At 41.4% G+C, this 275,208-nt stretch overlaps 11 protein-coding genes, 2 long non-coding RNA genes, 10 other non-coding genes and 3 pseudogenes across 43 annotated transcripts in view; 17 read left to right on the top strand and 9 right to left on the bottom strand.

Moving 5' to 3' along the window:
• Positions 1 to 17,215: 17,215 nt before the first annotated feature.
• On the bottom strand, positions 17,216 to 24,742 carry LOC117534451. Of its 2 annotated transcripts, XR_004567202.1 has the most exons (4): positions 24,359 to 24,742; positions 24,166 to 24,239; positions 22,846 to 22,937; positions 17,216 to 17,740 (listed from the first exon to the last, which is right to left on the bottom strand). It is a non-coding gene; the product is annotated as an uncharacterized LOC117534451 (long non-coding RNA). The 2 variants fall into 2 exon arrangements; XR_004567201.1 differs by having other exon boundaries at positions 24,166 to 24,742.
• An 8,892-nt stretch (positions 24,743 to 33,634) lies between these two features.
• On the bottom strand, positions 33,635 to 49,642 carry LOC117534450 (ras-related protein Rab-34-like). Its single transcript, XM_034198646.1, has 11 exons — positions 49,504 to 49,642; positions 49,135 to 49,186; positions 48,647 to 48,738; positions 40,837 to 40,902; positions 39,933 to 40,034; positions 39,320 to 39,384; positions 39,161 to 39,212; positions 38,990 to 39,071; positions 38,550 to 38,640; positions 38,332 to 38,439; positions 33,635 to 34,302 (listed from the first exon to the last, which is right to left on the bottom strand). The coding sequence occupies exons 2-11, from the start codon at positions 49,180 to 49,182 to the stop codon at positions 34,241 to 34,243; spliced, it is 768 nt and encodes a 255-aa protein (XP_034054537.1). The 5' UTR covers positions 49,183 to 49,186; positions 49,504 to 49,642; the 3' UTR covers positions 33,635 to 34,240.
• An 11,237-nt stretch (positions 49,643 to 60,879) lies between these two features.
• LOC117534452 lies at positions 60,880 to 66,368 on the top strand. Of its 18 annotated transcripts, XR_004567203.1 has the most exons (14): positions 60,880 to 61,139; positions 61,694 to 61,748; positions 61,920 to 62,009; positions 62,197 to 62,291; positions 62,562 to 62,659; positions 62,862 to 62,959; positions 63,158 to 63,241; positions 63,444 to 63,541; positions 63,731 to 63,829; positions 64,035 to 64,130; positions 64,329 to 64,426; positions 64,620 to 64,698; positions 64,890 to 64,988; positions 66,250 to 66,368. It is a non-coding gene; the product is annotated as an uncharacterized LOC117534452 (long non-coding RNA). The 18 variants fall into 18 exon arrangements; XR_004567207.1 differs by lacking the exon at positions 62,562 to 62,659; XR_004567206.1 differs by lacking the exon at positions 63,444 to 63,541.
• LOC117534460 lies at positions 61,790 to 61,846 on the top strand (annotated as a pseudogene).
• LOC117534456 lies at positions 62,050 to 62,122 on the top strand. The gene has a single exon (XR_004567223.1). It is a non-coding gene; the product is annotated as a small nucleolar RNA SNORD65 (small nucleolar RNA).
• Positions 62,415 to 62,487, top strand: LOC117534455. The gene has a single exon (XR_004567222.1). It is a non-coding gene; the product is annotated as a small nucleolar RNA SNORD65 (small nucleolar RNA).
• LOC117534461 lies at positions 62,705 to 62,777 on the top strand. Its single transcript, XR_004567227.1, has one exon. It is a non-coding gene; the product is annotated as a small nucleolar RNA SNORD65 (small nucleolar RNA).
• On the top strand, positions 63,006 to 63,078 carry LOC117534459. The gene has a single exon (XR_004567226.1). It is a non-coding gene; the product is annotated as a small nucleolar RNA SNORD65 (small nucleolar RNA).
• On the top strand, positions 63,287 to 63,359 carry LOC117534464. Its single transcript, XR_004567230.1, has one exon. It is a non-coding gene; the product is annotated as a small nucleolar RNA SNORD65 (small nucleolar RNA).
• LOC117534462 lies at positions 63,584 to 63,656 on the top strand. The gene has a single exon (XR_004567228.1). It is a non-coding gene; the product is annotated as a small nucleolar RNA SNORD65 (small nucleolar RNA).
• On the top strand, positions 63,875 to 63,947 carry LOC117534454. The gene has a single exon (XR_004567221.1). It is a non-coding gene; the product is annotated as a small nucleolar RNA SNORD65 (small nucleolar RNA).
• LOC117534458 lies at positions 64,172 to 64,244 on the top strand. The gene has a single exon (XR_004567225.1). It is a non-coding gene; the product is annotated as a small nucleolar RNA SNORD65 (small nucleolar RNA).
• Positions 64,468 to 64,540, top strand: LOC117534457. The gene has a single exon (XR_004567224.1). It is a non-coding gene; the product is annotated as a small nucleolar RNA SNORD65 (small nucleolar RNA).
• LOC117534463 lies at positions 64,743 to 64,815 on the top strand. Its single transcript, XR_004567229.1, has one exon. It is a non-coding gene; the product is annotated as a small nucleolar RNA SNORD65 (small nucleolar RNA).
• A 5,165-nt stretch (positions 66,369 to 71,533) lies between the features above and the next one.
• On the top strand, positions 71,534 to 77,871 carry LOC117534434 (calpain-1 catalytic subunit-like). Its single transcript, XM_034198629.1, has 22 exons — positions 71,534 to 71,673; positions 71,773 to 72,024; positions 72,141 to 72,228; positions 72,472 to 72,587; positions 72,682 to 72,815; positions 73,339 to 73,531; positions 73,623 to 73,697; positions 73,793 to 73,878; positions 73,968 to 74,039; positions 74,356 to 74,513; positions 74,611 to 74,768; positions 74,882 to 74,893; positions 75,003 to 75,205; positions 75,572 to 75,653; positions 75,755 to 75,838; positions 75,922 to 75,979; positions 76,094 to 76,149; positions 76,288 to 76,356; positions 76,554 to 76,632; positions 76,753 to 76,872; positions 77,371 to 77,423; positions 77,710 to 77,871. The coding sequence occupies exons 2-22, from the start codon at positions 71,785 to 71,787 to the stop codon at positions 77,734 to 77,736; spliced, it is 2,163 nt and encodes a 720-aa protein (XP_034054520.1). The 5' UTR covers positions 71,534 to 71,673; positions 71,773 to 71,784; the 3' UTR covers positions 77,737 to 77,871.
• Positions 77,872 to 77,951: 80 nt separating this feature from the next.
• Positions 77,952 to 82,752, bottom strand: nsrp1 (nuclear speckle splicing regulatory protein 1). Its single transcript, XM_034198631.1, has 7 exons — positions 82,533 to 82,752; positions 81,714 to 81,798; positions 81,543 to 81,599; positions 81,315 to 81,443; positions 80,557 to 80,764; positions 80,177 to 80,279; positions 77,952 to 80,067 (listed from the first exon to the last, which is right to left on the bottom strand). The coding sequence occupies exons 1-7, from the start codon at positions 82,550 to 82,552 to the stop codon at positions 79,116 to 79,118; spliced, it is 1,554 nt and encodes a 517-aa protein (XP_034054522.1). The 5' UTR covers positions 82,553 to 82,752; the 3' UTR covers positions 77,952 to 79,115.
• Positions 82,753 to 84,855: 2,103 nt separating this feature from the next.
• On the top strand, positions 84,856 to 114,592 carry ssh2b (slingshot protein phosphatase 2b). The gene is made up of 15 exons (XM_034198621.1): positions 84,856 to 85,100; positions 88,760 to 88,803; positions 99,878 to 99,990; positions 100,127 to 100,191; positions 100,283 to 100,404; positions 100,488 to 100,553; positions 100,669 to 100,734; positions 100,911 to 101,105; positions 101,272 to 101,365; positions 101,596 to 101,724; positions 102,064 to 102,110; positions 103,650 to 103,796; positions 103,908 to 104,108; positions 110,263 to 111,319; positions 111,735 to 114,592. Exons 1-15 carry the CDS (start codon positions 85,038 to 85,040, stop codon positions 113,010 to 113,012), a joined length of 3,687 nt encoding a protein of 1,228 aa, XP_034054512.1. The 5' UTR covers positions 84,856 to 85,037; the 3' UTR covers positions 113,013 to 114,592.
• Positions 114,593 to 116,115: 1,523 nt separating this feature from the next.
• On the top strand, positions 116,116 to 129,961 carry coro6 (coronin 6). Of its 2 annotated transcripts, none has more exons than XM_034198620.1 (11): positions 116,116 to 116,322; positions 119,347 to 119,546; positions 123,574 to 123,696; positions 125,752 to 125,881; positions 125,970 to 126,148; positions 126,745 to 126,864; positions 126,979 to 127,083; positions 127,184 to 127,329; positions 127,604 to 127,661; positions 128,150 to 128,377; positions 129,101 to 129,961. In XM_034198620.1, exons 2-11 carry the CDS (start codon positions 119,349 to 119,351, stop codon positions 129,221 to 129,223), a joined length of 1,410 nt encoding a protein of 469 aa, XP_034054511.1. In that variant the 5' UTR covers positions 116,116 to 116,322; positions 119,347 to 119,348; the 3' UTR covers positions 129,224 to 129,961. The 2 variants fall into 2 exon arrangements, with proteins under 2 accessions (XP_034054511.1, XP_034054510.1); XM_034198619.1 differs by having other exon boundaries at positions 128,946 to 129,961.
• Positions 129,962 to 130,667: 706 nt separating this feature from the next.
• LOC117534426 (von Willebrand factor A domain-containing protein 7-like) lies at positions 130,668 to 147,431 on the bottom strand. Of its 2 annotated transcripts, XM_034198618.1 has the most exons (16): positions 147,379 to 147,431; positions 145,285 to 145,486; positions 144,923 to 145,195; positions 144,739 to 144,832; positions 144,473 to 144,607; positions 143,975 to 144,161; positions 143,715 to 143,890; positions 143,512 to 143,624; positions 143,294 to 143,410; positions 142,580 to 142,777; positions 141,944 to 142,076; positions 141,397 to 141,546; positions 140,778 to 140,870; positions 140,427 to 140,680; positions 132,065 to 132,358; positions 130,671 to 131,532 (listed from the first exon to the last, which is right to left on the bottom strand). In XM_034198618.1, the coding sequence occupies exons 2-16, from the start codon at positions 145,462 to 145,464 to the stop codon at positions 131,158 to 131,160; spliced, it is 2,772 nt and encodes a 923-aa protein (XP_034054509.1). In that variant the 5' UTR covers positions 145,465 to 145,486; positions 147,379 to 147,431; the 3' UTR covers positions 130,671 to 131,157. The 2 variants fall into 2 exon arrangements, with proteins under 2 accessions (XP_034054508.1, XP_034054509.1); XM_034198617.1 differs by lacking the exon at positions 147,379 to 147,431 and having other exon boundaries at positions 130,668 to 131,532; positions 145,285 to 145,464.
• A 3,697-nt stretch (positions 147,432 to 151,128) lies between these two features.
• On the bottom strand, positions 151,129 to 159,382 carry LOC117534423 (annotated as a pseudogene).
• Positions 158,999 to 161,965, top strand: LOC117534424 (protein ABHD15). The gene is made up of 3 exons (XM_034198615.1): positions 158,999 to 159,929; positions 160,431 to 160,660; positions 161,256 to 161,965. Exons 1-3 carry the CDS (start codon positions 159,201 to 159,203, stop codon positions 161,935 to 161,937), a joined length of 1,641 nt encoding a protein of 546 aa, XP_034054506.1. The 5' UTR covers positions 158,999 to 159,200; the 3' UTR covers positions 161,938 to 161,965.
• A 267-nt stretch (positions 161,966 to 162,232) lies between these two features.
• On the bottom strand, positions 162,233 to 184,206 carry LOC117534425 (serine/threonine-protein kinase TAO1-like). The gene is given in 23 exon segments (XM_034198616.1): positions 162,233 to 166,047; positions 166,580 to 166,762; positions 167,455 to 167,667; positions 167,781 to 168,020; positions 168,118 to 168,237; positions 169,453 to 169,536; positions 169,890 to 170,018; positions 170,111 to 170,347; positions 170,604 to 170,738; positions 171,271 to 171,477; positions 171,962 to 172,003; positions 172,005 to 172,094; positions 172,096 to 172,131; positions 173,099 to 173,180; positions 173,485 to 173,578; positions 173,937 to 174,028; positions 174,295 to 174,408; positions 174,496 to 174,592; positions 174,695 to 174,740; positions 175,068 to 175,169; positions 175,717 to 175,788; positions 176,190 to 176,448; positions 183,573 to 184,206. Coding segments are annotated over 22 exon segments (3,039 nt in total). The 5' UTR covers positions 176,325 to 176,448; positions 183,573 to 184,206; the 3' UTR covers positions 162,233 to 165,558.
• Positions 184,207 to 186,186: 1,980 nt separating this feature from the next.
• smg6 (SMG6 nonsense mediated mRNA decay factor) lies at positions 186,187 to 198,983 on the bottom strand. The gene is given in 20 exon segments (XM_034198625.1): positions 186,187 to 188,069; positions 188,185 to 188,266; positions 188,374 to 188,636; positions 188,814 to 188,958; positions 189,088 to 189,255; positions 189,445 to 189,624; positions 189,791 to 190,010; positions 190,161 to 190,335; positions 191,280 to 191,393; positions 191,658 to 191,803; positions 191,932 to 191,993; positions 193,533 to 193,748; positions 193,857 to 193,967; positions 194,193 to 194,271; positions 194,561 to 194,667; positions 194,811 to 194,921; positions 195,229 to 195,421; positions 195,569 to 196,278; positions 196,280 to 197,958; positions 198,870 to 198,983. Coding segments are annotated over 20 exon segments (4,983 nt in total). The 5' UTR covers positions 198,961 to 198,983; the 3' UTR covers positions 186,187 to 187,938.
• An 18,452-nt stretch (positions 198,984 to 217,435) lies between these two features.
• ovca2 (OVCA2 serine hydrolase domain containing) lies at positions 217,436 to 219,166 on the bottom strand. Its single transcript, XM_034198638.1, has 2 exons — positions 218,787 to 219,166; positions 217,436 to 218,172 (listed from the first exon to the last, which is right to left on the bottom strand). Exons 1-2 carry the CDS (start codon positions 218,938 to 218,940, stop codon positions 217,652 to 217,654), a joined length of 675 nt encoding a protein of 224 aa, XP_034054529.1. The 5' UTR covers positions 218,941 to 219,166; the 3' UTR covers positions 217,436 to 217,651.
• A 25,288-nt stretch (positions 219,167 to 244,454) lies between these two features.
• LOC117534418 (reticulon-4 receptor-like 1) overlaps positions 244,455 to 275,208 on the top strand; it is an 80,194-nt gene continuing 49,440 nt past the window's right edge. Inside the window, 1 exon segment of the mRNA XM_034198612.1 lies at positions 244,455 to 244,974. Coding sequence (XP_034054503.1) covers positions 244,962 to 244,974 — 13 coding nt within the window. The 5' untranslated portion in view covers positions 244,455 to 244,961.
• LOC117534419 lies at positions 265,315 to 265,955 on the bottom strand (annotated as a pseudogene).

Here is a 275,208-nt window from a genome sequence, read left to right as displayed (position 1 = left end):
TTAACACGGTTAGTTGTGAAATTGCATTGCAGTTGTGTGTGTGTGTGTGTGAGGTGTGTGTGTGTGTGTGTGTGTGTGTGTGTGTGTGTGTGGTGTGTGTGTGTGTGTGTGTGTGTGTGTGTGGTGTGTGTGTGTGTGTTGTTACATGTGGAAGGTGAGAAATGACCCGGTCCTTCTTCACAGGTGGTAACATGCTGCTGCAGTTAATCAATGAACACACACACACACACACACACACACACACACACACACACACACACACACACACACACACACACACACACACACACACACACACACACACACACACACACACACAAACACACACACACACGCCTTCAGGTTATCAAGCTCACTGACAGCAAGCCCAACAAACAGGATGGAGCATCAGCAGAGAAGGAAAAATAGGCATTCATAAAAAATAAAAAGCAGAAAAATCTGAAGTTTTACTAAGTTTACCAACTTTACCTGAAACTGGAAGCTTAAACTGCTGGAGGTAATGTGTTCTGGGCCTGGAGATGCGATGTTGTATCCAAGTGTTGCTTAGAAAATAAATCCAGAACAAAGCAAAATGAGTCTCACAGCACCGAACTGAATCTGCTGACTGACAGCAGACAGACAAACATTCAATTAATGAGATTCTCCCTGTATGAGTGAATACCTGAGAAACAGCTCTACCCTGCGGCGACAGGGTGTTCCTACACAATTCACTGATGATTAACAACATCAGTGTATCTCCAAAAATCAAGTGTCTTCTCATTTGAATGTGTAATTATGGCCAGCGGAGCTCCTTCTCCAACAGACTTCTGCAGCTCCGCTGTCACAAGGACAGATACAGGAAAACATTCCTGCCCACTGCAATAACTCTCTATAACAAATCCCCTCTGGCTGGCAGAGAACTCTCTGCTCCATAGCTTCTCTTAATAACTGGACTTCAACTCCCACTGTACATTTTACATTCACATTATATTTCATATTGAATAATCCATTCTTGCTAAATAATATCCTGCATTATATTTGTTACTGGACATTTCCACATGTATATTTTCCACATGTATGTATATATATATTTTTTTTTTTAACTTGTAACTTTTTTATGCTATTTTATTTCTATTTCTGAAATATTTTGGACTATTTCTGTGTCTTAATTTTTCTTATGTACATTGCCTTGTGTTTTTTATGCTGCTGCAACGCAAACATTTCCCAAATTGGGATCAATAAAGTACCTATCTATCTATCTATCTTTCAGAGTTAAATCATGTACTCCATTACATTTATTTAGTACCTTTAGTACATTTTCAGAATTGGATTAATGATGTGAAATAGTCAACAAAAAAAAATGAAACCTGGAGTAAAATCACAAGCTTCAGCCTCAAAGTAATTAAAACTAGCTACACCAACTCTTTCCAGGACATGTCGGGGCCCTGCCTGCCAGTAGCTTTGCCATATCTGTGTTGATAGGTAATAGATTAAGAGCGGTGAATCATAGAAACAGGAAGCGCTCAAACGTTTGTGTGAGTGTATCTAATTTAGCAGTGATTCCATGTCAGCCACAGCTTGTTACAAAAAACATGACTGATAGTGTGTTTAACAAACTTAAACTAGCTTTATTAAATGTCAGGTCTTTGGCAGGAAAAACATTTTTAATCAATGATTTTATCACTGAGCACAATCTCGATTTTATGTTTTTAACAGAAACTTGGATTGAACAAAATAACAGTGCAGCTGTTCTTATCGAATCAACCCCTCCCAACTTTAGTTTTATGAGTCAGGAAAGAATGCATAAGAAAGGGGGTGGAGTTGCTATTCTGTTCAATGATTCCCTTCAATGCAGGAAGACATCGTATGGAAACTTTGATTCTTTTGAATATGTGGCCCTCCGGCTGAAATGCTCCTCTCGAGCTCTGTTCCTAAATATCTATAGACCACCCAAATACTGTGCAAGCTTTTTGATGACTTTACTGAACTGCTGTCTATAGTGTGTATTGACTTTGACCGTCTAGTCATTGTTGGTGATTTTAACATCCATGTTGACAACCCCCAGGACAGAGGGGCTAAAGAACTGTTTTGTGTTCTTGATAGCTATGGACTGACTCAGCATGTGACGGAGCCCACGCACAATAAGGGGCACACTCTGGACTTAATTATCTCAAAGGTCTGAATATCTCTAAGGTTGTGGTGACTGATGTTGCACTCTCTGACCATTCCTGTGTTTTCTTTGAGAGCTCTATTTCTGTTCACAAAAATATTCAAAAAGAGGTAACCACAAAGCGATATTTAACTGAAAATACTAGGGAAATGTTTACTCAGAATTTCTCTTCCCACTTGCCCCTGCCAACATCTTCAGTAAATGAGCTAGTAGATAATTTAATTCAAAAATTAAAAATGTTATAGATGCCATTGCTCCAACTAAGGTAAGGAAGTGTCTGGCAAGAAAATATCTCCATGGAGAAAGGCCATGACCGTGAAAACAGAAAAAAGTACTAGGACCGACTGGAGAACTGGGTGGGACTTTCGGAAACAGTTCTGAATTGGTTTGAATCCTACTTAAAGGACAGAAACAACTTTGTTTCTATAGGTAAATACACATCTGAGTTGACAAATATGACATGTGGGGTTCCTCACGGCTCCATCTTGGGGCCTCTTCTCTTTAACATCTACATGCTACCACTGGCTCAGATAATGAAGAACAACAAAATAAGTTACCATAGCTATGCAGATGACCACAAATTTACGTAACAAATTTCAACCAGGAGACTATGCTCCAATTCAAACACTGAGTAAGTGCATTGAACAAATCAATGACTGGATGTGTCAGAACTTTCTCCAATTAAAACAAGATAAAACTGAGGTACATGGTTTTTGGAGCCAAGGCAGAACGTATAAAAGTTAGCGCTGAGCTTCAGTCCGCCAATGTTCAAACAACAGATAAAGCCAGAAATCTAGGTGTAGTCATGGACTCTGACCTGAGTTTCAACAGTCACATTAAAACTGTTACTAAATCAGGCCTACTATCACCTAAAGAATATATCTAGGATTAAAAGACTAATGTCACAGCAGGATTTGGAAAAACTTGTCCCATGCTTTTATCTTCAGTAGACTCGACTACTGCACATGGTGTCTTCACAGGTCCTCACTAAAAAATCTATTAGGAAAGCTGCAGCTAATTCAGAACGCTGCTGCTCGAGTCCTCACTAACACTAAGAAAGTGGATCACATCACTCCAGTTCTGAAGTCTTTACACTGGCTTCCTGTGTGTCAAAGAATAGATTTCAAAATACTGCTGCTGGTTATAAAGCACTGAATGGTTTAGGGCCCAAAATACATTTCTGACCTCCTGCTAATTATGAACCATCCAGATCTCTCAGGTCTTCAGGGACTGGTCAGCTTTCTGTCCCCAGAGTCAGAACTAAACATGGTAAAGCAGCGTTCAGTTATTATGCTCCAAATATCTGGAACAAAATCCCAGAAACCTGCAGGTCCGCTGCAACTCTCACTACTTTTAAATCCAGGCTGAAGACTTTTCTTTTTGTCGCTGCTTTTAATTGAACTATTCATATCTTAGACTGCACTGTAACTTTCATCCATGTACTTTTTTTTTCTTTTAATGTTTAATTGACAGCACTGTAACTTTTATCCATGTATTTTTTCTTTTAATGTTTATTTTATTAGCTTTTCTTTTTAATGACTTTAAATGCCATTTTCTTAATCTCTTTCATTTTTGGTAAAGCACTTTGAATTGCCTTGTGTTGAAAAGTGCTATATAAATAAACTTGCCTTGCCTTGCCTTGCCTTACACATTACAAGCTTTGATAAACATTACAATCAAAACATATACTATATCATTCTGAAATCTGCATAATGATACTTTTACTTTTGATATTTTATGTATATTTTGATGCTAATACATTTATTTTTGTGATTGAGTAACATTAAGCAGGCTTTTACTTGTAACAGAGTATTCCTACACTTCGGTACTTCTACCTGAGTACATCATACTCTAGTTCTGGCAGAATAATCATGGATCCCGACGCCTCTTTCCTTCTCTTGTTCTCTTTTTCTTTTCTTTACGGGAGAGTTTAGCCTTCAAGAATCCAACGTTTGGTGCTCTCCACAAATATAAAATGAATATTAAAAAAGTATTCCACCTGTGTTTTCTGACAAGGCAATCTAATGTTTGTTGTCCACAGCTGACGTTAACCGGCCGGACTTCTTTCTGCGGATTGATAGGACTGCACGTAGTCCCTTTATCATTCTTAGCACACCTCTGCTAAGGGTCACTAGATCCTTAGCAGAGTTGTGTTAGCGAGTATTAACCTCTGAAATGTCCACATTTACCAATCAGAATTGAGTATTCAAGACAAAATCATGTATTATTTATTTATTCAAGATGTCATTCAAAGTCATATTTCCTTCTTGTTTCCTAAGCACAGATGTGGAGGTGGTGAAAGCTTCCTGTGTGTGTGAGGAGCTTCCCGATCCCACCAGCACAGAAGAAGAAGAAGAAGATGTAACAACGTCCTCTGTGCTGGTCGGGCTGGGGAGCTCCTCGTCCTCTCGGCTGGTGGGTGGAGCGGGGGTTGTCGGGGGCTGGGGTGAAGGGCATGGAGGTCCTTACTGTACTCACAGGGTCTGGGACTAAGCTGAGAGCGGGTCTGCTGTGGTGCTGGGTCTTCTGGGATCATCGGTTGGTGATCTACTCTCAGCTGCCAAAAACACCAAGAGGAGTCCTGCCCTGTGAGACAGAAACACAAAAAAATAAATACTCAAATATACAAACCTCTGAACTGTTGCAAGCTGTTAAACGTAACCTTCAATGATGGACAAATATGATAAAAACTCCAATAATAAATACAATCCTTGTGAGGGGATCACTTACTAAGCCCCAAAAGACAACCCGCTCTTAATCAGTTGTCATCCTTTCTTTTGGTGTGGTCTGCAGTATCTCATCTTCTTCGTCTGAACATCCTGGAACATCCTTGAGTTTCAGTCTTCCACGGAGTTGCTTTTTGTAGGAAGGTTGATGCAGCGTGGGTAATGCTGGAGACCTGTTAGAAAACCTGAAAGAGACTTGGAGACTTTTCGTGATGTTAATAGTCACTGCTTTAGCACTATATGTTGCACCTAGAAAAAAACTGAGCAGTACTTGAGTAAATGTGCTTGAATTAGTTTAACCACCGTCTTAAACGATTTACTTACCTGTCTTGCAAAGCCATACTTTAAAAAGAAAGAATACACAACCATACCATGTTAACTTACCTCTGGTATCAGCATCGACCATCATCAAAATTTTTATCCAAAAGTAAAAACGATATAAAAAATTAAGTAATATATTAATAAAAGCCCTGGTGCAACATTTGACCTATCGACCCAGCAGGACGTGTTTGAAGATGCCTGGGGCTTCATCAGTCCTGATAGAGGCAAAGGATTTCAAATCCTGTAGCAAATACTTGCAGGTGGGAGCTGCTGGACGAGAGGGGAGTGATACACCATCGTCTACAACGTCCTATTCATCCTCTTCCTCTTACCTCTGCTATCAGCATTGACCATTATCAAATAATATTAAAAAGACAGTAATATATAAATAAAAAGCCCCAATGCAATTTTGACCCATCACAAAACCTGGTATGAGCATCGACCATCATCAATTATTATCCAAAAGAAAAAAATATCGAAATGAAAAATGACATATTAATAAAATAAAGCCCTGGATGCAAGATCTGACCTATCGCCAACCCAGAAAGATGTGTTTGAAGCTGCCTGGGGCTTCATCAGTCCTGCCAGACGCAAAGGTTTTCAGATCCTGCAGCAGACGTCCGTCTCAGTCCGAGTCGCTGTCTTCAGGGAGCCTGTGGTCCTCTGGACGGTATCTCTTGTCCAGGGGGGGGCAGGGGCCTGAGCTGGAGGGTGTCAAGTCCCTAAAGTCCTCTTCCCTGGTCCTTTTGGTGGAGAGGCCGAGGCCTGAGGTTGGGGTTGGAGAGTCCCTAAAGTCCTCTTCCCTGCACGCCTCCTCCCAGGTCCTCTTGGTGGAGAAGCCGAGGCCTGATGTCGATGGAGGGGCTGAGGATGGAGTTTCTTCAGGACGTTCCACTTGCGGCGCAGAATCCTCCGGAGGGGCAACGCCAAAAGGGCAAAATGTCTGCCAAAAGGTCACGGGTGGGCACTGCTGGACAGAACGAGGCACCATGGGGCAGCAGAGGCCTAAGGTGGAGGGTGCCAAGTCCCTGGAGTCATCTTCCCTGAACCTCTTGGTAGAGAAGCCGGGGCCCGATGTGGAGGGTGCTGAGTCGATGGAGTCCTCTTCCCTGATCCTCTTCGTGGAGAAGACGAAGCCTGGTGTTGTTGGAGCGAACACTCCTGACCTCGGAGGGGCTGAGGGTGGACCTTCTTCAGGACGTTCCAGTCGCGGTGCAGAAACCTCCAGGGGGGCAACACCCAAAGGGAGGGAGCAGGGATTTGCAGGGAGGAAGCTTGGAGTGAAGGTCCCACGCAATACCTCCCAAACATTTACCGGCGGGAATTGCTGGGTGAGAGGGGGGAGACGTCCGATATCGGCATCACCGTCATCACCATCATCACCATCATCACCGTCATCACAATAATCTTCAGTGTCCTCTTCCTCCTCTTCTTCTTCCTCCTCCTCCTCCTCTTCCTTGGAGCAGGACAAGGACCCGTATCCAGAATCTTCGGATGTCCAGTCTTCCCCCTTATCCTCCTCTTCCAAATCCTCTTCCTCCTCCTCCTCTTCCCTCAGTCCATGACATCCACCTAAAAAACCGACAGCAAACTCACCTTCATCCCCGACAGCGTTCCTGACCTCACCTACCTCTTCCTCATCAGGAGCATTGTAGACAGGGAGATTACCTTCATCGCCTGCAGGAGGATCCATGATGAAGTTCTCAGAGCCTGAGGGGGGGGAATTCAGAGTGTAAGTGTAGTCCTCTTCCCTGCATGCCTCTTCCCAGGTCCTCTTTGTGGAGAAGCCGAGGCCTGATGTCGATGGAGGGGCTGAGGATGGAGCTTCTTCAGGACGTTCCACTTGCGGCGCAGAATCTTCCGGAGGGGCAACACCCAAAGGGCGAAATGCCTGCCAATATCTCACAGGTGGGCGCTGCGCGACAAGAAGGGGCACCATGGGGCAGCAGAGACCTAAGGTGGAGGGTGCCGAGTTCCTGGAGTCCTCTTCCCTGATCCTCTTCGTGGAGAAGACGAAGCCTGGTGTTCTTGGAGCGAATAATCCTGACCTTGGAGGGGCTGAGGGTGGACCTTCTTCAGGACGTTCCAGTCGCGGTGCAGAAACCTCCAGGGGGGCAACATCCAAAGGGAGGTAGCAGGGATTTGCAGGGAGGAAGCTTGGAGTGAAGGTCCCACGCAATACCTCCCAAACATTTATCGGCGGGAATTGCTGGGTGAAAGGGGGGAGACGTCCGATATCGGCATCACCGTCATCACAATAATCTTCAGTGTCCTCTTCCTCCTCCTCCTCCTCTCCTCTTCCTCTTCTTCTTCTTCTTCTTCCTCCTCCTCCTCCTCCTCCTCCTCCTCCTCCTCCTCCTCCTCCTCCTCCTCCTCCTCCTCCTCCTCCTCCTCTTCCTCCTCTTCTTCCTCGGAGGACAAGGACCCGTATCCAGAATCTTCAGATGTCCAGTCTTCCCCTCATCCTCCTCTTCATCCTCCTCCTCTTCCAAATCCTCTTCCTCCTCCTCTTCCCTCAGTCCATGACCTCCACCTAAAAAACCGACAGCAAACTCACCTTCATCCTCGACAGCGTTCCTGACCTCACCTACCTCTTCCTCATCAGGAGCATTGTAGACAGGGAGATTACCTTCATCGCCTGCAGGAGGATCCATGATGAAGTTCTCAGAGCCTGAGGGGGGGGAATTCAGAGTGTAAGTGTAGTCCTCTTCCCTGCATGCCTCTTCCCAGGTCCTCTTTGTGGAGAAGCCGAGGCCTGATGTCGATGGAGGGGCTGAGGATGGAGCTTCTTCAGGACGTTCCACTTGCGGCGCAGAATCTTCCGGAGGGGCAACACCCAAAGGGCGAAATGCCTGCCAATATCTCACAGGTGGGCGCTGCGCGACAAGAAGGGGCACCATGGGGCAGCAGAGACCTAAGGTGGAGGGTGCCGAGTTCCTGGAGTCCTCTTCCCTGATCCTCTTCGTGGAGAAGACGAAGCCTGGTGTTCTTGGAGCGAATAAACCTGACCTTGGAGGGGCTGAGGGTGGACCTTCTTCAGGACGTTCCAGTCGCGGTGCAGAAACCTCCAGGGGGGCAACATCCAAAGGGAGGTAGCAGGGATTTGCAGGGAGGAAGCTTGGAGTGAAGGTCCCACGCAATACCTCCCAAACATTTATCGGCGGGAATTGCTGGGTGAAAGGGGGGAGACGTCCGATATCGGCATCACCGTCATCACAATAATCTTCAGTGTCCTCTTCCCTCCTCCTCCTCCTCTTCCTCTTCTTCTTCTTCTTCTTCTTCCTCCTCCTCCTCCTCCTCCTCCTCCTCCTCCTCCCCTCCTCCTCCTCCTCCTCCTCCTCCTCCTCCTCCTCTTCTTCCTCGGAGGACAAGGACCCGTATCCAGAATCTTCAGATGTCCAGTCTTCCCCCTCATCCTCCTCTTCATCCTCCTCCTCTTCCAAATCCTCTTCCTCCTCCTCTTCCCTCAGTCCATGACCTCCACCTAAAAACCGACAGCAAACTCACCTTCATCCTCGACAGCGTTCCTGACCTCACCTACCTCTTCCTCATCAGGAGCATTGTAGACAGGGAGATTACCTTCATCGCCTGCAGGAGGATCCATGATGAAGTTCTCAGAGCCTGAGGGGGGGGAATTCAGAGAGTAAGTGTAGTCCTCTTCCCTGCATGCCTCTTCCCAGGTCCTCTTTGTGGAGAAGCCGAGGCCTGATGTCGATGGAGGGGCTGAGGATGGAGCTTCTTCAGGACGTTCCACTTGCGGCGCAGAATCTTCCGGAGGGGCAACACCCAAAGGGCGAAATGCCTGCCAATATCTCACAGGTGGGCGCTGCGCGACAAGAAGGGGCACCATGGGGCAGCAGAGACCTAAGGTGGAGGGTGCCGAGTTCCTGGAGTCCTCTTCCCTGATCCTCTTCGTGGAGAAGACGAAGCCTGGTGTTCTTGGAGCGAATAATCCTGACCTTGGAGGGGCTGAGGGTGGACCTTCTTCAGGACGTTCCAGTCGCGGTGCAGAAACCTCCAGGGGGGCAACATCCAAAGGGAGGTAGCAGGGATTTGCAGGGAGGAAGCTTGGAGTGAAGGTCCCACGCAATACCTCCCAAACATTATCGGCGGGAATTGCTGGGTGAAAGGGGGGAGACGTCCGATATCGGCATCACCGTCATCACAATAAATCTTCAGTGTCCTCTTCCTCCTACCTCCTCTCTTCCTCTTCTTCGTCTTCTTCTTCTTCTTCCATTCCTCCTCCTCCTCTCCTCCTCCTCCTCCTCTCCTCCTCTCTCCTCCTCCCCCTCCTCCTCTCCTCTTCCTCCTCTCTTTCCTCGGAGGACAAGGACCCGTATCCAGAATCTTCAGATGTCCAGTCTTCCCCCTCATCCTCCTCTTCATCCTCCTCCTCTTCCCAAATCCTCTTCCTCCTCCTCTCCCTCAGTCCATGACCTCCACCTAAAAAACCGACAGCAAACTCACCTTCATCCTCGACAGCGTTCCTGACCTCACCTACCTCTTCCTCATCAGGAGCATTGTAGACAGGGAGATTACCTACATCGCCTGCAGGAGGATCCATGATGAAGTTCTCAGAGCCTGTGGGGGGGGGGGGGGGAATTCAGAGTGTAAGGATTTCACAGGTAATATGTGGGATTATTTAGCAATAATCAATGATTGGAGAAAAAAAAAGCACAACTATGACTTTAATTTACAAGACATGACAGGAGAACCTGTTAAAAGCCTGTTAAAACATAATTGTGGTTAGAATAACACTGGGGATAATACATTATATTATTTTTCTGATAAACAGTGACGACAAGAAATATACTAATTGGGATTTTTGTTATTGGCAATATTATTTTCGTTATTTGAATATCTCCAAACCCTTTTTTTTTATAAAACAGAAGTGCACATAAACGGCATGTGTTGGACAAGTAAAGGAGAAGCTTGCTCTGCGCATTTTACACACCCCTTCTTCCGCAGCAGCAGAGCCTTCTTTAAACCAAAATGCAACATTACAAAATGTGCAAACAAATAAATGCTGACTGTGGGGAATGCAAGACCCAGATCCCGAGAAAAAACGGTGTAGGCTATGTGTGGCCAAACTTTGGTTCCCAAAAAGAGGGTGCATTTATATATGCATTCATATCCATTGCGAAGAACTGACTACAGTAATATAATCTAAAATGACCACAGTAGTTTGCAGACTTTCCTTAGGTTTATAAGAAGGCCTAATTATGTTCCGAGTTTAAGTAGGAGTTCGTCATCTTGGACGCAGACCGCGCACAAATCTCCCCCCCCCCTCTAAAACTAAACAAGAAAATCCGTTTCAATATTTAATGTTAAAAGGAAAGCTTAATTAATATGATACATTAGAAGGAGTAGCCATTTCTCCAATCAATAAAGCTTCAACAATCAGAACGAACGACACTCAGGGAGGCAGCTGCACAGAAGAACGTGCCCTGCAGGGAATTGTGCGTCGTTGCCATGGTGCATAACTTTGACATATTTTTTAGCATTCTATGAAATTAGGCCCAATCGCCATTTTGTTTTTGTAATTTTTTGGTCGTTTTTCGACGATATCTCGCAATTAAATCAAACATAACTGTGTTTTCAAATCACTGCACTCTTTATAAATACATTACACACATCTAGTGCTAAAAAAAAGTAGGTCTTATCCACAAATATTAATTTTACACGGAAAAAACGCGAGTGAGATTCTGCTTTCTCCAAATTGGATTTTGAGCAAAATAAATGCCAACATTCTATGAACTTTTCACCTCTAAACTAAAGATATTGCACTAATTTCCACACAGAAACAGCTTTGTAAGATATTAAGGGGATATATGAACAATTATAAGGCAACAAATGTGTATTTTTTAACGTTTTTTTTTTCTTTTTACTTTGAGTGTAGTTTCCCAACACGGCCTATGGCCAGCGGCAGGTGCTGCTCCTCCTCTGGTGGTCTTGTTCCGCCTCTCCGGGTTTCCACAGCAGATCAGGGATACAGTACTTTTGTTTTATAGTAGTTTTGTTTCTCAGAAGTTTTGTTTTCCAGCAGGTTGAATCTCAAAGAGTTTTCTCTCCACAGGTGAGTTTTGCAAAAGGTGTGCTCTGGTCAGAGTCCAAGTGCAAAGTGAGCTTAGAGCGGACAGCAGCTGCAACCCCAACGTTCGGTTTCCATGACAATGACGCACGTACGTGACCAAGAGAGGCCTTTTACCAAATATCATAGGCCTACTTGTTAAATATATGTTTTGTTTAATTAAAGGCTAGGATTTATTTTTCCTTTTATGCATGTGCAGTAGGTTAGTTTCTTTTCCTATAGTAGGCAGCTTCATCCCGTGTTTTGTTTTTCTCTCGTTAGGATAAATTGCTCCTTTTTCTGTGTTTCTGGCGCTTTCGTTAATTTTGGAAACGAATAAAATCTCTAATAATCTCAGTTTGTGTGCGATTGCCTTTTTTTTATTCTGAATAATAACCAACCCGTTTCTGCAGTAGCCTACAACGCATCTGAAGTTGAAATTGAACAGATGATGTAAATAAAACTATTTTTCGTCTTTGTTATGATGTGCAGTGATCCTTCATTGTAGTATGATCAGATATTTTATAAATGATAATGTATTTTCTTTTACATGCATCCTCCATGGTGATAAAATGATGGAGGATTTCCTGAGCGTCAGTCAGTAAATGGTACAGGCTCACAGTAATGCCTGTTTCCCTTCAACACATTATTTTCTGCTCTCTGAAACAGACGTGCAATTTAAACACAGTGAGAGCTGAAAAGTGGTCCCTCAATAGTGTTTAATCTGTCCGATAGTTTACAGATTTTTATCTTTACGGTCAATTTGTCATTACATTTCATTTAGCTGACGCTTTCCAAAGCGACTGACAATTACCAATTACAGGGACATTCTCCCTTTAGTAACTAAGGACTAAGTGCCTTACTCAAGGGCACACTGTGGTGGTGTTCCTGGCGGGATTTTGAACTCACAACCTTCCGATCTTCAGCCCACCTCACTATCCATTAGACCACCACTATCATCTTGTACATTAGACCACCACTATCATCTTGTACATTAGACCACCACTATCATCTTGTATATTTTCTAGTTCTGTTTTTATTTTGAAGTGTTTCTATTTTATAATTGTTTATTTTCTACTCTTTAGTTTCTAATTATGTGCAATGCCTTGTTTTTGTATGCTGCTGAAACGAAACCATTTCCCAATTTGAGATCAATAAATATAACTTATCAATCAATCAATCAATGTGTATTTATATAGCCCAATATCACAAATGTTACATTTGTCTCAGTGGACTTTACAGTTTGTACAAAATATCAGTATGACAATACGACACCCTCTGTCCTTAGACCCTCACATCGTACAAGGAAAAACTTCCGGAGAAAACCCACAGTTTAAAGGGAAAAATGGGAGAAACCTCAGGGAGAGCAACAGAGGAGGGATCCCTCTCCCAGGACGGACAGACGTGCAATAGATGCCGTGTGTAAATTGAAAAGATAATACATTTGCAACATAGGTAGTCCAAATGTTTGGAAATGCATGTGTGTATAATAGGAAGATGAATCCACGAGGATATCCATCCAGGGCCTATGATCCAGGACCACAGCCACGACTCAAGATCCAGGGCTCGCGATCCAGGACAGAGGAGCGCAGGATCATCCATGACTCCGGATCCCGGCGTATATAGACACCAAAAAGAAAGACATTTGGGGAAGCTGGGTTAATCGGAACATGAGAGTACACAGGTATAGACAGAGAGAAGGAAGAAGTAAGATGTCCCCCGACAAACTAAGCCTATATCAGCAAAACTAGGGGCTGGATCTAATCAGCCCTAACTATAAGCTTTATCAAAAAGGAAGATCTTAAGCGCACTCTTAAAAACGGATAGGGTGTCTGCCGCCCGAACACAAACTGGAAGCTGATTCCACAAATGTGGAGCTTGATAAGAAAAGGCTCTGGCTCCCATTGTACTTTTAGAGACTCTAGGAACAACCAACAACCCTGCATTCTTGGAACGCAATGCCCTAGTAGGACAGTAGGGTATAATGAGTTCTTTAAGGTAAGATGGCGCCTGCCCATTAAGGGCTTTGTAGGCGAGAAGAAGAATTTTAAATTCTATCCTGTGTTCTATAGGGAGCCAGTGTAAGGCAGCCAGAACAGGAGTAATGTGGTCCCTTTTCCTAACTCTGGTTAGTACACGAGCCGCAGCATTTTGAATCAGCTGAAGCGACTTGACTGACTTCTTGGTACACCCTGATAATAAAGAGTTACAATAATCCAGCCTTGAAGTAACAAATGCATGGACTAGTTTCTCTGCATCGTTTTGAGGCAAGATATGCCTGATTTTTGCAATGTTACGTAGATGGAAGTAGGCGGTCCTTGAAATTGATTTTATGTGGGCGTTAAAGGATAAATCCTGATCAAATATAACACCAAGATTCCTTACAGTCTCACTGGAGGCCAAATTAATGCCATCCATAGTTAGTATATCCTTAGATAATTTGTTTCGTAGATTCTTCGGGCCAAGTACAATAACTTCAGTTTTGGTCGTGTTTAACATCAAAAAGTTTAAGGTCATCCACGTTTTTAAGTCCTTAAGGCAGTCTTGAATTTTATTTAGATGATTAATTTCATCAGGCTTGATTGATAAATATAGTTGAGTATCATCCGCATAACAATGAAAGTTTACAGAATGATTCCTTATAATATTGCCTAACGGAAGCATATATAATGTGAACAAAATAGGTCCGAGCACTGAGCCCTGTGGCACTCCATGGCTAACTTTGGTTTGCGTGGAAGATTCATCATTGACACGTACAAACTGAGAGCGTTCAGATAGATAGGACCTAAACCAGTCTAAAGCAGTTCCCTGTATGCCAACTAAGTGCTCTAGTCTTTGCAATAAGATATCATGGTCGATAGTATCAAATGCAGCACTGAGATCGAGCAAAACAAGAATAGAGACACGTCCCTTGTCAGAGGCTATTAGAATGTCATTTGTGACTTTAACCAGAGCTGTCTCTGTGCTATGATGTGTTCTAAAGCCAGACTGAAAAGCTTCAAATAAATCATTGTTTTTTAAGTAATCACACAACTGTTTTGCGACCGCTTTCTCAAGAATTTTTGAGAGGAACGGAAGATTAGAAATAGGTCTATAGTTGGCTAAAACCTCTGGATCGAGGTTGTGCTTTTTAAGAAGCGGTTTTATCACTGCTACTTTGAATGATTGTGGAACATAGCCTGATAATAAAGACATATTCATAATATTTAATAAACAAGTGCTAATTAATGGAAAAATCGTAGACTTACTGCGTCCATAGACTATTTACAAACACGCGGTTGTTACATGGGTAACGTGTAGGCAAAGTGTTTCACAGAGAAGAAGAATTTAGGATTAAGATCAACCTTTTTGTAACTCACGAGGGGATATTCCGTTTTTCACTCAGTTGTTATTTTACAATAAATAAATACACACGCCATAGGTCTACTCAATTGTAATACTTATTGCAGACTAAAAGTCCTGCAATTAAATATTACTTAAGTAAAAGTACACGTAGGCCTATGATGTATCTCAAAATGCTACTTAGGCTAAATATCAGACAGCAGTTACACATAGGATATGGACCTACACAGACAATGTCACACAAGCTGCCCTACCTTCTTTACTTCAGCGATTGCTTTTAGTTTAATCTATGAATGGTTTTGACAGAGGCGCACAGTCTCATCTTCAAAAACCCACTTTTCCTCTATTAGTGGTTAGTGGATTTTTGCGAGCAGTTGCCAAAAGAGCGCTTTGCCAAGCCAATCAGGACATTTAATTTGTATGGAATGCGTCACAATGAATAAAAACAGTTTTTTTCTGTTTGAATCTCAAGCCTCCGCTCTTCACATCTGTTAAAACAAACACACCTGTGACCACAAACACACATACACTGTGAATTTGAGTGTTGAGGCTGATTTAAAAATCTAAATCAAGGAGAAACTCTCATGTCAGCTGAGTTTATCTGTATTCTGATCAACTGCCTATGTGTTCGGCTCCTAGATAGCCTCTATTGTATTGTTGACTCCTATTGACACTAACAACATGCACCTTTGGAGGTAACTGTGGTTGTTGAGAGGACTTATGTGAGAAAGTGAAGAAACAGTCATTTATTAAACAATTGATTTTTAGTAACAAGTGGAAGTCAGTATCATGTCTGTGTCAGAACGTCATTCTTTAAGTTGGCTCCAATTTGAATCCCTTGGGTTTTTAATGTTTAGTGAGTATTTCACGTTTGACATGGGGTTTGAAGTGTGCCACCACGCCGGATGTGATACATTTCTGCTGTAATTCACTCAGCAGTAAAAATGAAGATGCTTCAGTGGATGAAATGTCTCTCAGCGTATTGGCTACCATCGCACTGACTTGCCACTGCGTGTATATCTCTTTCTGTGTATAATAATCAGAAGTGCACGCAGCTATTTCAGTAAAAGAAATATATTGTCGTTAAAAGAACAAACATTGAATCTCTCGTGGTCGTCGTGCGAAAGTTTTTCTCTGCATCCTCTTGACTTATGCATTTTAACGTCTTCTTGCTGTGCCTCTGCCACAGTACAGGCAGCGCTGGTATTCAATTTCGTTACGTCTCCCGCCAGATTAAGATACTGCAACTTTCTCAGCAAGGCTGTGATTGGTTCCTGGTAGTTCGTTAGAGAGGAGGAATGATGTCTTTGGCACTGCTGATGACCTTTTCTACCTGTGATCCCTTTAATAAAAGTGTTCATATTAAACCCTGAGTCTTGCCTATGCTACTTTCGGGAAAACACTTAGTCTGGTCATGTGATGTACATCTTTGTGTGTGTGGAAATGTGATTAGCTGGGAACGGAATGTGACACATTTTACAAAACATTACCGTTCGTTCGGCTATTTAGCTTTTCTACTTCAACAAAAACACAAAACGGTGATAGAACCAATTTATTTACAAGTCATAATCCATGAGCTGTAATTAAAGACTGTTTCCAGATAAGAACAAATGATAAACTGAGCGAGCAAATCAATTAACTTCAGATGCAACTTCCTGTTTGCTTGCATTTATGAAAACAATCCCTCCATTTTCAAGATCATGAGAACCCTTATGTCAGAGGAGAGAGATGCGTTGTGGGTATGACTGCGGTCATGTGTGCTGGCGCAGGCTTCACATTAGCAGCACAGACACATGACGGCGAGGAAACAAAAGAAATGCACTCGAGTCTGGCACTGACATTCTCTCCAAAAAACATGTAGCCTGGTAGGAGACACATGTTTATAAAAGCAAGTGCAGTTAAACAAAAGAAGAGAATAATCTTCAACAAGCATATGTGACCTGCTCTATCGAAATCAGTCGCATTGACCCGAAGACACATTTTGAGTTGTAGGCCTATACACTGTTAGAAAGAGGATATTCCTAGCTTTCTGATGATATATCAGGATTGTTTTTGTACTCCAAATATCAAGCGAAATATGTCACATTATATAATGACTGTCACCGAGTCATCACTTTGAGAAAAAGGCCTTCAAAGTTTCCTCTTCTCTGGAATCCATCGATCTGATTGATTATTAGCGGAGCAAATGATCAAAATACTACGGAGGGAAGATATTTTCGTTTGGATTACTGGTCTGGGGGAACCTCGCGAGTGTGTGTTTGTGTAATTTTGCGTTTGTGTGTATTGCGTGTTTCCCGGGGAAAACCCTCACGAGAAACACCGGCTGTTGTTATGCCTGCTGTGACGTTAAATTACTCCGTTCTCCGCTTGTAATTATGCCGTTACAAGCTTCAAAGTTATATTTATCATCTGAATTTGCCGAAACAAGTTTAATATTCTGAAAGCCAAGACTTTGTTTAATTAAAATCAGATGAAAACAAACTGTAACGGATCCTGCCGTGTTATTTATGATTACTCTACGCTTACATTCATAATATCAGCCGGAGGGAGGGGGGGCAGAGCTGCGGAAGAGCAGATTGCCTGTCATCTTCCCTTTACAAGCTTAAAGAATGTATTTATCGTGTGAGTTTGGAAATAAAAGTTTCATATTCTGAAAGCCAAGACTTTGTTTGTTTACAATCAAGCAAAACACTCGAACCCCGAAAAAATAGTTTTGTACGCAAATCCACGTTTATTTTTTAAATGAGCCGTTGCGACTTCCGACTGATTTCGATAGAGCGGGTCACATATTACAAAGCTTTAAAATGTGTAACTCCATCCAGCAGTACAAACATTTCTGAGAGGACTTCTTGTTGTCTTAACTTAGAAATCAATATATACAACCTCCTCTCAGGCCACCTGAGAGCAACACAAATACATGTTTTAGTTATGTCATCACTTTATATACAGTCTGTTCATTATATCCACAGTGTGCATGGTGAGTCCATATTTCAGTCTGATTTCCCCCTCCTCTGTGCCGTCATGTGTTGCTGTGTGCTCAGTACAGTGTATCCAGGCGGCCATTTTCTGATCAGCAGCAGTTGGATTTCCTCTTGGTTGGTGTCCGATCGGCCTCTGTGCTGTCTGTGAGCCCTGGGAGGAACACACATTCAAATTAAACAATTGATTTGGCTTTAAAGGGAACAATGTGAGATACAGCATAAAGGGTTTGAATGATAGAGCTGTATAATACTGTACCAACAATGCATTCTAGAAACATAAGAGCCACACTGGTGCATTAGGAGTATTGGGATACTTATTTTTACTATATTTCTGATGAAGTAGGTCGCAAGATGATAAAAGGGATTAGAATGAAAGAATAGAAGTGTCTTTCTCTTGACTTTGTTCCCTTTGATATGAAGGCACATTTCATTGCGTTTCAGTAATAGCATGTGTAAAATCCATCAAAGCAAGCGATCTAAGAAACAACATCCTTTTGTGGCTCAACTGCTAATAAGAGGGCACATGTAGTCATTTCATTACAAGCAGCACTCTCAGAAAGAACACAGTCTTCACAAGTAAGGCTGTTTAGTCCGTCTAGTGCAGCGGTGGGGAACCTTTTTCCTCTCAAGGGCCATTTAAATGTTTTCAACATCCTCCGAGGGCCGTACAAATTATTGACCTCTGCTTAAAAATACTAAAATCACAGCCCATTCATTTCGCCTTTCTTTCATGCTGTGCAAAGAAAAAGCAACCTCTTAATCCAGATATTTTACCATGACTCGCGCATGCATGCACGTGCACGGTTGTGGCATGACCACCAAAACAGAAATATATGGACACAAGATGTGTGCAATTTAGTTTCCTATCCATGTGAATATGATTTAAGTGTGGGGGGACCTATCCTCCTCTAGGGGGGTCCGAGAGGCAATGCTCCCCCGGGAAGATTTTTTTTTTAAATGTTGAAGTTAAAAGCATCAATCTGGTGCACTTTAAGAGTTAAGAGATTTATGGATACATCTCTCAACACCCATATGAAACAGAACAGTAAGCAGATTTTCTTTATGGATATTTTACAAATCACTCCCCTTTCAAACTGTATTGTTGTTTATTAATAACAACTTTTTTTACTGTCATATAGTAGCCTATTTTACACCTGTTTACTTTATTCTCTTATTTTTTTATAACTATAATGATCATATAAAGATGTGCCTTTACCTCACTGGTTTTAGAAAAAGCGTCTTATATTACGATACGATACGATATACTTTATTGTCCCCGTAAGGAAATTCGTTCTGGGCTCCGTCCAGCAGTTCCGCATACATGTACATAATATACAAACATAGTGGACATTTAAGAGACATACACATATCATCAATCATACACCGTTTGAACAAACACAATACACGCAGACGCACATACTGACAATGGCGACCTATTGCACAACCCTCATGGCCAACATTTTTAAAAAAAAGTACATTTCATTACATTTGACTTCGACTACATTTGACTTCCTGTCAATGTTAAGAAGTTTAACGGACATTGGTAGGAATGAGTGCTTATAGCGGTTCAGCCTGCTCTTGGGAACCCTGAATCTTCTACCAGAAGGTAGGAGCTGGAATTCTGGGTGGAGTATGTGGGTGGGATCAGACACTATTTTGTTTGCCTGTCTGATAATGGACTGCTCATATGTCATATATGTTTTGGAGAGATGGGTGTTTTTTAACCCCCATAATTTTCATAGCCGTCTGTACCAGGCGAGCGATCTGTGACTTTGACTGCACTGTCAAGTTACCGTACCAGGCAGTGATACCATACCTAATGATGCTCTCCAACACTGCATGATAAAACAGTAACATGAACTTCTGGTCGACTCCGAAAGCCCGGAGTCGACGCAGAAAGTACAATCGCTGTTGAAGTCTAGAGCACAGACCTTGAACATGCGCCTTCCAGCTGAGTGTATTATCTAGATGGACACCAAGGTACTTATATTCGTTAGCATAGCTAGCTAACCAGATGCTAATAACAACAAAGTTATTGACTGTATGATCAGTATGACAGATGAACAGATCGCCACTGGGTTTACAACTAAAGACACAGCCACGCAAAAACTGCGGCATGTGTACGGCTCCTTATGGGTACTGACATTTGTGAAGTCCCGGCCAGAGCGACGTCCTGGGCTGCTTCTCAGGTCGACTATTTTCATTTCCTCGCTCCTCGGTCTCACCGGAAGTTGATTTGCCCGCGCCATCTTGAGTACCGTCCCATGGCTCTTATTTCTGCCGGAGGACCGAGGAGCGAGGAGCGATCATGGAGGAGCGATAACCGAGGAACCACCAGACCATCCTCCGATGAAATCCTCAGATACTCACCCCGCCCCCTTACTGTGTATCGCTCACTGATTGGACGAGGCAGTGCATGCACTGATCTGATGCTTCTTGACATGAGAGCAGAGTGAAGAAAATACATGAACCTCACGGGAGTCACTCCTCAGTTTATACCGTGTTTTGTTTCAATTCATGTATCATTTAGTTACAAATATGTGATATATCTGAACAACAAAGTGGTCAAAAATCATTTAATTCATTTTTTGGAAACATTTTCATGATCGCTTTTTTCGTTTTACATTTTCATTTATTGTCATTTCCATTCAGTCAGTCATTAAGTGCTATTAAAATGTTAATGTGCTACATATCCAAACAAACAAACAAAGTGTGCAATCCAATGAATGTTAATCTAACTGAGTTTTGATAGATAACATATCTCTTTTTCTTCTCTCAATTATTTCATTTCTATTGTGCACTCTAATCAATATTAATCAAACTATTGTTCGTTTATAAATTTTAAGAATGGCGTTTATCTTTTTTGACAATGAGTTCTTATTTTATTTTATTTATTTGGGTCTACAACAGATGATACAAATGTTTGTGTCAGTAAATGTGTACTAACCATAGACTGGATATACTAACAGAGGCGGGGGTGTGTGGAAATAACGGGGACAGAGCTGCTGTCAGACGATCAGCTGTGCAGCGTCATCACAAACGGACGTCGCTTCACGTGACGCTCCGGAGGAAAGGACGTCCCATTGCTCTTAAAACTCATTTCCCTGCTTCTCGTGGTTTCCTTGCGTCCCTCCATGCTTCCCTGGTGGGAGGGACTAAACGCAGGGAAACGACGCAAGTGAGGGAAGCAAGGATTTCATTTAATCGACCTGAGAAGCAGCCCTGGTGCTCTCCGGCAGCTCTAAACCCCTGTCGGGCGAGACATATACCACGTGATGACACGTTAGGCTCGTGTTGTGTTCAAGGACCCTGACCTTGGCCTGGAAAAACAGGCACTCGCTTGTTTAATTCTTTTGCGGTCTAGATTTCTAAAAAAAAAATCTTTTTTTGCGTGAGTTACCTCGAGGGCCGTATCCAATTGTCTCGCGGGCCGCATACGGCCCGGGGGCCGGAGGTTCCCCACCCCTGGTCTAGTGCAAACGATACACATTCCTGTCGCTGTTCACGCTGTTCCACTGACTGACAGTGTGAGGAACAGGAGGGGAAAAGAAAACTGCTAGCAAGTGAACATGGATGTTAACGACGTAAAGTTTGAAATATTCCAGCTTTGCAGTTTCTTCCTGAGGAAGGCCTTTGACATTGTTTTAACCTCAAAGAAACACCCAATGTGAGTTGGTAGGAAACACCTTCAAAAAAAAGGTTCCGCCCAGACCAAAACAGCAAAACAGCTTTATGAGTCAAATGTGTGATAAGTTTGTTAAGGTTTATGAGTGTAACAGCTGTAAAGTATTGAGAGATGCAGTTATCAAATGTTTTATGTGATGTATTAAAGGTAGGGTAGGTAAGAATGGAGAAACCAGCTCGAGTGCGCTTGAATTTGAAAGTACGCAGCCGGAAAAAATCTGTCACTTCCTTACAAAGCCCCTCCTCCAACACACACGAATGCGTACATGACCAATGAGGGCACGAGATAAGTTTGTGCACAGAGGCAGGTAGGCCATCCAGTTATTTTAGCCGGGCCAGCTCAGATGATTGGTCGTGCTTTTTTACAGCGCCACGGCTTCCACAGATGAATTTTAATGTATTTATTGTCAAAGCATTTAATATATTCATTGCTATCGGGATGTTAAGAGCATTCCATGGAATATAACAAAAGTGTTTCTGAAGAGAATTACCTGATTGATTGATTGATTGAAAAGTTTATTAACAGCTTGTATATTGGGTACAGTACAGTACAGCTCAAAACATACAATTGTTAAGGGGATGCAGACCAGAGAAAGACTTTCGTCTTGTTTACATCAGGGTCCCCCATTTCCAATTCATCATATCATTTAAGACATATAAGACAAATTTGACATACAGATGGCTTATTTAAAATTTACATACAGGTGGTTTTTTTACATACAGATTGCTTATTTACAATTTTCATTTTAGATTTCGTTCTAATACATCCTAACCGGACATTTAAGACATACCAAATCTACAGATATACAGTTAGTAACAGAGTCTAAAATGCGAGTATATACATAGATGGGGGGGGGGGGGGGGGAAGGAAGCTGTCCATTGTACGACAGGTTGAGATTTGTACCATTACCGGGGCCAGTTTTACAATGCTCTCCCCCGAAGGTGCTCTTCAAGAGAGGTTTTGAAGGTAAGTATAGTTTTACTTTCCTTTACAGTTGTGGGAAGAGCGTTCCACCTTGATGTGGCATAATTGCGAAACGTGTATTCCCCCCTTTTTTGTGCCAAATCTGGGTTTCACATGATTTGTGGAGCTCCCTCTGGTGTTATGATCATGGTATTCCTTGATCTTTGGGAAGAATTTTGACATGTACATGAGTACCATAGAGGTGTGGATCTTGTAGACCAGGCCCATTGCAAGTAGCTGTACTCTGTCGTCTACTCTAAGCCATCCTAGTTTGTCAAAGTGGGCAGAGGTGAGGTGGGTTCTAGATGAAAGGTCAAGCAGTAGTCTGACCAGTTTATTTTGCGATGTTTGAAATTTTATTTTTAGCGCCTTGGAGGTGCTATGGTACCATGACGTGCAAGCATAGTCAACCTACCCCACCTTTAAGAAATATCACCGGCCTTATCTATTACAGAGACACTCCAGATCAACATAGTTTAGAAGTGAGGGTCGAGGTCAGCAGACATAGCGTGACTTAAAGTGCCCTGCCCTTACTAACTCATTTACTTTAAACAGTGTTGCAGGATGGGGGAACTTGTGTTTTCTTATCCCCCCCCCTCTGATCTCACCTCACTGAGTCCGTCCTCTGAACCTGGCAGGCAGCCTTCACCTGAGGGTGGAAGCCATCTTTGGTGTGCAGCGCTGCATTTGTACTGAAACACTGTGAAGAAAAGCGACTTATGGACGTGAGCACATTGGACAGTGAAAGAAAAAGTGGATTTTTAAAATGAAGCAGCCAGAATATCACAAAGTTAAATCGTCTCTGCCTTTCTCTTATTGCCATCCATGAAAACCTTAATTACATTACATTTAGCTGACGCTTTTGTCCAAAGCGACTTACAATAAGTACATTCGACCAGGAAGACACAACCTTGAAGAAAACAGAATCATATAAGTACATCAGGTTTCATAGAGCCAAACATTTCAAGTGCTACTCAACTGGCTTTAGGTAAGCCAGTCCTTTATTAGTATAAAAGTGCTTCGTTAATAGTTCTAACGCTCGAAGTGGAGTCGAAAGAGATGAGTTTTCAGTTTGCGCCGGAAGATATGCAAGCTATCTGCTGTCCTGATGTCAATGGGGAGCTCATTCCACCATCTTGGAGCCAGGACAGCAAACCCACGTGTTTTTGCCTGATGGGAACTTGGGTCCCCCTCAAGCGAGGGCCGCAACGAGTCGTTTGGCTGATGCAGAGCGTAGTGCACGCGCTGGGGTGTACGGTTTAACCATGTCCTGGATGTAGGAAGGGCCAGATCCATTCGCAGCATGGTAATTACCACGAATAAGCATTAAAAGAGCCATGAAAACAGTCCTTGTTTATTTCTTAAATATAACTTAAATATAACCAAATGTAATAAGATTTTCTGAGGACAGCAGCATTTTCCAAATGTGCAGCCTAATCTCAGAGAAACAAAGAGATGCATTCAGGCCAAAATAACCTCATCACTAATATTAACACGGTTAGTTGAAATTGCATTGCATTACTGTGTGTGTGTGTGTTGGTGTCTGTCTGTGTGTGTGGTGTGTGTGTGTGTGTGTGTGTGGTGTGTGTGTGTGTGTGTGTGTGGTGTGTGTGTGTGTGTGTGTTACATGTGGAAGGTGAGAAATGACCCGGTCCTTCTTCACAGGTGGTAACATGCTGCTGCAGTTAATCAATGAACACACACACACACACACACACACACACACACACACACACACACACACACACACACACACACACACACACACACACACACAAACAACACACACACACACGCCTTCAGGTTATCAAGCTCACTGACAGCAAGCCCAACAAACAGGATGGAGCATCAGCAGAGAAGGAAAAATAGGCATTCATAAAAATAAAAAGCAGAAAAATCTGAAGTTTTACTAAGTTTACCAACTTTACCTGAAACTAGAAGCTTAAACTGCTGGAGGTAATGTGTTCTGGGCCTGGAGATGCGATGTTGTATCCAAGTGTTGCTTAGAAAATAAATCCAGAACAAAGCAAAATGAGTCTCACAGCACCGAACTGAATCTGCTGACTGACAGCAGACAGACAAACATTCAATTAATGAGATTCTCCCTGTATGAGTGAATACCTGAGAAACAGCTCTACCCTGCGGCCACAGGGTGTTCCTACACAATTCACTGATGATTAACAACATCAGTGTATCTCCAAAAATCAAGTGTCTTCTCATTTGAATGTGTAATTATGGCCAGCGGAGCTCCTTCTCCAACAGACTTCTGCAGCTCCGCTGTCACAAGGACAGATACAGGAAAACATTCCTGCCCACTGCAATAACTCTCTATAACAAATCCCCTCTGGCTGGCAGAGAACTCTCTGCTCCATAGCTTCTCTTAATAACTGGACTTCAACTCCCACTGTACATTTTACATTCACATTATATTTCATATTGAATAATCCATTCTTGCTAAATAATATCCTGCATTATATTTGTTACTGGACATTTCCACATGTATATTTTCCACATGTATGTATATATATATATTTTTTTTTAACTTGTAACTTTTTTATGCTATTTTATTTCTATTTCTGAAATATTTTGGACTATTTCTGTGTCTTAATTTTTCTTATGTACATTGCCTTGTGTTTTTTATGCTGCTGCAACGCAAACATTTCCCAAATTGGGATCAATAAAGTACCTATCTATCTATCTATCTTTCAGAGTTAAATCATGTACTCCATTACATTTATTTAGTACCTTTAGTACATTTTCAGAATTGGATTAATGATGTGAAATAGTCAACAAAAACAAAAAATGAAACCTGGAGTAAAATCACAAGCTTCAGCCTCAAAGTAATTAAAACTAGCTACACATTACAAGCTTTGATAAACATTACAATCAAAACATATACTATATCATTCTGAAATCTGCATAATGATACTTTTACTTTTGATATTTTATGTATATTTTGATGCTAATACATTTATTTTTGTGATTGAGTAACATTAAGCAGGGCTTTTACTTGTAACAGAGTATTCCTACACTTCGGTACTTCTACCTGAGTACATCATACTCTAGTTCTGGCAGAATAATCATGGATCCCGACGCCTCTTTCCTTCTCTTGTTCTCTTTTTCTTTTCTTTACGGGAGAGTTTAGCCTTCAAGAATCCAACGTTTGGTGCTCTCCACAAATATAAAAATGAATATTAAAAAAGTATTCCACTGTGTTTTCTGACAAGGCAATCTAATGTTTGTTGTCCACAGCTGACGTTATACCGGCCGGACTTCTTTCTGCGGATTGATAGGACTGCACGTAGTCCCTTTATCATTCTTAGCACACCTCTGCTAAGGGTCACTAGATCCTTAGCAGAGTTGTGTTAGCGAGTATTAACCTCTGAAATGTCCACATTTACCAATCAGAATTGAGTATTCAAACAAAATCATGTATTATTTATTTATTCAAGATGTCATTCAAAGTCATATTTCCTTCTTGTTTCCTAAGCACAGATGTGGAGGTGGTGAAAGCTTCCTGTGTGTGTGAGGAGCTTCCCGATCCCACCAGCACAGAAGAAGAAGAAGAAGATGTAACAACGTCCTCTGTGCTGGTCGGGCTGGGGAGCTCCTCGTCCTCTCGGCTGGTGGGTGGAGCGGGGGTTGTCGGGGGCTGGGGTGAAGGGCATGGAGGTCCTTACTGTACTCACAGGGTCTGGGACTAAGCTGAGAGCGGTCTGCTGTGGTGCTGGGTCTTTCTGGGATCATCGGTTGGTGATCTACTCTCAGCTGCCAAAAACACCAAGAGGAGTCCTGCCCTGTGAGACAGAAACACAAAAAATAAATACTCAAATATACAACCTCTGAACTGTTGCAAGCTGTTAAACGTAACCTTCAATGATGGACAAATATGATAAAACTCCAATAATAAATACAATCCTTGTGAGGGGATCACTTACTAAGCCCCAAAAGACAACCCGCTCTTAATCAGTTGTCATCCTTTCTTTTGGTGTGGTCTGCAGTATCTCATCTTCTTCGTCTGAACATCCTGGAACATCCTTGAGTTTCAGTCTTCCACGGAGTTGCTTTTTGTAGGAAGGTTGATGCAGCGTGGGTAATGCTGGAGACCTGTTAGAAAACCTGAAAGAGACTTGGAGACTTTTCGTGATGTTAATAGTCACTGCTTTAGCACTATATGTTGCACCTAGAAAAAACTGAGCAGTACTTGAGTAAATGTGCTTGAATTAGTTTAACCACCGTCTTAAACGATTTACTTACCTGTCTTGCAAAGCCATACTTTAAAAAGAAAGAATACACAACCATACCATGTTAACTTACCTCTGGTATCAGCATCGACCATCATCAACATTTTTTATCCAAAAGTAAAAACGATATAAAAAATTAAGTAATATATTAATAAAAGCCCTGGTGCAACATTTGACCTATCGACCCAGCAGGACGTGTTTGAAGATGCCTGGGGCTTCATCAGTCCTGATAGAGGCAAAGGATTTCAAATCCTGTAGCAAATACTTGCAGGTGGGAGCTGCTGGACGAGAGGGGAGTGATACACCATCGTCTACAACGTCCTATTCATCCTCTTCCTCTTACCTCTGCTATCAGCATTGACCATTATCAAATAATATTAAAAAGACAGTAATATATAAATAAAAAGCCCCAATGCAATTTTGACCCATCACAAAACCTGGTATGAGCATCGACCATCATCAATTATTATCCAAAAGAAAAAAATATCGAAATGAAAAATGACATATTAATAAAATAAAGCCCTGGTGCAAGATCTGACCTATCGCCAACCCAGAAAGATGTGTTTGAAGCTGCCTGGGGCTTCATCAGTCCTGCCAGACGCAAAGGTTTTCAGATCCTGCAGCAGACGTCCGTCTCAGTCCGAGTCGCTGTCTTCAGGGAGCCTGTGGTCCTCTGGACGGTATCTCTTGTCCAGGGGGGGGCAGGGGCCTGAGCTGGAGGGTGTCAAGTCCCTAAAGTCCTCTTCCCTGGTCCTTTTGGTGGAGAGGCCGAGGCCTGAGGTTGGGGTTGGAGAGTCCCTAAAGTCCTCTTCCCTGCACGCCTCCTCCCAGGTCCTCTTGGTGGAGAAGCCGAGGCCTGATGTCGATGGAGGGGCTGAGGATGGAGTTTCTTCAGGACGTTCCACTTGCGGCGCAGAATCCTCCGGAGGGGCAACGCCAAAAGGGCAAAATGTCTGCCAAAAGGTCACGGGTGGGCACTGCTGGACAGAACGAGGCACCATGGGGCAGCAGAGGCCTAAGGTGGAGGGTGCCAAGTCCCTGGAGTCATCTCCCTGAACCTCTTGGTAGAGAAGCCGGGGCCCGATGTGGAGGGTGCTGAGTCGATGGAGTCCTCTTCCCTGATCCTCTTCGTGGAGAAGACGAAGCCTGGTGTTGTTGGAGCGAACACTCCTGACCTCGGAGGGGCTGAGGGTGGACCTTCTTCAGGACGTTCCAGTCGCGGTGCAGAAACCTCCAGGGGGGCAACACCCAAAGGGAGGGAGCAGGGATTTGCAGGGAGGAAGCTTGGAGTGAAGGTCCCACGCAATACCTCCCAAACATTTACCGGCGGGAATTGCTGGGTGAGAGGGGGGAGACGTCCGATATCGGCATCACCGTCATCACCATCATCACCATCATCACCGTCATCACAATAATCTTCAGTGTCCTCTTCCTCCTCTTCTTCTTCCTCCTCCTCCTCCTCTTCCTTGGAGCAGGACAAGGACCCGTATCCAGAATCTTCGGATGTCCAGTCTTCCCCCTTATCCTCCTCTTCCAAATCCCTCTTCCAATCCTCCTCCTCTCTTCCCTCAGTCCATGACCTCCACCTAAAAAACCGACAGCAAACTCACCTTCATCCTCGACAGCGTTCCTGACCTCACCTACCTCTTCCTCATCAGGAGCATTGTAGACAGGGAGATTACCTTCATCGCCTGCAGGAGGATCCATGATGAAGTTCTCAGAGCCTGAGGGGGGGGAATTCAGAGTGTAAGTGTAGTCCTCTTCCCTGCATGCCTCTTCCCAGGTCCTCTTTGTGGAGAAGCCGAGGCCTGATGTCGATGGAGGGGCTGAGGATGGAGCTTCTTCAGGACGTTCCACTTGCGGCGCAGAATCTTCCGGAGGGGCAACACCCAAAGGGCGAAATGCCTGCCAATATCTCACAGGTGGGCGCTGCGCGACAAGAAGGGGCACCATGGGGCAGCAGAGACCTAAGGTGGAGGGTGCCGAGTTCCTGGAGTCCTCTTCCCTGATCCTCTTCGTGGAGAAGACGAAGCCTGGTGTTCTTGGAGCGAATAATCCTGACCTTGGAGGGGCTGAGGGTGGACCTTCTTCAGGACGTTCCAGTCGCGGTGCAGAAACCTCCAGGGGGGCAACATCCAAAGGGAGGTAGCAGGGATTTGCAGGGAGGAAGCTTGGAGTGAAGGTCCCACGCAATACCTCCCAAACATTTATCGGCGGGGAATTGCTGGGGTGAAAGGGGGGAGACGTCCGATATCGGCATCACCGTCATCACAATAATCTTCAGTGTCCTCTTCCTCCTCCTCCTCCTCTTCCTCTTCTTCTTCTTCTTCTTCTTCTCCTCCTCCTCCTCCTCCTCCCTCCTCCTCCTCCTCCTCCTCCTCCTCCTCCTCCTCCTCCTCTCCTCCTCTTCTTCCTCGGAGGACAAGGACCCGTATCCAGAATCTTCAGATGTCCAGTCTTCCCCCTCATCCTCCTCTTCATCCTCCTCCTCTTCCAAATCCTCTTCCTCCTCCTCTTCCCTCAGTCCATGACCTCCACCTAAAAAACCGACAGCAAACTCACCTTCATCCTCGACAGCGTTCCTGACCTCACCTACCTCTTCCTCATCAGGAGCATTGTAGACAGGGAGATTACCTACATCGCCTGCAGGAGGATCCATGATGAAGTTCTCAGAGCCTGTGGGGGGGGGGGAATTCAGAGTGTAAGGATTTCACAGGTAATATGTGGGATTATTTAGCAATAATCAATGATTGGAGAAAAAAAAAGCACAACTATGACTTTAATTTACAAGACATGACAGGAGAACCTGTTAAAAGCCTGCTAAAACATAATTGTGGTTAGAATAACACTGGGGATAATACATTATATTATTTTTCTGATAAACAGTGACGACAAGAAATATACTAATTGGGATTTTTGTTATTGGCAATATTATTTTCGTTATTTGAATATCTCCAAACCCTTTTTTTTTATAAAACAGAAGTGCACATAAACGGCATGTGTTGGACAAGTAAAGGAGAAGCTTGCTCTGCGCATTTTACACACCCCTTCTTCCGCAGCAGCAGAGCCTTCTTTAAACCAAAATGCAACATTACAAAATGTGCAAACAAATAAATGCTGACTGTGGGGAATGCAAGACCCAGATCCCGAGAAAAAACGGTGTAGGCTATGTGTGGCCAAACTTTGGTTCCCAAAAAGAGGGTGCATTTATATATGCATTCATATCCATTGCGAAGAACTGACTACAGTAATATAATCTAAAATGACCACAGTAGTTTGCAGACTTTCCTTAGGTTTATAAGTAGGCCTAATTATGTTCCGAGTTTAAGTAGGAGTTCGTCATCTTGGACGCAGACCGCGCACAAATCTCCCCCCCCCTCTAAAACTAAACAAGAAAATCCGTTTCAATATTTAATGTTAAAAGGAAAGCTTAATTAATATGATACATTAGAAGGAGTAGCCATTTCTCCAATCAATAAAGCTTCAACAATCAGAACGAACGACACTCAGGGAGGCAGCTGCACAGAAGAACGTGCCCTGCAGGGAATTGTGCGTCGTTGCCATGGTGCATAACTTGGACATATTTTTTAGCATTCTATGAAATTAGGCCCAATCGCCATTTTGTTTTTGTAATTTTTTGGTCGTTTTTCGACGATATCTCGCAATTAAATCAAACATAACTGTGTTTTCAAATCACTGCACTCTTTATAAATACATTACACACATCTAGTGCTAAAAAAAAGTAGGTCTTATCCACAAATATTAATTTTACACGGAAAAAACGCGAGTGAGATTCTGCTTTCTCCAAATTGGATTTTGAGCAAAATAAATGCCAACATTCTATGAACTTTTCACCTCTAAACTAAAGATATTGCACTCATTTCCACACAGAAACAGCTTTGTAAGATATTAAGGGGATATATGAACAATTATAAGGCAACAAATGTGTATTTTTTAACGTTTTTTTTTCCTTTTTACTTTGAGTGTAGTTTCCCAACACGGCCTATGGCCAGCGGCAGGTACTGCTCCTCCTCTGGGGGTCTTGTTCCGCCTCTCCGGGTTTCCACAGCAGATCAGGGATACAGTACTTTTGTTTTATAGTAGTTTTGTTTCTCAGAAGTTTTGTTTTCCAGCAGGTTGAATCTCAAAGAGTTTTCTCTCCACAGGTGAGTTTTGCAAAAGGTGTGCTCTGGTCAGAGTCCAAGTGCAAAGTGAGCTTAGAGCGGACAGCAGCTGCAACCCCAACGTTCGGTTTCCATGACAATGACGCACGTACGTGACCAAGAGAGACCTTTTACCAAATATCATAGGCCTACTTGTTAAATATATGTTTTGTTTAATTAAAGGCTAGGATTTATTTTTCCTTTTATGCATGTGCAGTAGGTTAGTTTATTTTCCTATAGTAGGCAGCTTCATCCCGTGTTTTGTTTTTCTCTCGTTAGGATAAATTGCTCCTTTTTCTGTGTTTCTGGCGCTTTCGTTAATTTTGGAAACGAATAAAATCTCTAATAATCTCAGTTTGTGTGCGATTGCCTTTTTTTAAAAATTCTGAATAATAACCAACCCGTTTCTGCAGTAGCCTACAACGCATCTGAAGTTGAAATTGAACAGATGATGTAAATAAAACTATTTTTCGTCTTTGTTATGATGTGCAGTGATCCTTCATTGTAGTATGATCAGATATTTTATAAATGATAATGTATTTTCTTTTACATGCATCCTCCATGGTGATAAAATGATGGAGGATTTCCTGAGCGTCAGTCAGTAAATGGTACAGGCTCACAGTAATGCCTGTTTCCCTTCAACACATTATTTTCTGCTCTCTGAAACAGACATGCAATTTAAACACAGTGAGAGCTGAAAAGTGGTCCCTCAATAGTGTTTAATCTGTCAGATAGTTTACAGATTTGTATCTTTACGGTCAATTTGTCATTACATTTCATTTAGCTGACGCTTTTATCCAAAGCGACTGACAATTACCAATTACAGGGACATTCTCCCTTTAGTAACTAAGGACTAAGTGCCTTACTCAAGGGCACACTGTGGTGGTGTTCCTGGCGGGATTTTGAACTCACAACCTTCCGATCTTCAGCCCACCTCACTATCCATTAGACCACCACTATCATCTTGTACATTAGACCACCACTATCATCTTGTACATTAGACCACCACTATCATCTTGTATATTTTCTAGTTCTGTTTTTATTTTGAAGTGTTTCTATTTTATAATTGTTTATTTTCTACTCTTTAGTTTCTAATTATGTGCAATGCCTTGTTTTTGTATGCTGCTGAAACGAAACCATTTCCCAATTTGAGATCAATAAATATAACTTATCGTAGACTTACTGCGTCCATAGGCTATTTACAAACACGCGGTTGTTACATGGGTAACGTGTAGGCAAAGTGTTTCACAGAGAAGAAGAATTTAGGATTAAGATCAACCTTTTTGTAACTCACGAGGGGATATTCCGTTTTTCACTCAGTTGTTATTTTACAATAAAGAAATACACACACCATAGGTCTACTCAATTGTAATACTTATTGCAGACTAAAAGTCCTGCAATTAAATATTACTTAAGTAAAAGTACACGTAGGCCTATGATGTATCTCAAAATGGTACTTAGGCTAAATATCAGACAGCAGTTACACATAGGATATGGACCTACACAGACAATGTCACACAAGCTGCCCTACCTTCTTTACTTCAGCGATTGCTTTTAGTTTAATCTATGAATGGTTTTGACAGAGGCGCACAGTCTCATCTTCAAAAACCCACTTGTCCTCTATAAGTGGTTAGTGGATTTTTGCGAGCAGTTGCCAAAAGAGCGCTTTGCCAAGCCAATCAGGACATTTAATTTGTATGGAATGCGTCACAATGAATAAAAACAGTTTTTTTCTGTTTGAATCTCAAGCCTCCGCTCTTCACATCTGTTAAAACAAACACACCTGTGACCACAAACACACATACACTGTGAATTTGAGTGTTGAGGCTGATTTAAAAATCTAAATCAAGGAGAAACTCTCATGTCAGCTGAGTTTATCTGTATTCTGATCAACTGCCTATGTGTTCGGCTCCTAGATAGCCTCTATTGTATTGTTGACTCCTATTGACACTAACAACATGCACCTTTGGAGGTAACTGTGGTTGTTGAGAGGACTTCTATGTGAGAAAGTGAAGAAACAGTCATTTATTAAACAATTGATTTTTAGTAACAAGTGGAAGTCAGTATCATGTCTGTCTGTGTCAGAGCGTCATTCTTTAAGTTGGCTCCAATTTGAATCCCTTGGGTTTTTAATGTTTAGTCAGTATTTCACATTTGACACTGGGGTTTGAAGTGTGCCACCACGCCGGATGTGATACATTTCTGATGTAATTCACTCAGCAGTAAAAATGAAGATGCGTCAATGGATGAAATGTCTCTCAGCGTATTGGCTACCATCGCACTGACTTGCCACTGCGTGTATATCTCTTTCTGTGTATAATAATCAGAAGTGCACGCAGCTATTTCAGTAAAATAAATATATTGTCGTTAAAAAAAAAACATTGAATCTCTCGTGGTCGTCGTGCGCAAGTTTTTCTCTGCATCCTCTTGACTTATGCATTTTAATGTCTTCTTGCTGTGCCTCTGCCACAGTACAGGCAGCGCTGGTATTCAATGGTGTGCTTCATATTGCTGTGTGCCGAGTATAAAGGTCCCAGAATATGCATTTTGTTTTAAGTAATTATGGTTTTCGAGTACTTGTTTTTTTACGTCTCCCGCCAGATTAAGATACTGCAACTTTCTCAGCAAGGCTGTGATTGGTTCCTGGTAGTTCGTTAGAGAGGAGGAATGATGTCTTTGGCACTGCTGATGACCTTTTCTACCTGTGATCCCTTTAATAAAAGTGTTCATATTAAACCCTGAGTCTTGCCTATGCTACTTTCGGGAAAACACTTAGTCTGGTCATGTGATGTACATCTTTGTGTGTGTGGAAATGTGATTAGCTGGGAACAGAATGTGACACATTTTACAAAACATTACCGTTCGTTCGGTTATTTAGCTTTTTTACTTCAACAAAAACACAAAACGGTGATAGAACCAATTTATTTACAAGTCATAATCCATGAGCTGTAATTAAAGACTGTTTCCAGATAAGAACAAATGCATTCTGATAAAACTGAGCGAGCAAATCAATTAACTTCAGATGCAACTTCCTGTTTGCTTGCATTTATGAAAACAATCCCTCCATTTTCAAGATCATGAGAACCCTTATGTCAGAGGAGAGAGATGCGTTGTGGGTATGACTGCGGTCATGTGTGCTGGCGCAGGCTTCACATTAGCAGCACAGACACATGACGGCGAGGAAACAAAAGAAATGCACTCGAGTCTGGCACTGACATTCTCTCCAAAAAACATGTGGCCTGGTAAGGAGACACATGTTTATAAAAGCAAGTGCAGTTAAACAAAAGAAGAGAATAATCTTCAACAAGCATAATATTACAAAGCTTTAAAATGTGTAACTCCATCCAGCAGTACAAACATTCCTGAGAGGACTTCTTGTTGTCTTAACTTAGAAATCAATATATACAACCTCCTCTCAGGCCATCTGAGAGCAACACAAATACATGTTTTAGTTATGTCATCACTTTATATACAGTCTGTTCATTATATCCACAGTGTGCATGGTGAGTCCATATTTCAGTCTGATTTCCCCCTCCTCTGTGCCGTCATGTGTTGCTGTCTGCTCAGTACAGTGTATCCAGGCGGCCATTTTCTGATCAGCAGCAGTTGGATTTCCTCTTGGTTGGTGTCCGATCGGCCTCTGTGCTGTCTGTGAGCCCTGGGAGGAACACACATTCAAATTAAACAATTGATTTGGCTTTAAAGGGAACAATGTGAGATACAGCATAAAGGGTTTGAATGATAGAGCTGTATAATACTGTACCAACAATGCATTCTAGAAACATAAGAGCCACACTGGTGCATTAGGAGTATTGGGATACTTATTTTTACTATATTTCTGATGAAGTAGGTCGCAAGATGATAAAAGGGATTAGAATGAAAGAATAGAAGTGTCTTTCTCTTGACTTTGTTCCCTTTGATATGAAGGCACATTTCATTGCGTTTCAGTAATAGCATGTGTAAAATCCATCAAAGCAAGCGATCTAAGAAGAAACATCCTTTTGTGGCTCAACTGCTGATAAGAGGGCACATGTAGTCATTTCATTACAAGCAGCACTCTCAGAAAGAACACAGTCTTCACAAGTAAGCCTCTGTTTAATCCGTCTCGTGCAAACGATACACATTCCTGTCGCTGTTCACGCTGTTCCACTGACTGACAGTGTGAGGAACAGGAGGGAAAAAGAAAACTGCTAGCAAGTGAACATGGATGTTAACGACGTAAAGTTTGAAATATTCCAGCTTTGCAGTTTCCTCCTGAGGAAGGCCTTTGACATTGTTTTAACCTCAAAGAAACACCCAATGTGAGTTGGTAGGAATCACTGAATGAAAACAGAACTTGTTTTTTTTCCAAAAGAAACGCAGCTCACCTTTAACTTTACGAGCTTACAAACAAAACGAATTTGGCGGACACTTATTACTACATTTATATTAATCTGCAGCTGGAAATAGCCCCAATAAATCCATGAACTACTGCTTTTTGAGTAGCCTCAAATGTAATACTCAATTTGTAGAAAAAGATTTGTTTTAATCAATTAACATCTACAAAACAAATAAAGCACCACAGAGTATTTGTAGATGGGGTAAGACATGGTTGGTTTTGTTTTTACATTACATTACATTACATTGCATTTAGCTGACGCTTTTATCCAAAGCGACTTACAATAAGTACATTCGACCAGGAAGACACAACCTTGAAGAAAACAGAATCATCAATCAGGTTTCATAGAGCCAAACATTTCAAGTGCTACTCAACTGGCTATAGATAAGCCAGTCCTTTATTAGTATATAAGTGCTCTGTTAGCAGTTCTTTGTTAGTAATTCTATCGCTCGAGGTGGAGTCGAAAGAGATGAGTTTTCAGTCTGCGCCGGAAGATGTGCAGGCTTTCTGCAGTCCTGATGTCAATGGGGAGCTCATTCCACCATTTTGGAGCCAGGTTAGCAAACCCACGTGTTTTTGCTGATGGGAACTTGGGTCCCCCTCGCAGCGAGGGTGCAGCGAGTCGTTTGGCTGATGCAGAGTGTAGTGCACGCGCTGGAGTGTACGGTTTAACCATGTCCTGGATGTAGGAAGGGCCAGATCCATTCGCAGCATGGTATGCAAGTACCAGTGTCTTGAAGTGGATTCTAGCAGTTACCGGAAGCCAGTGAAGGGAGCGGAGGAGCGGAGTGGTGTGGGAAAATTTAGGAAGGTTGAAAACCAGACGAGCCGCTGCATTCTGGATGAGCTGCAGAGGTCGGATGGCACATGCAGGTAGACCAGCCAGGAGGGAGTTGCAGTAATCTAGGCGTGAGATGACGAGAGCCTGGACCAGAACCTGCGTCGCTTTCTGTGTCAGCTGGGGACGTATCTTCTTGATGTTGTAAAGCGTGTATCTGCAGCAACAGGTTGTAGCAGCGATGTTTGCAGTGTAGGACAGGTTGTTATCTAGGATCACACCCAGATTCCTTGCAGTCTGAGTCGGGGAAACAACAGAGGTGCCGATGTTGATTGTCAGGTCAAGAGTGGGACAATCTTTTCCCGGAAGGAAAAGCAGTTCAGTCTTGTCAAGGTTGAGCTTGAGGTGATGAGCAGACATCCACTGAGAGATGTCAGCTAGACAAGCAGAGATGCGTGCGACGACCTGGGTCTCTGAGCGGGGAAAGGACAGAATTAATTGGGTGTCGTCAGCGTAGCAGTGGTATGAAAAACCATGCGGGCTAATGACTGATCCGAGCGAGTTTGTGTACAGGGAGAAGAGGAGGGGACCGAGAACAGAGCCCTGAGGGACCCCTGTAGTTAATTGACAAGGGTCGGACTCGGACCCTCTCCAAGTTACCCTGTAGGTGCGGTCTTTGAGGTATGAGGTGAGGAGGGAAAGTGCTGAGCCTGACACTCCAAGTTCTTGGAGAGTGTGAAGGAGGATCTGATGGTTCACCGTGTCGAATGCAGCAGACAGGTCCAACAGGATGATGACAGAGGAGAGGGATGCTGCTTTGGCAGTGTGCAGTTCCTCAGTGACAGCAATGAGAGCAGTTTCTGTGGAGTGACCTGCCTTGAAACCAGACTGGTGCGGATCCAGAAGGTTGTTCTGATGGAGATAATAGGAGAGTTGTTTAAAGACAGCGCGTTCAAGTGATTTAGACAGGAACGGGAGGAGAGAGACAGGCCTGTAGTTTATAACATCAGACGGGTTGAGAGTGGGTTTTTTTAGGAGAGGGTTTACTCTTGCCTCCTTGAGACTGTTTGGAAAGTGACCAGAAGTTAGAGAAGTGTTGATGAAATGGGAGAGAAACGGTAGAATATCAGGAGCGATAGTCTGAAGGAGGTTTGAAGGGATAGGGTCCAGAGGACAGGTGGTAGGGCGGGCAGAGGTAATGAGGGTAAGAACCTCACTTGGAGAGAGAGGGAAAAAGGAGGTCAGTGTGTTGGTGGAAGGAGGGTCTGGTGACCCAGCGGTGAGTAAAGGTGAGTCAGAAAAAGAAGAGCGAATATCATCAACCTTTTTTTCAAAGTGGTTAACAAAGTCGCTTGACAGAAGTGAGGAGGGGGGAGGGGCTTTGGGAGGGTCCAAGAGGGTGGAGAAGATGGAAAATAGTTTTTTGGGATTGGAATAGGAAGATTGGATCTTATCTTGAAAGAAAGTGCTTTTTGCCTGAGAGATCGAAGCAGAGAAAGAGGAGAGGAGAGCCTGATAGGTTAGGAGGTCGTCACGGTGTTTGGATTTCCACCGTTTCCGCTCTGCTGCCCTAAGGACGGTTCTATTAGCACGCAGTGCGTCATTTAGCCAGGGAGCAGGAGGGGACTGACGAGCCTGCCGAGATGTGAGAGGACAGAGAGAGTCCAGAGAGGATGAGAGAGTAGAGAGGAGAGTTTCTGCAGCAGAGTTTGGAGGCAGGAGTTGGAACTAGTCAGAGGAAGGGAGGGCTGAGAGCACCGATGAGGCAAAGGTAGAGGGGGAGAGGGAACGAAGGTTACGGCGGACAGGTGCAGGATGAGAAGAGATTAGTTTGTTATGTTTGGAAAGGGGTAGAGAGAATAAAATGAAGAAGTGATCGGATGTGTGGAGCGGGTTTACAGAGAGGTTAGAAGTAGTGCAGTTCCTTGAGAATATGAGATCAAGGACATTGCCAGCTTTATGAGTTGGTGGGGACGGAGACAGTGAGAAAGCAAAGGCGGTTAACAGAAAGCAAAGGCGGTTAACAGAGATGTTAGTTCGTCTATCTTCCCTGTCTGGAGGTTGAAGTCTCTTTTTATCATAGATTTGTCGGCAGTGGCTCCGTCAGTAGGGGCTTCGACTGAGAGCCATAGGGTCGCTGGTTCAAGTCCCCGAACAGACTTAAAATATGGAGTGTGGACTGCTACTTAGAGAGGTCCCAGTTCACCTCCTGGGCCCTGCCGTGGTGCCCTTGACAACCCCCCCCACTCCCATTGCTCCCCGGGTGCTGTACAGTAGCTGCCCACTGCTCCTACTAGACTCCTGGTACTAGGATGGGTTAAAAGCAGAGAACACATTTCACTGTGTGTGCGCTGTGTGCTCTGCATGTGTGACCATTAAAGAGGGTTTCATCCCTTAAATTCTATTCTATAATGCTTAGGTTTAGGTGTGATTTTTTATTGGGGAACTAGTTGGTAATTGAATAAAAGAAAAAGTTGTTAGTATGATGCTGGCTTATTAATAATGAGACTTGATTGAGTAAACTGACTTACTGATAATGTCACTGTCGTTTCTCGCACCACTTTTCTCGAGCTCCGACAACACGTTAGCCTCGAAAGTCAGAGAGGCCACACGGAAGAAGAAATTCATGACACCATCTCCTGAGACGATGAAGAGACGGGGAAAGAGTTTAGTGAGAGAGAAAAACAGAAAATGAAAGCATGAAGGGATGAAGGGGTGACAGATGATGGGATGTGTGACTGAATCCCACCTGACTTGGCAGACACAGCCCAGTACTCGGCTTTGATTTCCTCAGAGAATCTGATGGCTTCCTGCTCAATCTGAGACAACTGTTCAGGAGACTGAGGAGAGAGAGACCAAGAGGAGGCAATGTAACAGGGAACAATAGACTGAAGGCACTATAGAATCAGGTTGATACTCTGCTCAAAGTTACATATTCAGAGCTAAACTGATGAGTTGATTCGATGGTTAGTCAATCTACAGAAACGTATTTGGCTGATTTTGATAGGAGTTGACAAAATGCCAAATCTTTACTTTAAATGATAGGAAAAATCACACCAGCCATTAAAATAACATTAAAACATACCATTAACAAATCTACAAATTTGTTTTTCATTGTTGCCGTTTTTTGTTGTTGTTGACAATCCACTTATTAATTAACAGTCTAATTTTTTTAATACTTGCACCCACACTGAGGTCCTTCTTGGTGCCGACAAGGAACAGTAAAACACTGGAGGGGTCATTTTCCTTCATGGCGTCCTCCAGCCACTGCCTGCACACACAAACACACACACATACACACTTGTGATCCAGCCTCAACTTGTATTTTAATGGTACTATAATTGTATTATTATTTCTTACCTGGCATGTGCTAAAGAGCTGACACTGCTCAGGTCAAACACCACTATAATGGCTGGAGAGACAAACAGTACAAACAATGAAAAGGTGTTTGTGTGTGAGAGAATATACACAGTACTCTATCATGAGATCTGTAACAGTGTGCTGTCGAGCTTCATTCACCTTGTGCTCCTCTGTAATATGTTGAAGCGATGCATTTGAAGCGCTCCTGACCCGCTGTGTCCCACCTGAAATGGATCAGATGCAGCTTTGATTGTGGTGTTGGAATATTAAGCAACAAGTGTGTCAAATCAAATCAAATCAAGTTTTATTTATATAGCACATTTATAAACGATTTTTGGTCGAGCCAAAGTGCTGTACATATAATAAAAATAGCCTACAGTAGAGACACTTTACAGCAAATACAACAGCACAGATTGTTCAGAATAACAGTATGAGAAATACGACACCCTCTGTCCTTAGACCCTCACATCGTACAAGGAAAAACTTCCGGAGAAAACCCACAGTTTGAGGGGAAAAATGGGAGAAACCTCAGGGAGAGCAACAGAGGAGGGATCCCTCTCCCAGGACGGACAGACGTGCAATAGATGCCGTGTGTAAGTCGAAGAGATAATACATTTTACAGCATATAGACCGAATGTTAGGAAATGCATGTGTCTGTAATAAGAAGATGAATCCACGAGTCCTTCACGTTAAGAGTCATGAACAGGTTATAATGTCAAGATCAAACTTGTGAGGTAGTTGGTTTTTGTCTGTTTTGTAGTGACATACTTACAGCTGTAGACTGAAGGGAACACCGAGCACCTCGAAGCGCTCCATCTCAAAATCCACCCCTATGGTTGCTTTGTAGTTCTTATCAAACGCACCCTTACGAAACCTTAAAAGGAGCGCAGAGTGAAAGAGAACCAACAATCATCAATGTCTTTTATTATCAATTTATTTCTCCACTATTAACTGTTATTGATTAATCATTTGGTCTATAAATGTGATTTCCTAAAGCAATACAAGGAACTGATGCCTCGATAAAATCTACATTAGCAAACAAGAACATCAGCTATACAATTGGCTACTTCTATAACGTTTTCTTTTCTAAAAGCTTGTCACTGGTTCAAATTCCTTCAAAAGGAAACAATTAACCGCACACACAGACTGAAAGGGCCTTGGTTTATGTTTATATTTTGATTGGCACATTTTTGTGGCAAGTAGTACATAAGTAAAATGTAATCAAAAAATGTAAGTTTCTAAGTGTCTTTGTTTTAGCTGGCAGATTTCCAGCACTTCTATGATTAAGCAAAAAGGTAAAATAAGGAAAATGAGATCACTCATCTAAAACTTAGAAATGTAATTGGTCTATGAAATGATTTTTGTTTTTATCAAGAAGAGAACATCAACGTATAACTCAATTAGGGACAAGAGTTAAACGTAAGTAATAAACATTATGTGCCTCACATAAGTTTCATGCTCTGTTTTGGAACAATGTTAATTTGCATCATCTCTATCAAATCAGTTTTCATTTGTTTTTGTTGAAGACATTGTAATGATGCCCTTCAGCACTACTGATGAGAGGCTTGAACAAGTAATGCTTTCATAATAAAAATCAGATCACATTTCAACAAAAAATGTAATGCCACATAATCCTTTAAAGTTTAATGGATCTATTATTCATGACTTCTTCTCACCTGCTGATCAGACATGTTTTCCCAACTGCAACGTCTCCCACTATGATTACCTTAGCAAGATTAAAGCTGGCAACAGAAAGACAAAACAGTCATTCATGACCCCACAACAGCATGAAACACACAGTAACAGCAACATGATTATTAACATGCGGACATCATTTTACCCCTTCAAAAAGGTTCCGCCCAGACCCCTTGATGCAAATCCAAAACAGCTTTATGAGTCAAATGTGTGATAAGTTTGTTAAGGTTTATGAGTGTAACAGCTGTAAAGTATTGAGAGATGCACTTATCAAATGTTTTATGTGATGTATTAAAGGTAGGGTAGGTAAGAATGGAGAAACCAGCTCGAGTGCGCTAGAATTTGAAAGTACGCAGCCGGAAAAAATCTATAGGTTACTTACGTAACCCCAGTTCTCAGAGTAACATGAAGTGAGATGTCTGACTATGGGATGCGCCTCAACGCGTATGCAAACAGAAGCATCAATCTCATTACGCCAATCCTGATTGGCTGGTGATCTTGACGTCTACGTCAGGGAATCCACCCACCCTTTAAGTAGCTTGCGCTACGTCGCAGCGTCATTCAAAATAAGCACCTCTTCTCGCTTCGCCTTAGCAAGAAGGGCCGTCTGGTGAGACATCTCACTTCATGTTACTCTGAGAACTGGGGTTACGTAAGTAACCTATAGTTCTCATTCATAACACTCCGTTCGATGTCTCACTATGGGATATTGAAACTCCCGTATTGCTAGACATGCTTATCTCGAAAATCACCAAAACAACCAGAACTTAACAGGTAGAACCCTGTCTCAACACGGGTCCCAGCACTGCGCGGGCCACACTTGGAGCAGAGACTTCTAGCCTGTAAAAGCGGACAAAAGTGAGCGGTGAGGACCAGCTCGCTGCTGCACAAATGTCTTGGATGGAAACACCCTTGAACAAAGCCCAGGATGTAGCCTGCCCACGAGTAGAATGAGCACGCAGGCCCGTTGGTGCCTGCAAACCCTGACTCGTATAAGCCAGAGCAATCACTTCCACAATCCAGTGGGAGAGCCGTTGCCTGGTAACGGGCTTGCCCTTATGAGGGTTAGCCCAGGATACAAAGAGTTGGTCATTGAATCGAAACTCTTTTGACCTGTCCATATAGGTGCGTAAAGCACGGACTGGGCACAGCAAATTCGGCCGCTGTTCCTCAGAGGAACAAAGCGGCGGAGGAAATGCCTCAATGTCAATGGGGGTACATGAGCCAACCACCTTAGGTACAAAGGCAGGGTTGGGCTTCAGCAACACTCTCGTTTGCCCCGGGGCAAACTGAGTGCATGAAGGATGTACAGAGAGAGCATGAATGTCACTGACTCGCTTGGCAGATGCCAGAGCCAGTAACAACACTGTCTTCAGTGACAAGTGTTTCATGTCAGCTTCTTCCAGGGGTTCAAATGGAGGTCGAGTGAGCCCATCTAAAACCACTGCCAAGTCCCATAAGGGCACCAGTGACCTGGAAACAGGGAGGAGCCAGCGAGCCCCTTTCATAAAACGGCAGACCAAGGGATGTTGGCTAGCCGTCTTTCCCTCAAAGCCCACATGGCACGCAGCAATAGCAGCCAGGTACACTTTGATCGTAGAGAAAGCTCTGTGTTTATCAATCAGATCCTGTAGAAATGATAGAATCACCCCGACAGGACATTGAAAATAAATGTGTCCCTTTTGAAGGCACCACTCCTCAAACACCCTCCACTTACAGTCATAGAGGGACCTGGTGGAGGAAGCTCTTGCACTCTGAATAGTGTTTATCACCTTCTGAGGGAGTCCCTCTGTATTCAGGTTATACCACTCACGGGCCAGGCCCATAGTGCCAAGCGCTCTGGGTGTGGGTGAAAAATCGTCCCCCCCGCCTGAGACAGTATGTCCCTGCGTAACGGGAGCTGCCACGGCTGCCCGCACAGCAGCTGATATATCTCCGCCAGCCAGTACATTGCAGGCCAGTGTGGAGTTATTAGGATCAGTGTGTGGCGTTGTTCTCTCACTCTGGCCAGAGTTGGGGCTATCAGAGCCAGGGGTGGGAACGCGTACAGAAGGACCGGAGGCCAAACGTGCGCGAGGGACGCATTTCATAGTGACCATCACTCTCCGCGCGCCATGACGCACGGGGTCCAGTCTGAGGGCAGCTACCCAGCGCTGAAACTCCCTCATGTGTAAGCGTCCCAGTCGTACCACCAGGATGGCTGACGCCATGAACCCCAGTAACCGCAGACATGATCTGAAGAGAACATATTTGCGTGGCTGGAAATGAGCGAGGCAAGCCCTGAAGGCTTTCACTCTCTCTGCTGACAGGCGGGCTGTAAAGGGCACCAAATTCAGGCGTAGGCCCAGGAAGAGTACAGTCTGGGCTGGGGACAACATGCTCTTTTCTGTGTTTATTACGAAACCCAGGTCGAGCAGGTGTTTTACGAGGACATTCGTCTGCGTAATAGCCTCTTGCTCCGACTGTGCGAGAAGGAGCCAATCGTCCAGATAAGTTGCCAGGCGAATACCCTGTTGTCTTAACGGGGCTATCGCGGCTTCCGTACACCGTACAAACACTCGTGGGCTGAGAGACAGACCGAAGGGAAGTACTCTGTACTCGTAACAGACACCCTGAAAGGCGAACCTCAGATATTTCCAGTGTGGATAATATACTGGGATGTGGAAATACGCGTCTTTCAGGTCGACTGATGTGAACCAATCGTTTTGGCGCACGAGACGCAACAGAGATGTGTGAGTGAGCATTTTGAATTTGTATCTTTTGAGATATTTGTTCAGAGCCTTCAAATCTAGTATAGGCCGAATCCCATTCCCTCCCCGTTTGGGAACGAGGAAATACTTGGAATAAAAGCCGCTCTGACTCTGTTTGGAGGGTATTATAGATATAGCCTTCTTGTCTAGTAGCGAGAAAATCTCTTGCTCCAGAATATGGGCCGACTCTCCCCAGGCTTGCGAATGCAGAATGCCCGAAAAGTGAGGGGGGGTGACAGCGAATTGGAGTCTGTAACCCCGTGCTATTGTCTTGAAAACCCAAGCAGAATCTGTGAGCATCCTCCACTTTTCGCTTCTCAAAGTGAGTGGAGATGTCACATCCCTGTCGTCTGCCCTCTGTGTCTTTATTTGTTGTGTTATGGGGCCCTCTAGTGTCTGAACACGGTGGTACCCCAGGTTGACAACCCCGGTCGACACTGCGCATGCGCGCGGCGGTGATGCCTTCACAGCCCCCGTCCATCGTCCGCCTTCTGAGAGAGGTAGCAGCCACTCTTAGAAGGGGGGTAGACGTCAGACTGTTTATTTATTGGTTTTCTTTTCATTTTTATTGACTGCGCCCTTGGCTTTAAGCCTGGATACGACAGTGGAAAATGATTTATTGAGAAACAATAGTGATGACATGTGTTTGTGTGACTTAAACGAGCAGCGGAGCTTGCTGTCTTTGATGTTAAGTCCATTTCCCTCATGGCGCGAACTTGAGGATGACGTTCTGACATCACTCGAGGCGGCGGGAAGATGGGGGCATGGTTGCACCCCGGAAACACATGAGCATCTAACACTGGAACGTGTTCTCGAGCTGGAGAACAGGGAACTTCCAGCTCTTTTATCGAGGAGAGGAGGCTGTCAGGCCGCCCTTTTCTTCTTCCTCGTCTGGCGGCTGAAAGTCTGGACCGGCTGTGCCTGAGCGGCTGCTGCCGGAACCGGAGACTTTCTTGTCCAGCTCGTCTTCGCCTCGTGTCTGGGCTGGAGACCCGGGGCGTGCTGTGGCCTCTGCTGTTTCGGGATCTTGAAACGGGCAGGACGTGAGGCAGCCTGAGCGAAGGACTGCCGCGGGGCCGTTGAAGGCGGCGGCTGGACCCTTCGGGGAAGACAAAGCTGGAGAGCCTCATCCTCCTTCTTTTTGGATTCACACCGCTGCTGCATCGAAGCTAGAGCGGAGCCAAATATGCCCTCGGGAACAATAGGCATGTCCAAGACGTCCTCTTTTTCCCGGTCTGGAAGGTTCGTCAGGGTAAGCCACCTGGCTCTCTCCTGTACCACCATTATCCCCAGTGCTTTGCCCGTGGCTTGGACTGCACAGCGCTGTACACGGAGGCAAATGTCCGTGATCGCTGCGATTTCGTCCCACACGGCAGGCTCAGGTTTGATCGGCATGTCCTCGCAGAGCTCCGCCTGGTAGGCGGTCAGCAGCGAGGAGACGTTGAGCGCCCTGGCGGACAAAGCTGCGGCTCTATAGGCTCGTTCGGTCATTGCTGACTGGAAACGGTCTGCCTTTGCCGGTAGTGTGGGGTTCCTGCTCGGTGCCGAAGCCAGTCACGGTTGGAGGTGGGCTGCCACCAGCGGCTCCATGGGCGGCATGCGGAGCAGGCCGAGCTTCTCCATGCCGTCACAGTCCAAAGAGGAGGCACCCTGGATTGGGGCCTTGTTGCTGAAAGGGCGGTCTCTCCACGAGACCGACACCTCGTCCAGCATCTCTGGAAAGACTGGGGGAAGCTGCTTCTTCATCCTCGCTGCTTGGGCCAAGTTCTTCCCCTCATAGCGAGATCTGGAGGTCTCCTTGGCCACTTCAGGCCAGGGGATGTCCAGCCTGGACGCAGCGCGTTGGCACACGGCCTGCAAGTCCATACTGAGGCAGGGCGAAGCTGGTGTGCTTTCACCCGGGGGAGCGGACATCGCCTCCGGCTTGGCAGCCTGGGCAGATGAAACGAAGATGTCCTCTTCGTGCTCATCCGAGTGGGATAAGATTAAATCAGAGGCATCCTCTTCATCCTCCTCCATATAATCCAGCTGTAGGACATCCTCCGTGGGTGGAACCACGGTGAGGTCCAGTTGGGAGCCCCAGCTTGACACAGCGCGGGGCTCCGCTCTCGCGGCTTTTGCCGCCACCGGGCCCCAGCCTGACACGGCGCGGGGCTCCGATTCCGCGGCTAACGCCGTTGTTGAGCCCCAGCCTGACACAGCGCGGGGCTCAATCTCCGCGGCGGTCGCCACCATGTCCCGATTGCCGGCCGGCGAATCAACGGACATGAAGGGGTCCCGTCCCGACAGGCTAGCTTGGCGCGCTAGCCGTTGGCGGAGGCTCTTGATGGTGAAGCGGGCACAATGCCCGCACGAACCGGGGGTATCGATAGCTTCCTGGGCGTGTTCCAGCCCAAGGCAGGACGAGCAGACCTGGTGTGAGTCCGTGCCCGAGATCTTAAACCCGCAGCCGCAGAGCCGAGCCTCCGACTCTCTCTGGTGTGAGGGAGAGAAGGGTCCATCCTTGTTTGCCGGGGTGTCGGCGCGGAGGGACAAGCTAGTAACAGGTATGTTACCGAAAAAAAATCCAACCTTATCGTTATTCCGAAAGGAAAAAACGACGGGGTAGATTTTTCTTTAAAAAATATTAACTGGTGTGTTAATATCTTTCTTATCTCCGTCTCCTCTGGTGTGAGGGAGAGAAGAGTCCATCCCCGCTAGCCGTGGTGTCGGCGCGGAGGGATAAACTAGCAACAGGTATGTTACTGTTTGAACAAAAAAATAAAACCTTACCGTTATTTCGAAAGAAAAAACGGCGGGGCAGATTACAATATTAACTGGTGTGTTAATATTTGTTCAATTCTTCTGCAAAGCAAAAAAGTAACCGGCAAGCGCCCGTCGACCGAATGTTAGCTTGGGTTCAGTCTGTGGACCGTTAAGCTAGCCCAGCTACTGATATTCGAGATGTGCTCTGAAGCGAGAAGAGGTGTTTGAATGACGCTGCGACGTAGCGCAAGCTACTTTAAGGTCTGGGTGGATTCCCTGACGTAGACGTCAAGATCACCAGCCAATCAGGATTGGCGTAATGAGATTGATGCTTCTGTTTGCATACGCGTTGAGGCGCATCCATAGACTGGGCGCATCCCATAGTGAGAGATCGAACGGAGTGTTATGAATGAGAACTGCCACTTCCTTCAGACTTCCTTACAAAGCCCCTCCTCCAACACACACGAACATGACCAATGAGGGCACGAGATAAGTTTGTGCACAGAGGCACATTGTGCTGACAGGCAGGTAGGCCATCCAGTTATTTTAGCCGGGCCAGCTCAGATGATTGGTCGTGCTTTTTACAGCGCCACGGCTTCCACAGATGAATTGTAATGTATTTATTGTCAAAGCATTTAATATATTCATTGCTATCGGGATGTTAAGAGCATTCCATCGAATATAACAAAAGTGTTTCTGAAGAGAATTACCTACCCCACCTTTAAGAAATATCACCGGCCTTATCTATTACAGAGACACTCCAGATCAACATAGTTTAGAAGTGAGGGTCGAGGTCAGCAGACATAGCGTGACTTAAAGTGCCCTGCCCTTACTAACTCATTTACTTAACACAGACAGTGGCAGAACTTCAGTGTTAGTATTATTAGATCTCAGTGCTGCGTTTGACACTGTTGACCACAGCATATTACTAGACCGACTGGAAAACTGGGTGGGACTTTCGGAAACAGTTCTAAATTGGTTTGAATCCTACTTAAAGGACAGAAACAACTTTGTTTCTATAGGTAAATACACATCTGAGTTGACAAATATGACATGTGGGGTTCCTCAAGGCTCCATCTTGGGGCCTCTTCTCTTTAACATCTACATGCTACCACTGGCTCAGATAATGAAGAACAACAAAATAAGTTACCATAGCTATGCAGATGACACACACATTTACGTAACAATTTCACCAGGAGACTATGCTCCAATTCAAACACTGAGTAAGTGCATTGAACAAATCAATGACTGGATGTGTCAGAACTTTCTCCAATTAAACAAAGATAAAACTGAGGTAATGGTTTTTGGAGCCAAGTCAGAACGTATAAAAGTTAGCACTGAGCTTCAGTGTGCAATGTTCAAAACAACAGATACAGCCAGAAATCTAGGTGTAGTCATGGACTCTGACCTGAGATTCAACAGTCACATTAAAACTGTTACTAAATCAGCCTACTATCACCTAAAGAATATATCTAGGATTAAAAGACTAATGTCACAGCAGGATTTGGAAAAACTTGTCCATGCTTTTATCTTCAGTAGACTCGACTACTGCAATGGTGTCTTCACAGGTCTCACTAAAAAATCTATTAGAAAGCTGCAGCTAATTCAGAACGCTGCTGCTCGAGTCCTCACTAACACTAAGAAAGTGGATCACATCACTCCAGTTCTGAAGTCTTTACACTGGCTTCCTGTGTGTCAAAGAATAGATTTCAAAATACTGCTGCTGGTTTATAAAGCACTGAATGGTTTAGGCCCAAAATACATTTCTGACCTCCTGCTAAATTATGAACCATCCAGATCTCTCAGGTCTTCAGGGACTGGTCAGCTTTCTGTCCCCAGAGTCAGAACTAAACATGGTAAAGCAGCGTTCAGTTATTATGCTCCAAATATCTGGAACAAACTCCCAGAAACCTGCAGGTCCGCTGCAACTCTGACTACTTTTAAATCCAGGCTGAACACTTTTCTTTTTGTCGCTGCTTTTAATTGAACTATTCATATCTTAGACTGCACTGTAACTTTTATCCATGTACTTTTTTCTTTTAATGTTTAATTGACTGCACTGTAACTTTTATCCATGTATTTTTTCTTTTAATGTTTATTTTATTAGCTTTTCTTTTTAATGACTGATTTTAAATGCCATTTTCTTAATCTCTTTCATTTTTTGTAAAGCACTTTGAATTGCCTTGTGTTGAAAAGTGCTATATAAATAAACTTGCCTTGCCTTGCCTTGCCTTACTTTAAACAGTGTTGCAGGATGGGGGAACTTGTGTTTTCTTATCCCCCCCTCTGATCTCACCTCACTGAGTCCGTCCTCTGAACCTGGCAGGCAGCCTTCACCTGAGGGTGGAAGCCATCTTTGGTGTGCAGCGCTGCATTTGTACTGAAACACTGTGAAGAAAAGCCACTTATGGACGTGAGCACATTGGACAGTGAAAGAAAAAGTGGATTTTTAAAAAGAAGCAGCCAGAATATCACAGAGTTAAATCGTCTCTGCCTTTCTCTTATTGCCATCCATGAAAACCTTAATTACCACGAATAAGCCTTAAAAGAGACATGAAAACAGTCCTTGTTTATTTCTTAAATATAACTTAAATATAACCAAATGTAATAAGATTTTCTGAGGACAGCAGCATTTTCCAAATGTGCAGCCTAATCTCAGAGAAACAAAGAGATGCATTCAGGCCAAAATAACCTCATCACTAATATTAACACGGTTAGTTGAAATTGCATTGCATTACTGTGTGTGTGTGTCTGTGTGTGTGTGTGTGTGTGTGTGTTACTAACATGTGGAAGGTGAGAAATGACCCGGTCCTTCTTCACAGGTGGTAACATGCTGCTGCAGTTGCTCAATGAACACACACACACACACACACACACACACACACACACACACACACACACACACACACACACACACACACACACACACACACACACACACACACACACACACACACACACACACACACACACACACACACACACACACACACACACACACACACACACACACACACACGCCTTCAGGTTATCAAGCTCACTGACAGCAAGCCCAACAAACAGGATGGAGCATCAGCAGAGAAGGAAAAATAGGCATTCATAAAAAATAAAAAGCAGAAAAATCTGAAGTTTTACTAAGTTTACCAACTTTACCTGAAACTGGAAGCTTAAACTGCTGGAGGTAATGTGTTCTGGGCCTGGAGATGGGATGTTGTATCCAAGTGTTGCTTAGAAAATAAATCCAGAACAAAGCAAAATGAGTCTCACAGCACCGAACTGAATCTGCTGACTGACAGCAGACAGACAAACATTCAATTAATGAGATTCTCCCTGTATGAGTGAATAACTGAGAAACAGCTCTACCCTGCGGCCACAGGGTGTTCCTACACAATTCACTGATGATTAACAACATCAGTGTATCTCCAAAAATCAAGTGTCTTCTCATTTGAATGTGTAATTATGGCCAGCGGAGCTCCTTCTCCAACAGACTTCTGCAGCTCCGCTGTCACAAGGACAGATACAGGAAAACATTCCTGCCCACTGCAATAACTCTCTATAACAAATCCCCTCTGGCTGGCAGAGAACTCTCTGCTCCATAGCTTCTCTTAATAACTGGACTTCAACTCCCACTGTACATTTTACATTCACATTATATTTCATATTGAATAATCCATTCTTGCAAAAATAATATCCTGCATTATATTTGTTACTGGACATTTCCACATGTATATTTTCCACATGTATGTATATATATTTTTTTTTTTAAACTTGTAACTTTTTTATGCTATTTTATTTCTATTTCTGAAATATTTTGGACTATTTCTGTGTCTTCATTTTTCTTATGTACATTGCCTTGTGTTTTTTATGCTGCTGCAACGCAAACATTTCCCAAATTGGGATCAATAAAGTACCTATCTATCTATCTATCTTTCAGAGTTAAATCATGTACTCCATTACATTTATTTAGTACCTTTAGTACATTTTCAGAATTGGATTAATGATGTGAAATAGTCAACAAAAACAAAAAATGAAACCTGGAGTAAAATCACAAGCTTCAGCCTCAAAGTAATTAAAACTAGCTACACATTACAAGCTTTGATAAACATTACAATCAAAACATATACTATATCATTCTGAAATCTGCATAATGATACTTTTACTTTTGATATTTTATGTATATTTTGATGCTAATACGTTTATTTTTGTGATTGAGTAACATTAAGCAGGGCTTTTACTTGTAACAGAGTATTCCTACACTTCGGTACTTCTACCTGAGTACATCATACTCTAGTTCTGGCAGAATAATCATGGATCCCGACGCCTCTTTCCTTCTCTTGTTCTCTTTTTCTTTTCTTTACGGGAGAGTTTAGGCTTCAAGAATCCAACGTTTGGTGCTCTCCACAAATATAAAAATGAATATTAAAAAGTATTCTACTGTGTTTTCTGACAAGGCAATCTAATGTTTGTTGTCCACAGCTGACGTTATACTGGCCGGACTTCTTTCTGCGGATTGATAGGACTGCACGTAGTCCCTTTATCATTCTTAGCACACCTCTGCTAAGGGTCACTAGATCCTTAGCAGAGTTGTGTTAGCGAGTATTAACCTCTGAAATGTCCACATTTACCAATCAGAATTGAGTATTCAAACAAAATCATGTATTATTTATTTATTCAAGATGTCATTCAAAGTCATATTTCCTTCTTGTTTCCTAAGCACAGATGTGGAGGTGGTGAAAGCTTCCTGTGTGTGTGAGGAGCTTCCCGATCCCACTAGCACAGAAGAAGAAGAAGAAGATGTAACAACGTCCTCTGTGCTGGTCGGGCTGGGGAGCTCCTCGTCCTCTCGGCTGGTGGGTGGAGCGGGGGTTGTCGGGGGCTGGGGTGAAGGGCATGGAGGTCCTTACTGTACTCACAGGGTCTGGGACTAAGCTGAGAGCGGTCTGCTGTGGTGCTGGGTCTTTCTGGGATCATCGGTTGGTGATCTACTCTCAGCTGCCAAAAACACCAAGAGGAGTCCTGCCCTGTGAGACAGAAACACAAACAATAAATACTCAAATATACAACCTCTGAACTGTTGCAAGCTGTTAAACGTAACCTTCAATGATGGACAAATATGATAAAACTCCAATAATAAATACAATCCTTGTGAGGGGATCACTTACTAAGCCCCAAAAGACAACCCGCTCTTAATCAGTTGTCATCCTTTCTTTTGGTGTGGTCTGCAGTAACTCATCTTCTTCGTCTGAACATCCTGGAACATCCTTGAGTTTCAGTCTTCCACGGAGTTGCTTTTTGTAGGAAGGTTGATGCAGCGTGGGTAATGCTGGAGACCTGTTAGAAAACCTGAAAGAGACTTGGAGACTTTTCGTGATGTTAATAGTCACTGCTTTAGCACTATATGTTGCACCTAGAAAAAACTGAGCAGTACTTGAGTAAATGTGCTTGAATTAGTTTAACCACCGTCTTAAACGATTTACTTACCTGTCTTGCAAAGCCATACTTTAAAAAGAAAGAATACACAACCATACCATGTTAACTTACCTCTGGTATCAGCATCGACCATCATCACATTTTTTATCCAAAAGTAAAAACGATATAAAAAATTAAGTAATATATTAATAAAAGCCCTGGTGCAACATTTGACCTATCGACCCAGCAGGACGTGTTTGAAGATGCCTGGGGCTTCATCAGTCCTGATAGAGGCAAAGGATTTCAAATCCTGTAGCAAATACTTGCAGGTGGGAGCTGCTGGACGAGAGGGGAGTGATACACCATCGTCTACAACGTCCTATTCATCCTCTTCCTCTTACCTCTGCTATCAGCATTGACCATTATCAAATAATATTAAAAAGACAGTAATATATAAATAAAAAGCCCCAATGTAATTTTGACCCATCACAAAACCTGGTATGAGCATCGACCATCATCAATTATTATCCAAAAGAAAAAAATATCGAAATGAAAAATGACATATTAATAAAATAAAGCCCTGGTGCAAGATCTGACCTATCGCCAACCCAGAAAGATGTGTTTGAAGCTGCCTGGGGCTTCATCAGTCCTGCCAGACGCAAAGGTTTTCAGATCCTGCAGCAGACGTCCGTCTCAGTCCGAGTCGCTGTCTTCAGGGAGCCTGTGGTCCTCTGGACGGTATCTCTTGTCCAGGGGGGGGCAGGGGCCTGAGCTGGAGGGTGTCAAGTCCCTAAAGTCCTCATCCCTGGTCCTTTTGGTGGAGAGGCCGAGGCCTGAGGTTGGAGAGTCCCTAAAGTCCTCTTCCCTGCACGCCTCCTCCCAGGTCCTCTTGGTGGAGAAGCCGAGGCCTGATGTCGATGGAGGGGCTGAGGATGGAGTTTCTTCAAGACGTTCCACTTGCGGCGCAGAATCCTCCGGAGGGGCAATGCCAAAAGGGCAAAATGTCTGCCAAAAGGTCACGGGTGGGCACTGCTGGACAGAACGAGGCACCATGGGGCAGCAGAGGCCTAAGGTGGAGGGTGCCAAGTCCCTGGAGTCATCTTCCCTGAACCTCTTGGTAGAGAAGCCGGGGCCCGATGTGGAGGGTGCTGAGTCGATGGAGTCCTCTTCCCTGATCCTCTTCGTGGAGAAGACGAAGCCTGGTGTTGTTGGAGCGAACACTCCTGACCTCGGAGGGGCTGAGGGTGGACCTTCTTCAGGACGTTCCAGTCGCGGTGCAGAATCCTCCGGAGGGGCAACAACCAAAGGGCGAAATGCCTGCCAAAAACTCACGGGTGGGTGCTGCGCGACAAGAAGGGGCACCATGGGACAGCAGAGGCCTAAGGTGGAGGGTGCCGAGTTCCTGGAGTCCTCTTCCCTGATCCTCTTCGTGAAGAAGACGTAGCCTGGTGTTCTTGGAGCCAACACTCCTGACCTCGGAGGGGCTGAGGGCGGACCTTCTTCAGGACGTTCCAGTCGCGGTGCAGAAACCTCCAGGGGGGCAACACCCAAAGGGAGGGAGCAGGGATTTGCAGGGAGGAAGCTTGGAGTGAAGGTCCCACGCAATACCTCCCAAACATTTACCAGCGGGAATTGCTGGGTGAGAGGGGGGAGACATCCGATATCGTCATCACCGTCATCACCGTCATCACAATAATCTTCAGTGTCCTCGTCCTCGTCCTCGTCCTCGTCCTCGTCCTCCTCCTCCTCCTCCTCCTCCTCCTCCTCCTCCTCCTCCTCCTCCTCCTCCTCCTCCTCCTCCTCCTCCTCCTCCTCCTCCCTCAGTCCATGACATCCACCTAAAAAACCGACAGCAAACTCACCTTCATCCCCGACAGCGTTCCTGACCTCAACTACCTCTTCCTCATCAGGAGCATTGTAGACAGGGAGATTACCTTCATCGCCTGCAGGAGGATCCATGATGAAGTTCTCAGAGCCTGAGGGGGGGGGAATTCAGAGTGTAAGTGTAGTCCTCTTCCCTGCACGCCTTTTCCCAGGTCCTCTTTGTGGAGAAGCCGAGGCCTAATGTCGATGGAGGGGCTGAGGATGGAGCTTCTTCAGGACGTTCCACTTGCGGTGCAGAATCATCCGGAGGGGCAACGCCCAAAGGGCGAAATGCCTGCCAAAAACTCACGGGTGGGCGCTGCGCGACAAGAAGGGGCACCATGGGGCAGCAGAGGCCTAAGGTGGAGGGTGCCGAGTTCCTGGAGTCTTCTTCCCTGATCCTCTTCGTGGAGAAGACGAAGCCTGGTGTTCTTGGAGCGAACACTCCTGACCTTGGAGGGGCTGAGGGTGGACCTTCTTCAGGACGTTCCAGTCGCGGTGCAGAAACCTCCAGGGGGGCAACACCCAAAGGGAGGGAGCAGGGATTTGCAGGGAGAAAGCTTGGAGTGAAGGTCCCACGCAATACCTCCCAAACATTTACCAGCGGGAATTGCTGGGTGAGAGTGGGGAGACGTCCGATATCGTCATCACCGTCATCACCGTCATCACCGTCATCACAATAATCTTCAGTGTCCTCCTCCTCCTCTCTCCTCCTCCTCCTCCCTCCTCCTCCTCCTCCTCCTCCTCCTCCTCCTCCTCCTCCTCCTCCTCCTCCTCCTCCTCCTCCTCCTCCTCCTCCTCCTCCTCCCTCAGTCCATGACATCCACCTAAAAAACCGACAGCAAACTCACCTTCATCCCCGACAGCGTTCCTGACCTCAACTACCTCTTCCTCATCAGGAGCATTGTAGACAGGGAGATTACCTTCATCGCCTGCAGGAGGATCCATGATGAAGTTCTCAGAGCCTGAGGGGGGGGAATTCCGAGTGTAAGTGTAGTCCTCTTCCCTGCATGCCTCTTCCCAGGTCCTCTTGGTGGAGAAGCCGAGGCATGATGTCGATGGAGGGGCTGAGGATGGAGCTTCTTCAGGACGTTCCACTTGCAGCGCAGAATCCTCCGGAGGGGCAACACCCAAAGGGCGAAATGCCTGCCAAAAACTCACGGGTGGGCGCTGCGCGACAAGAAGGGGCACCATGGGGCAGCAGAGGCCTAAGGTGGAGGGTGCCGAGTTCCTGGAGTCCTCTTCCCTGATCCTCTTCGTGGAGAAGACGAAGCCTGGTGTTCTTGGAGCGAATACTCCTGAACTTGGAGGGGCCGAGGGTGGACCTTCTTCAGGACGTTCCAGTCGCGGTGCAGAAACCTCCAGGGGGGTAACACCCAAAGGGAGGTAAAAAAAAAAAAGTAGGTCTTATCCACAAATATTAATTTTACACGGAAAAAACGTGAGTGAGTTTCTGCTTTCTCCAAATTGGATTTTGAGCAAAATAAATGCCAACATTCTATGAACTTTTCACCTCTAAACTAAAAATATTGCACTCATTTCCACACAGAAACAGCTTTGTAAGATATTAAGGGGATATATGAACAATTATAAGGCAAAAAATGTGTATTTTTAACGTTTTTTTTTTTTTTTTACTTTGAGTGTAGTTTCCCAACACGGCCTATGGCCAGCGGCAGGTGCTGCTCCTCCTCTGGGGGTCTTGTTCCGCCTCTCCGGGTTTCCACAGCAGATCAGGGATACAGTACTTTTGTTTTATAGTAGTTTTGTTTCTCAGAAGTTTGGTTTTCCAGCAGGTTGAATCTCAAAGAGTTTTCTCTCCACAGGTGAGTTTTGCAAAAGGTGTGCTCTGGTCAGAGTCCAAGTGCAAAGTGAGCTTAGAGCGGACAGCAGCTGCAGCCCCAACGTTCGGTTTCCATGACAATGACGCACGTACGTGACCAAGAGAGGCCTTTTACCAAATCTCATAGGCCTACTTGTTAAATATATGTTTTGTTTAATTAAAGGCTAGGATTTATTTTTCCTTTTATGCATGTGCAGTAGGTTAGTTTATTTTCCTATAGTAGGCCGCAGCAGCTTCATCCCGTGTTTTGTTTTTCTCTCGTTAGGATATAGTTGCTCCTTTTTGTGTGTTTCTGGCGCATTCGTTAATTTTGGAAACGAATAAAATCTCTAATAATCTCAGTTTGTGTGCGATTGCCTTTTTTTTATTCTGAATTTTTCACCTTAACCAACCCGTTTCTGCAGTAGCCTACAACGCATCTGAAGTTGAAATTGAACAGATGATGTAAATAAAACTATTTTTCGTCTTTGTTATGATGTGCAGTGATCCTTCATTGTAGTATGATCAGATATTTTATAAATGATAATGTATTTTCTTTTACATGCATCCTCCATGGTGATAAAATGATGGAGGATTTCCTGAGCGTCAGTCAGTAAATGGTACAGGCTCACAGTAATGCCTGTTTCCCTTCAACACATTATTTTCTGCTCTCTGAAACAGACATGCAATTTAAACACAGTGAGAGCTGAAAAGTGGTCCCTCAATAGTGTTTAATCTGTCAGATAGTTTACAGATTTTTATCTTTACGGTCAATTTGTCATTACATTTCATTTAGCTGACGCTTTTATCCAAAGCGACTGACAATTACCAATTACAGGGACATTCTCCCTGTAGTAACTAAGGACTAAGTGCCTTAGGGCAGTGGTTCCCAAACGGTGTGCCGTGGGATTTTGTGACAACCATACATTATTATTGCAATATACAACTACAAAAAAAATAATTACTTTTTAATTTACGATATCAGTACTTTGTAGGTTTATATGTACGTAACCTGTGCGACTTGTGCGTCCACATCTCCACGTGCAGTGCTGCATAAACATGGCTGAGTCAGCGATAACTTTCGAGGGGTGGAGGTCAGTAGCGTGGCGTGGGGAAAAATGTAGGGGAAGCCCAATAACGTAACCAGATGAGTGATTACAGCGCCCGGTATCATTTTACACACATGTGTATCACACAGATGCAGGACTTGCACACGCCTGTTATCTAACCGAAAGCTCCGCACGCACTCTCCAGCTGAAATTAATTTAAGCATATTACTTATTAATGTATGCAGACAATAACACAATCTATGTGATTTTTGGATTTACCGTGCCTTTCAATTGCCCGTGACAGGTTGGCAAGGTCGATGAATCCTGAAGTTGCCCAAGGATTGTTCAGGGAGCACGAATCCTTGTCAAAGAGAAGACATGGCCAGCAAAATAGACGCTGAAGTTTAGCGCTTCCAGTTAGCCACTCCGTGCGGACATAATTATCCTCATTGAACGTCCGATTCTCTCCCTTTTTCCTCTGTGTACACACAGCTCGAGTGTGGGCATTGGCCTGTCATCTGATTTAATTTTTAGTTGCTGCTGTAGCGGAAGTTTAGTAAAGTTATGTTTGATTAAGTACGCCAAATCTCCACCCTCCATAATGCTTCATTTGCTTGATAATTTCTAACGGCGGTGATGACAGTATTAAAACTGATGTTGATGTGATTTGATTGGATGGCAGTGTCCAATCAAATCGCCAGCCGCCAGCCGCCTCTGAAGGGAAGCAAGAGGCGGCTGGCTTCCCTTGGCATGGCCCTGACCAATCACAGGTTGGCAGGGGCATCACGTGGGCCTCATCGGATTGGTCAATCCCTCAATTTTTTTTCACCAAGGGAAGACAGATTCGGCTGGCCTCCTCTCGCAACAGTGAGTGCAATCTACTGTTTCACCATAACATCTAGAGGGGCGCTGTTTGTTTCACTCTTTGTAAAATAATCAATGAGAATGGGGGAGAGACGGGCCGGCAGCAACACACAGCAAAGGAGAATTAGCGAAACAAAACGAAGTGTTTTTATTTATTTATTTAAATTATAACTACAATCCGAAAAAACAAGGGAAGCCTGGCTTCCCTTGGCCTCCGGGAGAAAACGCCACTGGTGGAGGTATGCCCATTATTTTGAGTTCGTCCGAAGAATAGACAGGAATGTGACGGTGAGGTGCAAACTGTGTCCAGGCCAGAAGCTGTTATCCACTGCTGGAAACACCACGTCAAACCTCAACAAACACCTGCAAAGAACACATGCTAAGGTGAAGCTAACGCACACGCCATTTGTTGTTTGTTTATATCACGTTGTCTGTTCTTCTTCTCTGTCTTCCGGTTGTGGTCTGTTTTGAATGACAAATACACACTACCGCCGCCTGCTGGTAAGGAACGTTATTGCCACTCACGCATGCGTGTACGTGCTCGGCGAGTAAAGTAACGAGTTACTTTATGTAGATAGTAACGAAGTAGTGTAATATATTGCTTTTTTTAAAGTAATATGTAATATATTACATTTTTTTAGTAACGACCCCATCTCTGGAGTTGGTGTTCTCTACTCTGATTTACATGAAGAACCTGATTTACATGAAGAACAACAGGAGGTCACGGCTCTGTTGAACAGGACTTGCCATGTGCCCCGACGGGCACATGTATCTCACTAATTTGTAAATCGGCAAAATATTTACAATAGCACATGTTTCAATGCTGATTGCTGAAATGTTACATTTATAATTTGTAGTTCAGGACCATGGACAATGCAGCTTCCTTGCATTGACAGTTCTCTGTGCTGAATTTCTGCTGAGTTTCCTTTGCCTCATTTTTTATTTTGTGACCTGTCTGGTTTAAATGAGTGTGTTGCTGCTTTGATGAAGCCTAATTTGATAAAGTTTCAAATTAATTTCTGAAATATTTCATGAGTAATATAGTTGTCTTTGTCACATTTTATTTTGCATTAGTAAATAATTATGCACATTTACAGATATTTTACATGATATGAGTGATAACACGTGTTATAAGGGCTATTTTGCACAATAGGTGTGCCTTGAGATTTTTACTTGACCTTTGGTGTGCCTTGGGCACAAAAAGTTTGGGAACCACTGCCTTAGGGCACACTGTGGTGGTGTTCCTGGCGGGATTTTGAACTCACAACCTTCCGATCTTCAGCACCTATCCATTAGACCACCACTATCATCTTGTACATTAGACCACCACTATCATCTTGTATATTTTCTACTCTTTAGTTCAGTTTTAATTTTGAAGTGTTTCTATTTTATAATTGTTTATTTTCTACTCTTTAGTTTCTAATTATGTGCAATGCCTTGTTTATGCTGCTGTAACGAAAACATTTCCCCATTTGAGATAAATAAATATACCTTATCGTAGACTTAATGCGTCCATAGGCTATTTACAAACACGCGGTTGTTACATGGGTAACGTGTAGGCAAAGTGTTTCATAGAGAAGAATAATTTAGGATTAAGATCAACCTTTTTGTAACTCACGAGGGGATATTCCGTTTTTCACTCAGTTGTTATTTTACAATAAAGAAATACAGACGCCATAGGTCTACTCAATTGTAATAGCCTACTTATTGCAGACTAAAAGTCCTGCAATTAAATATTACACGTAAAATAAAAGTAAAAGTACACGTATGATGTATCTCAAAATGGTACTTAGGCTAAGTACAGTAGGCTATACTTGAGAATGCAGTTTAGTTGCTTTACACCACTGGATTTCTAACGGGTTTTTTTAGACAGACAGCTGTGAAGTCGGCAACGGTGCTCTGTCAGAAGGCACCAGTAACTCATGGATGGAAGCAGGGTCGGCGTCATGGGGGGTCATTCGCGGGCCATGCCCCCCCAAATGAGTCACTGTGCCCCCCCAACGCAGGGTGGGCAAGCCTTGCCACTTTGCCGTTTAAAAAAAAAAATCATATAAGTAAAAACGTTTCCACTAAATGTTTTTTGTGTGAAATACGTCAGAAATAAAGAATACAAATATAAAACACAGCCTGAGCTGTGCTCACTGCTGCTCTCTGATTGGTGTGTTGCTTGACCAATGATCCCCGACTCTTTTTTTTTGTTATCATTACGTGGCTGTGTGTTTAGATGAAAGCCCGGTGGCGATCTGTTCATCTGTTACACTGATTATACAGTAAAGCCATCAAAAATAATATGATATACAGTACAGTACAAGTAGCCTACTTCTGGGTCTCTGTGTTTCATTCAAGCTCGGCTCTGTGTGTGTGTGGCACGAGCGTATTTTGTGAGTGCGCGAGCGGTAACGTGGAATGTTGTTGTTAGCATCTGGTTAGCTAGCTATGCTAACGGATATAAAGAGCTGTTTCTACACCAAGGTGGAGGAGAGTTCTCTCCTGTCAGACTGAGAGGATCGTATAACGTCAGCTCAGTGAGGTAAGGACTCTCTCAGTGTTTAGATAGTTCACTTTAGTGTAAGTTATCTCAGTGGGTCTCAAACGGTTTGGTCACCATTTATGTAAACAAGTATTTGCGAGGAACACCTTTATATGATCATTATAGTTATTAAAAAATAAGAGAATAAATGAAAAACGGGTATGAAATACTATAGGACAGTAACACAAGAATACAGTTTAAAAGGGGAGTGATTAGTAAAATATCCATAAAGAAAAAGTAAATCTGTGTACAGCTCTGTTTCATTTGGATGCTGAGAGATGTAGGCTATCCATAGATCTCTTCATTTTGCTCTCAAAGTGCACCAGATTGATGCATTTAACTTCAATATTTTAAAAATAATGTTCCCGGAGGAGCATGCCCCCGGACCCTCCTAGAGGAGGTTAGGTCCACCCCCACCTAAAACATGTTCACATGGATAGGATACTAAATACATTTGCACACTTTTTATATCGTGGCCTATGTCCATATGTTTCTGTGTTGGTGGTTGTGCCACAACAGTGCATGCATGCACAAGTCATGGTGCGCTATAAAATAGCACATACACCCCTGCAATGTGTGTGAAAGACAATAGACTTTACAGCATGTTTTTGAAGTTGCGTTGGTGTTTGTTTGTTGGTTGTTGACGGCAGTGTGTGCCCCCCCTTGGTAAATGATTGCCCCTCCATTCGATTTGTTCTAGAGCCGACCCTGGATGGAAGCACTCAATAGCATCCTTGCAAAACATACAAAATGGTACATGGATACTGAGATAGGATTTAAGTGAGGGATAACGACCGATAACGACTAGTACTTCTTCCACCTCTGGATATTTGGGTTACTCAGACACTCAGACACTCAGTCACTCAGACATTTATTGTTCACATTCCGATACAGCAGGTGGCAGGAGAGCTCGGGGGATTGTAGCGCGCGAAAACTAAAGAACAAGTGACGTATAATTCCTGCGACTCTCAAGGTATAAATACTGCGCCATCGCGACTTGACTGTCTCTTTTGAAATCGGCAGAAGGTCGAAGAAGTGTCCAGGTCCCTGGTTGGTTTGCTTAAATGTGTTGAGAGCGAGTAAATATAAACATTACTAAGTGTTTCGGCAACATGTAAGTGTAGCTTTAGTTTGTGATTCTAGTTAAGTCGTAGTGTTTAAAGCTGAATAGTCACGTTAGCATTTCCGCGATGGGCCCCAAGCAGCCACGTGGAGAACACTGCGATGGACTGTATGAAAGACAAAGTGAAACATGGTAATTTATCTCACACTAGTTAAGAATTCTCATTTAACTGCAAACATGTAAATGTTCCTTCCTTTGATCGATGTATTTCCACAAGTCGTGAAGACAACTAAAAAGTGATGCTCACGGATGTGGTTGCCAAAAATGAAATGGAATTTATAGTTAAATATGCACCCTTTTTTTTATATCAATGATAAACTTGCCATTTGTTCCTTTTATCGTTATCGTTTAGAAAGTAGAATTGCCAGAGTTGCGATACTCCAACCTTTAAACTTTGACTCAGTCTACACCAAAGTTACTAGCTGGTTCTCTATCAGCCTGTATTTGCTTAATTGAAGCTATATTTGGATATGATTTTAGTATACCCATCTTTAATGGTTAATAGTGATGGAAACTTAAGACATATCTCCCCTTTTCATCCAAAATGGGTGATTTAAGTTTATTCATTTTTGTAAACTTTCCTAACTAATATCTTAACTTGCACAAGATCACATTTACATTTTGCCTGTACACCTGAATAGTCACGATTACTAATTTTAACTATCAATGTCTTGTTATTTCTCCAGGTGGCCCTCACTCTGGTGGCTCTTTGAACTCAATGATGGACAAGTGGAGACTGAGGTTGGTTTAATGTTCAGTTTAATTGCCTTGCCCGTAAAATGTAGTGATGGCTGGAATTACCAGCAGATTGTTTAGTGGTGACCATCAGTTTTCTGAACATTTGATCATAAATAATGTACCTATTTGGTCTTAATGTCACTTGACTAATTACTACCTTGTTCCATTATGTAGATGACAACCTTATGAGCTGCCTGTGATGCCATGGATTGTCCCTCCTCTTCCCAACTAAACCAGCTGACTGGACAGACTCATTCCTTGCAGGTGAATATACATTCATCATAAAACAAACTGTCTGCTTCTGTCGTGATGAATCTAAAACTGAAATAGCTGGAATTACCGTCAGATTGTTAGTGGTGATGATCGGTTTTCTGAACATTGAGGATGCAGTTATGAAACATGATTTAAGAAAGCCTTGACTAATGACATTCAACCTAATTTCCCTCTGTAGCAAAACGCCTGAGCCGCCCTAAGATGTGCTGTAGTCATGCATTGATTCAAAAACATCCAACCCAACAGCTGACGAAGAACACTCACTTTGTGCAGGTAAAAGTCCATTGTCTGTCATAAAAAGAAACTGTCTGCTTCTGTTGTGATGAATCTAAAACTGAAACACTTTGTGCAGGTAAAAGTCCATTGTCTGTCATAAAAAGAAACTGTCTGCTTCTGTTGTGATGAATCTAAAACTGAAATAGCTGGAATTACCGTCAGATTGTTAGTGGTGATGATCGGTTTTCTGAACATTGAGGATGCAGATATAAAACATGATTTGAAAAAGGCTTGACTAATGACATTCAACCTAATTTCCCTCTGTAGCAAAACGCCTGTGAGCTGCCATAAGATGTGCTGTAGTCATGATGGGCTGGTTAAGCATCCAACTCAACCAGCTGACGAAGAACACTCACTTTGTGCAGGTAAAAGTCCATTGTCTGTCATTAAAAAGAAACTGTCTGCTTCTGTTGTGATGAATCCAAAACTGAAATAGCTGGAATTACCGTCAGATTGTTAGTGGTGATGATCGGTTTTCTGAACATTAATGATGCAGTTATGAAACTTCATGGGGGGAAAAAGACTGGATTAATAACATTAAACCCATTTCCACATTGTTTCCTTTAGAAAAAAACCTGTGAGCTGCCCTAAGATGTGCTGTAGTCATGCAGTGCTGCACATACTTCCAACCCAACCAGCTGACGAAGAACACTCACTTTGTGCAGGTAAAAGTCCATTGTCTGTCATTAAAAACCAACCTGTCTGCTTCTGTTGTGATGAATCTAAAACTGAAATAGCTGGAATTACCATCAGATTGTTAGTGGTGATGATCGGTTTTCTGAACATTGAGGATGCAGTTATGTAACTTGATGGAAACTGGATTAATGGCATTTAACTAATTTGAACCTCGTTTCCCTCTGTAGGAAAACCTGTGAGCTGCCATAAGATGTGCTGCACATACTTCCAACCAACCAACCAGCTGACAGAAGAACACTCACTTTGTGCAGGTAAAAGTCCATTGTCTGTCATTAAAAAGAAACTGTCTGCTTCTGTTGTGATGAATCTAAAACTGAAATAGCTGGAATTACCGTCAGATTGTTAGTGGTGATGATCGGTTTTCTGAACATTAATGATGCAGTTATGAAACTTCATGGGGGGAAAAAGACTGGATTAATAACATTAAACCCATTTCCACATTGTTTCCTTTAGAAAAAGGCCGTGAGCTGCCATAAGATGTGCTGTAGTCACGCAGTGCTGCACATACTTCCAACTGAACCAGCTGACTCAAGAACATGAATTTTGTGCAGGTAAAAATTGCGTTGTTTATAAACATAAACTGTCTGCTTCTGTTGTGATGAATCTAAAACTGAAATAGCTGGAATTACCGTCAGATTGTTAGTGGTGATAATCGGTTTTCTGAACATTGAGGATGCAGATATAAAACATGATTTGAAAAAGGCTTGACTAATGACATTCAACCTAATTTCCCTCTGTAGCAAAACGCCTGTGAGCTGCCATAAGATGTGCTGTAGTCATGCATTGCTGGTTAAGCATCCAACCCAACCAGCTGACAGAAGAACACTCACTTTGTGCAGGTAAAAGTCCATTGTCTGTCATTAAAAACAAACTGTCTGCTTCTGTTGTGATGAATCCAAAACTGAAATAGCTGGAATTACCGTCAGATTGTTAGTGGTGATGATCGGTTTTCTGAACATTAATGATGCAGTTATAAAACTTCATGGGGAGAAAAAAAAGACTGGCTTTATAACATATAACCCATTTCCACATTGTTTCCTTTAGAAAAAGGCCGTGAGCTGCCATAAGATGTGCTGTAGTCATGCAGTGCTGCACATACTTCCAGCCAACTAGCTGACGAGGAACATCAATTTTGTTCAGGTAAAATTGCGTTGTTTATAAACATAAACTGTCTGCTTCTGTTGTGATGAATCTAAAACTGAAATAGCTGGAATTACCATCAGATTGTTAGTGGTGATGATCGGTTTTCTGAACATTAATGATGCAGTTATGAAACTTCATGGGGGGAAAAAGACTGGATTAATAACATAGAACCCATTTACACATTGTTTCCTTTAGAAAAAGGCCGTGAGCTGCCATAAGATGTGCTGTAGTCACGCAGTGCTGCACATACTTCCAACTGAACCAGCTGACAGAAGAACATCAATTTTGTTCAGGTAAAATTGCGTTGTTTATAAACATAAATTGTCTGCTTCTGTTGTGATGAATCTAAAACTGAAATAGCTGGAATTACCATCAGATTGTTAGTGGTGATGATCGGTTTTCTGAACATTGAGGATGCAGTTATGTAACTTGATGGAAACTGGATTAATGGCATTTAACTCATTTGAACCTCGTTTCCCTCTGTAGGAAAACCTGTGAGCTGCCATAAGATGTGCTGCACATACTTCCAACCAACCAGCTGACGAAGAACACTCACTTTGTGCAGGTAAAAGTCCATTGTCTGTCATAAAAACAAACTGTCTGCTTCTGTTGTGATGAATCTAAAACTGAAATAGCTGGAATTACCGTCAGATTGTTAGTGGTGATGATCGGTTTTCTGAACATTAATGATGCAGTTATAAAACATGATTTGAAAAAGGCTTGACTAATGACATTCAACCTAATTTCCCTCTGTAGCGAAAGGCCTGTGAGCTGCCATAAGATGTGCTGTAGTCATGATGTGCTGGTTAAGCATCCAACCCAACCAGCTGACTGAAGAACACTCACTTTGTGCAGGTAAAAGTGCATTGTCTGTCAAAACAAACCACTGTCTGCTTCTAGGGATGCACGATAATTATAGGCCCGATATTAGGAATTATGACGTCATCCCGATAAACCCGATACCAGTATTAATAGCCCCGATAATATACAATATATTTTTTGGGTAAAAAAATACTGCGGTGTGGGTGGATTGGGATGAGGGGCGCTTGTTTTTCACTCGGCTCCTACCGTTTTGCCAGTACTGTGGTATTAGTGGTTTAGGAAGAGGGGAGTTTTTCACAAATCCAGCGCTCCCTAACTCGTGCCTGGCTGTGACGTAAATGGTGTGCGGCCGTGAAGCCAGGACAGTGAACAAACATGTCGTCGGTGGTATGGGCGTTGGAGCTATGTGCAACTCAAGGCATATGCTCGAACCGGAGCTGCCTGGACGCTGCAATCATGTTGCGCACTATCCGTGCTGAGTGTGCTGACTTTTCGTACAATGTCCCACTGTCTGGCTTCCTGCATAAAGTCAAGTGCCCTCTGTTTTCATTTAAACAGCTCCTTATATCCGTTAGCGCAGCTAGCTAGCACCAGATGCTAACAACAACAATGCACGTAAGGTCTCTTTCTCGCTCGGGCCACACATACACACACCCTCCCGGTCCTCCCAATAGCCAGTCGGTGCCTGCCGGTGAGCGTGGAAGTGTGGTCTGCCACAAGCGGGCGGCAGGAGCTGGGCTGTCAGCATCATCTTGTAGATGGTATTTTAAACTCGATGCGCTCTGAAACTACGGGGCGGCCAAGGAAAAAAAATACACATGCGTTAAAATAATTAGTGGCGTAAACATTTTTTTATTATCGGTCTTGAGAAGCAGGAAGTTATCGGTTTCAAAACCAATATCGTGCATCCCTATCTGCTTCTGTTCCGATGAATCTAAAACTGGAATTACTGGCAGATTGTTGAGTGGATCTGCTCATGACACAATCTGTTCTGCAAGTTTGTCAAGTGTCCTTTAGAGAAGCTTTGTGTGAAATATGATGTAGAAATGTGTCATACCTTGCTGGGGTTTGTTCAGCATCCAAGATTGATTCCCCTGACTTAATTTATACTCCTTACATATACCATAAGGGCTTGACTAGACTTGCTGGGATGTACAAAGACAAATGGTTAATGCACACAGATAATAAACGGAGTTTAGCTGATTGCTGACAAAGTAGTAACTATAGCTGTGCTAAACTGTTACAACCACAGCATTTGCTTTTCTTTGCACTTATCAAATGTCTTCTCTTTCAGATGATCGTGGGACTCATGGACACTGATCTGAAGGAGAACTTGTTTGTTTGAGAAACAGTTCACATTGTAAAAAGACACTGATCCATTGAAATAAAGTCCCAACTGCCTGATAACTGGAACTAGTGGTGTCTTTTGTTGGGTCTGTATCACATCAAAGCAATATCTAAACACGACTATTTTATATAATGTACTAAACTAAAACCACTTGCCGATCTCTTGCAACCTTGAGAAATGCACTAGACCAGGGGTTCCCAAACTTTGCCATGCCAAGGTCCCCCATATAGCATTAGCCTCTGGCGGGGACCCCCCTGTTGCAATTGTTTTTTTAAATGATGTGTACAAGTGCCTCCCGATGGAACATGCAGTACGTTGCCACTACATTTGGGGCCTTCTGCCTGATCGAAGCTGTCACTCCGCTTTCTTTGCCTGTCACACAACGAGAAGTCCATTTGAGATGATGTACTCATCTAAAACTTGGAAAGTGTCTCTTCGTGTGGTCCTACCTTCCAGTGCTTTGCAAAATAATATTTCCTCAACAAAGTTGTCTTCTGAAATAAATCTGATGTATGCAAGCAATTCTGCGACATTTGCTACATCCGTGCTCTCATCCAGCTGCAGAGCGAAACATTCACTTGCTCCAAAAGCTGAGCAGATTTTCACTCGCAGTAGCGGCAGCTCGATTCTGATTGGTTTGAAGGGCGGTCGTGTGATTCAAAAACTAAAAATATGGAAAGATTGGCATCAAAGGACACAGATTGATAGATATGCAGTTATTAATAACTAGGGCCGGGACTTTAACGCGTTAATTAAGATTAATTAATTACACAAAAATTAACGCATTTTAATCGCACTTATTTTTGCACCGCGGAACGTTTCTCACTGGATGAGTTTCAGGCGTACCGATTATACTGGAGCACCAACTAACGTTCATGACTTCAGACAACAACAAACCACGGAACAACAGTGGGAAATGTTGTTTTAAAAAACGGACGGATGGAAGCGTCGATAAGAGCACGGTTGTGTACAAATTATGCAAAAAGGAATTCGCATATCACCGCAGCACATCAAGCCTCAAGTATCACCTCAATGCAAAACATATAGCAGCTAGCGTGGACGTTAGCCTCTTTTATCGCGTTCACACCAAAAAGAGCCGGTACTAAAATTAGTTCATGAGAACCTTTTTACCCCCACGAAAGTCCCTGCTAGAGAGCAGAGAGCTGCTAGAGAGCAGGGACTTTCGTACGGCTCTCTTGTGAGAAAAGAGCTATATTTCTGATTGGCTGGGCGGATTGCAAACCACGCCCCGTAAAACTCCCAAAAAGTTTTGTGAAGCCGCCATTTTATTATCCTCGCATTAGCATTATTAGCATTAGCATTATCCCAGCGCAGAAACGCAGAGAGACTAACTTATGAAAACACAAAATAAAACATGGGAGCGGTGGAGATGAGGAGGTGTCGACGTTCTGGCGATTTACTCAGAAGGCTTCAGTAGAAGCTGCTGGGACTCCCAGCAGCTTCTACTGAAGCCAGTCCCCAACTCCGGGGACTTCCGGCCGGGGACTTTGGGCGGCAGTATACGCCGTGAAGTGGTTTGCGGCCTGCCAGTAAATCCAAAGCAGAAGAAGTGACGTCAGCGGCTTCATTTGCCTAATCCTCCCCCAGGTTCAAAGAGTTCTCATGAACCTTTGTGGGAAAAGTACTGCGGTGTGAATGCGCCTAATGGTATACTAAAATCCATGTGAAAAAAATTGCTTCTCACTGTTCTCAGGTCAAATATTTATGTGATTAAAAATGCGATTAATTAATTACAAAGCCTCTAATTAATTAGATTAATTTTTTTAATCGAGTCCCGGCCCTATTAATAACATAAAAATAAAAATCCTGTTTCCCTCAAACTTTGAGCGGCCCCCACTTTGAAAAACACTGCTATAGACTATAATATTTATGCGTCTTTGAGCATTAGGAAAAGCGCTATCAAACTAATTTATATGTACAGCAAGTTGTGCCAAACAAGACTGCACCCGGCTTCCTCTAAACGTTCAAATGTTGACCTTTGTTACTGGGCTGTCCTCAATTGTCTTGGTCTGATTTTACACACTAGCTTGAGGGATTCAAATAAATGTAAAACTGAATTCAAACTAATGATGATCAGATATTTGCTTCAAACATGGCAGTCCTTTCATAGATGAGCCTCATGTTGGGCCAGATTTTACATGTTAGACACTTAGTTGTATGTAAATCTAATCCTGCGAACAGGTCACGTAATGGCATTAAGGTACCAACAAATCTATACTTGGTCTGTTAACATGTAGGTGAGTGAATCTAGACTGTCTTTTGATCCCACTGTCATATTTTTGCACTAATGTGCTCTGACCATGAGTGGATTATGAGATTAGGCCCCACCACCTCTCCTACCTATGAGCAGTGCTATAGTTGGGTAGCTATTGAATGTTCCTCTAGTATAGTGCTCAAAGGCTGAAGTTGCATATCAGCCACATACCTTTACAGAGGCAGGCAACAACAAATAATGTGAGGTAAGCCTTGAGGGGTTGCTGAATGAGAGGCTTTTGTGTGCATCACTATATGCAAATTATCAACCACTTTCAAGATGTCAAGTGCAAGCTGTCTGGACAGGAATTGTCTACTGTAAACCTTGAGGTGTAAGAACATATTTGACAGTAAATCAGTGAGACAGTGCTTCAGCACAATATGCAAATTCTGAACCACTTTTATTGAAGCTGTCATGTGCAGTATCTATCGGTGACAGACAGGTTTATTAACTATGCTCTTTTATTGATGTGTTTTTGTGTTTGTTTTGACTCTTATTGTGAGTATGAATGTTTCTGGATGTGTTTTCTGCAATGGAAGTATTGTTAAAAGTGATGTTTATTTCTGCAATTATGATTTTAAATCAATTCTGGTTTTGATGGTGGTTTTATTTAGCCTATGCTTTAACAACATTCCAGTTGGTCTGTACTTCACACATTGTCTTGTTCTCTCAGACAAATGATTGATGATCTCTGAAGCAAGTCAACTAGTAATTAAGTCAAACTGACAATTGCATGGGAAGCAGATTTCAGGACCATGTGATTTATTGTTTTGTTTGTTATATATGCTAGTTGTTCTTTCCTTTTAAAAAGACAAATACAGCTTAATTTAAATAAGTTCCTTTATTGTAAGGCGCAAAATGTTCAGCATTCTCAACACATACAATACACAACAGCAACACAACATGTTCTTCAGTTATATGATGTCTCTAGATTATAAATTGTTTTAGACTGAACAAAGCTGTTTGTGTCACACTGGGATCAAAGATGATTGACATGACTTTATTAAATCAAGTTTTAAAACATGACTATTTTATTTCAACAGGACCCAAAAACACAAGGGGTATAAAATGGTAAATACATACTGTGATTGAACACAAAAACACCATCTATTATTGACCTTTATAGCAAATTCAAAATATTATAAATGATACAAAACACCACCTTTTAGTATTAGACAGAAAATAGGTGACGAGACATTCTATTTTTTTAGATTAGGCCACTGTGGTGAGAGTAATACATATAGCTTGTATTCCATTTGTTTTTAAAATGTATATTTATACTTTATAAACAAACTGGTTACACTTTTTTTAAATTAGCATACAGAACATTATGAAAACAAACTTGACTAATGATCGGCTCATAACCTCAGAACACAGAAGAGGAAAAACTGCATATATTCTCGTTTCATTTTTAAGGAGCTGCAGACCTAAAGTGTGTAGAAGACTTAAATGATTACAAAGGTCACAATCACATTAATAAAACTGTATTTAGGTTTTAGTTTCACTTTTACAACACAGAGTTCCACATGTACTTTCTAGCATGTATGGCCATCTCCTCACTAGCCCTATGCTGCTGCTCCCCTGCATAAAGGCTTGATGTTCATATAGAAACAGGGACTTGGCAAAAAGTCAAGTTAGCAGCACACCTAGGAAGTGAAGCCTACTACTACTACTACTACTACTACTTATTATCATAAATTACAATGTCATTACACAGAAAGCTTCACATTAATGCCTAGAATCAAAAGCATGCTTTAAAATGTGTTTAATTGATGCAAATGCTTTTACTTGCACTAATAATATTTACTTTGCTTTAAAGTATTCCATTTTATATTTCAGCATATCCCTTGAATGATAGCGTGCTAGAATGTTTTAGAAGAATTTGTCCAGATGGCAGACTTACTCCAAGCCCATACATGTCAGCAAAGAATGTACAGAATCAACGACTGACATGTCAAAACTTTTTTTTTTAACTTACATAATTGAGAACCAGTATTTCGTTTTTCTGTATCATGACTCTGAACATGGCAAACATGCTTAAGTTTAAAGACCTTTCACAAAAAAGCTTGTTTTTTTACAGCAAGGTATCCACCCACTAGATTTATACTGCAAGCATATGGCATTACAAATGCAACATCTTTGGTCAATTTATATTTTACTACTAGAGTGTGTATAAGACAGATTCAAGCAATAAAAGGTATGCATTAATACATAATTTCTATTTTCTATAGTTTGCACTGAAAGTAATGACCAATTCTGCCTTTTACAAAAGTAATTTTGGATTATTTAATCTCGTATCTGTTTTTCATAATGATGTTTTGTTGCTTTAAAAAATAAAATATCACTTTGTAAGAAATATTTTCATGTTTGGTTTGTAAATGTCTTTTTTTGTCCTCTTAAATTGTTCTTTGGGTGAGAGAGGAACACTCTTTGCCTGGGGGAAGTCTCTCTTATCCTATTTTCAAAATGGGTGGAGAAAGCATAACCAGAGCATTGTTCTTGTAAAATCCACTTTTAGAAAAATAAACTTAAATCTATTATACATACATTAAGAATGTATTGACATAACATGAATATGCTTCTTACTATTCTTAGATTTGACCAAAAAGCACTGCTTAAAATACATTTGAGTTTTATCCCAGCAGACAATGACCTTTTTTCTGCACTTTGTTGGTTTAAAAAAACAACGCATTCATAGCAAAAGATATTAGTAGGCTAGTAGTCTTAGTAGTATTTTACATTTAAGTTTCTCCACAGTTCACAACTATGTAAACAAGTTCCTGCACATCTACAGTAAACACATTGAGAACAAATAAGAGAAAGAACACATGTAACAGGAAGAGAATGTGTTAGGTGATATTTAATTGGAGGTGTTAACAAGATAACCAGTTTTTTTTCTGCCACAAGCCTCCCAGCCCCCTGTCATTTGGGCTTTTCTCTACATGCTATAAATTCTGGGAGGCAGGTCTGGTTGTAGCCTTGGGCAATACAGAGAGAATATAAGAGAAGTTAATTCTGCTGCAGAAACCAGACCTGGAACCTCCAAGTCTCATCTTGAAAGAAGCAGCAGTCGGTTACTTACAGCCATCTCACAGGTAACTATCTCCAACCATCTTTTAAACACAACACAGCTGTGCCATTTCAAACAAGACTAGCAATTCTCTTATTTTGTCTTTTTGTGTGTCTTTCTGAAGCCTCTTGTCAACATGCCTGGATCTGGATCATGCACCTCTATCATCAACCTGCGCTTCCAAGAAGGCAGCGAGGGAAGTCCTTCCAACCCTGCCAAGTTCAAGAACCAAGACTTTGCGCAGCTGAAAGATAACCACCTCCGCAGAGGCCGGCAGTTTGTGGACCGCACCTTCCCACCTGACAGCAGCTCTCTGGGAGACCTGCCGGACCTCAGCAGTCGGCAGGAAGCCCAAGTGAAATGGCTTCGACCAGCAGTAAAATACTTTAAAATATATTATATCATAGTACATATATTTAAGGTTTTTCTTATGTAAATGTTTTTCTTACATGCTAGCTCTTATCTGATTCACTTCCTCTTTGTTGTGTCCAGGAAATCCTGAAACAACAAAACAACTCCAATGAAGCTATTTTCTGTACCAAAGGAGCCACACGCTTTGACTTTGGTCAAGGCGCTGTAGGTGAGCAAGAAGACAACACAAAAAGAATACATATTTACTATGTATATAGACTTTTTGCACTATACTTTGTATTTTTTGTATTTTATTATATATATTGGATTGTTGAAGGAGCTCAGGTCATAAGATTTGTATCTCTGTAAGTATTTCTACACTGTAGCTTTGTGCATATGACAATAACATCTTTGAATCTTTGAAAAAAATCTTGTTAAGGAAAATATTTCACTTAATTTGTTCATTCACCAGGTAACTGCTGGTTTCTGGCTGCGATTAACTCACTGACCTTCCGCAAAGCCCTGATGGTGCAAGTCGTGCCTATGGATCAGAACTTCAACAACCATGCAGGGATATTTCACTTCAGGGTAAGGAATACTTTTCTGTAAGCGTCTTTAAACAATGTTTTCACAACTAGTCATCAGCTAACTTGTCCTCTTTTACTCGTCCTTTCTGTGTCAGTTCTGGAGGTTTGGCAAGTGGGTGGATGTTGTCATTGATGACTACCTGCCAGTAATGAACAATCAGCTGCTGTCTGTGCGCTCCACAAAAGGAAATGAGTTCTGGGCTCCTCTGATGGAGAAAGCTTATGCCAAGTATGAAACCCCCTCACAACACATGAAATACTACCTTAGCAAAATGGAGGCAACACACTACAGGCAAACACGTGTCTTAATTAAAGAAACTCCGAAAGTCTAATGGTGATATCTATTAGTTCAGTACATATTTTTTTGTATGGTGTACATTCACGTTGCATTCCTTTCTGTATCCTAAAGCTTTTACATTTATCACTTATAGTCAGATTTACATAACATTTAATTTTTAAGATGGTGAAAATGTAAAAACAGATGTAATAGCTGTTGACACTATTTTTATAGTATAGTATAGTAGATACACAATACACTATATACCCTAAATTCCCTCTCTAAAAAATGACTATTATGTCAATGAAACAAACATTTTTAATCTGGCTTTATCAGTGTTATAAGTGTGTTATAAAAGAATGAAAAAGTAATCAAGTGGTGAAGTTACCTTTCATACCTTATCCCTTTCATAGACCTTTTGTGTCCCCTAATCTCACCATGGATTATAGACGTCTTTTTTTGTTGTCTCCCTCAGGGTGTGCGGATCGTACACAGACATGAATGCTGGTTTGCCATCAGAGGCCTGCAAGGATTTCTGTGGAGGCGTGAACGTGGATTACAAACTCCAGGAAGTCCACTCTGCAGGCCATGATGACAAGCTGTGGAGATCACTGTCCAACGCCAGCAGCTGCAACTCCATGATCTGCTGCGGAACAGCCCAGAAAGGGGTAAGAACTCATCACTTTAGGGCAGAGAAGGGGTGGGGGGGCAATAAACATTCAGGTCACTGGTGTGATTTAACTTGTTTGTCTCTTTCAGGGTGTGTTGGTGAACACTGTATCCAACTCTGGTATTGTTGATGCACATGCCTATTCTGTCACAGCAGTCATTGAGGTAAGCTGAACATAGAGAATATTTTAAAATAAAAGTTTTTGGGGTTGCCTGCAATGTTTTGTTCTGATTGTGTCAATTTCTCATTTCCCATTAAGACGAACTCTCGCGGCTCCAAAGTGAGGCTGGTGCGACTCTTCAACCCGTGGGGCAGAAAAGAGTGGACCGGAAACTGGAGTGACAAGTACGTTCATTAATCATACATATGTACATCTTAAAGCAACAAATATAGCCTATACACTGAACTACAACTAATGACTTTGTATTTCTCAGGTCCGACATGTGGCAAAGTGTTAGCCCAGATGATCGGGAAAAGTGTGAGGACCGCAACGATGGAGAGTTCTGGTAAATTTGCCATATCAATGGAGTTTTCACACTTTTTTTATTTGTTACCACAGTAATAATGCAGAACCATGTGCTTTCCTGGTCATAAAAAAACTGCTCAGGGTCAAACACTTCAGAAGGTCTCTATATAGTGAAGCCTGACAATGAATCATCAAGAACAACATGTACTTTATTGATGAAGATAAACACACAGTAGAAATAAAGGCAATTTAGTCGTTTCAGTCCTTTAGTTGGATATCGACTGCCATTTTTGTTTTGTTTATGACTCCCAATGGTTGACATCTGGCCTTACTTTTGCATATCTTTCTCTTTCCAGGATGGATTTAGAGGACTTCTGTCGTCATTTCTCCATGTTGTTCATCTGCTGTGAGAACCCCAACTTTATCGATGGCGACGTCAACTGCCAGTGGCAAAGCCAGACTTACGATGGCAAATGGACAGCTGGGAGATCTGCAGGCGGCAGCTTGTCTAACCGTGAGATCAGATTTGTTTCCTTTGTGCAAGTGCAAAAAACCACCACACTGTCTCTGGAGTGTCATGTGACATTTTTCATGATTTTCATCGCCCGTAGGTTCCTTTGAAACAAACCCTCAGTATCGCATGAAGGTGAATATCATTGACAAGTCAGAGAAGGAAGACAAAAACATCGTCCTTACTCTGATGCAGAAACCTAGGCAGGAGAATCGCAAAAGGCAATCAACTTACCCAATTGGGATCAGCGTCTTTAAGGTTTGCATCCTGTTTTCTTTGGTTTATTAAATATTAAATAATGATTAAGTAGTACTCTGCATTTATGACTAATTTTAAAACTTGCATCTTTCCTCCCTTTTCACATCCAACAGATTCCACCAGGGGTAAGAACAAATATCACACTTTGCCTGTGCACTAAAAGCTCATTTCCACATTTAAATAACCTTTAGTTAGGAGATTTATACAACTAAATAAGGTTTATATTCTTCCCAGACAACATCGGGCCGCCTGAGTATCAACCAACTTTACCAATTGCAAAGACAGAAGGATACACAGATGTACACCTATGCGAGGGAGCTGGTTGAGATGCACAGCATGGAGCCTGGAGAGTATTTGATCGTCCCCTCCACCATGGATCCTTACCAGAGTGCAGATTTCATTCTAACCATCTTCTCCAAGACCGATGCTCAGATCACGTAAGGACTTGCTCATATTTCAGGAGACCTTTATACCAAAGCAAGAACTGCTCATTTCAATATCTGACCCATTCTTTGCTAAAATGATTGAAAGTAATACACCGTGCATATGACATGGTGATGCTCAAGTCACATCCATGGGGTATATTTTGGGGTAATTTGAGAATATAGTAAACTGAGGATAAGTTTACTTTCTACTTATTTAGAGGCTGTTATTTTACTAACCCACACCGAAATGTGTGTAGAAGTATCTGATACTAAATTAGCACTTAAAACAACTTTAAAGTATGCTAGTCAAAAGTCAAACATTTATTTTCAAAACATATTATTATAGATTTGTATTAACATATTCTCCTATGCATCCAGTCCCCATGATGAAGATGATGAGGATGAGAATGACCACGAGGACAAGAAGAAGGAGGAGGGGGGGGACCTAGTTCTTCCTGAGGTAAGAAACTAAAATAAATAGTGAATACTTTAGCTGCGAGTTAGAGAGGGCAAGTTTAGTTTGCCGATTTGTTGTCTGATTAATTAACTTGTCGTCTTTAGGTACCAACCGACAACAAAAAGCCTGAGGAGGAAACCTCCGACAACAAGGCTCTCCGTGATCTCTTCAACCGATACGCTGATCAGGTGGGTCATTTTTCTCACACATCCACCCGCTTGCCCATTTAAACCTTCTCTGATCTCAAACAATCATACTTTTTTCATCTTAGTTTGGTGAGCTGAAAGACAGGCAGCTCAGGATGCTCCTGAATGACAACTTCCCGCATGGTGAGTTGCTATCACATGTGCATTGAAAAACATTCAACATCCTAATTTATTTCTTGTGCATCACAGATTTTTCAGACCTGTTACTTTGAGTGTGTCTGTGTCTGTCATTCACAGGCACCTGGAATGGCTTTGGTTACGATACCTGCAGTAGCATGATCGCTATGTTTGATGTATCCTTTAAAGAAACAAATGTTTATCTTGTAAATAACAACACTAGAAAGTCAAGATTTAAATACCGATATGTAAGCACCAATTTTTTAAATGTCATCTGTCATCCGTTTATGATGAGACATCCTTAACGTGCAAAGGTCGACAAAAAAATGACAATGACCCTCGTTGAGTTCACATCTCTCTGGAAGAAAATAAATGAATACAAGGTAATGCAGCAAAAATGGGCACTAAACAGACTAATTTAACTTCATATTTATCAATCAGAATCAATATACTTGGAATGTATAATATTATATTCATTATTTCCCCAAGATTCTTCTCTCAAAATAGTAGACTCAACTTATTTCAATAAACCTAACATGCATGTTTAAGGTTCTAATGAAATTAAACATTGTTTTTGCAGCAACACTTTCATCGTGCAGATGTGAATAAGAATGGATCCCTGACTGACATAGAGCTCAAAGTGGCAATAAAGACTGCAGGTAACACTAGTTTCCTATTTAAATACTGTTAAAACATGTTAATAAGCTTCTACCCGACACAAAACAGACTTCATATTCGGGACATTAACAGCAGTACTTGTCCTTCTTTCCTTGTCTCAGAACCAGAGATTGACCTTAACAGCAGTGTGGTGAGGCTGATGACCTTCCGTTACTCAGGCTTTGAAGCCACCACCATGGAGGGCTTCATCTCATTCATGTTACGCCTGGGCAAAACAACAAGTGAGTGAAATGGCAACAACCAATCTAATCATTGTTAACAGTTTTGATACATTTTAATTCTATTTGTTCAGAATCAAGCGGGCACTAAGTCTAAATGCTGCAAACTGAACAGCACACCGCTTTATGACAAATGTGTGCACAGTATCATATCTTATAGGATATTTCTCTATATTATTTTATATAATATTATATATTAGGGTTGGCTTTGGCACAGTGGGTTAGAGCGTTGATCATCAGATCAAGGGGCGTTGGGGAACATATTTTCGAAACCCGCCTCGGCTGCCACTGTGTCAGGCCGTTGTGTCCTTGGGCAAGACACTTCACCCTAATTTGCTCCTGTGGGTATTGTCCACAGTAATAACTGTTACATGTCTAATATGTGTAATATATCGTGGAAAGCGCTTTGAGATCCTGGAAAAGCCCTCGAATAAAAATGTAATGAATTATTATTATATTAAAATGTGTTTCAATCTTATGTATGTCTGATCATCTTTACAGGTACCTTCAAGGACAAATCAACAGATGGAGTTATCAACTTGTCTTGGGAGGAGGCAAGTCTGTTTCCACTTAATGCCATTTATTATATTTCTTTCTCAAGGCATCAAAACACAAAAAGAAAAGCATAAATAATGACATAAAGATGTTAAGGAGTAACAAGTAAATATTTTACTTTGAAATAGTGTTTTAGTATATTAAGGGAAAAAGCTCAGTACAGTTCCTGAGTAAATAGTTCCACCACTGTAGTGTGTGGCTAACTATGTGCAGATACAAGTAATGTATTAAGGATAACGATGAAAGATTCTAACATTTCTAGAAACTGCCTTTCTTCTGTTTCAGTGGACCGAGTTCTCCATGTACAACTAGACTCAAGAGTACACAGAAGACACGAGAAGATTCCTACAAGCAAACGCTGCTTTAAGAGAATAAATGTCTTCCTGTGCAAAACCTGTAACATGTTTCTCTGATCAAATTGTGAAATAAACATTGTTGCCTTCTGAATCATGAGCTGAAATCTGAATTTGTGATCACATTTTAACGCCAAACTGTAACCGTGCAATACAAATAAAGGCGACAGAAGAAGGTGGACCAGAAATCATTTTATTAACTCATCACCGACTACATTGGAAAGATACAAAAACTCAACAAGTGTTCAAACCAGTGGCTCACATGTTGTTCTACATTTCCTCCACGTTATGTTTCTTATGTACATTCTCCTCATTCCTGTGTGTGATGTTACGAGGGGCTCTCCGTCAACACTCATACTTACAAGTCAGTGTCCTTATTTCACAATTATAAATCAGAACTCCATAAATGTAAGTCCCAAAGAAAGAAAGATATTACTTTCCAGTTCTCTCTTGTCACTAGAGGCCATCAGCACTCAGATGTTTGAATCAACCCTCTGCAGCGTAGTGGAGAGGCAATATATATATATATATATATATATTAAAAAATCGTCAACAAATCCAATGAAAGATTCAAATCAATCCTAACAATTCTGCATAGCCAAAGCCTGGCATAACTTAATATTGTCACAGCTACTTCTATTCTTATCCAAAGCTTCTTTTACATCAATAAGCAAAAATGTTCTACTCATTTTAATTGCTGTTAATACCCAATAGTATACCAAATGTACTGCAAATAGTTCTCATCAAATGCCCTTTTTACTCATGTTTGAGGAACATTTGCCAACAATGTAGGGCTGCAACTAATAATAATTGTCTTTATATATATCGATCATTTTCTAAATTAATCCTTTGGTCTATAAAATGTCAGGAAACTGTCAACTAAAGTCCTTCAGATTCTCTTAAAGTCAAAGGGAATGTCTTTAAATGTCTTACTGTATGTCGGTCCAACACCCAAAAACAAGTTATTTAATATTATTTAAAATAAGAGAAATACAAGAAATCTCCATATCTTATATCCTGACATTTTTATATGAAAAACTCCTTTATGATTAATTGATTCTCAAAATAGTAGTCAATGACCTTTCTGTTGATGGACTTATGGATAAGTTGACTTATCTTTGCAGCTCTACTACACTAACCAATAACATTAGGACATCATTGAGCCTTGAAAAGAAAATCTGTTTTTGGTAAACAGGGCAAAAGTATTGACAAAAGAGGACACTCACTTATGTAGGTTTTGATCTTTTCATTTGATTTGTTGAGAAATAAATGACATTTCATTAGCCTCATCCTAGTTATTGAGATAGAGTTGATTTGAAACTCTTTGCTGCACAGCTCTCAATCCTCCTCCTTCTCGATATACGTCTTACAGGCCGAGCGTTCCATCTGTCTGGCCAGGTATCTCTCTCTGGCCGTACTCACAGCCTGATCCGTGCTGCGCTTTGCAAACTTGTTTCCCTTCTCCTCCGTTGTTTCCTCTTTCCCCTCACCTTCCTGATTCTGTTCGTCGTCTTTTTCCCCTGTGTCCTCTCTGACTGCTTCCTTCTCTTCAGGATCTTTTTCTCCCCCCTTCACTTCTTTCTCCTTTTCTGCTTCCTTCTCTTCAGGATCTTTTTCTTCCCTCTTCACTTCTTTCTCCTTTTCTGCTTCCTTCTCTTCAGGATCTTTTTCTTCCCTCTTCACTTCTTTCTCTGCATCTTTTTCTTCCCTCTTCACTTCTTTCTCCTTTTCTGGTTCCTTCTTTCCCTCCTTCTCTTCTTCCTGAACTTTGTCCTTTCGCTTGTCTTCATCTGGATTCCTCCTCATCTCTCTTTCCCCATTCCTATCCCTCTCTCTCTCCCTAGGGCTCCTATCCCTCTTCCTGTGCCTGTCTTCCCTCTCTGTATCCTTTCCTCTGCTTCTGTCATCATCTCGGCCTCTGTCTCTGTCTCTCCTTCCGTCCCTGTCGTCTCTTCTTCCTCCATGCCTGTCATCCCTTTCTCTTCCCCTGTCTCTGTTTCTATCTCTATCTCTGTCCCGTGCTCGGTCTCTGTCTTGATCTCTGTGGCTCTTCTTATGTCTATCTCTTTCCTTCTCTCTCTCCTTCTCCTCTGTGCTCCCCGATGAAGGTGACCTCTGTCTGTATTGACGTTTTGAGTGTGCGAGGCCTGCCCCAGGCTTGCTAAACCCAGCTTGCTGCTCATTTCCCTCCTCACTGTCGCTGCAGGAACTTGGGATATTGTCATGGGATGTAGATGAGGGAACAGGTGACATCCTCTCCGTGTCTTTTGAAACCTTGGAGTTTTCAGTTCTGGGGAAGTACAGAGAGATACAAATAAAGGTTCAGACACTTTCTTTTTAAATAATGTGTGTGCTTGTCGTGTTTATGGAGGATCAAGTAATGTGGATTAATGACTGACTTGATTTCCGAGCGATCAGGTATCGCCTCTTCTCCTACTGTCTGATTCAACAGGTGCCGGTAGAAGCCGCTCAGGTCTTTTTGTTTCTTCACGTCCAAAGCCGCTAAACAAACAAAAATAATTCAACAGATTATTTAAATTGTTCCTAAAAGTGGCCTCTTTTCAACAATGTTTTAATCCTGTTTTAGTTGTGCTCTAAAGTAGGAGATCGGTTTTTTGGCAGCACAAATCTTTTTACAATATCCAGATAACAAAAGGTTGCTATGGGCAAATCCAATTTAACATACATGCTGATGTTGTTTTGAAAGTTTTACCATATCATTAACAACAAAATCTTCTCTGCCTGCATCTACAAAACAGTAATGAAGGATCAGTCTAACCTTCCATCGCCGCCACTCTTTTCTCTTTCTCCAGCTCCTCCTTCTGCTCCAGCAGTTTTTGCTTGTAGGCGGATGTAACGTAAGCGTCTTTATCAGCAAACTCTTCTCCCTCTGCTTCTCTTTCCTTCTGGATCTTCCGCTCATCCCTTCGTTCTTGTTCTTTCTTTCGGTCCTCGACTGCTCTCAATAACTGGTGGATGTATTTTGGCTGTAATAAAAGACACACAGGCAAAGTTGTTGATGTTCAGGAAGAAGGTTAAAGGTAGGGTGGGTAAGAATGGAGAAGCCAGCTCGAGTGCGCTAGAATTTGAAAGTACGCAGCCGAAAAAAATCTGCCCCTTCCTTCAGACTTCCTTACAGAGTCCCTCCTCCAACACACACCAACGCGCACATGACCAATGAGGGCACGAGATAAGTTTGTGCACAGATGGAAGGCTGACAGGCAGGTACTGTAGGCCATCCAGTTACTTTAGCCAGGCCGGCTAAAATGATTGGTCGTGCTTTTTACAGTACCACGGCTTCCACAGATGACATTTTTTAATGTATTTAAGAGCATTCCATGGAATATAACAAAAAGTGTTTCTGAAGTGAATTACCCACCCTACCTTTAAGTTCACATTTTAGCTTTTTTTATTCACCAGTAGGTGTCACAATTGTTTTAGCAAAGTGCATGCTGGGCTGTCTTTCTGACCATTACATCAGAAATCTCAGACATGACAAATGCAGCTATAAAAAGTGTTGAAGATAAATGAAATTACCTTTTTGTCAACACCTCCCAACATTTTTTTTTTGTTGTCAATTCTCTGTTTTTGAATGTCATCGTACACAGCATCGTAGTCATATACAGTGCTGTCCTCTTGCAGGGCTTTATGCATCTCCAAACGTGTCTTTGGACAGAGAGGGAGAGAAAAAGAAAAGGGAAATGTAAATCACACAACAAGGGAATAACGGTTTGTTGAAAAATCACGTCAAATGCCTCCTTTTACCTGCTTCATCATTTTCTTTTTGACAGCTTCTTTCTGAAGACTCTCCCCAACAGTGGTCTAGGAAACAAAACACATTTAGTATATTTGGACATACGTCAGCTGGAAAGCCAATGTTTTTATTTTTTATACATTTCTATTGTCCTGCTTATAAAAATGCAAAGGTGTATCTACCTCATCATCGGAGTCATCCTCGAACACTGAGTGTTTCTGCACAGTCTTTGACAATCCTTTCCTCTGTGACAAGACGAGTCCATACCTGTATCAGGAAACAAAGCTTTTTAAACCCTTTCATACCAAAGTCATCTGTACATTTATTCCACATGCAAGTTGTATTTCCATTACTGCTACACTGCATACCTAGCATTATAATTGTTCTAAATATTGTTATTTTTACTGCACCTCAGAGTTAGTTACTTTGCAGATTCCGTTTGTATTAGGGATTAAACTATCCAGCAGTGTAGAACGTTTTGAAAAGGAGCTCCACCTTTACTAGTTAAAAGATTAAAGTGATGAACACACAATACAATAATATTATAGATGTATTTATTATTCTCAAATGTGTCATCCATTATAAATATAATGAGGACTAGCCTACTTGTCCTGTTTAAGAGACAGGTGACTTTATGCAAACATACGGTTACACGACTATAACATATGCGGAGTCTCATAGTTTTAATTATGTTAGCTATGAAACTCTTCTTGACAGTTTTTGAATTGGTTCGGCATAAACCATATTTTATCAGCTCTTTATACTGGCGTGGCTGCATTATTAGCGAGGTTAGCATAACGTTAGCATATCGGTAACTAGCTTCAGGAGCAGCAGGGGACAAACCACTGTTTTCATCAATAATCCTCCACTGTATACCTAGAGCTGCTACATAAATTAAAGCTCTTTATCAAAACTATATCTACAACCCTGACAAAGTGAACCACTCGTCTCTTAATGTTAATCACACAGTAGCTAATCAAGTTAGCTTGGTCTTTACTCACTGTTTTGTAGGGAACGCCATCTTGCTCTGCTGACTGTGAACGGGTACGACAGATTCGACACAATATTTTAGATCAGTCAATCATGTTAACTTTTGCTTTGTTTGATTTCAGTAGCTTTTCAAATGTAGCTACCGTATACATTACCGATATTTTTTTGCATACATTTATATACATTAATTGCTTCGATTATGTTTTCGTCAGGTCTTGGGAATGTGCAAACATCTATAGATTGAAGCAAGATTGATGAACAAAATATGAATGATCTTTTATCTGTGATTTGTACAATATGAGAATACATTTAATATACCGTGATATTAAAACCATAACACATATCACTGTGCCACCTGAAAAAACATTACAATGATAAATGTATTGTTATTTTAATGCCAACAGATGTCGTTATTGCTTCAAATTATAGCTACAAATCATTGATCAGTCTCTTTCAAATAACATAATATTTCTTTGGGGTAGAGCTCAGGTCTACACACAGAGAAAACTGTCGTGATCACATTCAGAGAAGATAAAGTGAACTTAGTTTAATTGTTTTTTATATTCTGTGTGTGAAAACATTGCTGTCTTTTTGGGGTGCTTTTGTCCATTGAGAACATTTGCACAACTCAAATAAATATCCATTTCAAAACAAATATTCTAGGATAATATTTAGTTGATTTTGCCTATATTCTTTGCTTTACAGCAACATTGAATTCGATCTGGTTTCCAAACCTGTAAGTGAGTATTTTATTCTCATTGGAACATAATAACTGCAAACATTTCGAATAATTGTTCATGTCATTTGTACTTTTGTTAATGCTGTCAGCTGCTTTGTGCTTAACCTGTGGTAAGTCATTCTCTTAAATCAGCCCAGAGAGCATGTAGCTCACCTGTGATTAAAGCTGCAGTTTTGAATTCCCACTGCTTCCCATGAGTGACTCTAAATCCAAACACAATTATCTCTGTCGTAATCTCCATCTCATCTCATCTCTGGCCTTACTGCTAATCCCTTTGGTTCAAACCGGATGGCCAAAGCTGCCTGATGGGTGAATAGATGAAGTGGTAATAACATGTAATTGTTGTGTTATGGATAAAAAACATAAATGGCAAAGTTAAGGGGAAATTGTAAAGGGCCTGAATAACCACCTTTTTAATTCTACACAACTAATAGGCTCATTCTTCCCATTTTTGTTTAATGATAAATATAAAACACTGCTGAGGACAACACATCTAAACAGTACATGTTTTGAGTTATATGGTAATGTTTAAGCATGGCTCAAGAGTTCTGAATCACTGCCCACATCTGTCTTTTTTGGCAATTCAGGCTGATACTGTTGTTTACGTGAAGTAGAAAAGGGGAGATAAATCATCTTTTACCACCAGCTGTAACACATGAGGAATTCTAGTGCATCTGCGCATAGCCTACCTGCAAACATTGAGATCTGGGTTGTGTAACGTGATGATAGCAAACACACTTCACATTTTGAGTGTGTGGTTTTGTGGCAGGCTATGATTGTTGCTATCCCTGATCTGTTCCTCGAGGCAGTAAAGAATGAACACTTCAGGTTTAGACAGACAGGCTTCACCTCAGTGCTCATAAAATATCATCTGATGTTTCCCGCTTGGACTAATTCTTTAAATCACAAAAGAGTCAGATTATTTAAATATTTTACAAAAAGTCCATCAGAACTTCTTTAGTCTAACCCAGTAAAATGCTACTTGATGCAACAATATTATCTCGAAATGTGACATGAATAATATAAATGCTATTTTCTGCACAATGATTACTTTTACTTGTTAAACTTTAAGAACATTTTGATGATAATACTTTTACGGGCAGGATTTATTGTTTGACCGGTGGTGTGGTTTACTCAAGTACATTTGTACACATTTCCTCTTGTACTTAAGTACACATTTGAGGGACTATTACTTTACTTGAGTATTTCCATTTTTGTTTACTTTTTACTTCTACTCCTGTACAATTCAGAGGTAAATTGTGTACTTTTACTTCACTACATTTATTTAATATCTTTAGTTACTTTGCAAGTTTTGATTAATGATGTAAAATATAATACTATAATCTAATTTTACTAACATTGTGAATGCAGGACTTTTACTTGTAACATAGTATTCCTACACTCTGGTACTTCTACTTTTAGTCAAGTACAAGATCTCAGTTCTTCTCTCACGTCTGCTCATTTTTAACATATTTCGCCACTAAATGATGCTGGCAGGATTTATTGTTTGACTGACACACCACTCCTCTTTGTTTACGTCCGGGAAACAAACGGTTAATTGGGATTGACAAACTAAGGGTAGTTGCGCATGCGCAGTAGGCGCTGACAGAGGAAACAGCCGGGGAGTAGTCAAACAGTCCGCGGTTAGAGAGAAAGAGCGGAGAAAAACCAGAGAAGACCGACAACCCGTGTTCAGCTGGGGTTTCTGCTTCTCAAATCAACTATGCTCGTCTCTCCGCCGTCGCTTCATCTCAGGTGTCCGCTTCCCGGTCGCTGAATGGCGCTGGTTACCGTGCAGCGATCACCGACCCCCAGCACCAGCTCCAGCCCTTGTGTTTCGGTAAGAGTCGCGTTTATTGAACCCTCCTAACCTCCCGTTGCCTCTCTAACACTAAACCGCAATTCTATTTCGCTATCAAAGGCTATTTCATCCCACATTTCCGCTGCTGACTGTCATAAAGTGCCTTGCCTTTGTACTCCTGCGCATGCGTGAATTATAGATTCTCATCATTTCAGTTAAATTATCCGCGTCGTTACTTGCAACTAAATTAACCTGTCCTGAAATGTTTTGTTTTGCTGCTATTTGATTGCACCGTGCAGTTAGCAACGTTAGCTTGAAGACCACTTCCTGTTCAGTTTTTTTGTATTGTACTCTATTGTTGACATGGTTCCTGTAACGTTATGCACATATCCGCCAGTTCAAAGGTTCAACTGGCTACTATACTGTCCACAATAAGAGAACCTAAACTCACTATTATCGATAGTATTTGTTGAAAATGGTTAGGTTTAGCTGTTCACAAAATTGTACCGCTTTCTAACTAATGGTTTCAGTTCCAGAGTTGTAGTTTAGCTATCTACAAAGAAAACTGTCGTGCACTTCCGCTCGTAATAAGCGCCTTGTGACACGCATGAATACGGGTATTTACTCTTCCATAATTGTTGTGTGCTTTCAAGATATGTAAACACGGTTGTGGACGTGTGTCTTTCTCTTTTGTCTCAGTTTGTCTGTCTCCACCTCAGACTATCTCTTGATCCTTGTCTGCACGTTTCTCCACCCGCCTCTCTCTACCCGTCTCTTTGTGTGTGTGTGTGTGTGTGTCCATGTGTCCATGTCCATGCAAAGCAGAGGAGCAGGTGGTTTTCCTGTTGCTATTCTCCCTGCTCGTCTTTATTTCTACTGAAGAAAGAAACCCATTCAGAAAGTCGGGGAGTAATAGACAGGCATACACTCTGTTTCCTATTTCACAATTTCGTTCTTTCTCTGTTTTACACAACTCCATACACTTCCTGTGTCAGTTCTGCTGAGTGTATTGTTGACAGACAGCATGTCTTGTGACATCAATAGATATTGTGATATAGTGTTCATGGATAGAGCTGCAGGGGATGGTTTATTAAGGTTCAACAGCAGTACCAATAACCGTGAAATCGATACCAACAGAGTCATTTTGATACTATCCATATTATATGCACTCAGCTTTAACATACACGTATTTTTGTGTCATCTTGGCATTTTATTTGAAACATTGTAATGTCCACAGTAACATTAAACACCAAATAGCTATCATGGCATTGATGATTTATTCAGTATACTAAAATCTTCGACAACTTCATTTCGTTTTACAGTTTATTTTGGCTAAATGCCGAACTCCAGAGTGAAATTACACTTCTTTTAGTTTTCTCAGTATTATATAAAAACGTGTGGGTAAAATCTTGTTGTTTCTACACCCCAACTACATATTGGGGTTGCAGTCAAGTTATTGTTCACCAAGAATGTCAGTCACAAACAATCTGTGAGCACTGTGGCCTTGAAAGAGACCCTCTCTTCACACCTTTTCTATCCTCGGAGCAAAACTGGTTCTGTGATTGAGAAGGCATAATCATAACTGTCACGCTTTGTACACACACACATGTAGTAATTTGTTCTGTCATCCAGAGTGACTCAAAATATATACAAGATTAGATGAAACAACCAGCCGTCAGTGTCAAGGAACACAAAGTCAATATTCCTGAAGATCGTGTGTGTTGAGCCGGACAGTCTTCCATCACCACAGAGCTGTAAAAGTAGAGTAGGACGATATGCATATCTGTAATTTAGCAAGGTGAGGCAGACGGGAAGTGTTGAAGGATGTAAAGCATTTTCTTGTGGAAATATGCTTTCAAGTTGCAACCCGTACACACACAGAGTGATAACACATCGCACAGACATGTCTGGTTCACTGTGTCCTGCTGTCATGTGATGTATGTGTGCGTGAAGTCTTGTGTAAAGTCTCTCGTGAGATGCCTGCCTGCTGTTTTTTTTCTCAACCCTCTTTACTTGAACCTTATGTTGAGTCTGTCCAGCCTCATAATAAGGGTATGGAAAACACACAGGGAGTACCCATTTTGCCTTTAGGTTATAAGCATTTACTAGGTTTAACCTGGTGACTCTATGCTGTGACTTGTGACTCCCAGTGCAGTACAGACATGTCTCCTGTCTTGCAGATCCCTGCCCAGCCTGCACAGTCAGGCAAAACATTTCCATAAGTTTTGGAAAAATCCTCTCACATTTTCATACATGCAAAAGGTGTTTTCCCATCTAAACAAAGTTTGGTTGTTCTGTCACAATCTAGGACACAACCGCTGAAACTCTGTTCCATCAAGTGATCTAAAATATAAACTCAAATTCTGTTTGGTTTTCCCTACAAACTAATTACTACAGTGTTGCAAAGATATTCCATTACTCATTATCAAACCTTTTTGGATACATTGGTTAGAGCGACTTAAATGTTTTACACAAAGTTTTGTTTGAAATATCTCTTGAAATCATTCTGAGAGCCCACAATGGAAACCTGCTTTACATAATGTTGAGATGTTCTGCAACAGTGTCACAAGATCCGGCCTAAAGACTGGTATCCAGACCCTTCCCTGCTGTGTTGTTGCTCTCACAACCTAAACATTGCATACAATTGGCATTTCCTATACCAAACATTGCTGTGCATTCGCATAAAATAACAAGTATGATTTGTTTCTTCATCCAGCTTTGCTCAGAACATACACATTTAATCAGCCTTGCACAAGTTGATATTTTTCATTGTAATCCATTACTTTCTCTTATGAAGCTGTTCATGTTGTTGTGATTTAGTTAATGCTAGTAAAGCCGAAAGTCTAAACAAGATTCCAGGTCCTCAAGGTAATGTGATAATCTGCCACAAATAGTTAAACCTCATTTGGCAAAGCTTTATATTCTATTAGTCATTTGAATTTGTTTTTTATTCTCTCCTCCTCATCTTGCTGCTCGTTTTGTGTGTGAATGTGTTTTTTGAACGGCCACACCTTAAAAACAGACTGAGGTCATTTTTCCTGGAGGGTGCGTAAATTGAGTTGAAGCTGAAATCTGCTTTTCCTCCCGTCCCACTGCACCGCTGCTCTCTCATCAGGCCGTCCTGAATGCTGTGTTTTGTGATACTTGTACTTTCATTCAGTTTGTGAAGTACACATGTTTCTCTTTTTGTACATAGAACAGTGTGATTTTATCCATTTACAATTTTGTCCAACTACTTTTTTGGTTCAAGAGGAAGCTTATTTAATGTTGCCAAAACATTTGTTATTATGATTTTTTTCTGATGTGAGGGTGCACCTTTCTAATAGTGACAGCTTTGTTAAACAGTTATTTTACAGAGTTTAAAATTATGTTTTCTCAGAATTTTCCATTTATACATTACTGAGTTATAAAACAAATAAGTTATAGAGAAATGTTTTTACAATGCCCACATTTTGTTTAATTTAAAATGGTAACATCATTATATTATGAGATGACATGAAGAGATTGCTACAAAATTAGATGATTAAAGTTAATTATTCAAAATGAATTTAATTCAATAAAATGTTTAAACGGTATCTGTATATAGATGCTACTTTTCTAATATGTTGTGTCTCTATTTCCAACCTTAGTGTTTAAAAGTGCAAGAATCTACTTTATTTCACATGATTAAATGTCATTTTCTCACTTTATCTCTTTAGGAGTCCGGTAGTGGGGAGGATGACCGACGCTCTCAGCCGAGGAGGTAAGATATGTTTAGATATTCTGCACCCTCACCTACTTTGTCACAAACAATGCTTGATCATATTACCCCTCTGGGACGTCAGCACAATACAAACTTCTTCCTGTTTCTCTATAAAGATGAAGTGCAGTGTGATTTTCATAAACAACGAGTTTGGATCACAGTGAGATTTGACTGAAATGTCGTGCCGGGCCGAGTAGTGTAAGACACCACGAGCATCTACTGAAGTGTCTGAACAGAGGGCCTGTTATGTTGCTACCCCTGACCTTAAAGGGGACATATCATGCAAAATGCACTTTTTGATGTCTTTTATACATAAATATGTGTCCCCGGTCTGTCAGGGAACTCACAAAGTGTCAGGAAACTAAACCCTCTCTCTTTTCCTCCGTACCCAAATCTCTAAAAACGGAGGTACAACGGAGCTGATCCAGATTTGCGTTTGAAATGTGGACCCACGGCACTATCAGAAACTTTGCTATCAGAAACAATGCCCGACGTGTTTTGGACGTAATATGGTCTTTGTTTACATTAGCAAGCATCGCTAACACTCAGAGCTAACCTGTACTGGAGAGAGTATGTATAAAAAAGCAGGAAATAAAAAAAGGAACTCACCTTGTGGTAAACCCGCCAGAGAAAAAGCATTTGAGCTCCATACTGTTTCAGAAATAATCCTTGATGTGGTTTGGAACATGATATGGTATTTAATAGTGCTGGGGGGAAACGATTATTTTGAAAACGATTAATCGGGCGATTATTTGATCGATTAGTCGACTAATCTAACGATTATTTTTCTGTTGTTCAATTCATAAAAAACGTAATGTAAAACATTTTTTTTTCACGATACTGTGTCTCAGGGGATCTTAATATTTAAGAACCTATTAATGTGTTATACCAGATTAACGGAAATAATCTCAGCTAACTGACGATACAAACCATGTTTACCAAAACAAAACACAAGTCTCATAAGAAGCATCTAAATGACCCCTGAGCGAAAAATGCTAACGGACATTGGCACAGAACTCAAGATAAAAGTACCCTTATTACTTATCGTAGCTGCACATACAATATATCCGATTAAAGCTGAGACTCCACAGATTATGTAGGTACATAGTATCATCACTGAGTGATCCGGACTCGCGACAGGGGAAGCAAATACAGTCATCACAACACGTACCTTCACAGAGCTTCTAGGGAGATCGTCTCACCACCGTAGCTGTCAATCTGATCAAAAGACGTGTTCAATGGCATTAAAATGAGAAAAAACGCGGCTGAATCGGTTAATCCATAGGTTTTTAACGTCTATGTATAAAAAAAATGATTGAATTTATAATCCATAATTCCATTTTATGTAAAAAATCGGAGAGCAAATGCTAGCTGCTAATGGTAGCCACCACAGCTAGCTGCTGCTTCTGCTAGGCTATGCAGCAGTCTCAGTGAGATATAAATATATAAATATCTTTGCGTTTTGGACTAACTTTAAAATATACCCATGCTTTTGAAGACCTAGGGCGAGATGTTTTCGTTTGGGGGCTTCGTGCGCAATCCTGTGAGGAGGAGGTGGTAGCCGTTTCAGTCTCCATTGTGTTTGAAGTGCGATTGCGAACTGCTTGTTGCTTTGGGTGACCCACGTGTGTGTAGCGACGCGTCGACGCGGAAATATGTCGTCGACGATATTTTGAAGTCGACGCGTCGCTACAGCACTAGTATTTAATCACGGCAGCATTTAGTTGTATCTCGTAGAATTCTGATCAGGCATTAGCTCCCCCTCCTCTTCTATTTTTTTCAAGCTAAGGACCCAAAATCAGCGTTTCTCTAACAGGCCTGAAACAGAGGGATATGAGGGATGTCTAAAATGCACGATCTGTTTGTATTTTGAGCAAAACACATCATAGACATGTTTTTAATATATTTGTATATATCTGAGACCCTTAATATATGCCTACAAATAGCATAATAGGAGACCTTTAAAATGGCTCGACCTACACTTTTGGGGGAGAGAAAAAGACATTACCTGAAGAAGCACTTGACAATTAATCATTAAATGAGTCCGGCCCTGCAAGACTTCCTTCCTTTACTGGTACAAAGAGCTTCTGTGCTATTGTGGTGCTTTTGTGGTCTCACAATCGTGTTGCCTCTGGCATTGAACTGGAGCTGGAATCTGGTTTATCCTGTTTCACTCAACCACACTTGCAACTAGTTTGAGTCCACCACCAGCAATCAGCAATTTCCTCCTACTGCCACTATGTTTATTTGTTCAAGATACACATGATACCAGTGAACCTTAGCTTAAGTAACTTTCATTATCCATCTTTGTTTTATTTGGCCCTTGCAATAATGGATAAGATCCCCAAATCCTCTCATGTATAAGATAATTAACAGTGGTTTGCTTGTTTTCCATTAGAGGGCAGTAGGTTCTCTGTGAGTCAGGTCTGTGTATGTGGGTCAGGGGAGCAGCACTGCTGATCCAGGAGCAGATTGGGAGCCCCTCCCAAAGTCAGAGCGCCTCTGAGTCTGTCTGGTCATTGGAGCTCTGTGCCATCAAACTGAGAAGGTTTTCTGTATTTGTGCAGCTGGGAGTGAAATCTATATTCACATAGTGAGGTGTGTGTGTGTGTGTTTGCACAGAATAGGTATTGGATCTGATTTATTTTTGATTTACTGTATTTTTTACAACATCTTGTTTTTAATTCCTGCATTATTTGACTATTGACCCTAGTGCCCCGATTTCATACAGTAATTCCTGTTGAAGGAACATATGAATACAAGGAGCTGGGCCCTGTCTTGAGATCATAATAGCCTCTTTGAATCGCTTTATACCAACAAGGAGCAGTGTATTCTATACCAGATGATTTTATTATTCCAGGCTACACAGGCCAGTAGATATTGTAATTTGTTTGCCATCTAAACCGTTGAGATTTGTTAGACATTTTGATTCGTTAATTTACCATCATTTGAACTTGCTGTTTATAAGCTGATAGTCAGTGTTAAGGCTCTAAGTAGTGGCTCACTCCTTCTATAGTTATTTCAACACATTACATTGGGGGGATAACTGACTTTTTCCTTCACCTATCTAGATAGCTGTTAACACACAGTTATTAGGTTTTTATTACTCAAGACAATAAGGATCATTTAATCCATTCAGAAGTTTCTCTAGGGTCAAAGGAACAACATAGGAAATGAGCGCTTGTCTCTTTTAAAAATTCTTGTCAGGCAATTGTGAACAACAAACACCGGATTCCACTTAAAGAGGCAATAACAATTCAGGAAAAGTAAACCCCCATGGACTGAAATACTGAATTAATGTTCCCAACTGTTGACGTCTGTGCCTATCTCTCCGTAGCAGCCAGCAGCTGCAGCAGAGCTCATCTCTGACACAGGTAGTGACATTTATTCAGACTAATGAGTGGGTCTGTCTGCATGTGCTGGGCCCACTGCAGTGCTGCTGATTAAAGGCTGTGACATCAGCAGAGTAGTGACGTCAGCTAAAGCAGCAACGTCACTGGAGGAACTACGGAGGAAAGAGAGGAATGCATTATCACGCTGTTTCTGGGCTATTATTACCAGTGTTTCCCCTAGGATGGAGTCATAGCACCGGTGCTAAGGCACGTGGGCCCAGCATAATGTGAGCGCGGAGAGCGTGGATTTTTTGTGTGTGTGCGCGTGCAAAGTGCGCCCCGCCAATTTGTTTCTATGTGTCTGCCAGCACAAGAAAGGCTCTTGAGGCCTAGTACCAGGGCCGGTTCTAGCCAATTTGCTGCCCTAGGCGAGATTTTATATATAAAGAATAAATGAAAAATCTCTACAAAAGACAAATACACTACAAAAACAGAAACGTATTGACATAATATACGTCAAAATGGCTTCAAATGTATTCAGTTTTGTATGAACATGTTTTAATTGGGGGGTGGACGTCATATCCTCTGGGGGGGTTCCGTGGATATCCCCCCGGGAAGATTTTTTTTTAACATTTTAAAGTAAAATGCTTCAATCTGGTGCACTTTGAGCACACAATAACTAGATACCTGAGCTAGGGGGTACAACTCTAAACACCCATATGAAAAAGATCGGTGTACATTATAATAATCAAATAAGTATGTGAACATAACCAATAACCTACCATAGCCAATAACAAATAAATGTATCTTATTTTATTTTTGTTGTTCATTTACATCAGGGGTGGGGAACCTTTTTCCTCTCAAGGGCCATTTCAATTTTTTCAACATCCCCTGAGGGCCGTACAAATTATTGACGTCTGCTTAAAAATACTAAAATCACAGCCCATTCATTTGGCCTTTCTTTCATGCTGTGCAAAGAAAAAGCAACCTCTTAATCCAGATATCTTACCATGACTCGCGTATGCACGTGCACGGTTGTGGCATGACCACCAAAACAGAAAGATATGGACACAAGATGTGTGCAATTTAGTTTCCTATCCATGTGAACATGATTTAAGTGGGGGGGGGGGGGACCTAACCTCCTCTAGGGGGGTCCGGGTGCATGTTCCCCCGGGAAGATTTTTTTTTTAAATATTGAAGTTAAAAGCATAAATCTGGTGCACTTTGAGAGCAACATTAGTAGATCTATGGATACATCTCTCAACACCCATATGAAACAGAACTGGAAGCAGATTTTCTTTTTCTTTATGGATATTTTACAAATCACTCCCCTTTCAAACTGTATTCTTGTTTATTAATAACAACTTTTTTTTACTGTCATATAGTATTTTATACCCGTTTACTTTATTCTCTTATTTTTTTATAACTATAATGATCATATAAAGATGTGCCTTTACCTCACTGGTTGGAGAAAAAGCTTAGCATAGCTAGCTAACCAGATGCTAATAACAACAAAGTTATTGACTGTATGATCAGTATGACAGATGAACAGATCGCCACTGGGCTTTCAACTAAAGACACAGCCACGCAAAAACTGCGGCATGTGTACGGCTCCTTATGGCTACTGACATTTGTGAAGTCCCGGCCCGCAGCGGCGTCCTGGTGCTCTCCGGCAACTCTAAACCCCTGTCGGACGAGACATATACCACGTGATGACACGTTAGGCTCGTGTTGTGTTCAAGGACCCTGACCTTGGCCAGGAAAAACAGGCACTCGCTTGTTTAATTATTTTGCGGTCTAGATTTCTTAATTATTTTTCTTTTTTGCGTGTGTTACCTCGAGGGCCGTATCAAATTGTCTCGCGGGCCGTATACGGCCCGGGGGCCGGAGGTTCCCCACCCCTGATTTACATCTTATTTTTTACCAGTTAACATTTATTTATTTATGCATATTTTTGTACCTCTCCAACTTTAAACGATATTTTTGGTTTACTGTCCTATAGTATACATTGGAATGATTTCAAACCTGTTTTTATTTATCCTAATAATTATAAAGGAGTGCCTTGGAAATATGTGTTTACATAATTTGTAAACACATATTTGTTTGAGACCTCCTGAGATAACTTAGACTAAAATTAACTATCTAAACACTCAGAGAGTCCTTTACCTCACTGAGCCTCTCAGTCTGACAGGAGAGCTCTCCTCCACCCTGGTTGTAGAAACATCTACTTCTTATATCCGTTAGCGCAGCTAGCACCAGATTATAATAACAACAGCGCCGGTACCGATGCGCCCTCTCTCTCTCTCCCTCGCTCGCCCTCTCGCTCCCACGCTCGCACTTTGGCTGTGAGCTGCGGGCGCTTGATAAGCCAACATCCCCCACTTTCATCACTTACAGCGCCCATCGTAGGGCAAATGAAAAGTGTAACCGGGGTGAAAAGGGTGTTACATTTACTTAATTATGAATGTTGTTACATCAAAGCCAAACATTTGGATGAGCGCCAACGGTCAAAAATGTTTTTTCCCCTCCCAGAGCTACCAGCGCAGCGCCCCCCAGATCTGGCGCCCTAAGCGACCGCCTATGTCAAAAATCGGCCCTGCCAGTACATACAGTGGCAATGTCTCAAGATTTAGCAAAAATACACCTTTTATTGAACATACAGTAACACAAATACTACAAATCCACATAACAAACAATCAAAAATGAAAAAGGGTCGCCATTTATTATTATTATTATAATAAAAAAAAAAATAGTGCCGCCGCTATTTGTATATAGGGGAAACACTGATTACATACACGATATTTTTTGTCGGATGCAAAAAAAAAGTGTTATCATGATATACTTGTGCGAATAGTAAGGATTTAATATTGTTTAGGTTTTTACTCATTTATATTATGCTTGAAATTATGAATGTGTTCCCCCAAGACTCTCCAATGAATCATTTTCGTTTGTTGTCCAGCAGATTGATTATGCTGTAAACATTGAGCGTAATTCATGCTAGAATTCCTTGCTCATAGGACAGATGTATAGATAAAGCAAAGTGCTGAATAGCTTTGTGTCTAGTCTACTGTACTACACAGGTAATGTTGTAATCACTAAGGTTACTGTCTGTGTGTTTGTATACGTGGAGACGTAAGAGCAACAGAGGAGTGTCCGGTGTCTGTCTGCCTTTAACAACCACATCCTGCCCTTCACTGCTTGTCATTGGATGGTGTGAATTTCAGGAGATACAATTAGAGAACAGTAAGATGGAACTTTAGAGACGGGTCGAACATCACAAACATGAAAATGTCGTTTGATGACTGTTCGTCCGACACCTATAGTGCGTTACAACCAATGTAACAGATCTTTTTTACATTAATGGGACTAACGCTGTACCGAAAAATTTTTTAAGTTAATATTTTCTATTAACGTTTCACGAATTAACAAATTAACCTGCTGCCTTTTAAAGGCTATGTCGAGGCATATTTTTGTAGATGTTCTGTTGTTTAATGCATTTTGACATTTTGACTTAACAAACCTCTGGTGTTAAAATAAATGTTTTTGATCACGCGAGTCAAGAAACAATCCTGCGCAACCACAACTGTAATCTAATCCATCAAATAGTGTTATATACTTATTATTGGTGTAGTTATAATATTCTACTGTGCGGAAATATCGGGTTTAAATCTAATGACTTGACTTGCCATTCATTAAATTATGACATAATTAATGAAGCTACTAACCATTCAATACACACAAGACTAATTAAAGATGGAGATTAGGGGGATGGAAGTGATTTTGCGAGACGGAAGTCAGTCAGAAAAGGAAATTAAATAAAATCATGACAAGAAAAATGGAGCCTGTAGTGGAACTTTGAGAGTTAAACAGGATTGGTTGATTTGGTACCTTTCAGATTAGGCAGCTGTTATCAGTGAGTAATGAAGGCCTCCTGATGCGTCCGTCTAACATGCACTTTGACACTGAATGTCCACTTAATGCTTGACATTATTGCTTCTTCATCTTGCTACTGAATCACATCCCCTGGCTGATTAATCATGGAGGGTCAAGGCTCATGCACACTTATGCAATATTACACCAGCCATAGAAGGATCTAACAGAAAAACAGCAGTGCAGTTGTTGTTTATCCTGTGATATAATTGGGCGGTCAGGTGGTTGCCACGCTTCTACCTCCAGTACTTTGTAATCAATCCCATTTTAAATTGAAACCACGAGGCATCAACAAGCAGCGTAACCAGGTCAAGTTTCTCCTCAGTTCAGGGGTCCTCTGATGTCTCCTTTTTGATTTCTCAATCTTTTTTCCGTTGTTGTTGTTTTGCTGTTGCGGGAAGCATCAGCACATTAAGGTGTCAGGTGTTCCTGAATTTCCGTAAAGGCTACAGACCTAGAGTTGTTTACACAACTTGGCCAGCTACTACACATGTGTGATCAGTGTGACCAACACTCTCCAGAAGATGCCTTTCTAGGTATGGAGAGTAAGTAATGCTTAATCAGGGGTTTGGTTCAAGTGTTGTCATAGATGCTAAGTGTGTTGCTGTGTAAGCTAGTGTTGTTGCCATGAGAAAAGGGAAAACTTGACTCCATGTTATACAAAAATGGCACTAGCCTACAACCAGTGAATATGTACTTTATAACTGCTGAGATAATGAAAACCATGCCATGTTATGCTCCTGGTTCAATCCTGTCCAGGGACTTTTGTTCCCCTCTCTCCCTACCACCTGTTTCTCTACTGTGACCCTTCAAATAAAGCCACAAAACACTTTACAAATGGACAGTCAAGTAAATAATGTTAACATTATATCAGAAGGTCTATATAGTGCCATAATACATGCTGAACCATACCTAAATTCAGTGTAGTGCCAGAATGATGTTCCATAGAAAGGTATTCTGATTTTTCTGGTGTTAAACATCTGCGCTGTACACTAAGCTTAATGCAAGGGGCATTTTTGAGCTGCCACTTCCGGTATGCGGTAGTATTTTTTCCTATGTGAGGAACTTTTGGGACTTAATGTTCACGGAACCAGGAACATCTGTTATTATTTGAGCATGTCCAGGTTCCCTCGCCTTGAGGTCGACAGTTTCCAAAGAGATTCTGGTTTGATGCCTGTTTGATACAAGCTTAGGAAATGTTCAGGAGTTATTCATTATACATGAAGTGAAGTCTTGTGACTGATGTAGTTTGTTTATAGCATTTTGTTAGCTATTTACTTTTGTCGATTGGATTTTCCTGCTGAAAAATACCTGTTAGTATCATAAACCTGTGTTTGCCACACATATATTATTTTCAGCAATATTACAGCACAGCCAAATAAGCCAGTGGGAAAACCCTTTAGTTTGTTGGTCCAGTGAGCCCTTGCTATCATCACTGCACCACTTCATAGTTGGTAACATTATCTAATGAAATAGACCGTAATTGAAGAGTTGTCTGTCTCGATTAAAGGCTTGTTTTTATCATGACTATAATGTTTTCCCCGCTTTTCACTGTGGCACTAATACTCTGTCATACGGCCTTCGAAGGACGGCTGTTTTCCAGCGAATGGACCATGTGTGTCTCCTCCCCTTTTACCGCAGCCTGCTGCAGACCATGCTGCAGACCACAGTCAGTAGGCCTATCACGAGCAGATGTTAGGAGACACCTGCTCTGCAACAGCATGTGCTAAACATGTAAACATTGTCGCCGTTTTTGAATATTATATCACCGCGCTTTAAAAAAAAACCCTCCTGTTTCACGGATAATTGACTCAGTCCGGGGTGTCCTTTACATTCTAGACCTCAAGTTATCCAGAGTTTTTGCGTTTTAGGAAATATCCTGGCAGTGCGGAGTGACCGCCTGCCTCCACAGCCACACCATAACGGCAGCTATCGATAGAAACAGCCCGCTTCTGTGCGCCCTTCCTCCGCCACCAGAGCAGCGATGCCTCCGGGTGTTGTGTCCGCTCCACGGAGCTCTACTGCCGGCTGCTTCTGCGCCTGCTGCGGCGGGGAGATGAGACCTTATTTCACCGAGAACTCCGTGATCTATCAGGGGGAAATTTATCAGCTGTAAGTTTACACTGTGCTCAGAGCCCCAGGTGTTCTGTGGAAAATAATATGAATTGCAGTAACATATTATTGTATTCTTATTAGTGAGATGCTGTATGAGAGTCTGATTTAGTAATTATAATATCAATATGTGGTGGAACATGATTTTTGCTGACTTGAAACCCTAGTTGAACAGGGGGGGGGCGGCATATTCTCATTCTCCCTGCTTTCCAATATTTTGTCACGGAGATCTGGTATGACAAAGGTTTGTGGTTTTCCCATGATGAGTTAAAGGGAAGGATATGACAGCAGTCAGGGGCTGAAGAAAGAGGTTTCCTTCCTCTGAAATGTCAGCCAGATGCCAAACTCATCTGCTCACACGCACTCTCCTTCACCCAGCTTTTATTTTAATTTTTAGATGTGAATAAGACTGGTCCTTTTTAAGTAATAGAATTTCCTTAGTTGATGACCACATACATGATATATAGACTCTTTAAAATGTGAGTGGGAAGTGGTTTAAGACTGTTCTTTGAAATGTTTGTGACAACAAATATGTGGATGTTGCAAATGTCTCTTTTACAACGGTGAAATGTAATGGGATACTTTTTGAAGCTGATGTTCTAAAGGCATAGATTGCCTCATTGTGACTTTTGTAATTACTGCTGATCCTCTTCTCCTTCATCCTCTGCATTCATGACAGAATGCGACTTCCTGTTTTTTTAGTCCTCTCTTAGCTTTCTGACTCAATGTATCATTGCCTTCCGTTTGGAGTGACGCATATACACTCAATCGTTTCATAACAAATTGAGGCTACCACTTTGTTCTAAATTCAAGGACCAAAAGCTCTTGTTAATCCTTGCTTGTCATTGTTGCTTGATTACATCTGTGATTGAAGAACAAATGGAGCAATTTTAAAATCAAAGGGATACATTGGGCATCTTAAGTCTGTTACATTACTAGATTGTTTAGAGAGCAGTAGCACCAAGTAGCTTTGCTGGAAAGGCCAATTGCATGCCAGGTCGTTGTTCAATTATGAGCTTTAAAGTGCTAAAGTCTCAGCCACAGCCAGTTAAATTGTAATTGCTTAAATATTACAATGATAACAACTGTGTGTGAAGAACAGTTTTTTGTTATGTTTACTCTACGACATATGGGCCTCCTGATGTTTTTAACATCTCCGGGCCAGTTAAGCCAGCATGTTATTGGAATTAGTTGTAAACTGCACAGTGAAGGATCTTGAACTCAATAAGGTGCATAAATCTCTCCCATAATTGTTTTATATACGTTGTTTGTACAGGATCTTATGTGCATTTTCTAAGGAAGCACAAGATTCAATTACCATTATTAAAACACAATCAATTTTCAACAATAAAAATCCTACTGAATATTCAGCTGGCTTTTTTTCTCCCTGACTATTAGTCCTAAATATTGAGTTTATGATAATATAAGATGGAAAAAATATATAAAGTCATCACTATTGAAAAGCTGAGAATGGGGAAATGTGTGATTTAACTTGATTAAAAAGGTTTAAATTGTAAATTTCTTATAAAAATATGTGCTGTTGCCATTAGCTTTTTCATTGATGACTAAATGCATTATTTCCACTAAGCGTTTCATCTCCCTAAACCAACTCCCTCTTAAAAAAGGAAAAAAATCACTTATTTTTAACAACTATTTTGGGTGGTTCTCATCACTTTATTTGTTTTTCTCTATCTGTCTAGCATTAGTGAAAGTTTCCTGACAGTTAAAGGGGCTGCTCTCTTCTTACCTCGAGGAAATGGCTCCTCTCCTTCGTCTGCCTCTCGCTTCTCACAGCTGCGCAGCAAACATGCAGGTGAGGTTAAATGTTCTGTCAAGACAATTGACTGTTTGACTCTCAATAGAGCTGTTGGTTAAAATGCTGCCATTTATGGATAACTGCACTTCTTGATACTGATCAAAGATTTGTTTTATTACCCACATCTTACCAGGAGACATCCAACAGCATCTGCAAACCATGTTCACTCTCCTCAGACCAGAGGACAACATCAAACTGGTGGGTACACTCAGTAGTTAAAACAAAAAGTAATGTCCTGAGATGTCAATCACCTGTAAAGACTTCACAAATTGTTCCTTTCCTGCTCTAGGCGGTGCGTTTGGAGAGCGCACACACTCAGATCACCCGCTACATGGTGGTGGTCTCAACCAATGGTCGTCAAGACACAGAGGAGAGTGTGGTGCTGGGAATGGATTTCAGTCCTGTAGATAGGTGAGACAGAAACACAAACACATTCATATTTACCTCCATGTTTGTGCATTAAGTTATAACCTGACATATTTATTTTCCTCCAGTTCCTGTTCTGTAGGGATGGTTTTGCCCTTGTGGAGCGACACATTAATACATCTGGATGGAGATGGGTAAGGAAACATCCAACCTGTTTAATCACATAGATAACACACAATTACAACCAGGCTGCTAAGATGGCTGACCACTTTTTTTGACGTTTGATCCTTCTTCTCTTCTTTCTCCCAGGGGTTTCAGTGTGTCAACTGATAACACAGTGCACGTTTTCAAGCCGGTTTCTGTGCAGGCCATGTGGTGAGTCACACAGCTTAGTAGACATCGATATCCATATCTGCTCTTTTATTTTTGCAAGTATTCATCTTGGTATTTTAAGCCTGTCCCTTCTATTTATTTGAAAGTGTAATTTGTCTCTCTCCCCTTCATCTCCTGTCTCTAAATATGCATTTTCCCTCTCAATTACTTAATCGCAGGTCGGCCCTCCAGTCCCTCCACAAGGCCTGCGAGGTGGCTCGTTGTCACAACTACTTCCCAGGCAGCTTGTTCCTCACCTGGGTCTGCTACTATCAAAGCAGGGTGTACTCGGACCAGGCCCGCATCAACGAGTGGAACGCCATGCAGGATGTGCAGTCGCACCGTGCAGATTCACCCGTGCTCTTCTCCGACGCGTAAGTATCCAGATCATATGGAATATATTTTTTCGGCACATTACTATAAAGTGGTTCAGCAAGACAAACCTTCATATACCAGGCTGTATGTGTGCAGCAACACTTCATAAAGGAAAAAGACTTGCTCCATTTATTCATGTATTTTAATGTCATGGTGTTTCTGCAGACCCACGGAAAGAGAGCTGACTGAGCGTCAGATCAAAAACAGTTTGAGGGAGATCATGATGCAGAAAGATCTTGAGAATGTCACCAGCAAAGAGGTGAGTCAGCGTCTTAGATGCTGGATTTGAAGATGCTCCAAACAGATAGAATATCACTGATATTTGGTGAAATGTCACCGAGTTATGAAGTCCCTCTTTTTAAGGAATTGCATAAAGAAAAAATAAATGTTGGAGTTCCTTTTTAGTCACTCTTTTAGTAAATGCCTGTATTTGAGGCTTGGGTTTGCTGTTTTAAAATAAACGTGTGTTTGTCTGGTTGTGTTCCATAGATCCGAACAGAGCTGGAGATGCACATGACATGCAACCTGCGAGAGTTCAAGGAGTACATCGACAATGAGATGATCGTCATTCTGGGCCAGATGGACAGTCCTACGGAGATCTTTGATCACGTCTTCTTGGTAGGTTCCTCATTACACCTCCAGGCAACCATTGCTGCATTTATGATTTATTTTGATCTGATTACGTACATATAAGAACACTTAAAAATAAAGTATCAGTTGATTTTAAGTAAGATATATGAGTATTAGTTGTAAATCATGCTCTAAGCAATGTCAGGGACCCCGGTTAAATCTGAGATCTTCTTGTGTTAGTCAAAGTTTCTCCCAATTTTAGGGTTATTTGTTTGGTTTGGAGTGCACAGTGGATGTCGGGCATGCCTCGCAACAGGATTTAAGCATTATGAAAAGCTCAGTTGAAGGCTCTGAGCTAGTCTTGAGGATTGCTTTTGTTTCCTACAGGGATCTGAGTGGAATGCATCCAATTTGGAGGAGCTGCAGAAGAGCGGGTAAGCAAGGGGACACAAACAACAACACAGGACAAATAACAAGCTGTACCTAACAATACTTCCTTATAGGGATGCTCCGATCGCCAATTTCGGGGCCGATCGCCGGAATCAGTATCGGCCGATACCGATCGCCGATCCGATCGAGTGGGCGGGGCCTAAATGGAAGATTTAAACATCACTTTAAATCTTAAATTTAAAGTGATGTTTAAACTCAGTTAATGGGGCTCATTCACTGGAGCTTCCACAAACAACAATCAACTTAATTATTACATTCAAATGATGTACATTATTCAAGTTTACATTCGCTTTGGATAATAACACGGGAGAAATGAGCGGAAGCGCTCTCTTTTCCTCTCTCCCTCTCTCTCTCTCCCTCTCTCTCCTGACAGCCTGTCAGTATCTCATGCAGCTCACTGATCCAGTAATGAGTGACCCGATAGTGAAGAATAAATATATTTATAATAACTAGTTTAGCTTGTTCCAGAGGTAGATAAAATAGCTAAGTGTGTTAGGTCTAACTCTTGTGTGTTTCGTTCCGCTTACCGGTCCGGCGGGCGGAGCTGCAGGATTTCTGCTTCACACACACCGCTATTTTACTGTCTTTTTCGGACACCTTAAAATAATGCCAGACCGGTGAAGCCATTTTGGCGAGCTTGTTTTGCCGCACACAGAGAAAAGTGTCATGTATTTTACGTCATGCGATCGGCTCTCGCGATCGGCATGTTTAGAGAGCACCGATCGATCGGTAGAGAGTGAGTATCGGCCGATCTCGATCGCCGATCCGATCGAGTGGGCGGGGCCTAAATGGAAGATTTAAACATCACTTTAAATCTTAAATTTAAAGTGATGTTTAAACTCAGTTAATGGGGCTCATTCACTGGAGCTTCCACAAACAACAATCAACTTAATTATTACATTCAAATGATGTACATTATTCAAGTTTACATTCGCTTTGGATAATAACACGGGAGAAATGAGCAGAAGCGCTCTCTTTTCCTCTCTCCTTCTCTCTCTCCCCCCTCTCTCTCTCTCCCTCTCTCTCCTGACAGCCTGTCAGTATCTCATGCAGCTCACTGATCCAGTAATGAGTGACCCGATAGTGAAGAATAAATATATTTATAATAACTAGTTTAGCTTGTTCCAGAGGTAGATAAAATAGCTAAGTGTGTTAGGTCTAACTCTTGTGTGTTTCGTTCCGCTTACCGGTCCGGCGGGCGGAGCTGCAGGATTTCTGCTTCACACACACCGCTATTTTACTGTCTTTTTCGGACACCTTAAAATAATGCCAGACCGGTGAAGCCATTTTGGCGAGCTTGTTTTGCCGCACACAGCTCTCGCGATCGGCATGTTTAGAGAGCACCGATCGATCGGTAGAGAGTGAGTATCGGCCGATCTCGATCGGTGACCGATCGATCGGAGCATCCCTACTTCCTTATAAACTGAATGTTTTTTAACTAAAGTATTCTATATCTGTTATTCAAACGGACTGCACATTCAATCATCTCTCTTTTTCTGATCTATCCTCTTATTCTCATGCAGGGTTCAGTACATCTTGAATGTAACCAGGGAGATTGATAACTTCTTCCCCGGTGTGTTTGAGTACCACAACATCCGTGTGTATGATGAGGAGGCCACTGACCTTCTTGCCTATTGGAATGAAACCTTCAAGTTTATAACTAGAGCCAAGTGAGTTTCTGACAACTGCATGATTTGTTTATATCTTCTCATCTTGGGACTTTACAGAAATGTTGACAATGATATGCTGAAACCTTCTTAATGTATTCTTATTAACTCCAGGAAAGCCGGTTCCAAGTGTTTGGTGCACTGTAAGATGGGCGTCAGTCGCTCTGCAGCCACAGTGATCGCGTACGCCATGAAGGAGCACGGATGGGACCTGAAGAAAGCTTTTGATTTCGTCAAGGAGCGTCGAACTGTGACCAAGCCTAACCCTTCCTTTATGAGACAGCTGGAGGAGTATCAGGGCATACTGCTGGCCAGGTACTCATAAAAACACTCACAAGTACATTTAATGTGATCTGTATATGTCGCATGATGCCAATTCTGCATGGACTGCCTGATTTGCTAAGGCTAATAAATACCATGTGGAGGAAGCAGAAAGGTCAAACGCAGCTATACTTTCAACTGTTTAATGATGTGCACAGGCTATTCATGTATCAATGCACACTCTGTAGATGAATACTCTGAACCAGAAAGCAAAGGTTTCTTTGAGTTTGCGAACCGTTTAGTAGTTACTATGGCAGAGTTTATAATTTTGCCTTCAGCATATCAGCAATGTGATATGTAAGGCAAAGCAAGTTTATTTATATAGCACTTTTCAACACAAGAACAATTCAAAGTGCTTTACAAAAAATGAAAGACATTAAGAAAATGGCATTTAAAATCAGTCATTAAAAAGAAAAGCTAATAAAATAAACATTAAAAGAAAAAATACATGGATAAAAGTTACAGTGCCGTCTAAGATATGAATAGTTCAATTAAAAGCAGCGACAAAAAGAAAAGTCTTCAGCCTGGATTTAAAAGTAGTAAGAGTTGCAGCGGACCTGCAGGTTTCTGGGAGTTTGTTCCAGATATTTGGAGCATAATAACTGAACGCTGCTTTACCATGTTTAGTTCTGACTCTGGGGACAGAAAGCTGACCAGTCCCTGAAGACCTGAGAGATCTGGATGGTTCATAATTTAGCAGGAGGTTAGAAATGTATTTTGGGCCTAAACCATTCAGTGCTTTTATAAACCAGCAGCAGTATTTTGAAATCTATTATTTGACACACAGGAAGCCAGTGTAAAGACTTCAGAACAGGAGTGATGTGATCCACTTTCTTAGTGTTAGTGAGGACTCGAGCAGCGGCGTTCTGAATCAGCTGCAGCTTTCTAATAGATTTTTTAGTGAGACCTGTGAAGACACCATTGCAGTAGTCGAGTCTACTGAAGATAAAAGCATGGACAAGTTTTTCCAAATCCTGCTGTGACATTAGTCTTTTAATCCTAGATATGTTCTTTAGGTGATAGTAGGCTGATTTAGTAACTGTTTTAATGTGACTGTTGAAACTCAGGTCAGAGTCCATGACTACACCTAGATTTCTGGCTTTATCTGTTGTCTTGAACATTGCAGACTGAAGCTCAGCGCTAACTTTTAAACATTCTGCCTTGGCTCCAAAGACCATTACCTCAGTTTTATCTTTGTTTAATTGGAGAAAGTTCTGACACATCCAGTCATTGATTTGTTCAATGCACTTACTCAGTGTTTGAATTGGAGCATAGTCTCCTGGTGAAATTGTTACGTAAATTTGTGTGTCATCTGCATAGCTATGGTAACTTATTTTGTTGTTCTTCATTATCTGAGCCAGTGGTAGCATGTAGATGTTAAAGAGAAGAGGCCCCAAGATGGAGCCTTGAGGTACCCCACGTGTCATATTTGTCAACTCAGATGTGTATTTACCTATAGAAACAAAGTTTTTTCTGTCCTTTAAGTAGGATTCAAACCAATTTAGAACTGTTTCCGAAAGTCCCACCCAGTTTTCTAGTCGGTCTAGTAATATGTTGTGGTCAACAGTGTCAAACGCAGCACTGAGATCTAATAATACTAACACTGAAGTTCTGCCACTGTCTGTGTTTAAGTGGATGTCATTGAAGACCTTTACAAGAGCAGTCTCAGTGCTGTGGTTTGGACGAAAGCCTGACTGGAACACATCAAAACAGTTATTTAAATGCAAGAAATTACTCAACTGTTGAAAAACTACTTTTTCAATGATTTTACCTAGAAATGGGAGGTTTGATATGGGCCTGTAATTGTTCATTACTGAAGCATCTAGATTATTATTTTTTAAGAGCGGTTTAATGACTGCAGTTTTCAGGGCCTGTGGAAAAACCTGAGTGAAGAGATTTGTTTACTATATGAAAAACAAAACATCTTTGAAAAATCCTGTTGGAATAATATCAAGGCAGCAGGAGGAGGATTTCAGAAGTTCAATAATGTCCTCTAGGTTTTTATCATTAATCTGATGGAATTGTGTCATGATGTCTGAATTGATGTTAAGTGGACATAGGGACAACACATTTGCTGTTCCTGATGCAGAGGCACTGACTGCTTGTCTGATTTTCTGAATTTTGTCAGTGAAGAAGGAGGCAAATGCATTGCACGCCCTGGTGGATAGAAATTCAGAGGCTACTGACACTGGGGGGTTAGTTAGTCTGTCGACGGTAGCGTTGTTTTTGGCAATGATGTCAGAGAAGAACGATTGTCGTGCGTTTTTCAATTCCAAATTATAAAGGCCAAGTCTCTCTTTATAGATTTCAAAGTGAACCTGGAGATTTGTTTTTCGCCACCTGCGTTCAGCTTTTCGACATTCTCTTTTTTCTGTTTTCACGGTCATGGCCTTTCTCCATGGAGATATTTTCTTGCCAGACACTTCCTTTACCTTAGTTGGAGCAATGGCATCTATAACATTTTTAATTTTTGAATTAAAATGATCTACTAGCTCATTTACTGAGATGTTAGCAGGGGCAAGTGTGGAAATTCTGAGTAAACATTTCCCTAGTATTTTCAGTTAAATATCGCTTTGTGGTTACCTCTTTTTGAACATTTTTGTGAACAGAAATAGAGCTCTCAAAGAAAACACAGGAATGGTCAGAGAGTGCAACATCAGTCACCACAACCTTAGAGATATTCAGACCCTTTGAGATAATTAAGTCCAGAGTATGCCCCTTATTGTGCGTGGGCTCCGTCACATGCTGAGTCAGTCCATAGCTATCAAGAACACAAAACAGTTATTTTGCCCCTCTGTCCTGGGGGTTGTCAACATGGATGTTAAAATCACCAACAATGACTAGACGGTCAAAGTCAATACATACCAGAGGTGGGACCAAGTCATTGTTTTGCAAGTCCGAGTCAAGTCTCAAGTCTTTGCGCTCAAGTCCGAGTCAAGTCTCAAGTCATTGTTTTGCAAGTCCAAGTCAAGTCTCAAGTCAGGATGGGCAAGTTCAAGTCAAGTCAAGTCCTAAACTTTGACAAAACGAGTCATAAACAAGTCATTATGTGTTTTTCACCAAATGTAATGACATCGATCAACAGAATAATACTTAATAATCAAATTGCTCTTTATTAGTCACATTAATAATTTAATAATCCATTTTCTCTCTGCTGGTAAAGTAACGTGTGTTTTTCTAATTTAAGAGGGATCAGTAAGGTAAGGCTACCGTGACGGTTTGATTCAGAAGGAGTTTAATGGATAAGATCCCTGATGTTGAGGTAACCAGAATGTTTATTTCCACTGTGTACAACATGTTATAAGGGACCCACAATCTATCTTTATGCAAGGGATAATGTGCAGCGAGGCGGTCTCTATGGGAAAGAGAACACCTGCATCTAGATCCCTCTGCAGGTGGTACTTTAAGTATATTTTGATGCTCATACTTTTGTACTTTTACTTGTAACATTTTGAATGCAGGACTTTTTATTGTACAGGGTTCCTGCAGGTTTCGCCAACTCAAATTTAAGACTTTTTAACACCTTTTTAAGACCACTTTGAATAGAATTTAAGACCTATTTCACGGCAATAAAGTATGAAGGAACATGTATATAAAGAAGAAATACGTCCCATAATCACTTACAAAGTAAATGTATTCATGTTCAACATAAGAACAATGACTGAACACAACAGCGTAACAGTACAGAACTGTGTTAGCGTGTTAGACAAAAAGTGTGTATGTGTGTGCGTCTGTGTGTTAGGGCTGTGCAATTAATCATATTTTAATCGCAATTACGATTTTGGCCTGCCACAATTACGAAAACAACATAATCGGAAAAAACGATTATTTTGCTTTGCTAGGTTGTGACAGTGCACCACAACATATTTGATCTAATTAATTTTTTAGTAATGTATCATTTATTTAATTAATTTTTGTATTAGTTTTTCAGTTGAATTATACGTTCAGGGTAATCAACAGTTAAACATATACTGTTCAAATTATTATTTGTTTTAAAGTTCAATAAATGGATGTTTTCAAAGTCAATGAATAATCATATTTAATAATCGTGATATTAATTATTGACCAACATAATCTTGATTATTGCCATAATCGAGCAGCCCTAGTGTGTGTGTGTGTGTGTGTGTGTGTGTGTGTGTGTGTGTGTGTGTGTGTGTGTGTGTGTGTGTGTGTGTGTGTGTGTGTGTGTGTGTGTGTGTGTGTGTGTGTGTGTGTGTGTGTGTGTGTGTGTGTGTGTGTGTGTGTCTCTGAGAGAGAGTGAGCGAGCTATATTCAGAGCTCTGCTGCCTTGGCTACACTATTTCATCGTTGCTGTTGTATGATTGGTGTTTAGCTACGTTATTTAGCGTCTACAGCACCTCCGCTTTTAGGGTTGACGTAGACCCAAACTTCGCCCGGAGGTCCCCCGGTGTTGTTGCGGGAGCTGCTGCACTAGCTAACGCTACATTAGCAAAACAAACGCTAATTTATTTTTGCAAAAGGTGCAGCGGGCTTCAAACACGTTCCCTCCACTGGTTTCAACCAAGCACTAAATTAGATGTTTTCCAACCAAATACGGTTGAACTTACACTTCCCCATATTTGTTTGCAAGTAGATTCGAAGATAGGCTACATGAGCTGAAGCTTGGTTGCTAGGTTACTAGCTGGGTGTTCTCCAATAAGGGGCCGGGGGAAACAAAGTTAGTGATTACTGGTTCCATGTTGATTTAATTCAATACAAATTGTTGGGGGGAACTGAAAGGCTATTACCGTACTGGTTACTTTGCAGCCCGGACATTTCCCCCAAAACACATTTAGACGCTATCGCAACATAGAAGTATCTTTCAAATCCGATAATTTTTAAGACCTTCTGAATCATATTTAAGACCTTTTTAAGGCCTTAAAAACCCTGCTCTGAAGGTTATTTTCATTTTACAAATCCTGCACTCACCTTTGCTTTCTCCAATATCATTGAAAAGCAGCCAGATGCTGCTTCTTTTTTCGGTTTTCGCTCATTTCTTGACTTTTTCCGACGCGCTTGCATTTAAATCCGTCTCCCCGTCGCTCTGTGCAGCTGGCCTGTACCACTACACATGCTGTGCCCCCCACCCTTCTTTCACATAATGGTATGATCCTAGTGTGTCCTCGCATATGATTGGCCGCATGGTGGGCCAGCTAAATAAAGACCCGCCCCTGCCTGCAAGGATTCTCAGCAAGAGTAGGAGCGGCTGAAGATTCTGCTTTCCCCGACGGGAGTCTGCTCTTCTAGCGGCAGCTCGCGATCGGCGTGTTGGAGACCTCTGAATTAAAGTAGCAAGTCACCTCAAGTCAGAAGGCTCAAGTCCAAGTCAAGTCCCGAGTCATTGGTGTTCAAGTCCAAGTCGAGTCGCAAGTCTTTTGTGATGTTGTCAAGTCGAGTCTCAAGTCATAAAATGTGTGACTCGAGTCTGACTCGAGTCCAAGTCATGTGACTCGAGTCCACACCTCTGATACATACTATAGACAGAAGTTCAGTAAAGTCATCAAAAAAGCTTGCACAGTATTTGGGGGGTCTATAGATATTTAGGAACAGAGCTCGAGAGGAGCATTTCAGCTGAAGGGCCACATATTCAAAAGAAGCAAAGTTCCCATAAGATGTCTTCCTGCATTGAATGGAATCATTGAACAAAATAGCAACTCCACCCCCTTTCTTATGCATTCTTTCCTGACTCATAAAACTACAGTTGGGAGGGGTTGATTCGATAAGAACAGCTGCACTGTTATTTTGTTCAATCCAAGTTTTTGTTAAAAACATAAAATCGAGATTGTGCTCAGTGATAAAATCACTAATCAAAACTGCATTCTGTGATGTATTACATTTTTCTGCAGAACAAGCTGTACATGCAACTGTCATTACCTCACATGGCTGACATATTAGCAAACAGCATCAAGCAGACATGGCGCAATATTATCTGAAAGAAATGTTATGATAATTTTTTATATTTAAATTAATTAATTAGATTATTGATCTGTGCATTAGTGTGCTTTCATATTAGTTTAGTATCTGTGACCCAATACATTTAGATAAAATAACCTAAAATGTACATGTTTATACTATGTGTTAGCATAAAGATTATAGGAGTGACATGAGAAGACTCTACTAATCGTATCCTTTTGGTTTCCCCCTACAGTAAACAGAGGCACAACAAACTGTGGCGTTCTCACTCTGACAGCGACCTGTCTGATAACCATGAGCCGCTCTCTAAATCTCACGCACAACCGCTCAGCCTGGGCCGCTTAGACCCCCACAACCAGGCCGGCAGCGAGCCTGGCCCCTCTGTGAGAGAACTGCTGGATTCAATGGGAACCTCGGCAAAGACTCGCAAAGCAACACACTCCACCAGCCAGCCTGACACTGGCATCCACTCCAAGCTCAGCTCCTCATCCTTTGGGGGGATGGCAGCTATAAAAGGCAATGTTGAAGCTCAAAGGCTGGAGGCTCCTTCTCATTCTGCTGTTATCCAAATCAGCCAATCAGACCCGTCCTGTCCCGAACCCACAGCTGGCTCTGTGTCTCCGTTATCTCCTCCGCTCTCCAACGGTGTGTCTGACTCTGAGGAGCAGCCCTCATCGCCTCCTCTCTCTGAGCCAAGGGCTGCCACGGTGGTGCCGGAGCCTCTCAAGACTGACATGGTGACAGAGACTGTTTTAGCTGGCCAGCCTCACCCACCTCCCTCCTTCCAAGACCTCCCCCTCTCCCCTGCTCCATCTCCAACTCCAGTCTGCACAGGTGAGGTTATCAAACCGCAGCTGTTGTCCTGCTCTCTGCCTGTGGTAAAACCCATGCTAGTGTCCGTGCCTGAGCCCATGACAACACAAACACCGAGCACACAACAGGCTGGACCCCAGAGTCTGCCTGCACCAGTGCCTGTCCCAAAAACAGACTGTGACCAACAGATGTGTAGCTTGTCTTTGGACAGTTTACCAGCACATCCTCCCTCCACTAGTCATTTAGTCAGCTACCACGGTGCCATTCCACAAGACGGCGAGTTGCTGTTCGGCCACAGCGCAGATCACATTAACTTTTTCAGTGCCAGAGAGAAGTTCAAAGGAATGAGTCAAGATGATAAAACTCAGTGTGCCGCAGTGCAGCAGTTGCCCCAGCAGAAGAGTTGTGGAAAGGAAGAACAACAACAACAACAACAACAACAACTGCCTGGTGAGGGGAAGGATGAGGAGAAAAGAAAGGTAAGGGGGAGTGTTTGTAGAAAATAAATCAAAATCAATGCACTTATTTCCATTGTAAACATAGCAGTATGTCTAAGCTTAGGGTCACTGACTTTCATCAGAGCTACTCTCAAGCTCTGACAAAGGTCTCAGTTTGGTTGCTTTTGGAGATAAGTGTGCAGATGTAGTGATCTTTTTCAAGTCTATGCTTGTGTGAAATGCCCGATTTGGAAGTGTCATAGTGGTGAAATGTTTGTTTAGCTTTTGTATTCTTGAGTCCATGGCGCCACCTGGTGCCTATGTATGGTATGTTCCATGCAGTATATCTGTCACATTACTCTCCATTTTACTTGAATGTTATTTGAACACCTTTATAGATATATTAAAACTATTGTTTGGCATTTAAACTGAGTTATGATTTATGTTTTCTCTGTAGGAAATGTCCGTCCCTGTGCAGGTCACAGATCTGAAGCCTGCAGAGCACTCAGAGTCTGAGGACCAGGATGTGAAAAAGTCGGTGCCGGAAATAAAGGATGAAGATGTTTTATCACAAAAGGAAGCTGAGCATGTTAAAGAGGAAGTAAAAAACAAAGAAGAAGAGGAGGAGGCGGCCCCTGCTCGTCTGTACAGTGATTGGACGAGGGGCTCCGTGCGGCGCGTCACACGACAGCTGGAGCAAAGAATGAAACAGGATCATGAGACTTCGTCGCCCTCCTCATCTCCTCCGTCCCTCTCCGGCAGCTCCTCCTGCTCTCAGCAGCGTCCACACAGTGTCCATAATGTGACAATGTCCAATACCCAGGATGCATCAGCTGGCTCACAGCTGTCAAGCCGGGTGCAAGGAGATGAGGATGCATTTAGACCAGTTAAAAGGGACAGTGGTAATTTAGTTGAAAAGAGGGCACTAGGAAATAATGACGTAAGCACAAAAGGACACAAACTCCATCCTTCTGAAAGATTGCTCTCTACCTCTTCTTCTTTCCACCGCTCTGCCCACTCTCCCTTTGCCTCTGTCAACTTCCTGTGTTTGGAGGGTGTGACAGAGTTGGAGTCAGCCACAGACTGGGACTGTTTTACAGAAGGACCTCATTGTGACATTATCATGAGGGAGACTTGGGAGACTCTGTGTGAGCTGGGTGCCTTCCTGCAACAGGTGAGCAAGGAGGGAGGCTGCAAGGCCCGCTGCGTGGACCAGGTGTTCGGCCTCAGCGCCGGAACCACCCAGAAACGAGGTGTAGGCAACCAGAAGAGGGTCAAAGAGGTGGAGGCAAGGATTCGCCAGGCGGGACTGACCCCTCCATCCCTGATGAAGCGCTCAGCCTCTCTGGCCAAACTGGGTTGCCTGGAGCTGCTGGCCAACGACCTGAGTGAGTGGGAGATCAGCCGCTCGCCCGTAGCCCCGTCCTCCGCAGAGCCCGAGACCCACACAACCAGCGATGAGTCCAAGAAGCAGCGCGTCCACAACTCGTCTTCCTCAGCCGAACAGCAGACGGAAGACATTGAGACTGGAGAGGAGAGGCTTGCTGAAGCTGGAGAAACCTCACCAGGAGTCTCTCCACAATCCAGTCCGCAGAAAGGAGAACTGCCTAACGCTGACCAAGTCTCTCCCGACTCACATGGGCTGTCACTCATGGCAACAAGGCAGCAGTATGGAAGGACTCACCCCCTGAATCAGCTCAAGAAAAGAACTAGTACTGTTTACCATACCATTTAACCCTCACTGTGTCGTCTCTATGTGTAGGTGTGTTTGTATGTGTGTGTGTTTGTGTGTGCGAGAGCGAGAGGGATTATGCACACCTGTGAGAAATAGAAATCAAGTGCATAAATGTTGGATTTATTCAGTAAAACAAACCAATGCCTCTTGCCTTAAAGGATATGATCACATTTGTCTGTACATTTTTCTCTGCAGATCTGCTGAGGGCCTCTGTGCTATCTGACATATGAGACTTTTCTCAGTGCAAGAACAGTGACAAGGCTATGAAGGGTCCGGTCAATTGGTAATAAAACTTGAGTCAAATTGGGAGAAGCGCTGTGATGTGTAAACACTTTCTAAAACAGTCATCAAAATAAATATCTTGTTTCAATTGTTATATACCTGAGCCTGCACATATTCACTCCCTTCACCATTGCTGGTTCCTGATCACTGTTGGTTTTTTGGATTGTCCGACCTGGTGTTAGGTGGAATGTAGTTTTATTTTCTTTCCTCTTTCCTTATGCTTCTCTGCATCAGTTTTTGCTATTTGTGCTGGGTAACTGCCAAACAAATGATACAGCCAGTACAATCTGACGGTAAATAATGTACTCTACATCAATCTAAGGCTATAACACACTTCTCAAGTTTGGCAGAAAAACAGTGACAATACCAAGCAAGGTCAATTCTGCTCTCTAGGGACTGATTATTAACATGGGTTGTGCTAACAGCTGCACATCTAAGCACAAAGAGCTCAAGTCGACCCAAAGACACAGGGACATCAACAGAAAATGACTGCATAGTTGTTTTTATGAAACAAAATGCAAAGAAAAAGAGGCATGCTTTTTTTAATATATATATATATATATATATATATATATATATATATTTGTTTTGACTATAGAATACCTCAGTAAGTCTGAACCATATCTCACCTTAATGAACGTCAGACTCTGGATTCCTGGAATGTTTCCGACTCAGAAACAATTTCCACTTCACTGCTCGAGGTGAAGTATTCTCGTCTCTCATACGTCCTTTCTCAGTTCTGATGCCACTCAAACTAGTTATGTATGTGTTACTGTGTGGGAGAAGGGTAGTTTAGGGGCAGGGGGCTGAAAGCAGAGTGTGCATTTGTGAGGTTTCTGCGATGTTCTCTTTGGGATGTAAAGGTCTATATTGTGAGTGTTGAACATTTTTGGAACTGTAAATGTTTTTATATCTGGTTTGTGACTGTGTGTGAGTGCGACTGTGCAGCACAATTTAACTATGTGGGTGTGTACTTTTTAAGTTTTTAATTAATCTCTTTGTACACATTTTAGGAGTGTGTCTGTGACTGGCAAATGAGGCTTCTCTGCAGTCTATCAAAATGTCTGTACAGGGAGGTCTGTCATACATGCACTTTACTCCCTTTTTCTTTTTAATGTGGCTCTTTTTTTAAATGTATGGTTGCTACTTTTGTGGAGCATGCTTAGGTAGTAGCAGCTGTTGGGTATGGGTGTCTATTGTCAAAAACTGAGTTTTTCATTTGTTTTATTTTAAACTATCAGTGTAAATATTCTTTTATATCATGTGCTCCAACTGTGACCATTAAACAATGGAACGTATTGAGTCTATGTTGCTGTGTGAGTGTTTTTACAGTAATGTAAGTCAAGACAAGATGTGTTTTTTTAATTAAGCAAAGACTAGATTTGAATTGTTAAGTCTATGAAATGTCCAAAAACGGCGAAGAAATTATACACATTCCAAACCTTGGGATACATCTTTAACTTGCTTATTTGTTTTGACTGACAGTTCAAAGCTGAAGATATTCAATGTACTATTATAACGTGGATTATAGCAGAACATCTCTACATTTATGTAGTTAGGACCAGTTCTGCTCTGCTTTATGGACCAATGTCAGAGCACATTCACTGTGAATGTGTTAACACTAATTTATTTCGCCTATGGTTAACTTCTCAATGTTTTGCACAGCATCGGGAGTGTTTTTCATTATAAGAGGTGAGTATGATCTATTTTACTTACGTTTAGTATTTGTTTTAAAATAGGAAGTAGTTTCAATGGAAACTGTTATCCTTAAAACTTTATTGGGGAAAACTGCAGGTTAAGCCAGCAGGAAAATCGTTTGCATGTATTTAAATCCAAACCCAAATGTAGTTTTAGTGAAACAAATATCCAGTCAGGGGTTAATTTAAATACTATACAAATGTACTCAAAACAAGTAGCTGCAGCAGTATGAGCTACAAAAGGGAAAATGGAAACCTCAAGATTATTGTTTTATAAATGGAGTGTTTGGAAACATCTTATCACTGAAAACTCATATAAAGTACAGTTGATCATGTGACAAACAGTGGTGTAAAGTAACTAAGTAGATTTACTCAAGTACTGTACTTAAGTACAATTGTGAGGGACTTGTACTTTACATGAGTATTTCAACGTTTTACTTTGTCCCTTTACTCCTCTGCAATTCAGAGTTCAATAGTGTGCTTTTACTATATATTTAATACCTTTAGTTACTTTGCATATTTGGATTGATGATATGAAATACAATCAATACTAAAATAAAGCTTTTTTTCTAAACCTGCAGTAAATTCACAAGCTAACCTGGTATACAAAGAAATCAAAATGTACTGCGCCTTAGATAAAAACTTCAATGCATCAAACATTATGATTAAAATATATAATATATATATATAATTCAGAAATGGGCCATTCTGCATAATGAGTACTTTGCTGCTAATACTTTTGTACTTTTACTTAAGTATCATTTTGAATGCAGGACTTTTACTTATAACAGAGTATTCCTACACTCTGGTAGCCTACTTCTACTTTTACAACAACAACAACAACAACAACACCTGAGTACTTCTTCCACCTCTGGTGACAAACATGAACATCTGAACTCATGACATCTTGCAAACAAACTGTATTCGATTAATTTGGTTAGTGACAATATCAGGGTTAATGTCCCACTGTCCTTTAAGTCACTATTAGAGACCTCCACAGTTGTGACACTGACCCCCGGGCCTGGGCCCCTGTAACCGGCGCGAGTCACGTTTCCCGCACTGACAGAGCCTGTTCCAAAATAGACAGCGGCAACCACCCACCCCACACCCACCCCTCTCTCCCTCACACACCCTCCTCTCCCCCTGCTCTTCCCCGGTACCGTTTCTTTCCTGTCGAGGAGCGTCACGTAGTTGTCCAGTGCGTCTCCTCAGAAACTCCACCGGTTCGCAGGGACTATCATTCAAAGGAATACCAGCAGTGGAGCAGCAGGAGTGAGACCACACAACCGAAACCGGGAACCAGGGACAAGGGGTCTCCCCAAAAACCTGAGGTGAGATGTGTGGGCTTTCTTTCCTAATATGAGTGTCGGTGCTGCAGTGGGGGGGAGGAGAGGTGCGTCAGCTTCTCCACTGCACTGCTGAGGAGGACTGAGTGCCACCCCACCAAAAAAAACATAAAAATACAGAGTCGGGCATGGTGATAATGCACTTTCCCTGTGAAGGAGCAGATCTTGAGTCGTGCATGGCAGCTGCACTTTAAGAAGCACGTTGCACATTAACCTCCCCCCTCACACCTCCCACGCACCTGCCAGCCTATGTTCCTGTGTTTATGTGTGTTTGTGTAGTTTATATTTACGATCCGGTTTATTAACGATAAAGTGACACACAGAGAGTCTTCATTCTGGGACTATTTAGGAGAGGCTGTGGGGGGGGGGGGGGGGGGGAGGAGCGGCCCGGGTGGGACAGTGCAGTTTGTCATGTCTATATTAGGAAAGTGGCAGTGTCATTCTTTCGCTCTGTGTCGACTCTCCAGAGCCATGGAGGGCTATCTCATTAACCTGAGGCAGAATTAAAGGTGCAGGTCTGAGGTTTTCAAGATTTCATTGACTTTAACTTCCATCACGTATCTTTGTTTATATATTTTTATTTAAGTGCGACTATCTCCACTCGGGGGTGAATTTATAAGTCTATTTTAGCTTCTATATCTCTTGCACAATGTTCAAACTTTTACTTTGAATTCGTTCTGGCTTTCAACTGCCAATGTCTGTGTATATACAAATACAGAAATAATTATTATGTTACAGATTTCCCAAAGTATAAGCCTACATATCTTAGATTGTTAACCGATTAACAATTTACCCTTATCCAATACCAGTGGAAGCTTCAGGGATATATTTTATCAAATGTTTTATGTAAGATCTTGACTTTTAAAGGATGTTTTCTAACTAGACCACAACAAAGCCATTTAAATGTTTGAATCAGATGTCAAGGCAAATAGGCAATCCTTTGTTATGTTCAAAATACATTTGGTTCGTAAGAGAAGTATAGTTTTGATTAAGAGCATTAAGAGCATCTCATGTATGTGGGGGAGAAAGCACAGGATTAACATACTGTTGATACAAGTATCGGACATATATGAATGATATTGTGCTCTCCCTGATAATCCCCGCACAGCAGGGGACTGAAGTGGTCTCTGGAATGTAAATATCTCGATAACAGAGAGCTTCCAGGAAAGAAACGAGAGCTTCTGACCTCTCATCAGACTGGTTGAGTCATGTATCCCACAGTCTTTGGGTTTAGATTGAGGCTACATATTGTATATTCCATTGTGAAAGTCTGATATCATCATATTTGGATCCCTTTATGTTTACTTTGTCACATTTGAAAGTTGACAAATGTGCTCAGTGGTTATTCCTTGTGATTGTTAAAAGAGGGATAAAGATTAAAGATTTTGATCATCCCCTGACCAACATGAAGTTAGATTTTCTTTATTTTTGACCTTATGTTAGGCAGAGCGGGAGTGTAAGTCAAATCTTTTAATATTCTCCCTGGGAATGTATCAAATGTGTGTTATTGAATGTAACTGCTGCCTTGCCATATATTAAGTTCTCTCCCTCTTCACCTGCTCTGTGTCTCACTGCTCTCTCTTGTTTGGCCATCACATAGTGTTCAGTGGGACAATCATCTATAAATATCTGCTGTGGTGGCAGGCACTGTTATAGAATATCCCCCCTGTTTTTTCTGTGAGGATTACTGTTTCTCTGGCCGGTCCCTGGACAGCCGCAGGACAGCAAGTAGTCAGTCAACAAACACATTGCTAAGTTCATTATTCAGAGAAATGCAGGGGGTTATTTAAATCACCTGAAACATTGGCTTCAATTCAAAGTATCCTTACAGCATCAAATAGTCAAGGCTAAATAAGCAACATCAAGGGTAAACAACATCTTTAAGTATTATTTATTGTGAGTTTAGCATTTCAAATCTCAGTTTACCAGGGCTATGTGTGTGTGACTTTTATCTGACTGACAATTACATTAACAACCCATTGATGGACATTGATTCTGATTGAATGTTGATCAATCCTTATTGGTGCATTGATGTAAGTGAAATCACATTTACAGACTGATTCCTGTGTCAAGTTAATGACAATAAGTATCTCTAATTAATGATTGCAACTTTGACAGATATGAGTGTGTTCATATCGACCCCTTCCTTCATCGTAACACACTTAATGATCTAAAAGAGCCTTTAAAGTGTATTGATGGTTATACAGTATGAATTGTATCCTGTGTTAGTCCGTTGGTTTAACAATGTTTCTGAAGTGAATGTAATTACGAGTGAAGTAGAAAACAAGAACTATACAAGAAATGCAGTCCTTACTAGCATCATCTTGTATCTATTTTATATTAATTTCAATATGTATGAAATAAATACCAAAGAAGTGTGAACTGCCCTTGCAAATTAAAAGCCTTCAAAGCACCACAGAGTCAACCTTCACCCCTAAAAAACGAATGAAAACCAAACCAAACTGCTCATAACAACGCATCAGGTGAGAGTTGCTGCTCAGAGAGAACACACTTATAAACATTTTACCCCAGCCTGCCTCAATAACAAAGAACGTGGCATCCTACATACTGTATAAGTGAACGTAAAACATGAAAAGTACAGGTTGTGTGTACATGTGTCCCAACAAGCTCTTCTGCTTTAACCATTCATTTGGTCTTCGGCAGAATTTGTTTGGTAAATCTGATGAAATGCTTTTTCTGAAGTTTTTTTCCCCCTATTGAGATATTCTTTTCAACGAAACACAGATCGATTCTTTTAAAATCAAACATTCATAGCCATATTTGCCCAACATGAATACATAGTATGTCATTCTCTACTGGTGATTTGCAGTCTTAGTTATATTTGGTTTAACAGTTTGGTTGCTGACATTTTTTATGAATGTTAAACATTATACCGTCTCCTATGCCATTGTTTTTTATTTGTCTTACTTTCAAGTCCTACCCGCTCATCCTCTCCCTTCTCTTGTTTCTTCCTCTTCACTTCCTCCTCCTCTCCTCCACTCGCCACAGCCATGAGTCGCAGCATCGTGCGGCAGAGTAAGTTTCGCCACGTCTTTGGCCAGACGGTCAAAGCTGAGCAGGGTTACGATGACATCCGTGTTTCAAAGGTGACGTGGGACAGCTCCTTCTGCGCCGTCAACCCAAAGTTCCTGGCGGTCATTGTGGAGTCGAGCGGTGGAGGAGCGTTCCTGGTGCTGCCCCTCGTTAAGGTCAGTGAGGTCAAAGAAGGAATCATTTCAGTGTCTATGATTCAGTCAGTGTCACTTTGAAATCTGAACGTGTACATGCTTTGATAAATGTTGCAAATGCTCACTTACAGTCATTTGAAAATCAATCCTATGCCTTTGCTTATACTTGTTGTTTGGATTACTTCATGTGCTCAATAGGCAAGGATGTTTTACTGACTGGAATACTTTACCTGCTGCTATTAGATCTCTTGCATCATTGGGTATATTTAAACATGCATTGTTATCTCACTTTCAACTGGTCTGTACTTGTTATAACTGATATTGATGAAACTGATTTGCTTGACCGTCTCAAATTGTAATGATTGTGTGCATTGCTTGAATTTCACTTAACAGACTGTATGTGGTTTGTCTTGTGTGTCATGTTTTGCATTTTGTCTTTTTGTTTATGTATGTCTGTAAGTTGTTGCTATTGTCGGGACCCCCTTGAAAACGAGATGGTGCATCTCAAGGGGTTTATCCCAATAAATAAAATGTCTATATATGTTGGTGCTACAATAAGGTATACCAAAAATGAAATGTGGCTCATCATCATAGATTAAGAAAAACATTTCAAACTTGTGATGCTGCAGAGTGAATAGGGAAAAGATTATAGACAAAACTGCTAGTATTGAGATATTGTTTTGAGGAATATAATATATTTCTGTCCTACTGTCTCTATAGATGGCATGTGGGTCTGTTAGACTGTCAGTGGATCACTCAAACATCTTACTTAATAATGGATGTATTGACATAAACATTTCATATAGCTATTCATGGTCTCCATAGGATACATCCTATAAACCTAATCCTCTAACTTTCCCTCTAGAACTAACATCCCGTCACTTCAAAGTGGTTGTTTTCAGTGTTGTGGTTGATGAAGCAAATACCTGCTAAACTAATGACAATCCATCAGTTATATATGCACTTGTTAGCTTGGTGCTCATTAGATAAGATGTTAAACATGGTTAACATCAAACCTGCTAAACATTGGCATGTTAGCATTACCATTGTGAGAATGTTAGCATGCTGATGTTAGTATTTAGCTCAGAACATCACTGTGGCTAAATACTCAGTCACTAATACATCTGTTGACTCCACTGCAGGCACATGAACAAAAGGAGATCAACAATAAGAAATTAAGATCATAATTGTGCATTCTTTCCTCATATATTGGTTTGAAAAAAGTGTGTTTTCTATGTATTTGACTGTATGTTGAAATAAAATGTAGTCCATCTTTAGTGCTCATCTTTGCCAATCTCAGCTGTTATGCAAGAGGCAGGGTTAACAAGGACATAACATAAGAGAGGGAGAACTATACAGGGAAAGATAAAGAAAAGTAAACATAGTTTGCTTTTCTCTTGTATAACACAGTATATAACTTGCTAGCTTTATTGCTTAGTTTCCAAAGCTCAAGCAAGGTAAAGCAAAGAGGACAACTGGAATCTGTGCAGCCACTTCAGATCGTTGTACTTTTGTGTGATAGATATTAAAATAAATGATACATGCTTGACATTTTACAGTACAGTGTATCTTCTAAACTGCAAACACCTCACAGTCATTTCACTATGCTGCCAGATCTTGCATCAGATTCCTAGACTAAGCTCCAGTGGTGTTTGAAGGCTCGTCTCAGTAACCAAACGTTCTCTGATGTTTCGCTATAAGTAGATACGAGAGGATCGATGTTGCATGACATAATCAGCTGTAATGAGGAGGGTGAAGAGAAGGACTCCCAATGCTTTGGCAGACAGCTCTGCACTGAGGTCACATTTTTTCATGCAGACCCAGGTACAAAGAAAAGGCTGTGTCATCCTTATACAACGTCTTGGAAGAGAGAAAAAAGGTGCTTTGGTTAATTCAATGTAATCCTTTTTTTTAACTTGATTTTGTTTTCCTTTTTTGGCAGAGACTAAAATATTAGTTTCTAGCTGTAATGTTGACTCGAAAAGGACATTCTTTTTAAAAGGAAAAGCAACAGATCCGATATTTAAAGATGTGATGCTTCATTGTGGCTCGGAGACTCGTCATGATATAAATCGCCTTAAAACAAACCATGGAGATCCTAAAGAAAACAATTCATTTGTCTCAATATTTTATGGTTAAGGGAGATAATATTTCAATCTATTACCAGGTTAGATATGCAGCTCCAGTGACCCTATCTAAGTAAAATAGATTTCCAGTGTTGTAGGTCACGTTTGATGCATTTAGGCAAAGCTAAAATTGCTAAAAATCAATACTTAACTGCTGAAGTTGATTTAATCCCTCATCCTCTCAGCCTTACACTTTTGTTCTGAAATTGATGATTTACCTATTTAGTTTTCTGATTGTGAGACGAAAGCTCCACCTCCTTCTTCTGATTTATAGTTCTATGGGTTAAGTTGATGTGATAAGATTTCAGTAAGATTTGTTAAGTGTTTATAAACCCTGCTTCTTTTTGGGTAGCAGCTTCACACTCCGTCCAGTTAGCTGCAGATCACAGCTCATGGTGTAGCTCTCCAAATAACCTCTGACGCTGTCACGCTGCTATAATCAGACAAGTTTGTAGCAATTGAGTTGCCCAGTGAGTAGCCTGCACACAGCAGGCCTCAGGCTGCCACAGTAACACCACCAGCCAATCACAGTCCAGCATTATGAGAAGTAAAAAGTTAATTGACTCTAGTCGGAAGAATACTGCTGTTTACGTAATAACATATAATATGGGAAGAATGTTCATATTTTAAAGTCCACAAGAGTTATGGTAGAGTTATATTTAGACTAGAGGTAGGAATGACCAGAATCTTGTTCCCTTTTTGAGATTAATCATTAGAATGTTCATGGCTATAACAAGGACATCACTGCTGAGTGTCATCAGCATGTCAGCAGTGATAATTAGTCACAATGAGCTTTTTGGAGATGGTTTGGATGTGATTATAAACTGGAGTCATGGTGAACAGACATGCTATTAATACACACCAATGTGCTCTCGCCCTCCATCTACCCCCCCCCCTTCAAGTCCCCAACAGGCCAGAAGAAAAACTCCCCTTTCAGTGCCCCGTCGCTCAGCTATAAATAAACTCTCCTGGGGTGTGTTGTATGTGTGCGGAGGGAATTATATCTCAAAAGTTGAAACACATGTTCACACTATAGGAACAGGGAAACATGGAATAACTTGGACCTGACATGTTTTTTTTGTTTAGTTTTTTAGTATTCACCATATTGAAAGAAAAAAAATGTATTCCCTTGAAGTCCACCATAATGCGTCAAGTGTTTTGTGGTTTCAGGAGAGAGTGGCCATTGACAGATCTTAAGATTTGTGGGTCAATCAGCTGCCGGTCAACAGCAACAGTCTCTGTGCCTGAATGTTGTTTTCATCCCTTAAAGTTATACCGTCCTGACACGATGCATATTTCCTATGAACAAACCTTCCATGTATAGACAGTGAGGGCAAGAAAGTGTGGGTCAAAAGAGCCCAACAGAAAATATTTGCCCCATGACCCACTAAGAGGATAAATCCTTTGTAGACTTAACAGAATGTATAGCATGCACGAAAAACTCATTACAAGGACCAGTTTTCTTATATCATATGATTTCAATCAGCAGATGTAGTTATTAAGGTGTTTGCTGCTCAAATGGTCATTTTTCCTGAGCATTTTAAGGACTTTTTTTTCATGTTGGCTTAAAAAATTTGAAATTGAAAAAATAAATATTTGATCATAGGTATAGTACTAAACCACTGTAAGGTCCATTTGGATAAACACGTAAAAATCGAACATAAAACAAGGATATTCAAACATCCATGATGCAATAACATCCAGGAAATAGTTACCGAAATACTCTTACATATAACTTTACATGTAAAAAAAACCTTCTCTTTTAGCTTTTAACCTACATGTTTTGATGTTTCTTGACCTGCAACTCACCAAATCAACGGCTTTTCACTGTTTCCCCTTTAGCTTTGACAAAAGGATGCTGGTAAGTAATATTTACATCTAGTCCTAACTCAGTCCTGTGTCTCTGCTGCTGTGTGTTGCAGTCGGGTCGAGTGGATAAGAACTACCCGCTGGTGAACGGCCACTCTGGACCCGTCCTCGATATCGACTGGTGCCCTCATGACGACAATATCCTGGCTAGCTGCTCAGAGGACACTACTGCTATGGTAATATCAGTGTGTCTGTGTGTGTGTGCTTGTGTGTGTGAAGAAAAAAGTTCTAAGTGGGAGCGAGAATCTGCAAATGCATGTGGAGGAGTTTGTTGTTCGGTGACTCAGATAGCTGCCATGGAGGTCATCTCAGTCTGCTTGTTAAATTATTGAAGTGAGTCATCAGTGTGTCTACCTATCTGTCTACCTGTCTGTCTGTCTGTCTGTCTGTCTGTCTGTCTGTCTGTCTGTCTGTCTGTCTGTCTGTCTGTCTGTCTGTCTGTCTGTCTGTCTGTCTGTCTGTCTGTCTGTCTGTCTGTCTGTCTGTCTGTCTGTCTGTCTGTCTGTCTGTCTGTCTGTCTGTCTGTCTGTCTGTCTGTCTGTCTGTCTGTCTGTCTGTCTGTCTGTCTGTCTGTCTGTCTGTCTGTCTGTCCACCCACCTGTTCCGTCTCACCTCTTCATAAGTCTGCTTGTCATATATTTTTATTTCATGACAAGTTGGTCTGCAACAAACTTTTCTCGGTACAGCACTGCTGCTTCACCTGCTGCCCAAACCTGTCCATGTTTTTTTGTATTTCTGTGTAGGTGTTTGACATGGCAGGACTTTTTTTACATTATAAATCCTCCTGAAACTCTCTGTTCAATGATATTTTCCTGTGCATAGGTTAAGTGATTTGATGATGGTCATGTAAACACACACACACACACACACACACACACACACACACACACACACACACACACACACACACACACACACACACACACACACAGACACACACACACACACACACACACACACACACACACACACACACACACACACACACACACACACACACACACACACACACACACACACACACACTTGAATCCTAAACATAGAAAATGTAAAGTTTTGGACTAAAGGCAGCAGCCAACTGAAGCTCTAGCAGTTTTTTTAAACCTGGTTGAAATAAACTGCAGAACTCTGTAGCTCTGAATCTCATCACATAGATCTGTCAGCAGGGGTCACTGTGAGGCCTGGATTACAGGAGGTGATAGAGAAAGATGAAATATTTTAAGATGAAATATTTTAACTCTGCATTTTTATTCATGCAAATAACTTGTAGAGAGACACTTTAGCTGATTGTAAAATCCTGCAAAATCAGTTTTTTTCAGTACGCTATGATGTTAAACACAAAATCCTTGCATTGGCGACCGAGAACAAGCTGACATTATGCATTTTCGCTTTAGAAATTCCTTGTCAAAAAGAGTTTTCAGCGTGTGTCAATTATAAAAAATGCATAATGACATGTCTGTTGACTCAGCACAGTTGTCACTGTGGACAGATTTGCCCACATTTGTTCAACGACATCGCAGGAATCTTTGTGCAATGCATGATTGAATCGCTTCTCCTCCTAAGGCAACAGCTGCTTGGATGCTGTTAGGGTTCTGTGTGTGCTTGCTTTGTTTATGTCCAGCACACAGACAGACAGTTGCAGCTGTCCAGTTTTGGTAGCGTTGCCACTGTGGAGCAGAAAGGTCATAACGGTGATGTCATTCTCCTCAGTTCACTGATACGGATCATTGTGTCATCTGCAAAGGCTCATAAGAGTTCAGTGCGTGTGCAATTGTGTATGTGTTAGCATATAGGGATCAATCAATGATCTACTGTATGGCTAATTAAAGAGGCAACATTTCAACAAACTGTACTGACATTAATGAGGAAAGAGTTTCCTAGGTCAGTTGTGTTGTTTGTGTTATACAATTACATATACATTACACAGTATCATTTTAACCTGAAGTTTACATTTCAATTTCAACAAAAGTCGAAAATAACATAGTATATATGTTGGAAAAAAGGCCAAAGGACAAGTATAGTACGTTTGAGTATACTATGTTGGAAAAAAGAAAAGTGTCATAGTTTAGTCTGCCGAAAAGAGTATAGTTTGTTGAAAAAAGTCATAGCATATACGTTTTAAAATTGGATGAATAATAAAAGTAAGCTACCAGTTTACCATAATTTTACAATGGACAGAAAGTGCATGTTATGGACACAGAATCAGATTTTTCTTCGTCCCTCCTCTCCAGGTGTGGCAGATCCCAGATCACTCGCTGACCCGCCCCCTCTCCGACCCCGTGGTGGTGCTGGAGGGTCACTCCAAACGAGTGGGCATCATCACCTGGCACCCCACTGCACGCAACATACTTCTCACTGCGGGTAGGACACACACACATTGTTGTCTTCCAAGTCTTTTGTCTTATGTAAAAGTGTGTGAATACATTCAGATCTTTTCGTGTAACCCCAGGCAGTGATAACCTGGTTATAATCTGGAACGTGGGGACGGGGGAGCCCCTCATCACCATGGACGACCACCCAGACCTCATCTACAGCATCAGCTGGAACCGAAACGGCAGCTTGTTTTGCACCACCTGTAAGGACCGGCGTCTGCGTGTCTGCGACCCCCGCAAGAGGGACGTGGTTGCGGTGCGTGAGCAGAAAATATTGATATATACACGCTTCACAATATAGTTAATTCTAACACCACTATCAGAGTTCTTAAGAAATATGAGTATATTGTATTTAATATGTATATTTACTGACAAAGTAAAGGAACAATTAAGATAACAGATAATGACATTTGGGGAAATACACTAACATTGGCTTTCTGTAGAGAATTGATGAGGCAAATAAAGGCCTTGAGAACAAATATTTACTGTAATCAATGGCAAGAGACTACTTTTTTATCTTGTTTAAATTGAGGCATAAATAACACATAAATATAATAATTGTGCAAGTCAAGAGGCTTGCAGTAAGTTTTTCGTAGTAACATTAAGTTTTTGTAAAATACACTACATCTCTTGTCTCGATTCTTTAATTTAAAGTTTAATTGAATATATCGTCAGGACCTCCAGACACAGTGAGACACAAAACCATTCAACAACATTGAAACTTACTTTACCCTTGATTCTAAACACCTACATCAATGCTGTCGGCTGAGTTTAAATGAATCCCTAAAAATCCGAAAAAAAGTTGCTCATAGTTTCACTTGTAGTGACGTCTGACCCTGTGCCGACCAACAGGAACGTCTGGCTCCACATGAGGGGATCCGGCCAATGAGAGCCATCTTCACCAAAGACGGAAACATCTTCACCACAGGGTTCACCAGGATGAGCCAGAGAGAGCTGGGACTCTGGGACCCGGTAACAAACAAATACATCTAACATAAGCTCATCTATATCATAAGGAGAAGACATTTACAATCACTTACATGCATGTACACAGCACTTTTTCTTCATTGTTTTTGCTCTCCACAGACACATTTTGAGGAGCCAATCGCACTGTTGGAGTTGGACACAAGTAATGGAGTGTTGTTACCGTATTATGATGCAGATGCGAGCATGGTCTACCTCTGTGGAAAGGTACAGACACATTTGATTTACTTGTCCATAAATGCTTCATAAATGCAGATTGATTGTACTTGCAGTTTTGACTAGGTGTGTTTTCTGTGTTTGTGTGTAGGGGGACAGCAGTATCCGTTACTTTGAGATCACAGATGAGCCGCCATTTGTTCACTACCTCAGCACCTTCAGCAGTAAGGAGCCCCAGAGAGGGATGGGCTTCATGCCCAAGAGAGGGGTGGACGTCACCAAATGTGAGATCGCTAGGTAAGACACTGATGGTTCACTACAATACAGATGTTGCATGAGAGAGGTGAAGCTTAAAGTGCTCACTATCTTTCCTCTTAACAGTAAATGTTTACATTATTGCAGTGTGTATGATGAGTTAGAGCGTTTGACTATCAAGTGCCTTACACTCTCATCATCACTGAACCGAGACCATGTTCTCACAGTGCATGACACCATCTTAAACGTTTCACATTTAAAATTAAAATCATGTGTGACAATGGCTGCTCTTTTCTCTCTTCACTTGTCCTCTTAGGTTATTCAAGCTCCTGGACAAGAAGTGTGAGCCCATCACAATGACAGTGCCCAGAAAAGTAAGCCTGATCATTCTCTACACGTTTCTGACTTTTATCAGTGCTGCAGGAACCTAGTAGGCCTACATACAATTAAGTACAACTTTTTAAGGTACTTTTACTTTATTGCCATTCCACTTCATTTTCAGAAAGGAATATTGTTCTTTCACTCTTTTACGATTTGTCATCCTTTCTATACTTTTACAAAATAATATAGGCTTTTCACTTGTGGTAGAGCATCTTTAATAGTGTGGTATTTCTACACTGTCCTTTTAAATAATTCAAAACCTGATCATGAAGTTTTATTTATTTTTTGTTTTAATCGGTAGTCTTTCCCTCTCTGCTCTGCTTTCATGTCCTTTCAACTCATCCTTTAAGTACACAAATAGATAAATCCTTTTTATTAACCCTGCAAAAGCAACTACTGTATATACTGTACATTTAAAAAAACAAAAACAGCCACATAGCCATCTGTCTTTTATTTATTCACCTCTGCACCTCTCTTCCAGTCGGACCTCTTCCAGGACGACCTGTACCCGGACACAGCGGGGCCCGAGCCCGCCATGGAGCCTGAGGAGTGGCTGAATGGCCACGACGAAGACCCCATCCTGGTGTCCCTGAGGGGCGGGTATGTGGCGCACAAGAGCCGGGAGTTCAAAGTGTCAAAGAAGAACGTGCTGGACTCCAGACCAACCACCCGACGCAGCGTGTCCACTTTGGACACCAACAATCTTCCGGTAAGTTGTGGCATTCGAGAAGTACCACATAGAGAATAACCTGTGTATGTATATAGAATATTCAATTAATGTATTGTTGCATAGAAGGGCCAATTTGGGATTTTAATGCGACGTTTTTCATGTTATTGTTGACATGCTGTATGACTTATTTTCTGAAATACTATTATGATTTTTGTTTCATATTTTTCGACATACTATACTATGACTTATTTTTCAGATATACTGTGCTTTGACTTTTTTTTATATTTTTCAACATACTATAAAAATACTTTTCCCATTATATTTTTTGACAAATTTGGAGTGACACCAAGGCGATCAAATATATATACACTGCATATATATAAATGTGTACATTACTTGTGTATTCTAATCTGTGTTCATTTAAGTTGCCACCTAAGCTTTACTGCTTTTGATCTGTAGCTTTATGTTGCACAGTTTTGCGATTCACTCTAGCTTTGCAACCGTTACCTGAATGCACCATTCCTCCTGAACATCTGCCTCCCTGTTTAACATGTTTTCTGTTTATCTCTCCTCTATTCATACCTGCCCACAACTTTTTCCCCTAAAGCTCCCTTCTTTGTTTTGGTTTATTTCTCCTAGTTGCTCACTGTCCTTGACCTATTTTTTCTCTCTTTTTCTTTGTCCCAAATTCTCCACTCCCCGTCACTGTCTTTATTCCTTCCTTCTTCCCTTTTTTCTTCTCTTCTTTCTCCGGCCGTCCAGCCTGAGTTACTTGGGAGGTTGTTGGAGGAGCTGCAGAATCTGAAGGCCACAGTTTTGTCTCAGGAGAAGAGAATCTCTGACTTGGAGAATAAGCTTTCCCAGTTCACTAATGGCACTGACTGACGCGAAACATGCGTCTGAAGAACTGGTCTACATCTCAAAATATGTATCTATACAACTATTATAGAAATACATTTCCCTTGTTTTTTTTTCAAGGAACCAGTCTCCTAAATACTCCAACAGTGTAGCTCCTTTAAAAAAGGTACCATTTTGTAAAAATATGAATGTGGACAATGTCCATGCAAATAGACAGTCAAACTAATTTGAACAAATAACATCCATAATGTGTAATTGTTTGGCAGTTTTTCTACATAATCCTCATTCCAGCTCAAACACAATATACCTTTACTGCTATGGCAAAAGTATTTTTAATATATAAGTCAAGAATGAGAAGAGTACAAAAGTGGAGTGAGGGAGCAGCAGGTTAGAGGGACGTGTGCACGTTGGGTTGAAGGTCTGAATGAAGTCAGCATTGTGAACACTTTTAAACGATACTGTCACACCGTAAAAATCAAATGCACCAAAAAGACTTCCTGCTTGGAATGGTTTGGCTTTTGGTAAGTTGCATTGACAAACTAACATCACGCTAAACAAATCGAAATACTTCAGTAAGAGACAATCACCGACTAGTTTATTTAGACTCTTTGAAAACTCTTCAAAAATGTAAATAGTGATAAAAGGAAACAGGAGAAAAAATGTTGAACTTGTAGCAAATTGTGAAAAGCCAAATGTTGTGTGTTCTGTAAAGCATTATACAATAGACACATTATGACAACAATAAAAATCAGTGTTTTTTAAATATTTCTGCCTCTTCAGTTTGTTGTTACAACATTTTCAATCAAACAATCTTGATAAGAAATGACCTGCCTTTCAGAGGTGGGGACACTTTCCAGTCCATCTTTATATGACAGTCTGCATTTTTTCCAGTGAGCCTCTCTCTTCAGTTGTAGTGTTATGATTGGGTCATAAACAGAAAGACATTTATTCACTGTACAGAAGGCAGAAAACAGGCACCAGGATTTACAACAGCAGTCATAAGCCTCAGCAACCATATATACAGTTTGGCCGAAAAGCAAACTGCATGCAGTTTGCTTTTCTAACTGACAAGACAAGAGCGACAAGAAAACAGCGGAGAAGTAACGGGCAGAAACCCTCCTTTTTACGCAGCGGTCCAGACATAGACATCAGACGGCGACACATATTCAGTTGCCAGTTACTTTGGCATTAGGGCAGGGATATCTCCTACTTCCCAAGGTTTGACATAATGAATTGTGCTACTTTTAAAGCAAGCAACGATGTTTTCAAATCTGTAATAAAAAAGCTCCTCAAAAACGCTATCGAAGCAGTTCCTGGCTGCCGTTGCTACGTTAGTTCAAACAGTAACAACGGACTATTTTTCTTAGCGGATGCATGTCAATTTAAATCAATACATACAACTATTTTTTAAATCAATAAAATCATTTTCTAAATCCACAAAAGCATTTCAATTAATATTGGGAGTCATATCGTTACTTTGTTGAGAATGTGGCCATGTAATAAGCGGGATAATGTGCAGCGACGTGGTCATTATCCCTTCATGCCGATCTAGATCCCTCCGCTTCGCGTCGGGCTCCTGATCAGCCTGTCGGTGTTCTTTTCCCCATAATGACCGCGTCGCTGCACATTATCCCTTACCTAGCCTTTAACACATCAATCTGAAACAAGGTCATCAAACCACCTGAAACATGTTTGTCTTTTGTCTCTTTTTTGGTCTTCACAAACTCCTAAATATAAGTGTATTTGCTACATATTTCACTTTATCACTTACTTTGTGTTGCTACACTAAGCTAACAGTTAGCTTCTGGTATCCGGTTTGGGTAAGTTTGCAACTTTAGGGAACACTGGGTTTAACTGTGATAACCAAAACCAGTTTATTGCTGCAAACTCTGATGATGAAAATAAACGACACCGCAGGATAATACAGAGTCAATTGATTGAGTGTTTGTAGAAGTAGAAACCTAGATTATTGCAGCTTTCATTATTTGCCCTAACACCACTACGATTAGACAAAGAGACTCCAGAATCACTTTGGTGGACAGAGAATTAGCGTAAAAACAGATGTCGACATTTCCCACTCTGTCCACAACCACCAGCTCCACATTAGGCGAACAACAATAAGCATTGTAGGAAACCAGTGTTATTTTTTCATTTCCAGCAGCCAGGCTAGTGTTCAAAGTCCCGTTGCCCTGTCTGAAAGTAACACTGTCAACACCTGAGCCTCCTTCCCCATCAGTCACCTGGACAGAGAGCTCCCACATCGACGAGCTGCAGGAATCAGAGCAGGTGGACTGCAGGCTCAGCAGCTTACACACCGGCGGAGCGAAATCAGTCACCTATTGGAAGAAAATGATTGATTAAGTGAGTTTTACATTAGCGAGTTCATCAAGAGGAGGAAGAAGGTAACGATGTAATTCATTCAGTTTTCTAGCAATGGAATATAAGTAAGTACATTTTCTCAAGCCTATAGTATACATTTGTATCTGTAGCCTACCTAACGCAAGTATTTAGCAGGTCAGCTGATTATTATTCAACAAATGGTTGAAGTGATCAATGATTTTTGTGCCATAGGCTTCCATACAATGACTATGGATGACATTTGTATGGCATAGACAGTATAACATGACATTTGACATGAAATCCTATCCTACCTTAGTAAATGAAGATCAGGTCAGCTGAACATACAAACATTTAAATATGCCTACAGGCATTCAGCAAAGGAAAAAGCTCAAATAATAAATTAATATTGACACAGGTTTAAAATATTTCAAGAAATTCATGTTTTTCCAGTAATAAGTAACACATAGCCTATGGAAGTTCTCTCCCGATAATCACAGACCAAAAGTGACTCTTCAGTGGGAGTTTTACCGTGTTAAAGACAGAGAAACGCATCACGACATAGTTTGTGTCTTGGCCCCCCGGAGCCTCGGCCTCGATGGTCAGGGTGACGTCGGTCCCAGAGGGGGTGTTCAGAGGAGCGGAGAGGGTCACCGTGTCGTTGGCTCTGTTTCCAGCTTCCAGGAACAAACTGGTTGGAGACGCTAAGTCAAAACCTTGGTTGTTAGTGGCTCGGATGGAAATGTTTCCCTCTATTTCGTGGCTCATCACTGAGAAGGGCACAGAGAAAGGGGTTCCTGGTTCCAGGATGCTACTTGAATCAGCCTGAAGACAGAGGGAGTCAGACAACAGTCAGGTTTTGTAGCAATGATTCAAGTGGACATTTACATGCAGGCTTGGGGAGTAACGAATGACATGTAACGAGATTAAGTAATCAGGATACAAAGAGTAGGAACTGTATTCAATTACAAAAAAAATCAAGTAAACAGATGACTGTTACATTTTCTTTTATTGAGATTACTAGCAGAATTACAGTGTGACATTAAGAAATAAAGATACATATATCATAGGTAGACAATCCGTGTATCTACCGTCCGATTTTATAAATCACCAACATTGCGTAGAAATGTTTGCGATTTATAAAATACTAACTTGACGGGAAAATGTGCGGTCCTCCACGCAAACTCTAGCCCATGCGTACGCACTAAGCACACAAAACGGGAGAGACGAGAAACTGCGACACCGCGTTGGCAGAAGGAAGAATGGAGAGAAATATGTGGAAATAATACCATAAATAAAATGTTAACTCTCATTTATCATACATGAAGAATTCATTTTCAAACATTGATTAAAGCCAATCTTAAAATGATTAAACAAACGCCTGTTTGCGACTCCTCAGTGCACACTGCTATCTGCAAGCTGACGACATTGTGCATTTAAGCAACAAAAATGGACTACATATTTTTCATCTGAACACTAACAGCCTGAGACACAAACTGGCTGAACTCAGGCAGCTATTCATGAACGGTAAGGCAAGCATATTATGCTTTTCTGAGACCAAATTGGACAATTCCATTACAGATTCAGAGATTGAAATTGAAGATTATCTTGTAGTGAGAAGGGACAGGAACGTGAATGGAGGTGGTGTCTGCATGTACATACATAAAGACACCAATTTAAAAAACCGTACTGACCTGCATCATGAAAATATTGAATCTGTGTGGGTTGAAATTCTTTTTGACAATGCTAAATCTGTAATAGTCGGGACAATCTATAGACCACCGGAACAGAGTGACTTTTATGATACATTAGATGGGTGTTTGGCTGATGTGGGGGATGTAGAGACAATTATTATTGGAGACTGGAACACGGATATGCAACGTAAAGACACGTCCGTCTTCAAGTCCTTCAGTAGGATTTGTGATCTGCACGGCTTCAGCCAGCTAATCATCCAACCCACCCGGGTATGTGAAACAACACAAACTACCATTGATCTCATTCTGACCTCTGACAAGTCCAGGATCTCCAGTAAAGGGGTTATAGCATGCGGTTTAAGTGATCATTATATGATATTCTGTACCCGCAAAAAGCTAAAACAAAGGGCCGGCTGTCACAAAACAGTCATATCTAGAGACTTCAAAAACTACTCTAGCGAGGCCTTTAACCTAGAACTGGAGAGCCTGGACTGGTCAGATGAGCTCAGTGGTACACAAGTTGAAGAAACATGGCTTGGTTTCAAAAACAAATTCTCTGCAATACTCAATGATTTGCCCCCCCTAAGAACAACCAGGGTAAAAAATCGCGCTGAGCCGTGGATGCACTCCGGCATACTGACCGCCATGAAAACCAGAGACAAAAAATGCTCTGAGTTTCATAAAAGTCAGTCAATGCTTTCCAAAAGCACGAGCAGTGAACTCCAGGCCCACGTGACTGAACTAAAAATTGAAAGAAACAGACTAAGAAATGACGTAAGCTCCATGATCAAAACTGCCAAAAAGAATTTCATCAATGTCAAAACTGAGGAAAACAAAAATAAACCCTGTTGTTATGGAAATAATTATCATAGACTCCAAGATGTGACATACAGGACAAACCTTGATGTCTGTTTACCTCCTTTAAGGACACAGGCTGTTTCAGCCAATAATGTTATTGTTCCCATTCTGTGACCGGTCAATACTGGGTCACAGATGGTCTGTATTGTGGGTACACTGGGACACTTCCTTCTCTGTTGTCTGAGGACTCCAAGGCATGACATATGCAAGGCCATAAGTGGCGGAAGCTGGTAACTTAGTGTGCCCAAACTATCTAAAGCTATCTTATCAAAACATGTTGATGACTCTCTGTGGAACCAGTTAAATGGGCTGGCAAGAGAGAGGCTCTCCAGAATTGACGTGGCAACTCTACCGTGAAGTCAGAACCTCTGGCTCTTGGACTTGTGATGTGAATCCTCCGGCCGTTAACTCCAAATAAACCATCAGTGTTTGACATCAAAGCTACTGCTCCTACCGTGTCTCCTTCCTGAGTCGGTGACTCCCACTGCATAGCTACACAGAAGTTTCCTCTACACCTGTGAACTTAGGAAATTACTCAATAACCAGCTTGGCTGCAGTAAAAAACTCAAAACGAGATTTTCTAACTTAAACATAAAGACAGATAACAGGCTCATCACAGACAAACTGGATGTGGCCAAGTACTTGAACATTTTTTTCACAAACATAGCCACAACTCTTGTAAATAAATTACCCTCCCACTCAGGGCTTTTTGGAGTAGATCACATCATGACCTACTACAAAAACCTAGGGGTACGCAAAGATGATTTCAGTCTAGCAAGGGTAACAACAGCAGAGGTACTCATTAAACTGAGCGCCCTCCAACCTAACAAGGCCACTGGCTACGACAATATCCCCTCCAAATTCCTCAGAGACTCAGCAACCGCCATCTCACCAGTCATAGCTCACATAATTAACCTCTCCATAAAACAGGGAAAAGTACCCAAAGACTTCAAAATTGCAAGAGTAACCCCCCTGCACAAAAAGGGCAGCAAATTGGACCCAGGCAACTACCGCCCTGTTTCTATACTTACCTCCATCTCGAAAGTCATGGAAAAAATAGTATATGAACAGGTCGAAAAGTACCTCGCGGAAAAGAAACTAATCTATGAATTTCAATCTGGTTTTAGAACATCCCACTCCACTGACACATGCCTTCTTTATTTGAGCGACCACATCAAACAAGAGGTGGACGAGGGCAAATACTGCGGCATGGTGATGCTGGACCTACAAAAGGCTTTCGACACTGTCAATCACCCCATTCTGATTGACAAGCTAAAAGCAATTGGTTTTGATAAACTATCGGTGAGCTGGATGCAATCCTACCTGGAGGGGAGAGAACAGATGGTGGAGGTAAACGGTACTCTGTCCCCCCCCCCTCCCAGTGAGCTGTGGTGTTCCACAAGGAAGCATATTAGGTCCGTTACTGTTCCTAATTTATGTAAATGACATGTCATCAGCATGTGACTGCAACTTGTTCCTGTTCGCGGACGACTCAGCCCTGCTGGTCTCTGACAGGAGCAGATTGCAGGTTGAAAAAACCCTCAGCTCCGAGCTCGGCAGAATCTGCACCTGGCTCGCCGATAATAAATTATCATTACACCTGGGTAAAACAGAGTCCATTCTCTTCGGTTCGAAACATAACCTCAGCAAATCCGACGACTTCTCAGTTGCAGTGGGCGACATTATTGTCACAAGTAAGAAGGAAATTACATACCTAGGATCTATTCTTGAGGCAAACCTCTCCTGTGACAAAATGGCATCCAATGTAATAAAAAAAGTCAATCAAAGAACTAGATTCCTATACCGGATCTCCTCTCTGGTAACAAAAACACCCTGAAAACTCTGGCAGGAGCACTCATTCAAGGGTACTATGACTATGCTTGCACGTCATGGTACCATAGCACCTCCAAGGCGCTAAAAATAAAACTTCAAACATCGCAAAATAAACTGGTCAGACTACTGCTTGACCTTTCATCTAGAACCCACCTCACCTCTGCCCACTTTGACAACCTAGGATGGCTTAGAGTAGACGACAGAGTACAGCTACTTGCAATGGGCCTGGTCTACAAGATCCACTACACCTCTATGGTACCCATGTACATGTCAAAATTCTTCCCAAAGGTCAAGGAATACCATGATCATAACACCAGAGGGAGCTCCACAAATCATGTGAAACCCAGATTTGGCACAAAAAAGGGGGAATACACGTTTCGCAATTATGCCACATCAAGGTGGAACGCTCTTCCCACAACTGTAAAGGAAAGTAAAACTATACTTACCTTCAAAACCTCTCTTGAAGAGCACCTTCGGGGGAGAGCATTGTAAAACTGGCCCCGGTAATGGTACAAATCTCAACCTGTCGTACAATGGACAGCTTCCCCCCCCCCCCATCTATGTATATACTCGCATTTTAGACTCTGTTACTAACTGTATATCTGTAGACTTGGTATGTCTTAAATGTCCGGTTAGGATGTATTAGAACGAAATCTAAAATTAAAATTGTAAATAAGCAATCTGTATGTAAAAAAACCACCTGTATGTAAATTGTAAATAAGCCATCTGTATGTCAAATATGTCTTATATGTCTTAAATGATATGATGAATTGGAAATGGGGGACCCTGATGTAAACAAGACGAAAGTCTTTCTCTGGTCTGCATCCCCTTAACAATTGTATGTTTTGAGCTGTACTGTACTGTACCCAATATACAAGCTGTTAATAAACTTTTCAATCAATCAATCAATCAATCAAACACACAAAAACATAACTTGGAGAAATAAATAAATACGGATATGTTATTTAAAACCACCTCGAATATGTTTTGTTAACGTTATGAAATGTTTTCTCATAAATGATGCGGTAAGCAGGAGGACAGAATTACGTCTAAACTGACGCCGTTTTGCATTTCTATAGGTTGTAGATACGAGCATGGTTTTATATACTATCATGTTTAATCGTGTTTTATGCCGTTTGCCAAGACTTGATAAGTCGCTCGTAAAACACAGGAGGTATGGAAACTAAGAACACCTATGGTTGTATTTCCTTTAACTGGTGGATATAGAGTTGCTGCGGGGAGGGTTCAGATGCACAGGCTGCAGTGGAGACGCTGCGCACAGCTGATCGACAGCTGGGACACAAACCACCAAATACAAAAACATAATTCAGATCCAGTCGTCATGACTCCACTCCGGAGGGATTCCCCGATCATTTCTTACAGTTTCTCATCAAGGGGGTGTCTCCTGTCCCCGGTACAAACACACTGCCTGAGGAAGGCTATGTGTATTATTTTTGTATAACCTTTTTCGGACCACTTATTTATTTATTTTGGTGATGATCCGACCTCCATGCTGCTACTCTGGTTCAAACTGCATCCACCAAACAATGTGATTTATCTCGACCTCCCCAAAATAACCAAAATCTGACACGGTGTGAGATGTCTTTTTTAGCTGTTCTGTCGTCATTTCCTGCGATCTTCTTCATAAAGTCAGTCAAAATGAATGAATGAATGGGCGTTTCTTTGACTATTTATAGGCAAATATGGGCGTTACGTGAAGCCCGCAAAAGCTGCACCGCATTTCGAGTCGGTTGTGATTTATAAAGGGAAACCGGCGTAGGAAGTGCTGTACGCACTTTCCTCGCCGGTACGCAATGTTTGGTGAATCGGAAAATGTCGGAACATTTCTGTACCTATTTTTTGGATTTCTACTACGTAAGCAACCTTCCCACGTGAATCCTACGCACGGCGTTATAAATGAGGCCCCTGATCTAGGGGGTACAACTCTAAACACCCATATGGAAAAGATCGGTTTATATTTTAATAATCAAATAAGTATGTGAACATAACCAATAACCTACCATAGCCAATAACAAATAAATGTAACTTATTTTATTTATGTTGTTGATTCATATCTTATTTTACCAGTTAACATTTATTTATTTATGCATCTTTTTTAATCTCTCCAGTTTTAAACGATATGTCTGGTTTACTGTCCTATAGTATACATTGAAATGATTTCAAACCTGTTTTATCCCAATAATTAAAAAGGAGTGTCTTGGAAATATTTGTTTACATAAATTCTGATCAAAACGTTTGAGACCCACTGAGATAACTTAGACTAAAATGAACTATCTAAGTCCTTTACCTCACTGAGCTGTAGTTATCAGCCTCTCAGTCTGACTGGAGAGGACTCTCCCTCCACATCATTGTAGAAACAGCTTCTTTTATCCATTAGCGCAACAGAAGCTAAAAACAAGCAGTATTAACCAGTGCATGAAGTAAAGTAAAAATAATCCATTAGAAGTCAAATCCTCATAATATCATATTATTGTTTAAAACCTAAAAAGACCTACATAGATGTTCTTAGTAATTGGCTGTGGGTGTCCTAGCCTCCTGCTTTATGAAGAATAGGACGTGTATTGTAAACCTGAATTTATACACTATATTTAAAGTAATTCAGCCACTTCAGGGGACCATGGGAATCACATCAGTTGGCATCAGAAGTAAAAAGGCAAAAGTGTTTAAAACTACCATTTATCAAAGTATTTTACTTAGAAAAGCTGCAGTGTGACCCACATACTTTAAGAGTCGTGTTTACAGAGTCAATGTTACCCAACACAAGATCAAAGGTTCCTGTTGAGCTACACCTCCCTTTTTTGTCCCATCTGCTAAATATTGAAAAATAACCCAATAACCTACATAGATTTATTGTTTTATTCCGGGATGGTGAAACTTTAGAAGATCCAATACTGGACTAATACGTAGATTATATTTCCCACTCATGGACTTAGGCATCCATAGCCGTGGGAACATGTTTCAAATGGGGGGTGCTGTGGGGATGACACCAGGGCTGGCTCTGACCAATTTGCTGCCCCATAGGCAACATTTTAGCTGGCAATGAAAAACCTCTACAAAAGACCAATACACTACAAAAAGATAAACGTATTGACATGGTGGGGTGTCCAATACTGTCAGTCTCAGGAAGAAAGGCTTTTTAATGCTTATTAAAAATATCAGAAAAACATGCATTCTTGTACTCAGGAGGGGACATTGACAGAGGATTACATGAAAAGTACACAGTAAAAGTACTTCATAGTACTTGTGGGAGTAGTTTCACTAGTACTGAGTCCAACAGTGTCAAACTCACAAAAAACTAATGGCAAAAACAATCATTTCCCCCCTCATCAAACTTAACAGAAGTGGCTTGATTTTGTTCTCAGGAGGGGACATTGACAGAGGATTTTTTTTTAAAACAACACACTAGAAGTACTTTATTGTATTAACTTGTGGTAGTAGGTGTAAGACTACTGAGTCAAGCAGTATCAATATCATTAAGAACTAATGGTAAAATTGTCTTTTTATCATTCATCAAAGATAGCATAAAACATGCATTCTGTACTATGATTATGTAGCCTACTATGGAGGGGAATCTGGCAGAGGATTATTCACTAAGCACACCGTAAAAGTAGGCCTACTTCATTTTATTTCTGGTAGCAGTCAAACTAGTACCGAGTCCAACAGTGTCGGTTTTATTAAGAACTTATGATAACAAATACTTGTATCGCTATCGATCATCAAATATAGCAGGACAAAAAATGAAGAGCATCTGAATTGAAAAAACAAACTCGAGAGACGGCTGAGGTGACCGCAGTGCAGAATCGCTGTAGTTTAAATCTCCTAACAATGTTGTCCATTTTAGACTTAGGCCTATTATAAATACAGCCCTTAATATCATTCATTTTCTGGGCTCAATATGTGTCTTGGCCGTTTTCGTTGTGATCGCTAAATTCACCTTGTTTATAATATTATCACCGTTCCAAGCAGTGCTTTTGTTTTGAAATCACTTCCGTGAGTTTCGCCCCGCCCCTCGCTCCAATGACCATTAGACCCATAGATATATATATCTATGATTAGACCATTTAGTAAGGTAAAAAGCAAAAAGCAAAAACGCCTCTCAGACGCTCTTCCGTGTACTTGTTTAATAAAGAAAAACAATTGGACGGTAGATACACGGATTGCCTTGCCTTAATTTAAGATGACACATTGATCTGTTGTCTTACATTATACACTACATAATACATACACAAAATCTGACTGATATTTGTTTACTTTTGTTTTGATTTGCTTTGCATTTCATATTAAGGTAATCCAAAAGTAACAGGTTACATTACTTTTATATTATGCAACTTAGATTAGGTTACTCGTAAAACATGTTGACATGTAACTAGTTATTGTAACGGTTTACAATTTTAGAGTAACCCTCCCAACCCTGTTTACATGTTTAGTTCCACCTCCTCTCATGTGTGGTGTTTGTGTGACAGTGTTGGTCTGGGATGGGTACTCACAGTGATCGTCAGATTAGAAGCTCTGAAGTTGGTTGATGACTGCCTTGTGAAGACTGTTGGTCCATTATTCCCTTTAACCCGCACCACAAACTCCTCTGATGGGATCCTGTCGACGAGAACTAAGAAGTTCCCGCTCCCCTGCGACTCCACGACTCCTTTAATCTCCCCCGACCCCGACGATTCAACCAGAGCAACTTCTGTCACAGTGGCAGAGTCACTCCCCGTTAAAGACACCAACAAGCTACCGTTGACACCTTTTTTAAAACAAAAATGAAATGTAACATGTTTGAATTGACAATGTTATTTTATATCTGCACATCTTCAAAGTAACATCCTAACAGTTTCCTTTACCCGCTCTGGGACGAGTGTCAAGAGCATCATATCCTGGGAACGGGCCCTGAGAGGCCTCCACAAAGTCAAACAGGAAGTCAAAAGGACTCTGACCTGCAAATCAAAAGTTGTGAGAAAAAAGGATTAGTGTACATATACAGAGTTTCTTTTAAAAACCCCTTTAGACAAAGCAAAAGCATGATACTTTTCAATCTGTTTTCCAAATTATATGGATTACCACTACCACAAAACCATCTTAAATGTACCAATAATTGACAGATAACATTTAGGATGATTTTGTCCTCATGTATGAACTCAAAGCTTTGTGTTGAGCTATATTTTAATATTCTGCCTTTAATCTTTGTTCATTTGCCAAGGGGTTCAAATATAAACCGGAAATTAGAATATGGATGGGAAACCCAATTATTATGCTTTGGCTTTATGAGAGTCTAAAGTGATGCCAGCTGTTCTGTCTTAGGCAGATCTAAATGCTAACCTCGCATGCTAACATGCTCACATTGACAATGATAACATGTTTGTCCTTTAAATTAAGGTACTAATTGAATAGCACTTAAAAAATAGAGCTGAGGCTTAAGGTAATGTGTTTAGTTAACACATTAAATATAGCTGGAAGTCTCACCTATGACCTTCAGAGTGTACGGATTAGTCGACACCATATTCATTGTCCACAGTCCGACTTGTTTATCAAGCTGCAGAGTCTGGAAGTTTCCGACTGACTGGGATTTAATGATCAATGATCCTTTTGAGTTTGTGCTTTGCTCAGATTCACCTTCAAAGAAAAAACGCCAACAAGCAGGAAGGAAACAATCATTTTCAATTTGTGTTGCTTTTATTGCAACATTTTTGCAAAGACCAATTTCTCTTTTTTTGTACATCATTTGGATTTTGACTGCAAACACATGGTGGATTAAGCTACTTTACAACATGTTTGCATGATCTCCTCAGGTCATACTATAATATGACTTTTTAATGTAAAAAAGTACATAAAGCAATTAATTAAAATACATCTAAACCAGCAGGTTTTGTTAAACTGGATAGCGGATGGTAGAGTCTGTGGTTGTTCTGAAATTACATCGCAATGACTTCAAATGCACTATGACTTACTGATGATGAAATGATGCACATAATGTGTTGAGTGTTATCATAAAGAGTGTGCCAGTTATTACCTGTGGGGCTGGTGAGAGTGAAATTGATGGAGCGTCCAGTAATGTAAACTAAAGGGTTCATTATTGTTCCATCAACCATAAAGGAGAACGTATCGCTGCTGCCTGGGTTCCTGGCTGCCTGCAGTAGGGTCACCTGAGAAATAAACATTCAAGATGACACATCGGGAAGTCTCTGAAGTGAACAACACTTAAAGGTCCCCTATTATACTGTTTTTCATCAATATATTATAGGTCTCAGATATATACAAAACATGTCTCTGAAGTGTTTGGCTCCAAACACCAAACAGATCATTGTAGCATCCCATAATCCCCTCTGTTTCAGCCCTGTTTCAAAAGGGCTGATTCTCTGTCTGTTACTTTAGATGAAAATAAGGAGCCACTCCCCACGCCCCTCTGCGACATATTTGGTTAAAAATAACACAATGGTGCTCTAGAAGAAGATTCAGGTGATAAGGTGTGGGGGGGTTACCTTGGTTGGTGATTGGCTAATGGTAAAAAAAAATCGTGTTTATTTTTTATTTTTCCTGAAACGTTCAGAATGTCTTTGCACAGAGGGGACACATGTGTATGTATCAAATACACGAAGAAGTGGATTTTGCATAGTAGGTGACCTTTAGAAGATCTTTTTGAGATTACCAGAGAGGAGCTGGAGGACTGTGTGATGATGCTGGTAGCCACAGGGAGCTCACTCTTTGTGACTTCTATAGCCAGACCTCCTGAAGCCTGAGCGAGGTCTCTGTACAGCTCAGCCTCTGACTCCGAGATCCTGTTCAGTTCCCCGCCACTATGTGTCCTACGGTTCAGCACTGTTGAGCCCGAAATCATGAAGTTCACCTGATAGGAAACAAATCAGGGGAAGTAAAACAAATCAGAATGTCCAAAAGCAGCCATTCATCTGAAGAAAAAGGACTACAACATAATGAATATCTGCCGATTGACCTATCATTGATGAGTCTATAAGATGCCATTACAGTGATTGTCCATTTCTTCCCGGACCAGAGCCTATTACAAATTTTCAGTTTGCAATCTTAACAGGGAAACCAGCAAATACTTAGATCTGCAAAGCTGGGACCAGATAACTTTCTCTTAAAATACTGAAAACAATTGATAAATGATCAGAATCACAACTATTGCACGAGTTCTCTGTTGATCAACTAATTGTTGCAGCTCTACAATGTGTCATTGATATAGTGCTATTGCCACTATTGCCACCAGTGCACACCTCCAAGCGTTGTATACTGTATTTAGATAATCATCGTTAACACAAGACAAAAAATCATTCAAGAAATATGTAAGGACATTTTCACAAGATCGCAATTCTTTAATGACCAAAAATGAGTTAACACTCACCACTGTTTGTGTGCGCTCTATGAGTGCGATCACTGTGCTTTTCAGCTGCTTGTCTTTAGCAGGTGCATCGGTGAAGAGGAAGATCTCAGAATTTGAAGGAGCGCTTGTTAAAGCCAGCTGTATGAGGAAGACAGTATTGAATAACATGGATTGTTTTTGCTAAAAAAAAACTGGTAACACAACATGCAAAGTTATTTATTTAGGTCACATCTCAGCACCTGAAGCCCTGAAAGACTCAGTTCCTCAACATCTCCTCCTCCGGTTGCTGATAGGGAATTAATAGCGCTCTTGAAGACATTTGGGTCTGTAGTCTTTACGAGCGGCCCAACATCTGGAGTTCATGTGGAGACAGGAGAAGGAAAACTCCTCAATGATGCTTGTTTTTTACATCAACACAATGTGAAGCATACTGTGATTTTACCTGGATCGTTGAAAGGGACAAGAATGTAGAGTGAGGGCGCGTCTTCTGTTCCTTCTCCACTGTCGATTATAGAGGAAGTGACGGCCTGCACTGCATCAATGTCATCGCTCATGCTTTTTGTCGTGTCGATCACGAAACAAAGAGCTTTACTGGATCCTTTGGAGATTCCCATCATTCTGAGTGATGAAGAAACAAAGAGATAAGAAACGATCCCATTTGCAGTTTTACACTAACTGCAACATGCAGAATGGGGTTCTTACTGGAGGAAGGTTCTGATCCCAGCAGCCCCCCGAATGTCCTCCAGTAGCTCACTGGTGGCAGCTATAGCCATATTTGCTGCTGTCATGTGGAGGTGTCCATGGCTGGAGTCTAATGTGTCTTTGTTGATCCCACCTTTAGGTTCGGTGTTGCTTGTTTGATCAACTGGTCCTCCATGACTGCATTTTCCTTTTGAACATCAATAAAGGAATAAATGCAGTGCTGCACGATGCACAAGCATTACTAAAATATGATGCGAAATGTGTTTTAGGTTAAGAAATGTGTATCCACATTTGTATTACTGAACTGCTCTCCTGATACTAAGACATTTAACTAAGTCTTTGAAATGTTGTTGACATAACATTTGTTGAAGAGTCAACTACTCACCATCAAAAATAAATCTTACATTGAGGTGGAAACTTTGGGAAGGCGATACAACTTCTTAAATGTAATAAACTAGTAATAATTCTGAGGGTATAATGTTGATTGAAATGAATCACCTTTTGGTTTGGTTGACACGATAGGCACTAAACCAAAATATCCAGAGGTCAGTATCCCCTCCTCTATGATGTCCTCCAAGATGTTGTTCCTGCAGTAGTCTCCGTCACAGTTTCGGCATGTTGCCCTGCTTTCCTCTGAGGAAAAGTTCATCAAGAAAGATTTTTTTGATAACGTTTTTTCATGCTAAATAACTTCACAATAATCACACCCAAGCTGCATTCTTTGTCAGTGCTGCACAGATAAACCGCTCATACCATCTCTTTACCTGCTATGTTTCCAATGCTGGTGTCAGATCTGATCAGATTAGGGTTTGGATATATGTTGCCCAGTTCCACCCAGTTACTGTGACTGTAGAAGTCCTTCAAGATGGCAGAAGGGGATCAGGGTTTCTAACATTGCCTCTTCTTTTAAAAGTGAATTTGTACTGTTTTTAAAGTGATGATAAATACCTGTAAAGGATGTAAAATCTTTCCCAATTTCTGCCTTGCTGCCTCAAAGTTGTCTTGCTTGTTGTTTGCTTTGATGACCCTTATTCCCTCAGTGATAATTTTCCTTCCTTGATAAAACATTTCCTCATCAAAGTGGAAGCTGGCATTTAAGGCATGACGGATGTCCACCCGTATATTCCTCAGTATGATGAATGTAATGGCTTGGCGGAAACTCTTGGAGGACTTTGGTGTTCCGCAGGCTTCAGCAACAGTCATTGCAGTGAAAGGCGGTGTCTAAACACAGTGTCAACAATTATTAAAATAAATTACATAATATAACTAATAATTTCTAGAAAACCAACTTCAGCAGAGGGTATTCTTACAGGAAACGTGAAGTCCGCCCCCTCAGCTTTGGCCAGCTCACGGCACGCCTGCACGGTGGCATTTAAGATGGCTCTCTCAGTGATTTCCAGGTGATTCAGAGACTCTCCTGGCAATATGGCAAACCCCAGAGCCCCAGGTATCAGGAGCAGGAGACCAAACGCAGCCAACCATGGAGACATGCCTCCTTAACCTATCAAAGAGCCTGAGGACAAAATAAACGCATCTATTTAACTCAACCTTCCTCAGTCGTTTCCCCTGTGAGACTGTAACAGTCCTTTTTTTCTTCTTTAATTGATCCAAATCAGCTTTCCACAATTCCTAAAGTCACCAGTCAAATGAATGTAAATGTTTTTATTTATTTTTAAACTGAGAGTGTTATGTTTACATGGATTGCTGATTTACTTGACATCAATTGTCAGCATTGATTAGTACACTATACTATCAGCACCTCTGTGAGGGCACACACCCCCTTACTAACATTTGGCTAAGCCCTATGTTTGTAAAGAAAAGTAGGCATTTTTCTTCACTATGTTCTTTATTTCATTTAAGGTTTCTTATATCAATTAACATAGGTAAATGAAAATACTATGCATTTAAATGAATTATACTTCTTAAAAATATGTCTTAAAGACACACAATCATGATATGAATCACCATTTCCTGCATTCAGTCCTGGGAGCAGTGCTCAAAGGGCGTTGGTCAAGTAATGTAATGTTGGCCAATTACCTTAAAAACGATCAGTTGTGTGCAGATATTGTTTGTTTTTGAAGGTACAATATGTTGTTAGTAGAAACAATGTTTATTTCTCTGTTTAACTGTTCACTCTCTCTCCAGAGTCATGACCTGATTGGCCAGATTGATTTGTGAAGGCGGGCTATCTGCTATAAAGGTGACTGGAAAGATAGGTGAAAGAGCAGCACCCGGCCTGTTGTGAAGTGGCAGTTTTATCTTTCTGTAAAATAATGTTTTTGTTCAAGGCTTAACATAAAATGAAAACCCTCTCCCCATTTTACCCCCTGCACCTCACATTACTTCAACCTCAAACTTAAAACGGTTCAATTATAAAGGACACTTGGATGTTTTACCCTGCGACACGGTGATTCTGAATGAGAACATAATTAGACTACACCAAATATAGGACACACCTCTTTTTAAATGATTTTCTGTTTTATTATTGTTATGAACATTTAACGGAGATTTAATGGAGATTAAACTCTACCCCCGCGACCCGACCACGGATAAGCGGGAGAAGATGGATGGATGGGCATTTAACGGTTGCTTCATCGTCTAAATTATTCTAATGGATTCCATTTCATGTGACCAAGGCTTCACATGAATGCAGCACTGTATTACTACTCTGATAAAACCCTGAAAAAATCCTCTATAAATGCTTTTTGGGGGAAAAGTTTTACACCATGAGGATCATTTCTTATAATTTCTTAAACATAATTATCACTTAAATGGGAAGGTCAGCAGCACAGAGGTGGAATAACATTGGTGCTGTTTCATTCACACCATCATTTATTGATGGTTCCTAAATGTCCAAAGTAAACAATCAGATGTAACTCGTTGTATTTTTGAATTACCCCCAACATTATAAATGAAAAATGTATAGGCTAATTTGCCTGCTTGTAAATATTAAGGTCATTTTGGCATAAATCTACATCAGATTCATTAATTTGTTTTGTATGATTAAGATGTACCTTAGTAATAGAATATGTATCCACCACAGTAGTTTAAAAAGGACAAGGCCACAGCATACATTTTAAATTCCTCCCAAAAGTGCAAAGGATTACTCAGTAGGTCGCAGACTAAGTAAATAACAACCTTAAATGTTTTTTTGTTTGATCCAGAGTTGTTACGCCCTTGTTCCATAACTTCCCATGCATGTTAGTAGAAAAGATGACAAAGCAGCTTCGGAGCACTGCATGCTGGCTGTACAACGTTATCAGATTGTGTTCTTGTGTTACAATGCATTGTGCTTTTACAAGAATACATACATTGTAATATGTACTAGCATATTGTAGGAAAAAGTTTAATGTCTAAGTTTTTTTGAATTATGAATTGATTGAATTAGTTAAAAGAGTTCTTACCTGGTCTTGATGCTGTCCTGTAAACTTGAAGGTGTTATGTCAGTCCCTTGGTGCTGCACTGAAAAGGTGGAGTCATGCAGTACGGGTGAATAGGTGTGATAACAATACTTTTGGAACTCTTTCATTTTAAGGTTTAGGTTTTTTTATCTTATGACAAAGGTCGTTTTTGATATGATATGACTTTTTTATTTCCAGTTATCTTTGCAGAATCATCAACAGTAATTAAAGATTGAATTTCTAATGAACTTTATACAACCTTTACAAGTCAATACCTGGCAGAACATGGTAACTGGAATTCATTTGAAATGAAGACACACAATAGTTCCCTGACACAGTGATGAGTTCTTTCCTTCATTCATCACATTAATATATATATTTTTTAAATGGTCTCATTTACTGTAATGTTAAAAACTACTATAAACAAACATATAAAGCATGTTTTGTTGCATTGACCAAAACAAGTCTTTAAATGTGTTTTTTCAGGTTTCTTTGGAAGACAACCTGCACTCTTCTTATCATAAAACAATCTAAAACGATCACGCACCCTCATCAAGATAAACACTGCAGGCGGGAGCTGTACTTATGTACATTTGGGAGTTCCTTAAAGGTTTCTGTTGAAATAGGCAAACAAAAGAGCACTCGTTTATACTCTCATTATAAGAGTGAGAATACGCTGCAAGACTGACAGCATCAGATATGTGTGATAAACAGTTTATACATTTATTTACAGCTCGAAACTCTCTTACAAATCAAGTTTCTTAACTTCGGTTTCAGCACCAACATTTTAGTGATGTTTGATGTTATCTACAAATACCACAAAGCTGGATGGTTTGGATGACTTGGGTGGGGCAAACAATCAAATATTTCTCAGTACATTAACTTCCTCTTGATCTATTCTCTTCCAACATTCTTTCACTTTTATTCTGTCCAAAGTTGGCAGGGAAAGGCAGGCGAACACGCTTCATGACTCATCAAAATCATATTCTTCCTCAGGTTTTAATGTTATCTATAACTTAAACCAAACGTGCAGTGAGGAGGCTTTTTTGTTGTTGTCCCTTCCCTATCACTAGCAGAAGTTAAATAAGTTTAGGGCCATGGTACGCTGAGTTTAAACACATTCCTTATTTGAAGTGTTCCTCCACTGGAGGGAGCTCTAGTGAATGATTTCATACTTCTATGTTTATTCCCTGCTGCAGTTTACGACGTGTGTTTTAGATTTTTTACATTCACCATTGATGATATTAAATGTATGTACTATGTAATGTAAATAATCAAAAGATGCTGCATTCTTAAGATTGATGCTGGACCCACAGGTAGTTAATACATGCAGAACTACACTGTGACTGACCTGACCAGCCCCTTAGGTCTTTTGGTTGTTACATGTTTTCCTTTTTGTCCCTGAAGGTAACAGATTGTGAGTGTGCCTGATTAAGAGCCCTGTTCCAGAGCCTCTCTCTCTTTTCCCCTTCCTGAGAGCAGCTACCGGTTTTAACTTTCATTTGGTATTGCATTTGAGTTTTGCATCCAACACCTCACACTATATTATCCTCACACATTCACAGCTACGCAACTGATGTTACTGACTCACACACACTTCTTATGGTAGCTTTATCTTTAGTATTAGTTTGCTTTATTTATTGTTATAAATACTTTACTCATTAAACTGAGCGCCCTCCAACCTAACAAGGCCACTGGCCACGACAATATCCCCTCCAAATTCCTCAGAGACACAGCAACCGCCATCTCACCAGTCATAGCTCACATAATTAACCTCTCCATAAAACAGGGAAAAGTACCCAAAGACTTCAAAATTGCAAGAGTAACCCCCCTGCACAAAAAGGGCAGCAAATTGGACCCAGGCAACTACCGCCCTGTCTCTATACTTACCTCCATCTCGAAAGTCATGGAAAAAATAGTATATGAACAGGTCGAAAAGTACCTCGCGGAAAAGAAACTAATCTATGAATTTCAATCTGGCTTTAGAACATCCCACTCCACTGACACATGCCTTCTTTATTTGAGCGACCACATCAAACAAGAGGTGGACGAGGGCAAGTACTGCGGCATGGTGATGCTGGACCTACAAAAGGCTTTCGACACTGTCAATCACCCCATTCTGATTGACAAGCTAAAAGCAATTGGTTTTGATAAACTATCGGTGAGCTGGATGCAATCCTACCTGGAGGGGAGAGAACAGATGGTGGAGGTAAACGGTACTCTGTCCCCCCCCCTCCCAGTGAGCTGTGGTGTTCCACAAGGAAGCATATTAGGTCCGTTACTGTTCCTAATTTATGTAAATGACATGTCATCAGCATGTGACTGCAACTTGTTCCTGTTCGCGGACGACTCAGCCCTGCTGGTCTCTGACAGGAACAGGTTGCAGGTTGAAAAAACCCTCAGCTCCGAGCTCGGCAGAATCTGCACCTGGCTCGCCGATAATAAATTATCATTACACCTGGGTAAAACAGAGTCCATTCTCTTCGGTTCGAAACATAATCTCAGCAAATCCGACGACTTCTCAGTTGCAGTGGGTGACATTATTGTCACAAGTAAGAAGGAAATTACATACCTAGGATCTATTCTTGAGGCAAACCTCTCCTGTGACAAAATGGCATCCAATGTAATAAAAAAAGTCAATCAAAGAACTAGATTCCTATACCGGATCTCCTCTCTGGTAAACAAAAACACCCTGAAAACTCTGGCAGGAGCACTCATTCAAGGGTACTATGACTATGCTTGCACGTCATGGTACCATAGCACTTCCAAGGCGCTAAAAATAAAACTTCAAACATCGCAAAATAAACTGGTCAGACTACTGCTTGACCTTTCATCTAGAACCCACCTCACCTCTGCCCACTTTGACAAACTAGGATGGCTTAGAGTAGATGACAGAGTACAGCTACTTGCAATGGGCCTGGTCTACAAGATCCACTACACCTCTATGGTACCCATGTACATGTCAAAATTCTTCCCAAAGGTCAAGGAATACCATGATCATAACACCAGAGGGAGCTCCACAAATCATGTGAAACCCAGATTTGGCACAAAAAAGGGGGAATACACGTTTCGCAATTATGCCACATCAAGGTGGAACGCTCTTCCCACAACTGTAAAGGAAAGTAAAACTATACTTACCTTCAAAACCTCTCTTGAAGAGCACCTTCGGGGGAGAGCATTGCAAAACTGGCCCCGGTAATGGTACAAATCTCAACCTGTCGTTCAATGGACAGCTTCCCCCCCCCATCTATGTATATACTCGCATTTTAGACTCTGTTACTAACTGTATATCTGTAGACTTGGTATGTCTTAAATGTCCGGTTAGGATGTATTTGAACGAAATCTAAAATTAAAATTGTAAATAAGCAATCTGTATGTAAAAAAACACCTGTATGTAAATTGTAAATAAGCCATCTGTATGTCTTATATGTCTTATATGTCTTAAATGATATGATGAGTTGGAAATGGGGGACCCTGATGTAAACAAGACGAAAGTCTTTCTCTGGTCTGCATCCCCTTAACAATTGTATGTTTTGAGCTGTACTGTACTGTACCCAATATACACGCTGTTAATAAACTTTTCAATCAATTCAATCAATCAATCAACTTTGATTTACTCTTGTTTACACTGTATCCTTTCCCGTTTTTGTCATGACAGTACCAGATCACATTTCTTTCCTCTGACTTTTTCTGCTATAATATTTCTCCCAAAATGATCACAGTGGTCAACATCACTTTTTTTGTTTTATTGTATCATCCTTGATATTTTTTAATCAGCTGTTTAAAGAAGCAACACTTTACTTATATAATATATATATAACTAATGTTATTAATCAAATAAAAGCAATCATTAAATCAACAATACCATACTAAATCTCAATATCAGCAGTAGTACTCACATTATAAACAAATGATCCTTGATTTAGGTAAAATAATAACATTTACATGTTCATATGGCTGAATCATTCCCAACCCCATTAAGCTTTTAAAGAAGGTTTTTGACACCAAGATCCTATAATATATACAGCACATGCATTATGTAGTTTAATTTTCATAAAGGATAGTTTTATAGCACATCACCCAAGTTTATAGTTGATTTTTCGAAGCCAGAAGATTTTTTTTTAGACCCTGCCCCCTCGAAACAAGTTAATGATCAGTTGATCCCCATTTAAAATGGCAAATTAAGCCCCAGGATGGTGATGCAAATGCAGAGCAGGAAAGAGGGCACCGCTCTGGAGGACAAAGACACAACAGGGGCTGCTGTCGGAACCTTTGGGCTTTGGGTGGTTGCTGTGAGGACCACGGTTCTTGTGATGCTGTAGAAACAGGTGGCCACATTACCCACTTCATCCACAACCACTAGCTCCACATCCGGCGAACAGCAAGAAGCATCGTATGAAACCATCGTTATGTTTCCAGCAGCGAGGCTGGTGTTCAAAGTCCCGTTGCCCTGTCTGAGACTAACGCGGTCAACACCTGACCCTCCATCCCCATCAGTCACCTGGACAGAGAGCTCCCACATCGACGAGCTGCAGGAATCAGAGCAGTTGGCCTGCAGGCTGACATTCTGACACACCGGCGGAGCGAAATCAGTCACCTGTGAGGAGAAAAAGTGGATAAAGACAGATGGTTTGACATTTATTTCAACTAATAAACCCAATAGTGAAATGATATAAGGTCCCATGTTGTTAAAGGGGAGATTTTCATACGTGCTGTATAAATCCTGCAAAAGTATAAAAATGCTCAATTCAGGACTACTAATATGAGGTTTTGGTGTCACAACTATACAATATATAAGCAGAAATGCTGCTGCTGTGTTACTGTCAGCCCTCCGCTGCAATGATTGTGAAGATATTCACAGATTAGTAAGGAAGGAAAAGGAAGAACTAACCAATCAGAGCAGACTGAGCTTTTTCAGGAGGGTTAAAGAGACAGAGATTAAACATGAGATGTTCTTTTAAAATGTAGCTATTAAACATCTTCAAGGAGAGAAAAAGATACATGTATGACCCTGGAAATAACATGATAATTTAGTGCCTTTGCATTTATTGTAATTTGATGTGTTACCGGTGTGAGGACGGTGAAACGCAGCACAACATAATTGGCGCCTGCCCCTCCTGGAGCCTCGGCCTCGATGGTCAGAGTGACGTCAGTGCCAGAGGGGGTGTTGGAGGGGGCCGTGATGTTCACTGCCCCGTTAGCAGTGCTTCCAGTTTTCACGATTAAACTGGACGATTAAACTGGACGGGAAAGATGAATCAAAGTTTTGGTCGTTCGTAGCTTGGATGCTGAAGGTTCCTCCTGCACCGCTTGTCGCCACAGAGAAGGAAACAGAGAGCAGCGTTCCTGGTTCCAAGACACCAGTTGTATCAGGCTAAAAACAGAAGTAAAACAGTCAGTAGCAGTAGTAGCCTATGTATTTAAAAAAATTAGGCAATAAAAGGCATAGGTTTTTCGTTGGATGCATTGAACTTACAGATCTAACGGTGACAGTAGAGGCTCTGATGCTGGTGGTGGACTGCCCCTGGAAGTTCACTGAGGTCGCTCTGGAGGAACCATTGTTGTTCTGCCCCTTCACCAGCACCACAAACTCCTCTGCTGGTATCCTGTCGAACCGAGCAAAGTAGTTTCCTCCACCCTTAGCCTCCACGCTGCCAATAACCTGCCTTAACCCGGACGATTCAACCAAAATGACTTCTGTCACCGTGGCGGTATCGCTCCCTGTTACTGTCACCAGGAGGCTACCATTGACACCTTCAAAACAAGAAGAAAATCCATTGCGATGTATAACGTTAGGGGAAGGAATTACTTTGGCATATCACACAACTGTGTTTCCTTTACCAGCTCTCGGACGATTGTCTATAATCTCAAGACCTCCAAGTGGACCCTGCGATACCTCCAAAAAGTCAAACAGGAAGTCAATGGCACTCACACCTGCAAATATATAGTTAAAAAATAAAAGAGAATCAACCAAAGACGCCACAAGGATACCTAAAAAGATGAGTATTTATTCACAATTCAACCACAGTGAAAGAGTTCTCACTTCTCACCTACAACCTTCAGCATGTATGGATTTGTTGACACAAACTTTATTTCCCAAAGTCCAGTTTCAGATTTTAGCTGCAGAGTCTGGAAGTTTCCCACTGACTGGGAGGCAGTGATCAACGGTCCTCTGTTGTTTGTGCTTTCCTGAGACACACCTAAAGGCAAAATCCATTATGAGAAATGAAGGACATGTGTTAAAAAGCTAAAAAAAGTTAACCAAGCTTTATAATTTTTCAAAAGTAGTAGAGTTTATCATTGTCTACTGCAGTTCCATATTTATTACTACCACCAATGATATGAGAGTGCAGTGGCAACTTCAAGACCTCTTTAAATAGATTGAGATAGATTAAAACAGGTAAAGATCATTGTCTACTGCAGTTCCATATTTATTACTACCACCAGATTGTGCCGAAGTCAGGAAATTACGTTTTGTATGCCAAGTCACAGATTCTGCTTAACACCATGTTTTGTGCAACTTGGTTATGACCTGTAACAGTATCACCTGAAGGATTTGTGAGAGAAAAGGTGGTGGAGGTCCCGGTGATGTAAACTGTGATGTTTCGTACTGACTCATCAACTGAGAAGGTGAAATTGTCTGCCTTCCCTGGATTTCTGTTTGCTTATAGAAGAGTCACCTAGAAAGGGAAAGGAAACTGAAGACACAACTGAATCTTTATAGACTAGAAAGCAGTGTTTGTGACGGCGAGTGAGAGTGTTGGTACCAGAGAGGATGTGGAGGACTGTGTGATGATGCTGGTGGCTGCAGGGAGCTCAGCCTTGGTCACTTCTATAGCCAGACCCCCTGACACCTGAGCCAGGTCTCTGTACAGCGCAGCGTTTGAGACCCCCATCCGACTCTGCTGCTGCTCGCTGTCATCGACCTGTCTTCGCCGACGGGATCGCAGTACGGCAGTTATCATGAAGTTCACCTAAACAGAGACAGAAATATCAAGGAAAGTTAGAGGCGTAAAGCCAACTGGGAGGAGCTTAGAGTTCAAGGAAACCAAATCGCAAAAACCTCATTTATTATTGCGATGCATTTTATTTTATCAGGCCTATCTTGTAATTTCGCCCACAATGTTACAGCCTTATTTGGACCAAATAATTAATTTCTATATGTCAAATGTAATACATTTAATCCACTGTAGAAGTATTTGAAAGTTGTGATATTGTGTACTTATTATCATATCCATACCTGCATAGTATAACCGGCATTCATATCAATATTTATGAACAAAGTTCTTTGTGTTTAATGTTAAAACACGGCGAGCATTACCTACGCCTAATCCTGTTAACATGCTAACTCTAGCATTTAACCTAATGCACTGTTGTGCCTAAGTACGACCTTACTTGTATCTAAACTTTTATGTTTTTCTAGTGTATGTGTCTCTTTTTAAATATCTTTTATTTTTATTTACCAAAATGTTTTGGGTTGGTCAGCGGATACATTATTGAAAAGTTTGAAAACCACTGTTCTTAAGCGTTTCTTTGCCCCCAATTGTAGATACTTACCACAGACTTGGTGCGCTCTATGAGTGCGATCACTGTGCTTTTCAGGTGTGTGTCTTTAGCAGGAGCATCCGTGAAGAGGAAGATCTCAGACTCAGGAGGAGCCCCAGCTAAAGCCAGCTGTAGGAGCATACAGAAGTTTTCTTTAAATGTTTTATCTTATTATGACAAGTTGACCATGAAGTAGTCTCATAAACATCTCAGCACCTGAAGCCCTGAAAGACTCATCTCTGGACTATCTCCTCCTCCTTCTGCTCTTAGTGAATCAATCGCATTCTTGAAGACATTTGGGTCTGTAGTCTTCAGCAGTGGCCCAAAATCTGGGGTTCAGGTGAAGAAAGGATTAATACATGATTTTAATATTCCTCTTCTGCTTGTTGGATACTTTCTGGTTTACAGATATGTGTTCTTTCTTTATTATTGACATATTATGTGAACAACACTCCAACATTAAAGTATGTCCGGTACATGAGCCACCAGCTCAACCAGGTGAGCTATGCCGCAGTCCCAAATGTTATAATTTAATGGTACAAATAACCCTTTTTTCAAAACAAACTACTAGACAAGATTGAAAAGTCTGGGGCATAATAATACCTGGATCGTTGAAAGGAACAAGAATGTAGAGTGAGGGCTCATCTTCTGTTCCCACTTTACTGTCGATTATAGAGGAAATGACGGCCCGCACTGCATCGATGTCATCGCTCATGCTTCCTGTCGTGTCGATCACAAAGCAAAGAGCTTTACTGGATCCTTTGTTGATTCCCATCAACCTGAGGGAAGAAGGAACAAAGAGATAAGAGAAGATCCCATTTGCAGTTTTACACTAACTGCAACATGCAGAATGGGTTTCTTACTGGAGGAAGGTTTTGTCCCCAGCAGCCCCTCGAATGTCCTCCAGTAGCTCACTGGTGGCAGCTACAGCCATATTTGCTGCTGTCATGTGGAGGTGTCCATGGTCGGAGTCAACTTTGTCTTTGTTAATCCCACCTTTAGGTTCAGTCTTTCTTGTTTTATCCCAAAAACCTCCATGGCTGCACTTTCCTGTTCAGTAATAGAAACAGATAAGAGAACACTTCTTCTATCTTCTTTGGAAAATAACCAGGATGGAGGCAGGTGTTACATCCTTTACCTTCTGGTTTGGAAGAACTAAATATAGCAAAATATCCCGAAATAAGTATCTTTTCCTGTAGGATATCTTCCAAAATGTTGTTCCTGCAGTCCTTGCCGTCACAGTTGCGACAGGTTGCTCTGTCTTTGGCTTTGAGAAAGAACAATTTGTCAGTTTTCTTTTTTCTTGTCATCTGTTTCTTTTCTTGTGCAGACAAACGCTGACATGATATGTTTTACCTGCTATGTTTCCGATGCTCGTCCCTTCCCTGAACAGGTTAGAGTTTGGGAGCTTGTTTCCCATTTCCACCCAGTTACTATGACTGTAGAAATCCTATTATTTAAAAAGGAAATGTATTATATAAAGTCTATATCTTTAAATACCAAGATCATTTTTTCAGAAGTCTTCATTAATGCACTTTAAAGATGTCCCCTTACCATTGCAGGTTTAAATAGGCGTCAGTTTATATGATTTAAAAAGTAAATTAGCCGATGGAAATTGATTAAATTGATTGAAAATGTCAAAAACAAATAAAGAAATGACCTGTAAAGTGTGTAAGATTCTCCCCAGTTTCTGGCTGCCACAAAGTTTTCACGCTTGTTGCTGGCCTTCACAACGGACAATCCTTCTGTGATGAGTCTCCTCCCATCCAAGAACTGTTCATCGTCAAAGTGATGAGGTGCTGAGTAGAAATAATATTTATCTGTGTGTCGATTCTTTTTTTTGGATTAATTTGATAGCGTTGCTGAAGCTCTTGGATGATTTTGACGCTTCACAGGCAACAGCAACAGACACAGCATTCAAAGTCTGTGGACAAACACACACAAATAATAAGGCATAATGATAATGAACAATACAGGCAATGGTCAACATTCAAATTAAAATGTATTTAGGTAGAATTTATTCCTTACAGGGAAAGTGAAGTCTTTGCCCTCAGCCCGGGCCAGAGCGCGACACGCCTGCACGGTGGCATTGAGGATGGCTCTCTGAGTGATATCCTCATGAGTTAGTGAAGAGCTGGACGAAAAGCCTTCACTGAAAAAGTATATTTCAAACCCGAAAGCTCCAGTCTGCAGAAGCAGGAACCACAAAGCTGCCAATCCAAACATCACTATGCAAAAAAAAAGCACATGTATTGTATTGTTTATTATAAAGATAAACACAAAAAACATGTTAATTCAGAAAATAAACCAAATGCATAATTTGTTCCTGTTTTTTTTAACCACAACCAAACAGGAGTTCCCTGCAGCACTAAAAGAATAGCAGCTAACACATCATTATTTCACTTTCAACAAAAACTTCACATAAAATGGATTCAACTTTGTTTTTTTCTGGTCAATTGACTACAAAAGTGTGGTCCTTATTTAACAAACATGTATGATGTTACTGTACCTTAGGTCTTGAGGTCCACTTAATTTATAATGGTTGTTATCCGGGGAGGAGTCCATCACTGCATGACTCGTCTGACCTGTTGCTTCTGAAACATAACACCACTGTTATGTTTTGATTAAGTAGAAGTTTTCCACAGATAATTGAGTTGTGGCACTGGGCGTACCCGGCAGCAGTTTTTTGACTACATGTGCTGCAGTGGAATGACTGATAGAGGATGATACTGCCTTTCCTCTGACCTCATCACTTAACAGTTGAAAACATATTTAATTATTTTTTAAATGCTATCTTTCAAATGCTAAGAAAAGTAGCTTGAGTCTCTGGCTTTTTTCTATTCATTTTTGCAGTGGCATCATTTTAAATACAACTCACAAACAGTTTAATAAAGAACAACTTGTCATATGGCGTGCTGAAGCCCATTATCACTGGTTTGTTACAAGGATGGGGACATCTCCTCATGCGAAAAGGGTCGCGGTACCAACTTTTTTTTAAAGTGGCTCACGTTTACGCATTTGGGTCTGGAAACTAAATCCTGGAGAAGTTTTTAATATCTTCTGAATATAAGATATAATACAATTGTATTTTTCCAGAGTGAAACTGCTGTACAGCGATTGCAAAACTTACTTGGACGAGTGCAAATCTGAAAATCGAATCTACCAAAAGACGTGAGGTAGTCTGATGAAGAGATATGCAAAGGGTTGGCTAGTTGTTGGGACTTCTGTGCTAAGCACGGATTGGCCATTACAAATATCCTTTAGTTTTGGAATGCGCCTATTGAAAAATTCCACTACCAATTTTGAGAAGAACAATTTGTCCAATACCAATATGGATGCTGAAGCTTCTTTGCTTTTTTGTTGTTGTTGATGACAGCAAAAAGGAAAGATTCATCATGCCGTGTAAACTAGTTATATAACTTGGCAGCATAACCTTAGGACAAAGAACAATGATCGACTCGATGTTGTTATCATCAGGTCTGCAGTCTGAACTGGCTGGTTGGATCAGAGAGAGGTGGTTTATCAAGTTGAGGTTGGCACAGATAGTAGGGTGCGTCTGTAGTTCTTGGAATTATTTTCTATTATTATTTGTTTTTGCAATTAGCAAACAGAGTTTTTGTTGTTTTGATGTTCCCATTTGATAGTTTCATTTTCAGTTCTGATAACAGGTTGTGTGAGAAACCTACGTTTGCAGTACATGTCCCTGTCAGCCCAGTTTTGTACATCCGGACAAAATGAACAATGTTATCTTTCAATGAAATTCAAAATGAGATGAGAGTGCAGTGGCAACTTCAAGACCTCTTTAAATAGATTGAGATAGATTAAAACAGTCTAAAGATAAAATAACAAGGACTGTTGTATCAACAATCCAAAACATAATCACAGTTGAACTGGGGTAATGATGCCAAAGAATTCCGATAAGGCAAGGTCAAATAAATCCTGTTAGCATTAATGGAACAGATTTATGTGGCGTGTGTTTGCTCAGTCCGAACTTGTGCTTTCAGTAAATGATTTATGGAGGGAGGTGGAGCAGCAGCAGGAGTTGAGAGGCTACAATTTACATTACCCCAGTTCTCTTTTTTGTGTTTGCAAAAACTGTAGAAAGAAGACAACCTTTCTGAACTTCAGCCAGCCTACAGGGCATGAATGTCCCACTGATTTGTGGCACAACAAGGCAGGATTGTAAATATGGGGGTCAGATGTTACTGAGGAGATCACAGTAACACTCAACGAAGAAAACACAGGACTTGTATGATAAACTGCAATCTCTCTATTTACCAATGGCATCATTCGTATGGGATTATTTGTTCTGTTTGCTTCCTTCACTGCTGCTCCTGCTGCTGTCTCTGGGTCTCCGCTGGCCCAGGGTATGTTGTTGGACGAGGCTGGCTTTCTCTGCTGCAGGGTGGAGACTCTGGGTCCTTATTTGCCTGATCCTGGAGCTGCCACTAGACAGGAACATACGAACAGGGACTGAGGATATTCTGTCAGGCTCCGGTCCGGCCTCAGACGCTCCGCAGCTCATCTGCAAACCCTCTGCTCTCGCCACATATCTGCTGCGGCACTGTGGCTCTCTGGCCAGGCCGAGACTAGCCCCCTGGCCCAGAGGAGACCCCCACCTGCAGACCCTGTCCAGCCTGCTGTGGGGACAACATGGAGACATATTACAGTTCACTAGAGATAATCTGTTACTGAGGGACGGGGGTATCGTTGCTCTGGACTGGGCTGTGGGGACAAGACTGGGTGAGTTTGGAGGGAGGAGGAGGTGGGAGGGGAGGAAGGAGCCGGGGTCCGGGGGGAACGCGCTAGGCTGCTTCACCACAACGCCTCCTGTCCTCCTCCTCATCCCTGGGTCCTGGGGAGGGATGACCCCCCACCTGAAGGTGCTGTGCCACCAGGCCGTGCGTCAGGGCTTCTACGTGGTGGTGTTTCACGCTCGAGGCACCGCGGGCTGTCCGCTGACCTCAGCACGGCTCACTGAGTTCGGAGACCCAGCTGATCTTGAGCAGGTACAGAAAGAAGTACAGGTTTCTTTTAAATCAAGTTTTGGGTTATTATGTTTTTAGATAATTATGTTCATAAGACTTTTGGGATGAAACGATTTGTTAGATAGATTGATAGATATATAAAAAAAAAGTCAACAATAATAATCAAATTCATATTATTTTAGTTGCAGGCCTATTTTCAATCCAATTGACAATGCACACACAACAGTGTTCAAAAATGGTCATGCTTCTCTGTTAATTATCAGTAAACAAATATTACAGCTGGGCCAGAAGTTTTGTTATTCGGTCATAAACCAGTGTTAAAACTGAAATGCTGTTGCCAACATGATTATTAGGAATCGTCTTCTGGGAATTATTCATGTCCATACATTTGTTTTAATTGCAACCCATCACATTGCCACACAGTTGCTCTTAGCATGGCTAAAATTAACATTGTGTTCATCCAATTGCTTTACAGTATTTTACCCTTCAGTAATGACTTCCTGGATTATCTTCTTCTTTCAGGTGGTGGCCTATGTCCACAGCCGCCACCCATCCTCTGTGATGGTTGCAGTGAGTGAGGGATCAGGCTCAGGGACTCTTCTCTCCTACCTGGGGGAGAGTGGGTCCAGTTCCTGTCTGAAGGCGGCTGCAGCCATCTCTCCTGTACTCAGGGGACAGCTGTGGTTCGAAACAGCCATGCCTCCTGTTTATCGCTGGGGGGCGTTGATTCACCGGAAACTGCAGCTCAGTAGGTGAGAGAGAAAACAATTAACAGATGTATTAAAGGTCACCTATTGTGCAAAATCCACTTTTTCATGTTTTTTATACATCAACATGTGTCCCCTCTGCGTAAAGAGACTCTGAAAGTTTCAGGAAAAAAGATTCGCTCACTTTTTGTCCTGATACATTTATATAAAAACCTGAAAATGAGCTGATCAGATTTTGGCCACTTTATGATGTCATAACGATTTGTTGGCTTGTGTAACCATTAGCCAATCACCAACCAAGGTAACCCCCCCCCCACCTTATCACCTCCTAGAGCACCGTGTTATTTTTAACCAAATCTCTCTCAGAGGGGCGTGGGGAGTGGCTCCTTATTTTCATCTGAAGTAACAGACAGAGAATCAGCACTTTTGAAACAGGGCTGAAACAGAGGGGATTATGGGATGCTACAATGATCTGTTTGGTGTTTGGAGCCAAACACTTCAGAGACATGTTTTCTATATATCTGAGACCTATAATATATTGATGAAAAACAGTATAATAGGGGACCTTTAATAGCAGTTTAAACATAAAAGTAATATGGACACTATCATTTTTTCCCTTTACATGTGTCATGGTCGTAAGATATGAGAGTTCCTTAAGGGGAGTCCTGGATGTGGATCGGGCCCTCAGCTGTTCCTCCCTCAGAGACTTTGAGGAAACTCTGTCCTGCTCTAGACCTCCAAAAACCTCTCTGAATTCGGGACCTGATTCTCCGAGGGTCCTGGCCCCCTCAGTGGCCTGGGCCCTGGGCGAGAGGGCCTACCCAGCCAAGGACTGGGACAACTACTGGGAGAGAAACGAACCTCTGAGGGATGCAGATGAGGTGGGGGTCCCTGTGCTCTGTATCTGCAGCCAGGACGATCCTCTCCTCCCACCGGCCTCCACTTTGCCCCTTCCCCTTTTCCAGAGCAATCCATATTTCCTTTTAGTGCTGACAGACAGAGGCGGGCACTGTGGGTTCACTCTGGAGGGCCCAGAGGAGACAGAGGGGGGGAGGACTGGGAAGGAGGAGGAGGGGGAGGGAGGTAACTGGAGTCATATTGCAGTTCTGGAGTACTTTAGAGTAGTCGCTGATTTCCTGAAAGGGGAGGAGAAGGATGGGGAATATATTCAGGCAGGGCAGAGGAGCAGGACCAGCAACATGGCCCCCCCCCGCAGGAGGAGAGCCAACGTGATGAGGAGACAGAGACTGCAGCCGACTGAAGAGAGGAGTGGGGATGAAGAGGAAGGAAACTTCACCTGGAAGAGGTCAAACACCCACTGAGGAGGAAGAGAAGGGGAAGGGGAAGGAGGGGATCTGCAGAGAGACATTCTCAAGTTATTTCTAAAGCTGCAGTTTTATGATACAAGATTTAAAAACAAATGAAAAAGTAAATCATCCAAAATACAATAAGGACAGCAGATTAACATTACCATTTACATTGTATAACATTTAAATGTATAACATATAATGACTGAATGAAAAAATATATGCAATATATTGAGGTTACGTTTTTTCCAAAGCTTTAAATACTTCCCTCATGCTCCTACTGTAACACACACAACAACCATGGGACAAATAAATATTAAAATTACTTTATTACAGATGATTCTTTATCCAGTAGCCCTCTTCAAACAAAAAAAAAATGAAGTAATTACAAACAAAATATTACATTTATCCCCTAAACTTCTTTGCTTCTGAATTTATTTTATACATTTTAAATCACTTTGTCATCTGTAAGGAATAGCTCTTCACTTCTGCGACATTCAGCTTTTTGCACAATCTATACAATTTAATACAGTTTAATACAGGTCTCTGGACTACGGAGAATAAAACGGCAAGATCCACCAAATGACAGGAGAGATAAAGGGAATACTGATACAGACTGTACAGAGACGTAGCCCCGCCTCCCGCCTACTTTCAGCCAATGGCAGCCGTCCCTCTGCCACACTGCGGGGATCACAGTAGACACTTTAATCTGGACAATCACTTGTGCAACTTGTGCAACTGATCCAGTTCAGAGGGCCGAGGTCTAAAACTAGACTCTGCCCGGCTGCCTCCAAAACACCTGGGAGCTCCAGTAAACATAAGAGAAGGTTTTAAAATCGGCAACGGCCCTCTGCAGACGTCACCTCAAACATAACATGACCTTTTCTGGCATAAAAGGAAATAAAACACTCGTTGTGGTGTAATCGCATATTTGTTCATGGGGAAAACCACAATCTGTTTTCAAGTGTCTATTCATTCTGAGAGCTGGGAGGTACGCTTTGAGGAAAATAATAATAGGCTACTATAGTGTAATGTGAAAATGCTTTTTTTCAAACAACGTAAGAGTGTCCATGTTGAAGAAATCCAGGCATAATTATTATCACTTTAGTGACCCTTTGTAGATATCCAACAACAGATATATTTACCATCTTGTGCAACAACGTGGGTTTTGCAGCACATACACATTTTTGTTTTATGCAACCAAATGTTGTAGAATTCAGCACGTTTCCAGGTTCAGAGATCTTTAAAAGACAGTTCTTTCTTTTTGTCTATGTTATTATACCTTTGCCTTTCAGCTAGTCTTCAAAGAAAAATCAGGAAAACCTAAATATACAGGGTGAGTGAGTCTTCTATAATGGGTCAGTAAAATATAACTAGATCTCAAATTATGTGCAAAATCTTCCTCATTCAGCATGAAACTAAATGTTGCCATTTACTCAAGGCAACCTGACCTACAGTAGAGTCGTGTTGTTATCATTCTCAACAGAATATCTGTAACAGCTTTGAATACTCGCAGTAAGACAGTGATCTGAACACCGCTGGTCGAAAACCACATCACTGTGTCTGCATCACAACTAGTTCATGTGTCTTTGATTTGTCCGTTAGATTTCCATATTTTCAACTCAAAATATACAATATTAACAGGTTTCCTGTACATTCCACCTCTAAAAATCATACAATGCATAATATCTGCATTTTACAATAAGACTTCCACCTCTCTTTATTTCTCTATAATCCTTTTTTATAGATTTTTATAATAAAACATGTATTTTTTTCTTCTTCTTTTCTTCCTTCACTTAAAGCGCTCTTTCCAAATAGATCAGAGAGGGGGTGAAGCCAACACCAGGCACTGGGGGGGGGGGGGGGGGGGGGGGGGGGGGAACAAGGGTGTAGGGAATCAGGAGGTTGAAGGTCAGAATATACCGTCGGGGGTCTCGGGGGGGTGAGACAGAGCGGGACGTCAGACCAGGGAGAGGAGCAGGGGCATAGCAGCGGAGATCACAGCATCACCGCTAAACCTCCAACGACATTCAGCACCGACCAACTCTGTAAATCTAGTTCTTTTTTTATTTTCTAAAAACACTTAAAGACATTTTAAGGCAACTGAGATGGATATTGTTGCTCATTTACAGCCATTTCTAAGTGCCTTAAAGATCTTTTATGTCCCATTGCATTTTCTCAAATGTTACCCCGTACATGCATCTAACAACAAGTGTGCAAAGGGACATACTGTTGGAATAAAAAACACTATTATATGTATGCATGTGTGTGTGTGTCAATCTGATTATCAAGTGTGGGTGAAGGCCTGCGCAAAAAGTGCAAGTCATTGTTAAAGTCACGACCCCCTGTGGTTAAGCCCTGCTCGAGTGTTCTTGAGGTAGACCAACAGGCATGGTTACATTTGTCAGAGACGTTTTTTTACTGCGCAGTGCATCGCTTTTAATCACCCGCACAGGGCGCAGTGTTTAGAGCCGGAATATTGACTGCAGAAAAAGAAGGATTAAACACTAATATTGATTATTTTGAAATAGAGGTTAGGCGCTGCTGAAAAACCACCCCCGTCATGAGAGTCCCTCAGACAGGCCTGAGTGAGGAGTGGGCAGAGGACTGTGGAAACCCAGGAGCCGAGATGAAGAGGCCGAGCATGCACAGGAAATGGCTCCCTTCTCTCCTCTAAGCCAGCAACGCATGCATCTAACTTGGCCTAATATTACGCATAGTATTTCAGAACCTCCCAAAACATCTCTGGCACAATCTCATTAAACAGTATGTTGGAATTAAAATGACAAATCTGACTCTGAACGCTTACCATTGGCATCTCTGCAGCCCTACACATTCACTCCTAAATACTAATTCCACTCAAACACTGCACATGGGGATTTCCCCGGTTAGATTCCTCTCTATTTGAGGATAAGCTTATCACGCAGGCTGGAATGAAATATTGCATACTTTTAGCTTTTCGTGACTCTTTGGACGTCCCTGTGCTGCTACCATAAAGTCAGAGATACCCTCAGGTATTCACTTTCAACAACCTTTGTTCTCTTTGCATATCCCTTCCAGAGCTGTCCAACGTCAGACCCTACTCTGCCTCCTGCCTTCTCATTCGTCTGTAACTGCACATAAACAATCATCTCAGTAAACCTTATCAGACCGACGTGATGACATCTCGAGCTGTGAGAGATTTAAGGGAACATATTTTTTAAACGGTATTCTCAAAACTGAACACTGAATGCACCATAATGTGCTAAAGCAACATCTGAAAACATCAGACTTAAAAGAACAACAACCATACAGCAAACTAAATCCTGAATTGAAAAACTCCATGGCAGATAAAAGTAAAATACTACTTTGGGTCTATGGCAACAGAGACTAACATGGCAACACATCCCTGCAGGCTATAGTCAAAGTGACACTGTTGCTGTGGCAAACTGGACATGCCTGTCAGCCATCTTGGATTATTCTCAAGACTTTTGGGTTTCCACAGACTGCTGCAAGCAGAGCGCTGACATCAGACAGCAGTGGGGATGGGAGAGGAACTGCAAGTGTGTGTGAAGCATGTGTGATGCATGCGTGTGTGTGTAGTGTCAGAAGAGGAATCAAACTGTGTGTGTGTGCAGATGTGTTTGTGTGTGTGTTCTAGGTATACGACAGGTGGGATCCGTTTGAAATCTGAGAGGTGATGCTGGCGCTCCTGCTCATGCCCTGTTCATTTCTCCCCCCTGATGACGTCCTCCTCATAGCCTGTGGGCTGTTCCTCACCCCCCCCGCGCCCCCCCTCTGATTCCCCCCCCCGGGGTGGTGGAGGCTCCAGGGTGGCGGGCCCCCGGCCAGCATGGGGTGACCCCAGGGCTGCTGGGAGCTGGAGCCCCCCTGGTGGGGATGACTGTGGTTGCCTCCTGCTCCACCTCCGCCTGGCCATTGGCTCCCCCCCTGAGCCCCCGGGCCACCTGCTCCCCCCCCCCAGCCCCCCGGGCAGTCAGGAGCCAGGTTAGTGAGCACCATGTTGCTGAAGCCCAGCCGCATGGACTCGGAGTCAAACGCCTCGATCTCTCGGGCCTGGCGCTCCAGCAGCGAGCGGATTCTCTCCAGACGCTCGTTTTGCAATGCAAGCATTTCCTCCTCGATCTGCAGAGACGGACACAGCGAACAAATTAATTCAAATGCCAAGTAAGAGTGCAGAAAGAAGAGTCTGTGTTTCTGCTTTGAAAGGACAGTCAACTCTAGAGTGACGACTGCTCGATTATTTTGTTAAACGAACCAAAACACCGATACATATCATATATTCTATTTACATATATAGACTTCTTGCACCATTTTTTATTTTTGTATTCTATTATATATGTTGCATTGTTGGAGAGTCATAAAAATGTCATTGCCATTTCTAAACCGTAGCTTATGTGCATGTGACAATAAAACCTTTGAAACTTGAATAATAAGGAACATAATCTAGATTTTGAACAGAACAATAACAAAAACAACTTAGACGATGAAATAATATGTGCAACCGTCTTAAAATTAACAAAATGATTAACGTCAAAAGAAGGGTCCTTTAACTTACAGACACAGTTCATGAGACACAGAATGTCAACAAAAGGTTCTAACTTTTGAATCACAGCTTAATTGTCTACTGTCACTCCTAAATGACCACGTTTCTTACTTTCTGCTCCAGCAGAGCCCTCCGCAGAGAGACCCTCTGCTCCAGCTCCCTCCTCTCTTTGTCATGCTGCGCGTCTGTTTGCATCTTGATCTTGCTCTGGTAGGCGTTGAGCAGCTCCAGCTCCTGCTGCAGCTGCATCCTCAGAACCTGACACTCCCCCTCCTGAGCCTCGTCTAACCGCAGCTGAGGGCGGGCAAGGGAAAGAGTAAGAAAGACGAGAAGAGAGAAATATACAGAGTCATTCTCAGTAAGCATCAATGCGTTTGTTTCTGGTCCAATGTGCCCAAAGGGACATGTGGTATATTTGAGATCCTGAGGGGTCTTTCAGGAAGCCATAAAAACAGATTTCATTCATTCTCCTCCCTCACTGACGTGGCATGGGACTCAATATTAGTTTATAATTAAGTATGATCATGTACTAATAATTGGCCGGATTTATGTGGGACGTACTGACAATAACAAAAAGAAACAAGTTAATAAATTGTAACATTTACTTTACAGGCTTTAGACCTATTTTGATACATATAATGACTTGTTAGGGGAGAACAGGACAAATATTACCGTGCATGAATACCAGTGTGTCTCAAATGCGTTATTTGAATAATATCAATATTAAGCTAGTTTCAATATGTATCATGTTCTTGTACCGCTGCTTTGTGCCAAGAGAAAATTAAACATTGAGCCATTTGAGAAGTTTAGCTTCCGTGCTAAAAAGGGTAATTTAGAATAACATGTCGTCCACTAATGTGAGGTATTGACAATGTATGGTGTCTGGTTCTGGGAATTTCAATCAAATGTGAGTTTTAAACTAAATTAATTAATTAAGACAATACATTTGTTTGGTTTCCTAGACTCTCTTGCTCTTTACTACTCACAGCCTGCGTAGAGAGCATTTCGTTGATGGAGTGGTCGTACTGCTCGGCCAGGATGGCCAGCTTCCTGGTCTGCTCCTCCTTCAGCCTCTTGAGCACCGCCTTGTGATCAGACTTGGGCGTGGTCTCCAGCAGATGGTTCCTGAGGGCCTTGTACTGCCTGGTCTGGGTTTTACAAGTGTCTTGGAACTGCTTCTTAATCTGAAGCTCCTTAGACTGCAGGAAACAGGGAGAACAAAGTAAAGATGTGGAGTAAGGGACTGAGTTTGTGCAGTAGGGTCAGTAAAGGGGAATGTATCCAATAAATAATCTTCCATGAGTCGCCGCACCTTGAGGCTCTTGGGCTGCTGCCGGACCTCCATCACATGTTTGCGCCTCAGCTCCCTCTCCCTCCTCTTGTTGTACTCCAGCTGGTTGGTGAGCTCCGTCTGGTGCTGGGTCCGGATCAGGTCCGCCCGCGCCCTCTGGATCGTCCCCAGGTGCCTGAACTCCAGCTCTTGCATCGACTCGTGGTGTCTGAGCAGCATGGCGTGCTCCAGGTCCTTCTGTGTCTGCCGTTTGTTCAGCTCCTGGACCAGAGGAGATAATGCTGAGTGACAGCAGTCGAATAAGTCAAATCAATCAACAGAAACAGAGTGGCTGTGTCCTTTCTGTGTGACTGCGTACCTCTCGGGCCAGATCCTGCTCCACATTGTGTCTGGCGATGAGGATCCTGCGTTTAAACCGCCGACACTCCAGCTCCAGGTATTGCCTCTGTCTCCTCAGCAGGTTGGCCTCCTCCTCCGCCTGGAAAGAAAGATTTGTTTACATTGTATTTTCAGTGGGTTTTACATCTTATGCAATCTATATATTCTCCTTTCATCAATATGTATATGTGCATTTTTGGTATTCTCTGTGTTCTCTTGAGTGAGCTTAAAAGGAAATGATATATAACGGAGCGTCCACACAGCAGCGTGCGTTGACGCTTGGAGGTGGGCGTATCTGAAGCTTGGGGATTTTTTGCGAGCAACGCGACCAACAACCAATCACATGAATCTCCCGCCCCCGACATACAAAGCAATAGCAATGTTAAAACGAAGTAAACTGGATATAAAATCCCCAAACAGGCGAAAACCTACCAGTTTCACCCACTGTCTCTGCCACCCTCCCTCCATGCCTCGCTCCTCCGGTTTGTATCCCGGTAGATGAACAGAGACTGATCATACAGCACCGGGTGATTCACTACCGCTATAATGAATTTTCCCTCCATTTTTTGGAATATGAGGAAATGACCTGCGTAGTCTCTCCCAGCATACACGCGGTTTGATTGGCTAGCGCTTGTACTGGCAGATTTGCATAAACGGGATTTCATTGGCTGACGCTTCTGCCGAGGCGCCAAAAGTTGAACATTGCTCAACTTTTGAAGCGAGCAACGCCAGCAACGCTCCACGTCGCTTCCCAAAATGCAGTTCGGCTAAAAGTGACGTCACCCCATTCAAAGTGAATGGGCAGAAGCGTTGAAAGCTTCAACGCACGCCGCTGTGTGGACGGGCCGTAAGAATAAGAAGCCAACACCGATAAGTTACACTCTAAGGAAGATGTTCTGTGGTAGCTGATACATGCATATTTCATTGTCTGTCAGGAAAAGTAGGTTCTAAGGTGTTTATATATAGCCTCATGGACCTAGTGCGTTCGAGGTTAAACACTTTCTGAGTTTTTCATCTTCAAAGATTCTCCATCACTTATGAGGAAAATGAAAAGAGTACAAGAGAATGGAGACCTTGTGACACTACTGTAGTGTTCTATGATTTTAATATGGACATCTGTATTCATATAATGAGTTTTTGCTTTATCTTATCTTTATGTCTGTCCCTGTTTTTATGTTGAATCTATGAGTATTTTCCCTCATTTTAAATCGCTTAGTTTGGCATTGCCTGAATGAATACCATATATTATTATTATTCATAATGGCAGAGATTCTACAGACTTGCCATGTGTTCATATTGTCTGAGAGATCCTGACCTGGAAGTGCTGGATGTTTTCTTTCTGCTTCGACAGCCACTCCTGCTTCTCCTTCTTGGGAGTCGACTGGTTCTCGCTCAGTTCCTGCCACACAGGTGCAAACACGGGTGTTATGTTGTTTTCCTAGTGTTTCAGGGCGGTGGCATTACTGGTCTTTATGGATGTTATAGTTTGTAAACCTATAAAAATAATTAGCAACAGTTCAAACGAAGACCCATACATTTCAATGTCTGCACAGTATCATTTATATTAACTAGAGTTGAAACAATGAATAGATAGGTAGATAGAACAATAATCAGCAACTAATTCATCATGTTTCAAGAAAATATATCTTGTTCCAGGTGTTTACTAAGTACAAGAATATATGACATCATTTGAGTTGTTTAGGACAAAGGGTTCATAGGTTGTGTTGGAGATGTGTGTTTCAGGTGTGTAACCTCTTTGAGCTGCTCCTTGCGTAGTTTATACTCTCGCTTCTGTGACTCCAGGAAGCTGCTGAGCTCTTTCTTCTGCTGCACCTGGATGTGCTGCTGGAACTTCTTCTCATCGTTGGTAAACGTCTTCAGCTAAACCAAAAGTTGGAGGAGCATTCTTTAAAAACAGTAGTAGTTAGATATCAGTGTCAGTCTACCACTGTATATTTCACATGTCTACATACGTCTTTGTCCAGAGCCGCCTGGTGTTTTTTAAGCAGCTTCTCCATCTCCTGGTTGAAGTTGTTCCTCAGACTCTCCAGCTCTTTGTCCAGCCTCAGCCGGTGCTCATCCATCTCCCCTTTCAGTTTGTTCTCCATGCCCATCAGGAGCTTCTGGTGTTGCCGTCTCATGCGTTTGTATCCTGACATCTGCTCCCGCAGCTCCGAGTCCTGCTCGTGTTCCTGCATCTCACGGGTCACCTGCGTGATGGTGACACAGCAGAGAATCAGCACAGACCATCTACATTCAGACTGTTTGAAAATGTGTGCTAAAATATTGTTTGTACAGGGGGGAACATACGCCTTGCTTAAATGCAAAGGTATAACAAAAATACCAAATGTAGAACATTTCTAATTGTCTCACAGCGTTTTGTCAAAGAAATCTTGTCGTCTCGGTTAAGCTGCCACATTTAAAAGAAACAGTGATATAAGTATATGCATGGAGGAGTGTCCTTACGAGTGATGCTGTGCGTATGGTGGCGAAGTGCTCTCTGTTGCGATAGTACTTCCTGGGAACCGGAGATGATGCTGGCTGGGGCTCAGAGGGTTCACTGGGGACTGCCTGATCCACAGACAAACTCTCCTCCTCTTCCTGGAGAGATAGAATACAAACATCTGGATAAATAAAGGTTTGAAATGAAACATAAAACTAAATATAGCACATTATCTTGATACAATAGTTAACAAACTAAAAAAAGCATTGGGGCCTGGGGAGGTTTGGGATAGATGAGGTTAAGACAAACAAACTCAAACATTACAGAAACAAAGTGTTTGGTCTAACTTTAGGTTGGTGTCTCAGACTCCTGGGAAAAAGCTCTAACTGTACACCCTGCCCTAACGTCTTACCAAACATCATTGTTTATAAAGGAATCGGTCATTTGTGTTTAGAGCCTTACAAGAGACTAATTGATAGTCCAAATGAATGCAGCAGAGCCGAGCTATCCTGACTTTTAGTCCATAGTATGGGTCAAACTCAAAAACACTGGACCCTATATTTCATTACATCTTCTCTGAATGGTGTATATCCATGTCTTTCAAACTTGAAGTCCCAGCTGTGTTATTCATATGTTATATATAACATCGTTTTCTTGAAAACGCGCATGTGTCGGTGTCACTCCACCCACCGGTTTGAGGTGTATGACGGAGCTGTTGGACATGACGGTGTGGTCTCCCTCCATCAGGTCCAGCTCGCTGCGGCTGTCCTGCGCCGCCTCGTTCAGGCTGTTGACGGAGCTGCTCTGAGAGCTGGCGCTGATGGACATGCTGGGGATGGACTGGTTGCTGCCGACACTGTTCACTGTTCCCGTCCGACCCCCCCCCGGATCCAGCTCCTGGAGGCAGAGAGGAAGAAGCCAGGAGAGAGAGAGAGAGAGAGAGAGAGAGAGAGAGAGAGAGAGAGAGAGAGAAGAGAGAGAGAGTAGAGAGAGAGAGAGAGGGAGAGAAAAAAAAGAAAAAAGAAAGAAAGAGAGAGAGGAAAATTAAAGAAAGAAAGACTAAACAAAGACTAAGGAACTCTCCCTCTATCCCAACTCCCTCTCTCTCTAGCCTCCCTACTTCTTCTCTTTCCATTTCTAATCTTCTATCTCGCCGCTCTCTCTCCGCTCTCGCGCTCCGCTCTGCTATCTCCAGAGGCTCCCGATATGCGAAGATTCACCCGAAAGGACCACACCGAGCCACAGACAGACTGCATAGAGACCAAAGCATGGTTATCTTGTCAAAACACTCATAAAGGCGGCAATATCTGACTGTTTCTGCGCTTTAAAAAACGACCCATCTTGAATGTTTGATTCTAATTCGCAAACACATCACACAAACATCATCTCCCTCCTGGACTTCTGCAGCGGTGTTCCGTTCGTGGGGTCTCCTGAAGGAGGATCTTTCTTAATTTGCGCGTACGCAGGTTGTCAAGCTCTCGCACTGCATCCTGGTCCTCAGAGAGATCCATGAGAAACCGAGTCCGGACGCTCGCGCTGCAGAAACGCATGCTGTAGACGTAGGTGAAGAAAAAGGATTAACTGAGAGCTACGGAGATCATGTTGTGTTTCTTTAAAATAAATTCCTCAAATGTAACGGGTAGAAGCGGTTCAATGTCTCAATAAAGAGCGCTCTTGTTAAGCAAACAGTGCTTAATTATCTATTAGCGATCTGGTCAGAGACCGGGATTCAATGAGCAGTCAATTGATTTGCAGGGAAACTAAAGAAAGGAAGGGCCTGTATTAGGGGAAGACAGCTAACACTGTTACAATGTGTTTGTGGCTGTTTATCCAACATCCCTAATGTTAGTCATGCTGTACGATCATTGCTAACTGTCTAATACAGTTAATCATGCAGAAGATGGTACTTTCTTTCAAATTGACAATTAAATGACACAAATGTAACATTGAAATCCAGGAATTTCTTATTAAGATTAGCCTAACTCTCCATGTACTCTGCTAGAAGGTAAAGTTGGGCCAGATATCCGAACGTGGAGCATTACATTAAGAAGCAGCAAAATGCTTACATAGTTAATTTACAAGAACTGTTTTGGAACTTAATATTTAAGAAAAACAGTGTGTAAGCTTCTGTACACAAAGGACAAATTCCATTAAGAATAGTGAGTCCATTAGTGGGCTAAGTGACAGCTGCCCAGTTACTTAACCATGGACGTAAAAGCTGCATCTCTTCAGTAATTACATCCGTGGTTTTTCTACCAAATCGAACTCGCTGTGTGTGTTTGTGTGTGTCGTGTACATTTCCAGAAGAAGAGGATTAGTGAATTAAAATAGAAGCTTATGTGGACCAGAACAGAGCGAGGACATAAGAGAGATTTATCACCAGGGGGCTTTGTCAATCTCCCATCTTAGCACTCTGACCCTGCTTTCTGTGTGTGTGTGTGTGTGTGTGTGTGTGTGTGTGTGTGTGTGTGTGTGTGTGTGTGTGTGTGTGGTCTACAGTGTGTGTTTGTGCACTTACACCCAGCATGTCGTCAGAGTGTGGTCTGTCCTGGGGGATTTTCTGAAGGCAAGAATCGATAAAGTTTCTAAAGTAATCCGTCCTGGAAGAAAGGTCACGAGAGAGAGAGAGAGAGAGAGAGAGAGAGAGAGAGAGAGAGAGAGAGAGAGAGAGAGAGAGAGAAATGCAAAAGTCATTTTGTAAAATGAAATACTTCATCTGAGTTATTAAGAAAAAAAAAAATTCTGTAAAATATGTGTTACTAACTAACATGGAAAAATGTTTGCGAAAGATCATTTAATTACCCTGTCAATGACCCACTTTTACAAAAGTGTGTGTACATGTGTATGTGTGTGTGTGTGTGTGTGTGTGTGTGTGTGTGTGTGTGTGTGTGTGTGGCATCTTACCATTCACTGGATTGCAGTGTGGGGCTCTCATTCTGCGCTATGTGGTATAAGGCACTCATTGCATTCATGTTAAACAAGGGAGGCTTCCTCTCCGCTGAAAAGGAAATGAAATCAATCGGTGTGTATTCCTACCTATTCAATTAAATGTCCATCTACTTAGGTAACTAAAGGTTTCAGATATATGTTTTGCCTTTTTCTACTGATATAGACCTGTAATTCTGCTGAGTGTATAAATCTTACTATTTTACCAACATTTAAATCAAACCAATCCATCAAACAAATATTGGTCAGATAACATTACTTTATTTTATGTTAAGAATCCGAGCAAACCGTTAAGATCGGATGTTAGGCCATGCCATAGTAACAATTGGAATTGAATGAAATCCGTTGAAATATATTTTTTCCACCGTAATTCCATTTTAAAAGATAAAAGGCAAATTGTTGCCACCTACCTAACTCTATACAGGTGATCCCTAAGGACCAGATATCAATCTTCCCATCATACTGGCCTTCATCCATGGCTAGAATCACCTCCGGGGCCATCCTGCAGCATAAACAAAAACAAAAAACATTTTCTTTAAATAAAGGTTATAATATTGAGTTCCAAAATCACAGGAACAGATCATTTGAATTCATCAGCAGGACGGTTTCTACTATGCAAATAAAGGTAGATTTGACCAATCCATTTCCTGAATTAGTGCTTCTTTGAGCTGAAACCTAAAGTAGACAGTCGATTGTGTAGCAAAGTAAACATTTTGGTAAGGTTCACATTTAAACCATAGACATAAAAAACCTTCAGTTTTCACTTACCAATATGGCGTTCCCACAAAGGAGTTTGCAGGTGAGGCGATGGAGGCGGAGCCAAAGTCGGCCAGTTTAACCAGCCCAGGCTCAGTCAGCAGAATGTTTCCTGCCTTCACATCCCTACGAGAGAAAAACACACAGATGTGAGAGAGCAGGACATTTGGTGTTGTAACATTCTTAAAAACAATATAGGTAAAAATCCCTCACCTGTGGATCATATTGTGGGAATGAAGGTAGGCCAGCCCCTGCAGAGCACCGTGTGTGATGGCAGCGATCTCTACTTCTTGTAAAGGTTTTTTATGAACTGAAGGAGAAACAACAGTTTCAGCAGGAATAAACACCAGCTGAAGAAGACACATCAATTCCCATAATCCTTTTCTGTGAGCAGCGTGCAGCAGCGACTTACCCTCCAGCAGATCGGAGGCTGAGCCCAGGCAGTACTCCATCACCAGCTAGAAGAAGAGACAAGGTGAAGAAGAGCCATGTTCTGACACATTGCACACTATATGTGTCCATAAGAGTGCGCTCAGTAGAGGACACATCTCCCCTTCCCCACCAAACAAAGAAGAGTTGAATCTCACTTAATTGTCCCTCCCAAGAGTCAAGACTGTGGCAAACACAACAAAAACGAGGATTTATTTATCTGTATGTTGCCTTGCTTTAGTTTATCATAACATATCAGGTGTAGAACTGATATGGAGATGTTCTGGTACAAAAGTGTGCCAAATATACACCTGTCTAATCTTCTCGTAGTAAATAATGATAAACCAATTACTCACCCATGCCGTGTGCTCTCGGAGGTAACAACCTTTGTATTCTATACTGTTAGGGTGCCGGATCCTCTGGAGGAACTTCACCTCCTTTATAATGTCCTGCCATTTCTGTTGAAAGAAAGAAGGGATTTAATAATAAAACAAGCAATGCATTGCGCGGCTTAATACTGTAGAGGTGCTTGCATGCGCCCTTGTAGAAGATTGTCTTTCAGTAGAAATAGGTGTACGGTGGTTCTCGTCACAGATTATGTGTAATCTGATTACAGCTAATCTGAAATCATGAGCAGGGGGAACTGTGTCTGAGACAACAACAGTGAAAGTGAGCGCACAAGGGTGACCTTTCCCCATCTGACATGAATATTCATGGAGGATATCAGCACTCCCGTTTGTGGCAATCATTCTTATGAGGATATATATTAAGATCTTGTACTGTTTGAATGTAGCACAGAGAGCAGCCACGTTGATCTGAGGTGTGTTCAAGTGCACAGAAGTTATGGTATATATAAATAATAAAATAATGATTCATTTAATGAAGGCCACTTTAATAAGAGAACTAAGTAAAGAATAACGAGTTCATGCTGATTGACCCCCATACTGTGTGAAAGCGTTTATACTAAAGGTCTAGAGTTATATATACATATCAATCTGGTCTCACCTCATTAGACTGTTTGCCATTGTAGGACATCTTTTTAATTGCCACCACTTCATTTGTGCGTATATCCCGTGCCTGGGAAACACAAAGAACATTGTCAGTACACATTTCAACCGTAACATAATAAACTTTGAATCTGTTTAAATGTTCCTGTCATCAAGGATGTGCATTATCAAGACCTCCTGTACTTTTTCAACCGTATTGTGTGCAGTGTTAAAGAACTAAAGTCAGATCAGAACGCTATGGTAAGACACATTACTCTGAACATGTGTGATATTTAACTCCATTATAAACATTTTCAAATCCCTTCAGTAATTAAATAGCTTCATCTTTTATAATTGTGAAAAGATCTCTAGTGAAGAAACTGTATTTACTATCATTTACCCATTTATATCCCTGATAATCTATAATCGGTAATAACCCTATAAAGGATATTTCTCCGTGTATGAGTCAGTGTGAAGATGTAGTTTCCGTACAAAGTAGACAGCGCCAAAGCTGCCATGGCCAATCTCTCGGAGGTCAGAGTAAAGCTTCTCTGGATCTTCTTTGAAGAAAAGCTCAGCCACATCTGGGTCCTTCAGGCTCCCTGCCCGTACGGAGGCGGGCATCATGGGTAATGTAGTCCCTTCTCTCCCACGCAGAGGGGATGGGACTATCTGGGTGCTGAGCTACACCAAAGCAGCTGAGGATTCATCTGCCGTAATGGGTGGGCCTGAGGAACCAGCACATGGGCAGCTACAGGGACAGAAGGGGAGACAAAGAGAGAGAAAAAGAGTTTAAGAGATAACATAGCATGATCCAGCACAGCATGAATTATGCATTCGCTCGACGGATGCGAGTTTAAGGAAATAAGTCAAAAGACAGGAATTGAATGGAGCGGAAGAAAGTCTTAGCGCAACTTTGATATTGCAACACAAATCCAAATCTACAACAGAATAGACTCTAGGTCAAATGTGTATCAAAGACGTTTTGATCCATTTGACCACATCACAGAACAAATATACTTTACAAAAAAACAAAACATAAAAGGTCTTGAAATAGGCCGTTGAGGCTGCAGGGCTCCAGAACAACTCTGACCACAGTGAAGCCAGTCTATAATGTTCTACTTCAGTGCTTTCATATGTTCATGCACAGAATTTGCCCGGCTACAAACATTGATAAAAGGAGGAATTTTTGCCTACATAATGTTCTCCATTTTCAGTAAACACCTTCTGGTTTGTATTGTGTTTGAGAAGATTTTTGTTTTAAGAATGAGTATAAAAATGCATTAAACTTAAAGGTGACCCCAGTCCTGTGAGTAATGACTGACATCACACTGGCTAAAGAAGACATGTAAAGGTTTTCTTTCATAGTCACACCTTCAAGTGCTGACCCTAATATAATCACCTCATTGCAGAGTCATCACGAGTGTACGGGTACAGAGTGCTTCAGCAATTATTGCAGGACTGTAAGGAACTGGAATGACTGGGCAATGCAAATATTCCAGCTCAGGGATCGATTTCATGTCCGCTGCGATGAGGTGGCCTACAGTAATGAGGTTTGAGCTGCATCGGGTGATCAATTAGGGGACCTGGGGTCAGATCCTACTGTGTACTCAAAAGTGGTTCCATCCATTTTCTTCCAGTTAATTCATAGAACACGCAATTGCGTATGTGCGCACATGCAACTATTTGTACAACATACTCATGATGCTGAGTGTATGTATTTCCCACATTGTAACTTTGTACCTTATCATTTCCAAAGATATATTTTCTTGGAATATACATTTGTAACACACAAAACAAAGACAGCTATACCAATGGGGTTCATATTATATTTCATACAAATAAACATGTCATTGCTCGATGTCCTACATTGCAGAAGGGACACAGCAAGGACATGCATGTGCTCTTTTACAAGTATACATTCTGCTTGTATTTCTTTGGTAGCATTACCTTTTTAAGTTTAATAACTGAACTGTCAATGTTGTAGCTTTCACTCTCGATCTTCTATAACTGATTGACAGTTATTTAACCATGCTTGCAGATCCATTTTCTACATTTCAACACATTGAAATGTATAAAGCATTTTCCTTTAGTGCTATTCATATATTTAAAAAATAAACACTGATATGCAGCCTTGGATAATTATTCCACTTTTTATAACCAAAGTTCTATCTTGTCTTCAGTGCAGGCAGCCACCCCCTCCACACCTAAACACCACACCAATACCATTACAGAAAGACTCCGTGGAGAAATGTTATCTTTGGGTCTGCAGCCTGCTAACCTAGCCTGATACAGCTATCAGCACAGCTGGAGGCTGCACTAAAACCACACTCCTGGTTTCTGTCACAAGGTTTGTCCTGCCAGAAATGGCCATCCAGCTGACCGAGAGAAAAAAATGAATGCAAGATCACACAAGTGAAACCTGGATACCAAGATGCAGCCCTCGAATCCCAAATGTCTTAGTGAAGAGAAGATAAAAACTGCTGCTGGGAGCAAACTTTAGTAACATGAGCATAGATCCAGTGTTTGTGTTGGACAGTGAACTGAAAGTCTTTCACATTGTTGTCGAACTCTGGAGCTATATAATAAGCATTGTAGGTTAATATATATTATTTGTCTGCTGAATTTGTGAGAACGACGTAGAACTTTGACCTTTAAAGTTTGAAAGAAATCTTTTAAATCAAACTAAATATTCAGGCACAGGAGTAGGGAGGTTTTTGTAATCTTTAATAGATGATGTGCGTGATGTAATGCAAGCATCGTCTTATTCTGTAAAGACACGCCATCCAATATGATTTAGTCGTTGTAAAAAGTTTAAAAGCAAGCAGGCTTGCATAGCTCACCATTTGCATTTCATAGGCTGCAAAAAACATTCAACAACAAAAAAAGTGAAATAAGGCAAATTATTGTTTTTAAAAATCTAAAGGCACACAGACAACATATAAGAAATATATGTTTAACTACATTATGGGTTCAAGCTATAATGCAAACATGGAGACATTTCACTTTATTATATGAACAGACAGACATAGCTGCGTCTGTGTTTCTTTGTTTTGAAAAGCAGAAATCACACTAATAAACACAGCATGAACATCAGCAGCAATAGAACAAGAATATTTATACTCATATTTTCTGTACTTATTTTAGAATTGTTTTACCACCTACCATGTGATTGTACTTCCTCGTAAACATTAGGCTGACTCAGCAGCACACACTCACTTATGGCTACAATGTGTGGCCATGAAATCATTTTGTTTCGCCAGCCAACTACATCTAGTTTAAAATCGTGTGAGCTTTTCTGGTAAATGTGCCATTTCAGCAGCAGTTACCAAACTTTAAACACTCCAAGACACGTGGATGAATTAACTTCTATTACTAACATGGAGGTAACTAGATACAATAGGATGCAGAAGAATGTCATGGGAGTTGCATTTTGTCTGAAATAAGCCACATTTTCTTTGACAAGCCTGCTATATGGTTACGTTTTCAAATCTTAAATATATTTTCAGCATTAAAGCACTAGTTTCTTTAATGTTCTCATGTAAATAATACCATCTCTAGACCTTTTCTCTTATATAAAGAGTCCACGGTGATTCAGTGGACTGAAGTGCGTGCAGCACTTTTGCAGCATCATAATAAAACATGTTCTCAGAGATGGAGGGCTTATTATTGACAAGAGACTGAATTTAAGAGCATCTTCCATCTTGGTTTCCTAATTTGATTTCCTAGTGAAACTGGATCATTGAATTGGTAAAACAAGGGGCGGAAGACATAACTCAAAAGCAAAACCAAATAAGACAAATTATTTAAGGAAAGAACGTCATATTTCTTGACGAGAAAAAATAAAGTTTGTCAAAAACTCGTTTTATTGTTTGGAAATAATGAGATAATAGTTAAACTGCTTTATGACACAGAACACTATGTTCTAAAAATGCAATGAAAGTTGTATTGCTTTACCACGCAAGAAAATGGATCCCCTCCTTGTGTATTATGTGAATTGATTTTCTCTGCACTGTAAACTCACCAAGAGGCCTAATGAAGAGGCAGCCAATACACCAAGCTGAGTAGCAGAGAGTGATACAGGCAGGAAGAGAGAGAGAGAAATGGAGATGGATGATAAATAATCAAATACTTTATTGATCCCTATTGTGAAATACTCCTATACTCTGTACTCCACTGGGTCAGCTACAGAGGAGCAGAATAGGAAAAGCCATCCATCCCAGTTCCTTTACATTTTTGCTGTTAACAATTCATAACCAGTAGCATTTATGAACACATTTCTGTTGCCATCAATAATCTGAATCCGATGGAACACTTTTGTTTGGCCAAATTCAACCAGGCCCTACTTCAACTGGCTGTAATGAGGTTTTTATTTTGTACTTATTGTCGTTGATTTTGCCTCGTCTCTGCATACTGTACCTAACTATCACCTTCCTGACTCTCCTGGTTGTGCTGCACCTGCAGAACAACTTGCCACGTTATGATTATTTTAGGTACATGGAGTTGACCTCAGCAAAGCTTCAACCTTAAACGTGAACTTGAGAAGAAATCAACCAGAATCGCTGATATCACCTGTGTGGGAGTGTGCAGTGCCTTTAAATAAACTGTTATTAGTAGCCATTTTGATTCGCTTCATCTCACACACCAATACCCATCTGAACAGAATAGATATGCTACATCAGTGTGTCTCAAACTTTTTCATACCAAGGACCACTTAACCAATAAAAAAACACTCTCGGACCACCTAACTCCACAAATATCAAAAAACACATAGTTTTTTTAGAACAGATTACAAATCACCTGAAAATGGTACAAACAAGTTGCAACATGTGTGATGAAGGTGTTGCGCTGGGCTATATCATGCAATTGAAAGTGAAACTTAACCTCGCTCCATTGCGGAGATATTCCCGCGAGAGTGCGGAAAACTGAAATTTATTTATTTATTTCAAATGTGAAATGTTACCAATATACTCACGGACCACTAGGGGGCGCTCACGGACCACCAGTGTTCCGCGGACCACACTTTATACTTCTCATACTTTTCAAAATGTACATCAGCAACATTGTAAACGGCTGTATTGCTAAATAATTCAAAGTATGAATGCAGTGAGCGGAAACATCTTATTAAATGACCGTGCATTAGCCAGATGTGACCGATCCACATGAAATACTTTAAATCTGAAAAGTTCACAAGCATCAAAATCAGCTGATATTCTGAATTGTGCCATCAATTACCATATCAGAAAATAAATGATGGGTTAGGTGGATTAAAGATCTGATTTCAAACGTCCATTTAAAAAAGCACTGCGACATCACAGCTGTTTGTTCAGTGACAATGTTCATGTCATGACCTACACTGTTGTTCTACTGGCTAACACACTGCATGTCTATCCCCAAAGATGGAGGGTGGGGTGTCCTGCTCCTGTTCCCCGGCTGATTACAGACTGTGGCTTCTGCTGAGTGGAGGAAGTGAAAGCTCTGTAGCTACCCAACGTCAACAACACATCCCGGTTGTGGTACTTTAAAGATGATGGTGACAGGGAAGAGGAACGGGGGGAACAAACACTAAAAGGATTTGACCCGTCCCATTTCACTCACAGAGCTCCATTTACACTCTTCCTGTTCAGATAAATGTCGTGAACAGCAGACACTTGAGTAACAAAAGACACCCTTGCTGTGGCAACTTAAACAACAAGACATACAGTACAGACATCCAAACATACACGTTTACAGAGTCATCTCAGTGAATGACAGAATAATTTTGAAATGTTGCAGCTTAAATTTATCTAAAACAATTCGAAACAAATTGAAGACTGAACCTGATGAAGATCAAGATATTCAAACTTATATTTGCATCCTTACATTTCAGAAAACAGCAGAACCTCAATATTGTGGAGTTTTGTACAGTATGCGTGCTCTGTTGTATCACCTTAAACATACTGTTGCTTTGCCAATTCTCCGCATTGTTGTTCTTGCTCTAAGTCTGACTCATCAATTATAAGATTGGTTTCCATCTGTTCAGCAGTAAGAATTGAAAATATAATTTTAAGGAAAACTTTCTAAGTTCAATATTTGCAATTGCCATGTCACTGAATGGTCACTGTCAGCTGGGTCTGTCAACACAGCTGGATGCTGGGGATCACTGTCATTTGCTTAGCCATGAGTTTTGACAGCTGTAAAGGAGCTTAAATACAATAAAGTCACTGTTGCATTTTAATCAGTAAGCTAAATAAGGTTCCTTGTTTATCACTCACAGCTACAATACATATATCAATTATCAAATAACTAAAACAAGGTTATGGTAGCATTACTGCATTGGATCATATTATGGAAAAACACCTCTTCTGCTGAGTGGCTGTCACTGATTTGGATCTGGATTCAAACAACCAGGGCTTCGCTTCAGTATCTAATCCATTTTTATTTTTAGAGACACTTACATCCATTATGCAGTATTTCCACATTCAGCACCCCCTGGTTTAACAGTGACACACAAGTAAACCCAACTTTGCATAGCCTTCTTGTGCATCAAGATTTAATTTCCTAACAGTAAGTCCTTGAAGGTAAAAAAGGGCAGCTGCTCCTGCAGATTAGTGCACCGTTGTTTGGACAAGCCTGCAGAGGCACACATGAACAATTGAAAGGTGTGCAGATCAGGCACAGGTTAGAGAGAACATAGGACAACAAGGACAGGCAGCCTGGCAAAGATCTGTGATAACAGGGTAATAGGACAAGTCGTACAGAATGAACAGATTGTCCATTTGATTATTACAGCCTATGGCATATAGGCTGTAATAATCAAATGGACAATCTGTTCATCGCGGTCTAAAGACACCAACAATGATAGGTCGACTATTCATACTGCGATGATTATTTAACAAACAAAACCCGTAGATGGCATATCAACAATAAAGCATGAGTAGGTGTCAACCATCAAACCTTAGACATCACATTTGACAGACCACCACTCCAACAGACTGCAACGTGTCTTGTGAATAGTAACGTGTTTTTAACCTTGTTCAAAGTGTTATGGTAAATCCTATTGTAGCTGATACACTGTGTTCAGAAGCGAAGTCACAGATAAGCCAAGCAGAAGAGTAGCCTGCCGAGCGATAGCTAGTGTTACGCAATATCAACACAGAAAACTGAGGAATGCGACTCACGTCAATGCACAAAAACAGCTATCAGCGGCAGATGGATGCGAGCACTCCTCCTCGCTTACACAAAGATAACCACAATGACTTGTCAGACTCTCCTCAGCTTGTAAACACAATGCCAGGATGTGTACGTGCGAAATACATAGTAAGAGTATTGACCAATGTCACCTACCGTCACAGAGCTAGCTATCCAGACAGTATGTGACTCATGGTGTCCCTTACAGATAAGCAAACTTCCAAAACAGACACCTCGAAAGCAGAGTTTCACTTAACGATCAGCCACACTGGACAACAACAAAAACGAGGGAGTGGCACTGCTTGCAACGATAGTTGCATAAAGCGGATTAGCAAGCTAACATGGATAGCTAACGCTTCTTAGGCAAAGCAATCCGTTACCATTATTAACAACAAACCACTCTCAATTTAGCTCGCTAGCCCTGCTCTCTGAGCGAGACTATGTGCTGATGTGTTACACAGGCATTCAAAACAAACACCTTTATGCTAAAGGAGTCTCCGATGTGTCCAGTAAGGCAAACTAAGAGCTGTCAATGCTGCAGACCATACAAGTTGTGACAGCAACTTTTGGTTAGCTGAGGAGCAACAAATACAGTTAGCGGGCTAGCTTATGAGCTAACCTATGTTAAAATTCACTGCAGCATGTTTCAGAACAAAATCTACCCATCGTATGTTAGCAGGAAGCTTTAGTTAACGACCCACTCACCTGGTTAAAAATGAATCCACACAGGTTGACATGTGGGGTGTGAATGGCTGATTAACACGGCAGAGTCAGAGGATGAAATCACAGACGAGGCAATGCAGTCCAGAGAAATCAAAGTGTGAACTCGTTAGCTATTAAGTTAGCAATGCTAACCTAACCACACGAGTGCCCTGCCCAATTTAGACGTTAACGCTGACTTCGAGTCTAGCTTACTTGTTTCAGCAATAACCGTTATCTTTTTCATTTATGCTGGTCGGCCACAGGAGTCTTATATCTACGTGAAGCAGGCTGCCCTGGGCAACGACTGTCTGTCAAGCAATAACTGTCACAACGAACTGGTAGGCAGGCAAGCTACTGGCCAGATAGGCTAGCTGCTAACGTCAGGCAGCAGCCAGTAGCTAGCAAAGTTTCTCTCTTCAATAGGCAGTTCCACAAAAAATGGCGGCGAAGAGATTCACTTCCCTTCAATCGTGAAGGAGTCAAGAAGCAAATTAATCGACAAATGAACAGCGTCGGAGCGGTACAGTCAGCTTAAAGTGAGGCGAGAGTACACGTGTGACAGTTTTCTGAGTCTTGTTGTTGCTGCCCAGCTGTACCCTTCAGGGTAAATGTTGCCCCCTCCCCAATCTCAGTGTGCTACTGCTGTGCCACAACTGCAAGCATAAGTGAATGTATGGAGAGAGCATAATGGACTCTAGAGCAGGGGATAACCAACTATTGGACATTACTCTCTCTCACTACATGTGTTTGTTTTTGCACTTTCTGCCACTGAGCTCTTATAGTGTCTACTATAAATAGCCTGTCGTTTACTCCTAAACGACATTTAAAACTGTTCAGATGTGTCCCTGTACAATAACAGATACAGGGATGACTGTGTAGGGACCACACTGTGCAGTGCATCAGTCCTTGACCCTAGTGTGATGAGAAGAGTTGGTTTTCATCAGAACACCATCATGTATTCTACTAAACAGTAATAGTGTGGACCATGTGTGCTGGCATGTCATTTTAATACTATATGACAACATCCTCTAATGTTGCACTCTTTTAACCCTATGTAAGCAAACATATGTGTAGGATACTTTAATAATCCATTACCTGGCGTGATTTACATGGTTACATGATTTTAAAATATAAAGTATGATTAAACAGTGAAGTGGACTTGCACCAGGTGATGCCATATCCTTTTAGGACGACTCAACCCCCCAGTCCCAAAAACAGGTAAGAGATTGACATGAGTCAATTGATGCACTACACATGTTATCATTTATAAGACTGTCAGCTTCCTACCATTATGTGTTAACATCAGGGAAGCATATATTTGAGTAGCTGAAGCCTATATTGTTTTGTCTGCTCTGCACTCAAAGAGATATATTTCATAATAGTTTCTAGTTCTAGCTTGAAAACAACCTTTTACATGTGACACCGCATCCCAGAGGATTACTCATTTAGCTGTAATCTGCATCCAGAAAATATAGGATATGTGCAATGTGCATGGCAGCAGAGAGGTTGAAAATGGGCATTCCACAACAGGCTGCAGGCTGAGAAACCAATCAGCTCGCAGAACGGAGCTCAGTGGGCTTTCATTGGTTGCTTGGTAGCCCTGTTGTCATGATGATGGGAATCGGGTCCTGCCTGTGTGGTCTGTATCCAGGCACTGAAGCAAATGATATGGATGGATAGGCTGCTGAACTTCCTGTTCCTGGCATGCACACATATGTATATATATATATATATATATATATATATATATATATATATATATATATATCTGTGTGTATATAATGTCTATTTTATTTGTTTATTCAAACTAGAACTGAACATATGTGGGATGACTTCACTTGTTAACACATACTAATACATAATAATCTGTCCCACTCATGCCCTCTAAAGATGCACATTCACAAATAGTTGCTTGTTAAGAAAAATAGTTATAGCATTTATTAGTAAATAGTTGGAATCCCCCAAGCACTTATCTTGTGCAATTGCAACTCCTAGTACATTGAGGACTTTCATTAACACTTACAATGTACAATTGTATTATTTTATTATGATATCAGGACTGAACCAGATCAGTTGTCTTATTTACAATATTCCTATAACCCTTACATTACCTCATGTTTGTCTGTTTTATGAACACATTGTCCACTGACTTTTTACACTAAAAGCCCTTAACTAGCTTTAGTTCCATCACCATCTGTGCCATCCTCCACTACCACATCAAGGCACTCGTGTAAAGGCTTTGGTTTGTTAGTCATTTCAATTCCATTTTCTGCAGGTTATTTGATTTTTGTTTATTTTAATACATTTGAATATTATGAAATCTATCTATATGTACAACAAATGTGAAATTTAAGGATGCATTTTGTGTGCAAAACTACTGTAAGCTTTCTTCAAAGCTGACATTTTGAGATATCACAGATGGAAAGCTGATGATAAAATTAAAGATAGTTTAATTTCATTTAGTTGCCTCAGTTTCAAAGTCCTGGTAATGTGCATACTGTCTCACTATGATGACTTACTTGAATATAAAAAGCCTTGATAGTGTTACTTATGACTTATTCAACATTTCTAGTGAACATTACAATATTTCATGCACACCAATAAGAAAATAACAAAGTGCCATCAAAAGATTTTTAATGATGATAAATGAAAACGTATTATGTGTTAAATTAACCATGTATTTACTACATTTGCTCCTACACTAAAACACTGCAGCAGAGCCACTTAACACAGTAGATTGGACAGAACATTCATTAGCAACAGAACAATAAACCTCAACAGGTTCACAAACACTGAAACATCAACTGCTGATAGAAACTGTACGAGCCAAGCTGAACAAAAAGGTACAAGTAGCAAAGTGGACTAGCCACTTCTATACAGTATTATTTTAAATTAATATTATGAAACTGTGGCAAGTGAATGTATTGCATATGATGAAACATAACAAGATAACACAGGTGTAAAATACTATTACTCTATTAAGAGCCTCCAGACACTGTCTCAAATGCAGACAGAAACACAGACCATAACTCAGTCTCTCTTCAAACTGTCCCAAAAACAGAAATAGTTCCTATGTGTTGAATCTTTTAGACAGTGTATCAGCAATGTATTGCTTAAAGTTGAGGTGACTTTTACAGGCTGTAATTTGTGGCGGTATACTGCATGTATACAAAAGAGAAATACATAGGACCTAAACAAAAAAGACTAACCAGACAGAGGAAAACTGCAATTGGTGATTAATCACATTTGAAAGGTTAAATGCTGTGGTGGTATTAACTGAAAAGATAAAAGAAAGACTGAAGGTAAAGATGAATTAGAAAATAAAGCGGAAAATTTACTAATGGCACTCGATAATAAAGTATCCGACAGTCAACGTAAAGGAGCTAACATCCTAACATATGATCTAAAGCAGACCTGGGTCGAACAGTATAAACAAAATGAAATGAAGGGATAGATGATAGAACAACTGAGTAGTCTTGACATCAAATACCTGTGAATTGGTGTACTGCTCAAAAACAGAAACTAATTATTTAAAAATAAATTCACCAATATGTAAAGAAAAAAAACATGAACATTTCACAAAGGCTTTTTGTCAAATTTTCAAAGTGGAGAAAATGAATCTATGCAGGAAATAAAAGCTCCAAAGCTAAATAAATAATGTGTTTTGTTGTTTGAAATAGTTTTCTTGCATCAGCCAAACTCAATATTAGTATGCAGCTGGAGGGAAAACCAAGGTTACCTATCAGGCAACAAACTTCCTGGGTAAGCAGGAAATGCCATAACCTGCATGAGATTCCTTGGATGTGCCGAGGGTTGCTTTAGGGCCAAATTACCCTCACTACAATCAGCCACTTTTTACAGCACTGACAAAGACCCTCCAGCTGTGCCCACCCTCTCAGCTCTGCTGTAGGAACACAGCAGTCTATGGGCCCTAAGAGAAGTGTGGAAGCGCCAGGTTTGGCCTTCAATACAGTTGTCTTTAATCAACTAAATGACCATTAACACTCTCTTTCTCACTGCCTCATTTTGTCATCAGCCTCAAATGTAATGCCACTTGCAGAGTACACACTCACCAACTAGGTGCAGAGACTCAAGGCTCCAGCCTTTCTGAGACTTCTCAAGTCTCCCTGTCTCTTTCCAGGGGAAGCTCTCTGATCTTAACACATACATACACACACTTCACCACAAGAGGGAAAAGGCTAATTTAACCCACCCTGCTCTCACTACATTTGCTTGATTTTCATAAGAAGTGGTTCTACTCTTTCTTGATCATTTCCTCCTCCTTCTCTGCTCAAGTGTGTCTTCTCTCGTGGCTGGCTGGCAAGCAGGCTTCCACAGTTGGGTTCCTTTGATTCCAGCTTAGCCTGGTTCAGCCCACTTTGGCCCAGCTGAGGAAAGCAGGGATGTCTCGCACTGGGACGTTGCGGGTCAAAGCTTTGACGCGCAGGTTACGGTCATCTGTAAGGAGCACCACTTCCCTTTGGAGCTTCACTGTCCCGTCTGTGTGGGGGACAAGACAAAGATTAGTATCACACACACCTAGATAGCTTTACTCAAATAACATGTTTTCATATGTGAGGAAATGTGAAAACAAATGGCGGTCAATGTTACATACTTCTCTGATCAGGCATGAAATCTTTGGCCTTGTCTTTGCAGTAGTTGAGGCAGCAGGACAGAATCACATCGTCATTGGTACCCTGAGGAAAAACAAAAAACAACGTCACCCAAAAAGTCAATTACCAAAAGTTTTCAAACAAAATACAATGGTCCAAACATTTTGAGCTACATTTCTGTGGGCTCTCACCTGCTGTCCAGAGGTGTCTTCACTGCGGAAGGAGATAGACTCGAGCTGGTTCCCTCTGCTGGTCAGAGCTCTGAGACACGGCTCCCTGGCTTCGAAACCTTTCTCTAGGAAACTCACCGCCAGCCGGGCCTTCTCCTGCACGGCCCGCACATGGGCTGTATTAACATTATAGTTGCCACGGCCACCAGTGGTGCGCCCTCCTGGTCCCATTCCTCCCGCAAAGTTGTCCTGGCCTTTAGCCAAGCCATCTAATTCTGTAATCACTGAGAGAAAACACATCACAGCATGAGTATACATGAACCAATATGTCTGCCGTTTCAAAATTAGACACATGGTGCATTCTTATAATATCAACATCTTAATTACATTTCCCCTAACCCTCTTACTAAAGAGCATTTTTATCCATTGATTTATTTCCCCTTTCTGTATTTCAGCCTTACCGATGAGTGGCACAACTATAATGTATGTTCCACACTGAAGGACTCTCTTCAAGCCTCCTAAGTGATCAATGAATCCGTTGGTATCTGGAACCAAAAACCGAGGCCTCACTTCCAGCTCCAACTGCCCGCCTGTCTGCAGCACCGCCTGAAACACACAAGTTACATTACATAACATTCAACACTGCCAGCTCTCACTGTTTCTCATTACATTCACTAATTATCCATCACAATTCATTTCGTTATCGGATATCTATTGTTATGAAGGGTTAAGTACCTGTATTTTATCCCTGCGCTTCTGTTGCTGTGCCAGTTTGTTGGTGAGAACATGGCGTCGCGCCTTCAGTTCTCTGATGTCATTCTCACTGTCTCCCACATCTTCGGCATCCTCCTCTCCCTCTGATGCCGAGAGAGACGACTCTGCCTCAATTATGACATCATCAGCCTGCCACAGTTAAGACACAATATAAGCAAATTGCCTTCCAATACTTACAACAGCCTATGCTGACCTGAAATCAAGCTTCTATTTACATCATTTTGTATTGTGTAACATTTTGGAAGAAAGTAGTGCGATGAGAGAAAAATAAAGAGAGCCACTGAAGAAGACATGTTATTAGAGGGTAAAGACAGTCACCTCTTTCTCTGTCAGAGAGTCCTGCCTGCTCTTTGTATTCTTGGAGTGGTTAAGTGGAGGAGAAGTTGCCACAGAGATGTATTCGCCTCCCTTGAAGGCCAACAGAGGCTCTTCCTGTCCACACAAAGCCTCCAGAAAGTACTTCAGCACCGTCACTCTCTTACAATCTGCTGCTATTGCCTGAGGAAAGAGGAGGTGGGATTATGTGCATGAGAACAGGAAGAGAACATTTAAGAATAGTTGTTCAATCTAGACGGTGAAAGGGTTATACTCAGTGAGGTCACATAAGTATGAGTAATGTGCCAGGGCTGCTGTGTTTCAAAATACACCTTTATTCTCCACTTACCACGTCAGTGTGTCTGTCTGTGTAGCAAGGCTCCTGTGGTGCAGCGAGCAGCGGGACAAAGCCAGCCAGCAGCCGGTCCTCCTTCAACTGCAGCACGGTCAGCTCCTCATCGCCATCAACTTCTTCAGTGTCGGCTTTGTACAGCGGCACCTCCTCATGGTCCACACGGGCTAGCATGTTGCACAGGTCAGCCAGGCCCTGCCACACATCAGGGCTGCCACTGATAGAGAGGGAAAGCATTTAGTATGTTTATGTTATTACTTCAACAACCCACTGTCTGAAGAGACTTGAGGCGAGTGCAGTTTGTGTACCAGCAGAGCACACAGAGAAATAAACACATAGTAATATAAGAGTCACTGAAGGGACTCACTCTATGCTGCACGGTGGTGGGTTCCACTGGTCTGGCTGTCCCAACATCCAGTCAGACCACACCTTGATACTTGGCAGCAGCTCTCTGAGGTCCAATGAGAAGGCAGAGACCCTCACCATACCCTCAAGCTCCTCCCCTTTACCCTCTTCCTCTCCATCTGCCATGGGGACTGGTTCTTAAAGAGAGAAAGAGACATTTTTTAAATATAACTGTTGAAGTCATATTTTGATCTCCTCCACAGACTGATGAACAGTGCTGTTATATAGACACTATACACAAGAGGGCTGATGGTCTTCCACCATCACCATAGCATGACGGGATCATAAGTGACCTTTTTGGTCATATTGTTCATAGTTTTAGTTTTTTTTTTAATGTCTTTGACTGAGAAATTGTAGTTCATATAAGACGTGAGTTTTGATTTTGATATACTTTATTAATCCCCGTGGGGAAATTGTTTCTCTGCATTTGACCCATCCTGTGTTAGGAGCAGTGTGCTGCCATTTTGAATGGCGCCCGGGGAGCAGTGTAGGGAACGGTGCCTTGCTCAGGTACACCTCGGTAGCGCTTGGTCTTGCCGGGACTTGAACTGGTGACCTTCCAGTTGCCAAGCCAAGTCCCTATGGACTTCGCCACCACCGCCCCACACAAAGTTTGTAAGAGGTAGCAGTGCAATTGCAGATTTGGCAGATCAATTGAGTCAATCAACATTTGGTTGGTCTAGGGAAGGGGCCTCTAGTCACCAAGGATTTTGGAGTTAGTCTCTGAGGTTGATTTAAACCAGACAGGTGACTAAAATAACTCTTTGCAAACTGTAAATATACAGTAGATAACTCATAATATTAAGTTTTGCTTTGGAACATCTAATGCTGTAGGAAATGTGTCAGTTGGCCCAATAATGTCCACCAATGTTCTGTGGTGTCATACTCTTGTAATTCTTGATTCATTATTGAACTGTTTTTCCTATATAGATCACCAACATATTATTATATAGATGATCATATTATATATGTGGCATTTTATATAGCATATTATTATATATCATTATTATACATGAGTGTAGAGCCACAATTCCAGAACATGCTGCAGATCATTCAGGTGTTGGGCGTACTGTGTGCGTACCTGTAGGAGTTTCTTTCAGCAGCTCGGTGCAGCGCTGCACCAGCAGAGCAAACATGCCCAGACCCAGGGCGGTGCTCTGCTCCTGTAAAACGGACCGCACCTCCTTGTCTTCAGCTGGAAAACAAAGGACAGGAACTTCAAACAACCCTTCCTCAACACTCTTTTTATCAATATTACAAATGACTTGTGTGAAGCCCTAGCATGACAGTTCATTTGGATATTGTATTTAAGTTGGAGAACTGCATGTGGAAAGATGAGATACATAAGACACATTTTACAACTAAAGAAATCTTTGTCAGTCACCCATGTAAATATAGAAAACATAAATAAACTAAATGTGTTAAAGCAATACATGGTTTTTATGGTGTGTGGCATCACCTCGGCTGTGGGCGTTGTGTATTGTGAACATGTTGATGGTGATGATCTGCAGCATGTGCGTGCTGCCCAGTAGTGAAGGGCTGTGCTGAAGCAGCGTCTTAAACTCCAGCAGAACACGGGTGGCCATTCCGGGGAAGGACTCCATTCTGTAAAGACACAGACATTTATAACACATGCCGGAAAAATAGACACAAAATGCGAACAAAAAGAAACAATTCCTTCAAGCTCATTCAGTTAGTGAATTTAAGAGCTGAATACATGAGACGTCACTCACCCCACTTTGGTGAAGAGCTTTCCATGTGCATGCAGGAAGCTCAGATTGACTCTCTTATTTAGCTGGAGGAGAAAAAGAGAAGGCCAGAAGGGAAAATCTTTTAGCAACAGTTATATTTAGGTACAACCTGTACAGCACATGAAACATGAAAACACATGTGTTCATCCAGTGCAGTGCTTCTCAAAGTGTGGTCCGCGGACCACTGGTGGTCCGTGAGCGCCCCCTAGTGGTCCGTGAGTATATTGGTACAATTTCACATTTGAAATTAATTAATTAATTAAAGTTTTTCGCACTCTCGCGGTAATATCTCCGCAATGGAGCGAGCTTAAGTTTCACTTTTAATTGCATAATATAGCCCAGATAAACACCTTCATCACACATGTTGCCACTTGTTTGTACCATTTTCAGGCTATTTGTAAAAAACGATGTGTTTTTAGACATTTGTGGAGTTAGGTGGTCCGCGAGTGTTTTTTTATTGGTTAAGTGGTCCTTGGTATGAAAAAGTTTGAGAAACACTGATCCAGTGCATCTGAGAATTAGAACAATGGGGACAGGAGGAAATGTACTGAAAGGCGACTGAGGTTGGAAAGAGCAGAGAGGACACACATACAGATGCCTCTTCCAACCGAATACACGGACTAACAGTGAACAGAAGCGCTAACACAAAATGAAAATTGTTAAAATAAGAAGGCGAATGACGAGGTTAAGAGAGTCTAAACCAGGGGTGTCAAACTCAAGGCCCGGGGACCAGATCCGGCCCGCGACTTCATTTTATGCGGCCCCACCAGAGCTTGCAAAGAATATAATATGTTTATTATACGGTTACATACCAATTTACAGAAGCACCCATAAACTACATGTCCCACAATGCATCTCAAATATGCCTTTTTTCTCAGAATGTGAGTTTTTTTTATTTTACCTTTTCTCAAAATGTTACTTTTTTTTCTTCAAATGTCACTTATTCTTTTTGATTTTGACTTTTTCTCCAGAATTTGGCTTTTCTTTTTAAATCATTTTGAGGCAATAATGTAATATAATACATTATGTTATATATATTAAATATTTATATGTATTTTTATATAGTCTTGAAGTTACAACCGGCCCTTTAAGTGCAACCATAATGCGAATGTGGCCCGCGACGAAATTGAGTTTGACCCCCCTGGTCTAAACTATACTTGAACAAAGGAGCGGAAATGAAAACTAAAGATGAGTAAACAGAAATGAAAGCCACAGGAAATATTGAAAGAAAACAATGAAACAACAAAAGCAGAACAAAATGAGCCTCAGAAGAAATAAACGTAGACGACATACTGAATGAGAGGAAGGAATAAAAGCAGAGGAAATAATAAACTGAATTATGAAGAAGAGAGGGGGATATTAAATCATCTATGAAACATTGGAGACGTCTGCAGGCCCTTGTGACTTGGGAAAATACCCGTAAAAAATATGCTCAAAGAGACCAGTGTCCTGAGTGCACACATGAAGAGGCACATGAGACTGTGTGTGTGTGTGTGTGTGTGTGTGTGTGTGTGTGTGTGTGCGTGTGTGTGTGTGCGTGAGTATGAGTATGTGAGAGAGCGAAAGGAAGAAAGGGATCTTACATCACTAGCGCTGAGACTGCCCAGCTCTCCGTCCTGTTCCGAGTCTCTGCTGGATTCACTGCCGCCTCTCTGAGAGGACGGGGTCGCCGCCTGTCCGCTGGGGCGAATCCAGATCTCCACGCGGGCTCCATCCTCCCCTCGCCCTCTTCCTTTAACTGCCGGGCCCCTGGAGCCTCCTTCGTGCTCCTGTCTCCTCCTTCGCTCAAGCTGCTCGATCTGCAGAAACAAAAATCTGTAAACAAGAAGCACTTGCGCTGCCTGCATTTTCTGGGCCCAAAAGGAATACCATATGGTTCAAGTTAATGACTTCATTTTGAGTCTAACCTTGCGCTTAGCTTCTTCAAAGAGACTCATCAGGCTCTCCTTTGCAGTCAGGATGGGGTTGGAAACTGCCAAGCTGCGCATGTAATAATACACAGCATCCAACTTCCTGTTCTGTATGTGAGAGAGATGGGAAGAGAGTCAGAGGAGGGAGGTATCCTTCAGGAAGGACACATAGTTGGAGGGTGCGAGAGGATCATCACGTATTTTTCAATGATGCTTTAAGAAAGACACAGAGTTACACAGAAGTAAGAAGCCTAATGTATTTGATTAAAGCAGCAAATAAGTGTTTGCTCAAATATTCAAAATGTTCTTTCCTTCTTAAACGACATCACTTACTGTATAAACGGCCAGCAGGGCCAGCTGGTTATATGGTCGTCCATTTTTGGGGGCGATCTGCTGGGCCTTCAGGTACCAGCTATACAGACAATGGAAAGGTGTAGTCATGAGATACCATCAAAAGAAACGTTATGGAAGATTTAGCCTTTTAGAAATATTCTGCATCCACTTTAAATCATAAGGTTCTCTTTTAAGCAAGTTTACAAAGCTGTCAGAGATAGAGATTTGTACAAAGTCTGTCAAAAATAATCAGGACTGAATACAATTTTACTTAATAATTCAATAGGTGTAAAAAAATGTGCCGCACAGCAAAAAAAAAAAACATAATCCTAACCAACCGATACACATCAAATGTTTAAAGCCCTTACCTGCGAGCCTTGCCGTAGTTGGCCGAGTCACTGGCCTGTTCCCGGTAACGCGCTATATCTCCCTGACAAATCATGCAGCGCTGAGCACTGATAAGTGCATACTTCACCTGAAAAAGACAGAAACACATCAGAATTGTTTAACAATTGACAAGATGCAATGTTCAGTTAGGGCATAATTGTAGACACAATTCACAACTTGCAAGCAGCTTATTGTGCAATCACATAATGAGTCAAAAGAGTATAGCCGTACCGTTTTACGCAATGGCCGAGCCCTGATAGCTATCCCATCCATGTAATCCTGTAACTTAAACTGGTATACCGTCTGCAGCTTCTGTAGTAGCGCGTCAAAGAAAAGGGCCCCCTGTAAAACAGACAGTGAACACAAGGATGTAAAAACAGTTTTGGATACAAATGTTTCAAATGCACTGTGTATATTGCATCTTATAAATAATACAGTTGTACTAGTTCTGGGTTTACTGATCTAGTTTCTACCAACAATACCCAATTAAGTGCCCAAAGACCCTATTAGCATTTGTATTGACTTCGTCTCTAGCAGGGTAATGAATCCTGCAAACAGGTGTTCAATGCAAGACACACACATCCAAACTGCCCCCCTTGCAATAACCTCTTCATTTTTGCCCTGACTGATTTCCCCACATAATTCTTACCTCATCGAGCAGTATGAGCAGCATGTTCTTTACATGAGGTGTGTTGTCATAGGCGGGGTCTTTGAGGAGCTGCCGGAAGCGCTCTATGACCTGGTAAAAGACATTCTTCCACAGAGCTTGATCCACGTTCTGCGAGTCAGAGTAGTCGATGTCTGTCAGGAGGACCTGCTCATAGAGCCCCAAAATGTCAGCTCTAGAAAAACAGGAGGGCAGATCAGGGCAGTGCTCTTTCAATAAGTCGACTACTAATTATTAGGGACAATAACCTGAAAGCGTAACAAGTAATGAAAGCGAAAACTAAAATATAGAAAAATGCACAGCTGTTACTCAAAATCCTCACCTGAGCTGGGCCATGCGTTCCAGTCCCTCAGCACTCACTCTGTCCCGGGACAGCAGGTTGCTGAGCTGAAGCTCCTGTGCGTCCGCAGCCCTCAGCATCCTCCCCAGCTCCCCTCTGGCTTGTTGCTCCACCTCTTCCGATGTCAAACTACCTCCTGCAACAGGCTGGGGATACCCTGCTCCCCTGTAACTCCCACAGAATTGACCCACAGGGTACATACCATTAGCGGGAGCCATTTGGTAGGGTCCCATTTGATAAGGGTATGCATAGCTGGCGGTGCTGCCAGGACTGTGTGAGTTGCTGGCCGGCACGGGGTGGCCGTAAGGGTTGTCAGAGTTTTGGAATTTGTAAAAGGCCATGGCAGCGACCTGCTGGGCTCGAAAGTGATCACCCTGCGCCACCGGAGGACTTCCTGCCACCTCATCGTCTGTGTCCAGGAAGTGAAGTTGACCGATTCCAGCCCCTGTCTGAAGATATACAGGCTGCTGGCGAGATGAATGCTGCGAGGACTGGGTCGCGGTAAGAGCTGGCTTCTGGTCGGGGTTGTTTGGATCCCAGAGTCGCCTCGCTCCTCCTCCTCCTCCTCCTCCTCGGCCTCCTCTACTTCTGGCAGCTCCCCCTCCCCTGATACCACCAAAAAGAAGCCTCTGCCCGACCTCAGGAGAGTTAGAGATGTCTGTGCGAGCAGGAAGTATCAGGATACCCCCCCCCTCTGCCCCGGGGAACCAAGCCTGGCCCGCGATGTTGTGATACGGCAACATGTGATGGGGTACCTGGCAGTTTTTCTAGAGAGACCCTAAGGATTCCCCTATCTCCCCCTCTGGTTCCCTTTGGTTTGCTCCTCTCTACCCTCTGCCTCTCAGCACTTAGTTCTTCCCTGCCACCTCTTCTTTTCCTCTCTTCTGCTTTGTCACTCATCTCACTCCCTTCCATTGACTCTGTGGATGATTCCCCATTGGTTGTCCAGCTTTTTAAATGACTTCTCCGTCCTGCTCCGCTTGTAGCAACCCCCTCTTTGTGCTGAGGCTCAGCGTGAGGCCACTTGGTACGCTCCACATCCATCCTTACTCGAGGGCCATCCAGGCTGGTCACACTGCTGGCTGAGCTGCTGCTGTAAGTGCGATTCCGTGAGCGGCGAATATCTGACTTGGAATAGCGTTTTGAGTTTGCCGTCGTGCTGTTTGCATTGGATTTGTTTCTATCGCCTCCTTCCACTGCCCTGTCTCTTTCGGTTTTAGCATCGTTTTCAGCATCTCTTGACCGGTTGTTGTTGTTGTTGTCTCCTCTTTTGCTTTCTCTGCGATTCTCTCTTCCTTTGCTTTGGTGCGGCTCTCCAGTGTTACCTGGTTTATTATCCTTGTCTGCGTCTGGTGCTCTCTTGTCTCTTTCCTTCTCAGCTTTCCCCCGGTCAACCTTTCCTCGACTGCCTGCTTCCTCTTTCCCTCGTCTGGAATCTGGATTACTCTCCCTCTCCTTATCTTCTCCCCTTCGGTTGCGGTTTCCTTTTTCCCTTTTCATTTCTACCTTTTCCTCCTCCTCTTTTGTTCCTCTACCTTGGCCTCTCTTTTCCTTGGAAGATGTTTCCCCTCTCTCGCAACTTAACTCGTCAATGACTTGGCTGTCACATCCCACCTTTTCTTTCATGCTAAGTTTGTCAATGTTGCTAGTCATTTTGTCCACCGTAGCATTTGAGGGTAATGGGTTTTTTTCCACATCTCGGCCTCCTTGCTTTCGGTTTTTCTCAGTGGATTTAGGCAATTTTACGTTATTTGGTTTAACCGTTACTTCTTTATTTCCCACTTCCTGCTCCTGTAAACACGTTTTTTGGTTCCCCTCTTTTTCTCCTGTACTCATCTGGGACTCTGGCTCACTTGTCTGCCCGTTATTGCTAGGTGGAGGCTTATCCTGCTCTTTTCCAACTCCACAGTCTTTTCCCTGGATGCTTCTTCGGCTCCCAGGTTGATACAATTCTCGGTCTGGTTTTCGAGCTTTTCGTGTTGCCCTAGCAGCTCCAACGGGTTCCTGGTGGTCTTTGTCATCTTCAACAGAAACTTTCTCTTGATTTGCTTCTGCTTTAGGCTGGGAGCTGTTGCCTTTTCTACAGTTCTGAGTGTTACTACCATCACCTCTCTTCCTGTCTTCTTCCCTTTTGTCGGTGACCGCCCCACTGTCTGTGCACCCATGTCTCTCTAAAGCGTTTTCAACCTTTTTCTCACTCTGTGGCGGTTCATCATGGGAATCAGCGGGCAGAGGGCCACTAGTTTCTCCCTCCTCATCGTCACGGTGACACCTTCCATTTCCAGCTACTGGCTGGTAGCGCTGCAGTTCAGGGCGAGGGTGCTTTCCTTCTCCCTTCCTTTGCTTGTGTACGTGATACTCTTGTTGCTCCTCTACAGAAAAAAAAAAAACACAGAAAGAAAGTAGCGTGAGTATGGGTATTAAAATATAAAGTTGATATATTTTTGTATTTTGTCAACAAATCCTGTGGGGGAAAGTAAACACAACAGCAGTACACTTTTTGATGTTGTTTGTTAGCACCTTACCTAAGACACAATTATATCATTATGTTATTAGAATAACGTTTTTGTTTAGTTTTTTTCTCCTTAAATATTGTAGTGGCACAATATCACCACCAATTTAACATCGAATTTATTAAACATGATGAACTGTTTTCTTTTCACAGCGTTTTACCAACAAAAAATACCATACAAAAATACCAGAAAGCATTCCCTGGGTGGACAAGTGGAAAAAGTGGACATCGGAAATGCATAGTAACAAATAAACGTACCTCAACATTAGAAACAAATATCACTGTTTTAACTACTAGGTTTACAAATACAACTTTTGTTCGCTTTTGCGAAAAAACGTAACAGTAATGATTGGATGACGTCAGCTAAATCCCTAACGTTTAAAAAACAGAATAGTTGAGCTCAGAGCTGGTTGAGCTTATCTGTGGTTGCACCATTTAACGTTTATGTTACATTCAAATATTACCGTAACATCCCTTTGACAAATGTTCTTAAAGTATACATTATTTTATGTAAAAACAGTACGAAGAAATAAAAGAAACGTGGTTAAATCGTGACAACAGTCGCACATAAATTATTCGCTGTTGGAGGGGGCGTTTAAAACGGACCAAAGAACGGAGAGAGATACAGCTAGCTAGCTAACAACATTAGCTGGTTACAAACTTAGCAACTCCGTAGGCTACTTCCAGCTAACTCGGGATACTTTTTCGGTTAAATATATCGACTTTTTCATGAGTGTGTTCCTTCAAAGTATCAAGTTCACTGCCTCTCACCTTTCTGACAGTCATCAATATTGATTGAATTCGACGCTTCAGCTCGGAGTTCCGCAGCTGAGATTCGCACTCTGTCCAGTTCGTTCGCCATCTTTGCTTTCACTGAAACAAAAACACAACAAGTACGGTGGCCCCGCCAGGCCAAACATATCCACCAGGTGACGTTGCAGCCAAGGGCAGCTGGGTAATGTAGTACTTTGGATCGCGCGTACTGTTTATGGATAATTTTCTGTAGTCTGTATACAAATCAAGGATTTAAGTGTTCACCATTACTAAAAATATCATTACATGTCAATTTAATTCAATTTGCTTCATGTTAATTTTTTTCAACGGTAACCTTTAACATATAGATATTTTTTCCACCAAATCTCTTTATGCATATATAATTTATTTGATAAAATGGTGGTTAGTGATTGTGAATCTTGGGTTTTAATCTTGCACAAGGCTTATTTGGTTGTATTGTAGCAGTTCTTATTGCTTGCCCTAATAGCATCATATTTAAGTCTATAACTTTAAATAAATTGTTTTGCTGAAATTTGACAATATACATTAGTTATGTAATTGTTATGTATGCCATACATGAGGACTGAGGGAAGGGGGCTTAAATATCTTATATAAAGAAACAGACAGACAGATATCCTACATACCCTCAATTTCACACAGAGCCACTAGATGTCAGGATTGATTACTAATCTCTTTTTTAGGTAAACTAACTCTCTGTATTGGCCCAGCAACAAACTTTCTCCCAATTTATTTTCCATCAAAGTTATGTATATGACTGAACTGCAACATATCCACTTTATCACATCTCCTCTCATCTTCTACACATGACTTGGATGTCAACTGACACATTTAATGAGAAAGGGAATTGTGGGGACTGCAGAAAAAAATTACAGAAACATACAGAAAGACTCAGTAGTGTGTGTGTGTGTGTGTGCGTGTGTGCGTGTGCGTGTGTGCGTGCGTGTGTGCGCATATGAGGGGGCTGCATGGAGAGTTCAGGCAGACATCATCGGTGTGTGGCTGATGCTAGAGTAAACACCTTCATTTCCCTAGCAACACAAAATTAAAGGGGCAGAGTCTTGTGTCCTTCGTATAAATCTCCAACAAATGATTCTTCTTCCAGAGCCAAACCTCCTCTTTTTCCTTACACATCCGTTCATCATGTCACTAAATTATTCATCCAAGGTGCTGGATGGCTCACTTCTTTGGCATAATCAGATCTACAGTGTGTGTGGATTACTTGTTACAGTAATAGAAGTTACTTCCGTTTAACTTGCACAATACACAAATCACAAAGCAGGCAGGCAACCGAGAAAGTAAAATGTGGCTATTCAGACAATTGTATAGCCAATCTATTAAATACATATTTGGTTTTGATTTTACTCTGGTATTGTCTCATTTTATTGCTGTTTATTACTTGAATTTCATATTTTATGTAAAACACTTGCTATATAAACTTATACCAAGATGACATGTTGTTCATAATTATCATCAATAATTTAATTATTACCGATATTAACCTCTTATTCCAATCATTAACTCTTTCTCTGTATTTATACATGTTATCGGATTCTTATTATGAAACCACATGTTTAAATGCAGTGTACTGTTTTGATGTAGTGCCAGCAGTGTCTCTTGAAGAAGCACTGGCACACCAGGGGTTGTAGAATATTTCGTGTCTGCAGTGGAGAGGTGTGAGAGAGAGAGAGGGAGGGAGGGAGGGAGGGGGGGGGCTGCCGGAAGTGGTGGGTGTGTGTCACCCTGTGTGTACGCAAGTCTGTAAGTGTGTGTGTGTGTGTGTGTGTGTGTGTATGTATGTGTGTAGAGTTCTGATTGTCAGTGCTGCACCACAGTGCAGGTGGAGCAATGCAGGATGATAAGAGTCACAGAAGGACAGAGAGGGGGAGGCAGAGAGGTAGTTAGGAAGGGAGACAGAGAGAAAGAGGAAGTGAGGGAGAGAGGTGAGGAAGCAAGGGAGAGTGGTGAAGAAGCATGATGCAGGGGGAGAGAAGAGGAGGAGGAGAGACTGTGAATACAGATGAGGAAAGCGGGGGAAGCAGGGACTTTTTGCAGGTGAATTTCTGACACCAGGGGGTTTCTCCAGCCCAATCATATCTCCAAGACTCCGGCCCGCATCTCATCTCCTCTTGTTCCCTCTCTGTCTCTCCCTGGCTCCCCCCACGGGGACACTGGGAGGTGGGAGGAGATTACTTTTAGAGATGACTGGAGTGGAGGAGGAGGAGGACAGATGGGGGAATACAGTCAGCAGAGATATAGATGGGACATTGTGGACGAGGATGGAGCAGAATGAAATAGCTGGGGTTCTCAAATAAAAGAGAATGAAAATGGTAGGGAGATAAAATGTAGATGACTGAAATGGGATCCACATAACAAGTAGTGAGACAGACAAAGAAGAAAGGAGGCGTGAGTGTAGGAGAGACAGACATAAAGACAGAGAAAGACAGACTGAGGCCAGAGGCTTGTGTGACGCATATTAGCTGGCACTAGATGTTTGGAGTATATCAATTTCAAATGGTTTTTAATGTATAATTCATTAAGGGGGCGGTGACAGGGGAGCATCGAACACAAAGACAATGTGAGTATGTGGAGTGATGTGTCAGTGAACAGGAGCCAAACAGAAACTGAGGAAGAAGGCACAATGTAACAGATTTCAGCAGTGAAGAAGAAGATATTAACTGCCCTCATTAAATAAAAGTTATATTAAAGACCATTTTTAAAGACCAAAACGATATGACATTACTCCCACTAATTAATTATTATATTGCTCACTAACATCATCACTGAATATCTTAAGTAGCTCCAGGGTTGTTTGAACCATCTGTTTTACACTGTCTGACACTAACACATTCAGTTAATTGTTTACGAACTTGTTCCAAATGTTAATTGATATTTAATAAAGTGTTTAAATCCTGAATGTTTTTAAATGAATCCTTTGTTTAATCAAATATGAATGTCCTGTATTTATTGTGCTGCAAATTCAGCCAAGTACATGGTATCTTTTTACATTTTCGGTTTGGACCCTCGCTATAAAGTTCTGAGCATCTATACAAACTTTACTCCAAGGATGGTGCGTTCAAACGTAGCCTCCACTGATAAACCAGTTAGACAGGCCTTTGTGAGAGGGGCTACATGCTTTAACTGAGTGTTTTTAATATAGGAGACGAGGCTTGGAACACAGTGAAATGAAAGTGATTGCACAGCACGAGTCTGTGATGACTGGCCCACAGTGAGCAGTAGTGAGCTGTATTTTCATATAGCTGAATGCAAGACACACATGGAGATTCCTGCTTCTTTTTAAATGGGAAATGTATAAACAGTTGACACAATATTAGGACATGGTGTAGACTATGACACATACATATAGACACATATGCTACTGAAAATATTCCTGGTGATGTGCAATGAAAAATGGTCCTCATACTGAACTCAAAAAGAGGAACCCTCTAACACTGACATCCCCCAGCAACACACACACACACACACGCACGCACGCACGCACGCACGCACGCACGCACGCACGCACGCACGCACGCACGCACGCACGCACGCACGCACACACACACACACACACACACACACACACACACACACACACACACACACACACACACACACACACACACACACACACACACACACACACAGCTGGCATTGCCTGCTAATTACATTCACCATATGACTTTGGCATAATGTTGTGAAGTTTTTGTATGAGTCACTGTTGGAGTTGCAGCGGATTAGACGAGACGAAGCGACTGAGCAAAATGACAGCCTTTGCCACAGATGCTCCGTTAATGTAATCATGGGAATAATGTTGTCACGTATATCTCAGGTATAAGTCAATTGATCTGGAGCTATTTAATTGGCTGCAGAGGCAGAGGAACACATGTCACAGAGGGAGTATGAGCGCCATTACACACATATTTAAAGTTTCTGAGTAGATATGAGTTGTCTCTGCTTGGTGTGTGTGTGTGTGTGTGTGTGTGTGTGTGTGTGTGTGTGTGTGTGTGTGTGTGTGTGTGTGTGTGTGTGTGGGGGGGGTGGATGTGGACTGTGGAGTTGCTGCTGTGTGAGTGTGTGTGTGTGGGGGGGGGGTGGATGTGGAGTTGCTGCTGTGTGTGAGTGTATGTTTGGTACATCACATATCTTGCAGGAGAGAAGAGCACGGAGACGTAACGACGCGGGGGCGAGAGGGGTTTCACTAATAACCACCCACTCTTTCCAAACATCCATCTAACTCCGACACACACACACACCCCCACCACCACCACACTCACGCACTCCTCCTCCCCTGCTCTCCTTTGACGGAATCCTCATTATGGGCACGTTTTCCCCTCCTCCTCCTCCTCCTCCTCCTCCTCCTCCTCCTCCTCCTCCTCCTCCTCCTCCTCCTCCTCCTCCTCCTCCTCCTCCTCCTCCTCCTCCTCCTCCCTCTCTATCTTCTTTTTTCATTTGCTCGTTCTCTCTTGCCCTGTTAATTGCATTCGTGCCAGCTTGGCAATCAAAGGGAGAGAAAACACAAATGAGAGTGGAGGGATGGGGTGGAGGGGGGAGAAAGAGGAGGCTCACTGGGATGTCAGTATGAGTCAGAATGGGAGAAAGGGAGGTGGGAAGGCGAGGTAGGCGGTCGTGAGGAGAGAGGAGAGTTTATTGGAGGGATGAATTTGGGTTTCTTTCTCTCTCATCTGACTGCAGTCTCTGTTTGGCATACAGATGAGGAGATACAGAGCGAGCCAACAACTGGGTATGACAGATAAAAGATTTGAACAGTAAATAATCTGCATCCTAATGTGTTGTTGAGTGCGGGCAAAACAAGTCGCATACGGGTTACGCCAACAAATGATAACATTTAAGATACAGAAGAGAAACTATGTGATCCTGTTAGAGTGTGTGAATGTGTGTTTTTACGGCAACATGAGGCCAGTAATGAGAGGGACTGTAAGATTGGGGAGGGAGTAAGTGAGCAACTTCTTCATTCACACATTTTCCGTCATTCATCCCTCCTGCTTGCATATTCATGTGGGGTGTAGTGTGAGGGAATTGGATTGTGTATGCTTGTGCACACACTTGCACACTGCTTACCCTCCACCACACGTCAGCACATGTATGCCACTCTTTGGATGCAGTCATTGGAGATTCTACATTTCTGAGAGATTCACACTCCTCCTCTTTTTGCAAGTATTTCTGAGGCAAGTTCACTCTGAAAAGTAGAGCACAAGCCACTGACCAAAATCTAACAACAGTGTTAGAAAAAGTTGCACTTGTGGGTGTTTTGTTGATTTCTTATCCTGCTGCAAGGATTGTTTTCTTCTGATGAGTGTAAAAACGTACCCCAGTGGGTTGCCTCTAGGGGGGATGTAGATTTTAAAGTCACGAGTGGAGTGAGCAACAATCAATACATCATTTTGCGTCATCTTTCTGACATCCATACAAGCAAATATGTAATCCCTTGAAAACAATATGCTGCATTTTATGGTTATGAATACATCTGCAAATCAACCAATGCTTTCAAAAAGTTGATCATATTTAAACAAACATCTGTATTATTAACCCTTTTATTTTAATTTCTTGTTAACAATGTTTGAGTTGTGTGAAAAAATTACTAATTCTCAAGTATTGAAATATCTAAACTGCTCATAATCTATATATCAAAGAAAATAACCCCTTCAAATGGAAATGTCTGTTCACATATGGCCATGTGTTTGTATATTACACAGACAGGGAGGAATGGAACAACCATGGTCATAATTAAACAGGGGATGTTAGGGTATATACAGAGTACAGATAATGAATAAAAGAGATTGTAACCCCTGTGCTGCACAGATAACCCTCAAGGTTAAAAACAAAATCAAGCTCAGGAAATTCTGGATTCTTATTTTCTGGAGTCCTGGCAGCCTCTTCACGGATGACGTGAACACTCAGCGGGGGTGACCTTGATAACCTTGAGAAACAGAAGGGGGAGGAAGAAGTAGTAGTGGTGATGAATAAAGAGGATCTCAAGCAGCACATCATCACTACAGTGTTCCCTGCTGTTTATTTTAATGAGGTGGTCATTCATTCATTCACAAACTGAAACAATGTACCACTGAAATGTTGTTCAACTTAATAAATTACATTATACTTGTTCACATTATTAATCATAACTTCTCACATCCCACCTTGGAGATTGAACTTGCTCTTGATAACATTTAAGTTATGTCTGATTCTGCATTCTGTGGCACTGTTACGGCTGCTGAATTCCTGGTTCTCTTAACTGTGTTAATAGGCGCATTCACACTGCGGTACTTTTCCCACAAAGGTTCATGTGAACTCTTTTATCGCGTTCACACCAAAAAGAGCCGGTACTAAAATTAGTTCATGTGAACCTTTTTACCCCCACGAAAGTCACTGCTAGAGAGCAGGGACTTTCGAGCGGCTCTTTTGTGAGAAAAGAGCTATATTTCTGATTGGCTGGGCGGATTGCAAACCACGCCCCGTAAAACTCCCAAAAAGTTTTGTGAAGCCGCCATTTTATTATCCTCGCATTAGCATTAGACTTCCGGCCGGGGACTTTGGGCGGCAGTATACGCCGTGAAGTGGTTTGCGGCCTGCCAGTAAACCCAAAGCAGAAGAAGAACAAGTGACGTCAGCGGCTTCATTTGCCTAATCCTCCCCCAGGGACTTTTTCCAGTGTGAACGCGATCTGTACTTAGTTCATGCGAACTAAAGAGTTCACATGAACTAAGTTCACATGAACCTTTGTGGGAAAAGTACCGCAGTGTGAATGCGCCTAATGTGTGTTGCATGTAAATGAGCTGTGCGATTGCCCTGTCGTGATTGGCTGCCATCTCCTGGTCCGCCCCCTGAAGATTGTGTTTGGAGCACGCCGAGCCCGACGCACTCCAATCGCAACGCACAGCCGGTGCACACCTGCTGTTGACAACTACAAAGCTGGGGACAATCATCACTCTGGAGGGGTCTGTTGAGTGAACAGACGCCTCTCGCTACTTGCTTTTCGTTCTGTGGTTAACTTGTGTGGTATTGTGTGTTAGTAGTGCCTAGAGTAGCTTAGTTAGAGTAGTTTACATATTGTTTAGAGTATAGGTTTTTGTGACTGTTGCCTTTAGTTTAGCTGTGTGTTTGTATATAATTATTCTTCGTGTTAGTTGTACCACTTTTAAAGTGAGGTTTTGTTTAGTTCCTTATTTAGTGTGAGAGTGTTATTTCTTTGTATGTACACAGACTCCTTTTTAAGAGTCCTACCTTTGTTTGGTTGTTTATGTAAACTTGCGCCCTTTTGGCCATTTTGTTTCACCCGTTTATAATAAAGCCATTTATAATTATTACCAATTCCAATCTGGTGTGTGTTGCTTTCCTCTTCCCCTAGTCGGGACGTAACAGACACATTCAAAATCATAAAGCCTCGAGATGTATTGGAAATGCTTAATTGAGTTTTACTTAAAATGTTATTTGAATTACAACTTACATTTATTTTGAAAATCCAGTGTGTGTGTGTGTGTGTGTGTGTGTGTGTGTGTGTGTGTGTGTGTGTGGTGTGTGTGTGTGTGTGGTGTGTGTGTGTGTGTGTGTGTGTGTGTGTGTGTGTGTGTGTGTGTGTGTGTGTGTGTGTGTGTGTGTGTGTGTGTGTGTGTGTGTGTGTGTGTGTGTGTGTGTGTGTGTGTGTGTGTGTGCCGGATCATAATCCTCACCTGGCGAGTGTTAGGAGGAACGCAGGGCCATAAAGGGTTTATTTCCACTTCCACTCTAGCATGTGACTCTGGGCTTCTTCAACTCAAAAGGACATTTTGAAAAATAAATATTTTAAGTTCTGCGTCTAACTTACAGCAGGAGACTCTCTCTCAGTGCTCACGCCTACGTCCGTCTGACACACTTCTTTACGCACAAGGGTCTCCCCCAATTGTTTCCTGAGTGAACATTGTGAGCTCAACGGTGTCGGGGTTGATTTACGCAACAGTCCTGTCATGTCTCTTTCGAAGTTTCTACAGCTTATTTGGAATCTCGGTTGGCTATTTGGACCACATTTTATTTCTGAAATTACATCAGTATAAAAAAACTGTGCACTGCACCAAATATTTTATGTCACTCTGAGCAGGCAGCTGCTGTGAATCACCACTACATCTAAACATCACGATTTACTCATCGCTATTATTAGTTGGTTAACACATTTGGAACATACTCGACTGTCAGCTTTAGGAATACATTAAAACAAATATATATTCTCCAATACAACGAGAGAGAATTTAGTCTGTAAAATGGTTGCAAAAATGATCTGCTTGACTGATTTTCGAATATTTTAACAAATGATCAACTTGAACTGATAATAATATCATCGCCAAAGCAACACCTTCCTCTGAGTGAAGCACATGTCTTCTTGGCAGAAAAATGTGACAATGTGAAATGCATCCTCTGCGAATTTAACTGGAGATACTTATGATATATATGCTGTTATAAGGAGATCGTGGAAATACGATTCAAGTCACTAACGAGTACCTCAGAGACTCCAAATGTTTTAGAGAGCAACATTCTCAGAAGAGCTTTTAATATTTGACACTTCAAATATAGCCAAAAAGCCATAAACACAACAAAACTATTTTCATCATTCTTTTTAAAGACAGTGATTCAGGATATACTTTTTCCTCCCCCTAGCTGCACTCCGCTCAATGACGTGGGATACGCGCGTACATGTGTAGGTGAATCTTTGAATGAGCTCTCCCTCTCTCCCTCCCTCTACTAGTTACTACGGGATCTCTATAAAAAGCCTAGGGTTGATGGGAGAGCCCGGTCTGTATGGGAAGAGACTTTGGAGAAGAGGGACGGCAGCCTCAGTGCAAAGACAGCGTGGCTCAGATTCATGTGGATGAAGACAGCGAGTTAAGAGAGCCAAACATTTTTTTCCAGCAAGGAGCCGCAGCCACACAGGGAACTTTGTCTGAGGTAAGTTACATTTATTCTTCTACAGAGCAGATGTTGTTACATCCCAATCATGGGAGGGGAGATATATCATTTCTTATTTTAAGTTCGAATGGGGTTTAAGAAGCCCCACAGTTTGCTTTGACTGACTCTATCCCCATCTTTCTTCTCCGGTTAGAAGTTGCTGCAGTGTGACTCATTTTCTCTCCCATGTGGGCAGCATTGAGCCAGCAAGCTGAAAAAAGAAAATCTCATAAAAGACACACAAAATTCGCCTAAAATATATATATATTTTTTTATCTTCGAATTAAAAACGTCATATTTATACATCTATAAATCATCCAATATGTTTGTTCACCTGTCAAACAGGTTGCATCTGGTTCACAGTTGATAATGTAGACTCTGTGTTGGTGGTCACTAGGCAGCACTGGACCCGCTGTTCGCTTTTAACTTGTGCAAATGCCACTGTGCAATGTACACGGACATGTGCTCAGATAGAGAAACACACACGTCTTCTGGGCTCTAATGTGTGTGTAGGTTTCTGTATGAGCAGGTTGGGGGGGGGGGGGGGGGAGTCAGGGGAGTGTGGAGGTCGGGGTGTTCCTCAACAACCCCTCTAAATCCTCCGGAGCGCGTGGCACCGGGAGGTTTCCGGCGATAGTGATGACATTATAGCCAACTCTTTCTTCCGGTGGCGGTACACCACTCGACCCCCCCCCCCCTTTGTCCCCTCCCTCCCCCTTTCTCCCCTCCCTCCCCTTCACTCGCTTCCGGTCGGCGTTTCCTTTAACGTTTTTCAGTCTCAGTTCTATGACGTCGTCAGGCAGTGAAGTCAGCCCTGCGTCACTCTTGCGCACTTTGCAGATGATGCGCAGTCACCTACTATAACCCATTTAAAGTCATAGCAGGCACGCACGCACGCGCACACTGCAGTGTGATCCTCTGGCGTGCGTGGGTGTGAATGCGCAATGTGAGAGGCTCGTGCGCGGACAACATGAGGGAGGAGTGGGTGGAGCGAGTCAATGAAAGCCCTTGTTCATTCACAACTCGCTGTTGTTGCTACTGTTGCACAGACTTTGATCAGGCAATGTTAAGAAAGAGACCTGAGATACTGTAGTAGTACAATAAATGATCTAGACTCTAGATTCTAGAGAATATATTGTTGAACACCTGTTATGATACAATATTGTGTATTCATCCAGAGCAGCCTTTTTATAAACCTTGTTCATCATTTTTAACTGATTGCTTAATATCATACAGCACCCATGCTGGGTTTTAAGAAATTACAGTTTTTTCTTTTCTTATTATGAGCCTTTTGTATGAATAAAATACAAAGAAAAGAGTGAAAATCCACCAGGGTCCAGGCACATGTTCACAGCTCACTTTTTCTCATTACTTGCTTATTTCACTGGACGCTCGTCAAGCCGAGCAGTTTCTCCCGGTGCCATAGAAACCGAGCCAGACCCAGCCACTGCCCACGCGCTCTGATAAGACAGGCGGCAGAATGGGAATCGCGCCGATTGGATGGCTCAGATGTGACGTCATATACTCGTGCCCCTCTTGCAGAGCAGTGAGAGCGTGACGGTGCTCGTCACCTGACACACATCTATTCTATAATGAGAGACTGCAGAGGCTGTTCCAGTTAAGAAACCAAGGCTAAACTTTGTAGTGAGAGAAAAACGTTTAGAATTGTATTGCATAGATGTAATATATAGTTATGGCTACTTGTATTTGAAAAATATTCGAATCGTTCTCCGCTTCAGCACCGCGGACAGCACCGAGCCGCTGTGTCGCTGTCCCAGTGCTGCGGTGCTGAAACACAGATGAGAGGGAACATGTTGCAGAAACACCCGTATTAACAAGAGACATCGAGCTTATTCAAGGATATAACTCTAGTTTAACAATATATGTGCTTGTCGAGATGCCATTTAGCTTTGTTCGTGAAATATCCTTCGAATGGTTATAGTGTTCTGGTGGTAGACATACATGATTTGCTGTTGTAAGTTAATGTCCTAGTTCTTTCAGAGTTAGCGGTTAGACTGTTTAACATGATATAGCTTTGAAACGACCCCTGTAATTGACCAGTGATTTGAAATGAGTAATCAGCAAATAAAATCAGCTATTTTCAAGTTAAAGGGGCAATTATAAAAAAAAAAGTTCCTCTTCTTGCATAACTCAAAGTTAGTTCTCTCTCTCCCTCTCCCTTTTTGTCCCATTGACACACACTTGCATACATCAACACTAAATAGGTCAGGGCAGACAGGAAAACAGTGGGCGGATGATGCCTAATGCAATAGCTTTTTAAAATGCATGTTTCTATATTAGTTTAAAAATTAGCTAAAACATTTTATTTTATTGGTTGACATTATATAAATGTTAACACATTACATGTTTAACCTTTGCTTGACAGGCCGATCAGTGAGAGTAAGAGGATTCATTGATTGTTTGAAACATTATTTCTGATTGCCTGCTCAGTTCCAGTCATCTGTAAATAAAAAAAACATAACCATGGTTAAATACATTGTTTTTAGACTTTAGTCTTACATAACTGCAGCCATGTTTTTTTCCCCTCACATTATTCTTTGGTAAGAGACCAGGATTGAGACTTTAAGTTACATAAGATATTTGATATACAACAAAAATATATATATATAAAATTAATTCTTATTTTACATTCTGTCCCAGTTCAGAGCATAGCAGTTAAAGCCAATTTAGGAAAGTCTTCACCTTACGTTTTAGTAAGCAACATGTTGTGTTGTAAAGTTATTGCACATGCAGAAATGGACCAAAAACAAATACATTTTATTTAAGAAAATAATAAAATGATTCATCATCTTACTCAGTGCAGTCTGCCTGTGATTACTATGTAGGTCACTGGGAGACCTCTGGCCACCGAGGGCTGTATTGATCAGCTTTCACCTCTTGGGAATTGTGTGAGGTGTTATTCAAGACTGTTTTACCAATAGACTCTCCTGTTTTTGCTGATGCAGGTTTCGTGAAGTGTTTGCCCATCTCGTCCCGTCCTCCTGACTTGGCCAGAGCATCAGCACCTTGGCTTTAGACTGCTTACTGCTTATACAGCGTCGCAGTACAGTAACAGTCTACAGTCATGGCTACTGAAGCCTGGCAATGAATGCACCAAACACCAAGCTCAAGACAACATGAACATGCAGCCATGCCGTAGTGACGTCAACCTAAAGGAAATGAAATCGCCATGGAAAACTGTTCAGTACACTTTGTGTGTTAGAGGTTCTCTCCCTCTCTCCCCTGCTGAGGAAGGAAACCTGTGTGGGCTTGCATTGGGGGAGTCCTACACCATGTAAGTGCGTAATGTTCACGCTCAAACCAATGAGACCTTGCAGTTTCCAGTTACCATGCCAACACCAGCTCCTCCTCCACCCTGCTGTCTCCATGGCGACCGTGGCTTTAGATTGTTACTCTAGCAACAGCACCATGGTAACAGTCTACAGCCATGGTCGTTAGGGGCAGGTGACACCCGGAAGGAAAAAGGAAATACAATAAGTTAAGTGACAGTTACAAATTATGTTTGCATTTGGTTTTAATGTTGAAATTCACCTCTCATTTAGAAAGGTCAGAGATCACTCACCCATTCATGTACAGTTGTCAAACTGACTTTTCTGCACAATTCCTATGATAGAAAAAACAAACAAGTGTTGTATTTCTATGTAATATCAAAATGATAAACATGATGGATGCACTTTGATAGAAAGTTTACCAAATAAGCACGCAATGACACATATGCTTTTCACTCTTACTTTATTAGGTATACATGTGTTGGAAGTGTTTCTTTATGGTTTACACATTGAGAACAATAATTAATGCAAAGAGCACACACTGAAACCTCCAAACTATGTAACCTGCATAAAACCACATAAACCACATAAACCATAAACCACACATTAGGCTTCAATCAGATGCATAAACACATGCAGATACACACCTTCACCATGCTCACAACAAACACTCACACACAAAGAATGCACTAGTCCTTGGCCCACTCACTTTCAAGCACTACTCTATGATATCCAGAGCTAGTCTGCCCTCTGCAGGTCAAGATGTGTCTCTGCCAACTGCTCACAGAAAATAGCTACTCAACTTTATTCTAGCAGAAACATTTTAGAGCAAAACCTGTGCCTGATTAAATACAAATAAAATACAATAAAAAATGAACTTTTTGTTTTTGTTTTTGTTGCTGCCTTTCAATAATGAGTTGTGTTGGTGTTCAGTCGTTGATGCAACAGATGGTGGTGTTATTTAAGGTCTGAACAACACGTTTACATTTGAGCTTTCTAAACTTTCAGATGTCCTATACAGTTGAGATGAAGTCAAACTAAAGGTTCATGTTGTCAGCTTATTATAGTGACGCAGGAAGACAATTAGCACATAGACAATGGTTCCAAAAAAGGTTTTTCATGACATAACAATATGCCAATTGACACCTTTAGAGTGATACAATCGAATGAGGCATATCAAGTTATCACTACGGATCACAAAGCATATTACCTACAAATTAAAGAAGTTCAAGCACAAAATACTTTAATCCACACTGCATCCTCTGCCATCACTTATCTGTGATATTTAGAAGTGGTAAGATATTGCTGTGTGCTGAGGGACTAAAGACAAGGAAAGAAAAGATAAACAAAGATGTTGGTCGTCTGCTTCCCTGCACCGTAAAGGCTCATGTGCTGACAGATTAACAACAGCACATAAACTCTTACTGTTCAGGGCTGAGAAGTCAAGTTATCTGACGCAAACACACACACACACGCAATCTCTGATGGTCATTGCTTAAATAGGAATTCTGATTCGATGGTATTCTTGTTTAACTTTTTTAAGTCTGCATCGTGATCCTCTGGTAATATTGTGCTACACAAACAGAGCAAAGGCTCTTGATAGCAAATTACAAAAAACATCCCTTTTCCGCCTTCAAATTCTTGATCGTTTTCTGAAACCAAACATGATTGTGCAACAGCATTCACATATTCTGGGGGATATGAGAGCCAAGACATGCCTTGTTCTCTCTCTCCCTCTAATCTAGACTCTACCACAGTCCTCCTCCATGGTCACAGTGACTAATATTTACCCCAGTAGTGTCCGTAAGGCAACTTTAAGTACAGCCAAACCACAGCTGTCCTCGCCAGGGCCCGGCAGCCACAGCCTCTAAAAAAAGCACACAAGCAGAAAAAAGACTATGACATCATATATCAAACGGCCGCTGCCCTAACTTCAGACAGCCTGAGCTGTGTCCTCAGGTCACCTCTTCACCTCCTCAGGCAACCTGGACACCGCTCCTGAGCAAAGTTATATATTGTATACAAAGTTTGACCGGACACACCCACATTGAACTGGTTCAGTTCACATGCAGGATGTTGCACGATATCAAAAAGATAACTTTTAACAGGACATTTTTCCAGGTGGAAGGACCTTCCAATAAGTTGTCTGTCTTAAATCAGTAGGAAAGACAGAAAGAGATAACGTTACATTTGACAGTTTTGGCACAAACTAAAGTACTTTTTGTCCACATGAACGCAAAAAAACACCAAGCAGAGCGAAACAAGATGTGTGTCAGTATACAAGTATGAAATAACAAATCACACCCATATGGAGATACACAGCCACGCATGAACACACACTCACACCCCCTCTACCCACTGTCTGGGCAAAGATATCACATTAACACTGCAGCATAGATTTATTCACTGTGTAGTTTCATGTCATTAGCTACCATCAGCTGACTTTCATGCCTTTGTGCGTTCTTTAAATAGCGATTAGACTGACAACGCTAAATATACTCCCCTTGTTCCCTCTTTAATATGTCAACACACATCAAACACGCTGCATATCTTACCAGCTTTCACATTCATTGTTCTATGCAGGAGCCCATGCACTCCTAGTCACAGACAAACACACCATCCCACACACACAGGAAAAAGAGAGGCCTGCCTTAACCCATGTGATACTGGAGCCATACCTCTGGAAAACCTCCAACATGATGTTACATCACATCCATCTGCAACAACATAACAATTTAACTCCACATCAGGAACACACACATGCAGACATGCGTTGATTCAATTTGTACAGGTTTGAAATAGCGGGTTAAAACTCAAAATGACACATCAGTCCCTCTGTCTTCATCAGGTCCATGGTATCAGAAGATGGTAGATTACCGGACGACATACACACAAAAAAAAAGGTGAAAATGCAGGTAAATCCAAAAATGGTAGGCCAGGTGATCTCAAATCCACTGATGAATGTCAGAGATTATTCCACTGTGGGAGCTGTCAGTAGTGGAAGCGATAGTCAGAAGTTGGTCAACTTTGTCTGGACGAGTCTGGGCCGTGGGATGACCAGGCTCTTCGGAGTTTGAGTGCAAGTCTTATATAGACACACTCAACTCGTGGCCCCTCCCCTCCTTCCGTCTCCCATCTGTGCTCTGACACCCCCCCTTTGCCCTCTGCTCCATCCCTTGTACTCCAGCGGGGGAAGAGGGGAAAAAAGTGGTCCTTTTAATCGCAGGCGAAAACTTTAAAGTACCCTTACTCTCACTTTTTAACCACAACAGCCAGAGGGGGAGAGAGGGAGGCAGAGAGGATAACTCCACCCTCATCTGTCTCCCATTCCATTATTTCCCGGTTGTTGTGCAACAGGGGGATGGATTCCTGAGAAGGGAGTCACGGCTCTGTTGTAAAACTTACTGGCAAGAGTGACCCTCTGTGTTTTTCTTTCACCGTTTCCCTCGTTCGCTCACTCTCTCCATTCGTCTCTACTTGTTATCAAAACCATGTGTTTGAGTGTTTCTGCTGTGAGGTCTTGGAGGGACACAAGGGCCACAGGGGAGCGCAGAAGACAATGAGTGAGAGTTCTGACGGTGAAACGAGACCACATAGCTATGATGTAAGCATGTGTGAGTGTAAGGGAGGTGTTTGAACAGGTACCATTATACAGATCAAGACAGAAAGTAAGAAGTTGATCCTCAAGTTGTTAAGAGTGGAATGTGAGCAAGGCAAATAACAAACCACCGTTTTGTAATTGTTGGATCATTTTGAAATGTCTAGACAAATATGTGTGGCCATGTCATAATAGCAGACATGAAATAAGGTATTTCGCTTAAAGCTGATGACATACAAGATGTGAAAAGGAGGCGGATGTTGAGGAGAGTTCGAATTGATGTATGCCAATGGGAGATGAAAGTGAAAAGAGGGATAGAAAGAGGTAGGAAGGAGAGCACACACATCTGGAAACAATCGGATGAGTGCAGTCTGAGGTGCACATGCTTCAGCTATAAAAGAACAGCACGTCCCTGAACTCTGTGCATTTGAGTGAGTGTATAAACCTGTAACTCCCAGATGAGGTAACAACTTCATGTATCCCTGTAAGCAAAACAGCTACACCAATCATTGAGATGCTTCACCACAGCTGATATATATGTAATGCTCATATGTAACTTCAACATGGGGGGAAAATGACTCAGTAACCACATTGATATGTTTAAGAATCCAACATTTTCATTTGGTTAAATTGTCCAAGGAATGTTACAGTACTACACAAGTAGAGCAGCGTGCAAGGATCTGTTATGCAACACGTTACTTGATTCAAGGTTTCCACTGTGGCTCTGCCTCTGATATAAAATTCCTGTCATAACTTTTCTCAATCACGAGAACATAAATATTTCAGCCCTCTTCTGGTGTGGTGTTGTTTTTCTAAAAGGGGAGAATGTGTGGAGAATATGGAATATGCAGAATGGCAAAAACAAATGGAAAATACATTTGTGTATATTCCTGTAAAGTGAGTCATTTTATCAATACGCTGATACATCTAGTTCCCAAAATACATACTGAACTTACAGGATTGGTCCCATATGGCACTTTACTGGAACAAAGTCACTATGAATGCTCTTAGTTACACTTTTGTTTTCCGCCATCACAAATTGACGTCATGCATTAGTAACAACTCGAGCAATAAAGTCTCAATAAATGTGTCTTTAAATTAATTACACAATCCACAAAGGAGACAGAGACCAGAATACAATACATAAACAATTGTCACTTAATTTATTTGTCTGTTACAAGACATTTTACCTGAGAAAGACAGCAGAAATGATTAGATCAGAAGTACTTCCAAAGTATCGTGGTCATGAGTTTGAACTTGGCATTAAGGCCCAGCGCGCATCTGGAATCAATTATGGTATCACAGGCAGGGCCGGCCCTTGGCATAGGCAGTATAGGCGAATGCTAACGGTGTGTCCACACAGCAGCTTTGACCAAATCTTGAAAATCCTGGAGCTGGGCGTGTCTGACAGCTTGGGGATTTCGCGACCAACAACCAATCACATGAATATCACATGAATATCCCGCCCCCGACATACAAAGCAAAAAAACCCTGTTCTTCTACACTATTGTCAAATAGGAAGGGCTATGATGAACATTTATTTTTTTAACATTTTGAACATTTATGAGATTAATGTTTATGGTGCTATTTTATGCTACATTCCATGCTGGCTAATGATACTGTCTATGCTTGCTAGCAACAAAGTAAACTAGCAACGAAGTAAACTGGATATAAAATCCCCAAACAAGCGAAAACCTACCAGTTTCACCCACTGTCTCTGCCACCTCCCCCCATGCCTGGTTCCTCCGGTTTGTATCCCGGTAAGTAAATAGGGACTGGTCATAAAGAACCGGGTGATTTGCTACCGCAATAACTAACTTCTCCTCCATTTTTGTGGAATATAGAAATGAACTGCGGGTCTCGTTCTCCCAGCTTGCACGCGGTTTGATTGGCTAGCGCTTGAACTGTCAGATTTGCATAAACGGATCTGATTGGCTGTCGCTTCCAGCTCAGCCTCAAAAGTTGAACATTGTTCAACTTTGGAATCCTGAACATCCTGGAAATCCTGGAAATCTTCGCCTCGCCCCCCCACAATGCAATTCGGCGACAAGCGAGGGAAAGTGACGTCATCCCCATTCAAAGTCAATGGGCGGAGACGCGCTGGAAGCGGTGGACAAATCGCCAAAAGCTGCTGTGTGGACGGGCCGTAAGGGCGCATCAATCTATGGGGGGCGCCCCAGCCCCAGTAAAAAACAGAGGTTTATGTGAAATAGTTCTTTTTTTGGAAATAATGGTTTTAGTGTGCAATTAGTTTTAATTTTGTGTTAATTTAAAATAAATCAAACTCCCAAAAAACGTATACAGCTTTTATTAACATTGGAATTTACTCTGTAAGCGGCCGCAGGGGGAGAGCTTTAGAGAGCTCTTTCCTGAAAGACTGAGAGGCTCTGATAATAGTATGAAATACTATATGACAGTAAAAAAAAGTTCTTATTAATAAACAAGAATACAGTTTGAAAGGGGAGTGATTTGTAAAATATCCATAAATAAAAAGAAAATCTGTTTACAGTTCTGTTTCAAATGGGTGTTGAGAGATGTATCCATAGATCTCTTAATGTTGCTCTCAAAGTGCACCAGATTCATGCTTATAACTTCAATATTAAACATCCCCGGACCCCCCTAGAGGAAGTTAGGTCCACCCCCCACTTAAATCATGTTCACATGGATAGGATACTAAATACATTTGCACACATCTTGTGTCCATATCTTTCTGTTTTGGTGGTCATGCCACAACCGTGCACGTGCATGCATGCGCGAGTCATAGTGAGTGTCTGCAGGGGGGGGGTGGGGGGCGCCAGCTAAAATCTTGCCTAGGGCAGCAAATTGGTCAGGGCCGGCCCTGATCACAGGACTTTTCTGATCATTAAATAATCAACATTCTTGAGTTTAATTCACAGCCATTAATTTATTCAGCACCTGGGTTTCTGTGACCTCGTTGCTCACTGGAACCTCTTGAAAAAGTCCTGGTAGGCTTGTCTGTGGGTGGACGCAGCAGGAACAAAATGACCCCCAGGATGAGTGAGGACCTGAGGGTCTTGGAAGGAGGGAAGGAGCTCCCTGCTCATGCAGTCAGGGATGACTCGGTCTTCCAGTCCAAACACATGCAGGGAGGGGATCTGGAGGGGAGGGTTGTAGAATTGTTGGTGTTCCTTACATGCACTTGGGAAACCAGCGACAAGGATGGCAAAGTGGAAGCTGAAATCTGGCTCCAGTTTGTGCTCCTGAAGAGAGCACAACATGGCTACAAAAGCTGCTCCCTGACTGAAGCCCAGGATGCCATCAAACGGACCCTGGACCCTCACAGCTTCCCTCACAGCCGCCACGCTGTCATCCAGCCCCAGGCTCTCCTCACACTGCTGCTGAGCGCTGAAACTCCGAGCCTGGACGTCAGAAAACCACCAACCCCTGGAGCCCTCGTCCCCTCCGGGTCCAGAACCTAGACCATTATCCTTCTCTGGAGCTTTTGATAGTAGATAAGAAGAAAGTGGTTATTCTGCTGCGTTAAATTATTATAATTAAAAAAAAATTGGACCAAGTGTAGACAGGAATTGTATTTATCCTCTGTAAATGAATCTTGGAATTTAAATTCAAACTTGTGCAGCTCATGAAACAAGTTAATGTTTTAATATTCTGTCATTTTAATACTTTTTGAATCTGTATATTTATGAGTGCCAAATGCAGTTAAAATTTGCAAAATTTTACAATGGTTTGCATAAAAGCCAGATGATTTAAGCCAAGGTGGAGGTCGATTCATTAAAGAATTGTCTTGTAATAGATTGTCCTACTTGTTGTATCTAATAATGTATTTATAATGGATGAAACATAATAGCAATGTTCACTGTATGCCTATCACTAACTTTATTCATCTGCTTTGTATTTGGCTCTCCCTTTGCATTATTATTACTATGCCTCATGTATAACTATGTCCGTGTAACTCCTTTAGGGTTCATTGTAGAACACTCTTTAACAGCAAGTGAAAACAGGCTCGTCATGTAAACCTCTGAACTTTAACACAACTAGCTTCTTCTACCAACACCTACACAGTGTTTTGGTTGGAGGCAGATGATAACTCACCTTCACTGCTGGCTTGCTGCACACTGTGCGGTGCGCTCATGTAAACGAGCTCCACGTGTTTCTTCAGCAGCTTCCGCAGAGCTCCCGTCTTCTCCCGGAACGAGCTGCCGTTCTGCCGGTAACCGTGAATACATAGGACCCGGAGAGGGGCCATGGAGAGGTCTGCTAACTCAGCTAACGCTAGCCCGAGAAGTTAGTTTCAATTACAGGAAGTGGGATATTAAGGTTAATGTATAAGATTAACACGTTGTTGTCAAATAACCCACAGGTCAGATACAATGCGAAGCATAATGTTGTTACGACAAAAAAGAGTTACTTCGCTATTTAAAGAAAGAAAGTTGAGCGAATTTGGGAGCCGGTTGACAGCAAAATCGGAAAAAGCTGAATGTACCTCCGGTTGTGCTTTTCAAAGTAAAACTAATTTTTCTAGACATCACTACTAATGTAAAACATGTAATCGATATAATAAAGGATAATGTATAAACAATGAAAAAACGTAAAACCTGAATAGAAAAATGTTTAATTTATATTTCTTTATGAAAGGGTACACAACACCAACATTGAAAAACGTAGGCTACTGGACATGAGACTCGTTTGACCAAAACAAGAAAAATGATTAAATGTCACAGACATATGTATAATATTTTGAGTCAGTTCAAAAGTTATTTTGTTATTTTTGTTAATTTGTAAACGTAGGGCTGTTCTAAAAGTGCCAAATGTATAACAGCCTAAATTATAAAAAGTAAAATAAGGATATACATGTAAATATAAAGTAGGCCTATACTCATTCGGTTTTACAGTGGGCTAAATGTATTGACATGTCTGTTAGCATGTCTATGGGCTGTGTAATTTTTCAGTATTTAAACATGTAAAATGTACATATGTCACAATTGTAAAAAAGGCCCTATAATGACATTGTGTTCACACTTGAGTGCAAAAATGCAAATCATTAAGCAGGGTGGACGGATGATTTACAGGAGATAATTTACCTACACAAGGCCAAGGATGTACAGAGGTGAGAGTTTACCCTAATGACCTGGGTTAAGAAGCTCTTTCCTAGTCCCTCCATGTTGGACTACATAGGTGTTTTCCAGATCATAGGGGTATTTATCATTTTGTGTATCTCATGATAATCATAATACATATGCCCAAGCACATATAACATCTAGCTATAAAAAAGTATTATAGCGATATTTAATCAGAGTATATAATCAGTGTCCGAATTTTTGACAGCCTTTTAACATCAAACGTTTTATTTGTAAATGACTGCTTGGCTGCTCTGCTTTTCTTCAGCGGCAGCTCTGATTAACAGCCTGCTAAACATATGGCTCATGCTGATGATGCTGCTACCATCAACAGCAGCTACATACTGCAATGTTGTGATGACTTCTTGACACTATAGGCCTCATTATATGTTCTCACAGGAAAACGACTATAATAGTGTGTGTCCATAATATGCCATTCAGATCCCATTTTATATATATATATATATATATATATATATATATATATATATAAATGTATATATATATATATGTATATATATAAAATAAGCTTGTCAAGTAGTGCTGCAGAGTTTAACTTCTCAGAGTTGAAAGTTAAATCGATGAGAGAAGAAAGTTTGTTTTCTTCGGGCATACTGGTGAGATTTTTTTCTGCACTGGATATTCTACTTTTGTTTACTTCTCAAATTATTGATTTACAAAAAGATGACTGAAAGAAGTTAATAATAAATTAAATAAATGGTGTGCCTATTGCAAGGTAGAGCTTAGCACATTTTTGTAGAGAAATGCACATTTTTGGATTAGTTAGATTAGACATTGTAAGGCTTATTGAACATCCCTTTCATGGCCTTGAGCAACTTTCAGGCTAAATACTGGTGAAAAACGTATGAATATAACCAAGGACTTATAATAACATCAAGGGTTCACAGTATGACTAAATCTTATATCGGCTATATATAAATAAATCCACCTTCTCACATTGATAGCAGAAGAACTGATCTACTTATTGAAACAGTGAGCACTCTCATTTCTTGTGCAGCAGAATAAAGTCAACCGTTGGGAGGCTGACCCCTAAAGACAAAGATGAGAATGCTTGTGCTACAAATTCTCAGAAGAAACAGGTGCTACAATCGGCTATTGAAAATAAAGTGACATTTTTCACTACTTAAAGGACACCTATCATGCTATATTTGAACAATATATTGTAGGGCCATACCTATATAAAATATATAAATATAGTTTTTTTTTCAAAATACCAAACAGATCCTGCATTTTAGCCATGCCTCATTTCGCTCTATTTGCTCTTTCCAGAGCTGTTTTTGCAGGGGGCTGATTCTGTGCAGCTGACCACGCCCCCTGCAGGAGAGGGGAGCGTGCTCTGAGATCAGCTGCTGGGCTGTCAGAAGAGGGGGAGAAAAAGAGATCTCCGTCCACCGTGTTTTATTCTTATAGAAGTAAGAAGAGAAGTAACGGGTCAGAAACCCTCCTTTTTAAGCAGCGGTCCAGACATAGAAATCAAACGGCGACACATATTCAGTTGCCAGTTACTTTGGCATTAGGGCAGGGATATCTAGATACTTTCCAAGGTTTGACATCATGAATTGTGCTACTTTTAAAGCAAGCAACGATGTTTTCAAACCTGATCAGCCTGTCGGTGTTCTTTTCCCCATAATGACCGCATCGCTGCACATTATCCCTTACATATGATTATAGAGTCATTATTCATTTGTTTTAAAGCAGGAGACGCAAACGCTTGCCTCGGGGAGCGAGAAAAAGAGCCACAGCGGAGAATAAACAGAAGGGCAACCATGGCAACCATGCAAGGGAAGTCTTCTTCGCTGCTTTTGTGGCAGACTACATCGCCACTTACAGGCCTGGCATATGTACTACAGCGTCTCCAGCGCTTTCGAGCAGCAATGGCCGGCCGTGGCCCAACCTCTCATTCCCCTGATAGGTGGAGAATTGACCAATAGCCGTAGCGCCACTTTACTGACGTCAATAAAGTGTTCAAATCTGGATCAGTCTGTATCAGATCTGTTGCAGCCCCTTTTTTAGAGATTTGGGTATGGAGGAAAATAGAGAGGGTTGTGTTTTCTGACACTTGGTGAGTTCCCTGGAACACCGGGGACACATATTCATGTATAAAAGACGTACAAAAGTGCATTTTGTATGATAGGTCCCCTTTAAATCTTTCATCTCTCTGCACAACACAAAAAAGCCGAAATGGAACTTTATTTTCAACACAGTAAAAAGTGAAATGCTAATTCTAGGCCACAGAAACAGTTCTCAGACTCTCTTTCAACCCTAGTGGGGGCGCAGTTCTCCCAAAGGACTCAGTCGAAAATACAGACATTATCTTTGATTCAGATTCTCTTTTGACAAACGTATGAAGGCAATATTCCAAACACCGTATTCTCTCTTCAGAGTTGGCATTTAGCTATAGACATCCTAAGGGTTTGGGGATGGTCCAAATCAGTGACAGCCATAAAAGAAAAATAAAGTATGGGGAGAAAATGTTTCCCTTATGGATGCATCATACTGTGGCCAACCTTTTCCTAAAATCCCTTTGCATCCGACAAACAAACAATGTTTGTTTGGATGCAGTGTTGGTGTGTTATTTCTGTCGACTCACATTTATCATATTTGGCTTTTCACTGACAAATCTAAAAATAATATTGACACCGGGGCACACCTATACACAGATGTTTACTAAGATATTTTGTGAATATTTGTGAGCTCAGGCTCATGATAATAGAGCAGGGAGGATGCTGTTTTGTGGATAAAGCCTCAAAGCATTATCATTTTCTAATTCAGGGACACTGAGATGGACTACGTGCAATTGTTTTCTTTGATGATGTTTTTGAAGTGATCTCACATGCAGTTCCTGTCAATTAGCTTTAGGTCTTCTGTTGCTGTGAGAGCACATGTGTTGCCTTGCCGCACATGCTAATTAGGGAAAGCGAAAGGCAAGGAAACAACCACCAAGGGACACAACTGTTGATGTTCTCCAACACTGGTGAGGAGGCAGAAAGCGAGGGACAGAGAGACTTATGGTGAAGACAAACTGAGCCCTCTCTTTAATTCCTTCCAGAGTCTGCTGCTGTGACATATTACTCCCTGGCTGTCCCAGCTCCACACAAAGACATTTCCTGTTTTTCAAAACTCAGCATCCTCGGCATTCATCTCAAAACATAACAATATAATTACTTGCATCATCACATCCTAATATATAACAAGTAATTGAAGAAATCTAAAAATAAGAAGTTAATCACAATCATATTTAGTTAATTATTTGAATTGCAGCATAATATAATATACAATCTTTATTTATAACGTTAATGACATCACTTAATGTGCACTTAATTAGTCTATACATATAACATGAAGCCATATCAAGAATCACATAACTTTAACTTTAACAACTGAAACAACAAGTACATTTATGACATGAGTTGTTATACATTTTTTTTTACAACTGTCTCAAGTTTTGTTTGTTCTATCTATATTTTATATTTGTAATGAATATTTTTTAATACGTTCAGATTTCTTTCTTATTTTTTATTGATAGTCAAATTGTGTTGACTTAACAATTAAATAAATGTGTTGCCTGTCGTATCTGTGATTTATATGTTTTCAATTCAAACAATTGCATTAATCGAATGGATGAAAAACAGAAGAGGCTTAAGGAAGATGCATTATAACATATAGTATATACATATGTAATATGTCATTAAATATGAACATAATACTTATTTTAGAATTAAACAACCAAAATGTGAAAAATAACTTAATATTAAAACAAAACCATAAAGGTGGCATCATGTGAAATATTGAGAGGAGTGTCACGTATTTGTAATTTGCGTTAGTATTTTTAGAATGGCTATGGGTAAAGGTAAATCTGTCTGGAAAAGAGACTTAGAAAAGTTACCATTTATGGCTCTGGGTGATGTGAGGACTCTCATCATGTCTCACTGCAGACCACAGGGGGGCATTGGCGCTCTGTAAATTCAGGTTGTTCTTTTGTACCAGAACGTTTCCCTCCCTGACTGAACACCACCAGCAGGCTGAACCTACCTGTGTGTGAGTACACAAGAAAACACATCCACTGAAAGTAACTGCAGAGAATACTGATCAAGAATGGAGTCATGTAATGTAATTAGGATATTCAGAAAACCCTCAAAGTGAAACCATTCAAATTAAAACTACAGATGGAGAATTACCGTGTCTGTTACAAGATAATCCCATATTTACTCTCATTGTAAAGACAGCTGCTGGGGAACAGCACTGCAGATGATCATGGAGGACACACAGGTTAAGCTTCACAGCCAGAGCCAAGAACCAAAATAGGGGGGGGGGGGGGGAGAGAGGTCAGGATGGCCTGCAGGTTGTGTCCTCCAGTGGCAGATCTGTGCTGCTGTCCTCTGCAGCAGCAATATTATATACCCTGTCATTCTGCCATGAGATCTGTGAAGTCTGTGTGCACATAAAGAGAACAGAGAAGAGTATGACGAATGTCCTGTCTGCTCAGGATCCTCACCGGAGCCAGCGGCATGTAGGCCATACAAAGTGCGTATGCCCTCGAACAAAAGCAGATACATGGAGGAAAAAAAAGCATCTTTGTGTTTATTTAAGTGTTGAGCTGTATTCAGGGAGACACCTCTATGATTCTTATCAAGACAAGCTTACTGCAAAAACATTGTGATAAAAGACTGTGTTGTTGTTGTGTTGTTGACAGCTGACAGAAGTTATTCGCTGGGACAAAGGTGACAGGCGGCGGAAGTTTGAGACATGTCAGATATTGTATCTGAAAATGTCTCCGTTAGACTGTTAACAACATTTTAGTCGTGCTTTTCCATCAGGATTATCAGTGTGAGATATTTGCTTCAAAATGCAAGTCAATACCTATTCTCAGTGCCCCAAATAATCAATGCTATGTTATAAATGCATGAAGCAGAGGCAGTTGATACTAGGGCTAGACAACTTGAAGAAAACAAAGTATTCTAATATTTTCTTTAACAAATACCTTGAAATCGATATTATAACAATATTGCTGACTTTACCTTTGATAAAGTAATCATCAGTAATTAGATTTAAAGACTAAACAGGTAAAAGGAAATAGTACATATAGAGCAGTTTGGTAAAAACACATCACTTTACTGTAATGCAGCGTTTAAAACCAGGGAAAAAACGACTGCAATATTACGATATCCAAAAGGTAAGCGGTATCCCTTCTCATATCATAATATTTATATACTTATTAATAGTCAGATCAGTTGTATGTGAGATACTTTATGTGACAGATACACAGCTGATCTATACATAGTCCGTTCCTTAGAAATATCTCACATATATATTTCCCATATGGCAAAGCTTCTCCTTTATCTGATGTGTGCAATGCCCCGGGCCAGCAGACTCACACCTTGCTGATACAAGCTGATGCATGAGTTTAGGCTAGCCCACTTCATTGACTCACTGGATATTTCTTCCTAGCAGCCTTGAAATATAACAGGAAGTAGTATTTATTTTTAAGCATTCAGTATGATTCTGATTGACTCATCCAGGAGGGATTCTTCAGGAACTTAGCGGTTAAAGATTGGGAACAAACTGCACTATATGACTCAACTTGTAAGACTGAGGTACATATTATACTTTACTCAGTCAAATACAAGCGAAGCTGGTGGAATAAAAGGATAGTTTTGCAATTTTGTCTTGAAAAACGATACTTGCACTCTACATCTTACTCATACTGTAAGATTTGTATCTGTACTTAGCCTAAACAATTAGCTTAGAATTGTAATTGAATGAATGCATTGTTAAAACTTAAGCTTACCAACACTACAGCATTACAACTAGATCTATTTTGAAAATAATGCACCATTGTTAAAAATCCAATCATGTAAAATATAAGAATATATTATATGCCCAGGAGAAATTTGTCTGCATTTTAGCAATGATATTATTGTACTTCTGAGTTTACTGAATATGTGTAAGGCGCCACTCCTACCACACAAATTGTATGTTTACACTATTGTATTGATACTTTTACTTGTACTTAGGTAAATCATCTTCATACTTTTACCTCCAGTGCCAAACTTAAGAATACATTTGTATAGCATGACGACTTTTACACTACATTGCATTGGAAACACAGGAGACACATGTGAAAGTATCCTTTAAGATATTTGGAGAAGGAAGAAAATAAAAAAGCAACAAGCTCTCACCTCAAATAATTATTTGTGGGAAGTAAAACATTTCTTAATCGGCAGTGAAGATTTTTAAATTTGTAGAAAGCTGGCCAGCATTATTCTCTGGCCCGTGATCCTAAATGATACACTGACACATCTGTGTTCAAACTCACACATCTGTGTTCAAACTCACACTGCTGCAGAACCAGACGGACTCTGCCTGCTGCAGAGCTAGCAGAACTCCAGTGGGTTGCAAAGGCTTTTGGCTACAGGCTTCAATCGAAATGAAAAAGATCAAAGAGGTCAAGTTGATAAAAGTCTAGACTGGGGGATAAACTGCGTCGCTACCAGAAATGGAAATGTATGATCAGACGCATCAAGCACTGAACATGGGAACTCCCACCCTTCATCCTCCCACCATCATCCGCCTCACATGCTGCTAAATGATTCGATTTTATGTTACAGTTATTTTAAGATCAAGTAACCACTGCATACGTTATCAAACATTAAACCAGTCGCTCCGAAGTCAGCACAAAGCAGTGACTCAAGTGATGCTAATGCAGCGGATCTTCTGCTGTCTTTGGATGAAGGCCAAACAATCAGAGAGACAGATAACCCTGAACTTTTGCAGAATGGTGTATTAGGGAACTCAGGTTATATAGAGAATTGTCAGCAGAGCCTGAAAAAAGGAAGCTGCAGCAGGATAAGTGTCCGGAGGGAGGGAGAAGGGTGACAGGGGGGGGGCACTGGAGATGAAGATTGAGGAGATGAACAGAGAGAAAGTGTATCAGTGCCCCCACAGAGACAATGGAGAAAGGCAACCCTGTAACTTTTGGTGAAAGGTCTTTTAGAATTTCAATTGCCTACAGCAAATGAAAATGTAATGGAGGCAGAGACAAAGTTACACACCGTACTCTCTGGAGCGTTTTTAGAGCTCCTTTACAACCCAGTTTTAGTTTAAATGCTCTGAATAGAATCTCAGAAGGACCATGCCCTTGATTTTACATGATATACTTCATTAGCTACACACCACATATACATTTAACATGACTGTGGTCCATTTTCCAAAGCATACTAGAATGGTTTTTGAGTACTGTTGGAGCGCCACCCAATCGAGTGGTTGGAAGGTTCACCTCTGCTCCACGCCGTCCGTTGATGAGTAGTCTGTTACAAGAAAAAGGACTCGAACACCGAGGTATGAGATAAGCAATGAGCTGATTTAATGGTAAAAGCAACAATACAAAATACAGAGTACTCTGCAACAGTACAAAATACAGAGTACTCCGGGCTCAATTCTACTACCGTGTGATATACGTATCAGGACAGTCAGTCAGAAGACAGCGCCGAACATGAACATTGGGGCAGTTTACATACAGATTCTGTGGGAGGAGTTGTGCTCCTCCCTTCATATCTCTAATTGGTGGCATCCCTCCTGGGCGGGCCCTAGGCAATGAGTCAGCAGCCGTTGACTCCGTCTGGTTCGTGCCATCTCCTTACAAGGAGATGTTGGCTGGTGCGTCTTGTGAGTCGTATTCAGTGTTGCACATAACCGGTGTTTGACCCGCTGTGTCCAAATAGTGATGTTTCATTTTCTTCATATTTCTAGCTTCCTGTTATGCAGACTGCAACTAAAGAGGAACCAGTGTAACTAAGCACACACATATGTTTAAGCCAACTCATAGCTGGACACTGTGAACACAGGTTACTTTAGTACTCTCATAGAAAAAGTTAATCCTAGCTGTTAAGTTAAAGGGGACCTATCATGCAAAATGCACTTTTTTATGTCTTTTATAGATAAATATGTGTCCCCGTTGTGTCAGAAAATAAAACCCTCTCTCTTTTCCTTCGTACCCAAATCTTTAAAAACGGGGGTACAACGGAGCTGAACCAGATTTGCGTCCGATATGACGTAATATCGGCGGCGGACCCACAGCACTATCAGAAACGTTGCTATCAGAAACAATGCCCGACTGTTTTGGACGTAATATGGTTGGTGTTTACATTAGCATCGCTAACCCTCAGAGCTAACCTGTACTCGAGAGAGCATGTGTGTGAAGAAGCAGGAAATAAAAAGGAACTCACCTTGTGGTATAACCGGCAAGAGAGAAAGCCTTTGAGCTCCATACTGTTTCAGAAATAATCCTTGATCTAATAATCCTTGATCTAATAATCCTTGATCTAATAATCCTTGATCTAATAATCCTTGCGTTTCATCACCGCAGCATTTTAGACAGCATCTGCTAGGTCCCGCATGAGCCGCAGTTTTTTTACATTTTTTTATATATCTGAGACCTATGCTATTGCCTAAAAATAGCATGATAGGTGACCTTTAACATCCGATATGTACCGAGTTAGGCGTAGTTAAAGTATTTGTTTAAAACAAATACTGTAACTACAAATGTAACAAATTGTTTTCATAAATACAGCGTGTGTCTAGAGATAGTGTTTTAGACTTTCCTTTTGTTTTGAATAATCTTTTAATGTTGAGTTTATAAATAAAATGTCTCTGTAATTAATGTAATATTTACCTACATATGTTTTTAAATACCTTGAATATATACAGGCCGTCTATCAATTTATTTTACCTATCGATTGTCCTCTAGGATGGCTTTTAGAGACAATTTGGTAGTAATCTCCAAAAGCTGTAGTCTTTATGTTGTGTGCATTGATGGTTTGGTTACGAAATAAATCAGTGGAACAAAGTGAGCAGCTGATTTTCTCTTCAATATGTTATGATCTTCATCAGCACCGGTCTTTGTTCAGCAATCACCAGAACACTGCTTATTTGACCTTCTGGACAATCACTGATGTAATTCTGCTACTATATGCTGCTAATAAACCTCTAGAGACTTGGATCATGCATGAGATAGATAACCCATCATCATAATGAAAATGTTCTCAACATGTGCTTTAGTCATCATCACGTCCATGCAGCTGTATTGAATTGCATTCTTAAGCTAGATGTTTTCAGAAAATCACAATATATACGAACACATAGATGTGAAGGAAAGTGTACCTGGTTTGGGTAGTGTCTCGAGTCTACACATTATGGATGTTTGAGTGATTTTGAAAGCATAAACATAGGTTGCTTGTAATTGCATAACATGTCATGGGAACAAAACGCAAATATTGACTGGTGCTGACTAATCAATACTTTTCTATTAATATTGAAGGGAATGAGGCGGCAGCATCAGAAGTTGGAGCAAATGCCCTCAAACAATATGTGTGCAAATGTAGTAATTATGACTTCTGTCTATTGGATCAAGGTTGGCTTATGTCTTTTGTAGAGACAGAGTCAGAGGAGGTTGATAAACAGATAAGCAAACATTATACTCTAGTTTCCAGTTTCAGACAGATTTTCAATGTTGTTGTTCACACCATAATGACAACAGTCCCCTTACTCTTTAAAATGTTGTTTTCTTTCTCTAAATGTGCCTAAGTATTTATTAACAAAAAACCGAAACTCTCCCTATTCCTAACCAAACAACTTTGAGTTTGTGGCTAAAATTAACCACACCTGAACCATGGCGTTGTTAGATCTTTAATGAGACTTTCTTTACAGGAGTGATTTATAAATGATGCCATTCTGTATATTTCAGAAAACGTTTAATTGTAAGGATCCGTTGAAACATTATTAACATATACAGTGTTTTTCAGAAGTTTGTTTGGGGTTGACTTCCCAGACAGAAACAGTTAGCTACTAGCTGGTAAGTAAAGTCAATGGATCATTTACCAAACTGAATGGTTGAAGCCGCACTGGATCTAAAAGAAGAGTGTCACATTGCTAGATACAAAAATGGATGACAGGATAATGAATGGGATGATAATGTTGATTAATGTCTGCTGAATGGGGAATGATTTGACAACAAGTCAGCCATAAGCTTCTGGAGTATTTCTGCCCCCTAGTAATAACAACAATAGTCATCAACAGAGCTTTAACTTAGCCAGAAACAGAGAGAACACCTGCCACAACAAGCTAGTTTGAAGTCTTTTCAATCTAATATTTTCGCTGTTGTGAAATGCATGGGAACCAATGGCTAGAATAATAGCAGCTGGTATGATTTGGAAAACTGTCATTCTGGCTGAGAGATACAGAAACACAGTAATGGCTGTCGTTAAGGCGCTGTAGAAAATCATCGAAGTGCCATAATCCATTTTACCCATCTCCTGTGTCCCTTGTCAAAAGCCTTCAAATGCTCATATTAAATAGTTGATGCTTGAATGTTTAAAGGCAGACATTACTGACAGCTGGTAACAGGTAACCAGAGTGAGTTTCTTCCTGTTACCAGAGAGCCCAGCTGTGACCTGGTTGCTAGGCAGAATTGACACTAACTGTTTAATAGATGTGGTTTCTGGACCTCCTCCAAAGCTACGCAGCTCCCTGAAGTGTTTCCTCTCAGTGATTGTTTTATTTTTGTATTTTTCATCCTTAAAGATGTGACGCAGGTTTCAGAGAGGTGTCACATATTGGCCGTACTAGTTGAGTTTATTAAAGGTCTTTTGTTGCTGTGAAAGCACACACAGGCCTACTGTGGTGTCGTGGTGCACATGCCAATTAGGGAGAGTTAAAAAAACACACCCGGGGGACAAAGCTGCTGTTGATGTTCTCCCGCACTGATGAGGAGCCATGTGTCGATCCCCGAGGGAGGCAGAGAGGGAGAGACTGCTAATAGGAGACGGTGTCTTAAAAAGGTTGGTGGGAAGTTCCTATACTCAGGTGTAATGTGGCCCTCTCCTGTCACTGTGATTAATGAGGAACAAAGCTATTGTAATAATACTGCTGTAAGTCCGAGGAATGGGAGAAAGAGGGAAGTACGGAAGTTTAAAATGTGTACATGTTTAAGTCAAACAGGTCGAGACAATATTCCTATCAGTTTTGGAACTATTTCATAACAATAAGTGCAAACTCATGCTGATCCAGATCTATAATCTGCATCTACAAACTTTTATATGCAGAATATATGTTAACTGTATATACACACACATTCATATGCTCCAAGAAGTAAGTACCAAGATGTTTAGATGCATGTTTTGCCTTTTCTCTGCTTCTTAACTGTAGAGGTGGGCGTCTTGCTAATGGATTTTTAGAGCTGTGACTCAACTTGGTGTCCTTTGGCATTTGAGCACCATTCACTTCATAGGTCAGACACCACGTAGAGTGAGAACCTTCTCTGTGGGATTTCCCTGTTTTAGTGAGTTTTTGCTTCCCATGCATTGATACAGTCCTGTGTACATGTATATTTTGCTCATTAGGTGGCTTTAATTTACCTTATCACTGCAGAACATGCACAGAGAGAACGGGAGGACAGCATGAAAAGACTGATAACCTTGAGAGAAGGTTTCCCGATGTGACTCTCCACGCTTTTCCTTCTTTGAAGTATTGCTGTGCATCCCGTCTCTCACACTCTTATCACATTCATTCATGCACCAGCACATGTCTCACCTAACAACCCCACACATACACTCCAATGTGATTATGTACTGCATACCCACTTGGTTTGCTTTAAACATTAGTGTCATGAACATCAGTTATGAGCTTTCCACACAGGAGCTTGAGGCATTTTTAAGATTTTAATTAACATAACATAATAATAATTATTTCAAAAAATATATTGATATTACTTTACACCAATGGGACTCTACTACTGACCTCAAGTAATGAGAATACCAAGCACAGTGAGATCCATCAATCTTTCACTTTGGCAGAACATTTAAATTTTTAGCTTACATAACTTCATACCATTACCCAGGCTGCTCTGGGGATCTCCAGTCAGCGCCACCTTTTAGCCTTCATTTTGAAAACATCATCAAAATGTTGTGCCAACAAACGTCTGTAATGTAATTTCAAATCTGAACTATGTGTCCTAAAGACATGTTTGCTTGTGTGCAGTTTGGCCAGAAAAAGATAATACTGACCCTGAAAAGAAATACAAACTTCCCTTCAGGTTTGATTAAAAGTGAACATGTTTCAACAATGTGAAACATCACTATTGATGCCATGGTGGTAGGACAAAGTGTCATCAACAGGTCAGCCAGCCTAACTCCCACTTAGATTTGGTTCATGTGCAGCACCCCCATTAAAACAAAAGCAGACCATTATCAAACTTCCTGATACAACACACACAAACTAATTCCACTTCAAGTAGAACATTTACAACATTGCCTCCTGTCATTAGTGATGGATAATAGGTGATGAGGACAGAGGCCAATCATAATCATAATGGCATGAAAAGTCAGAAAGCTGAGAGATTTGTGGAGTGATGCAGGAGGAGCGAGTGAGATGAAATGAAAGGGGGCAGAGGGGGGGATTAGCTACAGCTATTAGCAGCTTCTAAAGTAATCACACTCATTAGTTGCTATCAGATTGGGTTAGATGGTTATAAAACAAAAGAGAGAGAGCGAGAAACGCGCAAAGCATATTCCTACCCACTGTTTCTTTCACAGACAGAACACAACGACAGGTTTGTCCAGATCTCAAACCAGAGCTGCACACTGTCACCCACATTTCAGAAAAACTACTACTATTACTGTCTCTGTTCATAAGTTATACATTCTTCCATCTTCTGACTCCCATATTTTAAAACATGAATCATGTAGCGTCCATCACATGTTGAGCTTTATTCCCTTTGAAAATGTGTAAGCTGTTATAAATTGTATTCCTTTGAGGATGTATTTTGTCCATGAGGGAAACGTTTCCCTAAGTGTCTTGGCTTCAGAAAACAGTCACAGTTCACAGAGTCGTTCACTAGTATTTTTTATTCTGGCTCTGCTGTTGCAGGACAGTTAGAAGTGGTCATGCAGTTTATGACTGCATACAATAGAGATGCTGCATGGTTCTCATGAATAATGTTCACTTCATCCAACAGTGCAGAAAACATATTGAGACAAGGTGAGACAAGCAGAGAGTAAGTCAAGAAAGAAGGGAGTACATTAGAGCTACAGAGGACATAATGAGCTTTCAGCGACGGAAACTCAGCTTCTCTTGTATTTGTCGGTAGTTACACATTTCTATTCCCACATAACTCACCTGACTTGGCTTCCACGCACATTGGCTGACCCAGCTGTTTTTAGTTTGGCTGCAGAGTAGGCGTTTGTATCGATGAGCTCCCTGACTTCATGAAAGATGTGGGAGCTGGCCAATGTTGTCAATGATTATCATGAATTAGTACAATAACAATGTATCAGGAGAGGTGGCGTGCAGCAGTCAGTAGTGATAAGTGTGTTTCCAAGTAGAATTTAATATGGCAGGGATTATGTGCATATCATAATTGACAGTATACCCCTCACGAAATAAAATGACTTAGACATTAATAATAATAAAGTAATATTGTGCATAATGAGTATTCTTTTTGTTCAACCTTTTTCTGATAACTCTTCACTTGGCCTACATTTTCAGTGTAGAAATGTTAGTATGGATGCACTGTCCTCAACTTTTGTAAGTACAGTCCAATTTGATTATTTCTTCTGCTTTCCTTGTAAATACTTATTACTTGATTTGACTTGAAATGAGCTGGCCTCAAGTACTTCCAACAAGCTCAGTTTAAAGAAGAGTCCAATGTCTTTTTTGGGTAGAAACAATGAATCAACAGTTTGAATCTGCAACAAACAATGCTCCCCACAGGCAGAGTGAACTACAATTGCCTGATCGTATTCTTTCACGAGAAACAATGCAGTTCACTAAAAGACAGTAAAAACAAAAGGTATGAGATGACAAAGAGGAGAGGGAACAGTAAGGAACGATCCGTGGTTAGAGGGGAGATGTATAATTGCACAGCTACAGGTTTAAAACACGACTTTACACCTTCTCTGTACTCCACTAGGAGCGATTCTGGCATCTATCAGTGCACACAGAAAACACAGCGTTGATTACATTAAATGTGATATGGATCTGAAGCCGTTGCCACTGGGTCAATACAAATGGCAAAAGAGTATGCTAAAGACAGTGTGTTTTTAGCTCACTCAGCACACCTGTCAGATATAGTCATCACACTTCCTTTTTCTCACTGCCACTCTGTCTAACCCTAATTTGACCCTCTCCCTATTGATTGATTATATAAGATTTCCCTACAGCTCTACCACACATTGCTATTTGTTTTTCTCCTGTTTACAGGGTCGACTTGTGCTCAGCAGTGTACACATAGACATACTGTATGTTGAAATTGATTGCTGGTCCTTATACAGAGAGGGATCAGAGACAAAAATGATATTCTCTTGGTAGCCAAGGATACTATAAATCAAGTTAAATGAAAAGGCTTAGACATTTAAAGAAATATGCTTGGTTGGTTTCTGGCTGAGAGTGATATGAGAAGATACCCCTCTTATCTGTGTCTGTTAAATATGAAGCTACAGCCAGGAGAGCGCTAGCTAGGCTTAGCTTAGCATTAAGACGGAAAGCAGGAGGAAAGATGAAAAAGTCTTCAAATATACAAGTAATAATCCAGTCTTCCACTCTTTATGCTAAGCTGATGTAATCGACTGGTGGCTGAATCTCTATATCCAATGTACAGACATGAGAGTGCTATTAATCCTCATATCTAACTACCTAATGCATGTGTATCATTATCCTATCAAATGCCTCACCTCTTTAACAACAATCATGGAATACATGTGGGCCAAAGCACTGCTTTTAACACCAAAAACAACAGTGAATATTTTAACAGCTTATGGTAATTAAAAATTCACAAGGTGATATGCAAATTTGATGCGCTACTGCTAGTTCTTGTACTAAAAATGTTTGTTGCACAACCAAGACATTGTTGTTTTGGGAATATATTTTCAATATAATATTCTCTTTAAAAAACAGCCATTTCTGTGTATCAACATTTATCAATTAATCAAGCAGCAATTCACAAGTGGTTGGTTTTTTAGCTAAAACATACAAATTAGTAAAAATAATGGAATGGAAAAGGAAGGTTATCAGGTAGGTGTTTTGTTAAGTAGACTATTGTTGGCTTGGAATGTCCCTGTATTTAATTAAACAATATTTGGAAATATCTTTGCTTTTGCATTAATCATGAAGCTCATCATTTGAATGACGACAATTATCTTTTTAAGTAGGACGTTTCACATTTAAAAAAACTCTAAAATTGTATGGATGATTTTCACTGCTTAAAACCAATTGTGAAACCGCACTCAATCTGGAAATGTTATGTACTTGCAGAGGATAAAATGGCGAGGGAGGCTAATTACTGGAGGGAGATGGGAGTTATGTGAATTATAGATGTTTGCTCTGGTCTGTGATATTTTCATGTTTATGAGTAGTATAAATGTGTTGAGCGGTGAGGGGTCGAGCGGTCCCATGGCAGAGAAAGCTCTGTGGTGGGCGGTGTTCTCAGTTTCCTCTCAGTTTTCATATCAGTTAGATAATTGCGTTGTCAAGCACTTTCCCCCCCGCTTTCTCTTTAATAGTGACACAGTTGGAAGCAGTGTTATTAAGTGTTACAGAAGTCCTGAAACTAAATTGGGGCTATTATAAAATACTTGAATTATTCAAATGATATCACTTATTACCCGTAAGAAAACCTGTAGTTTATTGCACACCGTTCTGTTGCTGAAAATGATCTTGAGTGCAATGAACATGCATTAATCCAAAGCAAAAAATAGTACCTTAAATGTTTCATTGTCGTTTGCAAAAGACGAATGAGAAAACTTTTATTTTTATAAAATTACTAATCCTAAAAGAAATTAACTAATTGTTATAATTTTTGAATGGCTAACATTTTCAGTAGGAAAAGCCACATTTTGAACTCCGATATTCTCTCTCTTTAAGCTCCGTTTGGGTCTCCACCAACTCCTGAAAGAAATTGTTATTGTGTCAGATTAACACTGATTTGTCGGTGCACTGAAAAACCGAAACGTTTACTTTAATTCAATGTATAATTTCAACAAATGTCACATAATTGTATTAAGTTAGATGAAAGCAATACTATTAAAGGTGGGGTAGGTAAGTTTGAGAAACCGGCTCGAGATACACTTTTTGTTATATTTCATGGAATGCTCTTAACATCCCGATAGCAATGAATATCTTAAGTGCTTTGACAAAAAATCCATTAAAAAAATGTCATCTGTGGAAGCCGTAGCGCTGTAAAAAGCACGACCAATCATTTTAGCCGGCCCGTCTAAAATAACTGGATGGCCTACCTGCCTGTCAGCCTTCCATCTGTGCACAAACTTATCTCGTGCCCTCATTGGTCATGTGCGTTCGCGTGTTGGAGGAGGGGCTCTGTAAGGAAGTGGCAGATTTGTTCCGGCTGTGTATTTTCAAATTCTAGCGCACTCGAGCTGGTTTCTCCAAAATTACCTACCCCACCTTTAAGTAGAACCTAATATTTGTTTATTTAAACTTAATTGTATTGCTTTCTACTAACCAAATACAATTAAGTGAAATCTGTTCACATTGAATTAAAGTTTTTCAGTGTGTCAATCTGGTGAACATTGTGGGTTTTGGAGCTTTTTTTCTGAAAACAGCTGCCAAAGAAATGATTAGATCAGTGAAAATGAACAAAACAGTAAAGTTGTGTCTGTACACCAAACAATGACCTGAAACTCGCTGTAAATTCATAAAGCTAGGTGAGCAATATATAAAGGTCATATGTTCTTAAGGTTCATCAACAGGAACCCTTTCACACGTTGCTTTGATACTTAAAGTAACAACTCAATGTTAATTAGATAAAAACACATTAACTTTGATGAACCTTTTAGATTTAGGTGCACACTGTTAATGTCTGTTTTAGACTCACTTAAACCACGTGTGCATGTTTCTGTGTATGTCAGTGTTTTAGTAGCAGCGTGTTTGTCTGCACGCACACCTCAAGGTGAAGCCAACAGGGTTACCCACAGGGACGGACACACTCCACAGTAAACACATCACTCCTCTCTCCCTCCCTGTATTTCATTACCCCAAACCCTGTAAAACAAGAAAGACAGCGATAAAATACAACAGCGAGAGAAAGATAAACGATAGCACAAGTGAAAGATATGGATTGGGGAGATAAAATAACTTCTTCATTTGGGGTGAGTCTCAGAGGAATACATGCAGTGTGTGGGTGGGCAGGCAATGGTGGCGGTTCACAATCCAGCCTATACTGCTTTATATAATCTATGGAACATTTCCTTTGCAGCCGTGCCATTGTTCCCACTGAAATGAAGTCCAACTGGGCTGCCGATTGAGAGGAGGAAGTTGTATTGTGGGCTCTATGGAGGGTCTTTTAATATGGTCTGACCAACCTTTCTCTTTATCTGCTTGATAAAAATGCCCTTTTCGTTTCCCACTTATTGCCTTCCGAAGTGACTCACTGCCTCTTTGTGTTTTCCTGCAATTACAGGATTTATAATGTAACTTGAATAGTGATTTTCACGATTGAGCAATATAAAAGAAGCAAAAAAATAAGTACTGTAAAAAAAAAAGCGTGTAGGTATGGAGAGGACTTTGTGAAGACACTTGGAAATGTAGGAGAACGAAACTACAAATTTGCTGTGGTTAACAATACAGTGGTCGATAAGCATCATCATGTTACCCTTCAGAAGCAAAAAGAGGAGATAGGAGATGGGCTGCTTGAGGTGGAGTGTTGGATTGTGTGTGTGTGTGTGTGTGTGTGTGTGTGTGTGTGTGTGTGTGTGTGTGTGTGTGTGTGTGTGTGTGTGTGTGTGTGTGTGTGTGTGTGTGTGTGTGTGTGTGTGTGTGTGTGTGTGTGTGTGTGTGTGTGTGTGTGTGTGTGTGTGTGTGTGTGTGTGTGTGTTTGAGCATTGCTGCAATTGAAGGCGGTGAAAAATAAGTCTGGGTAAGAAGAGGGAAAGCAGAATAGCGAGTGGACCTTTCTGCTGAAAAGGTCGTCCAAATAAGTCCAATTTTCAGGCTAATCAGAGCGGGACAGGCAGGACACTAATCGGCTGGTCAGAAGGTCGTGAAAGATCACTAAAAGGTTATAGAGGTCACAGCAGCCCGGCACAGAACACCTGTCCATCATCTCTGCGAATGACCTATCCTTGCAAGGTGAGCACGAGAACGAGACGGAGAGGAGTTATTAAAGTCTCGGTGTTGCATTAATTTAGCCTAGGTGAGACCAACATAACATTTACTGAGAACATAAACAGTCCACCTGGAAATAAAGAAATTAGCCTCACAAGAACAGATAACAAGAGGGGAAGCAAGTCATTTAGAGCAGCGATGCTGATGAGACAGAGGGGCAAAGTAACAACTGGAGCAGAAGACTAAAATATATGTATGATATATAATATATATTTCTCAAGAAAGATGCAGTGGAGCATAACAAACTGCCTGTTTGGATGGAAGGAGTCTAATGGGAAATGGACAATTTCAGACGATCGATTTAAATCTAAAACAAGATCCCTGGTGACCTGTTTGACCTCTACAATACCGTACTGTATTGATACAGGCAACGGCTAAAGTTCATGAGGAAAAAAAGACACAGAGGATATAAAACAAGCCTTGTATGATCAGGACGTGTGACAGAATCTGATCATTCCAGGTGTTTACTAAACATTTCGCCTGTTACCAACCAACATTGAGTACAATCCCCAGACAATGGCTGGTTACCTGCCAGAGCTACCGGTAAGTAGATAATACTAAACAACATTTGGCAGAGGAGGGGCTGGATGGACAGATGGTTGCTGACCGTGGTTGACATCAAAACTAGGAAGAAGACCATATTTGGGCGATATATTTCACACAGAGAACACACTTAGTTATACAATATAATGTATTCACTTTATAATGTTGCATAACTGCAGATCTTATTTTGATTGAAAGTAGCAGACGCCATGAGATGTGGATGTCATGAATAAATGGATGAGATGATCTGTTGTGCTTCTCATATGAGAAGCACTTTCTTTGAGTTACTCATGCTCCACTGTCAGATACCAATACTTGTAAAATCCCCTCCAGATATGTTTTTAAGACGTTTAAAAATATGCATTGAATGCATTGAATAACAATTAGTGTCTGATATTCTTACATATAATTGAAAAATACACTTCTTATGAATATGTAAATATTGTTTATTTCAGAGGTTTTATCACTGCACTCGAGATCTCTCCTACTTCACTGAAAAGTCTGTTGAAATGTAAGTGCACTGGAAGTTTCAACATCACACTTGTGTAAGTTGCATGTAGGAGAAGGATTGGCTTAAAAAACGAGTAATGATGTTACGCAATAATGCTTTTATGTGAAGCTCAGACATCCAAGTGAAAATATGGAGTCTACAGGGGTAAACTTACTTCTTTCTACAAACCTCCAGATTTCTTTCATTTTCTAACATTCAACTGATACTGTTTCATGCCACAACATGCTTCATACAATGTGTTTCACTTATGTAAGATCCTTTCAGATTCTCCCTATACTATCCATATTTAATATTAGATTGAAACATTCTAAATGTATTATATGACTCATACACTACATTTATGATGTTCCAAAACCTCATATGTATCCTACCCCCATATATCAAACATCAAAATGATATAACTCATCGATTCAAACATAAAGAACTGATGAAAATAGAATTGATAAAAGAATAAACTACTCACAGCAACTGTGGGGGTTTGTTTATACAAAAACAAGAACAAATTGCAAGATAGTCAAAACTGGGGGGTAAAATAACTGGGATACCAATGTGCAGTATATAGTAACATTACAAACCAGAAGGAAATGAATATAAACATGTTGTTTACATGATGGAGCATGCTCAGGATGCATACAAAACGAGGCATCATATCCTTTGTATCACACAGCATTCAAGCTGCTTTATGTATTATATATTATATTATGTGTTGTCATGTGTTGCTGTTGATGTTTAGATATTTGTAAATACTATTTGTGCAAGGCATATTCCCCTTGAGGCCATAAAGGTTTCATTCATTAAATTCAACCTGGTTTTTAGACGTAAAATGCTTTTTAGTGAATCTTCAAATCCATAATCTTCTTAATTTCATGAAAATATGCACACTTAGTCTAATAGGGCCCAAAAGCACATTACTTTCAAGTTTAAAATTGATGTATTAGACCAAGTATCCCGTACCCATACAAATCATGTTCTCTTCCCAATGTGCCCTGATGAGCTGCTGAACTTGTATAACATTACAACCTGGACCCAGGAGAAATGGATTTTCCTTTTTTATTACTCCTTAATGCTTTGAATTATTCCAGGGAAGAATTATAATCATGGCAGATATTTTATTAAGCCATGCCATACCATTGCTTCACATATTTATCTCAATGTAGCATAATGCAAAGCAATGCAGCATGATTTATGCTTTATAGATAGGCCATGCTTTACTTTCGATACAACAATTCATCAGATGTTTTGAACTGCTGTTTAAAGAAGATTCAAATTAAAAATATTCAAAGAAACAACAAATAATGGGAGCTTTTAAATAAACAGGGCCACACATTAATGTTATGCTTGTTTAATTCATTTTGCAGCAAGCTCAAATAAGTACAGAACAAAACGTCCTTCAAAACAACACATTTGCTAGTATTTGTTTTCTTTAACAATAATTTGATGTAGATTGGAGAGCTGTTTGTCCATTTGGAGCTGATTTGCTTCTAGGGCAGCTATTCATGAAGTATGTAAAAGTTAAACTAACTGATGCCATGGACTGATATAACCACTGCTGATATTTTCATTTTTACATAATTTGCATTTAGGGGCAGATAATGCTCCTCTTTCCAGTTCATACTGAGTTGAAGATGGATTTCGAAGATCTGCAAGGTCTCACTCAGTGGCATAACTATCGACGGTGCAGCCAGTGCAACGCACCGGGGCCCAGAGCCAGCAAGGGGCCCATGCAACAACAAAAAATAAATAAATGTTTATACATTTTTTTAATTTATAATGTACAGCAAACCAAAGCATAAGAGCAGCGCTCAAAAGAGAAAGGACAAGAGAGAACAAGGAGACGTAACAGCTAAACTGACTAAACTAGACTGTTTTTTTTATCATACATCGTCCTCGAAATCGAGCGCTAACGTTAGCAATATTGACGTGCAGCAGCAGTCGGAACCGGAGGCTAACGATAGCTCACCACCATCATTGCCATCTAGCTCCACAAGTGAAGCTGTATAACGTGGCCGTGGCTGTGCAACCTTCTTCTCCAGCCAGCCAGGAGGAGAGGCTGGATTTGGCTGTGCCCGACGGTGGTCCAACAGTTCTCCCAAGGGCCCCAAGCGATAGGGGACTCTATGGCGCTATTGAGACCCCCGACGCCAAGATCAAAAGCTATATTATAGCAACCGGTCTATGTAGGCCTACCGGCCCATTCCCCAGAGACAAATATCAAGGTGTAATCCTCTTCTTAGTTCGCTGTGCCGTTGTCAGGCTGTGGTGGTCTGAGGCCAGGGCAGGCTGTTGTTGATAGCCTACATGTGGCGCTTCTGAGTGGTTGTGTATGTCCGTGCATGTGTGAGCGCATCAGCGTGCGCTTATGTTTGGGCTGGGGGGGGGCAAACAATATTTGCACCGGGGCCAATCACAACCTTGTTACGCCACTGGTCTCACTACTGTATCATACATTCTATAAACAGTATGTTACTGTATATTGAGGAACCTTTATCAGCTCAATATCTTCTCTTCTGAATACTCAATTGTATTTGTATGGCTTTATCTTAAATAATGGTATTAGTTTCAACCACTCAAAAGTCATGTTATCTTGTCTATATACATTCCTGGATCTTTATTGTATCATGTTTAATAGTAAAACACTTTTTTATTTTTGAAAGAAATCCAACTTCCACCTGCAGGAAAGTTATTTCCAAATGAATTTAAGGTCTGAAAAAGAGGTAGGTGGGAAATTGAAAGAGAGATAAGATATAGACAGACCTGCTTGAGTGGGAAACCTCACTTCTCTTATAGTCCCTTGAAGCAAAATCGTGATTTGTGATACTGAGCTGGAGTATAACGATTGGCTTGAGTTGATTTTTAGTACACAGAGTTTACAGAAATCAGAATTAGGAGCTGAGCTTTAATCCCAATTTAGGATTGAAGGGTCTCTAATCAGACAGGGTGCAATAGCCTTCAAGAAAGAGTGTGCAAAGTCCATATAAATGGGGGGAGGAAATCCCTTTCAACAAATATATTCTGACCAATTATTAGCTACAGCGGGTATTGCTAGTGGAGCCTCGCAGCGACGAAATAAGCGCATATACGGTAAAGGTGCGCCGCATTTGCACTTCAGATGCGCCCCCCTCCGCGAGGTGAGGCCACACGCAGTCTGCGTGATCTGCCAACACGTTCTCACTCCCAACCCGTCACATGTTGACGGTCGGTCAGGGCCCCTCCCCGTCACTCTATTACGGACAGAGTACCCCTTGAGTCAGTTTTCAATGGGCAGGGCGTCCCATAGACCTTCATAGACCTCCCATAGCGTTGATAATAGACGTCATGAGAACGCTCCCCGACGGTCGATTGTTATTGTCAATATTAATATAATAATTATAAATTTTTTAAAAATAGAGTGATAGAATAGATAGAATAGAGTGACGGGGAGGGGCCCTGACCGACCGTCAACATGTGACGGGTTGGGAGTGAGAACGTGTTGGATCTGCGTGTATAGGGAGGGGCGGCCTTGGGCGGGACTGATACAGGGAGATAGACATGTTGCTTATTATACTCACATTGTTTTGAATCTAAAGCTTCATCCTCTGGGGATAATGAACTTCGGTACCCAAAGTCGTGGAAATCCATCGTTTAGATATTTCAATCGGGACCATTGTGGACGACAAAACAGCATATAGGCCTAGCGAAAGTGTGGATAAAATGCTTATAAGAGTGTGGATGTTGAAAACAGAATAAACAGAGGGAGAAAGAATATATTCCAGATTCTAAAACCTTAATTGACACATTTAGACAGAACAAAACACACAGCAACACCAGAGACAAATCAAAGTGAGCGCGGGCAGACGCGGGACATAAAAACTGAACAATATACCAAAAGCCATAAACCTGGCGGCAGATAGAAGACAGGATGCGTCAGTTCTCCCCTTTAAAATGGGATGACAGACAAACATTTTCTTCTCCGCTGTAACAAATGTGATGCAGAAAGAGACCACGTTTTAGCCAAATTAATTGAAATTTCAAGAGAACGATGCCTCTTCTAACCAAATTAAATTGAAATGCCTCCTGGAAGAGAAAAGCTCTCCAGAGATAGCTAAATATATCAACGCATGCCACAACCGACGAGAAACACAGTTGAGAAAAACATAAAAAGGTAATTACTGTGATCAACAACGTTTTCATTATTAAAACGGTAGAAAATACTTTGTTATAAGGTTCTGTTACACATGCAACAAACCCTAACCCCCAGACACAAGAGAACACAATACAAAAAACACAGCATAAGTTTGAAAACAAAGTTTGTTTTTGTTTGCAATCTGGACCAACCAAATTAAAGCCAAAGATAAAAGAAAGGTATATCAGCCACTGGGTATTTACTTCAAAAACTCAAAGTAAACTTCACAGCAAGTGAAGCACTGAACAGACAACAGAGAGTTGCAGCACAATACCATCTGGCACATCCAGTGAGCGAGGACAAACAGAGAGAGAGAGATTGAGTGACCAACCTGGACATTGAGACTGGTGGACACAGACAAACCTGGCAACCTAGAGAAAAAAGACTGACGGTTCTGTCAACAATAATCTACTACCAGTAGACTATTGTGTGTTGTTATAGCCAGTGGTGTTAAGTAAGTACAATTACTCAAATACTTAAGTATAATTTTGAGAGACTTGGGTTTTACTTGAGTATTTCCATTGTTACTTTGTCTACTCTACTACAATTCAGAGGTAAATATTGTACTTTTACTCCACTACATGAATTTAAGATAAGCTAAAATGGAGCTTTATTAATCCCTGTGGAGAAATTCAGTAGTTTAACTGCAACAGGGTAAGAATGAAAAACAGGACAGCACAGATTCACACAGATTAATACAATTAAAGATCAAATCAAAGATACAAATTAGAAATGATAAAATAACTATAAAATAAGAAATTAATTAAAATGAACATATATTGGGTCATTTAATAAATGTGTTTACTTTGCAGATCAGGTAATTGATAAACAAAATACACACAAACATTATACATGATTGTGAAAAGGGTTTATCTGCATAATGAGTACTTTCACTTTTGGTACTTTAAGTATATTTTGACATTTTATATTGTGTACTTTTACTTAAGTAACATTTTGAATACAGGACCTTTACTTAACAGATTATACACGGTATTTCTAATTTTACTTAAGCACAAGTACTTCTTCCACCCTTGGTTATAGCATACCTTAAACATTTTTTTATTTAGACTAAAATGTATACTTTTTTAACACATTTAAAATTATTTTTATTTTCCAGGCAGTGTGAGCCGCTCTCTGTGGGCCCCCCGGTGGAGCCCAGGCTGGGTGTAGCTGCAGCCCTGGGCTCGTAGTGGGAGGGGTTGAAGCGGCTGCTTCGAGCTTCACGGAGACAGAAGACGGCACTGACTCACTGACGATCCACACCGCGCCTTTTAGACCTGACCTGCAGCCTGACGTGAGGAACACCATCCATACACAAAGGAACTTTCCTCTTGTTTTTTGGGTTGTTTTCAATCCGCTCTTAGCAGAATATATTTTTTTTTTTTATTCGGGCATGAAATAAAGTCACGTTATTATTCGTATACAGCAGATGGCGGTGAGTTGAAGTGTGTTGGGACAGGACGAGGTGTTTTTCTTCACCTTTATTCACAGCAATTGCGGACGAGAAAACTTCATTACCGGTGGCGGAGCTTCTATTTTCATCTTTCATTTAGTCAAACATCATCCTTCCACCTAACAGTCCTCAAACAACAGCCAACGCGGAGACAAGACTACAGCCTGCCTGCCAACGGTCAAAGGGAATCAAAATAACAATTTAGCATCCAGCAGCTCCGGATTGGACCCTCACAAGGATGCTACTCCGGTACAGACACCAATAGACGCTCCAAACAGCCGCTGCCAACATGTTCAGGCGAGGTAAGAAAATTAGGAATTCACTTGTTTTTGTTGCTGATGGTGAGCATGGGTGGCGGTGCCGTTTATCGATGTGTGTGTTTCTGTGAGTAGGTACACATCATTTGGGAGTGTTTCTCCCCCCCCCCCCTAACATTTTGGCTAAAAAGAGTCCCAGAACAGCCACTCGGTGTTGCCTTAAAAAACAACAATTTACCAGCCATGCTTTATACGCGCTGCCAGCCGGGTAAGGAATGGGAATTCAATATGTATCTACTTCATGTAATAATTATTCCTAAAATAGCGAACCGCTGCCGCACTGCAGTTTGTAGGACTTGCCTGCAGAGGAGGTTGCTGCACGCGCCAGTGTGCGTGAGAGAGAAACAGAAAGAGAGCGCTTGAGAAATAAGAGTGTAAGGGAAAAGTTCACAAGTGAGCTTTTCGTCCTAAAAAGTTTCACCCTTTTGGGCACTTTATGAGAGAGCATGCACCCATGGCTGGCGTGCGTGCGTGCGTGCGTCTGTGTGTGTGTGTGTGTGTGTGTGTGTGTGTGTGTGTGTGTGTGTGTGTGTGTGTGTGTGTGTGTGTGTGTGTGTGTGTGTGTGTGTGTGTGTGTGTGTGTGTGTGTGCATGGTGTCTTTGGTGACCAACTTGCTATAAACAACATTATATTTTGACTTGTGACAGCACTGAGGGAGAGGAAGGCTCTCCCGGTGGACGAGTAGACAAGAGAACAACATCACCTTCCTGTTTACTATCACACTGACAAGCGGGCACTGTTTTGTGGTGAGAAAAGGTATTAAGTTTTACCACGATGACCTTGCCTGTGTATGTGTTGACAGGGAGGATACACTGTCAGCCTGCGCATTTATCACACACTTTTGACAAATCTTAAAAAGCCATTTCAAAAATGGATGTTTCCATGTAAAAGGAGGTCATAAATGTACATTTCAAATACAGAAGAACACACACCAAACACTCAGTAAGATACATTTTACAGAGTATTTGTGGATTGGTGACTCATGTATCAACCCACCCTCACAAAATAAAATAATTACATGGGCTGCCATGAAAGGCATTGTCAAGGTACTGCTTTGTGATGAGTGTAGCGCTGACTGAACCCTGAGAACATAATATAAACATTTTTTAATAGAGACACTGGAGGTCTGTCATTTGTCATATCAATGCAGCACAACGCAGAGGAGGGAAAAACATGCATACATCCATGCACATCATCATCTATTAGCTCAATTGGTTAGTCCGAGTCGGGCACAAGCTGGGCGACCTCCTCATTAAGGGTGGGGCCTAATGGGCTTGACAGAGGGCGGATTAGTGCTGTCATTGTATGTATGACAGAGCAAAATAAAAAGACAGAGAGAGCTCGCTGGCTAGAGGCAGACAAGCTTTAATTTTAATCTTCCTGTAATTTCAGATGGGTAACACCCACACACGCATGTAACACAGCGATGATGGCTGATGCTTTGTATCTCCTCCTACAAATATGTGGCTGTCAGTAACAATAATACAATTTAGAGTAATTGTGCAGTCTGTCTGAGATAGGCTACAGTTATCTGTGTCTCTCACCTTTACCCACACTATCTCTCCGCGGTAGGATAAAACAAGAGAGGGAGACAGTGAGGAAAAGGAGGAGAAGTGTTTTGTGTAATGAAAACTCTCCCTCTCTTTGTCTGTCTTTGGTTCTTTCTCCATCTCTCTGCTTGGCCAGTTCCTGCTGCCAGCCTCAGTCTGAGAGGAGAGAGGCCTGGCAGGCTGATTGGCTGCTAGCCGCTGGTTTGGGTAGCTGCCGAAGCTTTGTTTCCCAGCTTGTTTGAAGCTGGATTTGTTTCCCTTACTTGACTTTGCCTTCGTCTCCAAGTTTCTCTCTTTATCTACTGCCTTTTACAGTCACATACACACATGACAATGTGTGAACAAAACACACTGCAAACCCTTAAAATTAGTTATGAAAAGAAAAGCTCTTTGATTAATCTAATTGGCTATACAATTTCAGAAGATCTTCAAAGACTGAAAACAACAATTATTTGGCCCTTTACTTGGAAAAGAGTAACTCAAATGAATAATCAATAATTAAAATACCTGCAAATAAATGTTGCAGCCACTAAGCCCATGTTTTTTTGCCAGGTGCTTTTGCCAAAGCTTAGCTGGTTTTGTTTTTCTTTTAGACATTATGCAGATTTGCAGCTTTTTGACACTTACCAATAAACAATTACCCTCATAAGGCACAGCTGAGCCCATGATATCATGCTGAAAGAAACGTCTTTCTGTGCAGGGTGCAAACACTAACAAGCTGAGCAGCAGTCAGACTGTGGATGAATTGAAGTGTAAACATGACACTGGTGGATCTGACAAACAACTGGGATTGATCAAATACCTCAAAGGGTGTTGAAAGCAATCAATGGGTGGGCTTTTCTTTCAAGAATTGGAAAATGGAACAGTATCATCACACTCTCCACCATAAGCCCCATTATTCTACTTTCAAACAAGACAATAATGTAAAGCCGTTATGGAATGCCAGTCTAGACTATAATTTGCAGTAATGATGATCATTTTGAGCCAGTCTGGGGGTCTTTTGAGAGTATTTGTTAATCAGCAAACGGCTATCTTTTGCTTTATGTGTTTTAAAATAGATTCAGAACCTGTAGTGTGCAAACATTTGCAAAATGGTCTGTGATTACAAATATAGTGTTAAATACCCAGATTTGAAAGACACTGGTGGTTGAATGCAGGTTGAGTTAAAGCAATGACAATGTAAGCTTTGGTATGTTCAGATAGAGCTGTGCAGTCTGGAACTGAAACTGTGAGCAATTGATAACAAAAGAATGATTTTTTTCTAAATATTGTTTGTAATATCACTTCATAGTGTAATGTGTTGTTGTATCGACATTAGCATTTTTTTGGAGCCTTTAGTTGTTTACATTTTGGCACATTTGCACAATTAAAAGTATAACAAAATTCAACTGTTTGCAATAGTCCCTTGGTTTTAGAGAACACTCACTGACTCACTAGATTGTTGGATACTGAAGAAAACAATACATAACTGTAAAGTATTCTTGTATATTTGTGTGTAAGACACACCAGTTGTATATAAATGACAGCTTCATGTTAAAGCTTGAAAAGGAGTGTGAGTTTGACCCAATAGTTTCAAATCTTTTGAGGCAAAAAGTCATGAAACTCTTGTAATTCCTTTCTATTTGAATTGGAAACTAAAACTTCTACAAGGCACGACACCATCTCCTCTTCTGCTTCTTATCATTACTTGTTAATGTGATTTCATCCACTCGCCTACACTCTCCGTCTCACCAATGACTGTAATCCACGAAAAAATGTGCAATATCTGAAAAATGGTCTGTGATATTACTTTCAGCCATGATAATATAACTAACTTTAGCTCAGTAGCCTACTGAAATTCCATTGATCAATATCAATATAAACAATGGTAAAATTGCAAGTCACTGTTGATTCAGAGTTTTAGCCTCAACCTTGCTCGAGGCTGGACCTAAATGAATAAAGTCAGGCTTGATTATGAAACTTTTCCAGAAATATTTAGGAGCTAAACTGATCCTAAACTATTGAGAACGCTATCCTCAGTCAACCCAACACTTTCAAACGTTATCCTAATGTAGGGAGTGTTGATCTGTTTATAAGTAATTCATGCTAATCAAGTTAAAATAATTTGTATTTTTTAAACATGCTTTCACATTGGATGAATTTATTTGATCTGATGGCATTGTGACAAAGAGTAATGTCACAATATAACTTGTCTCACTGAGCTGACAGTTGCATTGGCACACATACATTTTGCCTGCAGGCCATTGTCAAGTCTACAGTCAAAACAATTAGAGGCTGATGTTGCTGTTTTGTGTTGCTGTTTTGTGTTGCTGCGCGTATTCATCGATGATAGCCTTGCCGGAAGATAACAACATATGGATTTGTGACAAAATGTTTATACGGGTCGTGAATCACCAAATGGCGGGGTAATTGAGTGCTTAGATTGCTCCAAATGTGTGCATTCAGTACCGACATCCAGGGGCAGTGGACAGATTAGGCAGAGGTGCTACTAATTCCATAGGGAATGTGGTTCTCTGTGTGGATATATGATATTAGAGAACTAAATCATCTTGGGATTTAACGACTGGAATGGAACTCATAATATAATCAATTAGGGTTTTTAATGCAAGTCAGAGAGTAGAAGAGGATGAAACGCATCGCCACACACACAGCGAGCGTCCGTGCGATGGCCATGCATATCAATGACCTTTGCAACCGCTCCTCCTGCCTGATCTCAAGGTCACTACAGACTCCTTCTTTCTTCTGCCGTTTCCTGAGCTCAGTGTGGTTTGTCTGCTGAATTCTATTTTATCATTAAGTTGCACAACCATTTTCTGGAACAAGCAACATTCGCAGGCGTAACAGCGTGTTTAAATGCGTTAAAATAATTACAGAGGGGCTGTAATGTTTTACAGCTCCAAGCTTATAAAACGCTGAATTCTCGCCAACAAGCAAACAATAGGAAATAAACATTTAATGAGCAGGAGATGTTTTGATGCTAGGTAAACAAACCCCAAGTGCTTCAAATTATACTGTACGGAGCATGAAATGGCATTTCACCATGGCCCTGTGCTATTCCAACTTTTTTCGAAACAAAGCTTTATCCCACATTTATCATAATGTACAAACATACAATTATAATTGCTTTAACTAGATCATGGCGCAAGATAATGGAACCAGCCATAACAAAGAAAACATTACCCTTCACAACTTGAGAGTGTTCTAACAAAGTAAGAGACACAAACCATAAGGCCAGCACAGCGAAATGACATGGTTTACAGTATGACTCATACTACTTGCTGCGGCAGTAAAGTTGCTGCTGAATTGTTGGTAAATATGGCGCACTAATTGGCTTATGAATCACCTTGAGAGCCACACACACACACACACACACACACACACACACACACACACACACACACACACACACACACACACACACACACACACACACACACACACACACACACACACACACACACACACACACACACACACACACACACACACACACACACACACACACACACAGGCCTCAGATGCAGGCTCACCTAGCAACAGCTAGGGCTTGTTATGTATGTACTGTGAGTTTGTGTGTGTGAGAACGTTTTCGTATAAATGGGATACAAATGTGTGTGATCACAGAGCAACAACACAAGGATCATAAGGATTTTGTGAGTGTGTTTGTGTGTGTGTGTGTGTGAGCCTCAGGAATCGTTAGTGTAAATGTCAGAGCTGAAGGACTAGAGGAGTCATAAAGTATACCAAGCAGACCAGACACTGATGCAGGCTTGCAGAGAGAGAGCTGAGGCGATTGTGTGTGTGTGTGTGTGTGTGTGTGTGTGTGTGTGTGTGTGTGTGTGTGTGTGTGTGCATGTGTGTGTGTGTGTGTGTGTGTGTGTGTGTGTGTGTGTGTGTGTGTGTGTGTGTGTGTGTGTGTGTGTGTATTTCAGGCTGATTATCCGATTGGCCCTGTTTGGAACAGGAACTTTGGTATTTTCCAGCCCTTAGAGGAGAGACAGTTGGAAAAACCAATCGCTGGCAGCAGCATCCTTGTTTGCTGCACTGAAGTGCATCAGCCACAATAACTCATGTTAACACTGGCGTGTCTGATCTTATAATGTGATTTTAAATAAGATAAGCCTTCATTGATCCCTAGAGGGGAATTGTGGGTTGTTGCCACCGCACAACAACAGAAATAAATACAGATAAATATAGACCGTACGAATAAAAATAGAAGCTAAACAAGAGCAATTAAAGACAAAATGTGAGGTGTCATGTGATAAGTAGCAGCACATTTCAGCATATCAGCCAAATATATAACATGATTAGTAATGAAATGTAGGTTGTGTCTGTTAATATAATTACATGTCACTTGTTAGACGCTTTTATCCAAAGCGACTTACATACATTCAGTACTGTGGACAATCCCCACAGGAGCACATTTGGGGTGAAGTGTCTTGCCCAGGGACACAACGACATGCTGACTGCAGTGAGACTCGAACTTGCTATCCCCTGATTTGAAGTCCAGCACACTAGCCACTGAGCCACAGCCTCCCTTAGATATAACATTCTAATCTAATACGCATTTAATAACACAGTATAACATAGTATAATACAAAAGGGGGATATAAGAGGATAGGTTGGGGCTGGTGGGGGAAGTGTGGGATGCATTGAGTTGTACAAATCCAGCAGTGGCGGTTGGCATTTTAAGATATAAACTGAAAATGTCAGTGAAATGAGAAGATGGATATGAATCTCATGTCTTTGCTTAAAGCACAGAGCTAGAGTAGTGGAGTTTAGCATCTAAGCTGAAGAGAGGGGAAACATCTAACCTCCGTCCAAGGAACAAAATATGCCTAAAAGCTCTAAAGCTTAGAAAAAAACTTTAGTATCCTGTTAAATCTGTACATGCATAGAAATGTCAACATGTTTGCCTGCATGGGGAGTAACATGTTTGCGCAGCTCATCCATCCGGCTATAACGCAGGTTGCCAGATGGTGAGCATTTTAGTCTCCGTGCAGGCACATTGATAACCTCTCAGGGTCTCTACTACAAGACTAAACCCAGGCTTTGTTTATCAAGAAAAATACCCAAGATGCAACTCCTCCTGAAAGCACAAGCTGTTTTCTCTTTACATTTCTCACCATGCAGCAGAGGTGTTGCAATGCTCAATTTTTCCCTTGGTTCATAAAGTCTACAGCTAGCCTCTGAATAATACATATTTATAAATATTTCCATCCTGTTCAGAAAGCAATGAAGTGAACTTCCTCAAAATGTTGTAATATTGCTTTAAACTAAAGCTTTTAAAATCAACTAACCGACACAAAGCCCCAAGTCCCATGTTTGTTTCTGGTGCGTCACAAAGTAACACCTCACAGCACGTTATTGAACACATTTACAAAGAGAAGCAAACTCAAACCCGTTGTGTCTAACTCCCATGCAGGATTTATCTCCTCCATCTCCCCTCTCCCCTCAAATCTCCTCTCCTCCCATGTCTTCTCCTCTGTAGCTGGTTCACTCTGTACCTGTTGAATAATTGATAGCTGTTTTGGTTTCGATAAGGCGTTTGGGTCTACAGCTCTCAGCAGTATGGGCTGCTTTCCTCACGGCAGATCACATAGCTCAGTCCATCCTTTCTCTCCCGTCTCTCCTCCCCTTCCTCACTCTGCATCCCTCATTATTTATCTCATCTTCTCCTAGTCCACATTATTCTGACATATGCCACTCACTATCTCTGTTACCTGTTTGCATGCATGTACAATGTAATGAATTATTCCAGGTTATATTCTAGATAATCTCTTCATATCCATCTTCTCCTTTTGACAAACAGCCCTGCAAACATAAATACAAATATTTATTTCTTGATATAAAAAAATCGTAGAGACTGAAATATAAGTAAATAGGATAAGGTATACTTTACAATCCATAAAAACAACATCTGCAATGCAACGATTATATCTATTATATTATTATATATACTTTTAACCTTTTACATTCTTAACTCAAGGGCATTATCTTGGGACTGTCCTCGAGACAAAATGACTGCATCAGTTGTCTGTTCATATGCCAAAGGCTCCTCCTGTATTGGCCTTCAAATTCACTGATCTTTTACACGATTCAGGCTTCATTGAACATATGTTGTTACACAAAAACAATACGGCCCTACCAACATAGCCCCTTGCATTTTTCTTTTGAAAGCACAGCTGTTTTTTATCTTAATGTCTACTTTTGTGGCTTATTTGTAAGCTTACTGGCAAGAAGCTCTAGTGGCCTTACAAACTGTTTTCTGTCAGAAATCCTTTTTTTTGCATGTGTGGCTTTGTGGTAGCAGTGCAACACATTTTAGGGAGGAGGTAAGGTTGTTTGGCAGCGTCAAAGTGTGACTTTGACACAGGAGACTGCTTATCATTTCCTAACAAGCGGTTCTTATGATAAACAGGTTGTTAACTATTGTGGTGGCAGACGTTTATTGAAGTGATCTGGATTGCAATGACAATGATGTTGTCCCGTTAGTGGCGTCACATCAGGGAACGCAAACATGGGGCAAAGGCAACCTTTTTGTCTAATGTTGCTATGAATTCTGAATCTAGCAGTTAGTGTTATTTTTGACTGACGGAACTGCATTTTGGGCTGCAGAGGACTTTCCCTCCATGGAGCTGTTATCATCATTCTTTTGCATTCAAAACTCTGATCCCTGTTCCTCCTTTTCTACAGTTTACAAACTCATTCAACCTCAAATGATCCATTCACATTGAGCAGTGTTTGTACATCATATACTTTATAGTTAAATAAATTGTCCATGTATTGTATATGTTGTTTTGTCTACACCCCTGCAAGAATTTGCAATGGGAACACTTTGATTATCCTAAAATGCATTGCTGTATTAATATGCATGTACAAAAACTGCCCTGCAACCTTCCTTCTTGTCTCTCTCTCTCTCTCTCTCTCTCTCTCTCTCTCTCTCTCTCTCTCTCTCTCTCTCTCTCTCTCTCTCTCTCTCTCTCTCTCTCTCTCTCTCTCTCTCTCTCTCTCTCTCTCGTACAGACAGACAGGAGCGGCCTCAGTCTTACATAACTACATCACTGCATTAACGAGCCCATCTGCCTCTGACTGGTGATTTCTCTTAGAGTTAGAGCTCTGTTAAAATGATACGCACTTATAAAAGTGCACAATATATGAGACTGTATACCTGAACTGTCTCACATCTGTATTGATTAAAAAGAGATATACTCCTCAACAAATGATGGATGAATTCACCAGATTTGTAGTTTAACTGCTTTTTAAAAATGTTACATTATAATCCAGACAAAATCTGTTACCATACGATCAGTTGCCAGTTTATAGTTACAGCTATTGCAATACTTCAATAAATGTTACCTTTTTAAATGTTACACAATGATTTGGAATATTTAGTGTGTTAAAGATGGACAAAATAAAAGTAACATCTTTCAGTACAACCCATAGACTGACGCACAAAAGATAGCTGCTAAAATGTGAGGCAAAAACATCATGATGGCCCCCTAGTGGCACATGTTCCAAACAAACAAAGGTTTATAATAAGTGTTTTTTGTCATTTTAAGTCATTCCTATCAAGCTGGTAAATGTTGATTTCTCTGTTTGTTAGTTAGTCTGGCTCGTTGACGCCACGGCCAGCTGGTCACTGCTGGCATACTCTGGCTCCAAATGACGTCAACATCTTAAGATGGCAGCTCGGTGTCAGAGATACTTTAGCTTCACTTTATATATATAGATATTGGGCGGAAGTGGAGAGACGTCTTTCATCTATATATACACAGTATGTGTTTCAACACAATACAATTCAACTTTACCTACAAAACAATTCAAATTAAGATATTTACCTTCATGAAGGCAGAATTAATTGCAGGACTGTTTTATAAACTGTTCAGTTAAAAGTAGGCGTACCTAACTGTCAATTGTATATTATTAGGTAAAAATGAATGCAATTGAATAAAATAAAAACGTCTATCTATCAAACTCATTGGAGCAAAGACAAAAAATTGTCTTTGGAAAAATATATAGCAAACAGTCTCTAACAATTGGAAACAAATGCACAGATTAACTAAGTGTGTGGTCTTGTTTTATTTTATTTCCAGATGACACATCTTCTCTCTTTCATCTGTGCTTATTTAGGGATCTAGGGTTGTACAGGCAGATGCCTTTACTTACCACACACACACACACACACACACACACACACACACACACACACACACACACACACACACACACACACACACACACACACACACACACACACACACACACACACACACACACACTAAATGGAGCTCATCCTGTTCCATTTTTCTGATGCTAAATCCAAGTCTTGACAACATTCCTAAATTAGACGGAGAACAAATAGGGAAAATGCCAAAAATTACTTCACATTGCAAAGCCCACGCACAGGTGCATCGGCACACCAGACGAAGACAATGACGCATTAAATGGCTGAAATTAGAAGATTCTACTTTGTGGCGGACTGTGTTTGATGCATGCTTCAGAGTGACGACAGGAAGTAAAGATGGAGTGATGTGAGAGAACAGGAGATGAAGGACGTGTGAGAAAGTGTTGTTTGTCTGCTGCCACAGCTTGTTTGTGTCTTCAGTCTGAGTCTCATTATAACATGAAGCCATTTGTGTGTGTGAACAAGCACTGTGTGTGTGTGTGTGTGCGTGTTAGTGTGTGTGTGTGTGTGTCACACTTCATCTTACATGAATGATGCTCAGCTGGGGAGACTAGATGAATCCCATGTCGTTCTTTTATTGGATTTAGTGTGGAGGTTTATGGAACAGAACTGAAAAAGCAATCAGACAAACTTTTTCAGGGCTAAAAAAAGTCATAAATGTGTACTCAATCGAATATTTAAATAAATTAGCAACATTATCATACGTCGCTGCACAAAACCCGCAGCTATTTTTATGACATTACATTTATATTTCAGGCAGCTCTGATGCTCTTCCCCAGAATGAGTGAGTCAGAATACTTTGGACGGTCTTTTATATAATTAGTTTTAAGCTCCTTTTTTTCTTGCCCTACTGAATTAATGCCTGGAAGTGCTATTTTTGTAGCTGGATAATAAAATACATAAAATGGAGTAGCCTATACAGGATAATGTTAATGGAAATGATCTGTACATGATGGGCTCACGTCACGGGTATTGGCTGCAATAATCCATAGTGAGTTTTCCTTTTATGTTGCGAACCTTGATTTTATGTCGGTAATCAGTGGCGGCCGGCCCATAGGGGCGCTAGGGGCGCCGCAACCTCTTCCCACATACAACAAAAATATTAAAAAAAATATTAAATTAAAAAAAAAATATTTAAAAAAAATACATATTTTATATTTTTATTTTTAATGAACAAAGTAAATATCATACAATTGGTATCAGTAAAATGTATAATCTACCATAAAATCTCGTTTAAAATTGTGTTACGATGTCTAAAGTTACTGATAAGTCACGTTTTCTGCCTGGCCTTGCCCATGGCATTAGTTTATCATTACCGGGCGGAGCCCCCGAGCCAAACAGCAGCAACCAGCACGTTGCAAAAGTCTCAATAGTAAACTGTGCCGCCGAAACATAATTTCAGCCAATCAGCGCCGTCAAATATTTTGGTCACGAGGGCGCTCACGTTGGCGCCCACGTTGCTTACGTGCGTTGACGTGAGTTGTTTTTTAGACTCGTGAGTGACCAAGGTGACGCAGTATTTGGATGAGAATGGTGTGCAGGTGGAGTCGCCGGACCTCGGTCCGCACCCAATTCCGTGCAAGAGCTACTCTCCAATCCTTTCGAAAGGAGAAGTTTGGGAGATAAATTGATACTTAAAGACCTTGGACCGGACCAACCCGATTTGTATATATCACAGCAAGCTCGTGAAAGACAAAACGTATCAACCAGGCTTCTCACGTAGCTGGTACACTAGAAAGGCATGGCTAGCTGGATGCAAACAGGTAAATGCTATCTTTTGTTTCCCATGCTTGCTCTTCAAACAGCCGGGGACAGGCAGATCTGTTCAGAAACTAGACAAAAGTTAAACAAGTACAAACCACAGACTGTCTGTGTCATGGAGAATACAGTCGCTGGTTTATTTATGTCTGTATAGGCCGTTGTTGTGAGTGTGGACGGTCGGAGCATATATAACGTTAGCTTAGCCAAGCTCCATTCAGAAAACAAGCATTCTAAAAGGTTTTTCGCCTGCCGTCTGTCTGCAGACTTGTCAAAGCATTAATTCATGGTTTTTACTAACCGGTATCAGTATGTTGTTACGTCGGAATCATTTAGAAACGTGTATTACAATTTAATCACGGTAAAATATGTTCATTTTGTTGTAGTTGTAGCTCCCGAGCCAGCGCGTCTTGTTTGAATGATGCGAGTAAACACAGCTGGCAGCCGCGGTGAAACTCGAGCGATGCGATAGGAGCGTTTAGAGCGAAGCGAATATTCGCATCGCGTCCGGTCTGAACGCAGCATTAAAGCGAGCTCCGCGCTGCACTGGAAACGCGCCATTACATCACCAGAAGTCCTCATTTAGGGGGTAATTTCTCCCCCAATTTTTTTTTACTCACTATATCAACAGCCCCACCAAAAATATTTTCCACCAGCCGCCACTGTCGGTAATCATTCAAGTGGTGGAACGTGGCTGGGAATGAAACATCTCATTTATGGCATGTTAACAATTGTACAGTACATTGCCCCTTGAAATATGGAGGGATTATCAAAGGTTGATATCATAAGAACGTTCTCCCAGAGCTACACTATGTGCTGAGAGGGACAACATTAAATATAGTGAGCTATAAATAAAAGTGTCGCGCTGGTATAGCCTTTGTTGATAGAGCTTGTTTATGGACGTGCTGCTGCCACATGTAAGTGGTGTTTATGGGAGACGTGTCCCTGCAGCATCTGTGTGGGCACCGGTAATGTTGAGGGTTAGGGTCTGTTAGAGGATGATTACTACAACGCACGGACCAACCAAGTTGATCGCAGTGGAAGTGAATATCACAGCGGCTGAGAGCGAGGCCGGGTGAAGACATCCACTGTGCACCCTCTAAACTCCCTCTCCCCCTTTAACCAATATGGCATTCATCTTCTTAAGCTGTCAGCATGACCTAAAACTGATGATGCACAAGTGCACAGCGAAGAGGGGAAAATCTCCCACCGAGCAGACAACAGCTTGTGACTAATAGTGAGTTTAGCGCAGCTCACCAAGCTCATAACTGAGTTGTAGCACCCTCACCTTGGCACAATTCAATTACTGCCTCGAGAAAGGTACTTACCTCAGATGTTTCTGCTCACTCATAAGTCAGTGCATCCACCCCGATGTATGTGACCTGCCTCTGAACCAGGACGCTCCATCGACTTTTGAGTTTCTTTCCAGATGTGCATTGACTGGCTCATACGTTAATGCCGTCAGCACAACACAGGACGATGCCGTGGTGATGCAGGTGCGGGCTAATGGAAGGTGTTAATGCAGAAGCAGTGTGAAGCTAAAGGTGTGACACTGCGAGGATGTGTGAAATAGAGAACATGTGATGAAAGATGGGAGGGGTTTGCTGGAACAAAAACATGAACAAAAAACGTCACCTTTGCTTACACCTGTTATTGAGTGATATAATGAGCTAAGTAATAATCACAACACTGCAAATGCCTGCCTAATAAGACAGTCAATCCCAAAAAAGCCTGTATGACCAGCGATGTTGTTATGATTACTGCAGTGCTACTGCCCCAATGAGGATCTGGCTACACTGCAGCACAGCTGTCATGAAGATGAGCTGCCTGCCCAACACCAGCTGTGCCAGCCCAACCATCACTTAATCACTCTGGGAGGGAAGGGGGGACGGAGGGGGAGGGAGCATGAGTTAGGAGGTTAAAAAAAGAAACAGCGAGTGGTGAGGGCGAGGAAGTTAAGAAAAACAGAGTTGAAGGGAAACTGCAGAAAGGTCCCATGGAGAAGGCACAACATGTGTGGGGGCTGGAGGAAGTGATGATAGGGATGCAGATGGTTAAATGTAGAACAAAAAACATAAGAGGTGTGAGAAGAGAAAGAGTGGAGCAGAAAGTGAACCACAGAAGCTCCTGATGAGGGCGAGGTGAAAGGTTGGTGTTTGGGGAAGAGTGATTGCAGCGAGAGTGACTTAGTGGAAAGTTGAGAGAGAGGTTTGTAAAAGAAGGTTGGGGGCCGAGGTGAAGGCAAACGGCCTAACACTGTCAAATGAGGAGAGTATATAGGGCGCAACCATGATGGAGGACACAATGATGCCAAACATTTTCAGTTCAGGTCAGTTTCTCAGCCAGGCAGATCAATGCCGTTGCAATCAGTCAGTAATAGCAACACTGGTATGCAACCACACAAAATGTAATACACCATGTTTAGCCAATAATGGCTTCCTCTAGACTTTTAACACCTGCATTTTACAGCAGGCCTTGAGGCAGTTAACATCTGTTAATGAACTAGACCAAATTCCACCATACTGTAAGCATTACACCGAGGATGAATCAGACAACCTTTTAAACACAACAAACATCATTTTACACCTGTCTCTTTACTTGATCTACTTATCCATCAATCTATCATACCCTTCTTTTGCCTTTTTCTCTCTCTCCCTTTTCTCTGAATACATGTGACTAACGGCATTTCAGGCGACTCTTGGAAAATCATCCATCCCCAGAGCGGATTTGTGCTGCACCATTCAAGATGTAGGGCAAACAGGATGAGTACATTTGTCTATATTTCAAAGACAGGTTGTGCTTTATCTTCACCCTGACTATCGAAGAATCCACGCTGAAGGGAGGATCACTGATACGTGAATATTAAACAAACATATTTGATTGCCAGATTGTTAAAGTGGGTGTTTTGCCCTAACCCAATCCGTCAGCGGCCATTGATCTGAGCACATGCTGGAAAGCTTTAGGTTTGTATTGAGCAGAATTAGCTACTCTCACATTCATTGACTCGTAACTTGGAAAAAAAAATTGATTGGACAACTGAGGAAATGCAGTAGTGCTTCAAAGCCCCGGTTAATTTACATGTTAAGTTATTACTTGAGGCCAAAAGGGCTAAACAAAAAATGTATTTAAAAATACAGCATTTTTATGTCCAAAACGACTTATATGTTGTTGTTGTTGTGTCTGTTTTAGCAAGATGTTATTCTTTTAAAAGGAGGTTTATGCAAAAGCAAAAACAAATGAAACATGAAAAGAGTCCTGTATCCTATCATGAGTGTAAAAAAACCACACATTTAAACCGTTATGAATATGACACTAATACAGAGTGTCAGGGTTCCCGCCTATACAGTACATCTCAGGATGTTTTCTGGTCTGCATTTCCCTCTGCCTCCTCTACCTACCGTCTCTTCCCATCTGTCTCTGCTGCTAGTCTTGGGGACCTTACACGCTCCATTCGGCAACAGATCAAGACAAGCTACATCTTCTCCAAATGTCATTTCACAAGCATTTCCCCAGACATATTTACGAAAGAGGTTTTTCATGTAGTCACATGTGCATGTGTGCTGCTGGTTGTGCAACGTGTGGGAGTTGAGACTGAACCTAAAGGCGCCATATTCTTCTGTCTGGATCCTCCGGTGTGATAACCAGCTATGTTCCATGCGTATGTCATGTGTGTGCTAAATAGATTACATATGTTTCCATTGTGAGAGGAGAAGTAGGACAGGCTGTTAATAAAGTGTTCTTAAAATGGTGGAGTCAGAGAAGGAGGGACTTAGTTCCTCCTTCATCCTTCTGAGATGTACCATAAAGAGGGTAATAGCATGTAATCCACTTCTTCAATCCTATTGCTGCTAGTTGTTGGACGCTAGTTTGGAGTTGTAATGACACCAAGGAGGCTTCAGCAAAGGAGGACACATTGGATTAAATGTGAGGAAAACATACAAAAACTATAAGCACACCCAAACTCCGTTGAGCCTAATTTTATTTCCCTGATTTACACCTCCATCATAGGCCATACATCCACATTTCCGCTTCATACCACAATCCGTCCGTGTTAACCCACGAGTCCCCTGTGGTCCAGGGATGACTGAGCACAGGTTTACCTTAAAGAGTTAGCATAGTAATACCTCCTGGAATAGGAGTCAGTCATCCAGGCCAGAGCGAGTTAAGCCCTCGCTCGACTCACATCAAAGGGGACGGGCCGTCCACAGCCATGTCCCCGGGAGAGAGAGAGAGGATGGAGGGGGGAGACAGAGGGGAGGGGGGGGGGGGGGGCTGTCATATATTCCCTTTATCACAGGGAATTTAATGGTTCAGACCTGTGATTCTGAGAGGAGTTCTATGGGCTAACCAAAGATGGGCAGCTTCAATTCAAAACCAGAGCTGTCTCATCACTTCCCCAAGGTGTGTGTGTTGAACACGTTTGCGTGTGTGTTTGTGAGTTTCGGCCCATTTGGGCCCACCTTACTTTTCTTTACGCATATTTTATCATCCTGACAGCTTCTTGTTTATCAATCCTGCTTTGTACAAGCAGATTGAAGCATCGTGCTGCCTCCCACTAAGATATTTCTAATTGAATGCTTTACCTCAAGATGGAAACAAAACTATTCAAATCGATACATTTTGGGGGACACATTTGTTTCTCTTGCAATTAGCCAATTTTAATACCATCATTCTTCGAAAACGTAAAAAATTCACTTGTGTTGTATGGGTGGATTAGCAGCTTTACGTTTGCATGCAGTTGTTTTTATAGCCTGATGGGGATATTATCACCGGATGACGGGGGCGTCATGAATGTTGGAGTAAACGCTCCAGTTACGTTGCATTAGTGAAACATGTTCTCTAGAGATTATTAATATTCGCTTTTAATTAGGAAATGTTCTCACTACACAATAAGCCTCTTATCTGACTGTGAGCATCAGTTTATTTCTAAATGAGCCACTGATATCCAAAGCACTAGCATATGCGTGCCCACAAAATGTGTGTGAGTGCTCACAAGCACACACACCCCAGCACATAATGCGACCACTTCGATAAAGATTTGTATTACATGATATCAATGTTAAGGCCCTGAAAACCTATTTTCTCAATCAGCTTACTTTAGTAAATCCTACATGAACGTCGTGTTATTTCATGACAGATTACTTTATGAGTTTTTGTTCTGTTTCCACGCTAGTTTTAAAGTGCTGTTTGCTTATGTTGACAACCTGTCAATCAAACCTGATAAAAACTGGTTTTTTTCACAGTACTGATGGATGTTATTGGGAAATATAGAAGATTTGAATTTGAGTTTTCAGGGGCTAATATACATTTTTGGAAAATGGAACAAATACATTTTATTCAGATCCTGAATATGAAGATTTTTGAACATGTGCAATATGTTTACTGTCTTAGAAAAATGACATTGATCTTCTTTAAAGAGACAAGGAGATAAGGTCCTTGTCCATAACTTGAACATGTGATCTCATACACATGAATAACGTGACTTATCCTTGCGGTCATCGTGGTTTCTTTCCACTTCAGCTGTCTCAAATCACAAGTCAATAGCACATGTTTAAATATTTTACCAAATCATTTGATTAACACAAGCTTTGACGATGCACATTGCGTCACCAACAACAACAACTTTCACAGATGCATGACCTTTCCTCGATGAAGTAATGTCTCATTGCAGTTTTTTTCAAAAACTTCAACAAAACTCAACTTAATGAAGTTTCAGTTTATGAACAAGAGCTTCCTACTACAGCTGCCATTTTAACCAAGATTTAACAAGGTAAAATAACGTTGTAAATGAGGCACAGCTTTTTTTAAATTGTAGTTTTAAAGCATGAACACACCATGCTGTATCAAAATGCAGCAACAGATGTTAAAAGAAATGTAAAGTTGATGTTTGTATGTGTTATCAACACTGCAAACCATAACTGAACCTTGTATTGACAGGATGCCAAGCACTGTAGTTTAATAAGACAGCAAGAATAAGAAAAATAGCAAAAGTCCAAGGAAATATATCTTCAACAGTCTTGTTTATCTGATCCAAAACCACAGATATTCAGTTTACAGCGATATAAGGGATATACAAACAGAGGCTCCTTATTGGAGGAGAGGTCATTTTGTGGCATTTATCCCAGAAAAATGATTTGAATGATAAACCGTGATGTTGATGTTTCTGATGACCCACGTGAGCTTATTACATTAAACCCACTCAAATAGTTTCACCTTTGCTTACTTGTACAGCTGGTGATGCTTAAATAAAGGCTATTCTACCATAATGGTAATTGCTAAGTACTCAGTGTCAGAGCGTCACCATCGTAAATATTAAATGCACTCTGTTTATAGAACAGGCTGAACCCAAAAATGTTCTGCAATATTTTGAGTCTCTCAACTTGCAAACACTCCATCAATCTCAGCTGCAGTGCTGAATACAGTTAATTGTACTTTGTTCATTTACTGTGTCACCGTTGTATCTGGGATAAACCAGTCCATTCTCCTTCATCTACAAAGATACCAGAGAGGCACAAAGCCTGTCTACCGAGTGGCATTATGCATTATGGACAGGCTAATTAGGAATAGGAGACAGGAGTCCGGATAGAGACGAGACGCAGAGGCAAAATACTGAAATATGGGAAGACAACTACTCAGAGAGACTATGCATGAAGTCAGATTGATGGTGTTGAATAAAAGAAGTGATGGAAAAAGAATACGTAGAATGGAGAAAAAAAGAAAGTCACTCAAGCCAACAGAAAGAGATCGATGCAGATGAGCATTGTGAAAGTCTGGAGTGTATTGGAGCAGAAAGTAAGTTTTTGCAGTGATATAAAGATCAGTCCGATAACTATCACTCATCCGGAAGATAGAGGGATGGTAGAGTGGAATAGACGCTCCTGGTTTAGAATATATAAGCACAGCTGTCGCCTACAGCTAAAGCAGAACGATTATAGCTTAACTCTGTAACATCTGCTGCAACCGAACCAGGGGGAGCAGACGCTGGAATACACCGTAGAGAGAATACTAAAAGACAAAGGTTGGAGCAGGGCAGAGGGTTCTTTAAACCATGTCACAGTGTCTATCCTATAATGCGCCACCTCTTCCTGTGACCTCTGGCGTTGTCCCACTTTTTAGAGGTGGAAACCAAGGCAGCAAGAGGCGGGAGAAAGAGGGTGAAATGTGTAAAACATTGACAGCTGGAGATGGATTTTGCACCAAAGCAACAAGGGCCTGCTACACCGCCCTGTGAACTGATTGGGTGTGAGCACACATGCATGTCTTGTATGAAAACAGTGGTTTGGCCTCATTAGGAGGTTGTTTGGGTAGAAAAGGGCAATGCTACCGTGAGAAGGAGGATCAAGAGGGAGCTAAGAGGAAGCTTGAAGTACAGCGGGGATTGAAGTCAGATTGAAGGCTAGTCTCTGCAAAGACTGCGTGAAAAGCACATCAAACAAATGCAAGGAATACAAAGTTAATGGGCTCACTCGTATGTGCAGGGTCATTCATATAGCCTTGGCTGAAGAAAACCTTTTAGATGAGTGGGAAAGCAATAGTGAAAGGAAATAATTTAATGTATTAATCAGGGTTATGTTTCCCATAAAGAATACATATAATGGCTACTTTGAATGCATCAATGAAACAGCACAGGTTGAAGTCTAAAATTCAACATCATTACACTCCAGGATAGAAAAGTGTTGGGTTGACTATAACCCCCGCCTAATTGTTCCTACTGAGAGTGGGGCTTAAAGAGAGGATGAGTGGTCAAAGAAATCTAAAAGGTTTATCCCCACGAGACCATGAATGTTTGACTTTAGCCCACTTGCCAACAGTTTTTGGAGCTCTCCGACAAAATCTCTGGATCAGAGGCGTAACTTGAACCGTATGTGTGATCTGTTCAAAGACGCAAGCTGAGAGGCGCCTGAAAGGGTGTGCTATGTGCAATTGCAACACCGCCCAGAGTTGTTGTTGCACCTGAAGAAAACATGCTGGAACGTGGAAAAAAGTATTTTGTGTGAACACGAATGTGCCAACAAAAAATAATAAAACAGTTTGACTGCCTGTGTGGAAGTACGTCATTGTGTGTATCTCCTTTTTTCATGACCAAACATGTTGTCATAAGATGATGTGACTGGTCAGTAATGTAGTGTTGAATCCTTCAACAATCAGTACAGCAATCTGAAGATCTTTAAACTCTTTACTCTATGACCATTTCATTCTGGGGAACACATGGATGAGAATACTGTACAGAAACAAATACTGCTCCTCATATCATTTTTAATCCATTTTAGTAGTCCAAGTGAGAACTTATTTCTAATTGATTTTTTAAATAGTTAAACACATTTATTTTAATAAGCAAAATATATACAGTATATGCCGTTAGACATTAAGGCGAGTCATATTGTTATTTTACTGCACATACAGTTAATTTTTTGTTACTAAATTAGACTCATAATGACACTTCATATTGACATGGCTTTGACAGGTGCAACATTTTAAAACAATTGGCTACACAATTTCATAATAAACCAGCTGAAAATTGGGATTTTCTGTAAAAAAAAATTGTGAACCTTACCCAAAGTAAAATTTCAAGCATTATTTATTAATCAATGGCACTTTTATTCTGCATATATGTTCAATTCCATGCATGCCTTTAGACACATTTCACATTTTTGTGTGCAACTTTTATCTTATTTGGAGACATCACACCCCTCCATACCTAAATCTCAAGAGGCGACAACTGCTGATCCATAAAAGGCTGATACAAACACTGGTCTTCAAATCTCTCATCACTCATGTGCAACAAAAAATGATCCTACTTTCCACATCTACCTGTCAGGCACTTCTGTTCAAACATAGTCTTTCCTGTCATACCCTCCCCCGCGCGGCGGAGTACCCCATTGGCTTGTACTTATTCTCTCTTGGTGGGCAGCGGTTGCAAAGCAATGCCCCGCCAATCAGGAGCAAGGCGGCCGCGCCCCAGCCGATGTAGAGCGAGGCCCCAATCTCCCCCTTCTGTGCGCTGGTCAGGAGGGGGTTGTAGAAATCACGGATGACAACGCTGGCTGTCCAGGAGACGGGGGTGAGGACCAGAAGGCCACCCAGGACAAAGAAGATTCCAGAGATGATCATCACTTTGGCCTTGGCTCCCTCGTCTTCGATGCAGTTGGTGCACTTGGCGCCGACGATGGAGATCAAGACCCCAAGAATCCCGAGTATGATGGCGATGCTCATCATGGCCCGGGAGGCCTGCAGCTCCTGAGGCAGGGCCAGCATGGAGTCGTACATCTTGCACTGCATCTGGCCCGTGCTCTGGGTCACACAGTTCATCCACAGGCCCTCCATGATGGTCTGAGCGGTGATGATGTTGGCACCGATGAAAGCTGTCACCCTCCACATTGGCAGAGCGCATGTCACTATTGCTAAGATAAAACCAATGACTCCAAGGGCAATGCCCACAATCTCCATGCCCATCGACATGCTGGCTCTCCGTGTGATGACACTGCGTGCTAATAGAACCGTCCTTCGGGCAGCAGAGCGGAAATGGTGGAAATCCAAACACCGTGACGACCTCTTAACCTATCAGGCTCTCCTCTCCTCTTTCTCTGCTTCGATCTCTCAGGCAAAAAGCACTTTCTTTCAAGATAAGATCCAATCTTCCTATTCCAATCCCAAAAAACTATTTTCCATCTTCTCCTCCCTCTTGGACCCCCCCAAAGCCCCTTCCCCCTCCTCCCTTCTGTCAAGCGACTTTGTTAACCACTTTGAAAAAAAGGTTGATGATATTCGCTCTTCTTTTTCTGACTCACCTTTACTCACCGCTGGGTCACCAGACCCTCCTTTCACCAACACACTAACCTCCTTTTCCCCTCTCTCTCCAAGTGAGGTTCTTACCCCTCATTACCTCTGCCCGCCCTACCACCTGTCCTCTGGACCCTATCCCTTCAAACCTCCTTCAGACTATCGCTCCTGATATTCTACCGTTTCTCACCCATTTCATCAACACTTCTCTAACTTCTGGTCACTTTCCAAACAGTCTCAAGGAGGCAAGAGTAAACCCTCTCCTAAAGAAACCCACTCTCAACCCGTCAGATGTTATAAAATACAGGCCTGTCTCTCTCCTCCCGTTCCTGTCTAAAACACTTGAACGCGCTGTCTTTAAACAACTCTCCTGCTATCTCCATCAGAACAACCTTCTGGATCCGCACCAGTCTGGTTTCAAGGCAGGTCACTCCACAGAAACTGCCCTCCTTGCTGTCACTGAGGAACTGCACACTGCTAAAGCAGCCTACCTCTCCTCTGTCATCATCCTTTTGGACCTGTCTGCTGCATTCGACATGGTGAACCATCAGATCCTCCTTCGCACTCTCCAAGCACTTGGAGTTTCAGGCTCTGCACTTTCCCTCCTCACCTCATACCTCAAAGACCGCACCTACAGGGTTACTTGGAGAGGGTCAGAGTCCGACCCTTGTCAATTAACTACAGGGGTCCCTCAGGGCTCTGTTCTTGGTCCCCTCCTCTTCTCCATGTACACAAACTCGCTCGGATCAGTCATTAGCCCGCATGGTTTTTCATACCACTGCTACGCTGACGACACCCAATTCATTCTGTCCTTTCCCCGCTCAGAGACCCAGGTTGTCGCACGCATCTCTGCTTGTCTAGCTGACATCTCTCAGTGGATGTCTGATCATCACCTCAAGCTCAACCTTGACAAGACTGAACTGCTTTTCCTTCCGGGAAAAGATTGTCCCACTCTTGACCAGGGTTTCCGTTAGCCGGTAATTACCGGTTTTTAGCTGTTAAAATGTAATAAAAACCGGTAAATTCAAAACCTGCCGGTCAAAATGTCCGCTAATAATTAGGGATGCTCCGATCGATCAGCCGCCGATCATTATCGGCCGATATTCACTCTTAATAGTTTGATCGGTGCTCTCTATAAAGGCCGATCAGGAGATCTGATCGATATGGACATAAACGCGAGTGAAGTGTAACCGGACCCGAGAGAGAGATCAGATCAGCTGCTGCATAATCACCTGAAGCCCCGCCCACTGTTTAGCGCGCTGCATGAGAAACTGACGGGCTGTCAGGAGAGAGAGGGAGAGAGAGAGAGAGGGAGAGAGGAAAAGAGAGGATCCGTTTCTCCCGTGTTATTATTCAAAGTTAATGTAAACTTTTGAATAATGTACTTCATCTACTACAAGTATTTTGTTTGAATGTAATAATGATGTTCGTGGAATCATTTATTGAAAAATGAATCTGAATTTTTCGATCTGTAACGATTATAAACTGAAGCAATATAAAAATGACTCCCATTAACTGAGTTTTAAACATCAGCATATCCGGTCATAGTCCGGTAATTACCTGCTAACAGAAACTCTGCAACACAATTCTTATTCTTATTATTGAAACATGACCGGTAAGTTTCAAATTTGTCCGGTAAAATAAATTCTGTCTGGACATTTGACCGGAGAGAAAAAATCCTAGCGGAAACCCTGCTCTTGACCTAACAATCAACATTGGCACCTCTGTTGTTTCCCCGACTCAGACTGCAAGGAATCTGGGTGTGACCCTAGATAACAACCTGTCCTTCACTGCAAACATCGCTGCTACAACCCGTTGCTGCAGATACACGCTTTACAACATCAGGAGGATGCGTCCCCAGCTGACCCAGAAAGCGACGCAGGTTCTGGTCCAGGCTCTCGTCATCTCACGCCTAGACTACTGTAACTCCCTTCTGGCTGGTCTACCTGCATGTGCCATCCGACCTCTGCAGCTCATCCAGAATGCAGCTGCTAGTCTGGTCTTCAACCTTCCTAAATTCTCCCACACCACGCCGCTCCTCCGCTGCCTTCACTGGCTTCCGATAACTGCTAGAATCCACTTCAAGACACTGGTACTTGCTTACCATGCTGCGAATGGATCTGGCCCTTCCTACATCCAGGACATGGTTAAACCGTACACCCCAGCACGTGCACTCCGCTCTGCATCAACCAAACAGCTCGCTGCACCCTCGCTGCGAAGGGGACACAAGTTCCCATCAGCAAAAACACGTGGGTTTGCTATCCTGGCTCCTAAATGGTGGAATGAGCTCCCCATTGACATCAGGACAGCAGATAGCTTACACACCTTCCAGCGCAGACTGAAAACTCATCTCTTTCGACTCCACTTCGAGCGATAGAACTATTAACAAAGCACTTATATACTAATAAAGGGCTGGCTTATCTAAAGCCAGTTGAGTAGCACATGAAATGTTTTTTGCTCTATGAAGCCTGATGTACTTATATGATTCTGTTTTCTTCAAGTTTGTAGTTTGTTGGTCGAACGCACTTATTGTAAGTCGCTTTGGATAAAAGCGTCAGCTAAATGCAATGTAATGTAATGTAATGTAATGACAGAATTAAAACTGAACTACAGAGTCCACGGATTTTCCAACAAAGCTGTCAGTAAAGATCCTCCTTCTCTGTTCAGGTGTTCCTGCAAAGTGAGAGCACCTGTGAGAGGGTGTGATGAAGCTATGAGATGCTGCCACGGAAACACATCCTTTATAGCTCAAGGGAGCGGGAGGAGTCCCCCGGTGATGATGTCAACTGAAGGCAGTCTTCACAAATTTAAAACATATAATGGAGGAGGGGAGCTGGAGGCAGGGGAGAGAAGAGGGATGTGATGTTGGGAGGGTGTGTCTAAGGTTGGTGGGGGTTGGTCCCTGGTAAAATGGCAACCTCATCTCAAGGGAAGGAGAAGTTCTGTTTAAAATATTCACAAAAATACAATTGCTATAGTTCCTTAAACATAAATACAGAGTTACATCATACATGCCATGGTTAACCGTGCTTGAGAACAAAGAGGTAGCTTCAGGCTACTTAGAGAGCTTGTTGTGAGTAAACATAGAAACACAAACACACACACAATGGTGCAAAAACACACTCAGGCTATAGACTAACGGCCCGTCCACACAGTGGCGTGCGTTGAAGCTTCCAAAGCTTCTGCCCATTCACTTTGAATGGGGTGACGTCACTTTTAGCCGAACTGCATTTTGGGAAGCGACGTGGAGCGTTGCTGGCGTTGCTCGCTTCAAAAGTTGAGCAATGTTCAACTTTTGGCGCCTCGGCAGAAGCGTCAGCCAATGAAATCCCGTTTATGCAAATCTGCCAGTACAAGCGCTAGCCAATCAAACCGCGTGTATGCTGGGAGAGACTACGCAGGTCATTTCCTCATATTCCAAAAAATGGAGGGAAAATTCATTATAGCGGTAGTGAATCACCCGGTGCTGTATGATCAGTCTCTGTTCATCTACCGGGATACAAACCGGAGGAGCGAGGCATGGAGGGAGGTGGCAGAGACAGTGGGTGAAACTGATAGGTTTTCGCCTGTTTGGGGATTTTATATCCAGTTGACTTCGTTTTAACATTGCTATTGCTTTGTATGTCGGCGGCGGGAGATTCATGTGATTGGTTGTTGGTCGTGTTGCTCGCAAAAAATCCCCAAGCTTCAGATACGCCCACCTCCAAGTGTCAACGCACGCCGCTGTGTCGACGGGCCGTGACTGTCTCGTACTATTGAGCTTTGTTACTTCCTGGTTCTGGTCGTGTGGGTTTCTTAAACAGTGAGGATTCAGTGTTAGGAAAACAATCCCAAAAGCTCTCCATGGAAACCGGTATAACTGTAACCAGAGCAAATAGGAGCAGAGGGAAAACACAATAGGCCGATTCTCTGACACCTTGAGCATACAGAGAGCGTGATCTTCACAGTATCGATTAAACCTGTTAAGCCCCAAGCTTGTTTTTTCAGGTCTCAGGCTCGAAAAGGACATTCCCAGAACAAATGACTATATCTTCACTTCTAAAAAGGGGTACATTCATAATCTTTTTTCTCAAAGCAATGATAAACCTGTGAGTTGGATGTAGAAAAGTCAGAATCAATATAGATGTTTTTATTTTAAAGTAAATTCAGATTGAACATAGTAAAAACATTTAAATTATAGTGTCCGTCCAAAAGAAACCCATTACTTCTAGTGAAAACCACCCTTGAATGATGGGATGGTGGACTAAAAGCTTTAGGAATCCAAACTATAACATAATAAATACCCTGTATCAAGATTGATGCAAAACAAGTGACATTCAACCTTTTAGAGACTTTTAGAAAAAATAACCCACCTCTGGGGTCATTTGGGTGGATTTTCCATATCTCTGGAACCCATCGGTCAATTTTGTTGATTGACACCTCTTTTGAACCGTTAGAGCCAATAGAACCGAGGGGAAGTTCCTAAAATCCATCTAAATATTACCCATTGGTGAATGAGTGATGCGCAGCCAGAAAGCCCAAAACCGGAAGCTCTCATACACTCTCGTAGCTCTCATAGCAGCTATATATGAAAACTACTCTTATTGACATAAATGTTATGATGGATTATCAGTAATCATTTCAAAGTGACACAGATACATTGGATTAACCTTCAGCAGCGTTTGTATGCGTTTCAATGCCATTGAACACAACTTTTGATCAGAAAACAGCAAAAGGTAAGACGTATTTGCCGTTTTGGCCCCGTAAAGCTAAGTTGTGTGTTGTCTTTGCTTGCCTTCGCTGCCCTGAATCTGTGGAATCTCAGCTTTCATGATATCTTGTTTGTGCAGATCCGATGAAATATACAATATTTGTACCGTGAGTTATGTGCTAAGTGCGTTAGCACTCTTTCGCTTAGTGCTAATTCAGACGCTTGGTGTTAGAGTTGTGTTTTGTTTCGGTAAAAATGGTTCATATCATCAGGTGAGTTTCTTCCCGTTAAGTGGGTATGACACATTCATACTTTGTTAAATGTTAAGAAGACCTCAGACACTGTTTCTTGAAAGATGTTGCTCCCGGGCTTAACAGGTTAAAGGTCAAGAAATGGGAACTTGGCTTCAAATATGTATTTAGTTCAGTGTTGATATTTTAGCCTGGAGGTACTTCAACCCCTAACCCCAACCCACAAGGGAAAAGTCAAAATATAAGAATGTATTTTCTGGGGAGCAAGAATGTAATCAGTACATGTCATGTCATTATGGTTTGTTTTTGATATATGGTCTCTTGTGTAGTTGACAGTTTGACCTGTGAAGCTAAATAACATTGTGTGAGATTGCAAAAGACACCCTTTGTCTGGGCAAATAAACAGGAAATGTACGGGAAATAGATTTAGTCATGTACCAAGTGGACAATTTGACCTGAGGGAAACACTAGGCGAATCATAAGAATGGCAACATTTGATCTTTTATGCAGGAACAAGCTTAGCAGATTTCAAACTATCCCTCCTCTAGGTTTGACATTTCTTTTGTACAAGTGGACATGTTTGCCCCGTGGTGGCACTACAGGAAAGAGACTATTTAATAAACTAATATCAGGATAATTCTCCTAGGGGCTATCAGCAATACATTACAAGTCAAGTAACTGTTTAGATACCTAGTCATGAATTTCATTAAGTAGCAAAAATCTGTATTATTATTATTATATTATCCACATAAGAATTCAAGTCAATAGGATTACTAGTTAGGAAAATATGTTATGGCTTGGTCTTGGTGGGGCAGATGAATTTACACCTCCATCCTTTAACAGGATTAACAAATAACAATCAAGTGCTGACGATTCATCAGTATCACAGTGTAATGCAGTCATATTACACACATACTGTAAGGATGTTATTCAACTTCTGCTTTAACTGCTTGAAAGTTAATTAGATGCAATATAAAACAAGCAATATGTTACTGTGAGACTTTCCTTTGTGCCGATTTCTGTTCACAATGCAAGCTTTGTAGAAATATGCTGTTAGGTTGTGGTGTTACGACTTCCACACCTACAAACTTTCACACACATACATCCCAGATGGGTAGGAAAAATAGATGCACACATAACAGGTTTCAGCTTAACCTTGATTTGGTTTGCTACGTGAAGGAAATAAATCAGCAAACGTGGGATAATATATTTTTAGAAGAACAACGCTTTGTTATTTAAACCCTTGTTGGTTAACAGTCCTCTTAATGTAGCCGTTTGTATTCATGTTAAAGTATACAGTACTATGGTATAGTAGTGATTGCATAGTGTTAGTCATAACTTGACTATTAGACCATTGTGCAGATCATAATACTTTTACTGTGAGCGCAGTGAGATCAAATTCAAGTCTAGTAATCTTTGTCACAGACACTAAGTAGACCGCAAATTAAAAAGCACAGCGAGAGAAGAGAGTAAAAAAAGAATTTGGAGCAGAATTGATGAGGTGTAAAAGAAAATGGGGCTGCAGTGGCTTTGATGTTTTTCGCACAGCATCCCTGACAGCTATGCTGCATTGGGACTAACACTTTTTCTCATAATTTAATCCATGAATGTGGAGAGTCTACCTAGTTAACATGGAGGAAAACAGAAAATAACCATACAGGAGCGAGCAGTGGTTCGTCTAAAGTGTGATTGAGTCTGAGTGACTGCAGAGGTGACTCACATACTGTATTCCACCTGTGTACTCATACCTAAATAGTTTTCAGAGTAAGGTAGTGTAGCATTACCATATTTGTTTACATCATTGTATCAGACAGTTGGCGGCAGACATACGGTATAAAGCAGCTCGCCAACAGTATTCTAGTATTTATTCCAGTATTTAATATAACAACAATTATTCTGTTCTTTCTGTATGTCCTTATCACAGTTAACCTGCATTGTTCCTTTTAAAAGTATCATAAAGGCACACATATTCTCAAGAGCGCACACACACAAGTAGACAGAAGAATGAAAACTAAAAATGTCTCTTTCCACACACAAACACACACAGTTCTATGGAGGTCAAAGAGGACAAACGGCTGATTACAAGGAGGAGGTTTCATAACACTTTCCACTGCCAGAGTACACAGAATTAGACACACAGTCTGTGGGGCTTATGTTCTAGAATAAGGAGCAGGGTAAACACAGAAAATCAGTGTTTTGATAAAGATGTTCACCTTTACATTGAACTGTAAAGGTCTAAGAGTTACAGGTTGACAGGCTTTTTACTATAACAAATTAGCAGAGGTATAACTTGAACTAGTGATAATATATAATGAACTAACAGAATATTCAATAACAAATAGGGGTGTAACGGTATTCGTCCCGTACCGTCACGGTTCGGGACATCTTTTTGATGGTTGGGTTGTCGAATCCTGGATTTTGCATTCATTCGTCACTTATTTTTCAGTTAATTTTTTATTTAATATATGTTTTTATTGAATTGTGACGTCCTGTCTGTATACTTGTGCTTTACAATGTGTTGTTTATTTTTACATCAAGTGCTTGAGGGTGGAATTGATAGAAACATTTTTATTTTGGGGGGTGCTTTTTATGAACAGCGCGGTTGCCACGATATGCACCCCTTGCTATCTCTGACAATAAATGTGACACATACATGAAACTTGCTTCATTTATTGGTACTAGTCCTACAGCTATACCCTCCAAAGTGCTTGAGGGTGGGATTAATAGAAGCATCTTTTTGGGGGGGGTGCTTTTTACGGCAGGCTAGGGGGTGCATTTCACGACGGGGGTGCATCATTTGACACAACACCGGCGTTGTTCGACAGCGGTGCGGTATGCTAATGGTAACACAAGCCAAACATGCTAAATCATATCAGAAGGCATCACCCAGATTTGGCAATCACCGGAGCCCGGCAAAAGACAACAGCAGTTCAACAGCTTATCCCCTTAGCCAATAGACATGAAAGCCGAGAGACCAAAATAAATAACAGAAGCTTTTGGCATATGTTTTTCAATGGCTATGCTGCGCCCTTATGCAATAGTAGACTTAGAGAACAGAGATGCTGTGGGTCATTGTGCAATCATTACCTGGGAGGAGTCATATTTCAAGGACAATTAGACTGAATTCATGCTAAAACAAAAAACAAGCCAAATGAGTCCACGCGCACACACACACACACACACACACACACACACACACACACACACACACACACACACACACACACACACACCACACACACACACACACACACACACACACACACACACACACACACACACACACACACACACACACACACACACACGCACACACACACAGACAGTTGCTGCAGCATTTGAAAACCTTTGATCACATACAGTACCAGTCAAAAGTTTGGACACACCTTCTCATTCGAAGGTCGTTATTTATTTAGATTATTTTTTACATTGTAGATTAATACCGAAGACATCAAAACTATGAAAAAACATAATATGGAATGATGTGGTAAACATAAAAGGTGTTAAACAAACCAGTATATGATTTATATTTTTCAGAGTAGCCTGCAACCTTGGGCTGCTGTACTCTCCCTGTTCCTGCCTGTTGGCGTCAGCTGATAGAGGTGTTATGGTGCTTTATCTTGTTATGCACAATGTTGATTATTCTTTCAGAACGGCAAAATACATGGGTAAAGGTTCTGAGCCCAATTTGAATACCATAAAGAAAGTATTAAAGCCAGCTCAAGCTAAATGTCAAATTGTACATATTTCAAAACGCGAAGAGTAATAACTGCGGTTGCCTCCCTGTCACTGAGAATGACAAAGATCCTCAGTGAAGCACAAGCCCATGTTTCTCACTAAATTGTAAGTACAAGTTATTAAAAAGATCAGTTCAATGCAACTAATGTCGTCTTAGTATTATTGCATGATGTTAAAATTGGTTTGCCATGAATTTAGTGATGGATTGTAAACATTTGAAATGTAGCATTTAAGTGTTTCTCAGTTACAAGGTTGTTGAATCA

Source organism: Gymnodraco acuticeps, unplaced genomic scaffold, assembly GCF_902827175.1.
Source record: "Gymnodraco acuticeps unplaced genomic scaffold, fGymAcu1.1, whole genome shotgun sequence".
NCBI lineage: Eukaryota > Metazoa > Chordata > Actinopteri > Perciformes > Bathydraconidae > Gymnodraco > Gymnodraco acuticeps.
Note: the sequence above shows the minus strand (reverse complement) of the source record. Positions and strands in the feature narration are given on the sequence as shown.

Bases quoted from the DNA above. Each gene is read 5' to 3' on its own strand.
- ovca2 (XM_034198638.1), bottom strand. From the start codon at position 218,940: ATGGCCCCTCTCCGGGTCCTATGTATTCACGGTTACCGGCAGAACGGC. The intron at 218,173-218,786 runs GTGAGTTATCAT...TACTATCAAAAG, and splicing joins GCAGCAAGCCAGCAGTGAAG to CTCCAGAGAAGGATAATGGT.
- LOC117534450 (XM_034198646.1), bottom strand. From the start codon at position 49,182: ATGTTACCACCTGTGAAGAAGGACCGGGTCATTTCTCACCTTCCACAT. The intron at 40,035-40,836 runs GTGAGAAGAAGT...GCTCCTTTTAAG, and splicing joins AAAACATGTCTGATCAGCAG to GTTTCGTAAGGGTGCGTTTG. The intron at 39,072-39,160 runs GTAAGAAATAAT...TTGTGTGTGCAG, and splicing joins AGCTCTTTAGCACATGCCAG to GCAGTGGCTGGAGGACGCCA.
- LOC117534424 (XM_034198615.1), top strand. From the start codon at position 159,201: ATGGCATCATTCGTATGGGATTATTTGTTCTGTTTGCTTCCTTCACTG. The intron at 159,930-160,430 runs GTACAGAAAGAA...TTCTTCTTTCAG, and splicing joins ACCCAGCTGATCTTGAGCAG to GTGGTGGCCTATGTCCACAG. The intron at 160,661-161,255 runs GTGAGAGAGAAA...CATGGTCGTAAG, and splicing joins CGGAAACTGCAGCTCAGTAG to ATATGAGAGTTCCTTAAGGG.
- coro6 (XM_034198619.1), top strand. From the start codon at position 119,349: ATGAGTCGCAGCATCGTGCGGCAGAGTAAGTTTCGCCACGTCTTTGGC. The intron at 126,149-126,744 runs GTGCGTGAGCAG...GCCGACCAACAG, and splicing joins GCAAGAGGGACGTGGTTGCG to GAACGTCTGGCTCCACATGA. The intron at 126,865-126,978 runs GTAACAAACAAA...TGCTCTCCACAG, and splicing joins AGCTGGGACTCTGGGACCCG to ACACATTTTGAGGAGCCAAT.
- nsrp1 (XM_034198631.1), bottom strand. From the start codon at position 82,552: ATGGCGTTCCCTACAAAACA. The intron at 80,280-80,556 runs GTTAGACTGATC...TTGTTTGTTTAG, and splicing joins AAGAGTGGCGGCGATGGAAG to CGGCTTTGGACGTGAAGAAA. The intron at 80,068-80,176 runs GTCAGTCATTAA...GTACTTCCCCAG, and splicing joins CCTGATCGCTCGGAAATCAA to AACTGAAAACTCCAAGGTTT.
- ssh2b (XM_034198621.1), top strand. From the start codon at position 85,038: ATGGCGCTGGTTACCGTGCAGCGATCACCGACCCCCAGCACCAGCTCC. The intron at 100,192-100,282 runs GTGGGTACACTC...TTCCTGCTCTAG, and splicing joins CAGAGGACAACATCAAACTG to GCGGTGCGTTTGGAGAGCGC. The intron at 102,111-103,649 runs GTAAGCAAGGGG...ATTCTCATGCAG, and splicing joins GAGGAGCTGCAGAAGAGCGG to GGTTCAGTACATCTTGAATG.
- LOC117534426 (XM_034198618.1), bottom strand. From the start codon at position 145,464: ATGTCTCCATGGTTGGCTGCGTTTGGTCTCCTGCTCCTGATACCTGGG. The intron at 143,625-143,714 runs GTAAAATCACAG...CATGAACTCCAG, and splicing joins TGTCCCTTTCAACGATCCAG to ATGTTGGGCCGCTCGTAAAG. The intron at 141,547-141,943 runs GTAATAACTGGC...TTTTCTTTGAAG, and splicing joins CACTCTCACCAGCCCCACAG to GTGAATCTGAGCAAAGCACA.
- LOC117534434 (XM_034198629.1), top strand. From the start codon at position 71,785: ATGCCTGGATCTGGATCATGCACCTCTATCATCAACCTGCGCTTCCAA. The intron at 72,816-73,338 runs GTATGAAACCCC...TGTCTCCCTCAG, and splicing joins ATGGAGAAAGCTTATGCCAA to GGTGTGCGGATCGTACACAG. The intron at 74,040-74,355 runs GTAAATTTGCCA...TTCTCTTTCCAG, and splicing joins CGCAACGATGGAGAGTTCTG to GATGGATTTAGAGGACTTCT.